At 37.2% G+C, this 243,793-nt stretch overlaps 1 protein-coding gene and 1 non-coding gene across 8 annotated transcripts; one reads left to right on the forward strand and one right to left on the reverse strand.

Moving 5' to 3' along the window:
* The first annotated feature begins 52,070 nt into the window (after positions 1-52,070).
* Positions 52,071-243,510, forward strand: LOC5577066 (RING finger protein nhl-1). Of its 7 annotated transcripts, XM_021840652.1 has the most exons (14): positions 52,071-52,111; positions 65,177-65,526; positions 138,122-138,182; positions 179,364-179,504; positions 182,831-182,966; positions 183,040-184,478; positions 185,298-186,013; positions 186,114-186,350; positions 201,857-202,546; positions 202,608-202,767; positions 202,867-203,007; positions 209,572-209,648; positions 242,658-242,895; positions 243,010-243,510. In XM_021840652.1, the coding sequence occupies exons 4-13, from the start codon at positions 179,370-179,372 to the stop codon at positions 242,869-242,871; spliced, it is 3,945 nt and encodes a 1,314-aa protein (XP_021696344.1). In that variant the 5' UTR covers positions 52,071-52,111; positions 65,177-65,526; positions 138,122-138,182; positions 179,364-179,369; the 3' UTR covers positions 242,872-242,895; positions 243,010-243,510. The 7 variants fall into 7 exon arrangements, with proteins under 7 accessions (XP_021696344.1, XP_021696342.1, XP_021696345.1 ...); XM_021840650.1 differs by lacking the exon at positions 138,122-138,182 and having other exon boundaries at positions 52,071-52,384; XM_021840653.1 differs by lacking the exon at positions 138,122-138,182 and having other exon boundaries at positions 52,071-52,243.
* Trnaa-agc lies at positions 118,079-118,150 on the reverse strand. Its single transcript has one exon. It is a non-coding gene; the product is annotated as a tRNA-Ala (tRNA).
* Positions 243,511-243,793: the final 283 nt, after the last annotated feature.

Raw genomic sequence — 243,793 nt, forward strand, 5'->3', positions numbered from 1 at the left:
ATTTAAATTTAACTAAAATTTTGAAATCATTTAGAGGGAGCAAAAAATCTCTTCCCATTTTCTCAAACATTATGACACATATCTTGTGAAATAGAGACTCACCCGAATTGATCCATAACAGAGCCAAACACGTTGCATCGGATAAAAGGATCTGTTTTGGTATATTGTTGAAATTTAAATGATGAAAAAATATGGCAGATCAAAACTAAATAATATATTATATCTCTTGTCGATTAATTATCTACACTCCAAAAATTACATATTAGATTCATGCCTTCTTTCTGATGAGCTCTAATAAAAATATATTTTCTAATTAACATCTAGAGATTTTTTTGAGATTTTTTTCCAGCAGAACCTGCAGATACTTAACTTCACCAGGTGTTTGAGCACTACACGAATAGTGTGCAACGTTTCAACCCTACTTACACCAAACGAACTAACCTCGAGTCGTCGCGAGTATTACGGCTACCACCACTAACAAACACTCTTTCCTACCTGAACCTCACACACACTACTTCACGCATCCCGACCGACTAACTTCAGCTCTCCATCATCACGCCACCCTACGTTTCGCCAACTGTCCAGCGCTGATCCAGCGCACCTCTTCCAATCACCGTTCACCCAGTAGTAACAAGAAGAAAACGTTCAAGCAAAATAGTACACCCAGTCTTTATTCATTCAGCATCATTCTGCGTCCGACAGTCATTCTGTTTGGAAGTCTTCGCTGCGCGATTTAAGTCCGTCTCCAACCAACATGGCTCTCCGCCCATCGACAACCAGAAACCCAGTGACAATTCTATACCATTACCCGGAATGCAATTAACCGGAAAACCATTTACCGGAATGTACCATTACCTGGAATGTCAAATCTTCCATTTTCTACGACCTTTATCAGTATATACAATTCTTATTCTCTTTCATTGATGCTCAGCACAAATTATGTCACGCTAAACATGGACATGCTCGACTCCCTCGGTTCCCATAAACACTATTTCAAAAGAAATCTCCAAACATCTATGGACCGAATATGTTGTTCTTCTTGCCGGCGTTATTCCTGGCTGTTTGGGCACGTCAGGAGTTAATCATCAATGTTAACTTCCTTTTCCCGATCAGCCTATATAGCCGCGTAGTGTCGGTAGCGGTTGTTTCAACTGGCTAAGAATTAACACTACGGACTGCCTGTTCCGGTGGTAAAAGTCCACCTCACAGGTGACCCCTAATTCATACGGCTTTAAGCTTACCGTGCCTAAGAATGAATGGTTAGGGGGGTCTAAATAAAACCTAGCCGCAAACGGAGCCTGTGGAGTTCCTGGGTGCCCTCTACAGTAATATGCCCTTCCTGTGCTACCCGGAGCAATGGTGCAGGTGACCTTGTGTTTCTCCGAGATAATCGGCTGCACTTCTTCAGTCTCAAGCCTGAGGCTAAATAAGGGTGGGATTATTAATACATTGTAATTTAGTTTAAATTTTCACCTACATGGTTTCGCATTATGCGTTTTACGCAGCGTATTATGTGCTTTTCGCCTTTGGCGACTTTTAAAAGATACCGATCTGGTTTTTGTTCGCTGCTGATCTTTTTCGTTCTGAGATGGCGAAAAGCTTAATCCTGCCTAGTTTGGGTAGTGGCTACGGCTAGGATAGCTTAGTTAGATCAATCTCCAGCATAAAATGTCAGCAACGATCAATCTTTGTAGACTCATGCAAATGGTACAGCTCAAGTGGCACTAGTTCAAAAACCTTACTTTTGTGAACTTTTATCTAGGTAACCTAGTGGACCCAGTTTTTGCTACTTTCAGAAAAATGAAATGGCATACTCCCGTGCCATGCCTCGTGCATGCGTGCTCGTAAATAGCGCTGACGTCGCTACACTCATTTCTGAGTTAACAACCAGAGATGTATGTGCTGTCACAATTGATATATCTGTATGTGACCTCAATAGGAAACCTCAACCGGAAAATTCCGTATTTATACGTCTTTCGTTTTTTGGTGTATTTACCACATGATGAACCATCCCCAATGGATGATTTCAAACGAGTTGTCGTTCACTGCCTATGAAAAAGCCTTCTGCTGATTGTGTGCAGTGATGCTGATATTCATCACATCATCTGGAGCAGCTCAGATATCAATTTGAGAAGCTCCAGTCTGATGGAATGCTTAAGTAGTTCAAATCTTGGATTACTTATTGTAGGAAATCGCCTACATCTCTATATGAACATATGAATGTAAATTCGCAGACTTTGCGTATTTTATACTCCACAAACTGTTAATTGGTTGTGACCAATTTTCATGGATTTTCTCCGTCCAATGGAAATCCTAGTGATTTGGATGTTTCCACTTCCGGTGAATTGGGACACAATTGTCCTTGCTTCGAGTGATCTCAAAATTGCTTGTCACTTTGCTTATAGGAAATGTTTCTCACAACTCCCTTCGCGGGACGAGTGGACGTCTGTACATTACTGAGCCACCCCAAAGGTGGCTAAGTATTTAACAAATCTGTCAAAGCAGAATTGCAGTCGCTTGGTTACAACCTTAACTGGCCACTGCCGACTCAACTATCACATGACAAATATTCAGTGTGTTGATACATTTGTGTGTTATAGTTGTGATTCCGATTATGGAACTTCTTATCACCTGATATGTAACTGTCAAGTTCTCGCGTAATTGCGATTCCAATTACTTGGTAAACACTTATTAAGTGAAACTGATTTCAGTAACCTGAATCTTCATGACCTTCTGTTATTCTTAACCCGCTGTGGTAATGAGCTATAGGCTCTCTTCGCGCTCATGCGTTTTGCAGCGCTCTTTTTAGGGCGCTGTTCGAACCATTCGAGCTACATGCTCTCATTTCGCTTATGCGATCTTCCCTCTTCAAGGGACCCCACTCCTATTTCCTCCCATCTTCCCCTTCCCTTTCCTCTCCCATCGGGTAGATGATGAAATAGGCTCAAATATGGCGATGGCACAAATCTCCCAGATGGAGGGGAACGTGCCTTTGGAGCCGGCCTTCTGATACCTGATACCTGATGGACCGAATATGTTGTTCTTCTTGCCGGCGTTACGACTCAACTGGCACAAACCCTGCTTCTCAGCTAGGAGCATTTTTACAGTTAATAGTTGAGAACCTATGTCAACTGACCATTTTTGCATTCGTTCATAGTTTGACAAGTATGTAAGTATATGGCTTTGAAAATTTCGACTAAACACATTTTGCCAAAAATGCCGAGATCGGTGGAACTCGAAAGAACCACCAACCAAATGAAGAAGGGTGAATATCAGATGATCCGAAATGGGTCATTCTAGAATAAGGGATATACGGGAGATTTGCATTCGGTTGATTGACGTTTGCGGAAACGACATTCGGAAAATTGACACTCGGCGAAAAGTAACACTCAGCATTTTAAAAATTATAATCATTGCTTATTTATCAACATTTAGACACTTGGATAACCGACGGTCGAATGTTAAAAGTAAAGTTACATAGACAAGGATGGAACAAAATCGGCTCTAGCGATCAACAACATAGTATTGGAATAATCTAAGAGGGCCGTTACTCTCGCAGCAGCTTGATTTCAACACCTCATTACGCGTGCGTAGGGGGGATATATGAAGCATCCGATGCACTGTTTGTCGTGGGACAAAGAGTTTATCGGATGTTGTGACAAGTAGCGATCAACTTGAATCATGCCACATTCGCGCTATTATTTATCGCTCAACCAATGTCCGAATGGTTTTAGAATCACAAACAACATATATGGAGGTAGATTATTAAGTAAAAGTGGAATAATCCTTGAAATAATCAAACTTTTTTCGCAAAGAGTTAATCGCTAGCACACGTGCAACACGATGCATCATTCGCGGAGCGTAGTTTGTTGTGATAGCTTGACGACAAAGAGTTAATCGTTGTTGCTATGATCGCAGGATAAAGTACAACGCGAGGCATCATGGGTTTTGTACTGATCACTAGATTTCCATCCTTGTACATAGATGTATCAAAATTTAGCCAATTCAGCTAAGACAAGCTGAAAGATAACTTGAAAGAACAGCTTATTTTTAAAAGCAGGGGGAGAATCATCTATGAAATGCAAATATATGAAGATGGTGCATATTGTCATGATCAAGTGTGAAGATATTTTAGACTCCTCTTCAGTGTTGACCAGACTCATTTCCCCGAAATTCGAATTGTGAAGCCATGAACTGTTATAACTGTGCGTTGTATTCCTGAGATGGAGGGGGAGGTGGTTGGGCTTGAGTGTTGCACATGGGATCCGACAGTTTCGGTTTCGGTGAAATGATTCGCACTCACTCACTCACTCATTTCATTTCACCGAAACTTGAATTGTGGCTCTCTGGGTTCAAAATTGATCGATTTTGTGTGCAGTACTCAAGCTTAACCATCTGTTTTTCTATCTTAGGAGGATAGAGCATGGTTGTAGTAGTTCGGAAGATGTTATTTTCGGGGAAATGAGTCTGAACAACACTGCTCCTCTTCGATGCTTATGTATTTTGAAAGAAGAACCTCACCTGTCCACTAGGTAGGTAGGAAAAAGTCGAGAAATGGAAATATAATTTTCCGGTAAATGGTCCCTCCGGCTAATGGTTTTCCGGTTTATGGTTCATTCCGGTAAATGGTTTTCCGGTAAATGGTATTCCGGTAAATTGCATTCCGGGTAAGAGTTTTCTGGGTAATGTCGGAGAACCCCCAGTGACTCCAAACGGCCACGAAAGGACGAAGCGGATTTAACTGATCCAAATGCCAGAAACAAGTTTGCTGCACTGCTATTAGACTCGATCCCCCTCGAGCCCATGCTGCGAAAGTCCCGCCAAGTTTTGCAGTGGGGAAAGGTGTTGCCGTGCTTCGGCGCGAACATGCGGTTAAACAAATCTTTCCGCTCTTCAAGCTGTGTAGTAAGGGCATGAAGAACATCTGCACCACCAGCGCCGACTATCAGGAGGTTGGCCAGCACCTATTGGAAAGGCATTGGGAATATTACACCCACGATGCTCCTGGCAGCAAGCCATTCAAGGTGCTCCTTCACTAATTGCCGGTACACGGGTAGAAATCAGAACCCAAAAACAAGTTTATGACTCATGATATCATGATTCTAGTGTGTTTTCATCTTATGAAAATACATCATGATTTGGATTCATGATACCATGAGTCAGATTGCCGTAACGCAACACACGCGTTAGGTTTTTGTAGCTGATTGCTCGGAATCATGATTCAAATGCCAAAAATGCTGAGTCGCCCATCCGTTTATGATCGACAAAATAAAAAAAAGTTAAAAATAGCATACAGTGAGATTCGAGCCATGAACCTTCCGATTGTAAGCCACGTACTCTACCACTCAACCGCTTCGTCAACTTGAATTAAGAGTGATCGATACGAATGAGATGAAGCAAAGTGCGCCGCTTAGTGTTTTCACACTGGATGTTACGCTTATGAGGAATCATGATTATGACTCCAGGAACCATGATTTGTGATCCTGATATTATGACCTAACCAATTTATGAATTTCATGATTTGTAAACCATGGTGTGGGGATCAGATTTTTATCCGTGCACCCCACCTCCCGGCTGATTCAACCAGGGACGTTCTCCAAGCATCAAGCCGTTAGGCGATGGACCGTGAGGGAATCTCCAGAGTTTCCAACTGGAACGGTTGCTCCTTAAAGAGCAAAAACCGGGAACTGTCCGCCTTACTAGCCCAAGAAGGCATCGATATAACCATAATTACGAAGACGTCTTTATCCCCGACTCCTGACCGGTGCGACTCCGATGGAGAGGGCGTGACGATTGCCTTGCGAAACAACGACAACTGCACCTTGTTGCCGAGCTTCCAGTTGTAAGTCATCGGGCCGTTGGTGATCTGGAGGAAACCTCCATCGGCTCAATTAAAATCATCGCGGCGTACTGATCGAAGCAATATATCATCAACGACGGAACATCAGCGGCCCTAAAACAAGATCTCATCAAGGTGACTCGGTGGCAGGGGCAGTTCATCCTGGCTGACGACCTGAACGCAAGACATGGGACATGGGGAAAACCCGGTGGAACAGAAATGGCCTCATCCTACAACATGACATGAAGGAAGGCCACTACACCATCCCGATCCTGGACTCCCCCAACGGTCTGAGCTGGTCCGGGACCTATTCAACCATCGGTGTCTTCCTGACCAATATTGACGGAAACATCTCCCAGCCGGTCGTTCATCAGGATCCCAGCTCGGACCACTACCCGGTGGTGGCCGAAGTAGGTATTGTGTCACCCAGCGCAACTACCACCGATTCGGCTGGGGTCGATTCCAGTGGTGTATCGACGACAATATCGGATTCGAGGCTCCTCTGGCATCGACCGACAGCCGAGGAGGCCATCTCCGTGGCCCGAGAGCAGCATGTCCTGGTCAGGTGAGCAACACCTTTTTTATCGATCCAGTTACCAAAGATCTTATTCGTTTGCGCATCACCAAACGTAGGCAGTAAGTACCAACGCACTTGTCTGCCTACGTTAAAAAGCGAAGCTTATCGCATATCAAAAATCATCAAGGCCAGAACGGTGGACCTTTGAAACTAAGAATTTTCTAACAAGATCTGCTCTCTCCCAGATTGTGCTAGACTGTTCTGGAAAATGACCAACATTTTAAAAATCAAACCCAGGCCAATTCGACCGTTGATCCCACTATACAACGCCAACTCTAAGGATCACCTGATAGCCTGTTGAGAAGGCTGCTGAGATAGGTTGGCTTTTCATCAGCTCACACAAACTAGGGCAAAACATTCCTAGCCCTCATGAAGCTGCTGTCTCTGAACATGCAACTATCCTGCACTGATCGCCCAACGACTTCTGTGTGTGGAGTTAACTGCTGACGAATTGCTGGTCTATATCAAAACATCTAAAAACATGAAGACCCTTGGTTTCGACAATATCCTGCACTTGGAGCTCAAGCAATTGATTATCCAGTTCTATTTTCAATCAGTGCCTCCGACTTAGCTACTTCCCCTCGTCGTGGAAATCAGCAAAGGTCATCCCCATCAGGAAACCTGGAAAGGATTCTTTTTCCTTCGAAAGCTATCGCCCCATCAGCATTCTCTCAGGGTTATCGAAGCTTTCCGAAAAAAAAAACGATCAACGGACGGCTTCTTTCGGCAGCCGATCAAACCAACACCCTACTCGAGGAACAGTTCAATTTCCAAGGCAGTCGTTCAACCATGCATCAACTGACTCGAGTAACCAACATCCTCAGGCGAAGCAAATCCATTGCAAAATCGCTGCCATGGCGTTGCTAGATGTTGCTCGACAACGTCTAGCATGCTGGCCTGGTGTATGAACTGCACCTATACAATATTCCCACCTATTTGGTTAAAATCATTCAAAATTACCTTTTTTAAGGATTTCCCTCAATGGAGTCAACTCAGACCCACACAACATCCCCGCAGGTGTTCCACAGGGATGTATTTTAAGTCCCCTACTAAACAACATCTTCATTCACCTTGGACATGCCTCAGCTACCTGAAGGCGGCTCTCTATCGCTGTTCGCTGGCGACACCTCAGTCCAGTCACCTGACTCCAGAGAGGCAGATTACTTGAACAACTGGAAGATCTGTAGCACACGCGAAGACCCGGGTCATCGTCTTCCGATTTGTTCCGGCTGAAGATTGTCAAATGACCCTCTGTGGTTTAACGGTAGAATGGTCTGATGTGGCCGACTACCTTGGATTGACGTTAGACAGCAAGCTTCTCTTCAGACACCAGGTTGACTATACCCACTGATCAACCGAAAGTCAGCCTTGTCTCTGAAGAACAAGCTTGCTGCTTTAAAACAAGTCATTCTTGGGAACAGATTTGCCAGTCTTAAGAAACGCGGAAGTAATGGCTTCGTGCCACGAGAAGTAATGTGCAATTAACAAATGTGCGGTGATCGAAAGATGGAAGCAGCAGTTCAATGAACACCTCAATGGTGTCGAAAGCGCAGGTATGAGGGTCAAGACAACGGTCGATATGACAGTACCGTAATGTGACCAGATGTGTCCCGGAAAAAATCTGGGACGCTTGTCAAATCTCATTCCCAATGAATTTCATTCATTTATTTAGTTAACATCTACACAGATAACACTGAATCAACAATTTCACGCCACAATACTCGGTTCGTGGCCGCATCTCTCCATCCTCGGTTCTGCGCACTTGATCCGCCCACCTAGCTCGCTGCGCTCCACGCCTTCTTGTACCAACCGGATCCGAAGCGAACACCATCTTTGCAGGGTTGCTGTCCGGCATTCTTGCAACATGCCCTGCCCATCGTATCCTTCCAGCTTTGACCACCTTCTGGATACTGGGTTCGCCGTAGAATTGGGCGAGCTCGTGGTTCATCCTTCGCCGCCACACACCGTTTTCCTGCACACCGCCGAAGATCGTCCTAAGCACCTGACGTTCGAAGACTCCAAGTGCTAGCAGGTCCTCCTCGAGCATCGTCCACGTTCCATGCCCGTAGAGGACTACCGGCCTTATGAGCGTTTTGTACATGGTACATTTGGTTCGGGCGTGAATCTTTTTTGACCGCAGCTTCTTCTGGAGGCCATAGTAGGCCCGACTTCCACTGATGATGCACCTCCGTATTTCACGGCTAACGTTATTGTCAGCCGTAAGCAAGGATCCAAGGTAGACGAACTCGTCGACCACCTCGAAAGTATCTCCGTCTATCGTAACACTGCTACCTAGGCGAGCCCTGTCGCGCTCGGCCCCACCATCTAGCATGTATTATGTCTTGGCCGCTTTCACCACCAGTCCAACTTTTGCTGCCTCGCGTTTCAGGCGGGTGTACAGGTCTGCCACCTTTTCAAATGTTCAGCCGACGATGTCCATATCATCCGCGAAGCAAACAAGTTTACTGGATCTCGTAAAAATTGTACCCCGGCTGTTATGCCCGGCTCTCCGCATAACACCTTCTAGAGCAAAATTGAACAACAGGCACGAAAGTCCATCACCTTGTCGTAGTCCCCGGTGGGATCCAAACGAACTGGAGTGTTTGCCTGAAACCTTCACACAATTTTGCACACCTTCCATCGTCGCTCTTATCAGTCTCGTGAGCTTCCCGGGAAAGCTGTTCTCGTCCATGATTTTTCATAGCTCTTCGCGGTCGATACTGTCGTATGCCGCCTTGAAATCGATGAAAAGGTGATGCGTTGGGACCTGGTATTCACGACATTTTTGGAGGATTTGCCGTACAGTACCAGATGTCGAACGGCCGTCAACGAAACCGGCTTGATAACTTTCCACGAACTCGTTTACTACAGGTGACAGACGACGGAATATGATCTGGGATAATACTTTGTAGGCCGTATGTTTAGAATGGTGATCGCTCGAAAGTTTTCACAATCTAACTTGTCGCCTTTCTTGTAAATGGGGCATATTACCCCTTCCTTCCACTTCTCCGGTAGCTGTTCTGTTTCCCAGATTGTGCCTATCAGCCGGTGCAGACAAATGGCCAGCCTCTCCGGACCCATTTTTATGAGTTCAGCTCTGATACCATCCTTACCAACAGCTTTATTGTTCTTGTGCTGGTGAATGGCATCTTTAACCTTGAGCTTCTGATAGAACTTACGCGTTTCTTGAGACCGGCACAGCTGTTCCATCTCCTCGCATTCCGTTTCTCCAGGCGGCGTTTTTTCTCCCGAAAAAGGCGGGTCTGCTGTTGCCGTTTCCGTTTATAGCGTTCCACGTTCTGCCGGGTCCCTTGCTGCAGCATGACCGCCCGCGCTGCATTCGTCTCCTCCAAAACCTCCTGGCACTCCTCCTCGAACCAACCCAAACAACCAGAAATCGCATGAAAGATCACGTTACGACTCGTTTATTCATACTAATTACATCAAACTCGCTAAACACTGTGGATAAACTCGTCAGATTGATGAGTTTCCTCGCATAAAACACTTCTTTTCTGAGTTTATTTGTACATTTTGTTTCGTCCCGTACACACGTACAAAGTAAGTCGGACCTATCCGTAGCAGCTGTCAAATCATCATTTGTTATCATAAGTTGAGTCGCATAATATTGCAGGTTAGTTCGGTAGAATATTTATACACTCGCATTGTATGTTATTATTCATCACATAATATATGCACGCATATTGCCTCCACTTTTGTACGTAGAAGGCCGTTTTGCAACATCTTGAAAGTGAAATTTTGCACATATAGAGCCTCCAGGTGATTTCATTATACGTACATTTTGGTTGTCTGGGAATCGTTCCGTCGACCCTGCCCCACGTACCCGACGTTGCTCTCAGCTGCATCGTTGATGGCTGCTTTTACTGTTCTCCAGTAGTCCTCAAGAGGGGCTTCGTCCAGCTCACCCTCTTCCGGTAATGCAGCCTCGAGATGCTGCGCGTATGCCGCTGCGACATCCGGTTGCTTGAGCCGCTCTAGGTCATACCGGGGCGGCCGTCGGTACCGTACGTTCAACCCATCCCCAATGAAGCGTTGCCTATATTTGATGTACAATTTACATTCATATTCAATCTAAGACATGTACTATATTATACTAAGTTAATTGAAATGAAAAGTATTGACACTGCACTGTCAAGTTTAAAATTGTTCTGTCCCGGATAATCCGGGACGTCTGGTCACTTCACAGTACCGAGAACGATGGAAATCAACCAGTCCCCACCTTGAAGGAGACTAAGGTTGCCATTCATCAGTTCAAGGACGATAAGGCTCCTAGTAAGGACGGTATCAGAGCTGATTTATGAGTTGAGCCATGAGCCCGGAGAGGTAAGCCATTTGTCTGCACCGGCCGATAGACACAATCTGGGAAGCAGAACTTTTATTGTGACATTAAGTAGTGGATTCGGTGTTATCTATCAAGAAGATAACTAAATAAATGACAATGGCATGTAAGATTTTGGGGCAAACCACACTCTCATATCGTGATCATGCCAAAGGCTCTGAAAGAGTCTTTATCTGTGACAGTTAACTGTGTGAAAACAGTCCCATCTCCTTCACAGTGGATTAATCTCAGTGAGTTCGCAACGCTTCCGCAACCTCCACCCGTTGTTCTCTGACTTTTTAACGACAGGCAAAATTGTATTATAAATAAATAAATCATAAATCGTCTGGCTTGTGTTCATACCCTGGACAGCGGAGTTCATCTCGTCCGGTTGCGGAAAGCTCGCGCGCTCAGGACGAACAAGCGAATAGTCGTTCGATATCTACTGAAAGCTCTGGAGCAATTTCGCGCAGCATCCGTTCCGATGTCAATGGTAGTAGTGGTGGTCAGGTCGTGATGCAACAGATGCAGGTCCTTTTTTGTGCTTTTTCTGCCATGGCTTATGGCTACACTCCCCACCGAGAGGAGGAAAAACAAAAACATAATATCGCACAAACAGAGCGCCGGAACGAAACGATGATGACCAGGTGTGGCCGGCGGGTTTCAATCAATTTTTGAAATATCAATTAAAGGACTGAGCAATCACTTAACAAGCAAAAAGCATTAACCCGTTCATCATTAATGGGAACATGACAGGGGAGGCTTTTTTCGTTGCATTTTGTGGGAACTGGGGTCCGAATAGTCGTAATGGTAGGTGTGGAGTTTTTCAGCTATACCATGGTGAGGTTGTTGGGTTCGAATCCTGCCGATTGATGATGTTTTTTTTGTGTTGTGCACTATCTTGATTTCCTAGGCCTTAGAGTATACTCGAGCTTGTTACACGATATATAATCACAAAAGTTGTCAATTTTCTGGGAAACTTGTCAGTTGTTACATAAAAAAGTGTTCTAAGAAGACAAAGCTGAATAGCAAGATCTGTTCCACTTGGAGCAGAACACTTAAAAGAAGATTTCTGCTTTTCATGGTATGACGAACCAAAATGAAAGCAGTAAATTAACTGGGATTCATGTCACACATACGCAACACACATCAACGCGTTCGCCTGGGGAGGACAAAAAACGCGAACACATGATGGAAAAAACTGCATTAAGGATGAGCGGAAAATAAACAAACAGGACGGAACATTCAAAGAGCAAACAACAACAGCAGGGACTGTTGAGCATGAGGACAGTAAACTTAACGGTATTGGATGTGTTTATGTCCACGTCATTTGTCGTGTTGGACTGGATTTATGGTACAGTTCATGCATAATTCAAGGGAAGAATGGTGTTGAGTATTGGCTGCTTTTCTTAACAACATCATATGATTGACAATTGGAATCAAAACTTGATTATTGTGTATGAAAAACGGCCGTTATTTTGTCCGACATTATAAAAAGTATTATACCTTGATGTGAAAGAAATGTAAACTAAATAAAAACCTAATTATCCAAATTTAAAACAAAGAAATAGGCAAAATCAAAACTAATTTGATTTTGCAATAAGTATAACAAAATGTGTACACTTGCATCGCTTTCTTCATTTTAGTATTATTTTATCTATCTGGTCAAGAAATTGCACCAATCATCTCAGTGCCCCCACAACAACCGTAGATCCCCATAATCCACCTCATCAGTGGCATGGCCTACACCGGAAAGCAGTTCCCATATTTAGACTCTCTTGCACAAGAAGGTTTTCCGAACGATTTGCTTTGCTATCGGAATCCATCAAAACATTCATGAATCCATCGGATGGCTCCAAGCCCACAAACGTACAATCATCATCGTCAACCGAAACATAACGTTCGATTGGATTCGCTTCGGTAGACTACCGGACCAAAGGAGAGATAGAGAGAGAGAGAGATAATCCTGCTTCAACCGTGATTAAGGGTATGCGATACTTCGAAGGATTTCGTCAAGCTGTATGTGTATACTAAGTCCATCTACTTTTTCTTTAAAAAAAAGGTCTTTGATTTTCGAAGTTCACAGTCGCATCATGACCAGTAAACGCAGTACCGTAATTTCGGGTGGAATTGATCATTTTTCACGGTTTTTCTAGTATGTTTTCTATAATGTTAACAATGCCAAACAACTAAATGCAGGAAAACAAGTACGAAGGTGATTCTCATCCACTTATGTATAGAAATTTTCTAACAAATGTCATTTTGGTGTTAATAAATAGCTTTAAAATGAAAAATCAGAGGATCTCATTTCGGGGTGAAATTAATCACTTGTCAATGCCATTGTTGTTAGTTTTCAAAACAACTCTACATGATAAATTTGAGCTCCCTGAATCCAAATATGCTTGTCAAATTCTTAACAATGCTATATTTATATAAATAACGAATAGTTGAATTTCAAGAAATACGCGGAAAACGCCTAAATGTATGCAATTTCCTAAGGAATTCAATAATATCTAACAGAAATTCAATTATTTCAACCATATGAGCTAATTGGTATGAGTTTTGGTGATGAAATCTGGTTTGGAGATATATCTCAAGCATCCTCACAAACTTTCAGGTTTAAAACATGTTCAAATCCTTACTTACAAATAGAAGTTCATAGGTGTTTATCAATACTGCACCGCGCATGATTTTGAAATTTTACATTATTTTCATAGTAATAAACATTCTTTAACGCCAAAAATTTCACAACACACAATTTGACAATAGTTACAACAAACAACGTTCATTTACTGCAGCTTTCATTGATATTTGTGCTCTATTACGAACAAATAAAATCGTGTGATACAATGATCAATTTCACCCTTCTGATCAATTACACCCGATTTTACGGTATCAATTCTCGCAAATTTTTGAAATCGAAGAACCGCATAGTCACAAATGGTAGCAAATGGGCCCAAACAAAACCATGCAAAATTTAAAAATTCTTAAGCTACTTTAGCAAATTTACTATGGTAACATGATTTATTTAGTATAGGGAAACGGACCCTTTCAAAATTAAATAGGAAATGCTACTCTAAGGAGGTACTTAAAATTCTGTTTCGAGCCGATAATTTAGGACATGTATCAATGAACATTTTGTTAGAACACAACTTTCTAGTAGCTCTTCAAATGAACGAGTTATAAAATTTATAAACACCGAAATTTGTATGCGCATGATTTGTCACTGTTTGATCTGTTCAACGGTGCCCCAGACAACCAAAATGCACGTATAACCAAATCACCTTTTGCTTTATGTGATGCTTATATGTGCAAAGTTTCACGTATAAGATGTCGCGAAAAGGCCTTATGCGTACAAAAGTGGAGGCGATTTACGTACATATTTTATATGATGAAACATAACATGCTATGCGAGTGTGTAGATTTTCTTGCGAATTGGTCTATACTCTTATGCGACTTTATTTATGATAACCAAGTTTATTTGACAGCTGCTACGGATTGATCCGACTTACTTTGTAAAACTATGCGGAACGAAACGAAATGTACATATGAACTCATAAAATAGCGTTTTATGCGAGGAAACTCATCGATCAAACGGTTTCACTCACCATTTAGTGCGGGAGTGATGCAGTTTGTACAAATAAATGACTTTCGTCGTATACTGCTATGCGACTTCTGGTTGTCTGGGGCATTTTATGTAGGAAAGTGGAAGGCAAAGCCGTCTTCAGCACCACCGCCCGCTGGATGGAGGTGCCAAGTAGTTGTTGATATTAGTTCAATGTTAAATATTCGTGTGATTTTCACTAGATAGAAGAACGGTGTCTTCAGCAAAAATGTTACCTAGTTCAAGGACTACCCCGAGCCTATGGGCCGCTAGACGGCGCTTGTGAGCATACAAGCTATGCACAAACTCTACAGATACATGCTTGTATCTCAAGATCGTGATTATTTAGATTTAGAAGGATGATTTCTTCGACAAGTTTGTCCAAATTGAAAAATGCTTCCAATTGAACATTTCGAAAACAATATGGCGTCATCCGTTTCATGAATATCATTGTACCGCAAGATCCTTATTATTTTTCTAGCATGATTATTTCGACAAGTTTGCTTAGGTTGAAAATTGACAGACCTATACAGTGCGAAACAAAAAAGAACAAATTAACTCAAAATACAAAATTTAGTGCGAGAAAACTTTCCAAAAACTGATTTATACACAATGTAGTGCGAGTGTATGAACACAGCGACTTGCATGAATTCTTCATGCAACTATTAATTTTCTAGCTGATCACTCTAGAATCTTTTGAAAATCCCCTTGGATGTTTATTGAAAATCTTTAGCATCCAGTGTAAACCTCAAAAAAAAACCCTAAGTAGTTTTTGGATTTTGATCGGAATGAGCCGATTGAACCATATTCAAAGAGTGTAACAGCTTCTTCTTCCTCTTCTTGGCATTACGTCCCCACTGGGACAGAGCCGGCTATTCAGCTCAGTGTTCTTATGAGCACTTCCACAGTTTTTAACTGAGATGAGAGCTTTCTTTGCCAAAGTTGCCATTTTTGCATTCGTATATCGTGTGGCAGGTACGATGATACTCTATGCCCAGGGAAGTCAAGGAAATTTCCATTATGAAAAGATCCTGGACCGACCGGGAATCGAACCCAGACACCTCCAGCATGGATTTGCTTTGTAGCCGCGGACTCTAACCACTTGGCTAAGGAAGGCCCCTTAAGAGTGTAACAGCACGTGAAGCATAACAGTTCGTGATACATAGCAATCGGAGAGTCCTACGAATGTTGATATTCACCCTCTCGTTTGCTACGCGGCAACGGTATCGAGCCATTTGGGTGATTTGTTGGTTTTGCATAATGTTGGTGATAACTTATAGAATGAAACCACACTTCAAACTTTCAAGAGCACAAGACTTCAGAACCAAGCAGCGCTCCGCGTTGAAAATTTATCTCATTGGCCATCACCAGCAAGCAAGTAATTTGATTGATTTTCAACGCGTACTGTTGTCAGATTCTCCAATCTTGTGCAATTGAAAATTCAAAGTTTGGCAAAGTTCCATAATCACTTAAACAACTTAATTGTAATCTACAGGGTCACCGGACACCTCTTTGGTTGCCAACAACAATATTAAGAAAATACTGAAAATGTTTCATCTTATTTCCTACTATGTCCATGCAATGCTTGAAGGGAAGTGATTTCGCAGAGAGTAATTATTTTATGAATATGTTGTTTTGCGAAAACAAATCAAAATTAATATTTGTTTACGTGTTTGAACTCTCTGAGCAGAATTTCTAATAAATGGAATAAAAAAGTATTTTAACCTTTTTAACAACTTCGTTAATTCGGGGCTCAAACGTGTATAACGCTTTACGGAGCCGACATCCATTTTCGTATCATTTACAATTCACTGACAAGTACCAAATTAAGAACGGGATGGCCAATCAAGTAAAGTGGTGGAAATTTTTGATGGAATGGATCCAGGGTTCTCTGCAGCTCACTTGGGAGGTATATCGTAATAGCTCGAGTATCGTATCAAGGCGTTGGCATCTGTTTCTTGTTGGATATTTTGTATCTTTAATTTCGCCCTAATAGACTGGTTCAGATCCCTAAAAACCTGCCTTTTTTTAGTTTTCGATATCTAAACGAAATTGTTCTAAAGAATTGGAGGATATCGCTTAAACTTTATGTTGATAGAAAAATAATTGTGATCTATCCACCTAGCAGTGCGGTGTGAAAATATTTTTTTTCTATATTTGCTCAAATCGAGTAGCAGTCTTCAGCAAAGTTGTTGATCATGATAATTGAAAATTGTTTTTCTAAGGCACAAATTGTGTACAAACGTTTGTTCAGGAGTTACAGAGCATTTTGTGTAAAATACTACTAAAACAAGATTTTGTCAAATAACTTTTTCTATAACCTAAAAATGTTTATTATAGAAAGTTGTAAACAATCGAAAAACTATTGGTTTAATATAAGACACCAACTTTCTATCTCATCTTCCTTCAAAGTGACTAACAATTTTAGTTAAAAAAAAGTCTCTTTTTTCTCAAAATATCATGGAAAGCGGCAAACCAAACGAAGATATTCTTTCAGACTAACGATCCAGTGTTGCTCCATTTTGTTCCGTCGTGTTCCAATGCTCATTATGAATTTACTGTTTATGAACCCATCTAGAGCAATTTAAAATAATCTCCAGCTATCATTCTCCTCCTCACCTACACTTATACATAGTAACATGTTAAAAAATATTATTCTATGATGAGTGATATACTTTTGTTGGTAAAACTACAAAACTAGTAATATGAGAACCTAAACGATCGTCCATTGAAATAATGTTATGATGTAAGTGAAAATTATCATGATTTTATTACTTTGTCAGTTTTCAATTTATGAGAGTAGTTGTTTCAAAAGCAATAAGAGCTGCTCTTTAACAACAAATAACATTCAAGTACAAAAACTTGTGTCAAAATATTTTTTTTCTGCGAAGTTATTCATACATTCATGCTTTAAACGGGCCCATAAACAGTAGTTTCTAAAGAGCATTGGAACACTACAGAAAAAAAAAAATGAAATTATTATATTATATGAGATTATCTTTCAGGTGGAAGTTTTGCTGCTTTTTGTCGATTTTCATGATATTTTGAGCCAAAAGTGACTATTTTTCAACTAAAATTGACAATAACTTTGAAAAAAGATGAGATAGAGAGTTGATGTCTTCGAGAAAACAATGATTTTTCTAGAATAAACTCTTTCTAGAATAAACATATTTGCTAAAACCATTTTGGAAAAACTTATTTGAAAAAATCTGGTTTTAGGAGTATTTTATACGAAATGCTCTGTAACTCTTGAACAAACGTTTGTACAAAATTGGTGTCTTAGAAGAAAAAAATGTTATATCATTATCTACCACTTTGCTGAAGACTGCTACTAGAATTGATTAAATATAGAAAAAAAAAAATCCGCACTGCACTGCTAGGTGGATAGTTCACAATTATTTTATATATAAAAATGTTTAAACGATATCCTTCCACTCTTCAGAACATATCACCTTTCTAAAATCACGTTTAGACATCGAAAAATAAAAACGCGCGTTTTTCGGGCTCTGAACCTGATCAATTCTAGTAGATGCGAGTATCTGACAATGGAGAAGAATGCAAGTGGTATTTGATATACATATCTGTGTATCTGTGAAATGCTTTTATGGCATAATTAAAAGGTACAAAATACTCAAGTCTTCGTTTCGATTTCCTGTGAATGTTAGAAAACATATTTCGAGGAGCAAAATGAAAATTTCGTTTCATTTTTTCAAGCTTTCGTGCTACATCGGATTTTGTACCGAGATTTACGAAACATTTTAAGAATAAGGTGGTGCAAAAGTTCAACCATAGTGGAATTAGTTAAAAATAAATAAAAAACACAACGGGAAGCTTTGATCTATTCGTTGCAATTTTGATGAATAAATTTATGTCAAAATTGATTGTATAATTGAGAATTGACATTAATGCTTTAAAGGTTAAGAAGGATATATCAGAAAGGAAAATATTTTGCTTCACTGGTTTTGTAGAAGAAGGACCAGTAGCGTATTCAGGATTTGGTTATAGGAATGGTTTGCAAACTTAAATTTCTCTCGTTTATTATTGTTTTGTATTAAAGCTGAAACTTATGTTATTATTTTTTTTTTGATAACCTAGGCCATTTGGATGGTACGAGAGGGGGACAAAAATTAATAAAGAACAAGAAAATCAAAATGAAAAAAAAAGGGTAATTTTTGAGTTAACGTTTATTTTAGGATCTTTTTCAATCGCCCCTCTGGAGCTTAACTTAAACCTATAATTAAAGGGAGCCTAATGATCGTGGTGGGAGCTAGAAGAAAAAACTTCGAATTTTAAAGGATGTTTCTTTTCTTTTTTAAATGATAAAAATAATTTGCTGGAGGAAGCGTTGCGATCAGGCATCGTACACGAATTACGTAACGCATAGAGTAAGAAAGATTCAACATTTCTCGAGAGCCTGTGCGGCCCTATCCACGAAGCTGTGATAACAACGGTGCGGAAAGTTATTGGCACTGGTCAACGACGAAGCTAAACGACTGGTTCGATGGAGAGTGCCAAAGAGTGACAGCCGTGAAGAATATTGCCAGAAGCCGTATGCTTGTGGCCGGTACCCGAAAGAATAGAGAACGGTACAGGGCAGCGAGAGCCGAAGAAAAGCGAATCCACCGCAGAAAGAAAAGGCAGCACGAAGAAAGTGTTATAGTTGAAGCTCAAGAAAGCATGAACCAGAATGACATGCGGAGATTCTATGCAACGGTCAATGATGCGCGGCACATTACCGTACCAGTGCCCGCCATGTGCAATGATCGAGAAGGGAATTTGCTGACCGACTGCAATTGTTAAACGGTGAAAATGGAAATGTAGCTAGGAGCAAGATGAACATTGATGATGACGATCAAGCTGTGGACCCACCGACCATAGAAGAGGTTAAAAAGGCTATCAGCGAGCTGAAGAACTGTAAGGCTGCTGAGAAGGATGAGATCCCGGTTGAGCTTCTCAAGCACGGGAGTGATCCGCTTTACCAGTCAATCCACCGAGTACTTCCGAAGGTATGGGAGGGTGAAGAAATGCCCACCGTCTGGTTGGATGGCCTCATACGCGCAATCTACGAGAAAGAGATGTGCCAAATACAGAGGAATTACCCTGCTGAATTCGACGTACACAATACAGTCGCACATCCTGTTCAACAGACTGAGACCGTTCGAGGAGTCCTTCATCGGTGAATACGAAGCTGGTTTTCGTGAGAATAATTCTAGATAATTTCCAGGAGTATAAGTTATAGACTCACAATCTGTTTATTGATTTCAAGGTGGCGTACGACTCAGTGAAAAGAAATGAGCTGTGGCAGATAATATCTGAACATGGTTTACCGGCGAAACTAATTAGGCTGATACGTGCTACGCTGGATGGTTCGAAATCAAGTGTTTGGATCTCAGACGAGGTGTCAACCTCGTTCGTGACGTTAGACGTATTGAAGCAGAGAGACGCATTAGGTGCCATTAGGAGATCTGGCGAGCACATAAACTGCACTATTATCACACGGTCGCACATGCTCCTTGACTTTGCGGACGATATCGACCTTACTGGAATCGTTCGCAGGTCAGTGTAGGAGGCCTTTGCGCCTCTGAAGATGGAGACAGCGAGGATAGGCTTGACCATTAATTCTACCAAAATGAAGTACATGGTTGCAGGTAGAGATAGAGTCAGGCTTGGTGGTGTAAGTGCTGATGTGGTGTTTGATAGGAATGTGTTTGAAGTTGTTGAAGAATTTGTTTACCTTGGAACACTTGTGAAAATGACGTTTCCCGCGAAGTGAAAAGACGTATTGCGGCTTAGATCTCGCAGCTTGCAAATGGAAACAAAATTCACCTTGAATAAAACATTGATTTTTCCGGAGGCTTTCTACGGGCACAAAGCGTGGACGGTAAAGGAGGAAGACTAGAAAGCATTCGGTGGTTTCGAGCGTGAAATGCTGTGCTTGGTGGGAAACTCAAAAATGGTGTTTGGCACAGAAGCATGATTCACGAGTTGTATCAAGTGTACAGAGATGTGTGAAGTACGGCGGACTTAAGTGAGTTGGTCACATAGTGCGAATGTCGGAAGAAAGAATTGCGAAAATAATATTCAGTCAGGAACTAGGTAGAGATCGGTGGCTTCGTGGAAGACCACGAACAGCTGGCTGTACGCAGTGGAAGAGGACCTGACGCCCCCAAACGAAGATGGAGCTCTGCAATACACCCGGCAATGACGTGACTCTACGCTGTAACTATCAAATATAGGTAGGTTGTGCCACTTAGAACAACATTTCAAAATTAAACTATAGAGGAGACTGGTGAGGTTTGATCCCTCAACTTTCTATTTGCGGTTTAAGAATTTTAAGTGTTGTGTCAAAACCTTCAAGTTTTGAAAACCTAGAGAAAAAATGTGATGGAAATTCGTCAAAGACGGAAGGACGAATTATCAAAAAGTAGAGCATGTCCTTTCAAAGAACACCATCTGGTACGTCTAAGAAGGGGTACAATGGGTCATGGTGCCAGATAAGTCAGTGTCAGTATGACACACAATTTATGTATTTTATGTGACACGAATAACTTCATGAAATTTAAAACGTGAAGCAACTAATAAGCAAAATAATAAAGTCAATTCGCTGATTTTTACGATTCTACCCCATTACCCCGAATCCCATTACCCCGAATGCCATTAACCTGAACGCCATTACCCCGAATTCCAAAACCCCGAACGTCCCATCACCCCGAATGACATTACCCCGAATTCCAATATCGCGGGGAAATGTCATCAATATCATCATGTCATGATAATTGTAAATTCGGGAAAATTGCATTCGGGGTGATGGAACTCGGGGTAATGGTACATACGGGGTAATGGAATTCGGGGTGATGGCAATCGGGGAAATGGCATTCGGGATAATGGGATTCGGGGTAATGGGGTAGAATCGTAAAAATCAGCGAATTGACTTTATTATTTTGCTTATTAGTTGCTTCACGTTTTAAATTTCATGAAGTTATTCGTGTCACATAAAATACATAAATTGTGTGTCATACTGACACTGACTTATCTGGCACCATGACCCATTGTACCCCTTCTTAGACGTACCAGATGGTGTTCTTTGAAAGGACATGCTCTACTTTTTGATAATTCGTCCTTCCGTCTTTGACGAATTTCCATCACATTTTTTCTCTAGGTTTTCAAAACTTGAAGGTTTTGACACAACACTTAAAATTCTTAAACCGCAAATAGAAAGTTGAGGGATCAAACCTCACCAGTCTCCTCTATAGTTTAATTTTGAAATGTTGTTCTAAGTGGCACAACCTACCTATATTTGATAGTTACAGCGTAGAGTCACGTCATTGCCGGGTGTATTGTAGAGCTCCATCTTCGTTTGGGGGCGTCATGTCCTCTTCCACTGCGTACAGCCAGCTGTTCGTGGTCTTCCACGAAGCCACCGATCTCTACCTAGTTCCTGACTGAATATTATTTTCGCAATTCTTTCTTCCGACATTCGCACTATGTGACCAACTCACTTAAGTTCGCCGTACTTCACACATATCTGTACACTTGATACAACTCGTGAATCATGCTTCTGTGCCAAACACCATTTTTGAGTTTCCCACCAAGCACAGCATTTCACGCTCGAAACCACCGAATGCTTTCTAGTCTTCCTCCTTTACCGTCCACGCTTTGTGCCCGTAGAAAGCCTCCGGAAAAATCAATGTTTTATTCAAGGTGAATTTTGTTTCCATTTGCAAGCTGCGAGATCTAAGCCGCAATACGTCTTTTCACTTCGCGGGAAACGTCATTTTCACAAGTGTTCCAAGGTAAACAAATTCTTCAACAACTTCAAACACATTCCTATCAAACACCACATCAGCACTTACACCACCAAGCCTGACTCTATCTCTACCTGCAACCATGTACTTCATTTTGGTAGAATTAATGGTCAAGCCTATCCTCGCTGTCTCCATCTTCAGAGGCGCAAAGGCCTCCTACACTGACCTGCGAACGATTCCAGTAAGGTCGATATCGTCCGCAAAGTCAAGGAGCATGTGCGACCGTGTGATAATAGTGCAGTTTATGTGCTCGCCAGATCTCCTAATGGCACCTAATGCGTCTCTCTGCTTCAATACGTCTAACGTCACGAACGAGGTTGACACCTCGTCTGAGATCCAAACACTTGATTTCGAACCATCCAGCGTAGCACGTATCAGCCTAATTAGTTTCGCCGGTAAACCATGTTCAGATATTATCTGCCACAGCTCATTTCTTTTCACTGAGTCGTACGCCACCTTGAAATCAATAAACAGATTGTGAGTCTATAACTTATACTCCTGGAAATTATCTAGAATTATTCTCACGAAAACCAGCTTCGTATTCACCGATGAAGGACTCCTCGAACGGTCTCAGTCTGTTGAACAGGATGTGCGACTGTATTGTGTACGTCGAATTCAGCAGGGTAATTCCTCTGTATTTGGCACATCTCTTTCTCGTAGATTGCGCGTATGAGGCCATCCAACCAGACGGTGGGCATTTCTTCACCCTCCCATACCTTCGGAAGTACTCGGTGGATTGACTGGTAAAGCGGATCACTCCCGTGCTTGAGAAGCTCAACCGGGATCTCATCCTTCTCAGCAGCCTTACAGTTCTTCAGCTCGCTGATAGCCTTTTTAACCTCTTCTATGGTCGGTGGGTCCACAGCTTGATCGTCATCATCAATGTTCATCTTGCTCCTAGCTACATTTCCATTTTCACCGTTTAACAATTGCAGTCGGTCAGCAAATTCCCTTCTCGATCATTGCACATGGCGGGCACTGGTACGGTAATGTGCCGCGCATCATTGACCGTTGCATAGAATCTCCGCATGTCATTCTGGTTCATGCTTTCTTGAGCTTCAACTATAACACTTTCTTCGTGCTGCCTTTTCTTTCTGCGGTGGATTCGCTTTTCTTCGGCTCTCGCTGCCCTGTACCGTTCTCTATTCTTTCGGGTACCGGCCACAAGCATACGGCTTCTGGCAATATTCTTCACGGCTGTCACTCTTTGGCACTCTCCATCGAACCAGTCGTTTAGCTTCGTCGTTGACCAGTGCCAATAACTTTCCGCACCGTTGTTATCACAGCTTCGTGGATAGGGCCGCACAGGCTCTCGAGAAATGTTGAATCTTTCTTACTCTATGCGTTACGTAATTCGTGTACGATGCCTGATCGCAACGCTTCCTCCAGCAAATTATTTTTATCATTTAAAAAAGAAAAGAAACATCCTTTAAAATTCGAAGTTTTTTCTTCTAGCTCCCACCACGATCATTAGGCTCCCTTTAATTATAGGTTTAAGTTAAGCTCCAGAGGGGCGATTGAAAAAGATCCTAAAATAAACGTTAACTCAAAAATTACCCTTTTTTTTTCATTTTGATTTTCTTGTTCTTTATTAATTTTTGTCCCCCTCTCGTACCATCCAAATGGCCTAGGTTATCAAAAAAAAAAAAAAATAACATAAGTTTCAGCTTTAATACAAAACAATAATAAACGAGAGAAATTTAAGTTTGCAAACCATTCCTATAACCAAATCCTGAATACGCTACTGGTCCTTCTTCTACAAAACCAGTGAAGCAAAATATTTTCCTTTCTGATATATCCTTCTTAACCTTTAAAGCATTAATGTCAATTCTCAATTATACAATCAATTTTTACATAAATTTATTCATCAAAATTGCAACGAATAGATCAAAGCTTCCCGTTGTGTTTTTTATTTATTTTTAACTAATTCCACTATGGTTGAACTTTTGCACCACCTTATTCTTAAAATGTTTCGTAAATCTCGGTACAAAATCCGATGTAGCACGAAAGCTTGAAAAAATGAAACGAAATTTTCATTTTGCTCCTCGAAATATGTTTTCTAACATTCACAGGAAATCGAAAAGAAGACTTGAGTATTTTGTACCTTTTAATTATGCCATAAAAGCATTTCACAGATACACAGATATGTATATCAAATACCACTTGCATTCTTCTCCATTGTCAGATACTCGCATCTACTAGAATTGATCATTACAGGTTCAGAGCCCGAAAAACGTGCGTTTTTTGTTTTCGATGTCTAAACGTGATTTTAGAAAGGTGATTTGTACTGAAGAGTGGAAGGATATCGCTTAAACTTTATTTTGATATAAAATAATTGTGATCTATCCACCTAGCAGTGCAGTGAGGATTTTTTTTCTATATTTGATCAATTCTAGTAGCAGTCTTCAGCAAAGTTGTAGATAATGATATTTTTTTTTTTCTTCTAAGACACCAATTTTGTACAAACGTTTGTTCAAGAGTTACAGAGCATTTCGTATAAAATACTCCTAAAACCAGATTTTTTCAAATAACTTTTTCCATAACGGTTTAAGCAAATTTGTTTATTCTAGAAAAATCATTGTTTTCTCGAAGGCACCAACTTTCTATCTCATCTTTTATCAAAGTTATTGACAATTTTACTTAAACAATAGTCATTTTTGGCTCAAAATATCATGAAAAGCGGCAAAAAGCGGCAAACCAAACAACTTCCACCTGAAAGATAATCTTTTAGGCTAACGATCCGGCATCATTTCATTTTGTTCCGTAGTGTTCCAATGCTCTTTAGAAACTACTGTTTATGGGCCCGTTTAAAGTATCAATGTATGAATAACTTCGCAGAAAAATATTTTGACACAAGGTTTTGTACTTGAATGTTGTTTGTTGTTAAAGAGCAACTCTATATTGCTTTTGAAACAACTACTCTCATAAATTGAAAACTGACAAAGTAATAAATCATGATAGTTTTCACTTACATCATAACATTATTTCAATGGACGATAGTTTAGGTTCTCATATTACTTGTTTTGTAATTCTACCAACAAAAGTATATTACTCATCATAGAATAATATTGTTTAACATGTTACTGTGTATAAGTGTGGGTGAGGAGGACAATGATAGCTGGAGATTATTTTAAATTGCTCTAAATGGATTCATAACCAGTAGTTCCTAATGAGCATTGGAACACGACGGAACAAAATGGAGCAATAGCGGATCGTTAGTCTAAAAGAATATCTTCGTTTAGTTTGCCGCTTTCCATGATATTTTGAGAAAAAAGAGACTTTTTTTTAACTAACATTGTTAGTCACTTTGAAGGAAGATGAGATAGAAAGTTGGTGTCTTGGATAAAACCAATAGTTTTTCGATTGTTCACAACTTTCTATAATAAACATTTTTGCTTAAATCGTTATAGAAAAAGTTATTTGACAAAATCTTGTTTTAGGAGTATTTTACACAAAATGCTCTGTAACTCTTGAACAAACGTTTGTACACAGTTTGTGCCTTAGAAAAACAATTTTCAATTATCATTATCAACAACTTTGCTCGAAAATCAAAGACCTTTTTTATTGAAAAAGTAGATGGACTTAGTATACACATACAGTTTGACAAAATCCTTCGAAGTATCGCATACCCTTAATCACGGTTGAAGCAGGATCATCTCTCTCTCTCTCCTTTGGTCCGGTAGTCTACCGAAGCGAATCCAATCGAACGTTATGTTTCGGTTGGCGATGATGATTGTACGTTTGTGGGCTTGGAGCCTTCCGATGGATTCATGAATGTTTTGATGGATTCCGATAGCAAAGCAAATCGCTCGGAAAACCTTCTTGTGCAAGAGAGTCTAAATATGGGAACTGCTTTCCGGTGTAGGCCATGCCACTGATGAGGTGGATTATGGGGATCTACGGTTGTTGTGGGGGCACTGAGATGATTGGTGCAATTTCTTGACCAAATAAAACCAAAATAAGGATAGTGATGCAAGTGTACACATTTTGTTATACTTATTGCAAAATCAAATTAGTTTTGATTTTGCCTATTTCTTTGTTTTAAATTTGGATTGTTATTAGGTTTTTATTTAATTTACATTTTTTTCACATCAAGGTATAATACTTTTTATAGTGTCGGACAAATCATGCTTTTAATTGTATGTAAACATCAATGAAATCAGTGTTTCATTCAGCTTTGGCGACCTGTAGCTAAAAAAAATGTTACGTGCTGGAACATTTCTGAGAACAGTATCAGATTCAGCAACCTCAAATCTACTATAGACACATCATTTGATCCTTACTTACTTTACTATTGCTGGTTCTACGTCCTTCAAGACATGACCTGCGCCACAATGTTACGCCAACTAACTCGGTCCATGGCTGCTAACCTCCAATTCCTCGATCGCCCCACACTTCCAAGATCCTGCTCCACTTGGTCAAACCACGCAATCGGGGAAATGGCATTCGGGGTAATGGGGTAGAATCGATTTTTACACATAATATACAATCGACATATAATTGGAAGAAGGGAAAGTTAGATCACCTGGTTTTTTTAAGCCAAATGCGTAATATTTTTGAAAGCTAATATTTTCTGCTGAAATACTATTCAGTAACATGCATCACTTAAGCCATTCAAGACCATGGTTTTGAAAAGTCTTCGTTGGCAGAAAAGTTTCAAAATATCTAATATATTTTGTTAATTTGTTGTTCTTTTTCAGTCAATAAGTGTATAAATTTTAAGTTAGTAGGTACAAAATTAAGGTAAGGTTTATTTGTTAGGAGCAAATTTAACTAAGGTTGCTCAAATTTGCTCCTTAGTTTTAAAAATAAAGTTCATGCGCACGTTCTGGAAAATGCAAGTAAAAATAAGGGCAGTTTATGGCTTTCATTCGCAAATTATCATAGCTTATTAGTGAGTGAATAGTTTTAGGCAGAAAAATTTCAATTGGATTTGAAAATAGGAAGATGGGATCCTTTCTACCTTGCCTCTTCTTACTCTGTCACTGATGTTTGCATAAAAATAGTTTGCTAAACTAAGTTATAACCCGAATTTTTGAGAACTTTTTTTTGTATTTTTATGGAATTTTCAACTTCCTTAAATGAACTTTTGCTCAACATTGGACCAATAACTGTTTCAAAATATGAACGCAAAAACTATCTGAACTGAACTGAATCACTTCAAAGCATTATAAACCTAAATAAAATAAAACAAAAAAGCTTGTACTCTTAATCTTTGCTGACAGAAATCTTAATTGATTTTCAATAATTTTTTAAGTGCGAGTGTTTTACTTAAGTAGAATTCGAGTAACCGTTGTATTCAAAACATTTGTTTTGAATTGGTCTAGAAATGAAAAATTCAATTACGTTATTATCAGTACTAAGAATTCCGTGTTTTTAAATTGATTGTTTTGTATCGTATCGTTAAGAAAAAAAATCATATCTCACACCCTTACCCGTGACCCGTATCCTTCCCCGAAAAGGGAAAACTTGTCCGAATCTCCCAAAATAGAGCCAAGCAGCATTCAATCGCACTCACCTAATCCTCCGTCGTTCAGAGCTGTGGCTAAATGCTTCGGTTGCGTCACCTTTCCTTTCCCGGTAGAAACTCCTCTCCACACACTTGGGGTCTATCGAACGAGGGCGGAATAATACACTATAAATCCACTGCCGGGTTCAGCATTTGCGAAGGACGGGCCAAATGGCAATTCCGAACGATATACCAGAAAACAATGCAATAACAACTCAATCTTCATCTGGTTTTGTTTTCTCGCCACATGCGAAAGGATCCCACGGTCGCGGAGCATAAATTTTTAACAAACATTCCACTCACATCCAATTTTGCAGTTTTGCTTTGCTTCTGGGAAGTATAACCACACAATTTTCTCGCCCACAAACCTCACTTTCGATGCGACATTTCAATTGGATGATAACTGTCCTTTGTTGCTCGCAAACGGTGTCGACAATTGCCCGTGGATTCTCTGGCGGAAACTCGTAAAAAGTTGCACCCTTTCTGGCAATATACCCAAGTCACACTCGTCACAGTTCACGAGGAAGGAAATATTTTTCAACAGAAATTTTCATCACACACATAACTTCTCGCCGATGTTTTCCCCGATTTGGAACGATCTTTTATGTGAGTTCCGTGGAATTGTGCCGGCGGCGTTGAAGGTCGGTAGCTTGATGGAATAATCCGAGAAAGATTCTTCTGTGCTCCTTTGTATCGTTCCGGTTGAAGTTATGATGAACTCATTTCGCACTTCGGAAGCAAATCGTTTTCTTCTTCTGTTTAAGTTAGACACCGCATTTAATGACTTCTTTGGCCCGGGCTTCGAATACCGACTATGGGTTCCTCTTCCGTCTGAGTGCAAAAGCGATTTGATCTGAATTGAATAATTTCCTGCTCACTCTTCAGTTGATGGGTGGCACAAGGAGTAGCAATTTGGGCGAAATTGATTTCGGCTTCTTTCGCCGGAACCCACAAAACAAACTCTTCACATCATCGCTCACAAGTTGGGGAACCACTTGGGACCAAAGCGTCGACAGATGGCACACGTATTTGACTCCACATCCCACCGAACTCTCTTCTTCAAGCACTGAGATTGTCTTTCCGCCCGAATGTAGTCTTCGTGGCTACATTTGACGATGTGACACGCCTGTAGTTATACCCTCATATGTGCACAAACTTCATCGTCGTCGTCGTCGTCGTCGTCGAAGAAGACGACTCTGGGACGTCGATGTACGTCATCCCCAACAGCGAGTATCACTCGTTCGCCTCAGCCCAGCTGGGCCAAATCACTGCCGGCAGCCACTTTTCTTCCTTGGGGAATCCAACCCACAAAAAAATCAACAACTTCCCCACATCGACACACTACACCACACGTTTCAAGGAGAACCCTCCGAAAGCACACGCCCGTCCCTAACGATAAAGCACATCAGCAGACGCACTGATGGGTCTCCAAAAAAATCGGGAAAAATGTTCCGATGATGATACTTTGATTAGTCCTGTAAAATTCTATTTCCACCACGTCAAAAGCATACTTTTAGGCGTTATCGTCGCCCAATCCGAATTTAATATTCAACAGTTTCTCCTGTACTCTTCACTACCGAGCGCGTCCTTCAAAACTTTAAACCAAATTCAACATTCCAAGACAATTGTCGTGTCCTTCTCCAGCACAATTGCACACATTGCAGCCTCCGAAAGAGCAAGAATTCAAATCCGAAGTCGAACCCGAGCACCAAACGCGCGTTGCTTGCGAACGCATCGAAAGCAACACCCTTACTGACCATCGTCAGTCGGAAAAGGCAGCCAGCGAGCACAGGAAAATCATGGAAACTTTGGTTACATCTACCTGGCTGGAGTGTGTCTCGCAAAAAAGAAGCGTGTCTTATCGGGTCGATGTGTTGCACGCGCGCCCCGGTGGAGAAGATCTGCGTGTGGAAAGAGCAAGAGAGAGAGCGAGAGATCATGAAGCACTCTCTGTTTTGAAAGTCCTCATGTAGGTATCAGGAAGTCGTTCTTGACAGACTTTGACAACGGAATGCTGATAAGAGGAGTGTGAAAGCTCTCTCGCTTGGATTTTCTCTACATTTGTGTGATAGTCCGCTGAGCCAAACCGGGTTATGCTCTTCGATTTTCTTCGGGGTGGATTCTGTGATGCTGAGCGTCCGAAGTGTACCACGTGAGATGAGTCGAGAGCATGGGTGAAATCTAAAATTGAAACAGAAATCGCAACACAGTAAGACGGAGCCGGAGAGCAGATCGAAATGTCAGCTGTAATAAATTGGCGGAGGACCCGAGTAAAAAGTTTGAATGTGGGTAGCGACGATGACGGTTTAAAATATTAATGAAAACAAGAAGACAAGAAGACAAGAAGACAAGAAGACAAGAAGACAAGAAGACAAGAAGACAAGAAAACAAGAAGACAAGAAGACAAGAAGACAAGAAGACAAGAAGACAAGAAGACAAGAAGACAAGAAGACAAGAAGACACCGAAAACAGATTGCAGTTTTATTGATAAATTTAAAAGATAAAGCATGCAAAAGTTTTCCATTTCAAAAGATAAAAAGTCGTTATGCTGTATAAATTTTGTTGAAAAACTATATACATTTTTTGTAAAAATTTTGAATAAATTTCTTATAAATTTTGTATAAACTTGTATTGTAAATTTTGTATACATACGTTTTAAATACATTTTGTATAAATTTTATAGAATGTATACAAAATTTATGCAAAATTTATACAAAATACACTCGACTCTCCATAACTCGATATTCTAGAAAGCATCGACTTAAAGAGTAATCGAGTAATAAAATATACCAACACAAAAAATCCCAAGATCGAAGTAATAATTTTCTGTATTTCCAACACATGTATGATCACTTCTGTAAGAAAGCAATATTTTGTTGAGAGTATTCTTGAAATGCTCGAAAAATCACGTTAAAATTACCAACAATGTTTTCATTGTTTTTCAACTGAAATTAAAACTTGCAACTATTTATTCACCTCCACACAAGTATTGGTCCAAGTTTCCCCGAATACGAAGGATTTTAAAATAGATATCGAGTTATGGAGAGAAATTCACCTCTCATGTGGCATCGACTAGTGGAGATATCGACTTATGGAGTTCACGATGTATGGAAATTTGAAGAACTGAAAAATCCATCGAGTTATAAAATATCGAGTTGTGGAGAGTCGACTGTATATACAACATTCATAATAGATTTATCAAAATTTTAACAAGATTTTATAGAAGCTTAAACAAAATTTATGCTACATTTATACAAAAACTATGCAAAATTAATGAAAAAGTTATAAAAAAATATAAAATTTGTACAAAATTTATACAAAACTTTAAAAAACTTATACAAAATTTATGCAAAATTTGTACAACATTTATACAAAATGTTTCTTATATTTATATCTTTATTTTTGTACAAATGCTATTTAAATTTTTTAGCAATGTCGTATAAATTTTGTATATGTCTTTATGAATGAAAATGCATTGGATTTTGTATGTCACAAAATGGCTTGAGAACGGGTCAACGTATTTGAATTATTCTTCTTCGTTTTGCGCGCCAAGGGTTCTGATGTGTTTGTGAGCTGTAATAATGTAAGAAATTCTCCGGGTAACTATGAACAAACCGAGTGAAAAAGAATCTGTCACTTTCTAAAGAAGTCTTCATAGCACAATAAAAAGCTTTCCGGACCAACTTTTATTTGTATTTATTTTGTATAACTTTTGTATGAATTTGGTATAAATTTAATAAAAATTTCATATACTTTTTGTTTAAAATTTGAATTAAAATTATACAAAATAATAGAAAAAATTACGAAAAAAAATCTAAATTTATACAAACTTAAACAAAAAATTTAGAAAATATATACAAAAATAGTACAAAATTTACACAAAATAAGTACAATATTTATAAATTGTGTATATATCTTTATAGAGTTTGTACAAATTTTGTACAAACATTTTTTTTATTAATTTTAGATAAAACTTGTATTTTCTCTGTAAAAATTCCATAAATTTTGTAATTTTTTTGTATAAATTTTGCATAAACATTGGCACAATCTTGTTTGAATTTTGATAAATTTTGTACCGTAATTCACAAGTTTTTGTATTTTTCTTAAATATTTCATTTGAAAATGCTCATATTAAAAGTTTAATATTTTTAAAACAAGTACTGGTACCGACCGCTATACTGCATTTTGTTTCCTTTTCAAGCGTTTGCAAGAATAAGGGCGTAAGTCACATGATCGATTTCTCTTCATCGATTCTCTCTTCTAAGAATAAAAGTGACAAGGTGCCAACTTTTGACCAGTTTTACACTTCAGAATACTAGACGGTGATGCAAACTTACACCCTGAGAAGAAAAATTGCCACAAAACTTACATCTTGTCAATTCTATTCACAGAAGAGAGGATCGATAAAGAGAAATCCATCATGCGACTGTCGCCCTTACACTAGCACACGCTTATTTTTGGAGGTGATTTGGGACTGATAACAATGTTCGGTAATATTTAAAATGACGTTACTTACTTAAATCATGGCCCCTGAAGCCGAATATGAACGCCAAATACTAACAAGTCATTTCCTTTTCGAGTTATTTTAAAATTAAAAACACCTTGAACCGCGGAATGCGCCTAAAGGTAGGCAATTTCCTGAGGAAATTCTACATTCTTCAGAGTAATTCGTTGATGTTTCCTATCTGAACAAACTTGTGAACGTTTAGAAAACGAAATTGTTATTGGTTATGCTATTTTCATTAACAACAGCATTTTCCTAGCTCATATCGTTTACAGATCTCATGTAAAATCTGAATCTTCGGTAGGATAACCCATAGGCAGGGTAGGCAATCGTCACCGTCAAATGGAAAAAGTCGTCGACGAAATTAAAAAAAGAATCGCACTCAACCAGCGTTGGATGACGATTTGCTGCAGTGGTCCGCCACAAAGGCTCTGCGTCAGGACGAACAAATAAGCCTCCTTCGATATGGTCGAATCTTCGTTCGAGAGATCTGAGCAGACTAAAAATATGAACCGTGGGGTCGATAGATTATGGGCCTTTTTTGAAAAAACAAAACATGTCCGGAATTGATCAAACGATCTCTGAATCGTCAATGTCACGCACTTACCAACTGAGCTATTGTTGAAGCTCGAGGAGTACGGGTTAAATCGCCAATACAAGTAATTCTGCGATGGCATTCGCATGACATTGTGCATACCAAGCGAATATACAATAAATGCCTCCTTCGTTTGCGAAATGGGAGCGAACAGAATGAAGACAAAGTTGTTCGTTGACGATTTTAGATGGACGTTTGTCGTGCATTCTTTCGTCGATGACGAGACGACGACCTGCCAGAGTTAATCTACTCGATGACGATGTTTTTTTTTTATTTCGTCATCGCACTGTGACGAATTTGACGATTGTCTGCCCTGGTTTGAATCATTCCTATTCACTAATCAATTGGAGTTTCAAAACTCAGTATGGACTGTTGAACAAAATTGACCCATCCTTCAACAGACGAGAGTTGCTCTGGTCACGTCCTAGCAACAACTGGAATTTGCGATTGATTAAAAACGTTCTTAAGAAAATTGCAGAGCAGTGCTGTTAAATATCACGAATATCTCGTGACTATGACATTTGAATATTGCTAATATTGCTTTCCCGTGGAAAATGTCATCGAAAAATATTTTTCACTGTGTCAATATTCTAATTACTATCGGTTTGTCATACTTCCTGTTACCGTATTTCACATGGAAAAGTGCTATTATTTTTTCAATCTATCTAAAAATTTTAAATTCTTCAGCACTGTTGCAGAGACTTCTCTTTTTTCTTATGCATGTATAACATGGCATCAAAGATTTTTCTATGTAAATTTAATAGACATAGCCTCTATGTCCATTGATTACGTATGATAATTTTGGCGGTTTTTCGACTCCCCTCCCCCTATGGTATGATTTTTTGTATTAAAATAAAATGGCACGTAAAATATTTCAACCATAAAAAGCTGACCAAAAAAGTGACAAAAAACAGTTTTGAGAAAATCAACTTTGAAGCTTATACAGCAATTTTTCATTCCAAATTGTATGGGGGCAAAAAAACAATCCAATGTTCTACGAATAATGCCATTTTTCTGTTAGACAAAAAAATCACCTAAAAATACCGTTGAAAATCTTAGAAACCATAGAATTTTTAAGTTTACTCATCTCAAAAATCGTTCAAAATTTCACTTACACCCCTTTGCGTTTGGGCCCATCAATTAGGAGTCTTGTATAAACAGCCATACGCTTATTCATAAAACTTTACAAAACAGTTGCTTACCAAAAAGTTCTAATTTGGAGATGCTTGTTCTAGAGTTTGTACACTTTTGTGTTGAACTTATATATAAATAAAAATGGAATGGTGTTTGTATGTCATGAGATGGCTTAAGTACGAGCCAATAGACTTGTATGATTATTTCACTGTTGCATTGGTCTAGTGTTCCGACGAGTATGAGTGAAGGAACCGATTTGGAAAGTTCCCTAGAATAACTGGAAAACAACTAAAAACCAATCTTTCATTTTATATGGGGGATCGCATGCCATTTGTCAGCATTGATGGCTGCTGACATGGCAAAACGAAGTTAGTCGGGACCATTAGTATTTAATATAATTTTTACTTTACAAAAAACTAGAAATTAAGGCTACTTTATTGCTAGTCAATTCGTGATCTAACGTAAAGCAAAAAGGCGATGGTGGCGCTGTTCAAGATGGGCAATTAGTGCAACCCTGTCGAAGTTGGTAATAATAACTTTTGAAGAAAGATCACCACAATCATTTTACGGATAAGATTTTAGAAATTCGAGGAACAGAAAACCGTGAATATTTATTTCAGTTTGCAAAACTTTTGGAACATAACTCCACATTTAATTGCCAATCGGATGTGACCAAAAATGACAAAATGTACCTTGGCAAAAAAAAACTCTCAGTTGATAACTGCGGAAGTGTTTATAAGAACACTTAGCTGAGAAGAAGGCTCTTTCTCAGTTGGGTTGTAATTCCATAATGAAGAAGCAGTAGGATGAGGATGAACAATAGAAAAAGAAGTTGTAAATGCTCCTCACAGGTCCAAAACATCAGTACCGTGAATTTATATGATGAAAATGTTTGTTTTCTTGATAAAACTGCAAATTTCTTTTCAAATTTGTAAAATATTTAGTCTCAAAAAATTATTCCGTTTTTGTCACGGTTCCGTTTTTGTCAATTGCCGATCGTATTGATAAAAACGGAACATAACTGTATTTATTTTGCATTGTTCAATATATATTTATTATTGCATAAACAATAATTAATTATTGCACTTTATTAATTTTGTATAAATTTTGTGTGTAAACTTTGTATAAATTTTGTTTAAATTTTGCACAAATTTTGTTTAAATTTTGTGCAAATTTTGTACAAATTTTGTAAAAATTTTGCATAAATTTTGCATATTTTTTATGTTTTTTTTTTGTAGAAATTTTGTTTAAATTTGATTTTAATTTTGAATGAATTTTGTAAAATACATATTCAGATTTTGCATACATTTTTGTATTAATTCGGTATTAAATTTTGTTTAATTTTTAACGAAATTTGTATAATTTTTTACGAATTTTTTATAAATTTTGATTTGCTTCAGTTTCGTTAAAAATATGTATTATTTTTACATAAAATTTGATCAATTTTAAAGTAATTTTTGTTTATAGTTTATTTTTGTTCTGAAAAACAAAGCTAAAAAAACAAATAGTATACATGGATTATCTTCTTCTTTTTCTTAAAATTTACGTCCCCACTGGGACATTCTCACTCTAGAGTTCATTGAGGACTTCCACAGTTATTAAGGCCCTCTTATAGTACTTATGGGCAATGTTTTTGTTCAATAACTGAACACAGCATAGTGTGAATTGTTACATCCAGGCGATTCGACGGGATTTCAAATTTCTGACTACATAGCCGGTCTCGATTTCAGATTCCAGTGGTTCTGATACATTAAGAAATTGTTGGGAAATGTTCTTATCTTGATATTAGAGTAGATTGTTTGGAACTATTTCTTTGATACATTCAAATGCCATCAGTTTTTAATACATCAATAAAAATTATAAATGTCTTTTATTGTTGAGTAAATATTTCAAAATTTATGAAAATGTCCCTATTTCTTAAATTAAAATGAAATTGAAGTAATGAAACGAAATCTGACCTATTGACAAATAAAAGTTAGGTTAAACTTTGCAAAATCTATTTTAAAAACTCAAAACTAGTGTTTGCCAGACGACTTTAATTATAATTGAGATAAAAATGGAGGAAAAATGTTTTTTATTAGATTCTTGACCAACTTTAGTCATTCATCAAAGATACTCCATTCAACGGTACTATTCATCCTACAAACATCATTATTCATTACACCTTGCCAATGATTTCGAGAAATCACAACTGATGATTCTCATCTTCTCCCAAAATAAAACATTCGTCAACATCACTCGGAACGAAAGGCATCCGCCTGCAAATGGGCGTTCAATGTTCATCGCGTTCCGAAATGGATTTTTAAAACAACCATGCGTCCGCTTGTGCTTTCAACGATATGGCAAACTCAACGGTCGCGATGTGTGGCATCTCCCGCTCTCCACAATCCTCTCATCGTCATTGCCACTGATGATGGTAGAAGGTGGAATTTTCATGCTTCTCTCACGCATTTTTTCTCACCACGAAACGAAAGCGAGCCGACACGATGAAATGAAGTCACGTACTTAGTAAAAGTGAGAAGCAAAGTGGTTAAATTTCTCTGAGGAAACGTTCTGTTAAGCTATGCTTATAACTGCATTTTATTGAGAGTTTGGTAACACCATGATTAGAATAACCAAAACTTTCGAAATTTTTAGTTGTTGAATAGTTCATTCTGTTCTCTTCGATAATCGAAAGGCTACGACTTATCAGAGGATTTGTGGATCAATAAAAGTAATACTTATTGTGACGTCTGGTTGCCTCTGGCTCTAATTTGTATGTCTCACTGATACTCACCGTTGTGTGATTTGGTTTGAGGATTTAAAACGTGATCAAAATTTACCAGAGAGGGAGAGAGTGGGGATGTGCTAACGCTGTGATTGAGGTGTGATTGATTCAAACTGAAAGACTCTTACTCCAAAGGCAAATAGTATCATCTCTACATAAAATGTGATGTAATTACACGTCCAGAATGGAGCGAAAATCTAATTATCATTCAAACTGACGATAAACCGTGGAGTGTAGAAGATTTTGTTGTGACCTTCTGAGCAGTTCTGGTTCGTCTCTCTGTGCGGATAGAGAGCAACGTATTTCGTATTCCCAATTACTTCACCACACAACAGCGTTGTTCGCTGGCTTTGCAATGAAATCTCACATGGATGCACTCTACAAATCATGGTTAAAGGATTACAAAGAACTGCGCTAGTGTATAACTAATTGATTGATTTGTGCTTCCTGTTCGGTACTCTTCAGTGAACTAGACTTTTTGCATCTCTTGCAGATCCCAATTACGTTTTTCGCCATAATAGGCATAGCTTAGTGGACAGAAGCAGACGATATGCGGAAGCTGTTTCAACAGTTGGTCGTTGAATCGCAATGCTCTGGTAGTTGTCTAGTTTGTGATGCTAGATGACTGCCCAATAATTTTGGTAACTGCAAGTGAACAGTCCGTTCTGATGTCAGAGCCGTGATCTGTTTTGAAGCAGGGTTCTCCCAAATTGTAATGGTTGCTACGTACAATTTGGATGGATTTCTCATGAATATTTTGGGGTAGTCATTTCAGATTTTAGAATTTGATAGGATATAGAAGTGCTTTGATTTTAAAGTTATAATTTTTTGCATACAATCCTTACATGCCCATTTAGTATATCATAGCACTACTCTTATATAGGAATCAATAGCTAGTAATGATATAAGTTTAGAAACACCTGACGTAGGTTCATCCTGTCTGTGTCACGCTTAAAACGTCCAAAAATATTCCGATCACAAGCGTTTCGCGTCATTGTCACTTCCGAACCGTCGTCGTCCATTAGGTTGTACGTTTGAAACTCAATCTTCCCATTCATAAATATGACTCAATCGGTGCTGAAAACCCAAACACTTTGCAAATCCGACATCGTCGGACATTTGGTCAGCTGCTTAGAAGAGAACCTGCTCCTCCCGTTCGCCCTTCAGGCACACTCCAAGCTGCCACTATGGGCAATTTTCATATAGTCGGATGACCAAACATTATAACTATCAGAACTTATATAGTTGGAATGATATGAATTATTTTGAAGTATGTAAATATCCCCTGAAACAGTTTTTAACTGCTTTTAGAGGAAATTTGTCAAAAGCTTGGATAAACACATATCATCCATCACATACTGTATATTGGTATTGAATTCTTGATAATAAATATCTTGAAATATTGGTATTGAATTCTATGATAAATAATCTAAAATTATTATCTATTTTATTTGACATTTGTTCCAATGTTTCAACATTGGATATTCTATGTAACTATGTACCGGAGAGAAAGCTTCAGAATCATTTTCAAAATTTTATTTTGAATTCTCTGCAGAGCTTTCTTCCTGGTATTACAACAGCTAGTCCACGTTGGTATAGCATACAACATGGCTGGCCTGAAAATTTATTTGAATATCAAAAGCTTGTTCTTAAGACAAAGAATTGATTTTCTATTAAAAAGGGGTTAGAGACATTTCACATATTTGTTACGTTAAGCTTGAATGCCCTCAATGTGATTTTTGAAAGTTAAATTCTTATCTAGCATGAGCCCTAGATACTGAACTTCATCTGACTGGGGTTCCACTCTCATCGTGACAACATATCTACTTAAAGGTTTCAAATAAAGAGCTTTTGGTTTATGTGGGAATATTATTAGAAACGTTGTTCTGATATTTCGAGGATATGCTTATAGAAATATTTTCTGTGAAATGATGAATAAGGAAAACCTGCCAGTTTTTGTTTCGATAATTGCCCATAGTGGATGCACACCGTCGATGCTCCCGCTTGATACATAGGTCGCTTGGCGACCATCGTTGAGATCAACGACGTATAAATAAATTCTCACACTTACACTTGGGGAGAAGCATATTCGGTTAGCTTAAGTAACGAAAAATAGAAAAAATATAAAAAAAAACCAAACACCGTTCATCGGCGAAAAAAAATGCCATCTCACATTCGCCTACGACAACGCTAAGAGTGTACAGATGCCGCGCGTTTGACCGACAGAGCATGATGATGCCGGTGGTGAAGGCGAAAATTGTTACATCACGCTTCTGGCGACAGCATCGGATCTACGGCTACATTTGTGAGGAACCAAGAATTCATTTTTCGATGCAATGTCGATATACAGTCGACTCTCCACACATCGATGTTCTATATCTCGATATCTCTCCCCACGTCTTTGATTTTTTCGGTCCCTTCATTCTGCATACAGGGCCCAGATAGCCGTAGCGGTAAACGCGCAGCTATTCAGCATGACCATGCTGAGGGTCGTGAACCCAAACTTTTGCACGATGACTTGACTGACTGTTTCATTGATTTTGAATATTTTCCAGATTTTTCCGCCAAAACTTCGTTCGGTTTTTTCAAAGAATATAAGATAACGATTCTAATGATACTTTGATTAAAAATTCTGGTCGATCCAATGCTGAGGAAATTAGATATGATTTTTCAGGTTGTTTTTTTTTTAAATTTAACAACTTCAAGTAAAAATTCAGTATACAAATTTCAAAAATGTTTTTGAATAAATACATACGAAGTAAGAATAACTCTTTGCTTTTCAAATGCGGCTTAAAGAGTTTCAATTGGACGTGTTATCACAGAGATATGGACAAAACACTTTTGTGTGTTTTTTAGGGGGTGAACTTAAACTTTAGCACGGGAGTGTATGTCACGCAAACTTTCACAGCAGGGGATTTTTTTTTATTACCGTACGGGTTTGGGCCGAAAGGTCTCAGATTTTCATGAAACTTTTTCCACAGGCAGGGCTCATCAATATATGATAAAAAAATTGAGAAAAATTCAGGGTCGCTTATTTTTCCAGAAAACTCAGTTGGAATTTTTTTGTTTTCCCCTGACACTACTTACTTTGAAAAATCATAACTCAAGAGCAAAGCATCGTAGAAACAAAGTTTTTTTTATGAAAATGAAAGCAACGAAAATCTTCTGGTGTTAGCAACCAAAGACAATCTTCCCGGTTGAAAAAATAGATAATATAAAGATGAAAATGTAAGTTATATAATGAATAATTGAATAAATAATATAAAAAAAAATAATAATATTCTTATTTGTTCCATAGAAAAGAAAGAATCCCTTTTCAGTGTAATGAAAAATTGAGGCAGAAACAGTTTTTTTTTTTCAGTTTATCTTAGCGGTGTAATTTTTCATGAAAAATATCGTCCATTCCGACTTAAACTTCATTAAAACCAATCCCATATCTTTTTTTCAGATGTTTTAGAAAATTTGCAATTGCTTTGATAAGAAATCTTTGTTTTTCCGATGCTTCGATTGAAATATGGATTTTCAAAGAAAAGGCTTATATGGTCATTTTCCACAAAATTGGCCATAACTCAAAAACGAAAAACAAGTACACTTAAAAAATTCCAGCGATTAAAGCTTATGAATTACCTTCACAAAAATATATTTTTAAAAGTTTTCCACTAATTGGAACATAGTCTTTCCGGCTTTTCTTTGCGAATTTTCTCAACGGTGGAGAATTTTGTGGAAAACTTTTTCCAGTTAATATTTTTATTCTATTCCTGAGAAAATTTGCTTTCATTTTCATAAAAAACTTTGTTTCTATGATGCTTCGTTCTTGAGTTATGATTTTTCAAAGTAGGTTTTCCGGGAAAATAAGCGACCCTGAATTTTTTTGAATTTTTTTATTCATATATTGATGAGCCCTGCCTGTGGAAAACGTTTCATGAAAATCGGAGACCCTTCGGCCCACTTTGTACGGAAATAAAAAAAAATCCCCAGCAACTTCTTGGGATTCAAATGAACAAATTCAAAGGGTGTGACTAAATTTTAGCAATAAGATCATTATGGGTCACTCTTCCTCTTCTTCTTCTTGGCATAACATCCTCACTGAGACAGAGCTTGCTTCGCAGCTTAGTGTTCTTAGGTGGCATCCACAAATTACGTAACGCTCTAGGGGGAGGGGGTAGTAGGCTCAAACGTTACGACTCATACAGACATTTTAAATTTTTCACACAAAAAGCGTTACGGAGGGGAGGAGGGGGTCGAATGTTTCTTATTTTAGCGTTACGGAATAAATTAACGCTGCCTTATGAGCACTTCCACAGTTATTAACTGAGAGCTTTTTTGTCAAGGTTGCCATTTTATAATTTTTAAAGAATTTCAAGAATCCTCCGAAATTTGCGTTATGCTATGTGCAAAGATTCTTGTATGAGATGTCTCGCGAAGCCCTTATACGTACTAAAGTGGAAGCGATATACCATTTTGTCTCAAATTCCGAACATGACTCATATTTATATTCGTTATTAAGGTTTACCAACAAAGAGACTCAAACTCCTTCACATGATAATCAATCCATTTACGATTGTAGTCATCTGCATTTTAAAACTGTGAGAATAACATTTCCTACCTCTAAAATAACCACTATTTAGAATACGAGTCATGATCGGAATTTGAGATAACACGGTTCGTGTATATTTTATATATTAAAAAAGAATGAAGATTTGACTGCATTTTAATCTGTACCCTTATGCGACTTAATTTGAGAAAAAAGTTTATTTGAAAGCTACGGATTGATCAGACTCATTTTGTTATAGTTTACGGGACGAAATGGAATATATATATGAACTCATAAAAAAGCGTTTTATGCTAGGAAACTCATGGATCATATGATTTCACACACCAAGCAGTGTGGATGTGATTGAACTTGTATGAATAAACGACTTTGTTCGCAAACTGTTATGCGACCTCTGGTTGTCTCTTGTTCCAAATTGGACAGAACCAGCTTCTTATCTTAGTGTTCTTATGAGCACCCCCACTGTTATTACCTTAGACCATTTTTTTCAATTTCATCATTTTGCATTCATCCTTTATTCATAACATATTTACTGAGATAATACTCAACAGTTTAAACCATTTTTTAATAAAATTATTTTTAGTTTATAATTTCAGCAAACATTTGAAAAATTTCCTAAATTTCTCTTTTTTTTTTGTTTTTATGCCATCCACATTCCCTAATGTTTTTCTAATAAAAAAAAATTTGTGGTGAAATTCAAGCTTTTCCTGCATCCTAAGGAACGGATCAAACTGTGTCTGACTTGAGTCCGATGGGCTTGCTAGCAGCTTCACGGTGCTCCCCTGACAGTTATTATCAGAAAAAAATCTCCATCAAATCTGTGCTCACTAGTCGTTTTCTATAGCTGAGTTGCATGTTTGGGCAAGATTTCAAAAAAATCCCAGGGCCCGTTTTGAAGTTACGCCCTTTTGATTGTATAGGTTTATTAATTCAAAGGAAAACTGATATATTTAAACGGATTTTTATTGGCCGTGATTATCAGAAGAAATATAGCATCAAAATTCGGTTCAAAGTTGGTTTGCTTAGTTATTTGTTAACTTTTGGTAAAGTTTAGAATGAGGAAATAAACGAAATTTTGAATTACGCCCTCTTTGAGGTTAAACTATTGAAAATACTAATTTCAAAAAGATCAATTGAGAATTCTAATACCGATGAGCATGTTCAAATAATTTCAATGAATCATTGCACATACATGTCGCAAAAGTCTTCCACAATTGATCAATTTTTCAAAGGCTCAAGCGTTGTAAGGCATTACGGAGCCATTTTTTTGTGAAATTATTATTATTCAAAAAGTATTGTCCTATCCCAACTAGCTACCCCCTCGGCTGTTCCGGCTAACTTTGTACTGCTCTAGAACATAAACTTCAATCGCTGAGTAATGGACCATTGGTCAAACTACAGAACTCTAGACCACTTTCAATACTTTTGTGATCATTTGTAGCATACATTACCACATCTTGATTTTGCACAAATCTACATTTTTCCTTTGGGTTTCTCAGTCTTTTGATAACACATCAGAGCCTTGGATAAATATTGTATAATATTGTATAAATCAATTAACTCATTCTCAAGCTAACTCTTGAAGAGAAAGCCTCAGTACTTGAAATTCACTTAGGAGAAGTAACAAACATGCGCTATTATTTGGTTTCATTGATTTCAAAATCATAACACTTGCAGAGCTTAATGTTACATGTCTTCCTTAGTATCATAACTCTTTTGAGAAGAGTTTTAGCCTCAACCCCGAATTTCATTGACCCGAGTGTCATCACACTGAACGCACTGTTGTGCTGAATGCTATTGTCCTGAATATATTATTACCTTGAATGACATTGTCCCGTGATAATGGATTTCGATGTAATGCCATTCTAGGAACTGGAACACGTGGTGATAATCTTCAGATATTCAGAGTTATATTCAAAAAGATTTATTAAGCTTGAGCTTGAGCTTGATTGGCCGCCCGTGGATGCTACTCCAGTATCGCCAGATTAGCTGCACTTACACAAGGAACCAACCGAATGACTGCTTGGGACCAACAGGCATCCTCAGTGTATAAGTGCTGGTGATCTTCTCGGAATCGATGATGCATTATACTGGCTCCCACGTAGACCGTATATACCACTGCATCTACGCCAGTTCATGCGGGAGTGTTTGGTTTGGGGGAAAGGCATGACAGAGAGGTTTGCTTTTGTGGTTAACAGACTGCCTATGCATCAGGCGTAAGGAAAGGCATGCGCGTGGAAGAATGAAAGCGTTAGGGAAACGGTTTCTTGTCCGTCTCTGGTTCTAGCGTTTGCCATGAACGAATAATTTGAGTGTGATAGATTTAGAATGGAACAAGTGAAAGATATACAACTACAAAGTACGAGGAAAAGGACGGGCCTGGGATTGAACCCATGACCTTCTGCTTATAAGGCAGAAGCGATAGTCATCAGACCACCAACCCCTCAGACCACCAACCCCATGCTATATTCAAAAAGATATATTAAATATGTTAAAAACAGAGTTGTTCATGGATTCTTCGTAAATTCCAGTTTTGGTTATCGGAAAACCTTGAATTGTTCTGTGGTCTTGTTTATTACCTGCTGGTCTAATATGGTTTGAATCCTACACAAACTGAAGATTTATATGTGAACTTTTGTTCGTTTGAGAACTGTGCTTATGAGACACACCAGCTGCTATGACCCTTCACAAACGAAAAAAAAATCATACTTTGGAAGCTACACAAAGTTTTCAAACTTACAAAGACAAACATATACAATTAAGCCTGTAAATGGTACGATTTTGAATTCCATTAAACGGATGTTTAAAACTTTGCATTATTTTCTTCCATTTTGTATCGCTGCTTTCCACGTTAATTTTATTTTATTCCATACACTGTTACCCATAACCAAAAACTCAACTCTTAAAGTACTCATTGACATATACTTCGCTTCGATATACAACAGGTAGCAATCAGTAGCATGTACAATAATCTGAATCGTGAGTACATGGGTTCAACAACCTAGTCAGAATATTGTGCTACAAGAACTAATTTGGTTACATGATGAAATTAGCTCCGTAATGGCTTAAAGCACTTGAGCCTATGAAAAATTAGTTGATAGCGAAAGACTTTTGTGGCATGTAAGTGCAATGTGTCATTGACAATATTTGAACATGCCGTTGAATTAGAATGCTTAATTATTCTGTTTCAAATTAATGTTTTCATTATCCTTGAAAAAAGGCGTAACAGCAAATTTCGTCTATTTTCTCATTCAAAACTCCATCAAGAAGTTACAAATGACTAAACAAACCAGCTTTGAACCTCATTTTGGTAGTATATATCTTGTGCTTCGTGAAGCCCAAGCAGGACAGTTCAGTTTTGCGTCGTCCGATAAATTTGGCTCACGGTTTCGCGCATGTTTTCGTCGCCGGAGATTTTTTTTCTTCTGTTTTCAAGCGTCTTGCTGGGTAGTGCTTCGTGAAGCCCAAGCAGGACAGTTCGGTTTAGCGTCGTCCGATAGATTTGGCTCACGGTTTCGCGCGTGTTTTCGTCTCCAAAGATTTTTTTTTTCTGTTTTGGAGCGTCTTGCTGGGTAGGTATTTGGAAGGCACAAGCAAGACGGTTTGTTTTCGGGACGCCAAGAAGTTTTGCTGTCAGTATCAGTTTTGTGTTCAGTCGAGGATGGATTACCAACTGGTGAGTTCGTTTCATGCTTGTGATAACACATATTTTCTTGAAAGCGTAACTTTTAAGTAATTCTAAAACATACTTTGTATGGTTCGTCACTATAAGTGTCGGCATTATGCTTTTTTCTTATACAATTTCAATATACATATATTTGTCTCTTTTTGACATTGTTAAAAATTATCTTTTGAATTGTTCGACATTGTGAATGTTGACGTATTTTTTAAAACTTCTACCATATCGAGACAAAATGCACAGTAATACTCATATGTAATTTTCAAACAAACTATGTATAGTTCGTCACTACAAGTGTCGGCATTATTCCTGTTTCATATAATTTAAAATATATACATGTAATTTTCAGTTTTCGTCATTAATAAAAACCTCTTTTGAATTGTTCGACATTATAGATGTTGACGTATTTTTTAAAGCTTCTACCTTCTCGAGACAAAAATTCAACACTAGCTTTAAATATGAGTCGTATATTTCCCCCTTGTCCATGGATCGCATCATCGACCAGAGGTGACTCCCAGATCTTTTCCTCCCTCAATAATAAACACCCTTCCCGTGGTGATTGTGGAGATGCAGAGGTATTCTCGGTCTCTAGAAGCAACAATCATTACACCCTAACATTCCTTCCCCTTCCCAACTGACTGTAAGGACTTGGCCGGCGCCGTTATTGATCAATAATATTAGATCTGCTAAAATTGCACTTCGAAAGTAAGCGGAAACTCCCATCCCTTATTCATTTGGATCGTAGTGCAATTCTTACCAGTTCCGATCAATCACGGAGTAGCAACCATTGACATGTACAGTCAGTCTATGCTATGCTATGCATTTTGGTAGTATATATCTTGTGATAATCAAGGCCTATGAAAATCCGTTTAAATATCTCAGATTTCCTTTGAATTAGTATACTCATATTATCAATAGGGCGTAACTTCAAAACGGGCCCTACGATTCTTTTGAAATTTTGCCCAGACATGCAACTTAGCAATAGAAAACGACTGGTGAGCACAGATCTGACGGAGATTTTTTTCTGATAATATCGGTCAGGGGAGCACCGTGAGCTTCACAGGATTACAATGAGCGTTGCTAGGAAGGATATCGGCAGCATAAGTATACAAATAAGGCTATATTTAAGGTAACATGCTGGTGATTTCAAGTAAGTATCTGTGACTATCCTTGATTGTTTTACTACACTTTTTTATATTAAATTTACGGGAGGGATTATTAGAGTATGTTTAAAACTGCAAATTGAACTCTTGCAAAAAGTGAAGTGTTGAAGTTCAATTTGTAGTCTTGATTGTTTCATTGTTTTGTTCTATATTTTAACGAAGGAGTTTACACCAACCCTGAAATAAGCGAAAGTGCTTGACGATCCACTCGATTACATTCGAAACGATTGGTGCGTTTTTCCTCTAGTGGGTTGTAATTGACATTCATTGGTTTTGTTGTTCTCTGGTGTTTAATTCAAATGCGCTTTCCTTTTATCAACTATTCCAGAGTCCCGTACCCTCGACCATTATTATTATCATTTTTTGTAACAGACAACGTTAATTGGTCGTATTTTACGCGTTTTTTTTTGAGGTTTCGGTTTTTACATTTATTGGTTTTGTTGGTGTTAAGTTCAAATTCGTTTTAATTTTTTTTACAACTAATCGAGAGTACCGCACCGCCGCACAGTGCGTTGAATGTATGGAGATGCGGGACAAAAATCAAAACTGGAAGATCAAGCCATTTAAGTACCTTGGTATGAAAGGAAAAGTTTTTTTCTAGTTAAAAGAGCTGAAATTTGCATAAATGACATATAGTATACGCATAATCGCAAAACTGTCCTAAGCGCCAATTCCATTATTTTCCAAGAAAAATCTTGTAATTTTCACTATTATTGCCTATAATGATGTAAGAAGCTATTTGCAAATATGTCTCTTCACACTCGTAGCTGCAAAAGTGGCTTATACGCCTTTATGCAAAAAAATGGGCATATTATATATTATAAATTTTTCCAGTTCTTAAAATAAAATTTGAATAAAATCTTGGAAACTCCACTTAAAATATATTATTTGAAACATAAATTTGCTTTCGTGCAACGCCTGGTTCAGATTTGATCACATAGCGTTGCGAGATTTTCTGATTTTTCATCACAAACAACTCATTTTCATACTTGTGCTGGCTAAGGAGTATACCGAAAAATAGTTGAAAATCTCTAAGAGTTGCAAGGAGTTGCAGCTGTATCTTTCAGAGCTCTTAGAGCACACGGCGCGCCGGCCGTATTTTTTTTTTGTTAACGGACGACTTAAATTGGTCGAGTTTCACGCGTTTTTTCTGTTTTTTTTTTTTGTTCAATCCGATTATCCTGGAGGGATCGGTTTTTCTTTTTAATGGCTATAAAGCAAAAATTATTACCGTACAATCGACAGGCATTACGTGAAATACTAACCATAAAATAAATAAAATTCTGTTTTCTCTTTTAATTGCCGGCATTTAAAAGATTAAATTAAAAACACTTGAACAACAAATGCTCGTTGTCTATCGCCGGCTTTTCAGGCGAATCCTGACCTCATACCTTTCCAAACATCCAACTCCGTAGCACTTATGAGGGTGTCGCTGAATCGGTGGCCTCTCATTAAGTAAGTGCTACATCAACATATCCTACCCCTATTCCAAGTGTGGGGGCCTTCCTTAGCGGAGTGGTTAAAGTCCGCGGCTACAAAGCAATCCCATGCTGAAGGTGTCTGGGTTCGATTCCCGGTCAGTCCAGGATCTTTTCTTAGTGGAAATTTCCTTGACTTCCCTGGACATAGAGTATCATCGTACCTACCTCACGATATACGAATGCGAAAATGGCAATTTAGGCAAAGAAAGCTCTCAGTTAATAACTGTGGAAATGCTCATAAGAACACTATGCAGAGAAGCTGGCTCTGTCCCAATAGGGATGTAATGGCAAGAAGAATAAGAAGATTCCAAGCTATGATAAAGATGGGGGTGGCCGGGAATAGCGATATTCATGCTTTTAGTATTCTTGTTTATGATTAGACCAAGGTATACTCCCCTGCCTTTTCCCTGAAAGTAGTCTGCATAAAATTTTAAAAAGAAACATGAATATTGCTAGTTTTCAATCTACAAAGTGTACCGTATAAACGCTAACGCTAACGCATAAGGTAATAGAACAAAATTTAGTATGTCTTGAAAAGCGTACTGCGATCTGTCAAACTAGGGTGCTTTTTGCAGTACCAAGAGACCAAATTGCAGTTCTAGAAATGGTACCCATTCTGAGCCAGAATGCAATGTCTCTATTCGTCTCTGGTGTGGATGTGATGCAACTTGTATGAATAAATTACTTCGTTCGCAAACTTTTATGGGACTTCTGATGGTTTGGGTTCCAAATTAGACAGAAACAGCTTCTCACCTTAGTGTCCTTATGAGTACTTCCACAGTCATTACCTGGGAGCTTGATTTGCCACTTCACCATTTTGCATATATGTGAATTCGAGTCTCACTAGAATGCGTATTTTTTCTCAAATTCATGTTTCAATTTGTCAAACAGAGATCGCAGTAAGCCGCGCTCGCGACCGGTCGCAAAATTATTCCTGTCACGAATTTTCACTCTATAATTTTAGCGTTTTGGCTGATATTTGGCTGACGATTGTGCCATTTAAAAGTGACTTGGTTTTCCAGTTTTGTTAAAGAAGCATTTATTGTTGTCATTTAAAAAGTTTGTAAAGATAGTGAAACGTCTCTGCCGTAAATCTGCAGGGGAAAAGATCAACTATTCCAATCTGAAGAAACTGAAACTGAGAAAAGAAAAAGTGTTTCTCATCGGTCAAGATTTGTGAAATCGAAGTCTTCGCAACATAAAAAAGAGCAGGATTCGAGTTGGGTTTCTTTTACATTTCGCTAGCTGAAAAGGAGTAGCTCCGGCCGCTTCAATGGACGAACTTCCCATGAAGATATGCTCTGACATTCGGTGGGAACTTTCCTTTTATCATTCTACTCTATAGCATTTGAAGAAGTTAGTTGTATTGTTTGCAAATCCCTTGGCAAAACCTTTTTATTACTCCGCATTTCAGTTCGTTTCATGCTTGTGATAACATAAATTTGTATCATGGCATTGCTTCATTTATTTAATCACTAAACAAACTATGGATGGTTCGTCACTGTAAGTGTCGGCATAAGGCCTTATCCCTGTTTATATATTGGTCGCAATAACCAAAAAATAACCTTTGAATAGTTCGACAATAAAATTGTCGACGACAGATAGATAACTTTTTTCAAATTGAGGCTACATTAATCGCATCACTAACCAAGGTGAATCCTGATTATGTAGCTTTTTAACCCTCCCACTAACAATCCTCCTTCCTGTGAAAACCATGGAGATGCAGAGGTGATCTCGGTCTCTAGTAGCAATGGACGTCACACTATCATTCCTTTCCTTCCCCGATGGCCGTAAGGACGTGGCCGGCGCCGTTATTGACATTACTATTATTGGAGTTCTCGAAATTGTTCATTGGAGATGTAAGCTACTCCCAAGCTGCACCTGTTGGTTCCCTGTACAATTTTGATTATTCTGGTCAATCACGGAGTAGCAACTACGAATTGTACGGTCATCTATGCTTATGCTTATGCTTATGCTTAATTCATGTTTCAATTTGTCAAATAAACACACTGTATATTCTGATTACAAGTTCCCAAAACCATGCTGAAGGTGTCTGGGTTCGATTCCCGGTCGGTCCAGGATCTTTTCGTAAAGGAAATTTCCTTGACTTCCTTGGGCATAGAGTACAATCGTACCAGCCTCACGAAATACGAATTCGAAAATGGCAACTTTGGCAAAGAAAGCTTACGATTAATAACTGCTGTGGAAGTGCTCATAAGAACACTAATCTGAGTAGGTTCTGTCTCAGTGGGAAAGTAATACCAAGAAGAAGAAGAACATAATTTGTCAACATACTTTTTAAAGCAGACCTGTCAATAGAACTTTTATCAATTTTCATTCAACCGTTTTTCGATTAAAATTATTCATAAAGAACTAATGTTTTGTTTCGATTTGCCCGGACACTTCTAATCTCGGACACTGGCCTTACATCACCCAAAAATTATTATTTTGTCAACTTGTACAAATGCTGTCTACTGATGACATTTTTATCATAGAAACCAAGCGAAAAATCGGAATTTAGTCTAAAAACGATAAAAAAGCGAGTGCCCAACTTTGAAAGAGTTTTCGAATCCAGCACGGTTAATCAAACTTGCTGAATTCATTCTATTAAAACATTTATTTTTAATTTTCTACAGTGTTTTTTTCTGGTATTACAACAGCTAGTTCATGTTGTTACAGCATACAACATGAAAGGGTAGAAATTTGTTTGAAGTTCAAACGCACATTCCAAAAGCAAAGTTTTGATGTTCTCTTTTCAAGTGGATAAATATATTTATTTATTTATTTATTTATTTATTTATTTATTTATTTATTTTCATACCTCAACTGATCGATGTCTTAATGAGGATTAAGATGGGGAAAAGCCCTTTTGCATGAACTGTAGTCCAATCAAAAGGGCGTAAAAACCCCATATCTTTTCAAAACAAAATACAATGGATTACATGCAGATTAAAAATAATACATAAAAAATATAAATTACAAAACGACATTTCTACGCAATAAATACTTAAACAGAGCTATGAGAGAAGTAATCATTTGTCAAGTTCATACGCAGCTGTATTCGTCACTCGTTGTATTGAAGAAAGATGACCGAGAACAAAAAAGAAAAGAACACTCAAGAAGCATCATTTAAAACTTTTAAAATTATTGGACTGGGACTCACCTAATTGCGACACATTTTTGCTCACTCAGATTCCGGATGTAGAGAGAAACGTCTTAGTCTGCTTTTGAATACTGAAGCTGAGATGGAATAATCGAATAGATGATAGACTTTGTTGAATTCCCGGCACAAAGCAGTGATGGGTTCGTTGATTCCGTAATCCGTTCTACGAAAATCCGGTCTGAGAGGATCTCTGGAACGCAGGGATACTGAAGGCGCATTGATGTTCAGTCGCTCAAGAATATTTGGAGTGTCTATAACCGCTAATAACAGTTTACCGGCGAATAATGCTCTCAAAGAATTCCGTCGATTGCGAAGCGATTCCATACCAAGCAAACGGCATCGTATTTCATATGCTGGCATGTTGGAAATATCGTTCCAGGGGAGCAGTCTCAAAGCATATCTGGTGAATTTGGCCTGAATTGCTTCTATTCTCAATATCCATACATTTGTGTAAGGACTCCAAACAACGCATGCATATTCCAGTGTGGAGCGAACTAGCGAATAATATAGTGATCTTAAAGTGAAAGGATCAGAGAAATCTCCGGTTGATCGCATGATGAAACCTAAGTTTCTATTTGCTCTTGCAATTATATTAGAAAAGTGGTTACGAAAAGATAGATTTGTGTCAAGAAGGACTATATTTATAACATTCGGATTGAATGTGCTGAATGTGCTTTTTGAAAGCGAAAATTTCATTTATCATAAATCCCAGATTCATATGAATTATTAAATGATATCCCTCTCATCAAGACAACATGTCTACATGAAGTTGAACCATTTAGTTTATGTGGGAATATTATTAGTTGAGCTTTGAAATCATTAGGAGAAACCGACCATTATGCAAGTATAAAAAAATTTAAACTTTTAAGTAATCTACTACAGATTACACGCAAGCATCGTCCTTTGGTGGAAAGGCCTATTTCATCATCAAACAATGATTTTTGATATCGCTTGGAGTAAAGCAGATGTGAAAATATTGTACAATATTGGTCCTGGAATGTTGGTTTGTGGAATATCAGCTCTTATAGGAACTGGCTTTTGAGCAAATATTTTATCGGTTTCTTTTGGTGTTATTCCCAAATTTCTTGACAATATCTGTTCAATTCATTTTTAGATTTTAATCTTTCCTGCGTGATTCTCGAACCATTCTCAACATCTCACAATGACATCCACTTAGAATACTCGCGATCCGCACCGAGATATTCAACGCATATCGCTATTGGACTTGAAGCACCTTCGCTCCCCTTGCGGCTGTACAACCGAAGAGAAAAAGAAGATGAAAAATACCCGAATCTCGCGACGATCGGTGCGCGAGTGGCCAATTTTCTACCTCGACAAAAAATCGTCCTCCCGGCTTCAATTAGTCGACCACTGGCCTTCGGGCCCGCCTGTCTAGTGAAAAAGTAAGAATAGTATCCCAATCCCATCTCCGCGTTTCTCGTTCGTAAACCCAGAATTCACGCGTGTCCACCCGGCGGTGGACAGTGTTGGTCAGTCAGTCAGTCGATTGCACACGTGCGGTCGCTCATTAGGAGGTTTCGTAGATCGTTGCCCTGGTTGAAGTGATTGTCGCGAAAAAGGGTCATCAGAGTGCCCGGGGTCGGGGTCAAACCGGCACTCAGGTGGTCGTGCCGAGGTTGCACTTTTCCATCGCGGCCGACGGGTGCCGTTGCACGGTGGGGAATTACTTCCTTTTCGAGTGTGAATATAAAAAAAGCAACGAAGAAGAAAAGATCGAACACGGTTCAGTGTACCCGCGTGAGGAAACGTTTAAGTGTATTTGTGCACGATTGGATTTAACGTGTGGAAGATGTGAAGATGCGTGCGCAACCAGATGAGTGACACTTGCGCAGAAGCGATGCAGCACGGATTTCACGCGCAGAAGCAAAATTAGAATCTTCGGAATTTCATGCGCCGACTGTGTTTTCATCGGGAAATTAGAAACACGACGACGGCGACGGTGAATGAATTGTGAGATGTTTAAAAAATGGGAGATTTATCTGTGGGCATGATTATGTGATGTGTTAAGCATGCGATATGCAAGCCGATTATGAAATATTTCAATTGATCTGGAAGGTTTCAACAGAGTCATTACATTGTTCGAAGTTCTTATGGAATGTAAACTGAATTCAGCAGAATCGCTTTATGTATCTTCAATCAGCGATTACTGGAAAGCATCAAGTTAAATCGGAGTCTTCTGTGGCCTAGTGGTAACGTGGTAAGCATAGCCATGCTGAAGTGATCTGGGTTCGACTCCAGACCGATCCAGGATGTATTTGTAATGGAGAATATCCCTAAGCATTAAGTATCATCGTAACTGTACATGATGGGCGAATGAAAAATGGCAACTTTTCCTAACAAATCTCTCAATTAATAACTGAGGATGTGCTTATTGAATACTTATCCGAGAAGCAACAGTGTCCCAGTGGAGACGGAATGACAAGATGCACAAAAAGAAGAACATTGGATTGAAATGTTCCATCAACATTTTTTCCAAGTAGATGAAAAAACCGAATTTAGTACTATACCATTTAATTCTACTAGAGTTTGTATCCTTTGAAAGATACGCGTATTTTGACCTCAACTGTAAGGCCATCTTCAGTGTCGTGTACTAGACTCGACTCGACCATCTTCTTATAAGTATTCTACTAAACAGCTTGAAGATTTATTATCATTTTTTCCAAACTTGTTTTCCTTTTTGTAGTAACACTGTGGAGCAAATTTTTGTCCCAAGTACCAAAATAACGAATACTGGATTGAAAATATCATAGCAGGTTTTTTTTTTAATGGCTGTTAAAAAAGCATAATTTCGGCTAAATTGGATGCAAATGTTCCATGGCAATTCATTTCCTTAATTTCCCACAGAACTCAGAATTCATGTGTTAAAGAGAACACCTAAGGACTGTTCATTTTATAAAGTGGACACTTTGGACATGCAATATCTTTTTAATTTATCAATGAAATCGAAATCGGTTTTCTGTACATCGTTCGACTAATATTGTACAATGCTGTGGTAATAAAAAAGTTACCAAAATAATATGATTTCACACTAATAAGGCACAACGTTTAGAAAGATCGATTTTTGGAGGTTATCAAAATCAAGTATTATTAAGAATCGGCAGGAAAATTCGACATTTTATATTTTTTATTTTCAAAAAATGGTTGTACTTAGAAAGCATCATCAATTAGAAGCTTGCTAAAAAATATCAAGTTATTTTTGGAGAAGCAATTTTGCAGATATCATAAAATCATTTTTTATCAATTTTTTTTAAAGAAAAATATCTTAAATTTAAATGGAACTGATATGACGGAAGTAATAATATAGTATTTATAATAAAAATAACTTACGCCTTCATAGAGTTGCTGATTTAGTCCCCACGTCATATTTTAAGCACAATAGATAAACAAATAATTTATTTTCAGAAGACCACTCAAAGCACAATGACAATCATCAAGATTGGGAACACTGCTTGAATTAAATCAAATTTATTTTGCATGTATTATTTTCAGAATGTGTTATTCTGAGACTACCTATCAAAATATTTTGAGAAAAACGCTTACAGTTTGCTCTAGATCGATAAACATGCGTATATAATTTTAAAAGTATGGGATTTTTCAATAAAACGACAATAAAGAGTAAATTTGATACCCAAGAATACGGTTAAAACTCAAGATTTTGCTTTGTATTATGCATATATAGTTTCTTTAGTAATCTAAACCAGTTTTGAACACGCTTATTACTTTACTTTTTTGCTGGTAGTAAAAAGATGGTGTATCAGCAAATTTGACCATAAGGAATAGATCACTAAAGTGACTCAGCGTCAGGAACTGATGGAATATTATTGATGTTTTTAAAAGCTCTACCTTAAGTTGAATAGTAAAGGATACCAACATACAATTTGTTCATTAAATTTAGGATTTTTTTCATGCGAAAAATAATGCTTAAATTTGACGAACAGTTTTTCTTAGGAGTTATTGCAAAAACTATTTAGTTCTTCAACCGAAAGCATTTTGTAAGTTTCTGTATTTTCATAACATTGTAGAATAATAGTTGAACGATACACAGAAAACCATTTACGATTTCATCAATAAATAAAAAAGATATAGCATAAACAAGGTGTCCACTTTAAAAAATGAACAGTCCTTATCAATAAATTTAAGAACATTTTCGATATTCAAAAGTTATTTTTGAATGATTAGTATAAGTGTTGCACCTCACCAGTAGTGCAACTATGATTTGGCTCTATGGGGTTGGAAGAGGGTCAAGGTTTCTATAAACTTAAAGATAATGTTTTATTTTTGGGAACAAAAACAGAGGGAAATTATTCAAAAAAAAAAGAAACAACATTTGCAAACATGAGCTTCTCTTGCCCGCCCTAAGCAGACACTAGTCAAAAGATGAATCGAAGCTAAACTTCAAATCTTCAAGAGCACAAATCTAAAGAACCGAACATCAGTTTTAAATGAAAACTTGATTGATGGGTAGCAAGTGACCAATTCATCGAGTTTTCAACTTAAACAGATGTATGGTTCCCCAGATTTGTGCTTTTGAAAATTTGATATTTGGCTTTGTTGCATATTAATTTTTAACACGTTTCTAAATTTTCCAACGAAGAGCGCAATGAGTTTCAATAAGAAGCATTGCCATTAGTGTCTGCAGATGGTCAAAGGCAAATCAGCGTTGCTTTTGGATTTTATTTGTAATCATTACAAACTAAAGAATTGCTGCCTGGGAGAAATCACGTGCCCTTCGAAAGCCGACTAAAAAATTCTTGGAGTATCGGGTATTAAATCAATCAGCTGTATCGGTCTCAATGTACATGCATACCTGACTATATGTTTGACAAACTTCTTTTCCAAAATATGCAGTATTCAAAAAAAGCAAGAAAATTTAGTTTTTTAAAACTCGTCGGGAGTCTTAACATTGGAAAACCGCAAATAGAAGAACATAACAGTAAGTATAACTTACTATTCCGATGTTTGTGGAGTGGACGGTTAAATTTCAAACTTATATTCGATAATTTGTTGAGAAATTATCTGCTCTGAGAACCTCACCACACGATTTGAAAATTTGGATTATTGTCGAAGTTGCATATACCTCGGTTCAATATTTCGGAAACCGCTATTGCTAAATTAAAAGCTCACTTTGCCAGTGACTTTTGGGGATTATTTTCTATTACCATACGGGTTTGGGCCGAAGGGTCTCAGATTTTCATGAAACTTTTTCCACAGGCAGGGCTCATGGATATAGGAATAAAAAAAAATTGAGAAAAATTCAGGGTCGCCTATTTTTCCGGAAAACTCAGGTGGAAATTTTTTGTTTTCCCTTGACACTACTTACTTTAAAAAATCATAACTCATGAACGAAGCATTGTAGAAACAAAGTTTTTATATGAAAATTTAAGCAAATTTTCTCAAAAATCCAAAAAAAATATGAACTGGAAAAAGTTTTCCACAAAATTTTCCACCGTTGGGAAAATTCGTAAAGAAAAGCCGGAAAAACTATGCCCGAACTCGTGGAAAATTTTCAAAAAAATATTTTCGAGAAGGTAATTTTATAAGCTTTGATCACTGAAATTTTTGGAATGCACTTTTTTTTCGTTTTTGAGTTATGGCCAATTTTGTGAAAAATGTCCAGATGTGCCATATAAGACTTTTCTTTGAAAAATCATAACTCAAGAAAGAAAGTTTTTATATGAAAATTTAAGCAAATTTTCTCAGAAATCCAAAAAAATATGAACTGGATAAAGTTTTCCACAAAATTTTCCACCGTTGGGGAAATTCATAAAGAAAAGCTGGAAAATCTATGCCCGAGCTCGTGGAAATTTTTTAATAAAATATTTTTAAGAAAGAAACTTTATAACCTTCAATTCTGGTAACTTTTAGGATGTACTTTTCTTTAAATCCTGATCTATGGTCAATTTTGTAAAAAATGCAAAGATTTGCCATACATGCCTTTTCGTTAAAAAATCATGACTCAAGACTCATCATGACTTGTCGAACCGGATTCAAATTATCTCAAAAATATGAAATTTTTTAAATGGAATCAGTTTCCCAGGACATTTTTCACTGTTTAAGAAAAAAAAAAATGAAAACCCGATTAGCTATTCCAGCTTTCAAACAAAGTATATTTAAAAAGAGCGATCAATAAGATCCAATCCTACAATATTTTTCAATACTTGGAATGGAAAAGAAACAGTTTTTTCAGCTTTGCTTAACGGTGTAATGTTTCATGAAATATATAATCCAATCCGACTTATACTTCATTAAAACCAATCCCATATCGTTTCTCTCAGATCTTTTAAAAAATTTGCAATTGCTTTGATAAAAAAACCTTGTTTTTCTGATGCTTCGATTGAAATATGGGTTTTCAAAGAAAAGGCTAATATGGTCATTTTTCACAAAATTGACCATAACTCAGGAACAAACAGAAAGTACATCCTAAAAGTTACTAGAATTGAAGTTTATAAAGTTTCTTTCTCAAATATATTTTAATAAAAATTTTCCGCGAGTTCGGGCATAGATTTTCTAGCCTCTCTTTATGAATTTCCCTAACGGTGGAAAATTTTGTAGAAAACTTTTTCCAGTTCATATTTTTTTTGGATTTCTGAGAAAATTTGCTTAAATTTTCATACAAAAACTTTTTTTCTACAATGTTTCGTTCTTGAGTTATGATTTTTCAAAGAAAAGTCTTATATGGCACATCTGGACATTTTTCACAAAATTGGCCATAACTCAAAAACGAAAAAAAAGTGCATTCCAAAAATTTCAGTGATTAAAGCTTATAAAATTACCTTCTCGAAAATATTTTTTTGAAAATTTTCCACGAGTTCGGGCATAGTTTTCCGGCTTTTCTTTACAAATTTTCCCAACGGTGGAAAATTTTGTGGAAAACTTTTTCCAGTTCATATTTTTTTTTGGATTTCTGAGAAAATTTGCTTAAATTTTCATACAAAAACTTTCTTTCTACAACGTTTCGTTCTTGAGTTATGATTTTTCAAAGAAAAGTCTTATACGGCACATCTGGACATTTTTCTCAAAATTGGCCATAACTCAAAAACGAAAAAAAAGTGCATTCCAAAAATTTCAGTGATTAAAGCTTATAAAATTATCTTCTCGAAAATATTTTTTTGAAAATTTTCCACGAGTTCGGGCATAGTTTTTCCGGCTTTTCTTTACGAATTTTCCCAACGGTGAAAAATTTTGTGGAAAACTTTTTCCAGTTCATATTTTTTTTTTATTTTTGAGAAAATTTGCTTAAATTTTCATATAAAAACTTTGTTTCTATGATGCTTCGTTCATGAGTTATGATTTTCCAAAGTAAGTAGTGTCAAGGGAAAACAAAAAATTTCCACCTGAGTTTTCCGGAAAAATAGGCGACCCTGAATTTTTCTCAATTTTTTTTTTATTCATATATCCATGAGCCCTGCCTGTGGAAAAAGTTTCATGAAAACCTGAGACCCTTCGGCCCAATTTGTACGATAATAAAAAAAAATCCCCTTTTATCACAAGCACACGTGTGTAGTTTTCTGGTGATTGTACGTGCAAAATCGCATTTTTTTCATACAGGATACAGGAATTTTTTCCTTCAATAAAATTAAAAATATCAATATTTCAAAAAATCTTCCAGCTTACTCTCTTAAAATTTGTGTCATATTTTCAACTCAATCATCTCCCACTGTGTATACCTTCAACTGATTCTTGCCTAATTATCAACTTCCTTATAAATTTCTCTCTAACTATTCTTCATGCTTTTTTGACTTAATCCATATTAAACCAAAACTCACCCTATTATATTTTAGCATACCTCAAGAACTGATCTCATTGACTTTTTCTAGATTTATTTTTGATTTACTGTCGAGTTATTCTGGATTAATTCTAGAATTTCTCTCCGTCTGACATATTTTCATTATCTCTTTATTTTCCTTCGAATGACCAACGGTTTTGTTTTGACTTATTATTATTTGAGTTATGATCCAGTTTCAATGTTTTAGTTACTTTTGACTTAATTTCCACTCAATTTGAATTCACTCTCGACACAATCTCAAAATTATTCATTCCTTATACTCCATTCATTTTTACTTTACTTATTTGTGTCTTGTTTGCATTCAATACACTATGCAATTTTTCATTTGTTAACACGCTATTTTTGAATTATATCAAGTTTAATATGCAAAAAAATACAATTAAATAACAATACTTGCAATTCCATTCGGTCATTTCACCACATTGAGAGATTAGAGATCAATTTTATCCTAGTTGTGTGTTTCTACTATTAATAGATAACCATGGAATCCGCTAATAATGCTTTTTTATGCTGTGCTCCTGGAAACAATATTCAGGTTGCAATAGGCGAATTCCATCCAGATTGAGTCGAAAAAAAAAAATCGTGCTCGATAGTCTTCGATTTGGATTAAATTTTGCACATGTTTTTCGTATGGTAGAATATGTGTTTTTCATAGAATAATTGATCATTTTGAATGAAGTATAACTTTTGAAAATGGTCTATAAATTTTTGCATGCTACTTATTTGAAAAATTCTAACTCGTAAACAGTTGATTTTAGAGAAAAATGTTCTATGAAGAAGTTGTAGTAAATCGTTTGGAAAGAAATATACACTGAAAATATATTTTATTTATTTTCATAAAAAAATCAAAACTAAATTTTAATTTAAAATTACACAAAAACCCCATTTTTAATATTTTTCAAATTTTCACCATCGAATCTTGATAGTAAACAGATGATTGGGACAAAGTTTCATGATAGAGAAATTTTTAATATTTTTTTTTCTAAGAACAACTTTTGGTCGATTTTCAAAATTTTGATATTTTGTCAAAATAAATACGTTCTGATGATACAGTAAGCATCTTTAAATGATTCTAAGCCACGATGATTACATGAATAAATTCTCTAGAAATAGCCATTTTCGAAATATATCGAGTTTAATGCAAAAAATATTATTGAAATATTAAAATAGGTTATTTTTATTAGTTATTCGCGATTCTTCATCAAGCAAAATAAGTAAATGAAAAGAAATATGGTCTTTGCTCTTGAAAACGTATTATCAAAGCAGAAATGCACTGCCGTTATACGCATAATTGTCCCATGTTCCAAAATATGCAATCGAGAAAAACGCGTTTAAAGATTTTAACACATTTAGGCCTCGTATTAACCAGGTGTGTGGTAAATTAAATTAAAATCTTTACAATTGTATAAAGAATAGCGTCTTCATTAGAGTCAAGTGTTTGTATTATGGAAATAAAGTAAATTTAGCTACAAAATTCAAAGTGGGACTGTTATGCCTAGAAATGCAGGGTTTTTGGTGAATTTCTACGCATAACAGTCCCACTGATAGTAGTGACCAATGATGTGCTAAGCATACTGCTGTAGATGACCGTTCTTACGTAAATGTAGATTGTATCGAATGCAGAGGCTGTATATCCTCAAGACAATGTTAAGGCACCTAATGACGGCTCAAGTGACGTGTGCCAAACGGAGCCACGTGTGGGGAAGTGAAGAAATACGATTTTACAGTTTAGGATGGAAAGCTAAGTTTTCTGTATGTGTGATAATGAGACAGTTAATGAGTTAGTGAAAAAAGAGTGGATGAGTTATTTAGAGAGTTTATAAGATGTTATAAATTCATATATAGGCTCTTCCAGCTGCAGACTAGACAGAAACTCATCTGCGAAGTCAAGGTTATTCTGCGGAGTAAATATTTAACTCAAAATTCACGACATAAATCTTCACACGATTTGACATTTCTGCTATCCAAGAACCTTTGAATTACCTTCTTTAGCCTGGATTTGGGAATTTATGTAGTTTGATGTTGCCAGCTATGTTTCAAAACCGACGGTTTAGAAGCCATTTCCCCCAGGGAATCGGTATTCGGAACAACCCAGCATGTGGCCAAGTCATCCAAAATCGGTCGAACTATTTATATTTAGACTTGGTTTGCTAAATCATGAAGTTAATTAGTCGCAAGCCATGGACTCGAAATTAAAGTGGTTACATTTGCTTCAAGTGGGATTATTTCACTACTCCCCGTGATAAATCCAAAATTACGGTAAATTTTTAATCGATGACCGCGGTTCCAAACACTAGAAGAATTTTGTGATCGACCCTGAAAATTCAACTGAAATTCCTTGAAAAACGGATGGGAAATAAAATTTTGATATTGAAAATTTCAATCAAATCTGACGTCAGGCTCGCATGGATGATGAATGCATCCCGATAATACAAACACATAAAACAGGTTGTGTTCCACATTGAATGTAAAGCCAACGTAAGAAGGTGTTCAAAACGATTTTCCCTAACACCAGCTAATTCAAAACTGCCTACTGACTATTTTGTTCTAGATCAGCGCAGCGAATTGTATAGTGTGACAGTTATGCGTAGAAATACAGTAGTGAGACAGTTATGCGTGGAAATTCAACAATGGTACAAATTGACTTGGCTTGCTTTTCATTGAGTTTCCGAACAAAGTTAATTTTCGGTGTGTGTGTTTTCTAAAACTATACGTAAAAATAAACTGTTTGATGACAAAAAGTCAAAATGCACAAAAAGTAACATGGGACAATTATGCGTATAACGGCAGTGCAAATAACTTATGAAAATGGCCTATTTTATTATATAAACCATATTTTTCACATTAAACTTGATATAATACGAAAATTGCTACTTGTAGAGAAATTATCCATATAATCATCATGGCTTAGAATCATTTAAAGATGCTGACTGTATCACCAGAACGTATTTATTTTGACAAAAAATCAAAATTTTGAAAATCGGCCAAAAGTTGTTCTTAGAAAAACTTTATTATTAAAAAATTCTCCATCATGAAACTTTGTCCCAAACATCTGTTTACTATCAAGATTCGATGGTGAAAATTTAAAAAATATTGAAAATGGTGTTTTTGTAAAATATAAAATTTAAGTTTATGTTTTGAATTTTTCATGAAAATAAATATAATATTTTTTCATTGTATAATTTTTTCTCATTGTCCAAACGGCTTACTATAATTTCTTCGTAGAACATTTTTCTCTAAAATCAACAGTTTCGGTATTATAATTTTTCAAATAAGTTGCATGCAAAAAAATATAGGCCAATTTCAAAAGTTATACAGGTCGGACTCGATTATTCGGAGTATCGATTTTTTTTGTTCACTCCGGATAATCGAATCACTAAAAAAAATATTAAATTCTTCGATAAAAGAATTTAAATATTATATTTTTTCATTGTTTTATTTATATGATGCGGTGGCGTAGCCAGAAATTATTTCTAGGGACAGTATTTAGGGTCTTTACAAGAAAAAAATGTTTTTGACCGGCATACGCAAAAAAAAACACTTTTTTAGTTACGTTCAAAACTGCAAAACCATTCATATTGTTTATTTCAATACCAAATTATCTCAGATTTATGCATAAAAATTGAAAACAAGATCATCAAAAAACAAATTCCGAATAATCGAGTCTAAAATTCCGGATAATCGAATCCCGGATAATCGAGTCCGACCTGTACTTGAGTCAAAATGATCAATTTTTCTATAGAAAACACTTATTCTACCATACCAAAAACATGTGCAAAATTTAATCCAAATCGAAGATGGTCGGGTTCAGTGACTGACCGATTTGACATGGAATTCGTCAATACCATGTGGGACCGAAATCCGTACATGCTAATAACATATAAGTAGGCTATGATTTTAAAATTGAAAAAATAAAAACGTGTTCGCCTGTCTTTGTGTGCCATCTAAGTCTAAAAAGACAGGATATAGTTTTCAATAAAGCCGTTGAACCAGTGCACAATGGCCACTTATTCCAGAAAGCTGCGGATGCTTTTGGTGTTCAGAAAAGCACCGATCTTTGAGCTACTATCGGAAATTGAAAACCAGTTCGTAAGTTTTTAAATGAATAATTTACGAAGGAAAAGGATTTTACTGAAATTCACTTTCTATAAAAGCTTGTGTTGCAGTGATTTACCAGTGTTGTGAAACTGGCAACACTGATTTGAGAGAACCTGAGAGCGTACATATAAGTTTTGTTTGAAAACAAGAAAAAAACAATTGGGAGTTGGATATACTTGAAGTGAATTTATGCACTAAAATGTAAGTAGTTTTAAATTAAATTGTATTATACGTAGTAGTAATAGATACTTTAACAGCATTGAAGCCTCCTAACAATGGCTGCTGTCAATAGGTGTTCGTTCACGGAAAACTAATATCCCCAACCCAACAGCTTAACTATCACATATCAAAATGCAGACATTGGAAAAATAGAGTTTTAAGTTTCAAGTTTGTCTTTTTATACAAATATCTAGATTTTTTGGTTTATATCTGCATGCCATATATCGCACATATTATTCATTTTGCTTCTATAAATATAAAGCCCATATTTTTCAATATGGGACTACAATTAGTTCATATTTTTCCTTAACAGTTTCATACGAAGTGTATGCATTTTTAAATGCGCCGTAAAGTGTATACCAAAACATGAATGTTGCTGTTATGTTTTATGAGTAGTTATGTTTATGGACAGTACCAGCTGGAGAGTAAAATGTATAGCGATGGATTTTCATGGATATTAATATAACACTGTAGGAAAAAAGCCTCCAAATTTATGCATCGTTTTTGTTTGATCATTTTTCTCTTAATGTCTCAAAAAGCATAGTTTTCATTTGTTATTGGCTTTACAAATTCCATTTATCTTTCTCCGCAAGCAAAATCACAACAGTGTTATGTCACCCAAATAGATGAATAGAACGACGATCCAGTCATAACTAATTTATTACATACTATGACACTTTATAAGATATTCAAGTGTATTTTTCCTTGTCTAGTGAATATATACTGTAAAAGTAGGGGGAGGGGCCATTCGCATAAAGGCGTTTCGCATAAGGACATTTCGCATAATTTTTAGGTGTACGTTCCGCATAATGGACGTTTGGCATAAAGAGAATTATATGCCTTCTTTAAAATGCTACCTGTTCTTATATGGAACAGCTTTATGCGAAACGTCCATTATGCCAAACGTCCTTATGCGAAACGTCTTTATGCGAAATGGGTCACCCCCGTAAAAGTATGGCTATAAGTACTTCCGTGCGGGGTGGCATTGAGCCTAGGAGTGACTTTGACCGCCCTTTTCGATGTATCTTACGGCTAGTATGAACGTCAAAAAGCTGATCTATGCCGTACTCTTGAGGTTTGTCACACTGATTTCACTGATTTTGATTATATCTCAAAAGATGTGAAAGTTATAGGAAAAAGACTAATTGGTCGCCTATTTTACATCCGCATATATTTAACGGAGGGTTTTATTTGCCGTGGTGCTTCATCTGAAATTGTACCAAGAATTCCGCCGGATAGGAATTTCCTATAGATATTCGTCTGAGGAATTGAGCATGAGCATGAGCATGATTGACCGCCCGCAGTTGCTACTCCGTTATTGCAAGAACAGCTGTACTTACACAGGGAACGAAGAGATGCTACTCAGGATCAGTAGCATCTTCAATGTGTAAGTACTGGTGTTCTCATTATTATAATAAACAATACCGGCGCCGGCTGCGTCCGAATGGAGGTCAATTTGGGAATGGGAGGGAAATGTTGACGTGTTACTTGCTTTTTGGAAGCCGAGGAGTCCTCTGCACTTCCACAAGAAAACACTGGGAGTTTGAATATGGGAAAGGATTCGTTTTGGTAAACGATAAAGATATAATTTGAAATTAATGATCGATACCGATAGTGCGGTTACTATGCGAATCAGACACTATCCGAATTCCGTTGCTCGCCCTCAAAGGAGCATGCAATAGATTCAACGGATCAAACACTACTCAGATATTCGTCTGTGGAATTGACCACTTACTCAAACATTTTTAGCGGTTCCTTCAAGATTTCAAAACAAGCTTTTTCCGTATTCGGTTCCAATTTATAATAATGGAGAATTCGTAAATTCAATTTACCACCTTCTAAAAAATACACTTTTGTCCTGCACACCGCTAAACATCGTTCTAAGCACCCGACATTCGAAGACTCCAAGTGGATTCATTATTTTTTTCTTTAAATCAATAAACTTAAAGAGCTCTACGATCAAATCACGGCCAATATTCATTACCAAAACCGATAAAAATTTAAGACGCTCATCATATAGTTAATGAGACGTCATTTAGATCGTAAATCCAAAATCGATTTCCCAACCGTCAACTGTCGATAGAATAAGAAGAAGTATATCAAAGCAATGTTTCTAGCGGAAAATTCTCCGATGAACAACGCTTCCCTTATCTGTAAGACGCATCTTCCACACGTACCCCACCGGAACACCGAGATCGTGCACGCGCGGCGTTACCCGAACCGGCATAGCGTTAAAAAGTGCCCGTGACAAGTACTCGAGGACACCAGTAAAAGCCTTTCGTTGGTCTTTTCTTTTTGCTTCGTTTCATCCTAAATATCTCCCTTCCATCGTCATCATCGCTAGAAAGGAAGTCTTCGACAAGTGCCCCCAGAATAGTGGTTGCCGTCGCGTTGGACCGCCGTTCAGCAATCGGCTTGACTGCCAGAAGCCTGTCTAGTGGTGTGGGGCGTTTTACCCATAGTAGTGAAAGCTTTGTCCTCTCCTCCCCGTGTCGTGACCAATCCGACGGCAGAGCAGTGGAGTACGGGAGGAGGAGGAGTCGACCCAAGAACTGTTACCCAGAGGGAGAGTGAAAAAGGAAACTATCTTCGTCAACCGTCGTCGGCGTCATCATCGGTATTCGTGCAGAGCTTTGATGATTCGCGAATGCTTGGAAACGGAGGTGTAGCGGAATACCACGGAACAAGGAAAAAGTAAGTGAGTTGCATGTTGACTTTTTTGTGTTAGCTTGTTCTTGGATTTAATGTACATATAGTGGGATGTTGACATTAATCGGAAGAAATTGAGAAACATCATTTTTGAATTTGAATTGGAACAGCTGAACACTTCTTTCTATTGAAAAAACATTTTTGCAAAGCGATTTTTTTTAATTTTTTACTATAGTTGATCTGTGTTAGAAAACACTATCATCCTAATTTAGTAAAACAGATTGAGTCCTCTTTTTCATAATGATTACTTGGACTGCGGAAAATCCAAGTAAATCATTTATTCCATTTTTGACCTCTTCAGGCTACTTACAGTAACTTTAAAAACCTTTCAAGACGACTTTGACCAAACGTTCATTTTTGTCGTCATAAGTAAAAAAAAGGTGCTTCTTCTCTTCAAGATGTATGACAAGAAGTTTGCAATCTTTGAGAGTTTCCGGCAAAACGCGACAGTCTCCTTTCTTTGCGATTTGGAAGGAAACCTTGATTCCCCTAATGGAGTTCAAGATCTCCTGCCTAAATCCCCCAAATTCGGAACAACTGACCACGATAGGCGGCACTCTTTGCTTCCTCACTTGAATCAAAGAACCTGGGCTAGAGGCTGCTTCGATTTGGTGTTCGGAAAATTTGTCTGATTGCTTATTTCGATACAATTATTCATTTCACCCTTGGAAGAAAGTTCGCATTTCGGGGAATCGTCCTTTCTTCCATTCTTGCTACGTTAAGTGACAGTTTTAAATCCCACTTTTTTGGAAGGAAGTTGTGAATTCAGAGATTCACCCTTCTTTTTATTTGTAGTTGCAACCATGTTTAGTAAAAAAAAAACGATAGAAGACGTGACCTCCTAAGAGGTTTTTTCCCAAGACGGTGTCCAAGAAGGATTACCACCGCTAGCTTTCGCCAACGGATCCAACGTAAAATCGAAGGCACGGATCCAAACAAGGATCGTAAAGGGATCAATAGTAGGAAAAATAGTACTGAAAAGTATTGTTTTTGTTGCTTTAGGTAGTTTTCAAAAAACTTTCAAGAGCAAAGAGAATTCGTGTACGCACAGCACGAAGGTACGATGATTAATTATATGATGTAACACTGTCCACCGAGTGTCTCCATCCCCCTACAGTTGTCATCATTGGCATCAAGGTTTGTTCTCCACAGAGCGGCCGAGAGTAATTGTATCCACATCGTTGGTGGCGTTTGTTTGATGGCCGTGAAAAAAGATATCTGATAGATGGAGGAATCGCGGCTTCCCAAGAGGGACACAGCTTCAAGGTCGACACAGTTGCTGTGCCACAGCTTGTTAAGCAGAAAAACTACAGGGAGGTGGTCTAAAGGGCTTACGGTTGCTGCATTTTATTTGAATCACATTTCCTGGTTGCGGTCTGTACGACATGCCTAGGAAAAACACTTTGCGGCGATTTAAGACCTGTAACGAAACATGGCATGACTTCATTGGACCTTCGTGTCAACAAGCTGGCTCGTCCAGATTGTTTGACATCAAACGAAATGAGTCGTGAGAAAGGACCACAGACTGAACTACATGCCTTCATCGTGTTTCAAGGTTTTGTTGTGAAATTGAGCCATGATTTACCTTTGATATAGACACAATGGACAAGACACATACCCTTGACATTTCTTTTCGGTACACCACTTCATAACTCTGACAAATACATCCTCATTGATTACCGTAATGGATGGTGCCGTGTCTTACACACAAGTTTGAGTGATTACCACACGAATCCTGTCATCAGCACAATTCAGTTGAAAGAAGACGACGCAACAGAAGTAGACGTCCTCGACCCAGACCGATTCTCATGTGAGCTATCATCCGCCCCCACTTTTTTGAGAGTGTGATTGTTGCCACAGCTGTAAATAACTGATTAGTCACTTGTTTGGTGCTGGTCTGTGAAAAATCGGAACAACTGAGGCAAACGAACGCGACTTTATCATAACGAAAAGTGGACGTCTCGGGGCTTGCTTTGAACGATTTATTAGATTAGTTAAAAAGAGTTACAGTAGGATGACCGGGTCAGTGATAGAGACGATAGTAAAGGGTTGAGGAATAAACGATTGACAGATAATAACGCAATATTTTTATGGCATTCGAAAGAAAAATGCATTATAATTTTATTAAACATTACAATACATTTTTTCTTATATGAAACTTGAATATTTTTGGAATAAACAACACATGGCGATTAAACAATTTTATAAATTCTAATAATAATAATTCAGTAAAACATACTTAAATCCAGCAATTATATGCTGATGATCAGCAGAATTTGCTGAACCTTTCAGCAAGGAAAAACTCAGCAATATATTGTTGAATTCAGCAAAAAAAAATGATGAGGTAAATAGTTGTGTCTTCAATATAATTCCTACCAATCGTCGTTCAACATAGTGTCCAATAGCTAGTCGAATGACGTTCGGTTTAATGACAGTTACTCAAATAAACATTTGATGGGGTTAGAAGCAAAGGGGTCACGGCTTGAATGCCCAAAAACTTGGCTCCTATCATTCGATAGATATAGTATTCAAGCATCTTCTACGTAAATTTGAAGATATTTTAACCAAAATATATAGGTGGAAATCGACACAACCCTGAAATTTTTGATATGGGAAAGGGTCATATTACAAAACGCTTAATGTCAAGAGCTTTAAGGGTCATCTAGAAACAACGCATCCCTTTCACTGTAGTTAAACCCCCTTCCTCAGTCATAATATAGTCTATAACGACGCCTTCATTTGAAAAGTAATCCATCCATTTGTATAAAATTGGGATTGAACACACAATATGACGGCACTTCTGATGACGAACTATTCAAAGATTTTGCGTGATTCGAATCATGCAACATCAATCGAAAAAGTCATCTATCAGTATCCTAAGGAAAAGTCGACTCGACTTCCCAGGGCATAGAGTATCATCGTACCCCGGGCAGACGAAAAAATCAAAATCACATCTCGAAACAAACAAATTATGATCGCATATCTCAATGTGATATTGAAAAGATGTTCGAAAATGTTATACGTCTCAGCGCTATAAATCAACATCTGAAAATATGTAACCAAGATCAAAAAAAGTTCTTCGACATGATACAAAACACATTCAACAGCAAAATGGCAGCACTGAACAGTGGGGCGTCATGCCAACCTGTAGGAGCAAAAAGTTGTCTCAGAAAGCGAAGAAGATTATGCTCTTTTTTCCTTTAACTTCCAAGTAATAGGCATTGCAGATTGGTTAGCATCTCTGAGTATAGATCTGAAGGTCGAGGGCTCGAATCTGTTTGCTGGCTTTTTGATTATTTTTATTCTTCGCCATCTGCCAGATCATGTTATGATATTGATTTGTTGGTCAAGCGATAAATTTATCAGATATTATTTCGATCTTAAAATATATTAACAAGATTTTTGATATATTTTTTGATCTTTTATCTCTTATCTCCATCAAACCAATAGTTGATTATGATCGTCAGTAACTACTTTAGAACAACATATAATGATCTAGGTGAGCTTTTTCCACCTGTTCGGGACTTGCCACTTTGTGCGCTACGTTAAACTTGGGAGATATTCCCTAGTCCAGCGCTTACAACATAAATCCAGATACTTCTGAATTGCTGTTCACGAACCTTTTAGAAGCGAAACCACGAAGAACTATCTCCCGTTCATTATTGGTCAAGTAGCTTACTGGTCAACGTACAATTCCCATTGTGCTGCTCGAAACAAACATTCTTCTGCACTTTGGTACTCAGGTTATGTCAGATGACCGATCTTCCGCTCTTTGCCTTCGGTTGATAACCGATAATTGTTTAAAAACCGGCAAACATAAGCCATCACGCGCTGTATTTTTTCCAAGAATAGAATCTTTCGACATCCAGCAATTGCTCTGGAACTTTTAGTTTTCGATGAGTATAGCAGACCCAGGTACAGGGTACAGGGTAGCGACCCTGTACTCCAGCTCCAGATAGGGAATGGTTACTGGTTTCAATGGGGCCACCTTGGCTTTTGATACCACTAATACCACCTCTGCTGGACCATAAGCATTAGTTGTCCGGAATTATGAGCCACACGAATATGCTGTCTCGGTCGCATCCACAAATGTGTGGATTTTTAATGTTGAAAAATATCCTGCGAGAAGTAGCATCTTGGAATTCTTACACCGACGATGTTATCTAACATATCTTTTGAAACTTTTTCCACAGGCAGGGTTCATCAATATATGAATAAAAAAAAATTGAGAAAAATTCAGGGTCGCCTATTTTCCCAGAAAACTCAGTTGGAAATTTTTTTTGTTTTCCCCTGACACTACTTACTTGGAAAAATCATAACTCAAGAACGAAGCATCATAGAAACAAAGTTTTTTCTTATGAAAATGAAAGCAAATTTTCTCAGGAATAAAAAAAAGCATTAACTGGAAAAAGTTTTCCACAAAATTGTCCACCGTTGAGAAAATTCGTAAAGAAAAGCCGGAAAAACAATGCTCTAACTCGTGGAAAATTTTCAAAAAAATATTTTTGAGAAGATAATTTCATAAGCTTTAATCGATGAAATTTTTGGTATGTACTTTTTTTTCGTTTTTGAGTTATGGCCAATTTTGTGGAAAATGATCATATAAGCCTTTTTTTTTGAAAACCCATATTTCAATCGAAGCATCGGAAAAACAAAGATTTTTTATCAAAGCAATTGCAAATTTCCTAAAACAAATGAAGTATAAGTCGGAATGGATGATATTTTTCATGAAAAATTACACCGCTAAGAAAAACTGAAAAAAACTGTTTCTGCCTCAATTTTTCATTACACTGAAAAGTGATTCTTTCTTTTATCTGGAACAAATAAGATTATTATTATTATTTTTAATTTTATTTATTCAATTATTCAGTATATTACTTACATTTTTATCTTAATACTATCTATTTTTTCAACCGGGAAGATTGTCTTTGGTTGTTAACACCAGAAGATTTTCGTTTCTTTGTATTATTAAGAACAAAGCATGCTGTATTTTCTTGGTTTTCATGTGCATCTGAGAATTCACTAGGAAAAATGCTTCGTTCGTCTTTTGGTATAAATGAAAGTTTTTTTTTGTTCCAGGAATGGGAACAAGGTTAGAAAATCTTTCCTGAAGAAATTTTTCAGCCTCTGAATAGTCATTTTCAGTTGCATAGATAAATTCCCAATCTTTTTTAAATTGGTCTTTCACCTTTTGCGACACAGCCCAGTCGAAAAATTGTTTGGCGTTATTAATTTCTGCTGACTTCTTAATACTAGCATCTCTAGCCATGCAATAAAAAAAAATCCCCAATTGAGGAAAAGGAATAAGAAATTTCTGAGAGAGGTTCTCGCAGATCCATCTAAATTTTTTTTATCGATAATTACAAATCAGCTATACGTCCAATCAAAATGTGATCTTCGGCAAAGTTGTAGCCGGGAAGATTTCACATGAGAGGATTTTGTTCACTTTTTTAAAAAAAATATTATAACGAGCTGTTAGGGGACTGAATACAAAAGGTTTGCCTTTTCCATAGTAATTTTCATATAAAATTGAAATGGCGTGCGCACAAACAAATTTCTTTCAAATCATTTCAAACTTTTGGAGAATGATTTTTATCATAATTGACACCGTTTAAGTACAGGAGAGCAAAAACATCAAAATTTGGATCAATCTACTGATCATGGATTTCTTCAGAGAATTGTAATACAGTCGCCTCTCCACATCTCGATATCGAAATTTTAGGCCATTTTCCTATGTTTATAAGGAAATTATGCTTCTCTGATTAAGGCAACTTTCATCTCTTACACGTGACCGAGTCCTCTGAGCAGAATCTCAAGGCTATAAGTGCACCATGGTAGCCGTGATACGCGTATCTGAATTAGGACGGAACTTGAAGGTGCAATTCCCAATTTTGTTCTTTCCAAGTTTTTTTTTGGGATTTCTTAAGCCAAGTGGTAAAGTCTGCTGCTACCAAGCAAAGCCAAACTGAAACTGTCAGAGTTCAATTTCCGGTCGTTCAAAAATATTATCGTATTGGAATTTTTTTCCCTGGGCATAGAGAACCATTGTAACCAAACCATATACAAATGCAAAAATGGCTACTTTGGCATAGAAAGCTCTCATCTATTAACTGCGGAAGCGCTCTTAGAACAATGAACTGAGGAGCAGCAAGTTTTATCCAGATGGGGACATAATGCCAAGAAGAAGAAGAACTAATCACTATATTTTCTATTATAATGGCTTTTCGATAATTGTGACTATTCATTCTGCGACCATCATTCACAATTCGGAGCAAAGAAACACACATTTCCAACATTCTATGTTTCTGTAATACTTTGCTAACAAGATTACTGTTGTCAGCATTGTTTGCTCCGTGTGCGGACAGTTTAAGTGCAATCCACACTCAAATAAACGTTTACGTTATTGCGAAACGAACTATTGTCTCAGAAACGACAAAAGTCATCTTCACTCCCAACACACACACAAGAGACCACTTAACTTGAAAAGCGTTTGCACTGAAAGCAACTATTTCCCATGCAATTGTTGCTATTATTAGGGGCAAATCGTGCACAAACAAGAGCTCGTTGTTCAAAGACGCTCGGGCGAAGCGATGTTTTTGCAGTTGTTGAATCGGATGGTCCCTTTGCTCGTATACTTTCCGAGCAAGACTGCCACCACATTTCACTCCAGAAATCACCAGAATCATTGACAGTTGGAGAAAAGTGTCTCTAGTCCTCGTTCTTGTGGCATCAGTGAGGGGTGCCTGGGGTTATATGCATTGTCGGGGTAAAACTGACGCTGGGTTATCAGGGTAATATATTGAGAAATTACCTGAAGAGCACTCATCAAATAAAATTTTGCCGCTGGAATTGCTTTGTGAGTTATTCCAGCTATGAAAGAATATTTATCAAGCTGTGTTTTAACAAAAACACTCAATTTTCGAAAACTTTGGTTTCAAATGACGAAAAAAGTTGATGTTTTTTACGCCTATGAATGATTATTTAAACTCCCCCACATGCTCCATCCAATCGATCTTTACGATAAACAAAAAAGTTTGGATCTCGTTTGAGTTTGGATCCAGGATGCAAATACGTTTCAGTAATAACTGCTATATCTATGTTATTATCTCCGTTTCGGCACATCTTCCTTAAGTGTTGCATTTAACCCCAGGTCTCCTACAAAGAACAAATACCAAGTCAGCGTCGAATCGGAGCTCCATCGAACCATTTCCAAAGACAAAAGCAGCACTCGCAAAGGCAACCGCCCCGCCAACCTATTGTGGACTGCCGTTATCAACGAAACAGGCAAGGACTCTCTCCTGAGGATCGACACTGCATGGGCAAACCAGTGCGGAATCGATTCACTTTCTTTTCTTCAATTCAATCGGCTGGCTGTCAATCAATGGAGACTATTGTGGAGCGTTGTTTAGGTACTTTGCTTGCAAAACACCGAACGGACGGAATGAGTCTTTGGTCGTTAGGAAGGTCAACAAACAAATCTTCGCATTGTGAAGGCTTCCAATGAATGTCAGTCAACCGGAAGAGCACGGGATACGAATCGGCACTCGAGCTTAAGCTTGGGCAGGCAGGATCGTCTCTGCATACTGACAGAAGGGATAGGTACGTTTCCGGCTTTCGAAAGTTGAACCTATCCGTGTCGCTTTGTTTGGAAAAGGGCGATTGTGCATTTATATACTTGAAGGGGAAGTTTTCGCTGCAGGAAGCATGGAAAGCATTCAGGACTTCTTCATTAGTTACGCGTTTAGTTAGAGAAAGAAGATCCAAGTTAATTTTTTTTTGTCATTGCTGACTTTAATTCCAAACATAGGTCATGGAATAATTCTCAAAGTAATTCCAACGGCAGAATTTTATTTGATGAGTGCTCCTCAGGATATTTCTCAATTCAATACCCTGATAGCCTTACATGTTTTTCCTCTTCTAAAAATCCATATACGATTGACTTGGTCTTTACCGACTCTAGTCATCTTTGTAGCCAATTAGTTACTCATGCTGATTTTGATTCTGATCATGTCCCTGTTACATTTCAAATATCCCATGAAGCGATTCTCAATCCTATCAGCTCCACTTTTAATTGTTTACGAGCCAACTGGAATATATATGAAACGTATGTTGACTCTAATCTTGATGTTAACATTTCTTTAGAAACTAAACTTGATATTGACAATGCTCTTGAAACTTTAACAAATTCCATTGTTGAAGCCAGGAGCATTGCTAATTCAAAATGTGGAGTAAAATTTAAATCCGTGATTATAGACGTTGATCTTAAACTCTTGATCCATCTTAAAAACGTGAGGAGAAGGCAATTTCAACGCACTCGCGATCATGCCACGAAAATTATATGGCAGGATTTGCAGAAGGAAATCAAGAAACTTTTTTAACAAAAATTTTGAAAATAAGAGTTCTCAATTAGATCCTGGCTCTAACCCCTTTTGGAAATTATCTAAAATTTTGAAAACCTCAGTAGCCAATACCGGCATTGAAAGAGGAAAACAAATTATTACTAATTAATTGCGAAAAAGCTCAAAAACTTGCAATGTAGTTTGAACGTGCGCACAATTTTAATTTAGGACTTACTAGTCCAATTGAAAATCAAGTTACTCAGGACTTTGGAAATATTATCAATCAAGAGAACGTTTTCGCAAATGCCTGTGAGACTGATTTGGAAGAAGTGAGAACTATTATTTAAAAATGCAAAAATATGAAAGCTCCTGGCGATGATGGAATTTTCTACATCCTCATCAAGAAACTTCCAGAAAGTAGCTTATCATTTTTAATTGATATATTTAACAAATGTTTTCAATTAGCATATTTTCCTAACAAATGGAAAAATGCTAAGGTTGTTCCAATTTTAAAACCAGACAAAAATCCTGCAGAAGCTTCTAGCTATCGTCCAACCAGTTTGCTTTCCTCCATCAGTAAACTTTTTGAAAAGGTCATTTTGAACAGAATGATGGCCCACATCTACGAAAATTCAATTTTTGCCAATGAACAGTTCGGATTCCACCATGGACATTTGACCACTCATCAACTTTTACGTGTAACAAATTTGATCCGTTCTAACAAATCTGAAAGTTATTCTACTGGTCTTGCTCTTCTTCTTTTAGACATAGAAAAAGCATTCGACAGTGTTTGGCATCAAGGTTTGATCGTAAAATTAAAAAAACTTTAATTTTCCAACATACACTGTGAAAATAATTCAAAGTTATCTGTCAAATCGTACATTTCAAGTAAATTATCAGAACTCTAGATCTGAAAGACTTCCTGTAAGAGCTGGTGTTCCCCAAGGCAGCATTTTGGGACCAATATTATACAATATTTTCACATCTGACTTACCTGAGTTACCTCAGGGATGTCAAAAATCCTTGTTTGCGGATGACACAGGCCTCTCCGCCAAAGGACGAAGCCTGCGTGTCATCTGTAGTCGATTGCAAAAAAGTTTGGATATTTTTTCTTCATACTTGCAAAAATGGAAGATTTCTTCCTAATGCTTCCAAAACTCAACTAATAATATTCCCACATAAACCAAAAGCTCTTTATTTGAAACCTTCAAGTAGACATGTTTTCACGATGAGAGGGGTTCCAATAAATTGGTCAGATGAAGTTAAATATCTAGGGCTCATGCTAGATAAGAATTTAACTTTCAAAAATCACATTGAGGGCATTCAAGCCAAATGTTATAAATATGTAGAATGTCTCTATCCCCTTATTAATAGAAAATTAAAACTATGTCTTAAGTACAAGCTTTTGATTTTCAAACAAATTTTCAGGCCAGCCATGTTGTATGCTGTACCAAAATGGACTAGCTGTTGTAATACTAGGAAAAAAGCTTTGCAGAAAATTCAAAATAAAAATTTTGAAAATGATTCTGAGGCTTCCTCCATGATATAGTACCAATGAGTTACGTAGATTATCCAATGTTGAAACATTGGAACAAATCTATATATATAAAAATGGAATGGTGTTTGTATGTCACGAAACGGCTTGAGAACGGGTGATTGGACTTACATGATTCCTTCACTGTTGAATTCGTCCAGAGCTCCGACGTGTTTGTGCGAAGAAAAAGTTAAGAAAAGTCATCGGGATAGTGGAAAAAACGGGAGAAAACTAATCTGTCATTTTCCACACGTGACTTTCATGGCGTTTTTCAACAGCCTACTTGATGGTAAGACGAAGTTTGCCGGGAGCACTAGTGTCAAATAAAATCATTAATAATTTCAGACAAAAATCATTGCAATCTTCTATTGCCACGATTAATGCATTATATGTTTAGGTTAAGTAAATTGAAAACGTTATTTTTTTTCTCTTATAAGCAGGTGAAATCAACTCACCTGTAAAAATCTGAACTGCTACGGCAAATGTAATGTAATATGTTGTTAACAAAATGTTAGCAAAATCTTAAATTTGTTTTACCAAGTTAGGATGAAAGTGTTGTCTAATAACACAGAACATCTAGATATAAGAAATGAATGTAATGTTTGGAATGATACTAATAAAGAAATAATAAAAAACTGCAGTTTCCGGTGGAGCTTCCACAGTAGTCTGTGTGGTAGTCTCTGGAGCTTAAACACAGCTTTGTACTGTAGTCTCCAGTGAAGCTTTCACAGCAGTAACAGGTAGAGAGACAGAGAAATTCACAAAAATATTTGAATAAGTCTTCTCAATAGTCACTTTAGAGGTCCCCACAAAAATCCCCATAACATTTTCGGAAATTCAGCCTCATACAAATCTTCACATGTTTTCTATAGTAGTGATTTCAAAATTTTCCACAGAAGCTTTCGTGGCAGTCAAAGTAGAAGTTTCCACAGAGGTATCGTTAGAAAATTTCACAGAAATCTCAACAGAGATATGTATAGAAGATCCTAGGAATGTGATTAAACTGAGTACAAAATAAGTTGGCGAATCATTAGAAAGGAGTGCAAGTTCAACTTTTAAGCAGAAAAAAAACGTATAATATGAGAATTACTGAACAAGTATCCCCAAGGAAAATGATATGTTTGGGAAAATCTATCTCCTGTTCATGCACATTTTTCCCTTTTCACCCAAAAAAATAGACAAACATTTATAATGCAGCCGCCATTTCGTCAATTTTTAACGGATTGCCTTCGTTGTAACTTGTAGCTTCTCAGGAACCGGTGGTAGTTTTGGCATGACCTCAACTTCCTTTTTGTTTAACATTTACCCATTTTATTTTTTTTAAATTTGTACTACGGGTATCGTTTCAAGCCTTGTCATATGAGAACTTAATTTGACAGTGGTTTCAGCTCTGGCCTTGAGTATTTGTTCGATTCTTTATTGATTCTCCGTAGTGCCAGCTCCAGATAGGTCAATTTAGTTTTTCTCGCGAACTTTCTAATTTGGGAGCTAACTCCAGTGACTTCACAATGAACTAGTCCATGACCAAACCCCTTGGAATGATTTCGCTGGACAATCCCTAAACTGGTATTTGAAAATGATTGAGCAACTTCGTTTTAAATGAATAAGGGATGGGACTTTCCACTTACTCTCGAAGTGCGCATTTTAGCAGCTCTCATCTTCTTGGCATTAACATCCCCACTGGGACAGAACCGGCTACTCAGCGTAGTGTTCCAAGAGTACTTTCAAAGTTATTAACTGAGGGCTTTCTTTGCAAAGTTGCCATTTTCGCATTCGTATATCGTGTGGCAAGTACGATGATAGTCTATACCCAGGGAAGTCAGAGAAATTTCCATTACGAAAAGATCCTGGACCGACCGGGAATCGAACCCAGACACCTTCAGCATGGCTTTCAGCCATGGACTCTAACTACTCGACAAAGGAAGGCCCCAGCTAGCAACTCTCATATTGTTGCTCAATAACGACACCAGCCAAGTCCTTATAGTCAGTTGGTTTGGGGAAGGAATGTTAGTGTGTAATGATTGTTACTTCTGGAGACCAAAACTACCTCTGCATCTCCACCTTTAGTCGGTAATGCAAAATCCGCAAAATCAGTTTTGAATTTTCATCTCGTTGTGAAAATAAAATGGTATATATTGGAAGAAAATAGAAAAGTACGTAGATATTCATAATGTCAAAATTATCAAACGACGAAAAATGTAAGGTTTGAGTATATTAAAACTGTATGAAGTAGGAATAAGGGTTTATGTCGACACTTATAGTGTCAAACAATCCATAGTTTGTTTGAAAATTACATAAACGTAACGTTCACTGGTTAGAAAAGTTTCATAAACATGAAACGAGCTCACCAGTTGTCAATCCATCCTCGACTGAATACATATTATATCTTTTCGCACAACGCGAATCGCACAAGGTCTTATTTCCGTCGCTAGCCTCACAGGAGAATGCAAAGGAATTGAAAGACCACACATTACTCTATAGGATAAAAATCACAAATTGAATAGTACAACATAATTCTTTCTACACACAAAATGAAGGATACGAGGAGTTGAGGTCCTCTAAGTAAAATCGGAACATCTTCATAGCCAGATGGCCAATTATCGTAACCAACCAGACTATGAAACAGAAGAGTTATTAGAACTAGTGAAAAAATAGTGCAAATAGTTTTGATATAAAAATGATTCTGCCGGAAGATGGGTTGAACATCATACCTTGAGGAATCAATTTTAAATAATTTATTCTCAATAGCTCTCACTGGGGAATTAGGGAAGTATGCATTAGGATAAAAAACAGGCAGTGATTAGGATGTAATATCCGGAGGAAGAACATAAGGACATCATTACGTGCATTTACAATCACAGCTGTTTCTATGGAAAAGTGAACACAGTGATTGTGGTTTACGTTTTGTGCAAACTTTTTAACAAGAATTATTTGCTGTCATAGAATTCTGCTAACTGGAAGACAACTCTAAAACCTGGAATTGCTAACGAGGGATGGTTTTTATACCGTTCTTCATTAGTGATTGTACAACAACTTTTTTTTTCAACACCATAGACCTGAACTGAACCACATCAACTGTTCAGAAATAAACATGCAATCATTCGGTGTGACGATATGATAGAATATCGCAAATCACGACTCGTTATTGCTGCCTTGTCAAGTGGTGAGAGGTGTTATTACTACAATACGATGCGGCTGTCGATATGCGAGATGAGATGCATAACATGAACTGCACTGCATCGGATTCCGCACCATCGTCGTCACTGAATCGAGAGCAGCATTTCGAATCTGGATAAATGCAATCGAACCAACCTCTGCAGACCCATTGTTATCGAATTTAAACCGAATAATCCTTAGGACCTCGGACATTAATCTCTTTTAGTTAACACAACTGATAACGCGTTTAGTTATTTTTCACCACATAACAAAACAAGTAGAAGAAAAAATATTACATCCTCACAAAATTTAGGTGATATTTAGACAAAACTCTAACAACCGATTTGTTTGTTAATTCAATTGTAAAATAAACTTTTACAATTATCATCAAAAGCCTAAAGGTAGGCAATTGTCTTCAAAATAAGCAACTATTGAATTTTTGGATTGACAAACTATGAAAATATTTACTTTTGTGTATATACCACATGAAACTGGGATTCAATGGGTTCTCTTCGAATTTCACTGGCACATGAAGCCCCTGCTGGATGGGGAAAAATCCCGCCTGAGCAGCATATCAATTTATCCTATTATATTTTTCCTTATTGGTGTCCCACGATGATAGCAGAGCGAACTGATTTTGCATACAATGAATAGCTTGCTGTCTATATTTCAGTAGCATTGCGTTATATGCTGCTGAAGCTCAATATATTGCTTTGTGCTTATGCTTTCTCTGAGCCTTCGTTACCAGGAAGCTGGAATTTTCGCTGTTTAAGCTTTAACAGTAATCCTCAGGAAGGTCAACAGAAGCCGCACTACGATTCCGAAAAATGTTATAGCTATCAACAAACGACTGAGAAACAGATATTGTTTTGCTATGTGGAAACAGACAGAATAAAGTACAACATGCAACTGAAATGCAGTCTTCTGAACAACTTATTTCCATATAAATTAATCTGTAGATTCTTTTGCATTTGCTTTTTAAATTAAGACCAAATCAATCGTAGAAGGGTTGCTAAAAGAGGAAAGACATATAGGGCTTTCAGGGAATTTACTTGAGTAATATCATGAAAAGCACACATCAAATAAAATTCTATCGTTGGAATTACTATGCAAATTATTCCATGACCGATGTTTGGCATTAAAGTCACCAATGACGAAAAATTGACTTATTGCGAGTCAGTTTTCGCAAGTCAGTTTGGAGTAAATCAACTTCTGTCCAGAGCATTGAAAAGACAAATAGGCAGCTATGAAAGTATATTTACCAAGCTGTGGTTCAACAGAAACACCTAAACTTTCAAAAACTTTAGTTTCGAATGACGAAACAATAGATGTTATATACGCCTATAAATGATGATTGCAACATCCTCTCATGCCCCATCAGTCGATCATCACGATAAACAAAAAAGTTTGGATCTCTTTTGAATTTAGATCCAGGTTTAAAATAAGTTCGTCCACCACCTTGACACACATGAATATCCTAGCACCTTCATGAACGGCATAACTTTTCGGGGAACAGGGTCATTCAGGGAAAATGATTATTCGAGGAATTGGCTTTCGGAGAAACGGCATTCGGAGAAGAGTGCCCAATCGTTCAAAGCATCTCTCCTGGTTGAATACGGTGTAAATTATCTTTTCTTATAAATTTTAAGAGTCTAATTCTGTAGAAGGGCAATGCACAATATTCAACTCTCCTCGCTGATTGATTTACTTCAATGCCATTCAATGAGTTCAGCTTTCAATGCATGCAAATTGCACATTCTCCAGAACTCGGCAGAAGAATCTCGCCATCATTACTCTCGCAATCGTCGTTGTAGCCGTCTTTATCAGCATGGTAGCTGTCGTATAAAAGCCAAAAGAAGTGGTCAACGTCACAATGCATGGCTGGTCCTAGAGCTCATGGAAACCATCGTTCGCCGTTATTGGAGGCATTTTGTCATCGTCTCGCTGTGATACGATAGAAGGCATTATACCATGCTTGTTGCTCCTGGTCGGTCTATGCTCCAGTGATTCCCAACATTTTCGATGTTATTCCCAGAAATCAAGCAAATATTTCGAGAAGAATGAGACGACGAACTTGTCAGGCATTATAAACAGCTTTTACTATGAATCTGTTTCAGATTAGTTTTTTGAGAAGATTCTAGCAAAATTTATTTAAAGCAATTCCTAAGTTTTCATCTGAGATCGCTACCTTTGGAATTTACCAAGTCTAGTTAGTCAGTTACCTCTAAGGGTATGCGAAATATCGAATGATTCCGTCAAATACGCTTCGAAACGAAATTCCGCGGAATTCCACGGAACTCATACAGGCGAAATTTTTATTTTGCTATTTCGTTTCGTTTCGCCAAATTGTTAAAATATTTCCACGGAAAATTGAAAACAAACGGAATAAAACGGAATTTCGCGAAATTCGAGTTTAATTTCGAGCAAAAAAAGGCAAAGCGCTCGCTTCTAGTTCAAGCTACAGTCAAAAATGGGTCCGTATTATGGATCAAATCGACTCATATCATGGACCAGAACACTATAACAGCAAATTATCTGCGAGGCAAACGAATGGTGTGCTAGTGAAAGCATACGTTTTGGCGTTTCTTTAGGAATCGTCTTATCTTAGATTCATAACTGTGGTATGGGTTTCAATGCCCCACAGATATGAATCAACGCTTCGAGGTAAATGTATGACATTTTATTTCCTACGAACGGAACAAATGTGTTTAAGCATGTTATTGTTGATTACGATGCAGTATAGATTTATGGTTCGCGTAGGTAAAATGGGTTCTGCATAACTGCAACTCTATTTGATGAGAAATTCTCCGTTTAATCCAACTTTGCTCCATATCTGTGTGCTATCCATAACTGTGGGGTGACAGTAGTATTGACTGGTCCGCAGGATATGATAAACTGCACTGCTGTTGTAAAGTTTTAAAAAACGCCCATTTGCCCTAAATTCCTCGCGGCGAATAGCCCAGGAAAGGAACAACTGCGTTTGATGAACTAGGGTTTCGTTCTACTTCGTCGTAAGAGCTACTGTTCGTCGTATCAAACTTAAAATGTTCCACTACGGCAGATATTCCAACTTATCTGCAACATAGATTCATTTTCCAAATGTAATTTTGTGAAAGCTTTCATGATTCGTCCACCTGTACACCAAAAATGCAATGAAACTACTGTATTTCGATAAATAACTTCAGTTCAATTATCCACTTTACACTTTTTCACCGAAATCGCATGGACGAACACGATTTGAGAGAAATGCTTAGCGATCGACATCAGTCACACCACTTTCCAACACAAGTTTCTTTCCGCCCCCGTGGGTGACTTACTTCGCCGGGCACTTATTTTCACTATGGAAATGCTTCGTACTTCTTCACTGAAGGATTTCATACCAATCACACGCCGTAAAACTTTAATAAATCGCCAAATTTTACGAAATTTCCTCAACCGCCGCGTATAATTGAGAATGTAAACAAAGTTCAATCCGTCGTACTGAGAAAAAAAAAAGCTTGTGTGCATCAATGTGTGCGCGACGCTCGACGTAAAAATACGATTCCTTTGATTGTGTTGTTTTCGCTGTACTGTGAGCAAATGCCATAATTGTACGGTCAAAAGCAATTGTGTTCATATGTTTGGGGTGAATTTTGATGACGAACAATTAATTTTAAAGGAAATTAGTATATTCCATCATGCTGAAGGAATGGAGGGAGATGCCCGTAGATCTATATATTCTAGTAAAACATTTTATTATAGCGTTGATATGTCGTGTTTTAACCACTCAATACACACAGTGAGCCGTAAGTTGTGAAACGAATCTAGAAACTGATTGCGACGGAGTTGAAAACGATACGACGGATTGAGAATACGATAAGATGCATTTTCTTTGCATTATTTCCAAAAACAGATCAAGATTTATCACAATGTTATTGTACAATGCTAAAGCCGTTTTAAGAAAGAATTGTTTGGTATCGGTTTGTATCAGCATCATTCACTGCAATACTGGGAAAATTACAGTTCTCACTGATCAATGCTTAATACGATGGATACTAGCACATCACCCTACCGCAATCTTCCATAAGAATGAAGAAAGCAAAACCACGGTTGTTCGTTTCCTCCGGGGAACATCGCGTGTCCTTTTGAGCAAATCCGTTAATATATCTCAAAAATTGTATATACACAAATGTCAAAAAAAAAAGCTGCGGAGCGTGAGTCCCTGATGTTCTGGATTTGCTCATGTGGTGCAGATTATTGAGGCGCGTATTAGTTCTCTCTCTTGCTTTCCCGCTGTGACGTGACTTTTAACTTTGCATAAGAACAGCAGGAGAATAGAAGAGAAAACTAATAGAACACATCAATTATCCGCGCCATATGAGTAAAGGCTCTCCCAAATCAACGCGTTTTTTTCCGCGACAGCGACGAAAAATCGCCGCGAGTTCGTTGTTGTGTCATAAAACTACATGTAGCAGTGAAATCGCAGCGATTGTTTGTCGCTGTCGCCGAAAAAATCGCGTTGATTTGGGTGATCCAAAGTAACACCTCAAATCTTCAAGAGCACACATCTTAAGAACCAGACGTCCATTGAAGCTGAAAACTCTATCGATTGGTTACTCGTTGGCTGTCGGGTTCGTTAGATTTGTGCTCTTGAAATTCTGAGGCATGCCTTCGATTTATAACATCGTAAACAAGGAAAATATTGCGAACAATATTTTATATCGTAAAATGAATCTACACAGATAAAAATATTTAAAATTCAATTTAGTGTAAACAGAAGAATATAGTAAAAGTGAACCAAATTCATTTATTATTACAGCATCACGTTTAATTTTCAACTAAAGATGCTTGAATGCTGCATGGTCGTGTAAATTTAAAGTGCATTCTTTTCAAAAATAAGCGATTTGTCGTTGACATTTCAGTTTATTTTGATGCTCCAAATATGTGCATGAAAATAAACTGAAATTTACAACATATTTTTAGCTGTGTAGGTTTATTCACGCTGTACCACACCACCAACTCCTCTCTCCTCTTATATCGTGACATAATTTCCTTACTACCCCCAATTAAAAAAAAATGCGATTTTTTCGGATTGTTTAATATTGATAATATATCATCACAAGTATTGGAAGCCAATTGCCGCAAGGTAAAGGTCTTAACCTTTTCAATACCGACATCAAAGTTTCAAAATTCTCTAATTTCGCCATCTTTCGATCGATTTTGATGAATTTTTAAAGGAAAAATCATAAATCAGTTATAAATTTCATTCATGCATTGCATGCATCATCAAAATTGGTTCCGGATTTAGATTCAAATTTGTCGGGGTACCTAGGGCAAACGCTCCCTTAGTGGAGGTAGCTCCAATAGTGGAGGTAGTGTGTTTTGGCATGTTTCGCGCTAATAAATGATTATGTTATATTTTTGTATTATGCACGATGCGAAAATGATACAAGTAATTGAATAATATTCATGAAATTTAACCGTAAAACTATTTAAAACAATTATTTTGCTTAATTTTTTTGCTCCTTTGCACCTATAGTGGTGCATCAGTACCCATAGTGGACCCAGACAACCAAAATGCACGTATAACGAAATCACCTGGAGGCTTTATATGTGCAAAATTTCACTTATAAGATGTCGCGAAAAGGCCTTCTACGTACAAAAGTGGAGGCGATATGCGTGCATATATTATGTGATGAATAATAACATACAATGCGAGTGTATAAATATTCTACCGAACCAACCTGTGATCTTATGCGACTTAACTTATGATAACAAATGTTGATTTGACAGCTGCTACGGATTGATGCGACTCACTTTGTACGAGTGTACGAGACGAAACAAAATGTATAAAAGAACTCAGAAAAGAAGTGTTTTATGCGAGAAAACTTATCAAACTGACGAGTTTATCCACGGTGTTTTGCGGGTTTGATGTAATTAGTATGAATAAACGAGTTGTAACGTGAACTTTCATGCGATTTCTGGTTGTCTGGGGAGGGTCCCATAAGAAATCAATGGTTTGCGCCACTAAAGGAACCATCCTTAAAATATACCTCCACTAAAGGAACAGTGTTCCTATTATTGGTGCAAGGCTTTTTGCAGGGAAATTTTAAATGAATCGTGATTTTTATACATTTGAATGATAGAAGGATTTGAGATCTATCGAATGATACGTTAAAATCATATATTTCATGATCTTAACACCGTGTTTTAGCAGTTTTCCCTTAGGTGCACCACTAATGGTACACTTGCCCTAGGATGGAAAAGCGCAACAATTTTTTTTTCGATTTTCGCAAATCTAAATCTCGAGAAAAAAAAAAGCCAAACATTAAATTTAGCTCATTGAAAGACGGATTGTCTGAACGAAAATGGGTGAACTTGTCAATTTTATTTGCGATTCCTCTATGCTATGTAGTCCAGGTTCAAATTTTTTTTTCCGAAATCATCAAATATTTTTCAAAATACTCTCGAGGCTCAAACTTTAGTGAAAATGTGGTTTTGTAAACAATTTTAAACAAAGAATCTGAAAATGAGATAATATCAACAATCCTTAATTCTTCCAGAAATCGTCCAGAAATTCCTTCACAGATTTTGGAATAGGATCATTTTTAAATTCATATTTTTACAAGGTTTACTCTAAAAGTTTGCATTCATCCAGATTTGATCCTCCAGAGTGATCTCTCCAAGAATTAATTCACAGGTTATGCAAGGCTTTTCCAGAAAATTTATTAGGAACTTCGAAATTAACCCCAACAGGCAATCCTGGTTAAGTTGCTGCCGCAATATCTCTTGGAATTTATTACTCTTGCAGTTCTTTTAAATTCATCTTAATTGATTTCTTAGGTATGTGTTGATGGATTCTTTAAAATGTATTTTTTTGTAGATAAATTCGACTGGGATGTTTGAGATTTAAACTACGTTTGTTTGGCTTTCTCAGTCATGGGAAAAAATTAAAACGGTATGTTTTGCTTTGCCCGACGTTTCGGCTCTTTTATTGGGCCTTTTTCAAGGGTATACTAAAAATAGAGAAACATTTTAGAACACTTTTCTACACAACATATAACACAATACACTCTTACGCTGTCAACCGTTTTTTGTCAATTTTTAACAATAATTGCCGTTTTTTGATAGGGAGCTTCCTGTACATCTAAATAATTGTAACAATTTATTATTAACAAACAAAAAGAGAGAGATAAGTTGATTGGACTTACAATTTTACACATAGATTAATAATTTTGGGACACTGAGACACTATGGCTATTATCAACGACTTGAACTACGCTAGACGAGAGACGAACAAAGATAAACGTTTGATTTGAAGATGGCGTAATAGATAGATGAAAAGCTTTTACTGAGCTTATGTCGACTGATCTACTTGGTCTAAAACTGTACTATTTGTAGTAGTGTTATCTGGGTCTCTTCGGGAGGTATTTGATTTGATAGTGTGGAGTATGCCGGCATACGTGGTGTTGAGCCCATCTACATCAGTTCGGTAGTTACCTGTGTTAGGTGTGTTTTGTATATGACACATTTCTAGTACGGGGAGAGCTCTGCCCATAACTGCATAACGGTCACATTCGACATTTTTGACAAATTGGAGTTAATACCGGGGAGAGTCATCAAATGATAAATACTTTCGATCAACTTACTAAAATCTGTGAGTTTGTTCTAGAAAATTCGAAAAAAATACCAAGTTGTTTTGTCACACTGGCAATTGTAACCGCATAACAGTCACATTGAGATTATACATGAGCCGCATAATGTAGTAGCAACGGAAATTTCTATCAGATTTTTTTTTTCTGTCTATTCACCCAATATGCGGTATTAGTTGTATAAAATTTCAGCCTCAAATAAGCTCTTTTGAATTCTTAATGATTTTTTGAAATTTTAGTTTCCTCCCATACTGCATGTATGGGAGTTTTAGTTTCCTCCCATACTGCAGTCAAATACAAACTTGGTATCCCATTTACTCAATGCCTACTTTTGTCGAATGTTACAAATATGCAGTTATGGGCAGAGCTGATGATCGGAAAGTGCGATCTATGATTTTGGTTGCATCTATATTGAATGTATGTTTTTGGTTTATAATGTGTTGTGTGAGGGCTGTTTTTGCTTGTATTGTGTCGGTTGTAGAGGTTGTAAGTTTGTTTATATCTGATCTGTGTCCACTAATTCGTTTCTTTAAATGATTAGTGGTCATACCGATATAAACATCATTACAATCGTTGCATGGGATGCTGTAGATCACATTGTATTGATCTTGTGGTAGAATTGGGTCCTTGACTGGTTTTAGAAGACATTTAGTTGTCTTCATATTGCGTGTGGATATTTTTACCTCTTCGTAATCTCTTTTTAGGATAATGCAGATGGAACGGGACAGCATCGGGATGTGTGGAATCGATCTGTATGTGACTGGCTTGGTCTGGGAGCGGTTTTTCTCTTCGTTGGTGGCTCGTTGATCAATATGGTCGGAGCTGATGTTGATTGTGATGGGCATGGTGGTGACGGTGGGGTGGCGACTGTGTGGTGTCGAAGAGGTGGCGATGTGGGTGGTGTGATTGGGAGACCCAGATAACACTACTACAAATAGTACAGTTTTAGACCAAGTAGGTCAGTCGACATAAGCTCAGTTAAAGCTTTCCATCTATCTATTACGCCATCTTCAAATCAAACGTTTATCTTTGTTCGTCTCTCGTCTAGCGTAGTTCAAGTCGTTGATAATAGCCATAGTGTCTCAGTGTCCCAAAATTATTAATCTATGTGTAAAATTGTAAGTCCAATCAACTTATCTCTCTCTTTTTGTTTGTTAATAATAAATTGTTACAATTATTTAGATGTACAGGAAGCTCCCTATCAAAAAACGGCAATTATTGTTAAAAATTGACAAAAAACAGTTGACAGCGTATGAGTGTATTGTGTTATATGTTGTTTAGAAAAGTGTTTTAAAATGTTTCTCTATTTTTAGTATACCCTTGAAAAAGGCCCAATAAAAGAGCCGAAACGTCGGGCAAAGCAATACATACCGTTTTGATTTTTTCCCATGACTGAGAAAGCCAAATAAACGTAGTTTAAATTTAAAATGTAAATTAACTCAATACTCCAGTAAATATTAAAGCAAATATACCAGTGATTCCTCTGTTCTACTTATTCTTCTTCTTCTTACTGGTGTTATGTTCCAACTGCGACAGAGTCTGCTTCTCAGTTTATTGTTTTCATGATCACTTATCGACTTGTGTCCCCAATCACATTCATTCAAGTCACAAAGCATACAGTACAGCAAAATGAAATGGAAATCATTATTCCATGTTTTATGGTACCGTAAAACGGGGTAACTTTGATAGTTTTTTCGAAGAAAACTTCAATATTTATGCATGCTGTTTCAAAGAATTACAATTTATATTTTTAAAACAAGTACTGATATCCTAGCTATCGATTGCACTTGATAGATTGCCAAAAGATTTATTCTGAATGGATATATAATTTTTCATATAATCGAAAGTCGGTTTTCTGTTTTGGGGAAACTTTGATAATGGAGTATAAATCGAACAAGATTGAATGAATTATGGAACATTTATAGGGCGTTGCATACCTCTAGGCGTTTAACGTTATATGGAAATTTCTGACTTAGATTACAAAAATGGTCCCAGTTTGTAAAAATGGTTTTCGCTAAGAGATTTGAGACCAAATTCATGTTCTACTATAACTAGGCTATCATGGGTAAGTGACGAACTCATTATGACTTTATCAAATAGTGGTCGTAGAACAGATTGTTTATAAGCGTTGCAAAAATGGTAAAATCTTGTAAATTTTTAATATTTGCATAAAAATCCTCAAATGCACTTGATACCAACGAAAAAAGCTTTGACATGAAGTGTCATATTAATACTCTTTCCTTTTGCATTCGTTTTTCTTAACTAATTGACAGAAACTTCGTCATTTCGTTTAGTATGTTGGGGGTCTCGCACTATCAAAGTTACCCCGTTTTACGGTATATACTGGTACAACATCACATCACAAAATTGTAAGGCATTTCTAAAAAGTAAATTAATTTTGGGCTCCACTCAATATTTTTGAGATTGTGTTAAATGTTTGTAACTGCTTTTCGATCCACTTCTTAGTACATTTAACCAAAGGGGGTATACGCAACGAGGTGCGCTTATCGTTCATGCTTTGTGGATGTGTTCGTGCGGCTGACAACGCTGCTAGACATCCCGCTGTTTAAGTGTTGAAAAGCATCAGCATTTGCTGCCTGGCATGGCCCGCGTTTTCGTCCTGTGCTGTTTGGGTCGGCCCGCGTGAGAGATGATTGTTAGGCGAGCTTTGTTTGTAGTTGACAGCCGTACACCCACCCTGGATTTAACCCACTCATTCCCTTTTGTGAATATCAGATATGTAGAAATGGAACCTTATAAAGTTATTAAGAAGATTTCAAACAAACAAGAGTTTTACCACAGACAAACAGACGTAACACTGACGAAATTTCCATCGACCACTCATTAAACAATCATTTCAAATTCACTATGTTACAAATCTCACACCCAGAGGCGCGCGCATCGTTTTTCTTCGCGTTTGACGTTTCACACTACCGCCATCTGCCGGTCTTGTTGCACGAAACACCTTTTCGTGTAACATGCTCACCAGATGATGATGGTGTAATCTGGGCGATGGAATTTGAAGAAATTTGTTCTAACTGTTACGTCTGTTTGTCTGTGGTTTTACCAAAACATCTAAGGATTCCGCTGAGCAACACTAAGGTTTCCATATGGTACAGGATTTAAAAATACGTTTTTTAAGCCTTCTGTCAAATTTCCAGCTTTTGACAAGAAAAAAAACTTAAACGTATATTCCGCGAAACAAACTCAAAAATTTCGTTTCGTTTCGAAAAATTCCGTGAGATATTTGATTTCGTATCGAGTTACACGAAACATTTTTAAATTTCGTTTCGTTTCGTCATTATCAGCGCAAGATATTCCGTGTATCGTTTCGTTTCGTATCGACATGGAAAAAATCCATATCGCATACCCTTAGTTACCTCAGGCATCTATACAGAATTTAAACCGATTTCTGTAAGAAACATGTCAGAAATTATTTAGAGATATTTCAAATAATCCAACTCTGAAATTTTCTCTGAATGTTTAATGAAACTTGCCCATGGAGTTCTGAGAAATCGTCACAACCTACAAGGTGTCCACGGACCACCGCTTGAGAGACCCCGGTCTAAATTTTCCGTATGGATCTCGTTTGCATGGCTCTTTTTTTGCCCATCTGAGCCGGAACGGCAGCTTTTATTGTCGAGGGCTTCGATTTCACGTTCATCGTTCGTTCGTTCATTCATTCGTTTGGCTTGAGGCTGGGTAGAAAATGATCACCCAGAAGGAGGGTCACATCAAGATGGCAAAGAGCAGCAGCGAATAGCAGCGAAGGACATTGTTAGCGATGCACCCGGTTGAGTAATGGTTTGCTCATTTTTCACGGTGCTTTTGGAACGATTGATGCAGCTTGAACTGTTGCGGGAATAAATCAAAATATGTGGGATTCGAGGGGGATATTTAACGAATCGTATCCAACTGTAACATGTCTCTGAAACGGACTGCATTTTGTGATATTTGACACTCAGGTGCAGTCCGTTTCAGAGATATGTTACAGTTAGATACAATTCGTTAAATATCCCCAAACAAACAAATTTATGAAAAAGTTTGCAAAAGTCTGGATTTTCACCAGTTTTCAGTTCAAACTTTGAAACTTTAAATAACCCAATTATTATTCTTCTTCTTAGCATAACGTCCTCACTGGGACAAAGCCTGCTTCTCAGCTTAGCACTTCCACAGCTACAGTGAGAGGCAAAATAAAGTGCCCACCTTACCAGTTTTCGAATTTCTCTCATTGATTTGGTTCAAATTAAAGTTAACACACCTAAATCTTTTGTGATATTTTATTTTTGATGTTCTTTTAAAGTTGCACTTACGAAATTTTGATTAAAAAAAGAATTTTACTTAAAGAAAAAGAAAATCAATTTGTATTGAAAAAAAAGTAGTGACAAAAATAAGTGCCCACTTCCTTCTTGGCCCCAGAAAAGATGATTTAAGAAAAATAAAAAGCAATTTAATAGTTAATGTGTCCTCCTTTGGCCTTAAGGACTTGCTGGAGGCTCTTCGGCATGCTTTTCACCAGGTTTTGTAGGTGTTGTGGATCTAGTTCTTCCCAGGCGCGCTCCAAGGCTTCAAAATAATTATTTTTGTTGGTAACACCAGTTTTTTCAACCCTAGCATCGAGAATCGCCCACAAATTCTCGATGGGGTTGAGGTCTGGGCTTTGTGGAGGCCATTCCAGCGGTTTAATCCGACAAGACCGGAAGAAAGACTTGGTCTTCTTTCCAGTATGCTTCGGGTCGTTGTTCTAGAGAAATATGAATTTCTCTTCAAGGCCCGTCTGGATCAGCGAAACCTCCAGATTTTCCAGCAAGATGTTAATGTAGGAATCTGCCGTCATTATTCCGTCGATTTTCACGACGCTTCCTACTCCACTCCATGAAAAACACCCCCAGACCATCACATTTCATCACATCACACTTCCATGCGTCACCGTTCCTTGGATGTGGCGCTCCTGAAGCTCGAGCTGTCTAACCGAGAGCGGCGGGCTCGTGTGTGATGCAGAGCACCACATCCAAGGAACGGTGAAGCATGGAGGAGGAAATGTGATGGTCTGGGGGTGTTTTTCATGGAGTGGAGTAGAAAACCTCGTGAAAATCGACGGAATAATGATGGCAGATTCCTACATTAACATCTTGCTGGAAAATCTGGAGGTTTCGCTGATCCAGACGGGCCTTGAAGAGAAATTCATATTTCTCTAGAACAACGACCCGAAGCATACTGGAAAGAAGACCAAGTCTTTTTTCCGGTCTTGTCGGATTAAACCGCTGGAATGGCCTCCACAAAGCCCAGACCTCAACCCCATCGAGAATTTGTGGGCGATTCTCGATGCCAGGGTTGAAAAAACTGGTGTTACCAACAAAAATAATTATTTTGAAGCCTTGGAGCGCGCCTGGGAAGAACTAGATCCACAACACCTACAAAACCTGGTGAAAAGCATGCCGAAGAGCCTCCAGCAAGTCCTTAAGGCCAAAGGAGGACACATTAACTATTAAATTGCTTTTTATTTTTCTTAAATCATCTTTTCTGGGGCCAAGAAGGAAGTGGGCACTTATTTTTGTCACTACTTTTTTTTTTAATACAAATTGATTTTCTTTTTCTTTAAGTAAAATTCTTTTTTTTATCAAAATTTCGTAAGTGCAACTTTAAAAGAACATCAAAAATAAAATATCACAAAAGATTTAGGTGTGTTAACTTTAATTTGAACCAAATCAATGAGAGAAATTCGAAAACTGGTAAGGTGGGCACTTTATTTTGCCTCTCACTGTATTAACTGAGAGCTTTCATTGTCAAATTTGCCATTTTCGCATTCGTATATCGTGTGGCAGGTACGATGATACTTTATGCCTAAGGAAGTCAAGGAAACTTCCATAAGGAAAAGATCCTGGACCGACTGGGAATCGAACCCAGCCACCTTCAGCATGGCTTTGATTTGACTAAAGAAGGCCCTAACAACTACTTTAAATATTATTCATAAAAAATAACGAGATTTTATATATGTGAAGGAGGGTTCTGGATCATTTGGTCGAATGCCATTTGGCCGAATGCCAATTGGCCAAAAGGTTCATTTGGCTGAATGCCATTTGGACGAAGGCCATTTAGCCGAAATTTAAACAATAGTGAACTACAATTGTAATGTATTTCAAAGCTGAATTTCGAAGAACAGTTTATTCTTTAAGAAGGATAAATCATAACTGATATACAGCTCTTCAGTGTTAGTTCAAGGAACAGTCAATGCTGAAAGAAGAACATCCTAAATGTAAGCAATTATCCACTTCTCTGCTAGCGGTCATAGCTGCCAGCATAGGTTTTCGCATTGTGTTAGTAGTCAGCTTTTGGCAGTTACTAAAACGGTTTAAGACTACAGAAAGACTGTAGCATCGATTATCTTCAATCATTTTGATAGTATTTAGTAAATTAATGAATTCCTAGCAATCACAGGTTTGGCTTCTTCTTTCCACAACGGAGAAACAGTAAGCTTCTTTAACTTAAGTGTTCACCGAGTTATTCGGTTTAATTTCTGATGAGATTCTCAATGAACGTAAAAGCCTTAGTTACAATAGCTATGAAAAATATTCAAATATGAAAGAACAGCTTATGATCAAAAGAAGGGAAAATATCTTATAAAAAAAATTAAGCTAGTGTAATGCAAATAATGTTTATATCAGTATTTCTATGAAGAACTGTCGATGATTTAAAGAAGGTAAAATTCCTAATGAAAATATAAGCTTCTATATTTCCAATATAAATGACACCAGTAGGAGTTGAAAGAATAGCCTAAGTTCAAAATAAGAAAAAAATTCTTATGAAATTATCAAAAACGTTTCAAATCCCAGCACACCATTGGTAGCACAGAGACGAACCAAGCTCAGAGTCTTGACGCGAGTTTACAACTTCGTCCTGAATGAACGGATAGTTTTAAATTTTTCTCTTGAAGCACTTATATAGCGACAAACATGACGTTCCGCCACATCAGAAAGATCAACAACTTAACTAGCAGATAAATTATTGGGCCACACTCATGAATCTTATGCATTGAACAAATTTGATTTATTTTTTGTTTGTAATTCGGTCAAATGGCAATCGGCGAAACGACCCATTCGGCCAAATGGCATTCGGCCAAACGACCCATTCGGCCAAATGGCTGAATACCGGAAAGGGCTGTTTCGCAGAGCCACGAGGGGTTTACTTTCAACTCCGACAAATAAATAAAACAATATGTAGGGGGAGATCCCCCAGTACCGGACACTTAAGCCACTAAATTTTCTACCCTCGATTTTAGCATCCTTTTTTCCCGATTTTGTCAGCCTAAAATTTATATTTATTTTAATAAGACTCAATACATCTATACTGACAATATTGAGTGCTTAAAGTCAATTATAACCTCGGCCACGTCTATACAATTATCTAAGGATTGAATTTTTGAAATTTGAAATTCCTAATAATTATCCAAGAAACTTATCAATGTTACCTTGAATTACGGTACATAGAAAATTGAAATAAAAAAAATAATGTTTATATTAACAATACCATAAAACTAAGTCTTTCAGTCAAAATAAAACTTGAAACCAGTCGAGAAATGTTATCCCAATTTTAGCTCTTTCCAAATTTTGTCAACCTTAAATGCAGAATGGGGCTGACAAAATCGGGACACTACTGTATAAACATGAATTTTGGCATTGCCTTTTGAATATTTTTTTTAGTACGAAATTGATCGATCTTGAAAGGTGGCGCCCAATACCGGACACGATCTGGAAATACCTCGAATTCTTTAAATGTGAACATAGTTGAATGTGTTTACTATAGGAATAGTATACAATTACCAATTCAAAGCATTTGCAACATTTACAAGAACAATTTGAGTTTTTCTTAGTTTGCAAGATGTCCATCAAAAACCTCTTTCATATATGATGAAAAATAGCACATATTACGATGTTGTTCTGAATGTTCATTCTTCTTAATTATATTGCATGTTTGATACCATGATCGACGAAATCCATGAAAAATAAATGTATTTTGAGACACTGGTGCAATCATTACAAAGATATCATCTAACAAATCAAGCTACCCGAAACTGGGGGACAGAAGATGCTTAACCAAAATTGTAATTTATCCATATTTAGATCATAAAAAATACAAAATACATTCATACTATCAAATTAGGATTATGTTCGATCATGCTTGCGTGATCCAAAGTATTTTTCATATTCAAAATAATTACTAAATAGGCTCAAAACTATTGCGATACCTCAATTTTTTTAAATTTTCAATCTTTTCTACTTTTTAAAAAAAAGCATGCATATTTCAAGGATGTGTTGTTCTTCGCAAACATTAGCCTCCATAATAGCTTTCATTTCTACTAATACACCATCTTGATTGGACCATGATTTCTCATTTTTTCGACTTTGTCCGGTATTGGGTGCTGTCCGGTACTGGGGAATCTCCCCCTACGTGTTGATCAATTTTGTTTTATAAAACTAGAATAAGGGCTTATGCCGACACTTGAAGTGACGAACCATCCAGAGTTTTTTTTCTTAACAAATAAATGAAACAATGCCACGATAATAAATGTGTGTTTTCACAAGCATGAAACGAACTCACCACTTCAACCCAGCTTGAAGGTTGATTAGATGTAAACGCCGTTAACAGCAAATCCGCCAATTGAATTCCACAGAAAATCGTCTCTGAAACGTAGCTTTCAAAATTTCGCGAACTAATCTTCTGGAAATCACACAACAGACGTCACGAAAACCTCAAGTGCCTCAAGCTTGCACTGCCACTTTCCATCGAAAATTTGACGATCCAAGTTCGACGATTGTTGAAATCCTTGAAAATTTTCCCTCCTGAAACGAGGAAAAATTGTCAGACGCAGCTTTTTTCCCCGAATAAGCCGTTTCTTCGAAAAGTGATACAATTCGGTGACATGGCGGCAAACTAGCAAGAACGATAAGCAAATTAAAGAAAGAGATATTTGGTAAGTCTGGACTAAACAGAAGACTAAGCCAAAGAAGCCGAGGACGATATAAATTCTAAAGAACCGCAAATCAAATAAAGTAGGGTGCTGAAATGGATGATTTTATAGCAATTATGAGCGCCAAGCATTTTTCGGGGTAAAGGGTTATTTGGGGAAATGGGGTATTCGGGAGACTGGCATTCGGGAAACTGGCGTTCGGGGAAACGACGTTCGGGGTAGAGTAGCAATTCCTTAACATATTATTCGAAAATTTCTCTCAGAATTCTCCCATAAATGGGTCTTGTAGTTCCATCGAATATTACTCTTAAAACTATTTCTGCAGAACATAATCTATGGAATCCTTTTAGAATTCATTTACGAACTCTTGCATAAGCATGCTGAGAAAATTTATGGGAATTTCACTAAATATTTGTCTAGAATGCACACTAAGAAAATTTTCTCCAAATTCTTCAAGATTTCTTTTCAGACATTCTTTCTTGAACTCGATCAGGAATATCACCTGGAAGATCTATGAGGTAAAAGTAGCTTTGAAGAAACTACTTTGATAATTATCAACCTTGTTAAAGTCATCTAAGTTTCACTACAGTAATTTTCCGAAATTTTCCTTCAGATATACCTTTGGAATTCTACCATCTATTATATCACAAATTAAAAAAAAATCCCGTCAAAAGTTTCTTTTCTAAAATAAAATAATTTCTAATGAAATGCAACTTGAGACTCACAAAAAATAGTGTACAGAGGAATCACTTCTGAGAACTCCTCTTATCCTCTAAATTCTTATGAAATTGCTGAGGATCTCTCAAAAACGTCTTTTATAGCCTTTTTCAACTATTTAATCTCTAAATTCTACCAAAATTTGCATTGGGGACCAAAAATTAAATTAAGGAATTCTCCCTCCAGTACTGTTTAGCCATGTTTCTTAGCTCGCAAAGGTATTTCGAATATAATTTTCAACGACAATTTTCGAAAAATGGAAGCCTCAAGAGAGGGAACATCTAGGAATTAAACATGAAGTACCCTTACAAGTGTTTTTCAAAGTGTTGTTCTTCTATCATCGCCGTAAATGAGAGCAAAAGTAATTCTTTCCAGAATACTTGAAATATGATTTCCATCTTATAATCCAATTATAAAAAATCCTTGATGGATTTTTTTTGAGTAATTCTTAAATAAATTTGAATGGCAAAACATCGAATCAGAAACGTCAAATGGGACAAGACGTCGAAAGCATAAAATCCCAAATTCTTCATTATTCGGAAAAAAAGTTGATCTTTCTAGAAATTTTCGTTCCATCCCAATTTTCTCCTTTCTACATTTTGTTCATTCGACGTGTTGTACTTTCGATATTTTGGCATTCGACGTTTTGGCATTCAACGTTTTGTCACCCAACCATTTTCGTTCCCTCCCAATTCTCTCCTCTCGAGGTTTTGTCCTTTCAAAAATATCGTCTCCTCGAAGTTTGGACATTCTACGTTTTGGAAACGTTAAATGGGATAAAAGAAAATAATTCTTCTAAGAAATGTTCGTTCCCTCCGATGTTTTGTCATTTAGACATTTTGTCCTTTTGACGTTTAACCCTTTCGATGTATTGACGTTCAACGTTTTGGAAATCGACGTTTTGAATTCTGACATTTTGTCAGCCAGCCAAACGTCGAATTATTTATTCTTTGGAAGAAAATCACTCTACCAAGATATTTTCGTTCTCTTCCAATTGACTCCTCCAACGATTAGACATCAAAAGGACACGTCAGAAGGAGGGGGACGAAAATTGTTTTGGAAGACAAAACGACTTATTCCAAAGGATAAAATGTCGAAAAGAGAAAACGAAATTCCTGAGAGAATTTTTGTATATTTTTTGAAAAGTTTCTGAGGAAATTCTTGAAGAAATTGTAATAGTAATCTCTGTAGGAATTTCAGCAATCTGAGAAAAAAACTAGTTTCTGTTCTTATCTTATAGCTGCTGATCTGAAAAAGCTTAGCGCAATGGGTGAATTATTTGACCAAATTGAGCTTCAGCTCAAGGAATCGGTGCTGTGCATTAACAGCAGCACATCGTCGAGCGTATCAAATGCTGTATCGGCATTATCGCGTGTGGCCGAAAAATATTCAGGAAATACAAATGATATGCCCAGCAACGATTTGATTGCTCTAAAAAACCATTTAACTGGCCTTTTAGATATTTCAATGAAATCTTCAAAACAACATATTGAAGATTTTGTTGAGGCGTTAACGGTGGATCTGACTGATGAATTGAAAAAGATCTGTACCGAGGTTCAGTCGTTGAGCAGCCTAACCATTGAAATGGCTGCTCATTGCAATGAACATAACGCTAGCATTGGTACTGCCCGATTTGTGGAAAATGAGTCACCGCCAAGCCTATTACAAAAGTTGGCTGAAACTGCTGATTTAAACTCTGGTACCGCAGGTTGGCGTTTACTTGGAACTAAAAAAATTTGGCGTTCGGACTGGACGGAATATGACAAACGTCAGAAACGCCGTGCACTACAGCAAAAAGCCAAAGAAAAGGCCCAAAAGCGGAAGAAAGCAAAGAAAAGCTTCAACACTTCTAAGAGCTCCACAAATACTAATATGAACAACAAAGAAAAGCCGTTAAATGTTTTACCAAACTTTATGAACTATAACGACAGTCACTTCAGGGGCAGAAGTAACGGAAAGTGTGATCATGACAACAGCCAAAAATCAAAGGTGTTCATAAACAGATGTCGAAAAGGAAACAATTTCCTTCCACCTGACAGGGAGCTTCTGGTTGTAGCAAAGGATCGATACTAGCGTTGGGCGATTTTGAATCGATGTTCCGAAAATCGATGTTTGCTTTCCGATTAATCGATTTTTTGAATCGATGTTTGGAGCACCTAAAATCGGATGAATCGATACTCTCCATTCGATTTTTTGATTCGATTCAATTTGTTGAAATCGTTAAATATTTCTTAATGAGTTTGTGGAAAAGAAACCATATTTTGAACTTATCTTGGAGTAGTAAATCTGTTCGATTGATTTTCGAAACTGTTTTGATTGAGAGATGTCGAAATTGAATGCTAATGCATTTGGTCTCATTCCAAGCTTCATAAATGTCAATTTTCATCCGATTCGAATCGATTCAAATGATTCGATTTAATCGGTGAATCGATTCGGCAGTTCAAATGTGAATCGATTCAGTAACATCGATGTTCTGGACAAATTTGCCCAACTCTAATCGATACTCGAGACCGCCAACGAACTACCCACCTATACAATTCCAAAGGGGGGAAACTCTAAACCCCTATCCAGTCTGCAATGGTCAACAACGTCACGTTCCCGCCACCAACCAACCAACAAACTGGACGGAGCCGAGCTGTCCTTCAACATCAACTGCATCATGCAATATATCTTCAAATTTAACAAGTACCGAATTGCAAGATGAAGAGGTAACTAATCAAAGTAAATCAGATTGTTCTACTACTTTTAAAACTTCTTCACAGTTAGGTACAGAAGTTTTGGTTTATCGCCAAAACTTTAACCGTATGAAAAGCGCTTCTAAGATGAAAAAAATCCATAGTAGAATTTCAACATGTCCTTACACAGTTATTTTGGCAACAGAAACTAGCTGGGATGAAACTGTGAATAGTGAAGAAATTTTTGGAAATAAATATGATGATTTTAGGAATAATCGTGACTGTCAAACGTCTGAGAAGAAGTCAGGAGGAGGAGTCCTAATTGCTGTTTCTACATTGTTTAGTGCAGAAATTATAGAAACCACTAAATTTAAAGAATTCGAGCATGTATGGGTGAAAGTACACATAGCAGGCGAAACGCATGTGTTTGTGTCTGTGTATTTTCCGCCGAAAAACGCTCGTAAAATAGTTTATGAGAAATTTTACAATATTGTTAAACATGTTATTGGCGGATTTCCTCCCGAAACAAATGTGCATATATATGGAGATTTCAATCAACGTGATATTGATTTCTTCCCAGACGTCGACAACGAGAGCATCCTGCTGCCAATATTTGGAGAAAATGAGGCTTTGCAATTTATATGTGATACATCGGCAAGTCTAGGTCTAAATCATATTAACCACGTTAAAAATCAGCAGAACTGTTATTTAGATCTCTTAATGACGAATACTGATGAAGATTTCTGTGTGGTAGAATCATTGACTCCCTTATGGAAAAACGAACTTTTTCATACAGCTATTGAGTTTTCTTTATTCGTGCATGGAAATAACAGACCTAAAGATTGCGACTTTGAAGAAGTTCAAGATTATCGTTTAGCAAATTATGACAATATAAGACAGAAAATCAATCAAGTAAGTTGGCAAAATGTGTTAAGAAACGAAGAAAATGTTGAATCTGCCGTTAAAATGTTTTACAAAATTTTAAACGACATAATACACGACGATATACCCTTAATAAAAAGAAGAAGGAATCATAACTCAAAGTATATATGGTTTAGTAGAGAAATCAAAAATTTAAAGAATCGTAAGCAAAAGGCACATAAAATATACAAAAAATGTACAAATGATGCAAATTTAATTAACTATTTTAATATTTGCGATCAATTAAATCTTGCCATTGATACCGCATTTGAAGAGTATAATGAACGAACTGAGCGTGAATTGAAATCATGTCCTAAAAATTTCTTTAATTACGTTAAAACAAAAACCAAATCTAACAACTTTCCATCTGAAATGCACCTTGATGATAAAATTGGTGTGAACCCTGAAGAAAGCTGCAATCTGTTTGCAGCATTTTTTCAAGACGTTTACACTACTTATTTGGAAAATAATCGAGATCGTGAATATTTCTCATTTCTTCCGGAAATCCCAAATGACATTTGCGTCAATCAAATCAAAGTACATGATATTATAGATGCACTAAAAAGTCTAGATGTCTCCAAAGGTGCTGGACCTGACGGGATTCCACCTGTATTTTTGAAAATGTTATCAATCGAACTCTCATCTCCGCTATTTTGGCTCTACAATATGTCTCTGCAATCAGGTAGTTTCCCTGAAACATGGAAAAGCTCATGTTTAGTGCCGATCTTTAAAAATGGCAAAAAATCTGACATACGTAATTATCGTGGGATAGCCATTATCTCTTGTATTCCAAAGATTTTCGAGGCAATAATAAATAAAATTTTATTCGATATGGTTAAAAACAGAATAACTCATACTCAGCATGGTTTTTTTAAGGGACGCTCAACATGCACAAACTTGCTGGAGTTCATTCATTATTCTTTGACAGCCATGGATAATGGTAATCACGTGGAAGCTCTCTATACAGATTTCAGTAAAGCTTTCGATCGCATTGACATACCAATGTTGCTTTTTAAGTTAGAAAAAATAGGATTTCAACCGGACCTTCTTAAGTGGGTAGAGTCTTATCTTACTAATCGTCAACAAATAGTTAGATACAAAGGAGTAAAATCTATTCCAATTAAAGTTGCATCGGGAGTTCCTCAAGGGTCTCATTTAGGGCCATTATTCTTTATTTTATACGTTAACGTCATTCATTCTGAAAAAAGTGAAAGCTCTCATATATGCTGATTACATGAAACTGTTTCTTGAAATAGTTAACGATGAAGATAAACATACTTTTCAAAATGAAATTAATATGTTTTACAAATGGTGCAATAAAAGCCTTCTTCAATTGAACGTGAAAAAATGTAATTGTATATCCTTTAGCAGAAAGCATAGTATACCTAACACAACAGTCTACCTAGGGAATCAACTAGTAGAAAAATGCGTAAGAATAAGAGATTTAGGAGTGATTTTAGTTTCCAAAGTTACTTTTATAGATCACTATAATACAATTATCAACAAGGCAAACAAGATGTTAGCATTTATAAAACGATTTAGCTATAATTTTCACGATCCATGCACTATAAAACATTATACATAACCTATGTGCGTTCAATTTTAGAATACTGTAGCATAGTTTGGTCACCATTTTCATGAACCCATGAAAATCGTATAGAATCAGTTCAAAAATAATTTCTGTTGTTCGCACTTCGAAAATTAGGTTGGACAAGGTTACCTCTACCATCTTATGAAGCACAATGCATGCTCATTAATATTCAAACATTGAAGAAACGTCATGAATTTGCAATGGTCTCGTTCGTAAACGATATAGCTTCGCATCGTATTGACTCGATGACACTTTTATCAAAATTAAATTTTTATGCTCTTTCAAGACAACTGTGAATTCGTAGTATTTTTTATACAAACCATCACCGCACAAATTATGCCAAATTTGAGCCTTTAAATCAAATAATGTCTGTTTACAATAAACATTGCGAAACCATTGACTTTACTATGACGAAATCGGAACTAAAACAAAAATTTATGTCATATCAAAATTCGAACTAGATTAAGAAAATAACGCTTTCAAACTATATAATGGGGCCTATTTTGTAAATCGAGCAGATTCATGTGATTCGTCTGTATTCATTGTCGATCAAAGCAAGCATGCATATTTCAGATGTCACCCGTCGACTCCCATAGTAATCCAGTCACATAGAGTGACAACTGTCGAAAAACTCGAGTGACAGAGCTGAGTCGAGCAAATTTTTCGGTCGACAGTGACTCCAGTCGAGTCATTTTGATCGACTCGACTTATAAAATAGACCCCAATATTTAGTGTAAAATTGTAACAAAATGGTCTACTTCTGATTGACGACATGAAATAAATAAATCTTGAAATGATTTTCTAGATTTTTTGAAGCAATATTGAAGGAAACTTTTATTGTTTCTCAGAGACATTACTTAAAGAACTTTAAGAGAAATCCATGTATGCATTTCATAATAAATCTGCTGGTAAATTACATAGATGAAACATTCGATAGAATTCATAGAATATTCATTACAGAGTCCTAAAAAAGTTCTCACGAGTTGTGTCTTAAGGAATACCTTCAAGAAAAAAACGGAATAAAAAGTAGATGAATTATACAAAAAAATCTGTAAAAAAAAAATCCGAAACAAAAACCTTAAACAGAACCTTCTGTGAAAATTTGAGTGAAATTCGTCTGGTCGGGTAGAGCACAGGGACCATCGCAACGATGGATCGCATTAAACGAGTTTTTTTCGCACCAGCAGTTACGTTCCTCTCTCGAACAGCAACTCTTAGTCCGTTTCGCTCCTCGATACGAGTGATGGGCAGGTACGGTAGTGTGTGAAAGACCGTTCTATCCGATCGCTCCTCGATCGTGGATCAGCTGGTCCGCACATAGCAATAATTGTAATAGAAGGCAGAAGTAAATATACCGCCTCGAGCACTACACAAGGTCCGTTTTGATAAAAACTGTATATCGTGGCAACGTTAAGTTTATGTAAGTTTCGAACAAACTTTGAATGGTTTGTCACTACAATTGTCGACATAAGCCCTTATTTTTGTTTCATATAATTGGATTACTTTATATTTTCGTCATGATCAGAAATAGCCTTCACATTACGAATATCAACACACTTTTTCAGTCGTCTACCAATATTTTTTCACCACGAGGCAAAGCTGCAAATCTAGTTTTAAGGTGAAACATCTCGGAATTCAAAGATAGCCTCCATAATGCCCGAATTGTGCCCGTACTCACGTTTTCAATGGCATTGAACTGGAGAAATAGTTGACAAACGTTTAATTTAAGCTTTTTGCTAGTGCACAAAGCTAAAATAAGAAGTGCACTGTTGTTGGATGCTTTCTTTGTGAGATTTGTGCCTTTTAAGTTTCAGTACAATCTGATAAGTTGATTCTAAACTGTTTCACCTTAAGTAAGAGTCGTAATTATTCTCCTTATCCATCGATCATTGGCCAAAGGTGACTCCCAGATCTTATCCCTTACTTATCAAAACCCTTCCCGTGGTGGTTGTGGAGATGCAGAGGTATTCTCGATCTCAAGAAGCAACAATCACTACATACTAACTTTTCTTCCCCATCCCAACTAACTGTTAGAACTTGGCCGGCGTCATTACTGAGTAATCATATGAGAGCTGCTTAAATGTGCATTTCGAGAGAATGCGGAAAGTCCAATTCCTTCTCCATTTGATCGAAGTGCAATTCAAGCCAGTTCCGATCAATCACGGAGTAGCAACCATTCACATGTACAGTCAGTCTATGCTTTACTGTATGGTTCGGCAACTTTCTACTGTATGGTTTGGAGGAAAAGTGCAGATAGACTCAAATCTTGTGCTTACATTAAAACACTAACGCGATTTTTTTTCTGAATTTTTGCATGATAATTTCCATACAAACAGAATTATCTTTGGGCCACCCTTGAGCTTCCACCAAAAAGGCTGAAAATTTTATAAAACTTTATTTCCATGATAAATATTGTAAGGATGATATAGTCTATGCTATGCTATGCTATGCTATGATAAATATTGTAAGGATGATATAGATCTAACAATTATTTGCAGTGGAAAAAGTACCCAACGGAAAACGGAGATGGGGTCACCCTGTCCTTCCAACGTAGTTCTTGAAAAGATAAGCTAATAGTTGTGTTAACAATGTTTGAATGAAATAAAACAAATCAATAGTTAATTTATCAATTTGGATGAGTAGTAGCTCAAATATCTTGAATTATGCACGAAGCAAATGAAGTGTAAATCAATAGCTCAGATAAAAGGAACACTGAATGCCAATAACAGGTGATGACACGTGAAGATGTAACATCTCAATCATCTAGATTGAATGTGAGTTATTGCTGTTGATTTACATCTTATCTTGAGCATCGCTGAAAGAGTCGTACCAGGAAGCTCTGCTATCTTGCCAACTGTGTAGTCTCCAGATTATATCAAAAGCTGCCTTTATTGGAGTCAATCAGTTGGCAAATCGTCTGACATCGTACAAATGAATGTACAACGAAGCCTATGAAATGTTGATGTGCACTGCGAAGGTGTACGTTTCGATTGCGAAAAACATATCGACGACTCCAATCAATAAAGCAAGGTTGAATTGCTGCAGTCCTAAGAGTGTTTCTGCTTCACTGCCAAGCTCGGAATCGGATCCGACTCGAGTCATCATCTGGCTACCGGTTGAGCAAAAGTGAATTGCATACCTATCAGGTCTCTGTTCATCATCTGACGCGATGCACCGTGTACTATTCTATGAGGGATATGAACTGTATTCTGTCGCTATCAAACTTCCTGTTAAGAATATACTATCATAAGCAAAAAAACAAAATTACCGTTTTTACGAATACCATTGGAGAAAATTCCTCTTACCTAAATATCACTAGGACTTTTAAAATCAGAACCACTGTGCATCGATGGGAGACTGACATACATTTATGGATAGAAGCTCGTTCCAGCTCCTTTCCTTCCATTTCCCTTGGAAGGCGTTGCTGTGCTGTGGGATTTCGCGAAGCAACATTCATCGTTCGTCTTCCGATGATTGAGACGGAATTTTTCCATCAACCCTAATCGTGCCCTGTTCGAGATAATAACCGTGCTCTGCAGAGTGAAGTGCGGAGAGAACATGACAACCAATATGTTGATGAGGGTTTCCACCGTTGAACTATTCTGCGGGATCAGGTGGTGGGAAAACTGCCGGTAGCACACTAAAAGCAAAGAGGAAATCAAAAAAGTTTCCTTGTTATGATAGTTTTCCTCTAGGGTACAGAATATTAATCCATCATGTTTTAAACATTGAGTTTAGCAAGAATCTGATAAATTTAGAGTAAGTTTAGGCGAGAGGCTAGATGAACAAAGTGAACAAAAAGAGACTCCAGAACTGAATATAGGAACTGCAGTAGATGATAAACAGTTTTTCATGATGTGCAGCGGATCATGATTGCTACAGAGAGCGATAAGTGGTAGTTACTCCCAAATCTATCACACTCAAACTATTCGTTCATAGCAAACATTTTTTTTTTTTGCACTGAGGGTGTCTGTTAGTTCCCCCAGCACTCATCTGGTTGGTTCCTTGCGTAAGTGCAACTGATCTGGCGATACTGGAGTAGCAACGATGGGCGGCCTATCAAGCTCAAGCAAGCTTCGATTGGAATTTTGACTGCTACAGCATGTTTTTATTCAGAGCCCTGTATCATACTGTATAGTTCCCTCAAGAAACTTAAGCATGATTGGTTTAATTAAGAGGATTAAAAAGATGTCATTCGTCCTTATTTATCCTGCAAATTCTGCATCAAACTTTCCGGCGCTATGAAAATCTAGTGGAAGCTACCCCCCTGGCAGCTTACGGTTGTCGTCGCCTCAATCAAGTGTCACTTGAGATGGGCATGCCGAGCAAGGTTTAGTTGAGCAAACATTTCTCCGAACACAGGTTCACATTTTGTCACACTCACTTTAATCTTTACTTTTCAGAATTGTTATCTGAGCTTGCAGTTGGAAGCACCCACCATTCAAAATGTTCGGATTCCTGTGGAAGCTTCTCTTCGATATTTTTTGTCTGTCGTCAGCAAGCTCCTGCAGCAGTGGGTTTCAGATCGTGCTTCCCGAAGCACAAATTTCTACCGAAACCATTAAATGTCTTCGTTTTGTTTTCAATAAAATTCAGAAACCCCTCGGTTACTCAAATTTGTCTATGAAGAACCCTATTAGATTCGCCTTTCCCAAAACTTTAGTTTGACTGTAGAGCTTCATTGAGTTTTCAGCAAATTCAAACAACCGACAATTGAAATAAAGACATTTGAAGGTCTTTATTTCAATTTTCGGACAATTGCAGTCACCTCCCGAGAAGATTTACTTTCGAACTCCAGTGTACTCACGTTCTTGACATATTGTGCCCGAACTTGTGGAACATGTCGCACCAAATAATGCCACATCCAAAACGTACACATTTACTTCATTTTAGTAACGATTTTAGAAACATCTCCTCTAAGTCTCCTGCCAATGCGATTGGGTAGATATCAGGTCAGTGCTGGGAATGGTAATAGTAGTAGGCTTGAATTTTCGCGAAAATCACGTGGCTCTCCCAGTACAGTAGTTCAAAAACGTGAATCTCATCAAGTAGCCTCTGTTGGGTGCATGAATTTTCTAAATCAAGAGTGTCATTGAAGGCTCTAAATGCGGGAAATGCAGCGGGAAATAGAACATTTTTCTACAGTAATTTTGGGTTGCCCTTAGCAACGGGTGTTTTGCAATTTTCAAGGCTCTTTGCCTACAGCAGCGATGGGCGTGAGTTTCACTGGCTTCGCTGACTGTGATTGGTTTTGTTTGGCTACTGTAGAGTGAATTTCAGATTTTTTCGCAACCCTGTATCAGGTATCAGGTATCAGAAGGCCGGCTCCAAAGGCACGTTCCCCACCAGTTGGGAGATTTGTGCCATCGCCATATTTGAGCCTATTTCATCATCTACCCGATGGGAGAGGAAAGGGAAGGGAAAGATGGGAGGAAATAGGAGTGGGGTACCTTGAAGAGGGAAGATTGCATAAGAGTGATTCCAAGCAACAGCACCAAAATTTGGTAAATTTTTTAATTCATTTTTTTCTATTGAGCTGAAACTTTGCACAGTTTTTCAGTTCCATCTAAATCGTCATTTTCCGATATCAAATCTTCAAGTTGAGTCACGACTAACTTTTCAAAAGGGTGTATGTGAAAATGGTTCAAAAATATTCAAAAAGCTGCACAGCAAAAACGGTTCGTTCGATTGTTAGACAACTAAAGAAACAAAGTTAGACAACTAAATAAAGATTCCAAAAAAAATACACACAGTAAAAAAAATTTTTTTTTGCATTAAAAAACATAATTTTTGACACAAAAACTCAAATATCTCAAAACCCTATCGGAATACCAACGTAATTTTTTGAGGGAAAACGGTCCATTATATTAGCTATCTACCATAAAAATTTGGTGATGGTAAAGCAATAAACAAAAAAGTTATGACATTTCAAACATGTCACAATTTTCACATTTAGTAGAAAAAAAATTTTTTTTTTCGGTGTAAATTATTACGGGAACCGCAGTTTGTTGCTGATTTTATTGTTAAGGGCCTTGCGTGAATTAAACAAGTCGTTTTCATGTATTCATTAGTATTATGTATATTATATGTATAAATATTATATGTATATGTATATATGTATAAATTAAAATGAATTAACAGATTACACGAAAATAATTTTTTTTTTTACCAGGATATTTTTTTTAGAGTATGATCGATGAGTTTCTAAATGTTATATATAAACTTTAAAAGTTTTGGATTTGGGTATGCGTTATGAGATCATGAAAACATTTTATTAATACTTTTTTATTTATTTATTGTTATTCAATTTTTTTACAATATCGAACACTTTTGCATCATTATCAGTACAGTTCGAGTATAGTTTTGCTTTAATTTTATTTTCTGACAATGGAATGAAAGAGTGAAATTTTTGGGTTCCTTGGATCGTTTTCGCGTTATTATATTGCTCGCTGAGCTCTGATGCCGTTAATTCGTACTCTTCAGTAGTAGTAAAACGAAATGATAATTTTGTTAAATCTTCTTCTTTTCTGCGATTCGCCCAATCAAATAGTTCTTTTGCAGTTTTAATTGGATGCTCACGTTCTTTGGCTACGGTTCCTCCAATAGCATCAATCAATAGCTATGGTTCCTCTAATAGCATCACAAGGACCTTTGCCATGTGACGTAGCAAAGAAATGCCATTCTGCATCAATTCCGTACTTTGATTTAAATTGACATAGGCTCGAAAAATTCTTACGGTTTTTGTACTGCGATGCTGCTCCATCAGACATGAAATATATCTTTCTGATTTCTTGATCCTTATCAACGCGTAAAAAGTTAATCATTTTGGCAATGAACAAATTTACAGATACTGAGTCGTGTCTTAAATCTTCGGAAATTACAATAAAACTAAAATGTTCAATTTGCGTACTTCCATTGAAATAAATAACGAATGGATGAATTGTAGCTTGTTGTACGTTCCAGTGATGGGACTGCACTTCATCTTGCAATACAAAGCTATAGTTTTCAGAAAAATCACAAATGACTAAAAATTCACCATCTTGTAATGTATTTTTCGTATTTTTTAAAAAGCGGGATTGCTCTGTTTTAATAAAGTCGTAAGGAATTAAACTTTCTAATTTCAAGCAAAAAAATGACACAAACTCATCTACAGGTTTTACAATAGTTTCTAGGTCACACCTATCCGTGGTCACCCATTGCTCAAATGATAACTGATCAATATAATTTTCTTCAAACTCAGCGAATAAAGTATTTTCCAATGATGAAGAATCTGGACAATCCGAACAAGATCGTAGATAGCAATTTGATGTTGTATTTTCACACAAAAGACTACCAGTTAACATTTTAATATCCTTTGATAAATTGATTCTTTTCAAACTATGTAAGATTAGGTTAATATTTTCGTGTGTTGTGCACACACAAACATTATGTATTCCTGAATTGGATAGAAGCTTGCATTGCCTTGGACGAAGGCTTGCAAATGAGGAAAAACCTACCTTAATATTTTCGTTAATTTCCTTGAAGCGTGTATACGCTTCTTTCAAAGTAGTCATCATTAATCGTTTCTGGATTGCTTGACGCTTTCCATCTTTTTTTACAGATACATAATCTTTATGGCCAGGCATAGCGCTACTTACTTCATCGTCTTCAAAATATTGAATTATTTTTTCTTTTGTCTCATCTGTTAATGAAGTACTCGACCTAGCATTTTTGGTTGCAAGACAGTTATTTTTGAATTGTTTTGCCTCTTTTGCTGTATTTCTATTGGTTTTGAACTCATCAATGGCGTCTTGAATAGACCACGAGCTTGGCAGCATCGACAAAATCAATAATTTTTCTTTCCTTGTCGTGGCTAGATTCGAGAACCTTTCCTTCATATTCATAATTACCTCATCGTAGTCTGTATTTTCCACATCCTCAGGTCCTAATTTGAAGAGGTTTCTTCGTACAGCTTCGTTGATTTCACGGTATTTTTTCTCGGGATAATTGACGTAACCCATCTTCGTCCATTTAATCGGAGTCACTTTTATTCCAGCTATCCCTTCGTTGAAGCGTTCGATGTTGACCTTCTGGATGCACTCATCTTCTGATTGATTTGTTGAAACAGATGTCGCTGATGGTACCGTGGCAAGACTATCTGCACTTGGTACTTCTGGTAACTCCTCAGTTGTTGTCGGTGCATCTAGTAATTCCTCAGTTGTTGTTGTTTTCGAACTTCCTGCAACCTGATCCACCGATGATGTACAGATTGGCTGTTTGTCAACGTTTAAACGGCAGGACGTACAAATGCGTAAATTTGTATTCAATGTAGACATTGGAGCATAACCAGCCGCTTTCAGTTTATCTATGGTGCTTTCGGTGAGATTTCGTAGCTCTTTCGAACACTTTTTTTTCTGCAAACGGCCTGCAACAGTTGAGAAAGCGACTACTCATGTTGCTCGTTAGATTTTAATAAACAAAATCACTTTTAAGTTTTTACTGACTAGTTTGGTGTCGTTTGCTTGACTGAAGAAAAATTTTACAATTAAATCTTTTATAACCATAGTGGTAGTATATTTTTATCTTTTTCGTGAGTGTTCATGGTATGTACCTATCATGTTTTTGATGTTGTTGAAGTTACTCGCTTTCTCCCAAATATGATTAACAAAGTCTATTCTCTACCAAGGCGGGTCTATACCCAGGTGTAATCAGATTTTAACTTTGTGGAGAAAACCAGCGCCGAGAAAACCGACCTGCTTTACGTATACTAGATCACCTGGGTATAGACCCGCCTTGTTCTCTACGAGGTAAACTTTTTGCAGGTAAACTAGTCGTATAACTGTATAGAAAACTTTTTTTGTAGCTTTTGTCTTCAATATAAGATTTCTTATAGGTTTCTTTTATCAAAAGGTTTCAACACTATTGAGAGAATTTGTCTTCAGTTACGTATAATAAAAAATATGACACTATCAAGACTTTAGATCACAACACTGGATCGCGTCTAACTTTCTAATAGATGCTATAATAGTTATGAATAATTAAATAAAATATCATGAAAACAACTTGCTAACCTCATGTGGTACCCTTAACAAAAAATTAAGCAACAAACTGCGGTCCTAAAAAAAATAACAATGAAAAAAAAAAAATTCACTAAGTGTCAAATTTGTGAAATATTTGAAATGTCATAACTTTTTTGTTTATTGGCTTACCATCACCAAATTTTTATGGTAGATAGCTAATATAATGGACCGTTTCCCCTCAAAAAATTACGTTGGTATTACGATAAGGTTTTGAGATATTTGAGTTTTTGTGACAAAAATGATGTTTTTAATGCAAAATAAAAATTTTTTTACTGTGTGTATTTTTTTTGGAATCTTTATTTAGTTGTCTATCTTTGTTTCTTTGGTTGTCTAACAATCGAACGAACCGTTTTTGCTGTGCAGCTTTTTGAATATTTTTGAACCATTTTCACATACACCCTTATGAAAAGTTAATCGTGACTCAACTTGAAGATTTGATATCGGAAAATGACGACTTAGATGGAACTGAAAAACTGTGCAAAGTTTCAGATATTTTTGAAATGGTCGATCAGAATCGACTTGCATGCCTCCGTGGAATCCCTCATAAGCAAAATAAGAGCATGTAGCCAGGGCAGGCAATCGTCACATTCGTCACAGTGCGATGACGAAATAAAAAAACATATCGTCATCCAGTATAATAACTCTGGCAGGTCGTCGTCTCGTTATCGACGAAAGAATGTACGACGAACGTCAATCCAAAATCGTCAACGAATAACTTTGTCTTCGTTCCGTTCGCTCCCCTTTCTCAAACGAAGGAGGCGTTTATTGTATATTCGCTTGTTATGCACAAAACGGCGAATGTCATCCCAGAATTGCTTGCATAGGCGATATAACCCATACTCCTCAAGCTTCAACAATAGCTCTGTTGGTAACCACGTGACGTTGACGATTTAGAGATCGTTTGTTCAATTCCGGACACGTTTTGTTTTTGTTTTATTTTATCAAAAAAGGCTCATAATCTATCGACGCCTCGGTTCATATTTTTAGTCGGCTCAGAGCTCCCGAACGAAGATTCGACCATAACGAAGGAGGCTTATTTGTTCGTCATGACGCCGAGCCTTGGTGGCGGACCACTGCAGCAAATCGTCATCCAACGCTGGTTGATCCTTTTTCTAGTTTCGTCGACGACTTTTTCCATTTGACGGTGATGATTGTCTACCCTGCATGTAGCTCCATACCATAATGGGTTCGAACAGGGCCATAAAAGGGCACTACAAAACGCATGAGCGTAAAGAGAGCCTATTGCTCATTTCCACAGCGGGTTAAGAATAACAGAATCATTCTGTCAGAATGTCCTGATGATTCAGGCTTCTGAATTCAGTTTCACTTAATGTTTACCAAGTAATTGGAATCGCATTTGCCAAAAAACTGGACAGTTACATATCAGGTGATACGAAGTTCTATAATCGGAGTCACACACAAATGAGTCAGCACGCTGAATATTTGCCATGTGATAGTTTAGTCGGCAGTGGCCTGTCAACGCTCTGACCAAGAGACTGCAATTCTGCTTTGACAGATTTGTTAAATACTTCCGCACCCTTGGAGATGGCTCAGTAATGTACAATTTTGTTTGGCGACACGACTCCAAACTATTCCAATTTTGCTTGTACTGAGTTGCCGCCCAAGAGTTTATCTGAAGCTTCACCCAGCACTTCGAAATTGGAATAGCCGGCTCAGGGCCAATGAAGTCATGCGATGCTCCATCGCGAGCTAGCTCATCAGCCAATTCATTTCTAGCGATGAAAGAATGGCCAGGTACCCATACAAGGTTTACAGAGTTGACTGAATTCAGTTCCTCAATTTGAGTTCGACATGCGATAACAAGCTTCGACCTTGAGTTGGCCGAAGCGAGAGCTTTTATAGCAGCTTGACTATCTGAACAGAAGTATATGACTTTACCCATTACGCGCTGTTGAAGTGCTGATTGCACTCCACACATAAGAGCAAATATTTCCGCCTGAAAAACGGTGCAGTTTCTACCAAGTGAGTAAAACTGATTCAGCCTTAGCTCACGAGAATATACTCCTGCACCAGCTCTACCTTCAAGAAGGGAGCCATCAGAGTAACATACTATATTGTTTGATATACTTCTTTCCAAATATCCAGACGTCCACTCTTCCCGTGAAGAGAGTTGTGTGGTAAATGTCCTGTAAGGAAAGTGACAAGCAATTGTGAGATCACTTGGAGCTAGGACAACTTTGTCCCAATTCACCAAAAGTGGAAACAGCGAAAAGTGTAGATCTACGATTCACTGGATTTTTCTCCAGTAGATCCAGTACCCATAAACGGTAAGAGCAAGAAAGTGCTTCTTGTTTAAGATATATGTGTAGTGGCGCAACGTCGAAAATGGCCTCAAGCGCTGCTGTGGGAGTTGTAGAGAACGCACCAGAGATTGCCATCAAGCATATCCTTTGGAGATGACCCAATTTTGATTGGATTGTTCTCACTTCGCCCTTTTGCCACCACACAAGACATCCATATGCCAATATTGGTCGAACAACTGTTGTGTAAATCCATTTGATATATTTAGGGCCTCAAGTTTTAGCAAAGGTTCGCCAGCATTGCCCGAAGGCCATGCAGACTTTTTTGACTCTGAAATCAATGTGAGGTGTCCATGAAAGTTTGGAATCTAGAATGACTCCGACATACTTTACTTGATCAGTCAAATTAATCTCAGTGCCAAAAAGACGTAAAGGTCGAATTCCATCGCGGTTTCGTCTTTCCGTAAAAAGAACAATAAATGTTTTATTCAGGTTAACCGAAAGGCCATATTGGCGACACCAACTCTCGACTACCTGTAGAGCACTTTGCATCAGGTCAAATAGGGTGCTTATGCACATACCAACAATCAAAGCTAGATAGTCGTCGGCAAATCCATAAGTTTGAAAACCGCAATTATTGAGTTGCCTCAATAGCGTATCTGCTACGAGATTCCACAAAAGTGGTGACAAGACTCCCCCTTGGGGGCATCCGCAAACACTTAGTTTTCGAATCGCTGCTTGACGCAATGTCGAGAAGAGATGTCGGTTTTTGAGCATTTGATGAATCCAATTGGTAATCATTGTAGGTAGCCCATGGTTTCGTGCGGCTTCCAATATGGCATCGAAAGGCACGTTATCAAAGGCACCCTCAATATCCAAGAAAACAACCAAGCAGGATTGCTTCTGAGCGAATGCTTTCTCGATATCGTATACAACTTTGTGTAAAAGAGTCACAGTGGAATTTCCAGATTGGTAAGCATGTTGATTCACATGAAGAGGCATGTTTGCCAAATAAACATCACGGATGTGATGATCTATAATGCGTTCCAGACATTTCAGAAGAAAACAGGTCAGACTGATTGGTCCAAAACTCTTCGCTTCTTCATACGACGCACGTCCCCTTTCGGGATAAACTTTACAGTAATATCACGCCAGGATCTGGGAATGTACCCGGTAGCAAAACTGCTTACAAGTAGCTTTTTCAAAACATGTTTGATAAACTCAAATCCCTTTTGGAGCAGAACAGGATAAAGCCCATCCGCTCCTGGAGATTTGAAAGGAGCAAAACTATTAAGTGCCCATTGAATCGATTCAGTAGTTACGATACTACGAGTCGAGGCCAGAGACTCGTAACTACATGAAAAGACATTTGGTTCACCTGTAGATGCTATGTCCACACATTCGGGGTAGTGTGTATTGAATAAACACTCTAAAACTTCTTCATCGGAAGAAGTAAAATCACCATTAGGTAAGCGAATTTCGTTCACTTGGAAATCCTTAGATTTTGCAAGGATTTTGTTCAGCCGACTGACTTCACTCAAACTGGAAACATTTGTACAAAGATTTTTCCAGCCGGATCGTTCAGCAGAACAAAGAGCCTTCTTGTAAGCCTTGCGAGCCGACTTGAACGACTCTGATCCAGCTGAACGGCGTCTGTTCCAACTCCTTCTACATTGTTTCCTGAGTCTGGTCAGATCGGAATTCCACCATGGGGTCCCTCTTGTAGTCAGAGGACATGCTTCTTCAAAAGCTTCCATAATGTAGGATGTTGTAGTATCAACGGCATCATCCCGATCACTTGGATTTTCAATGGACGGAGAATATTCATGAAATTTGGTCACAACCATAATTCAATATAGAGTTCCCAGTTTGTTTAGCGGGGATTCCTAAAACGCAAAGTCTGCGCAGTTACATTTGAATGTTCAAAGAAGATGTAGCGATGATCAGATAATGATTCCTCATCTGATACATGCCAATTCGTCAACTGGTGACTGATTCTATTCGAGCAGAGCGTTATGTCTAACACTTCTTCTCTATTAGAAACCATGAAGGTTGGACGATTGCCTATGTTAAGTAATCCAAGGTATGCACTACATAAGTATTCCATCAGACTGGAGCCTCTAAAATTGAAATCTGAGCTGCCCCAGATAATGTGATGAGCATTGGCATCACTGCCCACAATCAGCGGAAGGCCTTTTGTTACGCAGTGTACGACATCTCGTTTGAAGTCATCCGTTGGGGATGGTTCATCATGTGGTAAATATACCGAACAATAGACGTATTTCCTGTTAAGGTCACCAACAGAAACATCGATTGTGACAGCACATACATCTCTGGTAGTTAACTCAGAAATGAGTGTAGCATCGATTGCTTTATTAACGAGTGCGGGGCATGGAGCGCGAGTTTGCCATTTCAAGTTTGCTGAAAGTAGCAAAAACTGGGTCCACAAGGTTACCTAAATAGAAGTTCCCTCTACGGAAGTAGGGTTCTTGAACTTGCGCCACTTGGGCTGCACCATTTTGCATGAGTCTGCAAAGATTGATCGTTGCTGTTCTTTTATGCTGAAGATTGATCTGAGCTAACCTAGCCACTACCCAAACTAGGTTGTATGACATTTGCCAGAAAACCATTTGCCAGAAAGCCGTTTGCCAGAATTAATTTGCCAGAATGGATCATTTGCCAGAAAACCGTTTGCCAGAATGGACCATTCCCCAGAAAGTCATTCCCCAGAAAGACCATTTCCCAGAAAAAAATATTACTACATTACTTTGCTTTGTGTAGCAATATTTAGGTGTGTAAAATCTTTCGAATCATTATGATTTTCAGCGTACGATACATAATTATATGCAAAATAATTGTGACGTAAGTTTTTAAGCTTTTTGTTTGATAAAATGTTTTCAACTAATAATGATATCATAAACTTATTATATAGATAGCTGTAGGGGTAAACATGCAGCTATTCAGCAAGCTGACGGACGTGAGTTCGAATTCCACCGGGCGAAGATTTTCTCAATTTCCCAGGGCATAGAGCATATTCATATCGGCAATACGTTATACACATGCAATAATAATCAATTGGCAATAAAAGTTCTCAGTTAATAACTGTGGAGGTGCTCGTAAGTACACAAAGCTAAGATTTGGCTCTGTCCCAGTTGGGACGTAACACAAGATAAGAAGAAGAAGTTGTAATAGATTTCCTAGGTTTTCATAGTTTCTGAGAAATAACTGTTTTTTTTTTTAATGTTAAAATAGTCATTAATTTTATACAAGCTATTAGGGGTCGTCCATTAACCATGTGATCATTTATGGGAGGATGGAAGGGGGCCTGGCCAATGACCACGATACAAACAATTCTTTTTAAATTTTTGTATGGACGAAAGACTCCGTGGAAGTAAAAAATCCGAAAGAATTGACCACGTTGTTAATAGACAACCCCTTATAGGCAATTGTATTTTCAACATTCTATTGATGATTTTCCCTTCTTTGAAGATTAGGCTGTTCTTTAGGGCTTACTAATTCAAGGACTTATATGCTTCATAGGAGATTTACCCTTCTTTATATTATTGGCTAGTCTTTATAATTGTACTGTGTGTTTCTGCCTGCAGTTAACAGAAGGAATGGAAGTAATGTAAACAAGGTTATGTCATCTCACTTTTAAATAATTACAGCTAAAAAAAAATCAATACAGGACTGCTGTCAATAAAAATGTCTGTAAAAAGGATTTATGTAAAAAAATGCAAATATCGGGAAATGGATAATCAATATATGTCCTCAAATAAAAAAACTAAATTGAAAGTGATTCAATTATGGAATATTTACCATGACCTTCATCTAATTTCTCATTGAAGATTACTCGACTGATTCCGAAAACATTAATCTTCATAACCGACTTGTTTCGTAGAGCAAGCGACAGAATATGAGAAACCAATATATGTGTGTTTTTTTGGTTTCCACCATTAATCATGGCCACGTAGCAGTCTTGCTAAGAATTTCAAAATATCTCCGGTTCCAGATAGCTAAAACTAGCAATCAGGGTAAACACTGAAGATTGAAGAGTTTTCCGGCAGCCTGTCGCAAATGTTGTAAAACTACTTGAAAACAATAAATAATGCGGTTCAAATTATTATTAAGAGTAAAACAGTTTAACGTTCTTTTCAAGGACTGAATAATGTATTTAAATATATGACCGAAAGAACATTGGGTAGTCATTTGAGTTATATAGTTCCAATGGCGCTAAACTGATCATATTTCAAACATAATTTTCCCTTCTTTCACTCAAAGGCTGTTCTTTTTAGTTGTTTTGCAATTTTTTTCCGCAAAGATACACTATTCATATTTCTGAAATTATTAAACTAAACTAATTCGTGTCAAACGTTTCAGCTTTTTTATTCTCAGACCAGCTATGTAAGTAGTGAAAATTGCATAAAATTGTGTGCGAAGGATTTTAACAACATAGACTAAATAATACGGATCGATCAGTTGCGTTGTTTTATACTTGTTATAATATTACAAAGATATAAACATTATTTGGAGCAATATTTACGATGCGAGTGAAGTACTGTAGAAGTGACGCTAAATTTTAATTATTTTGCGCTGCAGCTGTGCAGTGCTAGTAGTCCAATCCTCTTGATGTAAATAATGTGAAAGTTGACTACACAATGTTTCATGCTATAAGTGCAAATAATATGAGTATATTCAAGATACAAAAGTGACAAATATCTAAAATTTCGGTAGGCTTGAGGTGAAGATGCATCGAAGCCAAACCTCAAATTTTCAAGAGCATAAACCTCGAGAACCAGCCAGCGGTTTGAGCTGAAAACTTAATCGATTGGTCACACGCTGGTGGTGACCAATCGATTAAATTTTCAGCTGGAATGGCTGTTTGGGTCACTAGATTTGCGCTCTTGAAAATTTGAGGTTTGGCTTCGATGCATCTTCACAAATATGTCGATCAATTGATATCAAGGTTGAAAACGAATTACAAAAAATGATTCTGGGAAATGGTTTTCTGGCAAATGGTCCATTCTGGGGAATGGCTTTCTGGCGAATGGTACATTCTGGGGAATGGTTTTCTGGCAAAAATCATTCTGGCGAATTGATTCTGGCAAATGGTTTTCTGGCAAATGTCATACAATCCCCAAACTAGGCAGGATTAAGCTTTTTGCAATCTCAGCACGAAAAAGACCAGCAACGAAAAAACCAGATCGGTAACTATTTAAAGTCGCCAAAGGCGAAAGAGCATAGAGTACACTATGTAAAACGCATAATGCGAATCACCCTTATTAAGCCTCAGGATAGAGACTGAAGAAGGGCAGCCGATTATCTCGGAGAAGCACAAGGTCACCTGCACCATTGCTCCGGGAAGCACAGGAAGGACTCAATACTGTGGAGGGCGCCCTGGTACCCCACAGGCTCCGTTAGCGGTTAGGTTTTATTTAGACCCTCTTACCATTCATTCCTAGGCACGGTACACATCACACCATAAATTAGGGGTCACCTGTGAGGTGGACTTTTACCACCCGAACAGGCAGTCCGTAGTGTTAATTCTTAGCCAGTTGAAACAACCGCTACTGACACTACGCGGCTATCGAGGCTGCTCGGGAAAAGGAGGTTAATATTGATGATTAACTCCTGACGTGCCCAAAAAAGCCCCCCAGGGTGAATTTATGAAAAAAAAAAATCCACGTGCTCGGCTGGGATTTGAACCCAGGACTCTTGTATGCTAGACAAGCGCTTTACCAACTAAGCCACCGAGCCTGAGTTGGTTACAAGTTTAGAATTCAAAGCTCTACAGACTACGCATACCCCTTTCATAACCCACCCAAGTAACACAGCTAGTTATATATGAGTTATTATGGCACGAATTATACATAATCATTTGTATTTTTCAGGAATTATATACTTTATATCTGACACTTGTATAGCTGAAAAATCGCAAAAAATGGCGGCTTATATAACATCTTATAGTTCTAACAACCAGTTATAATAACATTTAATTGACGGTTTATAGACTTATTCTCAACCAAACAACAAAATGTTGAATGATCATAAGTTCTAATGAAGTTATTTTTCAGTTATTAATACATATAGAACACATGTAAACTGTGAAATATTTAATTTGTAGGTATTGAGTTATTCAAAACCACAAATAACAATTTTACGACACAAAATGATCAACTAATAACACAGCCTAATATTTTGGTTGGAATAAAGTTATTTGCAAGTGATATACCTTGCAAAAAACATGTTTGCTACAAATTAATCAGATGCCTGTTGAACTTTATGCAAACCTAACTTACAGATAAATTAAAATGAAATGGCAATCAAAATATAAATGGCCCATCGAAAAAATATTTCTACGTTTGGAATTCTTTAACCCTGAATTATACTATAATGAAAAATGTTGTAAATGGATCATATTCAGGAACAGTAGAGAAGTTTAAGATGCGGTTTGAAATGTATGGTGTAATTTTCAATTGTACCTTTTAATAATTCACGCGCCATTATGAAAAGTCGTAAATTCAAATACAATTCACAAAATTTCAGCTTTTTCGTAATATTTATTTCATTCCCCACAAAGAAACAATATGGCAGATTTTGCATAATGCTTACAGCGCTGGTGATAAATTTTCGGACAATTGATTTTCTTTTAAATACCTTTAGCATTGCTACACTCAAATTGATTACACATTAAAATGGTACTGTTTTAATTTACTGAGGTAAATACAGTTTAGTAAAACAATTGGTTGCAGCTCCACTGGCATAATATTCCTTACATGCAATTCCAAAAGATACAAACTAAAGTTATTCTTATTCTTAGCCGGTACTGTAATCTATTTGATTTAATGTGAAATTCTTCGTTCTGATTTGAAAATAAGGTCAAATTACGTTATTATAACATCCTAAGAGAATCTTGAGAAATGATTTTCAGATTTTTTTCAATAACGTTTATAATACATATTGAAAGCATATTTTCAACATACTTTCAACATACTTTCTTAAAGTTAATTTGATTGTTTTTCAGATAACAATTATAACATCAAATTAACATAATTACAGCTTCCTGTTTGGTGGCATGATTTTTATCCGTCAAACGTCAAAAATCTGTTCTCATATATCAGGTTTGTTTATGTTTCTACGATACTGCTAATCAAAAGCCGCGCATTGTTTTTTCTGTGTTTAATGCTGCTTGCTGCTGTTTGAATCGTCTCGGAATGAATGATCTTCAACCTCACCCGTTGCGTTGAGAAGTGATTATTTTATAAATTTGTTGTTCAAAACCTGGTATCCATTTACAAAAGTAGGTGAATTCTCTAGGTGCTTGTCTACCATCTGGCAGCAAGGCATTGGATTTTGTTAAAAATGGCGAATTGCTTCGATTTGCCAGCTTGCAGTACTTTGCTTGATCCCGTGTTTGTTGTAGCTGTTCGAATATCAGCTCGTAGCGCTTTTTCCAGATCTCTACCGTCGATACTATTATTGATGTGTCTCTATTTGCATGTATACGCTAGGGATTGTTTGAAGACATTGTTATCATTAGTAGCCATCAAATTTATTACGATTCATTTTTGTTTCGAAATTCTTCATGTTTAAATCTTGTATAGAATACATTTTAAAAATATTATTATAACATGAATTTCACACATATCAATATATAAACTATTAGCTTTATTAATGTTATATTTACGTTTATAGAGCAATAAATTAACCAAGACAGGTTTTCACTTAAGGTTTATTTTTTTAACGTTATACGTTTTTTGAAAACTATTTTATAGCTTTAATAATACAAAAGGTGTTATGGAATTCACCTATAGTACACTTATATAACAATATTTGATATCTTCATCCAAAAAGATGTATTCGGTGTTACTTGGGTATATCCATCCATCTCACTAAACAAATCGCACTCGCTCTGCCCGCGTGTGTAGTAACATGATAAGCGTCAATGAAGAGTTGTTAAACACTCAATAATTTTATTCAAGATAGTGTTCCGCGATCCAAAAGATCTGAAATCCCCTAACCTTCAATCACGTTTGCGTTTCCTTTCGTGCTCTGTGAACCAGAAGAGGCTCACTTGAGCCCTTTCGAACAGTTTTTGCTAAAAAAAATATTTGGAAACCAGCACTTCGTCCTGTCGGTCTGTCCACCACTATACACTGGAGACGATTTATTTTTTCTTTCAATTGTCAGCTTGAATCCTCCTTCCCTTATTTCTTATTGTTGCCTGTTCATCACCGGAACCGCTTGGATGCCTTCCAGCTAAATGATGGCACGTGGAGCGGTTCACATCATTTGCTCCATTACTTGTCATAAAAGGCATAAAAGTCCCACTTGGCAGCTCCCTCTCTGGTATAATACTAATAATTTACATAGAATATCAAAAGTTGAATCATTGGAACAAATTTCAAATAAAATTATTGATAATTTTCGACAAAAATCGTTGCAATCTTCTATTGGCACGATAAAAACATTATATATTTAGGTTAAGTAAATTTAATGCGTTTTTTCTCTCTTATAAGCAGGTGAAATCGACTCACCTCTGAAAAATATGTTGTTAACAAAATGTTACTAAACGCCTAATCTAGTTTAACAAAATTAGGATGTTAGTGTTGCCTAACACAGAAAACCTATTTATAAAAATGGATGTTATGTTCGGGGCCTTCCTTAGCCGAGTGGTTAGAGTCCGCGGCTGCAAAGCAAAGCTATGCTGAAGGTGCCTGGGTTCGATTCCTGGTCGGTCCAGGATCTTTTCATAATGGAAATTTCCTTGACTTCCCTGGGCATAGAGTATCATCGTACTTGCCACACGATATACGAATGCGAAAATGGCAACTTTGGCAAAGAAAGCTCTCACACGCTATGTCTGAACCAGACGATTATAAAAATCAAATGTACATCGGATTTTTTCTCGCTAGAGATCAGTATTTGATCTACATTTTCATAATCGGAAAGTTTTAGAATATTCTATCGGTGATTTTTTTTTTCATACATTTTGTATGGGCTGAAATGCGCCGAAAAACGAGGTTTTCATGGGTTTTAGTATGAAAAATAGCGGAAAAGTGTAAAAAATCAAAATTTCACCGATAGAATATTTTAAAACCTTCCGATTATAAAAATATGGATCCAATACTGATCTCTAGCGAGAAAAAATCCTATGTACATTCGATTTTTATAATCGTCTGGTTCAGACATAGCGTGTCTCAGTTAATAACTGTGGAAGTGCTCATAAGAACACTAAGCTGAAGAGCAGGCTCTGTCCCAGTGAGGACGTTAATGCCGAGAAGAAGAAGAATGTTCGAAATGATACTAATAAATATATTAAAAAAACAAACTTTGAGCGATATTCGATGACTACTTTTTCTCATATGGGACAATAATACTTTCACGAACAGATTATGTCCTCTCCTTGCAGCGATTCGATGAAGCTTCTGGGTCGATGTTTGTTCGGCAACAACATCGAACAGCCACACCGACCATACGTAAGGGAAAGGGGTGTAGGAAGGCATATCGGACCAGAAGCCAGACTGACAGCAAATCGATTCGATCCATCTTCTTAATTGTTATCATTGTCAACACGAGTATCTACCGAAATCCGCATCTTTGTGGTCGACGACGACGACGTCTCCCTTGTTGGCGATTATCGATACGAATGGCAATATGGAGCGTGCGATTACACATGCATGAGCAGGGATTAAATGGATGGGTTTTGATTTATGGTGAATAAAGTCGCAATTGCATTAAAGCATTAAAGCATGGCTGGAGTTGTGATTTAACTTTGAATATTGAATTTATATGTATAGTATCGGACAGATGAAATGTACCAAAGCTGTTTTCCCATACAAAATGATCAGCTTCAGATAGCTGTATCTCCGCTGTATCTCAACCAATTCTCAGCGAACGAACGTCCTTCAACTTTGTTTTCTTTTTTTTTTTTAAATAATCATTATCATTGTGTCTCCGTAACCGTATCTAAAATTTCGTTAACCGCTTCGTTTCGCTAATGATCCCACTATGTCATACCCATTGGCACACCGAATTCGTGTGAAGGTCACAGCTCAGCTCACGCATCTTACCGTTGTTTATTATCCCACATTTTTTCGTGAATTCTTCACGAGGACACCAGCATTTGTACGTTGTCGTGATTTAATTTATCTTGTGTGTGATTTATTGTTTTCGCTATTATTGCTTATTATTATTCTGCGATTATTATGTAGAGCTCTCGTGTTTGACGAGAACTTTCCTCGATTTCAGATTGTTCTACGGAACTGCGATTGAAGTTTTTTTTAATTCTTTTATTAGCATAATTTCAAAACATTAAAATAAATGCTTATATCCAGGTGTTGGTGATTTTTCGAAAACTCGTACAGAGAATACAGTAAGTTTTCGGAGAATTCCTTCAAAAATATTCATAGTGTAGTATTTCAAATATTTTTTTCAAAGGGTACAGCTGAGACTGTTCCAGGGATTCTGCCAAGGTATCCCAAAGGGACTCTTCAGGGAACTAGCATGTTTTCTAGATAGTTTCCAGAAATTCCTCCAGGAATACCTCCGGAGAGTCCTCCGAGAATTACTCCTCAGATTTCTCTCAGAGTTTCACTAGTAATTTCATCAACGATTCCTCCAGTAAACACTCTGCAATTTCTGCAGAAAATTCCTTCAATGGATTCTCCAGACAACAGTCTTCTTCAGAGTTTCTCTATGGATTTTTCAGGAATTGTTGGAGGGCTTCATTCAAAAATTTCTCCAAGGATATTACCAGATATTATTTCCGGAAATTAATTCGAATCTCCTCAAAGAATTCCTCTAAATCTGTATATGTTTTTAGAACATGATAGGGGCTTTCCAGAAACCACGTAGTCGTTTTTTCATAATTCCTCCAAGATTTTTTTTCTGCAATTTTACTAGGGATTCCTCCATGAATTCTTGTGGGAGTTTGATCTAGGAATTTGCTCAGAAATCACTCCAAAAGCTCCTTCAAGGAGTTCAACGAATTTCTTTAGGAACATTTCAACAGGAAACGATTCAATTTTTTTTTTTCGAAAGCTCCTACAGTGAAAACAGTAAATTTTTCAAGGAATTTCTTCAAAAATTTCACGATGAAATATTTCAGATATTTTCGAAAAGGGAACACCTGATTGAGAGATTTTTTTCGGATTCATCCAGCAGACACTCCACAATTTCTTCAGAAAATTACTTCAATGATTTTTCCAGAGAGTTTCGCAATGTATGTTTTCAGGAATTCTACTAGGGCTTCCTTCAAAAATGTCTCCGAGGATTTTACCAGATACTCTTTAAAGAGTTCAACTTGAATCTCGCCATATAATTCCACTTCAAATATCGTCAAATATTCTTTAAGGAATTCAACTTGAATCTCGCCATATAATTTCACTGAAAATTAAATGAACAGTGGTCTTTTGCCAAGCCACCAGTGATAACTTCAGTAATCCCACCAATAACCTCTGGAACTCCAATAGAATTTTTTCTAGCAATATTATCATGGGTTCTTCCAGAAATCACACCTGGAATTCTTTTAGAAATTCCACAAGAATGCCTCTATTATTTCTACAAGTAATTTCTTAAGGAGTTCTGCCAGTAATTTCTCCAGTAATTTCGCCAGGAATGTCGCCAAAAGTTGCTCGACAAAAAATACCAGTAGTTCTTTGAGAAATTCTTTCAAGAAAACTGCCAGAAATTTCTCCAGGGATTCCGCAAGGTATTCTTCCAGGAAGTCACTTAAGGATTCCTACAGCAAATTACATAAGGATTCCACTATCAATTGTATGAAGAAAGTCTACCAGGTATTCCGCTCACAGTTCCACCAGAGATTCCTTAAGATATTTTAAAGGAAATTCGCCAAGTTTGCTTCAGTAATTCTTAAAAGGATTGGTCCAGTTATTTAACCTGGGATTGTGTCAAGAATTCCATTAGTGATTTTTTTTTTAAATTCTACCATAGCTTCCACAGGAGTTCCACCAAAGATTTCATCAGGAATTTTTCCATTGAATCTTTTGAGAATTCCACCTCACGCTATGTCTGAACCAGACGATTATAAAAATCAAATGTACATCGGATTTTTTCTCGCTAGAGATCAGTATTTGATCCACATTTTCATAATCGGAAAGTTTTAGAATATTCATTCGGTGATTTTTTTTTTTCATACATTTTGTATGGGCTGAAATGCGCCGAAAAACGAGGTTTTCATGGGTTTTAGTATGAAAAATAGCTGAAAAGTGTAAAAAATCAAAATTTCACCGATAGAATATTTTAAAACCTTCCGATTATAAAAATATGGATCCAATACTGATCTCTAGCGAGAAAAAATCCTATGTACATTCGATTTTTATAATCGTCTGGTTCAGACATAGCGTGCACCTGGCATTGCTTCAGAAATAGTACCAGAGAGTCCTCCAGTAATGCAGCAAGTGATTCCTTCGGAAATTTAATCAAAAATGCTCTATCCTAGTGGGAACGTTATGCCAAGAAGAAGAAGAAGACGAACCCGATTCTCTATTAAATGTTACACTTAAAAGATTCTGCCAGGAAATCTTCAAGCTGTTACTTCTATGATCCTGTAGATGTTTCAGAGTTCCTGAGATTCCTTCAAAAAGAGCTCAAAAGTTTCTACAAAGAACTACTTTTGAAATTCCCATATTAATTCTTCGGGATTTTTTCAAGTTAATGTATTTGTTCAGGAAGACTTCACGAAATTTCTCCAGGAATTCCTTCTGGGTGTCATACAGTTCCTTTAGAAGTTTCTTCAGAAAATCCGTCTGGAATTCTTTTAAAAAATTCTCGTGAGATTTTTAAAGAATTCCTCCTGTGATTTCTCTGGGCATAACTTTATGATTTCTTCAGGTATTCTTTTTTTATGGGATTTTTTCCATAAGGAACACAGACTTAGAATTCCCTTCTGGCATTTCTCCAAGAATTACTCCTTGGATTCTTCCAGGATTTCATCCAAGAATTTTCCAAGGTATTTCGATAATGTTTTAAAATATTTTTGAAGTGCTATTTCCAGGAACTTTTCTAGATATAAAGACAACGTATTCTGAAAGAGTACTGAGGAAATTCTTCCAGAAATCCGCACATATATTTTTATACAAATTTCTCTGGGAAGTCTGTCAGAAATTGCTTCAACAATACCTTTGAGATTGCTTCTCTTGGAAAAAATCTTAGAGGAATTATACAGATATTCTTGGATGATTCCGTGCAGTTATTCTGGAGGTGAAAACTGAATAAAGAGCGATCAGTGCACGGATGTTTGAATGATTTATTGTATAACTCCTGCAGAAATCCTCAGATGAATCGATGACGGAAGTCTTTGGAGATCCTTTGGAAGATTTTTTTCTGATAAAAACCTGTAAGAATCTTGAAGAAACTCACTAAGAAATCATTGTAAAAAATAATTAACAACACTGAACAAAATTTTCTCGAGAAATACATAAACTCATGAGAAATTCTTCAAGCTATTACTTCTATGATCATTTCAGAAGTTTCTTCTTTGATTTCGAAAAAAAAATCCAAAAAATCTGAAAATTCTTTGAAAAAATGTTGATAAAAGCCTGGAAACACTGAGAAATCGTTGGAAAAAATATGAACAACAGTGAACAAACATTTCTTTAAAAAATACATGACGAATTCCGTTGAAAACTCTCTATATGAGTCCCTTGATGAATTTTCCAAACAATCACTTTTTAGACAATTACAACAAGAATTTATGTAGTCATCGTTAAGAAATTTCATGTAGTCATCGTTGAAAATTTTCAGAGAAAATAATGAATACATCACTAGAGGAATTCTTAGCAGTATCTCTGAAGGATCTTCTGTAGGCAAATTCAAAAGTGATTTCTTGGAAAGAGTTTTGCAGCACTCTCCTGAAATTTTGTGGAGATATTCAATGAGATCTCTAGTTAAAGCTACCGGAGCAATTGATGAAGAAACTCGCGCAGGAATCCATGAAGGAGTGCTCTAAAAAAACCATAGAGGTTTTTCTAGATGAAACTTTCAAATGGTCTTCGGAAAATTCTCACATCACGCCCTTTTGGAACTGGTTTTGAAACATTTCGGGATGGCCAAATTAAGTCGTCCATGACGTGATGCTTTTATAAATCGTGATATAAAAACACAAAACTTGAGATGTCATAACATACAAGCGTATGAAGTTCTGAATGTAATGTCTACCATTTCTTTCTGAAAAGGATTCCAGGTGCCCTTGTGTCCAAGACGACCAAACTTATGAAAAAAAAAATCAAATTTCCATTATTAAATCTCATATAATTCGTTAAGCTGAAAGAATAATAATCGGTTTAAAAATGCCGCTCATTAAGGTCTGTGATTTTTTTTTTTTTTTGAACATTATGTTAGTTTTCGGATGTTAGGAAATTCCAGATCTCTATATCGCTTCTCTACAAAGTTATAGCTTCTTTACCGTGTCGATTGGCCAAAAAGGATGGAAGGAAATCGAGAATTTGATTAGAGAACGGTAAAGAATTCAATAATTGAAATATTTTTGAAAAAAAAAAACGTTTGTCTCGAATGAACCCTACCGGGGTTCCGCCACAGAACGGGTAACGGGATTCTGCAGTGAAATCGGCCCACCTGAAAGCAAAGTCCGTCACGACAACAGAAATAATAAACCATAGAAGAATAATGGCACTGGTGTTCTCTTTTTTCTCGCTCAGAAACATGTTGGGTGCATAAGGGCCAAACTGCATACACTTTCGCATTGACATTTATAGCCCCGCCTATCTCCACCAGCAAAAGATGTTTCTACTGCGACGCCAGCGACATACTTCTTCTAGGGTTTATTACTTCTATTGTCACGACCCCACAATCACATCATCAACACAAACGACGCCAAACAGAGCTAAATTCAATTCGCTTTTGTAGTGTTCTAGAGGGTTGCCTGTTCTAAATGTTATGCAGAATAAAACAAAACCGTATAACAGTTTTAGTGATTTGTACCAGATCTGTTCGAAGAAAAGTGGTGGAGATGCAAATTTTAGTTTGATCTATTTATAAATAGTGACAGATTCAGAATAGACCGCGACCGCGGTTGGATTGTTTTGCCTCTCCTGCAACCGCAATGTTGTCAAAAACAGAGAGAGTCGCACCGACCCAGCCTTAAAATTCAATGAAATAAGCCAAATTTGGGTTTTTTTTTTTCGAGTTTACCTAATGTTGAGTTGTTTTAACGCACTGTGGAGACTTCAAAATTAACGCTGGGTAGATTTGTTTTACACTGAGTTGTTTTTTTCGTTGTTAAATGAAAACTACCTAATGTTAGTTATATACCAGTTAACCCAAATTTGTGTTATCCCACGAAAGAACCGAATTTCGTCAAAAGAAGTCAATATTGGGTTGATTTGTGGCTCCGAGTTAAGCAATAAATGGATGTAAACAGACAAAAAATCCGATTTTTTTGTAATATGTAATCTGGTTTTGCTTTATTTATCTAAGCAGAATCAAATGTGAGTTTTTGTCATGCAAAACCATAGACAATGTTCAATACACCACGTACGCAAAAACACACATACACACTTCCAGGGCACGATTCACAAATATGTGAATTTCAGGAATAACATTGCACGATCAGCTGCCTTCAGGGACCACTCGAAAGCTGCTGAGACATCAGCTCATCTCACGTCACGTACGTTGACGACTTGTTTGGGAAATGGTGGTCCGTGTCATTTCCCTTCCGTGTGGAAGGTGCTTACCATCAACCCTAGTATATTCTGAGAGTATGATATACCCTAGGTGAAATATTGTTGCGCTTTATCTGTAAAATCTTCCTCGAATTTCATTAGCAAAGCATGCTGCATAAGATTTTACTTCCTATGAACTAGAAATCATTTCAGTAGGTAGATCATTTAATCATACACTGATATGTATTCAAATTGAACAAACTCTGTTTGGGTGCACAGGGGACAGGTTTATGCTGTGAGGAGTCGAAACATATCCTTTTTTGCGGTTGGCACGTCGAATTGTACGCGCTTTTCCACGTTGGAATGTATACCTAACATACACCCATGGGGTTACGTTCTCGAGAAAGTGACGACATGATTTGTAGCTCTGCTGTGTTTTGGTAATTCGGTTGCCCCATTATTTTATCGTTGTAATATGATAACTTGTTTTTAGGGGTGCAAGATACTAAAAATGGAACGATGTACTTTGATCATCATTTCTTTCGAAGATCGTAGTTCAAAGTAAATTTCGGTCAATAGTTGAATTTTGAACTTGATGGGACATATTTTTACAGATAATATTTGTTTATGAACTTCAGTTCAGTTAGGATTGTAGATCTGAAGGCCTATTTTTTAATAAGTTGTACTTCGATAACCTTAGATACGAGAAGAACTTTGATATCCTTAGATACGCATCGAAACAGAAGCTGATACTTTCCTTTAACTTTTTTTCTACTGGGATCACATAACTCTTCCAAAAGAACTCCAAAGAAACTCTTCCCATGCATATAAATTGAAAACATATATACATGTTTTACATACAAAGCTCATCCCCGTATGCTGCAATGTAGGCTGCGCGTCCCAGGAGAAAAATGAAATCCATATGACGGATTCCATGTCAAATCGGTCAGTCACTGAACTCGACCATCTTCGATTTGGATTAAATTTTGCACATGTTTTTGGTATGGTAGAATAAGTGTCTTCCATAGAAAAATTGATCATTTTGACTCAAGCTTAACTTTTGAAAATGGCCTATAATTTTTTACATGCAACTTATGAAAATGGCCTATTTTAATATTTTTTGCAATAAACTCGATATAATTCGAAAATGGCTAGTTCTAGAGAAATTATTCATATATTCATTATGGCTTGCAATCATTTCAAGATGCTTACTGTATCATCAAAACGTATTTATTTTGAAAAAAAATCAAAATTTTGAAAATCTACCAAAAGTTGTTCATAGAAAAAAAAAATATTTAAAATTTCTCCATCATGAAACTTTGTCCCAAACATCTCTGTACTATCAAGATTCTATGGTGAAAATTTAAAAAATATTAAAAATGAGGTTTTTGTGTAATTTAAAATTCAAGTTTTATTTTTGATTTTTCTATGAAAATAAATGAAATATTTTTTCAGTGTATATTTTTTTCTCATGTCCAAACGGTTCACTACAACTTCTTCATAGAACATTTTTCTCTAAAATCAACAGTTTCGGAGTTAGGTTTTTTCAAATAAGTTGAATGTAAACAATTATAGGCCATTTTCGAAAGTTAAGCTTGAGTCAAAATGATCATTTTTTCTATGGAAAACACTTATTCTACCATACCAAAAACATGTGCAAAAATTAATCCAAATCGAAGACTATCGAGCACGATTTTTATTTTTTTCGACTCATTCTGGATGGAATTCGTCATATGTTTGTATATGTTTTGGAAGGTCTCGATGTCACCCTGTGGGATGCAATGTCACTTTTCATCACCAAATAAAATTCGCTTTTTCCGAACAAATCCTCTTCATGATAGGCTTATAATAATAGGCAAAAATTGGTCTATGCACATTTCTGGATTGAACGAGTTGCATGATTATAATTTATTTCGAATTGAAGTTATATGTCTCAGTACAAACTGCTTATAGTGTTCAGTAACTTGTTCGGACAAGAAGACATGAAGACAAGCAAATTTGTGAATTTAAAAAGTCTACGTCGTAAATTTTTTAAGTGTATTCTGCCAAATGTTTTATTCTGTCTCGCAACATAGCTCTTGCCTCACAGGTTTCTTCTTTCCTAAGTATTTTTAAGCGGATTGAATGCTCCGAGGACTGCTTGTCAATTTTCATTATTATCGTTATCGATGTGGAAAAAATGCGCATAATGAACAATGAACTTGATAAAATCCTTTGTTCGGGTGATGGAGTGGAATGGTGCTCAGTATCTGCTTCGATTCGTTCTAGGTGGCGCCTTTTTCTGTTTAAGCTGGAACGATGAAATTGACAATCCTCTGGAACTTGATGTTAACAGGATTTAGGGACATCGCCGAAGCTCGATTCGATGGGAATTCCGCCGTCTTTAAACTTTTCACTTTTTATATCAATGAATGCTGTCAGATAAATGGAAAGTTTGACAGCTTTAGAACTGCGATTTGCTATAAGGCTAAACTGGACTTGGAACCAACGATGCAGCAAATTTATTTCGACACTACGGCTCAAAAGGCTTTCCATATTTTTCGAAATATTGAATTCAAGAAGAAGTTAATATCTATGTTGCGTGGATGGAAGTTTTTCCAATAGAACCGATCGTTCGTTATTGGATTTAAAAATAATGACACGGTTTTCGTGTAATATATAAACTAAACCAGCAATGATGCCAACCATCTTGTCAGTGCATTCTTATTGATTGATGACTTCTTCAAGTACCATATCCCACCGAGCAACCTCTCGTGCGGTCAATGCTCCTCAACGCCATCCTCGACCCGGTTTCCCACCGAGAGAGAGCGTTCTTTCTCCCACACACCCACACATTAGGCCATGGCCATGTCTAAAACGTTTGACGTCCATTATTAGCGAATCACTTGCGAAAAACAACATCCGCTCTTGAGTTCCCCCATGCCACAAAGCAGAGACAACCACCACCAATTCCACGGGCAAAAAGAAATCAAAACCAATAACCGTATTTCCTGCTTCGGCGGATCAGCGAAAAAGTCGTTGGTATTGGCGCGCGGTCATTTACGAACCGGGTCCGTATAAGTTGCGGCAGCATCTCGCTCACCCCCTCAGAGGCACTAGATGATGCTTCCACGAAAATCACTGGCCATGGGCGTAGCCAGACGTTGGCAGAGGGGAGGCCATTGCACCCTGGACTGGAAAAACACAGGAACGATTATAAAGGTTCAATATTTGAGATTTTCGAAAGTTTTTCGTTAGGGATCAAAAAACAATGCCCTTCGCTAGCGTTCCATACAAAAAAAAATGCTACTAGAGAGGTTAATGTGGCTCAGTTATTGATTAAACAGAAAGTTAACAAAGAGAGTCTCTTAATATTAGATAGATCATTTTGAATGTTACACGAGATTTTCAATATTCATATTCATATAAAATTGTGTCTTGTTGAACTTTCTGAACAATTCGTGAAGTTTAAATTGAATCCAGACTTCGGCTTCCTTTCTCCTTCACCGAATAAAGAAATTTTGGCCACGAAAATTGAGAGACCAAATAAAGAACGCGACAAATTTCAAACCCAAAAAAACTTAATTTGTAAAAGTTGTTTTGTTGGTATTCATACAATTTTTATTCAATCATAAACTGCATAAAAACTAAAAAATAGATTTAATCAAAACTATGTTATTTGACTTGTACCCCTTTACTTCTAACCCGCTCAACTTACGCTGTTACGTTAATGTTAATTGCGTCTTTAATGATTTCTTGACGAATTTATGGAGTTCTTCAAACTTTAATTTTCCGTTAGAAATTTAGCATCCTGCAAGAAATTTCTTCGAAGCACAAGGATTTGCTTATTTCAAGCATTCTTACAAAGAACTACCGTTCTAGCAAAGGACTTAGGCAGCATTCATTTATTACGTAACGCTAAAATTGAAATTTTTTGACCCCCTACCCCCCCTCCGTAACGCTTTTTGTATGAGAAATGTCCAATTTTTGTATGAACCGTAACAATTGAGCCGCCTTATAGTGATTCTTCCAAATATACGTCTTAATTGGCACCATTGAAATAATTCTTTGTAGGGTAGAAGCACCGGTTTTAGCCATATACCAGTTCTAGCCATAGTGGATTTTATACCGTTTTACATAAACAATCAACATGAACCCTTTTGTTCTCAATAGATCGCATTCACATGATAGAGATACATTCATTTTCTCGTCTGAATAGTCCCAAAACATAAGAAAAAAATTAATTGTCCTTAGAATTTTAACTCCTTTACACCTAATTTGGCCAGGGTATTCCTAATTTGGCCACTCTCATGAGAAAGCAATGTAATTGGCCCAGGCTTGGGAACAGTGACCACAATTCACCACAGTTCATCGATTCTGCCAGTCAACCAAAACACAAAGCAGCAGCAGCATCAATACCATCAGGCGTTGCGCTGCCAACTGTTCACACACTGCTTGACTGTTTTTGTCTGTCCACTATGACCGTTTTCGGGCTGCCATTCCAAGGTGAATGATTGAAAAAAATGTTAAATAATTCAATCGCTAATATTTCACTTGTGTTTTCTACTAATTATAATCTATTAGCGCTAACAGCAAGAGCACACTCATTCCTTTGCGATACATATAAACAAGTTCAATTTCATGCTGCCTTTATCGAGCAAAAATGCAAAACTCCGAAAACCGGAAAAATCGTGTCACCACTGTGCTCGAGTCATTTCGCATTCGGGTTTGAAAAAACGTTGCGAAGAAGAAGATTACAGTTTTGAAGAGCCGTGACATATTTTTGCTTTGAACGGTCATGGTTTGCTTTGGATTTTGATGGTCGTGTAGAAAAATGTGAATGTCGAGGTGGTAAATGTTGGCTACAGTACTTTTCCCATCCGTGAATTGGCCAATTTAGGAACCGAAGTTAAATCTCTGGCCAAAACTGGTTCTGGTGGCCTGTAATGACCAAAAATATTTTCAAAGCGACAAAATGGTTTTAGCTCAGTTTCGATATTTAACTATGTACGTTAAATATGGATATATATATATATATATATATATATATATATATATATATATATATATATATATATATATATATATATATATATATATATATATATATATATATATATATATATATATATATATATATATATATATATATATATATATATATATATATATGGATAAAAAGCTTGCATTTGATGTATTTTTAGTATAAATACAGCTTACCATATAATGTTTATTGACAATCTCTCTTAAACTGGTCAAAACTGGTACTTTTACCCTTCTGTTGAATTTTTTTTTTCCTTGCATTTTCTTTGTCAAACTTTGTAAGAAGTTTAACCTGATATCGCTTGTAAGGTATTCCAGATATTCATTTAATTATTTATTCTACTTTTTTCTTGGACTCTATGAATAAATTCATAATCTTCTCAAGGAACCTTCCATAAAATCCTTTTCCCGACGTTTTCCCTAGAAATCTATGATGAAATGCACTCTTAGACTAATTAAAATAAAGTGAACTCTCTTAAAGATGTTTTGAACAATTCCATCAACATTATTTACGAATCATACAGGATTCATTCGAGGATTTTCTTAAGCATTCGATCAGGCATTGTTTTAGGCAAGAATTTCCCTCTTAAACTAACTTCTCTAAGGATTGTTCAAAGTCATTTGCCTTAAGCAGTTTTTAAATCCTGAGATTTTTTCCAGAAATATCTTTCGAGCTTTTTCGAAGAAGTTTGCAAAATACCTTTGTTAACTGCAATATGTGAATATGAGAACTTCTCTACCATAGTTTTTCTAGTTTTCTCGAATAATTCTAGGAATTACTCTGAGTATTAAATGTACTTATGGCCATTACCGTAGACATTTATTGTGGCAATTAATCGAGATTCCATCTAATATTGTTCAAACTTAAAAAAGCCCCCCGACACTTCTTATAAATGATTCGGAAGCTTTCAGTTCTTCTTAGAGAATTTAACCACAAGTTCAGTGTTGGACAATTCATTAGCTACTTTTTCGATTTACCATATAAAATGATCAACTTTGATAGTCTACACTGGTAGAAATCAGAATCCGAAAAGAAGATTATGGCTCATGATATTATGATTCCAGTGTGTTTTCATCTTATGCAAATACATCATGATTTGGAATCATGATATCATGAGTCAGATTGCCGTAACGTAACACAAGCGTTACGTTTCTGTTGCTGATTGTTGCTGACAGATCGCTGTTTTAGACGGCCAAAACCTCTTGTATTACATTCGTCCAAATATCAATAATCAATATCAATATTACACAATAAATCGGGTTGCCTTATGAAACCAAAATTTAATATCAAAAAATGTTTTCGCGGAAACCTGGAATCAAACCAAAGACCTTGCAATCGATAGGTCCGTGCGTACACCATGCGCCTATAGACGCCTTAACCCCTCTACAGGCAGCTTGATTTTTTACCGCTAAAAAAATATTTAAATCGTCGTGACTTTTTTGTTTCTCGATATTTTTGCACCATTTTTTCACAAGTTCTCAAAAAACTCTTCTTGTTTTAGAATCTGTGTCAAAATTGATCATTGTTCTAAAATTCCTTGGGGGACCGACGCGTTAACCATAACCCACGGGAATTTCTCAGGCTACAGATTTTTTATCGTACCGTCGTTGGGGGTGACAATGGGTCAAAAAGGGATATGTGCGATTTATTTTTTGAACAACTATCGCAATTTAACTCCAATAAACTTCAAATTTGGTGTGTATGTACTTTGATGGTACATTAACAACTGTTCAAAAAATTAAAGACAAATATTTATTCACAGCGGCACCACAGGTGAATGAAAAATGACCCAATCTCACCCCATAGAGGAAGTGACATTGGGTCACTGTAATTGAAATAACTTGTTTTTGAGAATATGATTTCCAAATCATTCACAACTTAATAATATTGACAAAAAACGATGCAAACAAGACAAAAAGATATCTAAGATGTTTCACAAGTATGATAAACCCACTTAAAAGAAAGATTATACTGAAAATTGAAGAGCTATGAGAAAAAATATGTAAACCCAACATTTATCGTCAAGTTTACATAAATTTTCTTGTGAAAATTTTCCCTCAAATTGTCTTCAAAGTCTCATCCCCATTGCTATAAAGCCCATTCAGTTTCCCCAAAGGTGTACTGAAACAGTGATTATTTTAATCCTTCGCAAATAGTTAAATTTCGGTGCGACATTCCACGATCAATAAATTACAGGCAGAATCCAGTATTTCAGCGATCCAACTCATTTGTACTTCCGTGAGATGTTTCTATAATATGAAAACACTGATAAATAATCAAATTTAAAAAAAAAAAACACCCTTTTGATAAAAATTTACGATGTTGCTGCGCACGAATCACAGTTGCTGGTTTGAGAAGTTGTCAAAGTGCGTTGTATTGTTATTCAATGCACGGAATATTCGGGTAGACTTGTTTGATGTTTCAGAGATGCTGTATTTAGAAAGAATAAACACAACTTAATGAAAAAAGAGAACATCCGGCACGTAAAATGTCAAAAAAGTGGACTTGGAATTTTATTTACTATCGTTCTTGCTTGACCCAATCTCACCCCCATTTTCAATGTTTTAGACATCGTACCAAAAAAAATGATTTTTTTGTGGGAAAATCAAACAGATTCCGGAAAATACCAGTGATGTGTAATGAAAAGACTTTCAACATTCTACTAATACAACGATAGAGGCTAGAGAACATGCGTGCTACTTTTTAAGGATATATGTTGTAAATTTTATTTAGTTTCAATATGCAAGTTTATTGATGTAGTAAACAAAAACGACTTTTTTTAAAAAATGTATATTGTTATGAATTATGTGTTATAATATGTTCCCTAACATATGTATAATTAATTTTAGTAATATCAGCGTTATTAACTGAAATATTTCACAAAGCATATTTTTCCGTTTTGACCCAATCTCACCCCCTAGACCCATTGTCACCCCCATCGACGGTATTCGAATATTCACTCCTCGGAATGATACATTAATGCGAGTATTTTGTGAGAAAATGAAGCAATTTGGTGCAGCCGTCTTTGAGTAATGAGTATTTGTGTTTCTGGTACCACGCTGGACAAATAAAAATCTTAAAACTCTAAAAACCTCATATCGTAATTTTTAGATTTCTCCAAGAATCGATTTGTATGATTTTTTCAGAGTAGCTCCTTATTACCTAGCATTGTATAGTACACCTTCTTTTTTGATAAATTTACCAAAAACAAAATGGCCGCCAGAGATATTTTATATGGAGAATGTCCGCACCCCCAAGAAACATCGGAATATCTTCAAAACTAGATCACCAATGATTTATATCGACACGGATTCGTAAACAAGAAGAGTTTTTCGAGATCTTGTGAAAAAATGGTACAAAAATATCGAGAAACAAAAAAGTTACCACGATTTAAATATTTTTTTTTGCGGTAAAAATGAAGCTGCCAGGTAGAGGGGTTAATGATGCTAAAGCGATACATAAAGCGATCGTATTGCAACAACCGCAATAAGGCAAAATATATTCATTTCAATAGTCTAGTTTACAGAGCGTATGAATATGAATCATAGAGGTTTGGAGTATCCGACAGAGTATTTTGGAATAATTTGTAATACATTTTGACTTCTTCGGATTTTATCTAGATAAGTTAAAACTGATCTAGATCCACGTTGTCATTTAGTAGCAGCGTACTAGCAAAAAAACTTTCTTCTGTAAAGTAAATTGAGACATTTTGATATTTCTTCAGAAGACATCTATTCTCTATCATTGACTTGGATGGCGCTTCATGACAGTTTTCATAAAACTGCTAAAAAAACCGGTTTTGATCATTTTTCGTACAAAAAAACTGTTTAAAATATTCAGTCATCATATATTAAAGCTTGATAGAAACAAAGTAAATTTACATTAAAAAAAATCTCAGATTTTATGGTTCTTTAAGTAAAAAGAATCCAAAAACAGTGTTTTACACAATCTTAGATAACACATGAAGCAGCAGATGACGGCAGTTAATTTTTTATCTACGACTAGTCAAAAACATTGGCTGAATTGTCCCGTTCCAAAAATACCCACATTGTATGGATTAAAAGTGATTACCACAAACCGGAATTCGCCATCTTGGATTCCAAAATGGCGTCAGACATCGATTTCCTTCATCTTCTCATCGGTCCCGTTCCAAAAATACCCATATTGCATGGGTTGACAGTTATTTTCACAAACCGGATGTGGCCAGATTATGGTATACGTCATCCCTATTGATACCCTTGAGAAGAACCACGGACAAACGCCACCTCTTTGTAAAAATTCTTGAGAACAAACGAAAAGCTTTGTTACGCTTGTAATTCTTTTTAAGCTCAAAATTCGAACTTACGCTCCCTTTTCTAACCCTCCAAATTTCAACTTGCGCTCCCTCTTTTTACGCTCCAATTGTTTGTTGTGTTTGATTGGTTAACCCCCCTTTTGGAAATCCCGGCTCCACCCATGTCGCTGCCGCTGCTGGGAATCGTCGTGCCGCGTGAGTTATGCCCGTGCCGCCGGGAATGGCGCTTATTTTTAGAACGGGAGAAAAAACAGCGGCAGCGTGCAAAAACCAAAGCCGATATTTTCCTCATGAGGATGCCAACGTATTCTGAATGGTCGGCTCGGCACAACCACAACCATAAGGGTCTATTTTTACGAAACGTGTGCGCGCCTTTGAGTGTTTTTTTTTATTTGTGTCACGAAGAGGAGAACCTACTGTACGCGGAATGTCATGGTGGTGACCGTTCGGTGCGTGTGGCCGACATTCGGATATTTTGCGTCGATCGTTCAAATCCCTAGCGAAAGTGTAGGTGCTGATCGATGTGGGTGGAAAGTAGAAAAAGTGCGAAATTTCCCTTTTGGTCTGGGACCGATGACGTACGATGTTGATCGTTCGTTTTGGAAAACAGGATAGAGGCCTTAGCCGAATGACAAATGAGGGAAGTGGATTAAAAAAGCAAATGAATCATAAAATTGCTCAAAAACTCAAACAATGAAGATACAGTACTAATGTATAACAACTACAAATAATTATTCTAATAGTATTTTTTTTTCTTTTTTTCACAGGTAAGCTCTCAACACCAGACAACAACGAATAACATGTTTCATCAGCACAATGCAATTTGTGGTAATTTTCATTTAATTATTATTTTTTGTATTCAATGCAGAGAAGCACAACCAGAAAACTCGCTAGTTCTTAATATGAATAACGGTATCCTAGTTGGACTCGATTAGCACGACACGGAAACCTTAGGCAATTGTTCGACTACTCCACGAATGTCATTTTTTTTTTTTTGAACGCCAGTTCCACAAATGACAATTTTTCCCTTATGTTATATCCCCGATTAACCGATATACCCGAAAAGTGACGCAGTTCAAAAAGATGCATGATTTGGCATGATTTCAATTCTTATATCAATACGTTCATGTCTTCCTATGAAGAATTTTCAAATTTACTTATCATGAGATAACATCTTTCGCTGGATTCGAATCGGTTTCGAACACTTTCAAATTATCCACACCTTACACCCATTCCACCCACCTCGACAGGTGTATCGTTCTCCCGTCGTAGTACTTCATCCTCTGTAATTCATCTAACGACTGTCAATCGCGCACACACAGCGCCATGGCTTCACCATGAGAGATCATTCACTCGCATCCGGGAAAAACCCAACCAACGTTAGTAGATCACCCGAATAACCAGCACCACTACATTACTCCCGAGTAGGTACCGTATATTCGAGCGAAATTGATCACCGAGTCAAACGATTTTCGTTCTTACTAATAGAGTAGCAATATCAATGTAACTGTTGATGTAGGGCGAAGGTTTACACTGATGTTTGAGGGCTATTTGTTATTGCTTCAAAGCTGGAAATATTAGTGAGTAGTTTATAAGGGGGTCATAGCAAATATTTCAATTATCATCTTATAACTCAGTGGACTCTTGAGTCCTTCTGTCCCGATTTCAACTTTTCAGCTTTTAGGCTATTCAGGCCTCTGAAATTAGAGAAACGATTATGGATCTAATATGAATTAAAGGGGCTCCGCGGATACGAAACAAAGCCATTCTGAAGGTGTCTGGGTTCAATTCCCAGACGGTTCAGGATCTTTCCTTAATGGAAATTGGCTTGACTGCCCTTGGCATAGAGTATCATCGTACCTGCCACATATACGAATACGAAAAAGGCAACTTTCAAGTAACTGTCAAGTTTTCGCGTAATTGCGATTCCAATTACTTGGTGAACACTTATTAAATGAAACTGATTACAGAAACCTGAATCTTCAGGACCTTCTGTTATTCTCAACCCGCTGTGGTAATGAACTATAGGCTCTCTTTACGCTTATGCGTTTTGCAGTGTCCTTTTTAGGGCGCTGTTCGAATCCTTTGTGGTATGGAGCTACATGCTCCTAATTCGCTTATGCGATTTTCCCCCTTCAAGGGACCACACTCCTATTTCCTCCCATATTTCCCTCCCCTTTCCTCTCCCATCGGGTAGATGATGAAATAGGCTCAAATATGGCGATGACACAAATCTCCCAAATGGCGGGGAACGTGCCTCTGGAGCCAGCCTTCTGATACCTGATACACTATTAATCCGGCCTCGATTAGTAGTGTTTGAGTCGCTTCGGCATCAAGTTTATCATTTCCATACGCAGAAAAAAATTGTCGATTCAACCTTTAACCGACCTCACCATACGCTCCCACGACTCTGATGAGTGATATGCCATCGACCTTGGCAGAAGCGTTTCAGATCAATTGGTAGTTTTTTTTTTGGATTGACTACCACTCCCAAAGTCAAAAACCACATGAGTCGCGGATCTACTACATATAGTTCTTTTGTAGTTACTCTATGAGCGTAGCCCTTCTAAATACGCTTGAATTTGCCTGTCGAGTTCTTTCTTCAGTGTCCGATTTTCGTCCATCCTACGCTGCAGACTTAGCATCCTTCTGACAGCCATTGGATAGCCATCTGGAAGCTCATCTGTTCTAATATCTGCAGAGCTCGTTGCTCCTCGCTTCAACGACGGGGTGAGAACCCAATTCTTAAGATCTTCCGTTGCGAAATATATATTAATTGTTTCCTTCATTGCGTTCCCATTATAACTCTCCCGAGACTACCGTGGGAACCCCTGAAGAGTTTGGGAATTGCTGTACTCACTGATACAGCTACCGGTTCATCTTCTTCATTGCTTTGGCCCACACGGCTGCTCCTGCACTACCGTGTGGCCAGAAACTCGCAGCGAGGGGTTGGTGATGGCGGATTGGCTGCATTCAGCGGGCGTAGCTGATGAACATCCGGCGAACAGGCGTCTTCCTTCATTGACGAGATCGGCACGGCCCAGGACGAGAACGGAATAACCGTGCCGAGAAGGGAACCTCCTTTACGGTTAAGGCCGAAGGCCTGAGGTGTCCGTCGGATGACGGACGAGGACCAATCCTTTGCTGTTAGGCTCGGAAGCCATCTTGACTTTCGAGCCACCGTGTGTTGACCGTTTTAATAAACGGATACGAGGTCCTAAATTGGATTAATATTTTCCGTCAGGGTGGTCAATACGGTAATTCCGACCTAATTACCTGAACGGAGGCAGGCGAACATCCCAATTCCGAGTTTTTACAGCGACTGGATGTCTCTCTTGTCCTTCTCGAACTTTCAAAGGTAGTGCTAGCTTAAGGTTATTGATGCCAATTACCAGACGAGGCACAGCGTCATGATATCCGTCAATCGGTATTCCACGAAGATGGGTGTAGTACTCTCTCATTCGTTGTATCGGCAGAGTTTGTATGGGTAAGCTCAATGATGGAACAGTTCCAACGTATCGCATCCAGTATGGTTTTTCGTTCTTATTCCTGTTATCTCTACAGCGGTTTTGCAGGGCTTCTTCTCATCACACGTAACGTTGCCTGTCCATTTTAAGCAAAGTGGATGTACATATCCGTCAATCCCTAATTGGTTCGCCAAGCTGGTTTCTAGCATTGCAATGCATTATACATTATTAGACCAGAGTAGGCAATCGTCACCGACAAATGGAAAAAGTCGGCGACGAAACTAAAAGAAGAATCGTCATCGTAACTCAACCAGCGTTGGATGACGATTTGCCGCAGAGATCCGGTAATATAGGCTCAACGTCATGACGAACAAATAAGCTTCCTTTGTTACGGGCAAATTTTCGTTCGGGAGCACTTAGCCGACGAAATATATGAACCGTGTCTTCGACAGATTGAAGAGGTTTTTGAAAAAAAAAATCATACAAAAATAAAATAACAAAATGCGAATGGAATTGAACACACGATCTCTGAATCGTCAGCTCCATGCGTTTACCAACAAAGCTATTGTAGAAACATGAAGTGAGCGGGTTCACTTGCCAATACAAGCTATTATGTGATGGTATTCGTCGTTTGGTGCGTGACAACAGTAGAAGCATTAACCTAAGAATGCTAATGTCGCTGGTGTTCGTGTTACCAACATCTAGTTTGCCACGAACTGACAGCGTGAGTACCGGGCATCAAATTGTCAAATTAATTATAAAAACCAAAACAACGACATGGTATTGAACAAACAATGAAAAACCATAATCTAAGGCAATAATAATTTAAATCAGTTTGGTGACAACAATATGTTTGTAGCAACCGAATATGCAATAAACGCCTTTTTCTTGTGAGTAAGGATAGCACACGGAATGAAGAAATATTTGCTCGTTGACGATATTTGATTGAAGTCGTGCACTCTTTCGTCAATGACGAGACGATGACCTGCCAGAGTTATTATACTAGATGACAATGTTTTTTTTTATTTCGGTGACGAATCTGACGATTGTCTGCCCTATTATTATCAATGCATTGTGAGCGACGACCCTTCATCTAAGAAGGCAAGCGTGTCGATGCTCCCTGTTGGCCCATGGCCCACGGAATGATGCGAAGTTAATGTATCGAGGCCTTTTGGTGCGTCATCACAAAATGGATTCTTCCAAAATCATTAACATATTGTTATGATAGTATTGGTTTTTGCAACATCGATAAAATATAACTGCTTATCACCTGATTTGATGGATAATTTATGCGAAGAAAAATGCTTCAGGTGGTATTTCAATATTTAATCAACACTTTCAGATACAGCATTATCAGTTTAGCGACAATATACATGAGATTTATATTCTAAAAAAAAATCTCCGATTTCATGCCGCATTTCATTGCCTCACACAACTACACTTGTAAATAGAAGGTGCTTACCTTTTCCATTGTAATTCAGCAGCAAGCAATTGTGTTTTGGATCCCATATTGCGTTCACTACACTTCCACTGAACAAATCTTTTATTCACTTTCCTCAAAGGAACACATTTCCACCGGGATTTCAATATTTATAAAGTTTTATCAACCGCATCACTCAAAACTATTATGGCGATGGTTTTCACTTGTTGCGAATCGACGCCGCCACCGCACAATGAGACATGCTTGTGTTTATAGTCTAAAATATCCAACCTTTTTTCTGTTGTATTAATTTTCAGTGCGAGAAGGTTGGGCAAAGCATAGAAACTTGAAACTCATACGTTGTTTGCTTTTCGATTCTCTCAAATTACAGAAACCATCTCTACGAAGCATAAAATCATACCAAGTGTTTATCAATTTGGACCACCCAAAATAATAACTGTGGAGCTTAGTGCGATGCGTCGGGACGCGTCTATCGTGTGTGCAAAATCATCGCAATCATTGAGCGCAGTGATGTCAGGGTTGCTATCTGTAAAATCATAGCATTTAATGTGGATTGATCACAAAAATCATTAAAATTTTATTAAATCAGTGATCTTATGATGGAAAACTATTCGCAGAATGATAAGTTTTTATAATATGCAGCAAATGTTCCGAAAACAAGCAAATAACAATTGCTAGAAAAATCTGTCACCAATCACCTGGCAACACCGTCATCCCTTGTAAACATAAACCGTACCGATGCATAACAAAAATATGCGATAAATCCAATAAAAAAAACAGACAAATTTCGTTGCCCTCCATTAAATTGTAATGTTTTCTTTTGATATGTACGATTGAACAGTTGATTTTGATTTCTAATACTCGTCAATCTACTAAATTTCCCATGTGTTTACATAAAAATATGCTCAACACAAATGTTATATTTTTTGTTTGTTTGTTTTGAAAATATACATGGAAAGGCGACACTACATCAATGATGATTCTAATGATTCTTTGAGTTACACGCCGCTTCACCTTAAGAGGAAAATAACCATCATCGTTTTACACATTTTCAAAATCAGTTGTTTTGCTCAAAATTGAAGCAATGCTCAAAAAAATCTATCATTGCATTGCACTTTCTATCTGATATACGATGCTAGATTTTATAAAGATTGATTGAAATTTGAACAAAAAAAAATGGTTTTCAAATGCAAATGGTTGCTGATGATTGAATGATAGATTCTTGAGCCTGAACTACATGTATGAACAAATATGATCATTAGCATGTGTGAATAAAATTATAAAGAACTTCTTTGAGTAAATGCCTTCTGATCTACAAGCGTCACTAGTGATCTTTTGGAGGATTATGAACAAGGTTGATACCTGTACGGACTCTTATTAGACACTCTAACAAGATTTGAGTTCAAGGTTAGGGATCATCCAAAAATGATGTCCAGCATTAGGGGGAGGGGGGTCTACGAAAGTGTGACAGTACGTGTAGAAGATATTGGAAAAAGCGTGACAGAGCAGGGAGGAGAGGTCTTGAAATTTCAAAAAACGATGGACGTCATATTTGAATCGTCTCTTACACAACAACAACACAATTATTTTTACGATGGCAACACTGATAAAATGATTCGAATAATCCAAATACAGTCATGAATCCTATAAGACACACGAATGGAAGGCGTTATAGGAGACCCAGGGCTTATGTTACTTTATCTGGAGGTGTTGTTGAATATGTCGTATGCGTTAAAGATAGAGACTGCCTTCGCCGAAGTTTCAGTACACAGTACGATCGACCTTTAGAAGTTGAGAATGTTCCTTTTAGTTGAGAAGTTCTCCAAAAGGGGCGCTTTTTCGAACTGGCACTATATGAATCCTTAGGGGTGAGAATGTAATCTTTGACACATATGACATCTCCAAATTTTGATGACTTGGAAGGTTGGTGTCTTGGGAAGAGTTGTTCAATAGCTCAAGGGCTGACATGCAATGCTCATTGAAATATGGAATTCTGCCACCAGGCAGTGCCAGTGTGCATGAAAGTTTGGTTTTACGGATATTTCAGGTATCTAACGAGTCAAAAATATGGCATCTTCGGCAAAGTTTTCACTAACATGCAGTTCTAGTAAGCTTTGGCAAATCTGCTCAGTTAGTCAAGGGTTATCATCGTTCGTGCTAGTTGATACCTGAGAGTCAGGAGACAGCTCACTGACAGTTAGCATGTTTTGTTGCCTTCTGTGATTTCTTTCTTCAATTTTTGGATTGTCAGATGAATTTATTTTGGTCAAAATCATTTTCACTTCTTGTTGTTCACTATTAAAAATTATATGAAAATAAAAAAAATCAACAATAGTTTGCCAACATACAACTTTTGAAATGTGAAATCAACAAAAAAACACCTAGAAATTTCAATTAAGTTTGCTTGAATTTGGACGGGTTTTCACGCTCTGACCTTCGAATGTGCGGTTTTTCAGTGACAGTTGGTGACAGGTCCCCTTGACTTTTGGAAGCTCGTAATCTAACCCAGCTGTATCCTCTCTCTCAGGTTGATACAAAACTTTGTCACCAGGTGGTAAAGGGAGAATTTTTTTTTGCCGATATTTTAGGAGTCTGACCATTTGGAAGGATGGCATCTGCTCCAAAGTTGTTCAATAGCTCAAGGACTATCATAAGATAATGATGGTGTCTTTGATAAAGTTATTCAATAACTCAAGAACTATCATAATTTGAGTCACGAGATCAGTGTTGATAGACTTACACTCAAAATCTCAATCAATACGCTCTCCCGTGAGAGCAAACTCATTAGAGATCTGCTTCGCAAATCTCATGCTTGAGATTTTGATGCCAAATCAACTCAATCAACTCAAACCGTAAAAAATGATTCAATCGCTTAACCCGTCGAAAACTCGTGAAATCCGAATGTTGTTGTTTACGTTAGAAAGGATTAACATAATTTTACCAGACAAACACGAAATTATTGCCGTGTGTGAGTAAACTGTGGAAATACGAGACAATGAGGTAAAAAGGTGAGCCAAATCATCCATGATTTTTTGACTGCCGAGTTGCATGATTGACAACTCACGCATGAAAAATCTCAAGCGTGAGTTGTGAGAAATTGAGTTTTTCACAACACTGCACGAGATTCAAGATTGCTGCTATGTGATACTTGTGTGCATGAAAGTTTCGTTGTGCTGATATCTCAGGATCCTGACCATACAGAAAGATGTCGTTTTCAGAAAAGTTGTTTAGTAAGTCAAGGGCTATCATTCTTCGAGCTGGATGATTCAAACCTTTGCCACCAGATGGCATCAGTGTAAATGAAACTGTGTCAACTTGCTAAAAAAAATGATAGTTTCCAATCAACCTAACAACTCTATCGAAGACACCATATTTTCACATAGTCGGAATCCTGATTTTTTTTCAAAAGAAAAAAAATATGCTGACTAGCCGCCTGCTGGCTAAATCAAGAGTGTTTTACTTAAATAAAGATTGCCTCTGAGCTACTGAATAATTTCGCCAAAACAGCTTCTTTCTAAGTGAATAGGATGTCAAGCTACTCAAAAATTTTGCGGAAGACGTCATCTTTCCAAGTGGTTAGGCTTCTGCGATATCCACAAAACAGAAGATTCGTGTTCTCTAGCACCACGTGGTGGCAAAATCTCGGTTTCATGGCTCAAACAGTTGAAGCATTTGACTTACCGTTTCGATTCATATTACGGACATCTTCAAATTCCGGACACACTGCTTTGAATGGGAAACATTTCAAATTTTGCTGTTCAAAAGTTCTCATTTTCGAGGCTCATTTTAATAAGCATTTTCATTGATATGTATGAAAATTTATGATACTCAACTGGATTAGACGTCTTTTTACACGGATAAAAATCTGATCCCCACACCATGATTTACAAATCATGAAATTCATAAATTGGTTAGGTCATAATATCAGGATCACAAATCATGGTTCCTGGAGTCATAATCATGATTCCTCATAAGCGTAACATCCAGTGTGAAAACACTAAGCGGCGCACTTTGCTTCATCTTATTCGTATTGATCCCTCGAAATTCAAGATGACGTAGTGGTTGAGTGGTAGAGTACGTGGCTCACAATCGGAAGGTTTTAGGCTCGAATCTCAATGTAAGCTTTTTTTATTTATTTATTTTTATTTTGTCGATCATAAACGGATGCGCGGCTCAGCATTTTTGGCATTTGAATCATGATTCCGAGCAATCAGCTACAAAAACCTAACGCGTGTGTTGCGTTACGGCAATCTGACTCATGATATCATGAGTCCAAATCATGGTGTATTTTCATAAGACGAAAACACGCTGGAATCATGATATCATGAGTCATAATCTTGTTTTTGGATTCTGATTTCTACCCGTGTAGTGGTTTGACGACTTCAATTGATAATTTGGCTTTCCTATTTACGATTTTCATTAACTGTCCGGAATTCGAAACAAAGTGTCCGGAATATGAGGTAAAAGTTATGCAGTGTCCGGAATAAGAATCATAAAAAGTCCACAAATTTCTATTTATTTAAACTTATTCATGTTACGAAATCAAAAACTTCAACCAGCATTGAAAAGCTAAATGTTTCAAAGGCTCGATTGCACAGAGGAATCATACAGTATGATTTATTTTATACGCTTTTTAATGAGTGTCCTGGTGGCAAAATCTCGAATCTTTCTGGTAGAAAAATGATAGATCTTGAGCTACTGAAAAACTTTGCCGAGGAAATCATCTTTCAGGTCAGGATGTTGAGATAATTGCCAAACAAAGTTTTATGCTCACTATGGGTGGCTCAAGGTAGCGCTTGAACTACTAAGCAACTTTGCCGAAGATACTATCTTTCTAAGTAGTCAGGATCCTGAAATATCAGAAAAATCAAATTTCGATGCCCACTAGCATAGCTTGGTGGCGGAATTCAGCATGTTAGCTCTTAATCTACTGTTTTGATTAATATTACGGAAACTTAAGACCTTTATGAAGTATAACTCAGCATAGAGCATACAAGATAAATCATTCTTATTATTCAGCGTTATCGAGCGTCAGAAACCTTTAAATTTTAAATGATGGGTAAAGAATACGCTTCCGCAACATGAATAATTTTAAATACATCGAAATGTTTGGCCTTTTCATGATTCGTATTTCGGACGCTTCCTCACTTTTGCCTCATATTCCGGACACTGTGATTCGAATTTCAGACAGCTCATGGGAATCATTATAGAAAATTCAAATCAGAGTTGGACATTAGAAGTTTGCATAGATTTTTATGGAAAAAGCGTATTGAAAGGAGCCTCGTAAATGAGTATGTTGAGGCGGCAAAAATTGAAACATTTCGTGTGAAATCTTTCGCATATAAATTACAGTGTCCGGAATTTGAAGCTGTCCTTAATATAACGTTACTGAATAATTTTCACGAGTTTATGACTATAACAAGAAAATCGCCAGTCATGCTTTGAAAATATTACAACAAAAAATATTGTTTCATAAGAAGATCATTCCAATCAATGTTACCCCATTCTACGGTACTGATCATTCCCACATTGTCTCAATCCGAACGGACAGGCACGATCGACAAGCAAGGGCAACTTCTATACTTGTATGTGCGACTTTTCCACGGGAGGAAAACTGTTTTCCCACACAGAAACTCGTGCGCTCGAGAAACCTGACCAAAATTCGGCTGCACCAGCTAGTCATCTTCCGTTCGCTCGACCGTAAATAAGCCAATCGCAGATCCCAGCTAGCAATCTTTCGAACGTCGGTCTTTTCATTTTAGTTGGAAGCATTTCGGTGGAAAATTTTCGAAGTGCAGTGCCGAGCAAAGCCGTGAGAAGAAGCGTAAACTCAACCGAGCTGTGATTTTTTTTTCGTTTTTTAGTCAAGAGATACGAGTACTTCTAGAAATTGGGGCTGTGCAGTGCAGCTTCAAAGGGAAAGCTGAATAGCATAAGTGCATATTGCAGGGGTTTCTCGCTTCAAGCAGTGAATAAACTGCACAATTAAAAGGTCGGAAAAGCCGAGTTCCAGTCATAGAAGGAAAAAACAAGTGAAGTAACTGGAAGAGCCCTTATAGCTGACCCATTTCTTTCCGTATATGCTTTATCATTTAAACTCATAGTGCAAAGGTAGAATTTAAGCTGCTGGGTACGCTCCGTGAGCGAAACTAAACTTCAAAAGAAGAAGAAAAGTATTTTAGTACCAGTCCCCGAACGAAAAAGTCTGTTGAACAATCCTACACTACATTAAGTACACACGAGCCAAACTGTGCAAAAGGTTAAGTTACGTACGAAGTTAATCAGAATCAAGACAGAGGAGCAGCTGAGTGATTCATCGAGTTGGTGCACAACGAAATACCAGACGAATTCTGAGTTTCACCCGAAGCAAGAAAGTACGTATATATTTACGGATGATGATGCTCAATTTCGGTACAGACTGTGGGCGGAAAGGTGGGCCGATGTGAAATTAGATGATGTCACCGTTTTGGGAACTAAAATGAGGCGATTACGATAATCTGAGGTTTTGCACAGTTGGAATTTTCTAGATTTACGTCAATAGTATACCTATCTACATTTTCAATTGAGAAATTTTCCACCATTCCGGTGAGCAATAAAACTGAGAGATGCTACTTCTCGTTTCAAGCAGAAACGCAAAATGTGCATTTTTTCGGCACATAGAAAGAATTCTTCTGCGTTTCGTGCTGCTTTGTATCAGATATACGTGAAATTCGCAGAAGCTTTGATATTGTTGCAGCTTTGTTGCATTGAACGTTTGATGTTGCAAATTTGACGTTTCTATCAAATCGCTCCAAAGAGCATTGAGGAAGATGTTTCTATTTTTTCGGTTTTCCGCAACAATAGTTTTTAGCTGGTCTTTTGAAGAGTAGCAACAAGGGTAATGCAATACAAAAATGCACATTTCATATAACTATTTATGTTTTGCAAGGAATCTTCATTACTTTGAATTTCTTCCACAGATTAGAGTTCGAATGGCTTATATCATATGATTAGACTACAGCTGACAAAAACTAGTAGAAGGTTGGTGGGTGGAATATGTGCACGTGTTAAGATTGCTGTAGGTTTCCCATTCATTGCCATATAGTCAAGTGTGGCAAGTATTTGAATGGGAATATGGCGTCGGAGAGAAGTAAACTAAAAAGAAGTACTGATGTTAAGATGTCTAGGGTTTTTTTTTCTATCTTCTTTTCTTTTGAATTGCCTAGAACACCACTTCAATCATCACATAAGTGATGTTTATCTGACGGTTGTTGGACATTTCCCAGAAAGTCAAACTTCAGAAATCAATTCCTCAGAATGCCATTCGCTATAATAGGACATAATCCAGGATCGATTTTATTCATTTTCATGGTACAAAAAAAAATGAAATAAGCTTGGTTTTGTTCAGTTTTTCATTTTAATTTTCGTTAAAAATGAATTGCCAGACGCTTTGAATCCCGGCCCTTATTAATCCAACAAATATTAGCTCGTCAATTCATTATTATGGAACCCAAGCAAAAACAATTCGGAGTTGAGTCCAAAAATACCGTATAAAAGTTGAGCAAACATCCTTGTTTCATTTTTAGTCTAAATTTATGCGATTCCTTGAATGCTGTCGTCTAATCCATTGTCAGCTTTGCGTTCGTTTCAATTTTTCATTTATTTCTTTATTCACTCGTTTATTTATTAATTTTTTTTTTCATATTTATTTTTTTTAATTTCTTCATTTACATGTTTTAAACTTATGACCCACTAGTACTATGTACTATGGTACAATTATCTTGAAATAAGTTTCATTCTGATAATTATCTTCAATCAAGTCAACCTTGGAATAAATTTCTTGACAACTTGCACCATGGAATACTAGTCATCTGTCCAGGGTATTACACAATATTCAGCTTGCAAATATCTTTTATAGACTGTTTTTCTTCTTGAAAATCGCATTTCTCGCGTTTAGTATCATAAGGGCGTAACTGCAATGACCGATTTATCTTCATCAATTTTCTTTTATGTTAATGACTTGGCCGAGAGATAGCTTATACTGCTTTTTTTATGTTGTCCTTCGTCATGTTCCATCGTTAAATGTTACCAAACAGATTGCATTTCTTGTCTTGATCCAAAGAAAAAACCGACGAAGAGAAATCGATCACTGCACATACGTCTATATGATACTCAACGCAAGATTTGTATTTTATATCTGCCTTGAAGAACAAGTTGAATTTATTGTGGAAGCCTTACAAGGCATTTATGGAACGAGTCATATCATCTAAGGGGTCATCTATGGAGGGTCTTGCCAGAAATCACGGCTCATAAAAAATTAAGAGTTTGTATGGACAAAAAGTCAGTAGGGGGAAAGACTTTAACACGCTAACCAAAATCTTATGATGTAATTTGTTTTGATGCTTTTATACCATATTCTCCCTTTTTCTGTTCTTCCTAGGTATATTGTCTTCGTCGGGGGTGACCCATTTCGCATAAAGACGTTTCGCATAAGGACGTTTCGCATACGGACGTTTGGCATAATGGACATTTCGCATAAAGCAGTTTCATACAAGAACAGATAGAATTTTAAAGAAGGCATATAATTCTCATTATGCCAAACGTCCGTATGCGAAATGTCCCACCCCCGTCTTCGTCTTATTAAGAATAATGAAATCGAATTACACAAGAGAAATCCGCTTGTCTTTCATAAAGAAGATTGGCAATAAAACGTAAAAACTACAAAATATCAAAGCCTGTTTGCACAAGAGTGGCCCATATTGATCATACTACGAAAATCATAAGCTACATCCTTCAAATTTGCTTAGCTTTTGGAGGTCCAAGAAGCTACTGTGAAGCAGAATCCATTAACTCAGAGGAGGGGCTTAACGAGATTGAGTTGACGGATTCCAAACTAAGTTTCAGAGTAGCTTCTGGGGATTCAAATGAACCAATTTGGCGTGTAACTAACTTGCGATCTTTTCAAGTTGATTTTTTTTTTCAAATCCCTTTCGTGGCAAAGTAGCGCAGTTGTGCTGGACATAGTTTTTTTTCAAATGGCTCATAACTGGGCTTGATTAACATAAACATTCTCTCTGTCTTCAGTTGTTCATGACCAATGAGCACCTCATGAAGAGTGAAATTCATTTTGAAGCGTCACCACTTAGCAAGAGAAATTTGCTCATATAGGTGAAAAATCACCTGTCTCGAGAGGGACATAGTATTGGACCATCCTAATAGGAACATTATTACCGTCTTGTAATAATTCCGGTTAAATACTGTTGTACATCTTTAGTTGTCTTCATTCTTGTGTTTGTTTATAGATATTTTATGGTTCCATTTTACATTTTGAATGCTTTGCATTGCTGGTTTGTTTCAATTGTTAACCTAATCTAACTACTACTCAATCTACTGTGGAAACAATCCACGAATTAACTCATGATCTGGGGGCCCAGATAGCCGTAGCGGTAAACGCGCAGCTATTCAGCATGACCATGCTGAGGGTCGTGGGTTCGAATCCCACTGGTCGAGGATCTTTTCGTAAAGGAAATTTTCTCGATTCCCAGGGCATAGAGTATCATCGTATCTGCCACACGATATACACATGCAAAAATGGTCAATCGGCAAAGAAAGCTCTCAGTTAATAACTGTGGAAGTGCTCATAAGAACACTAATCTGAGAAGCAGGCTTTGTCCCAGTTGGGACGTAACGCTAAAAAGAAGAAGAACTCATGATCTGAGTTTTGAGATGTTTCTTTAAATTTTTGTTTGATGTTATCAGTTGTTCTATAAATTGGTTTAATCTCGACTGTTTCGCGTATATCTGGTATTTTAGTAAACCTTCTAAGGTTGTTGATGAATCTAAGAAATTTGTTTTGGATTATTTGTAATTTCCTCTTATGCGTTTTCGCACAGTTATTCCATATTGGGGAGACATATATTATTACCGGCAAAACTATTTGCTTGTATGCAGCAGTTTCATTGGCCAATGACAAATTTGAATTCCTGTTTATCACAATATTGAGCTTATTTAAGAGTATTTGACATTTTGTTTTATCAATTTGTGTTCTGATAATTATTTTTTTATCGAGTGTAAGACCTACCAATCAATTGGATTGTCAGCTATTATGATTTTACAATCTTGCGAAGGCTCAAGCCTGTCTTATTGTTATATGGAAACATAATACATTGCGTTTTAATTTTGTTGAATTTGATTTTTCAGATTTCTCGACCACGTGAACGTGTTACGTATTTATGGCATCACGCCACGTGTTCTAGAAGAACGCGGAAGCATCTAGCACATGGAATAGTCGCGATGCGCGTAGCTCGGTCACTCACTCGTGATCTGCGAACTCACGGAGTTCACCCGCTCCCTGTAGGACCTCTTGACCACAGAGGCATCAGCAGGGTCGAATCGGGAATCGGAAGCTGCGTGTGTTTTGCGACGAATTGGAAATGGCGTGAAAGATTTCAGTCTCACTCTTTTATGGCTCGTTCCGTACGGAACACTCATAAATTTGGAATGTTTTTTGTTATTCTGTTACACAAAGTGTCATACGCAGTACTGTAGAAAGTTGTCTGATACGATGACATTTTCCTAAATCATGAGCAGTGTTGATAGACTCACACTCAAATCTCAATCAATACGCTCTCCCGTGAGTCATTACAGATCTGCTTCGCAAAACTGACGCTTGAGATTTTGATGCAAAATCACTCAATCAACTCAAACCGCAAAAAAGGATTCAGTCACAAAACCCGTCAAAAACTCGTGAAACCCGAATGTTGTTGTTTACGTTAGAAAGGATTACTATAATTTTACCAAACTAACAAGAAACTATTGCCGTGTGGGAGTAAACTGTGGAAATACGAGACAATGAGTCAAAACGGTGAGCCAACTCATCAAAGATTTTTTGACTGCAGAGTTGCGTGATTGACAACTAACGTATGAAAAATCTCAAGCGTGAGTTATGAGAAATTGAGTTTTTCGCAACACTGATCATGAGTTTTCTTATAGATATCCGAGTTTTCCAATCATAAACCAGAAGAACGGTTTGTTCTCGCTTGTTATGTCGAATATGACACACATCCACATACACATACATACATACATACGGAAAACGATAGACATAAACAAAACCGTACCATTTTCTTGTGACGCCATCGTGGAAAGCTACATTCAATTGACATTTTTATTTCGTGCGTCGTTTGATGGCTCGTGTTGTTGCTGAAGTAGCGTTGGGCGATTTTGAATCGATGTTGAAATCGAATGCGAATGCTTTTGGTCTCATTTTAAACGTGCTTCCGATTCGAATCAATTCAGTAACATCGATGTACTGAACAAATTTGCCCAACGCTATGCTGAAGGCAAAGGCTGTCGGATGTCAACGAAAACGTGTCGGCTTTCATGATTGCTAACAACACTAGTTATACGAAATTGAGGAAATACCTACTAAGAAGACTGTTCGCAACAGCGAAAGATCGTAAGCGACGCACACCGATGTTTCCGTGCTTCGCCCAGAACACAATCGGAGGATGCCAACCCGAACGCAAGAGAACGCCGTGATGAGTGGGAGAAAGTACAGTCGACCGTTTTCGTGCCGTAAACCTCGTGGCCAATCAGTGGCAAGGATGCTCCGACCAATCAGAACATTTGCAACATTCAATCCAGACTATAAAAGTAGATGTAAGAAAAGCTGTAGGCTTATAAGTTTTTTGTAATTCAACCAGTGCACAAGTAAAAAGTGAAGTTTGTAAACCAGTGTTTTTATTCAGAAGAAGAAAGTTTCTTCCCGTTCAAGTGCCAATCCAGTTCCAGTGACGCATCGAGGCTTGAGTGTCCGATTAATTGCAGTGTTTGCTCCCATCACCCAGTGTCGCAGCTCGCTACCAAAACTAATATTCACTAGCTCTTTTCAGAGCTAACTCAAGAGTTGTTTAGGCGACGCTCTCCACTGGGTGAATCGTAATTTGTTCTTTGCATCGGCACCAAGCGTTGCGTTCCATCGTTGCATGTTGGCAGTGAGCCAACGGAGTTTCATCGTCATCGTTGTGTGTGTGCGCGCTGGCAGTGGGCCAGCACGAACGTTGTCGGCCATTCAGCGTCGGCAATCCTCTTTCGCGTGTGTGTGCGCGTGGTAGTAGTGTATTACCACAGTCGCATCGTCGTCGACCTTCCAGCGTCGTTTTCCAACAGCGGCAAGAGCCGCCATTGAGTGTGTGTGAGTGTGTTTGGCAGTGAGCCAACACGTCTTCGTCAACGTTATCGTCGGCAGTGAGCCGACTGCATCGAAGCCTCTCGAGTGTGCTCGGGTTTCCAGTAGTTGGCAGTGGGCCGACTGACTGCTAGCTCGGCTACCTTGAATTCGTCGTGATACATGTTGGCAGTGTGCCATCATATTGTGGTCCTTCGAACCGGATAAGTGAGTGAAAAAGTAATACAGTCCACTGAAGAACGAACTACTGTGTGAGAAGTGAACTTTTCTCTGAAGATCGGAAGTGATAGTAAGTGAACTGATAGTGAAACTAACAATCTGATGATCGAAAAACTGAAACTAGAGCCGATCTAAATAACTGTGATGACTGAAGGAAACGTTACGAACCAAAAGTGAAAAGTGAAAACGAAAAGAAAACTCGAAACAAATCAAGTGATTGAATTGCCACTACTCGTGGCGATAATTCCAAATGTCATTGAGACATACACCGCTGAAGAGCAACCAGCAGCCGATCATGGAGGACGCGAAGAGCGTGATACATCAGCGTGGGCAGGTAAAGGGTAAGGTCACCGCAATTTCCAATTCGCTGGAGAGAGCGGAGGATGACCCTTCTCAGGTGAGTCTCCCGTTACTAAAAGTTTTTTCGAAGAAGTTGGAAACTCACTATGCTGAATATATCGCTTTGCACAAAGAAGTGCTGCGGCTTGTTCCTCCGAACAAAGTTGATGAACAAGACGAAAAATTAAATGAGTTTGATCATCTTCATACTGAAGCTCTTGTCCGCTTGGAAAATTTGATGGAATCTTTGCAAAAGGATCATCGTGTTTCTAACGTTGCGTCACAACATGATAACTCTTCCAGAATTATCATTCAACAAGCACCACTTAAAGCTCCCATCCCAACATTCGATGGGAAATACGAAAACTGGCCACGTTTTAAGGCGATGTTTGAAGACATCGTCGGGAAAGGTTCTGATCCCGATTCCATCAAATTACATCATTTGGAAAAGTCTTTAATTGGTGCTGCAGCCGGAATCATTGATTCCAAGACATTGGCCGATAATAACTACAAACATGCTTGGACAATTTTGACTGAAAGATACGAGAACCCTCGCATCATCATTGATACACATATTTCTGAGCTTTTGAGTATGAAGAAGATGAACAGGGAATCCTACCGGGAACTAAGGGAGTTGGTTGATACGTGTTCTCGGAACATTGAGGGTCTCAAATTCATGGAACAACCAGTGGAAGACACTGCTGGGTTGATAATCAACAAAATTTTGGTGTCTTGTCTAGACCCTACTACGCGTAAACAGTGGGAACGCACTATTAACCATGGGGATTTGCCTAAGCTGGATGCAACTCTGTCGTTCTTGAAGGATCAATGCCGCATTTTGGAGCGGTGTGAAGTGGATAATCCATCTACTGCTGCTAAGTCCCAACCAGGGAAATCCGTTTCGTCGAATGTTAAACCCACTAGCGTCAAGGTTCACACTGCAACATCTGATGCTAGCAACGAGTCGTGCAGTTTTTGTGGCAAATCCCATTTTTGTTATCAATGTCCTGAGTTTCGCAAATTGTCTGTGGCCGCACGTGTCAGCAAGGTAAAAGAATCTCGTTCTTGTTTTAATTGTCTCCGTCGCGGACACAATTCCGTAGATTGTTTGTCCAAAAACCGTTGTTCAAAATGTGGCAAACGACATCATTCCTTGCTACATGAAGATGGGAAGAAGTCCGATGAAAGTGTAAGCTTTACTCCTGCTTCTGCTCAGAAGCCAACCGATGTTGGTCAGAAGCCAGTTATTGATTCTCCTCAGTCTTCGAGTACTGATTCTGTTCAGTCTACTACTGTTTCCTCCTCGTGTTCTCAGAACGTCGAACTCCCAAACGTGTTATTGTTGACTGCTATGGTTCATCTGCTCGACAAATCTGGTCATCCCGTGCCATGCCGAGCCTTCCTAGATTGTGGAGCTCAAACAAACCTACTTTCCAGCTCTATGTTTGAGAAATTAGGTTTTGACGGATTTCCTGTAAACGTCGATATTGTTGGAGTCAGTTCTACTCGCAGTAAGTCTAATTGTCTGGTCAACGTGAAACTTCGCTCTCTGTGCAGTGACTATGGAACGACTCTCAAGTGCTTGGTAACCACCAAGATTACGAATCCCTTACCGTCCAAATCAATCAACATTGCTCAATGGAATATTCCCTCCAATGTCAAGCTGGCTGACCCTAACTTTCATGTCCCTGCAACTGTAGATTTACTGATCGGGATGGGTCATTTCTTCGAGTTGTTGAAAATTGGACACATCGTGCTTGCTGAAGGTCTTCCCGAATTACGAGAGACAGAGTTAGGATGGGTGATTGCCGGAGAAATCCGTGATGAATTGCCAACAGTTGTGAATGTTCAGCAGGTAAATTGTGTAGCTGTCGAGTCGCTCAATGAGACAGTTAAGCGTTTTTGGGAAATTGAAGAGATTGAATGCAATCCTGCGCCCACCGGCGAAGAGGACGAGTGTGAAGAGTTGTTCCGTAACACTTGTCGGCGCGACTCGAGTGGTAGATACATTGTGAAACTACCAACCCGTGACAACATCAACCAACTGTCTGATAATCGAACCTTGGCCCTTCGTCGTTTTTTCTTTCTGGAAAGACGGTTGCTAAAGGATCCCGTGCTCCACCAGCTGTACTCTAATTTCATTGAAGAGTACAAATCACTTGGTCACTGTAAAGATGTTGTTGAAGCAAACGATTCCCCTGAAATGCTTAAATACTACATGCCACATCACGCCGTTCTAAGGCCGTCGAGCACAAGCACTAAATTAAGAGTAGTGTTTGATGCGTCGGCAAAGCCTCCATCAGGTGTATCGCTCAATGAGGTGTTGAAAATAGGTCCAGTGGTTCAGAGTGATTTGCTATCGATACTCTTGAGGTTCCGTAAACATCCATTCGTTTTCACAGCCGATATTCAAAAGATGTATCGGCAAATACTTATCGATAAGGAGCAAACTGCTCTGCAAAGAATATTCTGGCGCTCCAATCCCACTGAGTCTATTAAGGTTCTCGAGTTGTTAACAGTTACTTACGGTACATCAGCTGCCCCTTATCTAGCAACCAGATCATTGGTTCAACTATGCATCGATGAAGGAGCCGATTTTCCTCTTGCAGCACGCATAATACAGGAAGACTGTTATGTGGATGATGTACTGTCTGGTGCAAGGACCATTCAAGAAGCAGTTGAATGTCGTCAACAGCTTCAAGCTCTATTAGCAAAGGGTGGTTTCCCCGTTCATAAATGGTGTGCCAACGATGAAGCAATTCTACAGGATGTCCCTGAGTCAGAGCGTGAAAAACTAGTACTCCTTGATGATCTGTCCGCAAATGAAGTGATGAAGACTCTCGGATTAACATGGAACCCGAGAAGCGACGAGTTTTTATTTTGTCAGTCCATCTCTTCTGAAGATACAGTCGTAACAAAACGTCAGCTGTTTTCCGAAGTCGCGAAAATGTTTGATCCGTTAGGTCTACTCGCACCTATTACCGTTCTTGCTAAGCGTCTGATGCAACAAACGTGGGCTTCCAAAATTGGTTGGGATGAGTCTCTGACTGAGGATCTCTTAGCTGATTGGTTGCACCTTCGAAATTCCCTCGAAACCGTCCGTGACATCAAAATTCCAAGACCGATCATTGGCTTGGGCTACGAGTCTGTTGAGCTACATGGCTTCGCGGACGCTTCTGGCATAGCGTACGGAGCTTGCCTATATGTTCGCAGCATTCTTCCAAACGGTTGTTGTGTCGTTAGACTGTTGTGTAGCAAATCTAAAATCGCCCCAATCCAAGAGTTAACAATTCCTCGAAAAGAATTATGCGCAGCCGTACTGCTGTCTAGGTTGGTAAAAAAGGTCAATTCGACTTTGCAAAGCCAGTTCTCCGCCATATGCCTTTGGTCGGACAGTCAGATTGTCCTCTCGTGGTTGCAAAAAGCACCAGCTAAATTGCAGCCTTTCGTTCGAAACCGTGTCGCCGAAATATCAAACGATACTGGTTCTTATAAATGGTGTTACGTTCGGTCCAAAGACAATCCGGCAGATATCGTCTCCCGTGGCCAACTGCCAGGTGGTTTAAAGAACAACTCGTTGTGGTGGGAAGGATCACCATTCCTCCAATCAAGGGCTTACGAATCACCTGTTCTTGAAGAGATTCCTGATGCTTTGATGCCTGAAATGAAACCCACGTCTATCACGGCGATGCCGGTGGTGAATAATGATGATCTTCCACTTTTCAAGAAATTCGGTTCTCTTCGTAAACTGCAGAGAGTTCTCGCCTATGTGCAGCGGTTTATCAAAAATTGCCGTATCAAGAATCCAGAACATCGTGTCAAAGGTGATTGTCTTTCTATTCCCGAGCTTCGATCTGCACTCCATACAATTGTGTTGGTGATTCAGCGAGAATCTTTGTCGGATGAAATCGAAAGAGTCGAAAATGGGGAACCGTCTAAAAGGTTAAAAACACTTGGACCGTTTTTGCTCGATGGAGCTTTGCGAGTGGGTGGTCGTATCCAAAGATCTAAGTTATCGTTCGATGCCAAACATCAATATATCTTGCCAAGACATCCACTCACTGATTTGATTGTACGAGATTACCATCTGGAGCACTTGCACATTGGGCCATCTGGCCTTCTGTCTGCCCTTCGTCAACGGTTTTGGCTATTGGGTTCTCGTTCCGCTGTGAGGAAAATTACAAGGGGGTGTGTAGAGTGCTTTCGGGTAAAACCACGAAGTGCAACGCAGTACATGGGCAACTTGCCGCATACCCGCGTAACGCCTTCCGCTCCATTTGAGGTAACGGGCGTTGACTACGCGGGCCCTTTCCTAATAAAACAGGCTGGCCGAAAGTCAGTTGCGATTAAGGCATATCTATGTGTGTTCGTTTGCCTGGTGACCAAATGTCTTCATTTGGAGCTTGTCTCAGATATGTCTACGGCTGCCTTTATCGCAGCTTTGCAGAGATTTGTTAGTCGTCGAGGGCTAGTCCGTGAACTTCATTCCGACAATGGCAGCAATTTTCGTGGGGCCAAAGCTGAGCTTCATGAGTTGTATTCCATGTTTCGTGAGAATGCCGCGGTAAATCAAATCGCATCTTTTTGTCAGACAAAGGAAATTGACTGGCATTTCATACCTCCTGACGCCCCTGAATTTGGTGGTATTTGGGAGGCTTCAGTTAAAAGCACAAAATATCACTTGAAGCGCATTCTCAAAGGAACGCCGCTAACCTTTGAAGAACTATACACCTTGTTAACACAGGTAGAGGCGATTCTGAATTCGCGTCCGCTATTTTCGCATTCGGATGACCCTTCCGATGGTGAGGTTATCACTCCCGCTCATTTTCTTATTGGCCGTCCAATGACGGCCGTTCCTGAGCCCTCTTACGAGGGTTTGAATGAGAATCGTCTGTCGAAATGGCAACACTTACAACAAATGCGGGAACATTTTTGGAGGTCATGGGTACATGATTATCTGGTTAGTCTTCAGCCGAGAGGAAAGAATTTTGTTCGCTCTCCAAACCTTCGTCCTGGAATTGTAGTTCTTCTGGAGGATAAGACTCTTCCACCCCAACAATGGAAATTGGGAAAAATTACTCATGTCTATCCCGGGGAAGACGATCTTGTGAGAGTGGTTGATGTTGAAGTGGGGAATTCTGTATACAGACGACCGATAACTAAGCTTTCAATTCTTCCAATTGAAGATAACAATCCAAATGGGGGGACTCTGGATGCTGGTAACGATCGCCCGGGGGATGATGTTCGCAACAGCGAAAGATCGTAAGCGACGCACACCGATGTTTCCGTGCTTCGCCCAGAACACAATCGGAGGATGCCAACCCGAACGCAAGAGAACGCCGTGATGAGTGGGAGAAAGTACAGTCGACCGTTTTCGTGCCGTAAACCTCGTGGCCAATCAGTGGCAAGGATGCTCCGACCAATCAGAACATTTGCAACATTCAATCCAGACTATAAAAGTAGATGTAAGAAAAGCTGTAGGCTTATAAGTTTTTTGTAATTCAACCAGTGCACAAGTAAAAAGTGAAGTTTGTAAACCAGTGTTTTTATTCAGAAGAAGAAAGTTTCTTCCCGTTCAAGTGCCAATCCAGTTCCAGTGACGCATCGAGGCTTGAGTGTCCGATTAATTGCAGTGTTTGCTCCCATCACCCAGTGTCGCAGCTCGCTACCAAAACTAATATTCACTAGCTCTTTTCAGAGCTAACTCAAGAGTTGTTTAGGCGACGCTCTCCACTGGGTGAATCGTAATTTGTTCTTTGCATCGGCACCAAGCGTTGCGTTCCATCGTTGCATGTTGGCAGTGAGCCAACGGAGTTTCATCGTCATCGTTGTGTGTGTGCGCGCTGGCAGTGGGCCAGCACGAACGTTGTCGGCCGAGGGCATAGTTACGCCGCGCGTCAAGCGATGCGCAACGCGACGCGTTTGCGTCTGAACAGTTCTGGCAGGCGTCAATGCAAAACGCATGGTGCAGCGCGTATACATGACAAAGTGAACGCGATGCGATGCGCGTGCAGTCGCGTCGAACCATTCCGTGAAGTGGTTTCACGCGCGTCCGATGCTGTTTCATTTTGTTTATGATGGCGTTCGTTGCAAAAACTTTAAGTTTTTGTTAGCTAAAAAGCTTATCGTGAAGTATGTGTATAGAAGCAGGACCATCGTGTACAATTTCTGGAGACAGGTTTCAGTGGAATTTGGTACTACTGCAGGTCGCATGAATCATGGGACACCAAGTGGCGCATCAGCTACAAGTGACTGAAACTTTGATAAAGTTTTATGGGACAGACCCCCATGTTTGTTGATAGGTCATACTCGGCATTATTTTTTTTATTTCCGTACAAAAATCTTACCATGGGAGAATAGTCAAAATAGTCGTAGGTACGTGATTAATGACCAGCCTGAATTCTATTTTTATTTAGTTAAAATGTTGTTAATGATAAAAAATGTTAAGCTGGCTTGCTAAAACATCTATTTCTTTGATTTTTCTGGCGGATATTCGATTATGTAGCTGTGCCCCAAGCGATTCAAAACGCGTCACTATGTCATATATCGCGTAACACAACGCCTATCTGAAAATCTTACAAAAACGCGTCACGCGCTGCTTGACGCATCGCGTTACTATGCCCTCGGCCGTCGGCCATTCAGCGTCGGCAATCCTCTTTCGCGTGTGTGTGCGCGTGGTAGTAGTGTATTACCACAGTCGCATCGTCGTCGACCTTCCAGCGTCGTTTTCCAACAGCGGCAAGAGCCGCCATTGAGTGTGTGTGAGTGTGTTTGGCAGTGAGCCAACACGTCTTCGTCAACGTTATCGTCGGCAGTGAGCCGACTGCATCGAAGCCTCTCGAGTGTGCTCGGGTTTCCAGTAGTTGGCAGTGGGCCGACTGACTGCTAGCTCGGCTACCTTGAATTCGTCGTGATACATGTTGGCAGTGTGCCATCAAAGACTCCTTATTGAGAGTTCTAATCGTTTTTGATAGCATGTTTCTCGAAGCCACCTTTAAAGTTATCTGGAGTAACAGGTTTTTGTACTTATAGATTTTTCGATGACTATCTAGACTTGTCACTCAGTATTTGTATACTCTTCGACTTGATGCAAAGTACTCTTCAGGTGGTTGAAGGCAATGTGCTTCAATAGAGGTGAGGAGATGATTCTGTATAATACACAACTGTTTGATTGTATTAGTGATACATACAGTTTGTTAACGAAGGTTTCTGGGGCTTCGTTGCTAGCCACCCATCCGTTACCCGAGCAACACAGATGTTATAATAGAGTATTTTAAAACTATATATGACCAGATTTAGTCATATATCAGTTGATAATGCTCAATTATAACATGTATGCTACTCGGGTACCAAGGTTGTTTGGGTGTTGTTACTCAAACAAAAACATGAAAAGAAATCAGCACGGGAAGATGGCACTGTAAGTGATTCATGTAACTTAGCTCTTACTTTTGTTTTATTTTAGGTTGAAATATACAATCCAGGAGAAGAAGGAGATTCAGCAATCTAGAGCCATGGAAGGCACCGTAAAATACTGATCCGTAAAATAATGTTAGTTAATGAATGTGCATAAGTTTAACGAATATTTTGCGTGAGAGAAGGCGACCCTGAATGCAGTGCTGGAATTCGATGTGATTAAGAAAATAAGTTTAATCCGGGAATTTATTGCCAAGAAACAATATTCCTGGAATCCAATCAAAGGAATTTTACGCCTTGGTGTTGACTGCAGATTTTTTTCCGGTCTAATCTAGACTTTTTCCACGATATGGACCTTTTTTACCCCCTCATAGCATTTCATTGAAACGGTATGACGTCGCCTACCTTCCCCTCAATGTTTATTTTGATTTAACACTGTACTAATACAAGCGCACAACGACTTTCTCCTCACCTCCTCTATACCACATTGGGTTGAGGGTTGGTCTCGCCAATAAGGCCATTCGGTTAACCACAGTAAAACAACAACTGTTCTTTTTACGGAAAGACAAAACTGCACCTATACGTCTTTTGCCCCTGAAATTGATGTGACTGATCAAATAAAATCCGTAGGAGTCATTCTGGATTCCAAACTCTGCTGGACATCTTACATTGAATTCAGAGTCAAGAAAGCTTACATGGCCTTCGATCAGTTCATGGCGAATTTAGGTAAAACTAGGGACTCAAAACACATGTTCGTCAAATGGATTTACACAACTGTTGTTCGACCAATACTTTGGTGTGTTCTGCAAATTTGTGTGACTTCTGAAATTGAACAACTTTGTGGAACAGACCAACAACCCACAACTTTCCGTTTTAGAATTTAATTGCAAAGTCTCTCAGTTACTTTCTTTTGTCTTTGAACAACCCTCTGAAACTTTATGTAAAATGACTGCAATGTAATAATTCCCTTACAGGCAAAACTTCAAGTTATTTGTAGTTCGTCATCCAAATTTCAGCGAATTCGGACTACCAGAAGCTGAGATACAGCACCCCAAACTTGGGCATTTTGTATGGAAAAACAGCATTTGGTTACTAACTTATGTCACTGACTGTATATAAAAAAAAAGTATATCAAACAATATTGCGTGTTGCATTGCTGCCTTGCTGGTACATATTTTCTCGTAAGCTTTCACTTGGCACTTCATTTGAACGTAATTAGTACCGTTTTGTCTCAAATTCCGAACAGACTCATATTCCGAACACCCGCTTTTTGTATGGCGATTTGGTTGAAATTTTTCACTGAAATATGTCATCAAATTACTAGGAAATGGCAGTCAATTGCAATTCAATTTAAACATATTCCAATCTGTTTTAGACCTCGGGAGTAGTGATGATTCTCTAGCTCGAGGCTAGTAAAATCAGCTCAGATTAATATATTTGCGAAATTTTTAATTTGAATACGATTTATTCGTGCTGTTCGGAATTTGAATCAAGGTGTTCGGAATATGAGACAGGATGAACACAGTGTTCGGCATTTGAATCAAAATGTTGTTCCATATTTTTACATAAAACCAATACTAAGCTCGTTAAAATAAACATTTTTACCGTCACACGCAACAGCTAACAATCAGACTTGACGAATGAATTTAAATTTTCACAGGTATCATCTAATTTATGTCCATGAGATGCATTTGAAATCACGCTTGGCCTTAAGTGTTCGAAATATGAGTCAAAACGGTACAATAGGACCTAAGTAGCTACTAGCCTGCTAATTCGCCTTTATGGGCTTATAGGGCTATTATACAGCCAATGTAGGGCATGTTAGCTCTATATCAGCACGCAGGGTGAATTATAGTGCCATTTGATTATTTGGGTATAGGGCTCTGCACAAAACTCAACCTCTCTCTTTCACTCTTACATAAATTGTGTAAACAACAAGGCCAGTAGACGCCAAAATCCCAAACAAAATCAAAACAGTACAGAGGCTTACTTATAGGCAGTATTATTAACGCATAGTTGTCCCATGTGAATAGGCCATCCAGCAACCATGGGAATGATGTGCGATAATAGACAGAAAATTAAAAATGTTGAAATAGTCTGGTATCAAAGTTCCTTGTTTGGCCAAATTACGGTCCAGGCCGCATGTTGAACTCAAATTGAAGCCCAATATTTAGTTAATAATGGAAACATTAGATTTTTACGCATTTATAGTGAATTGTGAGCTTACTATCTCAAAACATTTGTCTTGTTTTCTAATTTATGCTTTATAAAATATAAATCAAAGTTATATTTCGTACATAGTTGAGGTATCACACTCCGAAAAAATCATGTGATTTTAAGTCTTTTGGATGCACATAAAAGAAGCGAGCCGTATGACGTGAATATATGTCACATTTCAAATATCATAGCGTCTGATTCGGGAAATGCCGATCATAGTGACATCGTTTTCGTGTCCTTTAACGTGTAAAATTACATTGTTTGTTCAATACATCTTCAAGGACATATTTTTGTGTCGTTTATCATTTACATCATGTGTCTACAGTAGTTTCCATTATTTTTAAGAGTGTAGTATATTCTCCCTTAACCAACAAACATAATCCCCATCCCAGTACGAACGAAACTCTTCCGAGTCTGACATTGAAATTTTCAATCTCCCCCAGCTTCTTTCTTCCAAATCAGTGTCTAAAAACACAAACGTAGTCTGAACGTGGCCAGAGCCATTGCGCAAATAGGTACACTGATACATTCGATGCTGTATACGTTCGGGGGAAGTTATTTTTGGACGGAAAAGGAAAACTCACTGACAAAAGCAACAAGGTTGTTTATATGGGATCGGAAATCGAGAAACGCAAACTCAGAAGCACCCGTCCATGTGGTTGTAAAGACGTACAAAAGTCTCGCAGACTCTGTTCACCAGTTAGTGGAGGAGATTTCCACGACGATCATTTATGACCTTCTGTGGGGGAAAATATCGCTGTGCAAAATTCCAATGGGCGAAACTTTCCAATCTTCGAGTGAGATGTACAGCTGCTGGGTGCCACACAGAGGTCCGGATATTCAAATAGCTGGCAAAACCGCAATTTCCAATCATAATTAAAAGTAAAAAAAAAACAAAGTGAAACTTTCTACAATATCAAAAGGGAAATGTGATAAAATTATTTTAATCATAAAATCACATTCCAAATCACTTGTTTGGCTTTATATAGTAGAATATTAAGAATACAGGAAATTTTGCCATAATTTTCTACATCTGAGCCACTGTATGCCATACCGCCTCGACGGTGCAAGCACTTATGAATGAAATGCTGTTCGAATCTTGACGGTCGAATTTTATTGGGTTTTAATTCTGGGGCGATGATGTATGGAGCTAAGGAATGGCTGCGTTCGATGCACAACTGTTTATCCTATCTATATAGCGCAGATCGTAAAATTATTCATTAAAACAAGCCGTTAAAGAGGTTTGCATGTGCAATTAGAGAGGCATTATAATCGATCATTTGTAAAATTTTGAATTCAAATTTGAATTCTGGTAGAAATGCACTTGACAATGTGTTTCTAAGCTTCAAGTTCCAAATTAGTTCAACTGCGGTTCCTGGATCCATCGAGAGAGCCATGAAAACAAAAATCTATAGCTCGATAAAGAGATATGAAACATCGAGTTATGGCATAACTTGACTTAATAGTAAACAGTATATGTATAAAATCACTTAACAAAAGAATAAAATGTCTATTTTGAAATAAACACATTTTATCAAACAACACTGTATTTTTCCTATTGAAATAAAAGTTGACTAGCAAAAAAATTAAAAATTGGACTTTACGAATGTTCGTCTAAGCTATATGTATCAAATGATACATATTCAAATTCCAAAACCATGTGCGGAGTTAGAGCTTATTCGAGGTAAATCACATCAAGATTTCACTTCGTGTTTTCTCACTCACCGTCCGTTTCTTTTGGATGAAAGTGATAAACCCAGCGTCTTGCAATTTTACGACAACTCTAACCAAACTCGTAACGAGATTGGTGCAAAACATCGACACCGCAAGCAATCAATCTTGCTTCTAGGTAGGTAGGTTACGTCTTGGGTTTTTGCCTGGGAATTTGCCGTCTCATCGATGACGAAGACTACGACGACGATGACATCTGATGCTCCCAAAGTGGGCGATGTTGTTTGGCGCTCTTTCGGTGTAATTTGGTCGCCCTACAACTGTCACCCCCTTCCAATTGGTGAGTGCGATCTTATTTTTATACAGTTTCCATCTTTAGGTTTTGGTTGTCGCAGTAGTGGTCGGGCAAAAAAAAATCTTATTTCCGTTTAAAGTGGGTTGAGATTTTATCTTTGATTGCGGGGGAGTAATCTTGTTAACGTTTCAAATGGGTGATGTTGTAAACAATTGTAGACTTGTGATTACTAATGTTCTTACATAAAAGGATGATTTTTGGAATACTATAGAAATGGCATTGCGTAGTAGAAAATATTTTTGTATGAATCATTCATGTTTACTTTTACCGATGTTTTTGTTTGTTTGAAAGAAGCACCTTATGTTTGTTTCATATCGAGTGCTGATTTTATTTTGCGATTTATTAAATTTCTTTCTTCTTTCGGTTCATGGCTGCTAGCCTCCAGTTTTCCGATCGCCCCTCACTTCCAAGATTCTGTTCTACTTGGTTAAACCACCTAGCTCGTTACGATCCTCATCGTATTCTACCAGCCGGATTCGAGGTTAACACCATTTTGCGGGGTTGTTTTCTGGAATTCTCACAACGTGCCCTGCCCATTGTACCCTTCCAGTTTTGCCGACTCTACGTATTGCTTATGCTGAGTTGCCGCCCCAGAATCAATCTGAAGATTCACCCAGCACTTCAAAATTGGAATAGCTGGCTCAAGACCAATGAAGGCATCCGATGCTCCATTGCAAGCTAGCTCATCAGCCAATTCATTTCCAGCGATGGAAGAATGGCCTGGTACCCATACAAGATTTACAGAGTTGACTGAATTCAGTTCTTCAATTTGAGCTCGACAAGCGATAACAAGCTTCGACCTTGAGTTGGCCGATGCAAGAGCTTTCATAGCAGTCTGGCTCTCTGAACAGAAACATATGACATTACCCATTACGCGCTGTTGAAGTGCTGACTTCTCTCTACACATAAGAGCAAATATTTCTGTCTTCAAAACGATGAAGTTTCTACCAAGTGAGTAAAACTGATTCAGCCTTAGCTCACGAGAATATACACCTGCATCAGCTCTACCTTCAAGAATGGAGCCATCAGTATAACATACAATATTGTTTGATATACTTCTCTCCAAATAACCAGACGTTCACTCTTCCCGCGAAGAGAATTATGTGGTAAATGTCCTGTAAGGAAAGTGACAAGCAATTATTAGATCACTTGGAGCAAGTCCGCAAATTCATAGGTTGGAAAACTGCTATTATTGAGTTGCCTCAATAGCGTATCTGCTACGAGGTTCCACACAAGTGGTAATAAAACTTCCCCTTCGAATCACAGCTTGACGGAATGTAGAGAAGAGATGTCAGTTTTTGATCATTTGGTAAACCCAATTAGTAATTTGTGTAGGCAGGCCATGACACCCTCAAAATCCAAGAAAACACCCAGGCAGGATTGAAAGAAATAAAGCTATTGAGTGTCCATCAAATCAATTTCATAGTTACGGTACTGCGTAGTTACGAAACAGAGACTCGTAGCTATACAAAGGACATTTGCTTCCATAGATCGTATGTCCACACATCCGATAATGAATTCTTCATCAGAAGGAACTCACTAAGTGAATTTCGTACACTTTCAAATCCTTAGATTCTGCAAGGATTTTATTCATCCAACTGACTTCACTCAAACAGGAAGTTGTTTTTTAGGCCGGATCGTTTAGAAGATCGAAGAGCCTCCTTATAAGCCTTGCGAGCTGAATTTGACTGAAATGATTCTGATTCAGCTGTACGGCGTCTGTTCCAACTCCTTTTACATTGTTTGGCAGCGTCCATTTATTACACAACGCTAAAACTGGAAAATTTCGACCCCCTCTCTCCTCCGTAACGTTTTTTGTATGGAAAACTTCAAATTTGTATGTATGTATGAGCCGTAACGCTTGGGCCTACTCCCCCCTCCCCCTAAAGCGTTACGTTACTTATGGACGACGTCTTTCCTGTGTTTAATTAGACCGGAATTCCACCAATTCACAGACTACAGAGAACATGCTTCTTCAAAAGATTGCATAATGTAGGATGTTGTAGTATCAACGGCATCATCTCGATCACTTGGATTTTCAATGGACGGAGAGTATCCATGAAATTTGGTCGCAACCAATTCAATATAAAGTTAGTTGAACGGGGATTCCTAAAACATAAAGTCTGCGTAGGCATCAGATGATCAGGTAACGAATCTCATCTGATACATGCCAATTCGTCAACTCGTAACTGATTCAGTTCGAGCAGATCGTTATGTCTAGCACTTCTTCTCTAGTAGATACGGTTGGGCGAGTTATCCAGATCTGTAATAGTTAAGTATTACATCAGACTGGCACCTTTCAAATTGATATCTTAGCTGCCCTATAATTTGTGATGAGCGTTGCTATTACTGCTCACAATCAGTGGAATGCCTTTTGAAACCAATGTACGACAACTCCGGTAACCGACCGAATCTTCGAATATGGCCTGATAAGCATATATGAGCCAACGAACGATAAGTCCGATGATATAAATGGTGAGTTCTATGAGAGCCTACGGAGAGTACCCAAAACAAGATGTCAAGATAGTCATCGACGATGCAAATGCGAAGATAGGGAAACAAGATTTCTTCCGACCCGTTATTGGAATGGAAAGCCTTCTTTCCGTTACCAATGATTATGGTCTGCGGCTGATAACCTTCGCTGCTGCTAGAGGGATGGCAATCAGCAGTTCGTACCCGAATGGCGATGCCTGCTTCCAAACAGACCATGTGCTGGTTGATCGGCGACATATATCAGATGTCATGGATGTCAGGACCTTCCCAGGCTCTAATATCGACTAATATGAGCGACCCTATCCACGGAGCTGTGACAATAGGGCGATTCATATTTTAAAAATGTTTGAAAATCCAATCTCCCATATGCTTCTTACCATCCTTATCATAAAAATAGTGTTCTGTGAAATTTTCAGCTTTCTAGGTGGCAATTTAAAGGTGGCCTAAAGACAATGTAGGTTTATATGGAAATTACTACGGAGAAATAATGAGAAATGTTCTAAGCACGCTAGTACTGTAATGTAAGCAGAAACTTATCATCCCATATTGAAAACTCATTCTTAAAACCTTAATGAAGGATGTTGCTGAAGAAACAAATCCCTTTTGAGCTAATTTTGTTTGGGATTTGTGTACATGTTTGCAGGGCAATAAACCCATATGAAGCTTAATAATAGCAAACAAACTCATTAATATCTCTTCTGCTATTCGTCGGGTTGAATTTATCTCTTCAGCAAATTTCTTCATTGAGGTTTGAAGAATTAGTTTTCAATATGGAATAATAATTTTGTACTTACATTACAGTACTAGTGTGTATGGCACATATTTCAAAATTTCTCCATAGTAATTTCCATTTAAACCTACATTGTCTTTGGGCCACCTTTAAATCACCACCTAGAAAGCTGAAAATTTCAAAGAACACTATTTTTATGGTAAGGATGGTTAGGAACATAAAGGAGATTGGATTCTCAAACATTTTTTAAATTTTGAACCACCCTACTACTGTGACAACAAAGGCGCGAGAAGTGATTGGCACTGGTAAACGACAAAGACGAGACGACTGGTTCGATGAAGAGTGCCAGAGAGTGACAGACATGAAGAATGTCGACAGAAGCTGTATGCTTGTGGCCGGAGCCCGACAGAGCAGGGAATGGTACAAAGCAGCGGAAGCCTAAGAAAAGCGAATCCGCAGAAAGAAAAGGCTGCAGGAAGAAAGATTTCTCACGCGTCATACAAATTATTTAATAATTTTCATACAAAAAATCTTACCATAGGGGGTGGAGGGGGAGTCAAAAATCTCCAAAATGGTCTTACGTATTTAATGGACAGCCCCTTAAATGTTTGGGTTCTCAAGTCATTCTCGTAAATACTAGTGTTTTAATAAGCTTAATTGCTCTTCGTCGAGAGTGGCACAAGTTCTGTCGTAATGGCTGAATTTTTTTCTAGGATTCCATCTCCTACCCTTTGATATTAACAATTTGATGTCAGGGGTCGGAAAGCAATAAAATGTACAAGCATACATTGGCACAAATTAACCTTTACGTTACCGGCCTCTGACAAGGCATTCTCAAATAGCTGCCATTTCGTCAATTTTCTGGCACAGGTTCCACAAGGGCCTCTTTGAGGACATTTCCGTTTTATGTCCAAAATATACCGTGCGACATCTCAATCTTCTTCAATTCGGGAGAACATGTCAATAAAGGAAGAATAAACTAAATATCCATAGATGTGGCCACTCCAGAGCACCTGACACATGTTCTGCCAGGGCCTCGTTGAGGACATTTCCGTTTTTTGTCGGAAACATACCGTGCGACGTCTCAATCTTCATGAATTCGAGGGAACATGTCAATAAACAAAGATTAGGCCACTCCAAAGCAATACAATTTGAATTGGGGCGAATGAACTGGCTTATTAAGTTTGAAGCTTAAAAAAAAGAAAAGAAAAATTCATGAATAATTTGTAAGTAAAACCCTTGCGGATAATGAGCATGAGCTCAAGCATAGATGACCGCTACGTAGTTGCACTCCGTGATTGACCAGAGCAGTCGAAGATGCACAGAGATTTGATGAATGGGGCTTGGGATTAGCTTACCATTCTCAAAGAGCACGAATCGAGAGTTTAAAGACTGAATATACCTCTGCATCTCTACAATTGTCTTGGACAGTACATTGGGTTAGTGAGTGTTGCCGGTTCCATCGCTCGCTCCAGCTGGAGCAAGCCATACAATCGATGGACCAAACATTTATGACTGGGTTACACCACTTTTTCTTCGCACTGCGCGAACCGGGCACGTCTGATTTCTATTGCATCGCTCTCCCCCGTAGGGTCAAGCGACACAATCGATGGACCGAACACTAATCTGTAGGAAAATCCTTTGCGGGTGATAGATGAAATCTCGAATGGGTTCCAAATTAGATAATTGCTGGCGAGATTATTGTTAAATTTCTGATGAAATCCTTAACATATTCTAAGAAAAATTGTTATTCTGTTGCACGTGGAATTCCCCAATTCATGAATAAGCGGTACGATTTACGGAACCGACGTTTGGTCGAGTTTACTCTTCTTTAAACGGGCTATATTTAGGTTGTTCTTTTTTATACTGTTAAATCAATTATTGGCAGTAAACATGCCAAAGGTCAGTAAGCCAAAGGGATTTCATAAATCATAAGACTGTTTTTATGTTGTATTCATGAGGAGTTCCAAAGCGAATTCCTTTTAAGTTTTTATCAACAAATTTATTGAGAACCCTGAGTAATTAATAGAAAATTTCCTTCGAAGTTTACAATAGATTCTTGGTAACAATCCTTGGATTCTTGTTGGATTTCTGATGATGTTCGAAACAAAGTTCTGGTGGATTCCTTGTTAGTTTTCTTATCAGCTTTCTGCTGAGTTTTAAATAGTTGCACAGTACATTCCTGGCGTATTCATGAAGATCTGCATTACAGATTTTCCAAAAATCGTGGAAAACATCTGTTCAGAAAGATCCTGCCTAAGACTGCATCAGTGAAGAGAAGCCACATCAGTTTGTATGTATTTTATCTTAGATTTATTTGAATACTTTTCAGAATTTTCATTATGCTTTACCCTTGGCACATCATGTTTTGTTCAAATAACGGAAAATTTTCAAAAAAGGTTTTCGGCGAAACCTATTCCTTGTTCTCTGGAGTAGCCAGATCTGTTGGTAGCGAGGTCATTCTTCATTTATTGACATATTTTTTCCTTCAAATAACGGTAATGTCATAAAATAGGCCTTTCTGGAACCTGTACGTGATGCTCAGGAGTGGAATTACAGGGTCTATTCCTCATTAATTGCCATGTTCTGTCGAATTCATGAAGATTGAAACGTTGCACAATAGGGTTTGGACATGAAACTGAAATGTCCCCTAAGAGGCATTGGCGAAACCAGTACCAGGTGCTTCCCAGTGAACACACGATCGTATGTAACAGGATATAAGAGTATAAATGTGGAGGCGATATAAGTACGTACATTTTGCATGCGGTCTAAAGACACATGTACGTATATCACCTCCACTTTTGTACTCTTATGCGCTATCGTATACGAGTTTGTGTTTACTGGGTTGGCAGTGACCTAATTAGGTGATACCTAGTTCATACTTCATTAACTGACATGTTCTTTCGCATTCACGAAGATTGACACGTCACACGGTTTGTTATGGATATAAAACCGAAATGTCCCCAAAGATGCCCTTGCGGAACCTGTGCTTGGAGCTATGGAGTGACCACATCAGTTGATAATAAGCTAATTCTTTTTCAATTGACATGTACTTTCCAATTCACAAACATTGAAACATCACACGCTATGTTCTGGACAAAAAGCAGAAATGTCCTCAAAGAGGTTGTCGTGGAACCTGTGCCAGAAGCTCTTAAGTGGCTAAATCTTCCATTACCGTGTTTATTTTTCATGTATTGCCAAGTTCTTCAGAATTCACGAAGATTGAGACGTCGCACGGTATGTTTCCGACAAAAAAACCGGAAATGTCCTCAAAGAGGCCCTGCCGGAACCTGTGTCAGGTGCTCTGGAGTGGCCAAATCTATTGAAATTTAGTTTATTTTTCCTTTATTGACATGTTCTCCCGTATTCTAGTAGATTGAGACGTCGCACAGTATGTTTTAAACATAAAACGGAAATGTCCTCATAGAGGCTCTCGTGGAACCTGTGCCAGGAGATCTGGAATGGCCACATCTGTTTTTACCGAGGTTCTTCTTCTTTATTGACAAGTTCTCTCGATTTCACGAAGATTGAGACGTCGCACGGTATGTTTCCGACAAAAAACGGAAATGTCCTCAAATGCCACATCTATAGATATTCAGTTTATTCTTCCTTTATTGACATGTTCTTCCGAATTGAAGAAGATTGAGACGTCGCACGGTATGTTTTGAACATGAAACGGAAATGTCCCCAAACTGGCCCTGGCGAAACCGGCTACGATGTTCCGGATCGGTTCACTTATTCAAATTATGTTGAAATGATGACAATCGATCATTATCTCACGTTTTACATAAAAACTTCAGTGTTGTAACTGAAATAAACCAAAAAATAATCACATTTCCCAAATTTGGCACCCTCGTGACCCCAGTACAATCCGGAATATCTCCGGCATGGTTCCGTATTCAGCATTCTCCATTTATGACAAATAACTGAAACCTTTTTGAAGTAAACTGACGGTGGTTTCAAAAAAATCGAATGGAAATTGACGAAATGGCAGCTATTTGAAAATGCCTTGTCGGAGGCCGGTAACGTAAAGGTTAATCAAGTCCTAAGTTTGCCTTGTTTCGGACTATTTTAACATTATTATTTCGTGAATGAACGCAAATGGACAAACATTCAACAATTATTATATATCGCAACAAAAAGATGTAACATATGGTCCACACTAGATCGTTCGCAAAGTCGTAAAAAGCCATCAGACTTCGGAAGGAGCCACGGCCATTGGAGGTGGTGGATCTTTGAGGATTTACACAACTTTCCAATACTTGTTTAGGAAATATTTATGAATCTTCAACAAAGGTTGGCAAAAACCTCAAAAATGTCCCAAATCGATTGATCAACATGTGTAGTGTACCGTGAAAAAGTTCAATCTTATTTTTTTTTTAAATTGTCAATAACTTAACAAAATACCGTCCTTCCATTCCATCCCGACGTCTATATTAGCAATCGATTACAATGATGATGAACCCATGAAAGATCTTTACGATTATCATTAAATCATTATTCCAGTTGAAATTCCAGCAGAGGTTAGCCGTGTTATTTTAACGATTTGCATATTTATATGAATATATGCATTCTATTTAGAAGCAAGCATCGTACAATTATATTGAATTGCTCTTCGTATAGATATGCAATAGGATCATAATTTGCAAATTTGCAGTTTCCAAATTCTAGAAGATGTGTAGTACTTGCTTCAATGAGCTTTTAGGTTCAATCACACAAAATGACGGACTTGCATGCAATTCTCAGTGTAACAGTCGAAAAAATAAACTCCCTATCGAAAAGTGTTACAGTACAGTGGGAATCGAACGCATACCCTATAGCATAATGCGCCCAATGCATGGCCGAAAAGTTTGAAAGTTTAGCAAAAGTTCTCAGAAATGACGTAAAAAACCATTTTTCATCTAGATAGCGATTCAAAGGTTCAATATGGCTCGAAAAGTAATCATTCAAAAATAAGAGAATCATTTCAAAACAATTTTACATTTTAAGGACTGTTCATTTTATAAAGTGGACACTTTGTTTCTGCTATATCTTTTTTATTTATTGATAAAATCGTAATCGGTTTTCTGTGCATCGTTCAACTATTATTCTACAATGCAAGGAAAATATATGATCTTGGAAAATGCTTTCGGTTGAAGAGTTAAGTAGGTTTTCCAAAAACTCCTACGAAAAGCTGTTCGCCAAAGTCTAAAATTATTTTTCGCAAAAAAAAAAATACTAATTTTTATGAACGAATTGTATGTTTGTACCCTTTACTATTCTATTAAAGGTATAGCTTTAAAAAAAAAATCAATTAAATTCCACCATTCTCTGACATTAGGTAACTTTAGTGATTTATCCATTTATGACCAAATTTGCCGATACACCATCTTTTCACTCCCAGCAAAAGAGAAAAGTCAAAAGCGTGTTCAAAACTAGTTTAGATTACTAAAGAAACTATATTTGTATGAACGAGAGCTAAATCACAGTCTTAAGTAAAATTTTACTCTTTATGGTAAGTTTACTAAAAAGTCTCATACTTTTAAAATCATATACGCATATTTATCGATCTACATCAAATTGTAAACGGATTTCTCCGAATATTTCAATTGGTGGTCTCAGACTAACATATTATGAAAACAATTTGTGGAAAATAACAACAACAGTATTGTTCTTTGAAAGGTCTTCTAAGAATAAAGCTATTGTGTTTCTATTGTGCTTTATATGTGACATGGGGACTTTATAAGTAACTGAATGAATGCGTAAGTAATTTTTCATATTAATAATATATTTGCACTTCCGTCAGGACGTACTTTAAACCAAAAAATTCTACTCATATCAGATCCCTTCAAATGTAAAATATTTTTCTCTAAAAAATACAGGGAAAAATGATTTTATTATATCTGTAAAATTTTTGCTCCAAAAATAACTTGATTTTTTCGATCAGGCTTCTGCTTGATGATGCTTACGAAGAACAAGCCCATTTTGAAAATAAACGAATTTTCAAGCCAATTTCTAACAATCATTGATTTTGATAACCTCCAAAAATCGACCGTTCTAAACGTTGTTCCATATTCGTGTGAAATTTAATTATTTTGGATATTTTTTTTATTATCACGACATTATACAATACTAGTCGAACGATGTACAGAAAACAGATTGAAATTTCTATTGATAAATTAAAAAGTTACAGCATGCACAAGGTGTCCACTTTATAAAATGAACAGTCCTTATTCATTTCATTGCGAGATGTAGAACGTCGAAATGTGGAGAGTCGACTGTATTTTCGAAATGCAAATATTACAATGACAAACCCCCATATTCAGATTAATACGATTTCATCTAGACTTTTCTACTAGTTTGGGGATAATTCGAAATTAGTCATTTTTAGTTATATTCTGTGACTCAAGAAATAGACCCTTTAACCTTTATATTACAGTTTTGACTTACGGAACAAGCCAAAAGTATATTAAAATAATTTACTACATAGTTCAGAACCTTGGAAAATTTTAGATTGATAGACATTCGCTATCACAATATAATTTGATATGACTGACGGTGACATGTTTAGCGTTTCTGTAACTTGTAAAACTTTATGGAGGAATTCAATCCTTTAACTCCCCAAGTTTCCTTAACACTCTGTTCTACGGTATGAAATAAAAAAGTATGGTCGTTTGAGTATATGAAATATTCGTTGCTCAGCATTTTAACAGCGAGTGACTCATTTATCCAAACCTCTCAACGGGCAAAACATAAAATTTGGAACAAAATCCTTTTTCTGTAACTGTTAAAGATTTAACACATTTAAGCTGCATGACTATCGTCAATGTTAAGGACTTTAACGTGTTTTTCCTACAAAACTCTTATCCTGAAATTCGTACGGTAACAGCTGTTCGAAGCAAGCAAGATGGATGGCCTATCGTGAATTTAATATTATACTATTTTGATGACTTGTCAACGTTTGAACTACTACAAAAAATCGAAAAAAAAAGTCTTGAACAACAAATGTACGACTGACTTATATATATTCACTGAGAAATAAAAAAAAAAGACAATTTACACCATCTTCAGCCATAGGCTGCACAGACTGAACTTAACTAACATTAGACAACGGACACACGGAACGACCAATGGACCAGTGAAGAATTTTTCGTTTGACGAAAAGTTTTCTCCGACTAGGGCGGGGATCGAACCCACACTCCGTAGCACAATACGCCTAAACGACTGACGTCGCTAACCGCACGGCTACGAAGCCCACCAAAGCCCACCAAATGAGCTAATTCTTGATATATGTGATGTTTTCTGCGTTGAAGAATGTTTATTTCTATGAAAAATTTCAAAATCATGTACGGTGCAGTATTGACAAACATCAATAAACTTCTTGTTCTAAACAAAATTATGAACATGGTATAAACCTGAAAGACGCGCAAGACACACCTTCCCACTCTAGCTGATGTCAGAAGGACAACAGTGCTCAGACTACACTATCAGCTAAGTACGAAATCCTTAGCTGGCAGTTTGTGTCATTAGTTGACCCATGGAAGCATGAGGTAGAGGACCTGAGCTATATTGGACACTTCCAGGTTATCGACTCACCATTTTGCAGCCCTGGCGTTACGTCCCAATCAAGACAAAGCCTGCTTCTCAGTTTAATGCTCTTATGAGCACTTCCACAGTTATCAACTGAGAGCGTACCTTGCCAATTGACCGTTTTTTCATGTGTATATCGTGTAGCAAGCATGAAGATACTCAATGCCCAGGAAAGCCGAGAAATTTTATTTGTCGACTGGTGGGATTCGATCACACTACCCTCAGCTTGGGCTTGCTGAATAGCTGCGCGTTGATACATATCGCACATATAGTAACAAACGATACTTCTTCGGTTCTTTCGAAAATGCTTTGTTGTTGCTTGGCACAAACGACTCAGCCGCTATCTCACATCGCCCTTGTTATGGTTATGGAACAAAATCAGCAATAAAAGTCGCTGTCAAACTGTGCATCACCGATCCCGACAAACAACAGCAACGAAGAAAGCATCCAAAATCGTTACTTTCACCATCCATCCACACCTTATACCGCATTGACACAGTCGATGACGTGAGCTACCTTTTACTGCCGTGAAGGTAACCTCTAACGATGCAAATAGGTTTCACATTGCTCATTCGCGTAGGCGATCAACAAAAAAAAAAAAAATATGAAGACGTCAACGTCGGCAAACGACGGCGTGGTTGTAAACATTTTCCGCTGTTCCGTATGACGGAACCTACCTTTAGCATGCCGTTTGAATGGGATCACCGTTTTCTCGAGAAATGGTGAAAAACAGCACCCGATATGTGTGTCAGCTGGGAAAATTGAGTAAATGATGACGGTGTCGGGCCGTTAAGCTGATACAGAGGGAGACATCCGGAAGGGAGATGGACGTGGGTGACTGGTTCTGGTTTTGTTCGAGATTTCGGGTAAATCGACGGCATTTGTATCTCTGAATGTGGGATTTTTTGTGACGATGAGACGACTGAATATTGAATTTGAGGTATTTTCTCTGAAATGTTCATATAGAGTTCAAGTTTCAACGATATTGATATTATGAAGTGAATGTGAATAGCGATTTTGATATTATTTTATGAATTAAGAAACATAAGCTGTCAGTATAGGGATTAAAGATGTTCAACTGAAATCAGAAAGCATTTTGTCACTGCGAAGTATTATTCGAAATACAAACCAGACGCATTGCTACCATCAAAGTCCTGATTGAAGAACTGCATAAATTACGGGACAAAGCAAGAGACAAACATAAACCTCAGAAATTTGCGTTTCATTCAAGCGAATTCACCATCGAACCATTTTCTCTACACTGCAGAATAATTATTTAGAAGAGGTTCTTTATTCTCTGTTCGCCATATTTAGCATCGTAGTTCTTTACTACAAAACTCTCAACTGTACAGATAAATGTTACATCATGTAAATGTTTACTCACAGAGCGTTCATTAGAATCGCATACTCTTCAAGCCCATTTCACGAATAACATTTTCCACATCAAGTATCTACCCTTGGATGCCATCGTTTCTGATTCTGGGAAAGCTCTTGTCAGACCACCATATCGTTAAAGTATTACCCGAAGTGCGGCACAACGCGAAATGCATACTGCCTTCAAAGCAAAAGCCCCTGAAAGTATACTTCTTCTGCCGCCAAGTGATACCCAACAACCATCAGCAGCGTCGTTTTGGATGGATGGATGTGTTATTGTTTTAATGTACATCCGGGAACCGTTGTGCCTGATGTGTATCTCCCAGGGAAGCCACAATGAGGAAAAGTTTTCCTCGTTTTTCCTCCGAATTAAAAATAATGTAGCGGAAGCCTTCAACTTTCACATGGCCAAATCCGTCGGATTTCGGCATCAATTAATATTACCTTTCCGCGGAACGGATACTTCATTTAAGCATTCCTTTTCAGCATTCAAATTTTCAGCGCTTCACGTGATATTAATACCATAGTTTATTCTTCTTGTTCTCGTTACAGTGAAAAATGGAGCAGTTTGAACAACTTTTAACGTGTTGCGTGTGTCTGGACAGATACCGCAATCCGAAACTTTTACCATGTCAGCACTCGTTCTGCATGGAGCCGTGCATGGACGGCCTCATCGACTACGTGAAACGGCAGGTAAGTGAAGAAGACAAGAAGACAAGAAGACAAGAAGACAAGAAGACAAGAAGACAAGAAGACAAGAAGACAAGAAGACAAGAAGACAAGAAGACAAGAAGACAAGAAGACAAGAAGACAAGAAGACAAGAAGACAAGAAGACAAGAAGACAAGAAGACAAGAAGACAAGAAGACAAGAAGACAAGAAGACAAGAAGACAAGAAGACAAGAAGACAAGAAGACAAGAAGACAAGAAGACAAGAAGACAAGAAGACAAGAAGACAAGAAGACAAGAAGACAAGAAGACAAGAAGACAAGAAGACAAGAAGACAAGAAGACAAGTAAAAGAATTGAAAATTGAAAATTGAAAATTGAAAATTGAAAATTGAAAATTGAAAATTGAAAATTGAAAATTGAAAATTGAAAATTGAAAATTGAAAATTGAAAATTGAAAATTGAAAATTGAAAATTGAAAATTGAAAATTGAAAATTGAAATGAAATTGAAAATTGAAAATTGAAAATTGAAAATTGAAAATTGAAAATTGAAAATTGAAAATTGAAAATTGAAAATTGAAAATTGAAAATTGAAAATTGAAAATTGAAAATTGAAATTGAAAATTGAAAATTGAAAATTGAAAATTGAAAATTGAAAATTGAAAATTGAAAATTGAAAATTGAAAATTGAAAATTGAAAATTGAAAATTGAAAATTGAAAATTGAAAATTGAAAATTGAAAATTGAAAATTGAAAATTGAAAATTGAAATTGAAAATTGAAAATTGAAAATTGAAAATTGAAAATTGAAAATTGAAAATTGAAAATTGAAAATTGAAAATTGAAAATTGAAAATTGAAAATTGAAAATTGAAAATTGAAAATTGAAAATTGAAAATTGAAAATTGAAAATTGAAAATTGAAAATTGAAAATTGAAAATTGAAAATTGAAAATTGAAAATTGAAAATTGAAAATTGAAAATTGAAAATTGAAAATTGAAAATTGAAAATTGAAAATTGAAAATTGAAAATTGAAAATTGAAAATTGAAAATTGAAAATTGAAAATTGAAAATTGAAAATTGAAAATTGAAAATTGAAATGAAATTGAAATGGAAATGGAAATGAATGGAAATGGAATGGAAATGGAATGGAAATGGAATGGAAATGGAATGGAAATGGAATGGAAATGGAATGGAAATGGAATGGAAATGGAATGGAAATGGAATGGAAATGGAATGGAAATGGAATGGAAATGGAATGGAAATGGAATGGAAATGGAATGGAAATGGAATGGAATGGAAATGGAATGGAAATGGAATGGAAATGGAATGGAAATGGAATGGAAATGGAATGGAAATGGAATGGAAATGGAATGGAAATGGAATGGAAATGGAATGGAAATGGAATGGAAATGGAATGGAAATGGAATGGAAATGGAATGGAAATGGAATGGAAATGGAATGGAAATGGAATGGAAATGGAATGGAAATGGAATGGAAATGGAATGGAAATGGAATGGAAATGGAATGGAAATGGAATGGAAATGGAATGGAAATGGAATGGAAATGGAATGGAAATGGAATGGAAATGGAATGGAAATGGAATGGAAATGGAATGGAAATGGAATGGAAATGGAATGGAAATGGAATGGAAATGGAATGGAAATGGAATGGAAATGGAATGGAAATGGAATGGAAATGGAATGGAAATGGAATGGAAATGGAATGGAAATGGAATGGAAATGGAATGGAAATGGAATGGAAATGGAATGGAAATGGAATGGAAATGGAATGGAAATGGAATGGAAATGGAATGGAAATGGAATGGAAATGGAATGGAAATGGAATGGAAATGGAATGGAAATGGAATGGAAATGGAATGGAAATGGAATGGAAATGGAATGGAAATGGAATGGAAATGGAATGGAAATGGAATGGAAATGGAATGGAAATGGAATGGAAATGGAATGGAAATGGAATGGAAATGGAATGGAAATGGAATGGAAATGGAATGGAAATGGAATGGAAATGGAATGGAAATGGAATGGAAATGGAATGGAAATGGAATGGAAATGGAATGGAAATGGAATGGAAATGGAATGGAAATGGAATGGAAATGGAATGGAAATGGAATGGAAATGGAATGGAAATGGAATGGAAATGGAATGGAAATGGAATGGAAATGGAATGGAAATGGAATGGAAATGGAATGGAAATGGAATGGAAATGGAATGGAAATGGAATGGATGGAAATGAATGGAAATGGAATGGAAATGGAATGGAAATGGAATGGAAATGGAATGGAAATGGAATGGAAATGGAATGGAAATGGAATGGAAATGGAATGGAAATGGAATGGAAATGGAATGGAAATGGAATGGAAATGGAATGGAAATGGAATGGAAATGGAATGGAAATGGAATGGAAATGGAATGGAAATGGAATGGAAATGGAATGGAAATGGAATGGAAATGGAATGGAAATGGAATGGAAATGGAATGGAAATGGAATGGAAATGGAATGGAAATGGAATGGAAATGGAATGGAAATGGAAATGGAATGGAAATGGAATGGAAATGGAATGGAAATGGAATGGAAATGGAATGGAAATGGAATGGAAATGGAATGGAAATGGAATGGAAATGGAATGGAAATGGAATGGAAATGGAATGGAAATGGAATGGAAATGGAATGGAAATGGAATGGAAATGGAATGGAAATGGAATGGAAATGGAATGGAAATGGAATGGAAATGGAATGGAAATGGAATGGAAATGGAATGGAAATGGAATGGAAATGGAATGGAATGGAAATGGAATGGAAATGGAATGGAAATGGAATGGAAATGGAATGGAAATGGAATGGAAATGGAATGGAAATGGAATGGAAATGGAATGGAAATGGAATGGAAATGGAATGGAAATGGAATGGAAATGGAATGGAAATGGAATGGAAATGGAATGGAAATGGAATGGAAATGGAATGGAAATGGAATGGAAATGGAATGGAAATGGAATGGAAATGGAATGGAAATGGAATGGAAATGGAATGGAAATGGAATGGAAATGGAATGGAAATGGAATGGAAATGGAATGGAAATGGAATGGAAATGGAATGGAAATGGAATGGAAATGGAATGGAAATGGAATGGAAATGGAATGGAAATGGAATGGAAATGGAATGGAAATGGAATGGAATGGAATGGAAATGGAATGGAAATGGAATGGAAATGGAATGGAAATGGAATGGAAATGGAATGGAAATGGAATGGAATGAAATTTAATTTCTTGAATAGGTCTATGAAGTCTAGGAACAATCTATTTCTGTTATTTGATTTAATACCTCACTCACAGGTGAAATGTCCCGAATGCCGAGCAGAACACCGCATCCCCTACCAGGGAGTGCAGGGCTTCCCGACGAACGTCACGCTGCAACGCTTCCTGGAGCTGCACATCGAGATCACTGGCGAACTGCCGGATCCGACGTCTGGTAAGTCCTTTTGACACCCCAATCTCACCTCATTGCACCGTTATAATCTTCTCATCTTCCCATTCCTTGACAGGCCAAATCATGGAACGGTGCAACGTGTGTTCAGAAAAAGCGTACTGTGCGTCGTGCGTTCACTGCGACAAGAAGATCTGCCCGGACTGTAAGGGAGCCCACATGGACATCCTGCGGCGCGAAATCAACCGCATCAACAATCAGATCCGGCGCGGTTTGCATCGTCTGAAGGAAGTCCTTGCGGTGGTCGAGAAGAACGCACAGAACCTGCAGAACAACTGCGGAAGCGTGTCGGAGGAAATCGATGAGATCTCCCGCCGGCTGCAGAAGGCACTCAAGGACAGGACAGATTTTCTGCGTGGCGAAATGGACAAGTACATATCGACGGAGCTGAAGAATGTATTGACCATGAAGGAGAATCTGGAGCTGGAGATTGCCAACATCCAGAGCAATTCCGATCTGGCCGAGAAGTTCATGAACGAAGGAACGGTCGAGTGGGATGACTGTGAACTAATGGATACGAAGGAGATATTCTTGCGAACGGTAGATTTCATCAGGAATTTTGACTGCGAAACTATGGACTACAGCAGAAAGGTGCGATTCATTATGAACATTGACCCGAACAAGCTGATCATGGAGGTTTCATCGTACGCGGATCTGAAACTGCCGACGGATTCATCTGGAACAAGCCAAAGTCAGAGTATGCTGCTGCAGCCTCCGTCTGGTCCGGGACTGATGCGATCGAAGAGTGATCATCGATTGGCAGCTCAGTTCCGCCAGCAGGAAGCTCAAGGATGGAATCCAGATGATGAACCTCTGCTTGGTGGACGTAAGTTTGGTGAACGACCAATCAAACCTGTGCAAGAGAAAGAGAAGTACGGAAATGAATCACGGTATGGTCGTGGAAACGATTACGACTATGATGATGAGCCGTCCACTAGATCGAAGGGACGCTTTCGATCGAGGTTTGCCCGTAGCCATCAGTTGGACAACGACTCAGACAACGAGTCCAAGCAGGTCCGTTTCAACGATAAGGAAGACAATAAGTCGAACAAGGTTACCAGCACTGAAGACGTAGCCAAGGGTCCTCTGAGTGGAATCTTCCGTCTTATGGATTCGCCTCGAGTGATGAAGCGTTTGCAAGATTCGGAGAAGGGGAAAACGAAAAAGGCCGCACCCGTACCAACTCCAACGGTTCCAAAACCCGTTACTCCTGTTTCCGTGAAACCAAAAGTAACGACAGCCAGACAACTCTCTGAAGATGATGAAATTGCAAAGATCAAAAGGCAAAACAAGGGAGCATCGACGAGTTCAACAACTACGACAACTCCAACTCCAGTCTCTCCAGTAACTACCGAACCGGAACGTCCAGCTGCCGAGCGAGTTTCCGCACTGAAGGCCCGTGTAACAGCAGCTGCAGCAGCCGCTGCCGCCGCCACCAGTGATGAAAGTGACAGTTCTCCTGCTTCGCCAACTCGGCGATCGTCTCCGCATGTCGAGGTGAGATCCGATGATGAAGCGTAGCTCCGTCCTTCGAAGTGTAGTTTTCAAATATTAGAGTTAATTGAATCAATTTTGCTGTAAGGATAAACACCAAGATGAACGAAATACACCACAGTTTCAACGAAAACTAAAAGACAACCTCGAAACAATCTACCGCTAAGTATTACCTCTCTACCGTATCCCTGTGTCAAGACCCACGAAGTGTTGATTCGTGCGCTACTTAGCTACCATAATTCCATAATGCATGTGATTCAGAACTCGTTGCAGTGTTGTCTAATTCAAATTGGGAACCACAACAAAAAGCCATACTTATTTAATTATCCATTGGTCGGTTAACACAATACTGATACCTCATTTGCCTACAAATGAAAACACGCCCTTGGCAATACCATACACTATCTCTCGATAACTCATGTTCAGCCGAGCCACCATCGAATTAAGCCACAATTGCAACAAATGCCAATACACCGAGGTTAATTATACAATTTATCCGGTCGTGTAATTGCCATGCGAAACATCTACTCGTTCACCCTCTCTTCCGTATCCCTGTCTACAAATAATACCAAATGGACTCCACAACCCGAACCGTACTTGGCTAGGTACACACAATACACGCACTTCCTCTTTGGTCATCGTCCACACAACCCCTCAGCAAACACCACTTGCAACAATAATAACGTCAACACGTCAGTTGTTCATCTAATTAAATGTACTATAATTAAAGCTAACCACATCAATCAACTGAAACGAACTCTTCCCGTATCTCTCTGTTCCTTTTTCCATCCCATTAAACCCATTTCCTACCCCTCTCCGTAGGCCGATAGTGATCAGGATGATTCCGAACGTTCGAGCCGCTCGAGACAATCTTCTGCCGTCAAGGCAGCAACTCCCGCCCCATCGCAGCAGAAGAAACCCACCCGTTCGGCTAGCAGTGAATCGAGCGAATCCAGTGAATCGTCCAGTGCTTCTCCCGTTCCGACGCCAACCCGTGTCGAGGAACCAGTCCGACCAAAACCATCGATTCTGAAAAATGCCGAACCGGCTCGCAATACCGCATCTCCGACCCCCAACCGCTCGTCACCCACGGAGAAGAAGCCTTTCCAGAGCCGATTCCTGCCACAGACTCAAACTCAGCAACCAGAAAAGAAGGAAGAATCCGAAAGCAGTAGTGAAGAGGAGAGCTCATCGGAAGAAGAATCCTCCGAAGAAGAAGAGGAAGAAGAGAAGCCAGCACCTAGACCAACTCCAACGGTCACTTCAACAGCTTCGCTCCACCGAACCGAACAGCCAAGTTCCCCTCTGCTGAGTCGTGTGCAAGCCCGGGAAGCTGCAGCCGCTGATACTCGAAAGACCTCCCGCGAAGAAACCCGCCCCAGTGGTTACTCCAGTCCAACCAGTTACCATCGTAGCACGAGCACCTACGACCGGGACGAGAGCCCCAAGTACGGATCTCCATCGTCCTCGTCCGCTTTGCGATCTCGAACGACCGCCCACGTGGAACCGGAACCGGAGAACAAATACGGCAGCTCTGGGTAACGTTGGACGCTTTGCTCAAACCGCACTAGCCGCTTGCTTTTCTTCTTTTCTGTTTCTTTTCTCCTTTGAATAGGACCTGTCTTCTTCCTGTTACAGATACACCAGCCGGTTCCTGAACAAGAGCAAGAGTACGGCCGTGGTCGCGGATGATGATGCCACCGGAGACGACTCCGACAGCCGACTGGGCAGCAACCGTAGCCGGTTTAGCGCGTTGGCCGATCGGAGGAACCGTTTGGCCCGCAGCCGCTCGTCCCACAACTTCGGCAACGAAGACGAGGAAGACGAACCGGTATCGCCGACCACCTCGTCACCGTCGGCCTATCTCGCTTCGAGGTGAGTGTGGGATAGAACCGCGGGTTTTAGTGGGTTGGTTTTTCCGTCTTGGTTAGATAAGCTAACTTTGATGTTCCAACAGTTAGATACAAAGAAATATTAAGTTGACAATTCGGGAATTCGAATAAAAACCACCTTTAAGACGAAGTACCCGAGCAAAGTCCAATATCAAACAAAAAGCAAGTTGAAACCATATTCTGTTTTCAGCATCAAGTTCAGCTTAGCTTAGCTTAACTTAGCTTAGACTGAGTACACATATCAATGGTTGCTATTCCGTGATTGACCAAAGTCGTGTGAAGATGCACAAAAAATCAACTAGAATTTCGGCTGGGATTGGCCATAATCTTCTTCAGTGTGCATAATTCAGTACCTCTATTTATATATGGTCAATAACGGCGCCGGCCACGTCCTTGCAGTCAGGTGGGATTGAGGGAAGGAATGTTAGTGTGTAACCTTTGCTATTTGGAGGCCGTGTTTTCCTCTGCATCTCCACAAAGGTTACTGGGAGGGATGGTTGTTAATGGGGAGGCTCGCTGGGTCACAGGATTCACTTTGATAAGCGATTAGACCATGATAAACGATTATTTGTGAGATATAAACATGCTTAGGAATATAATATTTTCAATTGACATGGAAAATTTCCAAATAGGAGTAAAAAATGTCGTTACTTGAAGTGACGAACCATTCAAAGTTTTTTGAACAAATAGATAAGAGCAACATTCCTACAGTTGTTAGGACGAAAGCATGTGTAACAATATTTTACTCAAATTGAAAAACTAAAAATCGATTGGCTGGACCATCACATAATATTATTATGCCGACACTTACAGTGCAGAACCATTCAAAGTGTTTTGGAGGTCTACACTTCTAGCACAGGCAAACAGACGTTGTAACTGATAGCAAAAATAATTTTTAATTTGATTTCATTGGAACATTTTTCTGCTCTCAGTTTTGATATTTTAACCGTTAAAACGACTAAACTGACAGCAAACTGAGTTATCAAAATTAGTTTTCAATATGATCTCAAGCTTTGCTTGGGTAGGCCGTCATTGAAATTTGTACGCGTCGTTGATGACTGTTGCTAAATTATCTCCAGATTTTGAATCGAAGAAAATCAGTTGGTTTTGCAATGACACAGCTGAAAATGTATTAGCATACTTTATGCATGTTGGCGCTTGCAGTGATAATTTTTCAAGTCAAAATAAACTATTGAGACTGAGTTTTATCACTTTGAAATTGCAGCTTAGCTAGCTTAGCTTAGCTTAGACTGACTACACATATCAATGGTTGCTATTCCGTGATTGACCGAAGTCAGTGAAAATGCACAAAGAATCAACTAGAAGATCGGCTGGGATTGGCCATAATCTTCTTCAGTGTGCATAATTCAGTGCCTCTATTTACATGGTCAATAACGGCGCCGGCCACGTCCTTGCAGTCAGGTGGGATTGGGGGAAGGAATGTTAGTGTGTAACCTTTGCTATTTGGAGACCGTGTTTGCCTCTGCATCTCCACAAAGGTTACTGGGAGGGATGTTTGTTAATGGGGAGGATCGTTGGGTCACAGGATTCACTTTGATAAGCGATTAGACCATGATAAATAATTATTGGTGAGATATAAACATGCTAATATGTGAATATAATATTTTCATTTGATATAAACAATATCTATGTAGAGAAAAATTATGCCGACACTTGACGTGACGAACCTTTCAAAGTATGTTGAATAAAGTGAACCTTTCGCAAGTGTACACTCGAAGTGTCGAACCATTCAAAGTTATTTTTTTTAATTACAAAAATAAAGGTAAAAGAAAGAAGGTTTTTTGAAAAAAAAAATAAAATTAAGACATAAATAATTTATGAATCAGAGTTTATGTCGACACTCACAGTGACGAACCTTTCATAGTTTGTTGAAAAATCATATTTACGTCTCACCGTTGTAACGATTAAAGGTGCAGTCATACATATTTTAAAGATTAGAAATAGTAGCATGAAACGAGCTCACCAATTGATCCGTCATCCTTGAGCAGCAACAATCCACTTTCAGCTTCACTCGTTTGCTCGGCTATATAAAAGCACTCAGAGAAAACAGGTGCGCGACCCGAGAGGGAAAACAACTGACGACTGCTCGGGCTTTCTTGACGCACTGCCCAGGAGCAAGCGTCAACGTCGAAAGATCAAAAAGGAACTAATCGGACGCGGCACTTTTTCACTTTACTCGACCGACGCGCGACATGTTTGATCCTGCCCTCGTCACCCGCTCCCGCAGAAGCAAGCGTCAAGGTCGGAAGATCAAACGATCACGCCACTTTTTCACTTTCACTCGACCGACGCGCGACATGTTTGATCCTGCCCTCGTCACCCGCTCCCGCAGAAGCAAGCGTCAAGGTCGAAAGATCAAACGGAACTTAACGATCACGCCACTTTTTCACTTTACTAGACCGACGCGCGACATGTTTGATCCTGCCCTCGTCACCCGCTCTCGCAAGAGCAAGCGTCAAGGTCGAAAGATCAAACAGAACTCAGTTTTATCACTTTGAAATTGCAAGCTATAAACTCATCATCTTTGAAATTGCAAGCTGTAAACCCACAACAACATTTTATTCAAGATTTACCCTATTGATTCCATGTTTGGTTCCTTGACGTTGGTTGTGACTTTCGGAATGAATATTATCGAACTCAGAGATACTTTATTAATCAATGGTGACTTTTAGCGGAATATTAAGGCAAATTTGGACCGCGATAAAGAAAAAGTCTCATATTATTTCGGAATTGTTGGTAAAAGTTAATGACTTCAATAAGATATTCAATTAAAATGAGACAATTGCTGATCCCTGAAAGCTCCTGGGAATTGTAATGTTTTTAGATTATCGCTGAATTATTTGAAATTTGAGGTTATTGTTTGAACGATTACATAATTTTCCAATTGAATATTTTTCGGGGTTTACAATTTTTTAGAAACTTCTTTGAGCACTGTGCAGTATTGCAATAATTGCAGAGGTTTTGATGATAGAAAAATACAACCACACCCAATTTTTAACCTCTTTTTCTCTGAATAAAATCGCAAAATTATGATAATCGAAATCGGACAGTTGGCATATTGAGGAAGTAATATTGTTATTAAAAGTTATTTGTAAATTCTAAGGGCTTCGGATAAAATTAAGATCGTTGAGGAACATGAGAAATTTCAAGATAAATTCAATCTCGTATGGTTTAATGCAGCGGTTTTCATATCGTGCTCCGCGGAGCACTTGGTGCTCCGCAATAGTTTTAAAAATATTAACCGATGATTTTTATTATTATTAACGAGATTTTAGATCCTAGGCTAGTTCAACTCGGGACCATCGGCTTTATTTCCCTTGCGAAAGAAGTCGTCACTATAACTTTAACGGTATAAGTGACTAATATAGGGGATGGGATTCGATTCCAGGTCCTCGGCGGAAGAGACGTGTGTTCTAACCACTACACTTGGTCCGTCCCTTGAAATATTTATTTTTTTCGCTATAAGATATGCTCTTAATTATATAAAAACCAGCTATATGTAGAATTTTTAAGAACATACATTTGAAGAGCAAAACATCCGATCGCGTTGAAAAATCGTAACAGCTTTTACGAGTCTTATACACATGGTGTCAATTATTGAATGATCATTATTGAATGAAAGACATCGGATATTTTTTCGATAAACTTCAGAATTTGGGCTACGGTTTTGTATTTTTTTAGAAACATTCTGTCGGTGTAGGGTTTTCTTGAATTCAATGTAGAAAACAACCCTTAAAGACGAAGAAATCATTTTTTTCCTACAGAAAATTCAGCGTTTGAAAGTGTTGTTGGGATACGAATAATCGTCGAATCAAATCTGAGGTACCGTGTTGATTCGAATTGCTTCGATGCTTCGAATGACTTCTATGAATAAAGAGCGTTGAAGACGGCATAAGCGAAAACAATCGGAATTCAGTCAAAAAACTACCGTTATTAAAGTCAGTTTCCGGCTTTTGAAGCGTCCGGAAATTCAAAGCAGCACCATATATGAAACTTCGAGAATAATCCGAATTTTGTCATTGTGATAAAAAAAAATTCACAAGTTCAAAATTACTAATATTTTTGAAAGTGCTGAACTTGAGAACCATTCAGACACATCAATAGAGGCTAAAAAGGAAAGAAATTTCCCAACCAATGCTATTCTGAAATTTTCAAGCCACGTATTTTGAAAAATTTGACGAAGAACGAAATATAGATTCGTTTACATGCCTAATTATCCCAGACTAACCTTGAAATAAAAAAAGGGACGTCAATTAAAATTGATGTTTTAGTATTTTTTTAAACCGTAATTAACGATTGAAGTGGGGAAATAAAATCAACATTGACCAACAAATCTTCCTTTACGGTTTTTGTAGGTTCTAAAACGGAGAACAGGTGCTCCGCGCTACAATTTTATTTCAAAAAGTGCTCCGCGAACGAAAAAGACTGAAAACCCCTGGTTTAATGCATAAAGAATGGTAAGGTAAAATGGGCAAGTGAATGATTACAGCTCATGAATACTCAACCGAAAACACTATTATATGACAGCACAACACTTCTTTATTTCGATAAAACCGCGTGGTTGACTTTGCTACCTCCCCTCCATGGCTTTTGCATAGCATTTTGCGGACCCCTGAAAAAATACAATCTCTTTTAGCTTCTTTATCGGGAAAGCTTTAAACCACAAGCTGGTTCATCTGATCAAAGCTCAAAGCTTGTAAAATGAAGGGTTTACTCATAATAAAATTAAAATGAACCCAATAAAGCTCGATTTTAGTATCGAATTGAATAACTGAATAAGCTATAACCTGACAGATAACCACGAATGATCTCTTCAAGAATCAAAATTATCATTTAAGAATCCTTTTCGAAAGATCAATGGAAAACTAAAAACGGCTTCAGAATGAATTAACAGATATACTCTGCAGACAAACACAAAAATTATTTCTGTAATCCACCACAAAACTTCAGTTAGGCAGGAGTAAACCAAGTAAATATGGTTCTGCCCATATAAAATACGCATTCTACGTTATTCTTTCATAAATTTAAATGTTGAAGGCCTGGAACTAAGTATTCCAAAAACTAAATTATAAGTAATCATCAAATCTCTCATTTTAACCATTGTGTATGAAAAAACGACCAATGATAATCAAGTGCTTCGGGAGATTCTTACAACAATCTCACCCGCAACTCAAGAGAGATTTCTTCAGCAAACAACCCTCACGATTTTAAAAAGATTTGGATGATTCGTCAGATATTGCCAAAGGATTTCACCAGTAGTCCAAGATGGTCTCACCAGAATTCATTTCAAAAATGTTATTGGGGGTTCTTCAGGAATCAGTTCCATAAACTTATTTTTATATTTTAGGAAAGAAGCTCGTTTTCATCGACAATTGTGAATTTCTCCAGAAACTCTTGAAAAATCTTGTTAAAATTTTCGCTGAAACTATCAATGCTCAATACTGCAGATATCATTTGGAAATCACACCAAAAATCCTGTTGATAAACGTATGTAGATTCTGCCAATGTTTTGAATGGAAAGAGTGAAGAATTTCTGGCCACGAAAATGTTAACAAAGATTTTTGACCAAATCTTCCAAGTATAACCAAAACAATATGTCATGAATTTTCATAGTGGGAATTTTGCATCTCCAGGAACGATGCAAATTCACGAAAAAATAACTTACTTGCAATCTTTTCTTGACATACAAATATTCAGGAATTAACAAAAACACCTAAGTCATAATTTTAACAGTATGTGGAGTATCAAAAACCTGTATTTCTGAACACTAGTAAAAAAGCGAGATTAAAGATTCCGTACATCTATTCATCGATTTAAAAAGGCATCGTTGACACCCTGTAAAGTCGTCACGACTCGATGTGGGTCTGCGGACGCTGAAACGCTGGGGTTTTGATAACCCTTGACTTATATTGACAATTTTCTTAAGATTTTAAGTTCAAGTTAAGTTTTTCCCTTTAAGTATGTTGTATCATTTTTGGTAATTGTGAAAACATCTTCTTTGTGAGTAAATAAGTAGATCATTAGACTATTGCTTCCAATATAAAATAATTTGTCTGTTTGATAGGTACTAATATTAGACGATATTCTAATTGTTTGCCTTTGATTTTGCCAGTATTCCCTTTCATGTGAATACAAAAAATGATAAAATTTGCCTTCGTGTTCGCTAGAGTGTCCATTTTCCGACCATTTTGCTTGTCCCGGGATTGAAGCTTGTCTGTATAAAGAAAAAGAATCTGAAACTGTACACAGAGAAATAATTCAGAATCCCGTAGCATTATTATTCTGGAAACCACTTGAAAATTTCTTGAGCGATCAAAAGGGGCTTTTGGTGATATTGAAAAGCTGATGAAAAAAATCACGAAGGAATTTGTGCAACGCTTCATGGTAAATTCTGAAGAATTGAAGCAACTTCGTAGTAGAACCTGCGAAAAAATCGCTGAGTGAGTCTTTTAAAAACTTCCTAAAGGAATCTTGAGATGTACATTTTCCAAGAGCAAATTTTAAATGAACATATAAAAGAATCTTAATACAGAATTGCAGAAAGTTTGTTGGATAACCAATTTTTGTATACATATGTGTAGTAATATCCTAATCAATTTTTGAATGTTAAAGTGGTGAAATGTTTAGATAAAACTGTGCAATATCCAACTGCAACAGGGAAATAACTCATAACGTAGATCGCCGCCTCGGAAGTGTGTTAACACGTCTTCCTTCGTAAGCCACTCAACTCTGACTCATCGGTGAGCAACGCCGGGGCTAAGACGACACAAACACAATGTTGCCATATCGCCCCACACATCCCCCTTTCTCCCCGGTAAAAAAATCATATTGAAAACATGATAAAAAAGGATGGGTTTTAAGTCTTGATGAAAGCTCAGTGAAAATTGATTACTATAATATAACCAAGCGTGCCCTGTAAATTTTAATCTACCACCTCTGCTTTCCTTTAAATTAAATTTCCTTTTTCTTTATTTGCTGCCTTAAATGAAGCGTGTGCTTTAATAAGGGCGTAAGTCGCATGATCTATGTCTCTTCATTGATCCTCTCTTCTGTGAATAAAAGTGACAAGATGCAAGTCTGTCAGCTTTTTTCACCTCAGGACGTAAGATTGCATCGCTGCCAAGCGGTTTGAAATGAAAAAAATGCTGAAAAATTTGTACTTTCTCAATTTTTTTCACAGAAGAGAGCATCGATGAAGAGAAATCGATCATGCGACTTACGCCCTTATTCTAGCACACGCATGAAATCTTTTTTAAAGTGATGCAGATTTCCTTGTTTAAAAAAAGACCTCCGTTCATAATTTTCATTAGTTCCTGCAATCACGTGGTGCTTTGAATTTTGAGTGGGTTTTTTACCATCTGACACCAATGCAGAATTTGCAGGCCTCGACAGGCCGTTGTCCATTAATGATTTTGTCTGCCTTCTACAAATCAACAAATAGCATGTTGTATGTGAAGAGAAAACAAACGTGGAGATCAGTTTTATATCATTTATAAACAATATTTGCAATGTCCATAAATAATTGAGCCAATGCGAACAATTTTCCAATTTGCGTGCCATTCTTGGAGCCGCCATCAATGCAAAATATATACTAAAGCTACATATAAGCATACATTACATATTTATTTCATCGTACAGCAAAATTCACATGTTTAGTAGTGTACCACATGCTCATTCGTGGCGCTCGTATCGCTTTTGTTTGAGTTTGACGTTTACGCACTACCGTCATCTAGTTTCCGTAGAGCGAAAATCAGTATTTTTGACATTTGGCGTTAATGTTCTGTATCGCGAACAACGTTTTAAATGGATCATTAAAATAACCAAAACGGCCGCTATAAAAAGCATGGATAGCGCCACCGTAGTCTTGTGTATTTGACGGAACAGGAATGCTGTCACAATGCTAAATCCCATGTACGGTGGTGCCACTGTTTTGATACGGTGAGTGCTGAAAGAGCTACCTTCAATGATCCTTCGATAATTATTTTAACTTTTATGTCTGTTTGTATGTGGTTAAATTTAGAAGAAGAAGTAGAAGAAGCGACGACTATATATTAGTAAAGAAGAAAAAAACAAAAGGTAACTACGTCACTATTTCAGATGGCTTCTTATAGTAGCTCCCGCGCTTGTAGTTGTGATATATTTTGCGCCGTATACGTATGTCATGCAGAGTAAATGTTCTTCATCTCGGCATATATTCTCATTGAGTCGTCATAAGCAGTGTTGTAAGCAATCACGGTAGTTGACTCGTTTCCGCTGATATTCGGCAGCGCTTCCCTTAAACATGAGTAATACGAGCGATCTAACGAATGTCGGAAATAAAAATGTCAATTGAATGCCTCTGACCACGAGAGTTTCGCTAGGAAACGTTACGGACAGTGTTGATAGACTCACACTCAAAATCTCAATCAATACGCTCTCCCGTGAGAGCAAACTCATTAGAGATCTGCTTCGCAAATCTCACGCTTGAGATTTTGATGCAAAATCAACTCAATCAACTCAAACCGAAAAAAATGATTCAGTCGAAAAACCCGGCAAAAAGTCGAGAAACCTGAATGTTGTTGTTTACGTTAGAAAGGCTTAATATAATTTTACCAGACCAACAAGAAATTGTTGCCGTGTGTGAGTAAACTGTGGAGCTACGAGACAATGAGTCAAAAAGGTGAGCCAACTCATCCATGATTTTTTGACTGCTGAGTTGCATGATTGACAACTCACGCATGAAAAATCTCAAGCGTGAGTTGTGAGAAATTGAGTTTTTCACAACACTGGTTACGGATTTGTTCGTTTCTGTCATTTTTCGTAATAATCGCTACTTTCACTGTGTGTGTGTCACATTCAACATAACATGCAATATCATACTACTAATGTTGTCTATGAACCGATAGTTCTGAATTTTATGCAAAACTTATGATTCATGCAATTATTATTGTATCAGACGACAATCAATTGAAAGGTTTTTCTGTTTCTCGATGCTCATTCTGCGTGAGAGCGGATTAAGGCAGAAAAATAAAATGACTGCTGATCATGGCACCGAAATGAACGTCGCAAAAAATGTTGAATGTTTACAGCACTAGTCATGAGAGAATAAGCTAATCAGTTACTTCACTCTAGTATAACTTTGCACTAACACAGATCCATCGTTTTTTTATGTGTAACATCTTTCTGAAGCTCATTGAATTTGCTCGACTGGTTTGCTCGACTCTCGTTTGACAGTTAAATCGGAACCTTTGGTTTCAGTATCATCTATATGAACACGTACTGTTGATTCACTCCGACATGGGTGGTAACAGATCTCACAACTTGTTACTTTCTGCTTCTCTACAACGTGACATGCGTCGCGTATTCACCAAGTCCTCCAGTTTAAGTTTAAGCGGCTCTCATATCACTAATAATCTATTTACAAGCGGTCCTCTCAACTCGCTGTTTACTCTTCAAAGGTGGCGGTCTTACGCGCACGTACCGTAATTTCGGGTGAAATTGATCACTTTTCACTGTTTTACATGTCTGTTTTCTATGATGTTGCCAATTCCAAACAACTTAATGCAGGAAAACAAGTACGACGGTGAGCCTCATTGGTTTATATACTCAAATTTTCATACAGTTGTGATTTTAGTGCTGAAAATCGTCTCTAAAATAAAAAATCAAGGAATTCCATTTCGGGGTGATATTGATCACCTGTCAAAACAATCATTGTTAGTTTTGAAAACAACTTTACTTATTTAATTTGGGCCTCCTGAATCCAAATATGCTTGCCAAATTCTTCACAATGCAAAGTTTATGGAAATAATAAACAATTAATTTTCAACAATTCCACAGAAAACGCCAAAATGTAGGCAATTTCCGAAGGAATCTTCTGATATCTTTAAAAAAAATTCAATTATTACAACAAAATAAACCAATTGGTACGAATTTTGATGATAAAATTCCTTTTGGGGATATATTTCAAGCATCCTTACAAATTTTCAGGTTGACACCATGTCCAAATCCTTGTTTAAAACTTTAAGTTTATTGATGTCTGCCAATACCACACAAAACACGATTATGGAATTTTCTATTATTTTCATAGAACTAAACATTCCTTAACACAATAAGCTTCACAACATGCAATTCGACAATAGTTAAGACAAACAACGTTCATTTACATAGCTTGCATTGATTTCTGTGCTGTATTAGAGGGAAATAAAATCGTGTGACACAGTGATCAATTTCACCCTACTGATCAATTTCGGTATTGAAAAAACCGAAAAGACCACCCTTAAGTTTTATGGGAAACTAGCGATCAGTGACATAGGGAGTCGATGCCGGTTATGGACCCTTTGCGTGTTATGGACCCCGTACAGAAAAACATAAAATTAACACTCTAAGCAACCTTATTCCTATGAAAATCCACCGGGGAACTTCGATTGCATTGTTAGTCAGCAGTTTTAGGCAAAATATTTGGGTTAAGACGCATTAATACAGAAATTTGAACAGTTTTGTAAATGAAACCACACAAGAGGGTCCAAAATACGCATTTCCAGGGGGTCCATAATGGGCACGTCAGCAGCGAGCCGGATTACATGGAAATCAAATGGAGGGTCCATAATAGGAAACGTCAAATTTGTAAACATTCCCCGGGAGGGTCCATAATAGGCATTCGGACAACAGTTTTCCAAATGCATATTTCGCTGCAAAAATCGTATGATTTTGTATGTTTCATAGGCTTACTATGAAGTAAAAACATTGAACTTGTTGTTAGACTACACAAAACGTATATGCGTCTGATATATCATTGCGGAAATGCGTCAAGAATGAATTTCAGCTACTAAGGGGTCCATTACTAGCATTGGAACCCTAAAATTGGAATTCTAACGATGGGCGCCGATGGCGGCCTGGTTTCAGCGAAAACTGCTCTCTAAGAACCGCTTGAAGAATGGGACCGCCTTCAGGAATCCCTGGGGGTGTTTTATGAGAAATAATAGCATCAATGAATAAACAACAATTTAGCCACAAATAAACAAACTAGTTTAAAAAAATGAATAATTTTTTTTACAGAAGTCGTAAAGAAATATTTAGAGTAATCTCTTGTGGAATCCGTTAAAAAATAATCTGGAAGTAGTTGATAAAAAATGAGGAAGCAATATTTTGAGCAATGTTTGGATTTTGATCCGAATAAGCCGATCGAACCATATTCAGTGTAACAGTTCGTAAACCATAACACTGTTATGATAACAGTCCGTGGCACCTCTCAATCGTAGAACCCTATGAATGTAAATATTAACTCTCAGATTTGGTACGTGGCGCGAGAGCGGCAACTTTCACGGACTACAACAGTATCGAGCCATTCGGGTGATTTATGTTTTGCATAAAATTGGTAATAACTTTCATATTTTTTGATAATAGAGCCTTTAACAACCTACCGTAATTTCGGGTGAAATTGATCATTTTTCACAATTTTTCTGATCAGTTTTCTATAATGTTGTCAACGTCGAACATTCACGTCATTTACTACTTGGGACATTGACATTTGCTCTATTAGTAAGAAATCAAATTTATGGTACTTACACTACCCATCATATGTATGGAATCGTGTATTGTAACACTCATACTGAATATTGCAGCACCTTAAAAAGTTTAGCATCACCTAAAATGAATATATCTCGTGATTCTGAAGTGCTACATCAATGTATTTTTGAGGTCATCTTAAAAGTACGTCTTTGAGCACCTGCGATTTTTTATTTGTCTTGAAAGAACTTTTATCACTGGATTTTGGGTGATGCTTAACTTATAAGTGCTGCAATACTCAGTATTGCAACGATTCCATACTTATGATGGGTAGAGTATAATTTATTGGTTCATCAAACACCCCTTTGGTTGTAAATATTGCATAGAAAGTGGATAACATTCCATTGTGGAAAGAGTTTTTGCAGTTATTTTAAATAACTTCTTATAGATTACAGTAGCAAAATTTTCGACTTTTTTTTTTGACTTCTAAAGAAGTCTCGAAAATAAACTTGCATCCCAAGTAACAATTCCACAGCAATTGGGCATTCGTGTGGATTTATTAATGTTTTATGACAGTTACGTGAATGCTTTAGTAGCTAGAGGCGACATTTACTGTTGCGAGAAGATGATATTATGTAAGTCAGCTCTTAGTTGTTTTCAAAACCTTTTAGAGGCAAAATATAAAATCAAAATTTTGTGGCTACAGAACCAGCTTTATTGCAGCATATAATACCTCATTGAAATTGCTTGTAGTAGCTGAATGACACTTATTTGTTACGGCTATGATAAAAGATTGATATAATAAACCTTGTTGCCATAAAAGCTGCTTTTAAACTGATTGACATGCACTTGTATCTTGATAACTTACCTTATCTATTCCTGTTAGATCAGTATTTCGGCACTCAAGACGCGATAACACCATTAACATAGCGAATCTATTACTCACTAGACCAACCAATAATGATAATCCACGTTGCGAAATTACTCAAAAACACTTAATGCTCATGAAAAAATGCGAAACTAAAATCCATTTTCATTATTTTTGCGTATATTCTTCATAACAACACGCCCAAACTGTCAAACTTTGTTGAATGCTGCTTGGCTACCATAATAAGCGAAAAAAAGCTGAATCATCTTCAATCAGCATTTATTAAGGCAATTGTGCACCCACAAATGCCGAATCATAACATTGTGCTCTCATTTGTGTATTTATGATGACAAAACAGCATTTGTCGATGATAACTATCAATTATGGTTCCGCCATATTAATTTTACTCCGGTTGGTACAATTTAACTATTTTCGAATCGAATTATCTTCATTAATTTGATCATAAGATGCGATGGTATGATGCTTAAATTGATCAAATATAATTTTCAGTACAATTACTGCCGAAACAAACCAAGAACTGCTGAATATGTTTTATTCATCGCCTGGTGATTTATTTTAGCAAATGCTAAATAACCAGAAATATAGCACTTTCAGAAGGGGTAACGCAATGTTGCTTCTTTTTCATCACATTTCACTGTAAATCTCACTCGGCACTAATGATTTGAGCACTAAATCCAGACAAATCACTTTAAATAAAAAGCACTACGAAATAAATTATCACAGACGTGTTTTGAATCTTATTTTGTTTTTTTTTACGTTGGAATAAATCCGGCAAGATCGAAGTTATGATAAAATCATTTTCAAGATGAAGCGACTTTCATCTAGGACAGGTGGCCTCAAAACAGCTACCATTAATGCTATTTTGCTTTATTTGTGTGACATAAATATACACTTCATAGCCTCTTTTAGAGTGGGCCAACTAGTCACGCTCTAGTCTACAAGAGGTTTTGGGGGACGCGATGAAGACAAAAGTGCCTTGACCGTGGTTTTATGGGCGTTTATTTATAGCACCCTGGAAGTAATTCGTAAAACTAAAATTGTTACTTGGGATGTTCTGGGTAAAAAAGAATTTCTGCATCTGTACCCAGATAAATAATTCGGAATTCTTTAGCATTATTGCTGTAGTAACTAGTTGAACATTTCAAGAGTGATCAATGTAGTTCTTAGTGAATTAAATCAGGGTTTATGAAGGGACTACAAGAATACTCCTTGGAAAAGCTGATGAAAGTATTTAGGTAGGAATTTGCTCAACACTTCTTGATACAACTCTAAAGGATTCGAATCTGTGAAAAAATCGCTGGGTGAATACATTAACAACTTCTTAAAGGAATCTTCAGCTGTACCTGTTCCTAGAGCAAATTAAAAATGAAAATATGATGGAATATTTATACACACTTAATTCAGAATGCCGAATCTCGGCTAATTTTAACCGAGATCCGCACAGCCGAGTAGTCGGCAAACAAATTTCCTGGGATCTCAGCAAATAAAAGCCGAGTATCAGTAAATCGCGCTCCGTTGCTAAGCAACCGGACAATTTGTAAGCTGAGTCTCGGTTAAAATCGGGAAACCGAGATTCGCACAGCCGAGCTCGTGAAAAAAATCTAAGTGTGTACAGAATTGCGGTAAAAAAGGGAGTTTTCTAAGAATATATTCACAAAATTCTGAATGCATATGTGTAGTCATATCCTGAGAAAGTTTTGATTGTTCAAGCTGAGAAACTTCTAGAAGAAACCACAATTGAATTTATGAGAATATTCACGTGTAAATATTTTAGGAATTTTGATAGTAGATATTCTTAAATTTCCATTTCTTACAAAATGTGCATTTCTTATAGGAAGAACTTACGTACTTTAAGCAGTTTTTCTCGCCAAATCTTCTGGAAATCGTCAGTAAGATGCTGTTAAATGCTTAAAATATTGATACAAATTTTGAGCCGAATGGCTTTTTGAAAACCACTTATGACGAAGAGAACAAATCTGCCGGAAATACCACAAGTCACTCTATACAGTAAGGACCCGATTTTGTCAGCCCCTCGATGAATTTTAGGCTGACAAAATGGGGAACCTGACAAAATCGGGTCATTTTATTTTGTTCATGTTTTTAAAATTTTGACGTGTTACTTGGTTACATGGACTTTTAAGAGGGTGATGGACATGGGCGTAGCCAGTTTTTTTATCAGGGGCTCATATTTCCCTTATATTGGTAATATTGATTTTTAACACTTAATAAGAGGCATTGCCATTGCCCCCTCTGGCTACGCCCATGCGTTCATGACATCAAACATCATCATCAATTTTAATGTATACGTGGAAAAACATAACGATAACAATTTTTTGACAAATTTAAAATAGGCTGACAAAATCGGGTCAAAAAGCTGACAAAATCGGGGGTAGACAAAATCGGGGATTGACAAAATCGGGTCAGTACTGTATATGGATTCTGCAGCATTCGGGAGCACATTTCTTATGAAAATTGTAGCAGAAGTTTTGACTGATATCTTGATGAAATAATCGTAGATAGGAATCTTTAAATAAAAGTCCGCAAGTAACCACTAACCCGCTAATTCGTCTTTTTAGGCTTATAGGGCTGTTATACGGCTAAAACAGGGCTTGTCAGCTGCTATTTGGATACTTGGCTCTTTAATAGTATATAGGATTTCAAATTTGGGTAGACTGTGTTTCGATTTTTGTGGGAACGAAAGAACGACAATTATTTTGTTCTACAGGATATACGGCACGTGTGATGTGGCTAACGATTTATTAGCAACTGAATTGAAGTTCTGATTGCTATCAAAGCTCATCCGTGTATGAGAAGATGGGATGATAACTGCCGGCTACCTGATCTGAGGTTGTCTTTAGACAGTGATTTTTAGGAGTTTTATAGACAAATTTGTCGAAAGATTTTCCCCATTCTGGCGTTATTGAAACATTCCATAGATAATTGTATTATGCCACAGTTTTCTCTTTTGTTGACCTTTTGGTAATTTTCATTCACAGTGTATCAAGCGCTTCAAACAAAAAGTTGAGGAAATTTACTAGAATAGTCGTTACTCTATATAAAATTGTAGATTCATATCAACCACTTCGTCTTTTCAGATATGGTGCCTCTTCCTCCCTGGCATCGCAACCGGCCGACCTGTCCCGCAGCCGTTCGACCCACGCTCTCAAGTCCCGAGAACCATCTCCAGACCGCAACACCGGCAGCGATAAGGATGGAGCCGCTCTCAGTTCGTGGGCTCGCTACCTGAAGAACAAGTACGGCAACCGCTCCACCAAGGACAGCAAAGACACCCCGTCCAGTTCTTCACTCTCCGCAACGTCCTCCTCGTTGGCCTCCCCGTCTACGTCATCGTCCGCGTCGTCCTCGGCAGCTGCCCGACGACTCAGCCTTGGCCTCCCCCTGCGCCAAAGCGACATCCTCAGTTCCGATGATGATTCAAAAAACGGGGTAGGCTCCCCTACCTCTCCTACGGCAACAGCAGTAGTCGGTATACCAGGGGCAGCAGGTATGTCCCCTAGGACTCAGTACCTGCAGAAGCGCCGACAGCTGTTCCAGATAGGAGGTCGGGGGAGCGAACCCGGTTCCTTCACGTGGCCCCGCGGCATCGCCGTGGGCCCGGACAATAGCATCGTGGTCGCGGACTCTTCCAACCATCGCGTCCAGGTGTTCGATTCCAACGGTATCTTCGTGAAAGAGTTTGGCCAGTACGGCAATGGGGACGGCGAGTTCGATTGCCTGGCGGGTGTTGCCGTCAACCGGATCGGACAATTCATCATAGCCGATAGGTAGGAATTCGATGCCTTCATAAGAATCCTTCAAATTTTCAAAAACTTCCGTCTTCCATAGATACAATCACCGCATTCAAGTGCTGGATCCGGCTGGACGTTTCTTGCGTTCGTTCGGTAGCCAGGGTACGGCCGATGGCAAGTTCAACTATCCGTGGGGCATCACCACCGATGCCTTAGGCTTCATCTACGTATGTGATAAGGAAAATCATCGTATTCAGGTATGACCCGATAATCTCGTTTGGTTTCGTTTTTCCCACTGTACAACGGATTACAATAATAAATCCTAACAAACCAAACACATTTCCCACAAATTGCAGGTCTTCCAATCGGACGGCACCTTCATCGGTAAATTTGGCAGCGGCGGCAAGGAGGAAGGCCAACTCGAACATCCACACTACATTGCCGTCTCCAACACGAATCGTGTCATCGTTTCCGACTCGAATAACCATCGTATTCAGGTGAGTTATGTTAGCTTTTCTTTCGGTTCGAAGCAAAGCCCGGTCGTTTTCGTCTTGAGGTGTGAAATGTTTGATTATCTCAGCGGTTTCCTTCCTGGGCTACTGTTGTGGCTTTTCCGCAAGGCAGAGTGAATCCCATAGACAAAAAAGTTTGGGAATGTCTGAACCAGTTAGATCGATGGATTACGGTAAGAAGCAGAAGAGTACACGACGTTAGGTATAAGTATGATAGGCATACGACCTCTGCAAAACATTGTTTACGTCTATCAATCTCTGGCATTCTTCGTCGAAGCAGTCGTTGACCAGTTCCAATCATATCCTGCGGATTTGTGGTCACAGTTTCATGAATAGGGTCCCATAGGCTGATGATATCTCCAGAAACGTTTGTTCTTTCTAACTGCTCGTCTAGCTGCTGCTGGTACTGGTGGTATTCTAGGTAAAACTCTAAACAAATGTTTGATCAGTTCCATGAAAAAATCCCTGAAAAACCTATCGAGAACTTTTTTTTGAAAACCAGTGAAAGATTTCGATTGAGATAAAATCTTTGAATAAATTTATGTAATTCGAATTGATTCTTGAACATACTCTGAGGATACTCATGCAGAAATTCATAATAAAATTTCTAGATAAGCAATAAGAGGATTTTTTCTAACGTCCATTATGCCTAGCATCTTTATGCCTATATGGGTACACTTGAATCAAACACCATTCCAAACCAAACAAAATCCAATGGAAAGCAAAGGAATCCATCGTAGACACGTGTCATTTGTCCCTTGTCAACGATTTTCCGGAATGGCTCTTCGTTTCGATTTCTCGATTTTCTGGTGTTTGTTTTTCCCTTGCTACCGACTGACCAGGGCCTCTTTCATGTTGGCCGGAACGACACCACTATGTATGCAGGTATCACACGCATATGTCACACCTTTATCTTGAGGTCGCCGTCAGCAAACAGACAGCACACCAGACAATTTGTGACACCCCACACAGCCAAAGGGGCCACGAAAACCGAAAATCGAAATTAGCACTACATTATCGATAGCATCGATATGTAGTGCGATGTGGCCAAGAAGGACGGAAGTGCGTGTTTTTCGATCAGCACCAGGGACCGGAGATGAACTATCAACGTCACCAGGTGCAATTATCGTTGATTGCCTGAGTCGGCGGTAGGTGAAATACGTGTTTGAAGAAGAAGCGGTTTGTGCTGTTTTGATTCGGGTTTCAAGTAGACAGATTTTGTGAGGAGAAATTGAAAATTGAAAATTGAAAATTGAAAATTGAAAATTGAAAATTGAAAATTGAAAATTGAAAATTGAAAATTGAAAATTGAAAATTGAAAATTGAAAATTGAAAATTGAAAATTGAAAATTGAAAATTGAAAATTGAAAATTGAAAATTGAAAATTGAAAATTGAAAATTGAAAATTGAAAATTGAAAATTGAAATTGAAAATTGAAAATTGAAAATTGAAAATTGAAAATTGAAAATTGAAAATTGAAAATTGAAATTGAAAATTGAAAATTGAAAATTGAAAATTGAAAATTGAAAATTGAAAATTGAAAATTGAAAATTGAAAATTGAAAATTGAAAATTGAAAATTGAATGAAAATTGAAAATTGAAAATTGAAAATTGAAAATTGAAAATTGAAAATTGAAAATTGAAAATTGAAAATTGAAAATTGAAAATTGAAAATTGAAAATTGAAAATTGAAATGAAAATTGAAAATTGAAAATTGAAAATTGAAAATTGAAAATTGAAAATTGAAAATTGAAAATTGAAAATTGAAAATTGAAAATTGAAAATTGAAAATTGAAAATTGAAAATTGAAAATTGAAAAATTGAAAATTGAAAATTGAAAATTGAAAATTGAAAATTGAAAATTGAAAATTGAAAATTGAAAATTGAAAATTGAAAATTGAAAATTGAAAATTGAAAATTGAAAATTGAAAATTGAAAATTGAAAATTGAAAATTGAAAATTGAAAATTGAAAATTGAAATTGAAAATTGAAAATTGAAAATTGAAAATTGAAAAATTGAAAATTGAAAATTGAAAATTGAAAATTGAAAATTGAAAATTGAAAATTGAAAATTGAAAATTGAAAATTGAAAATTGAAAATTGAAAATTGAAAATTGAAAATTGAAAATTGAAAATTGAAAATTGAAAATTGAAAATTGAAAATTGAAAATTGAAAATTGAAAATTGAAAATTGAAAATTGAAAATTGAAAATTGAAAATTGAAAATTGAAAATTGAAAATTGAAAATTGAAAATTGAAAATTGAAAATTGAAAATTGAAAATTGAAAATTGAAAATTGAAAATTGAAAATTGAAAATTGAAAATTGAAAATTGAAAATTGAAAATTGAAAATTGAAAATTGAAAATTGAAAATTGAAAATTGAAAATTGAAAATTGAAAATTGAAAATTGAAAATTGAAAATTGAAAATTGAAAATTGAAAATTGAAAATTGAAAATTGAAAATTGAAAATTGAAAATTGAAAATTGAAAATTGAAAATTGAAAATTGAAAATTGAAAATTGAAAATTGAAAATTGAAAATTGAAAATTGAAAATTGAAAATTGAAAATTGAAAATTGAAAATTGAAAATTGAAAATTGAAAATTGAAAATTGAAAATTGAAAATTGAAAATTGAAAATTGAAAATTGAAAATTGAAAATTGAAAATTGAAAATTGAAAATTGAAAATTGAAAATTGAAAATTGAAAATTGAAAATTGAAAATTGAAAATTGAAAATTGAAAATTGAAAATTGAAAATTGAAAATTGAAAATTGAAAATTGAAAATTGAAAATTGAAAATTGAAAATTGAAAATTGAAAATTGAAAATTGAAAATTGAAAATTGAAAATTGAAAATTGAAAATTGAAAATTGAAAATTGAAAATTGAAAATTGAAAATTGAAAATTGAAAATTGAAAATTGAAAATTGAAAATTGAAAATTGAAAATTGAAAATTGAAAATTGAAAATTGAAAATTGAAAATTGAAAATTGAAAATTGAAAATTGAAAATTGAAAATTGAAAATTGAAAATTGAAATTGAAAATTGAAAATTGAAAATTGAAAATTGAAAATTGAAAATTGAAAATTGAAAATTGAAAATTGAAAAATTGAAAATTAAAATTTTAAAAATTGAAAATTTTAAAAATTGAAAATTTTAAAAATTGAAAATTGAATATTGAAAATTACAAATTGAAAATTACAAATTGAAAATTGAAAATTAAAAATTGAAAATTGAAAATTGAAAATTGAAAATTGAAAATTGAAAATTGAAAATTGAAAGTTGAAAATTGAAAATTGAAAATTGAAAATTGAAAATTTTAAAAATTGAAAATTGAAAATTGAAAATTACAAATTGAAAATTACAAATTGAAAATTACAAATTGAAAATTACAAATTGAAAATTACAAATTGAAAATTACAAATTGAAAATTACAAATTGAAAATTACAAATTGAAAATTACAAATTGAAAATTACAAATTGAAAATTACAAATTGAAAATTACAAATTGAAAATTACAAATTGAAAATTACAAATTGAAAATTACAAATTGAAAATTACAAATTGAAAATTACAAATTGAAAATTGGTTTAAAATGGTCTAAAATGGCTCAACATGGCTAAAAATGCCTAAAAATGGCTAAAAATGGCTTAACATATCTTGAAACGGCCTAATACAGTAAGGACCCGATTTTGTCAGCCCCTCGATGAATTTTGGGCTGACAAAACGGGGAACCTGACAAAATCGGGTCATTTTATTTTGTTCCTGTTTTTCAAATTTGGCGTGTTACATGGTTGCATGGACTTTTAAAAGGGCAATGGACATGGCCGTAGCCAGTTTTTTTATCAGGGGCTCCCTCCCCCCTTATATTGGTAATATCGATTTTTAACACTTAATAAGAGGCATTGACATTGCCCCCTCTGGCTACGCCCATGCGTGCATGACATCAAACATCATCATCAATTTTAATGTAAACGTGGTAAAACATGACGGTAACAAATTTTTTGACAAATTTAAAATAGGCTGACAAAATCGGGTCAAAAAGCTGACAAAATCGGGGTAGACAAAATCGGGGGCAGACAAAACCGGGGGCTGACAAAATCGGGTCAGTAGTGTATTGCTAAAAATGGTTTAAATTGGCCTAAAATGGCTCAAAATGGCTTAACATGGCTCAAAATGGCTTAAAATAGCTCAAAATAGCCTAAAATGACTGAAAATTGCTTAAAATGGAAAAAAGGCTAAAAACAGCCTCAAATGGCTTTAAATGGTCTAAAATAGCTTAAAATGGCTTAATATGGTATAAAACGATTAAAATAGGCTCCAAATAGCTCGAAATGGTTCAGAATAACTCATAACGGCTTAAGATGGCATGAAATGGCCTAAAATAGCTTAAAAATGGCCTAAAATGACCTTCAGCGGGCTAAAATGGTTCAAAATAAATCAACATAGTTTCAAATGGTCTAAAATTGCCTAAAATGACTTAAAATGACTTCAAATGGCACAAAGTGGCTTAATATTGCTAAAAATGGTTTAAAATGGCCTAAAATGGTCCAAAATGGCTTGAAATGGTTTCAAACAGCTCAAAATGGCCTAAAATGGCTGAAAATGGATCAAAATGGCCTAATATGGCTTAAAATTGGCTTCAAATGCCTTAAATTGGCTAAAAATGGCTTAAAATATCTTATTATGGCTTAAAATGATTAAAAATAGCTCCAAACAGTTCAAAATGGCTCAGAATAGCTCAAAACGGCATAAGATGGCCTCAAAAGTCTTAAAATGGCTTGAAGTGGCCTAAAATGGCCTAAAATTGCTTGCAATGGCTTAAAATGGTTAAAAATGACTTAAAATGGCTCTTAATGCCTTCAAATTGCCTAAAATTGTCCGAAATGGCTCAAAATGACTATAAATTGCTTCAAATGGCCTGAAAATGCCTACAATTGCCTAAAATGGTCTGTAATGGCTTAAAATGGCTCAAAATGACTTGAAATGGCTCTAAATGGCTTCATATAGCCTGAAATAGCTTAAAATGGCTCGGAATTCCTTAAAATGGCTTCAAATGGCCTAAAATTGCCTAAAATTGCTTAAAATGGCTTGAAATGGACTAAAATGGCTCAAAATGACTTAACATGAATTAAAATGGCTCTAAATGGCTTCAAATGGCCTGAAATTGTCTGAAATTGCTAAAATTGGCTCGAAATAACTTAAATTGGCTTCAAATGGCCTGAAATTGCCTAAAATTGCCTAAAATTGCCTAAAATGACTTGTTATGGCTTGAAATGGCTCAAAATGACTTAAAATGGCTTTAAATGGCTCTTACCTAAAAAATAATGCGCTCTCGGGCTGGGCATTGGATACAAATAGAAAGCGTTGTGTTTGGATGGGCATCTAATTCTTCCGAAAGAGGTGCACTTTGCGAAAAAGGACCACGTGATTATTGAGCTGAAATCGAATTCAGGCTAACTTCTGCGTTCATGAGTCCTCTCAAGGCGTAGGGACAAAGCGCCCTAACTAGAGATCAGGGATTCGTGAGTTCGACTCTCACTGAGAAGACGAGTAACTTTTTCGCAAATCTTCACCTCAAATTGTTCATCTAATCCAATTGCAATTTATATGTAATGTTTAGCATTTCGGTAGTTGTAAAGGCTAAAATTGTTTTCAATATGCAAGAGACACTAAACTTCTACAAATGCGTTGTTATATCGAAATAATTCTGATGCAGGCATTGGTCTATCGTTTCTCTAAAGCATCATTAACAATCAGCCTCCGTCTCTTCAAATCAACAAATTGTATCTTCAAGGAATTTGCAATATCCAAATTCCAGGTTGGCGTGAGCCGGAAAGCAAATCTGCTACCTACGCTCTCCTGTCAGTCGAGTGTCAGGTTTCTTTCCTGACACGACGCATCCAGATGGAATCTGGATAATTTGACAATCTGATTATCTGACCGTGTCGTGTTGATTCGGGTGCAGAACATCAGCTCCAAGCAAAGCCAAACCAGAGATCTCCTCCCTCAGCAAACCAAACGGGACCGATTCCGATTGCCCCATCTTGTCCCTTCATCCTCACCTTTGGCAGCAACCCATCCACATCTGGTCAAGTTGTTGACAGCCATCGGCCTTCTGCCTCCGCATTCAAAAAAGCCAAACTATTTTCCACTCCCTTGTTGATCAACTGGCCGGAGGCATATTGCCGTGCCGTTGTGGAGAACCCTCATCATTAAGTAATACATTTACCGATTCGATTCGATGATTAGGGGCTGAAGTTTAGGGCTCATCCGGGACTGCTTTGCCCTGAAGGGTTGCGGATAGGAACTCCGCATTTTGGTCTACATGGGCCTCCTATCGATAATGCCGGATGGCGTGAAATGACTGATTGGCTTGGATGGATGAGCACCATGCTCATGGGGTGTAAGCAAGGTTCACCCCTTTTGAACTTTCTATCTGTTGTCAATTGGGGGGTTTGGAATCGTAAAGTGGATGGGTCGTTTCGGCAAAATTAGGTTAATCATTTTCAAAGACTGGCAACTGATCGGATCCAATTTTGTTTTTCAGATCTTCGACGTCAACGGTCGCGTTCTGACTACGTTCGGAAGCGAAGGCTCCGATGAAGGCCAGTTTAAGTTCCCAAGGTAAGTGGATTGTATGGAGGGTGAACATGAAATAGTAATATTGGGACTCAAAATAAACGCAAAACCGCCGGTTATTTAGACATAAATATGAAATTCTGGACAGAATTTTGACGGAATCTTGAACAGCATTCTGTCGGAATACTGAACAGGATTCTGTCGGAATCCTGAAAGAGATTCTGTCGGCATCCTGAACAGGATTCTGTTGAAATCCTGAACAAGATTCTGTCGGAATAATGAACAGGATTTCGTCGGAATCATGAACAGGATTCTCTCGGAATCCTGAACAGTATTCTGTCGGAATCTTGATCATGATTCTGTTGGAATCCTGATCAGGATTCCCTCAGAATCTTGAACTGGATTTGGTCGGAATCCTGAACAGGATTCTGTTGGATTTCTACTGACATCCTGTTCAGGATTCTACTGGAATCCTGAACAGGATTCTACTGGAATTCTGAAGAGGATTTTACTGGAATCCTGAACAGGATTCTGTTGGAATCATGAACAGGATTCTCTCGGAATCTTGAACAGTATTCTGTCGGAATCTTGAACATGAGTCTGTTGGAATCCTGACCAGGATTCCCTCAGAATCTTGAACTGGATTTGGTCGGAATCCTGAACAGGATTCTGTTGGATTTCTGAACAGATTTCTACTGACATCCTGTTCAGGATTCTACTGGAATTCTGAAGAGGATTTTACTGGAATCCTGAACAGGATTCTACTGGAATCCTGAACAGGATTCTGTTGGAATCCTGAACAGGATTCTGTCGGAATCCTGAACAGGACAGGATTCTGTCAGAATTGGAACAATGGGAACAGTTGTTATAACAACATAAATACGAATCAATTAGTTTCGGAATTATTACAAAGACCCGATGCTGGATAATGGATAATGGATGATGACATTATTTAAGAGTGGACACAAATGGATATGGATCTGCTATGGTGAACAAATTGGCCAATTGAATTATTCAAATTTAATCCCGGGAGTTTCCCTCGTCCGTAATATTTTCCTCCCGTTCTGTAGCTGCCACAAAAATGGAACAAAAAACTGATTTATCACATTCAAGCGTTAATTCAATAATTCGCCCCTGTTTTAGCGTCCCCGGATTGCTTCATTTTTGTATGAGAGCAGAGTACTGTTCCAAATAGAAAAAAAAAATGAAACGTTTTACCCATTCTTATTTGCCTTTCCATCATCCGAGAAAGCATTGCGGTCGTTGTCACCCATTTTCTTCTCTGTCAAGATGAAGCGATGATTGCTGACTTGTGCAAGCCCGAAGACATTGGCCACGGTACTTTTCAGACCGATATAATTAGAAAAAAAAATCTCCATCAAACCTGAACTCACCGGTCGTTTATAAGGCTAAGCTACATGTCTGGACAAAGTTTCAGAAAAGTATTAGGACCCATTTCGAAGTTACGCCTTTTTGAAGTTGAAGTCCTCAAATTCAAAAATAATCGATGATATTCAAACGATTAATCGTTTACCGTGATTATCAGAAAAAAATTGAAAATATAACTTGATTTAAAGTTTGTTTGTCTAGTGATTTGTAACTTCTGAGCAAGTACAATTTTTAATCACTAAATCAACCAAATTCAGAATTACGCCCTTTTTGAGGCCTAAGCATCAGAAGCACTAATTTAAAAACTAGATTGAAGAGGAATTCTAATGCAATTAATCATGTTCAAATGTTGTTGAGGACAAACTGCTATTATATTTCGCGAAAGTTAAATTACATATTTTTTTTTGTTGGCGCAAGAGCTACACAACATTACGGAGCCAATTTTATTTTATTATGAATTGTGAAATATTGTTTATAGTAGAATGTTCTGGATAACTAGGTAAACAAGACTGTAATTTGATTCAAGCATTACTTTAGTAACTTTAGCTTACGATCGTGTGTCTATGGGAACGTATGTAGGAATTAAGAACACATTTGTATGATATATAGAAAAATCCTAAAAAATGGTCCGTATCGACATTTTAGCATGAAAAAAGGGTTTTCTCGGTTCTCGTCGATTATAGATGCTCGATGTCTTCAGAAAAGTTATTCGTCATAGAGTTTTTAATCTTTTAAGAAACAATAGGAATAGGGTGGCTTAAATTTAGGTATACATTTTGACTCACACTTTTTTGTTTGATGGAATTTCTTCATTAAGTTGCATATGAAAAAGTTGAAGATCTAACTAAAACCTACAACTTTGCTGAGGCCAGCACGTCTTTAAGTTAAAAATCTATTATTGAGTTACAGGCGAATTTGGAGTTTTTAAGTCTGTGAATTTTCTATATTTACAAAAATGACATTCTCACAACTTTTGCAGCAAAGTTTGCCTAATATATAGCCTTACAAAAGTCACTACAATAAATTTTTTTCATCGAACCAACTCTATGAGTTATGGACGTCTAAAGATTTCATAGTTTTGCACTTAAATTTTCATATAATTTCAAATTCACGAGAATAACAAACTTGCAATGTTGAGCAAAAATATGTTAAAATACTTTCTCTGCTACTCTTCTGAAGACCACATTCACGAAAAACTAAAACCGCAAAAGTTAGACCAAAACATCTTTTTTTTCGGGTCCACCCGATTCACTTAGATCAAATGAAGAGTTATATCAAAAGTGTCTTCGACAAAGTTATTCACAATAACATTTTCTAAAAGTTTGCACAAATTCTATCAAACAAAAAAATTTGAATCAAAATTTTTGCCTAAATAAATATTCAATTGTTTTCTTAGAAGATGCAAAACTCAATTACAAATAGCTTCGCTAAAGAATTCGAACGTCTTATTTCGTCGAGAACAGAGGAAACACTTTTTTCCTGCTAAAATGTCGATTTGGACCATTGTGGATTGTCACACTTCTGCCCTTAGCTCTAAAACGCATGGAATAAGAGGTTTGATATATTTGGCAAAGTTTTTCTTTACAAATTTTTCATATTTTGATCGGGCGAAGGATTTTACTAGAGTTTTGATGATTTCAACTAAGGATGTATGGAAAAATCAAAATGCGAAATTTTCGTACATACAGTGCATGATTTTTTTCCGAGATGGTGTGGAAGCATAGAGGTCTTCAAAACATATTAAAATACTGGATGTCAAGGAATTTCACTGAACGATAAATATTTCTAGTTCATTTTCTTTAATATGATGTTAATCGCAAAAAAATTAAACTTTTTTTTGAATCTCTACAGGGTTACCTCTGAACGTCATTCCTCTGTGTTCCTCCCCTACAAAAGTATATTCATAACATATCTCGCTACAGTTTGAAGGCGCCACCAAGTTTTCGTACAAAGTGAACTTATGGGACACTTCTTCTTCTTCTTCTACTTGGCATTAACGTTCCCATTGCGACAGAGCCTGCTTCTCAGCTTAGTGTACTTTCGATCACTTCCACAGTTATTAACTGAGAGCTTTCTTTGCCAAAGTTGCCATTTTCGCATTCGTATATCGTGTGGCAGGTACGATGATACTCTTTGCTCAGGGAAATCAAGGAAATTTCCATTACGAAAAGATCCTGGAATCTAACCCAGACACCTTCAGCATGGCTTTGCTTCGTAGCCGCGGACTCAAACCACTCGGCTAAGGAAGGCCCCTATGGGACACTCTTAAGTAGAAGTATAACAAAATCATTCAGAACAAAGTTAGCCACATGATCAAACTGGCTCCATAATGTCTGAAAGCGCTTGAGCCTTAGATACCTCGGAAATTCTTTAATAAAACTTATCATCGACAACATTTGCACATTCCGAAATTCCTCGTGGATTTCAATCGTAATTCTTTCATGATTCCATCAAGTATTCTCCAGAAATTTAATCCAGATTTTGTCCAGTGCTTTAATTAGGAATTTCTGTAAAAACTCCTGTCGAAAGTTTTATTAGGAGTTTCTCTAAGGATTCCATTAGGAGATGATTCCATCAGAAGTTCCTTCAAGAATTTAGGATTTCCTCCAGGGATTCTATCAGTAGTACCTGTAGGGCTTCCATCAGAGTTCTTCTGAGGATTTCAACAGGAGTTCCAGAGATTCCACCTGTAATCCAGAGATCAGGAGTTGCTCAAGAGATCACATCAGGAGTTCCTCATGGGATTCTGTCAGGATTTCTTCTGGGAATATCATAAGGAGTTCCCCTAAGGATTTCCTTCAGAAATCTTATAAGAATTTTCTCCAAGAATTTCATCAGGAATTCCTATAGAGTAGACTGGCCCTTAAACAAAAAAGTTGAAAAACTCAACGGGGCACTTCTTAGATATGTGCCTTAGGGTAAGAAAAAAGCTCTCTCAAAATGTCAACTCATTTGGTTGCTCCCCCAGCTGGCGCATGCAATTTGAAGTTTGTATGGAGTATTTGTTTCAAATATATTGAACATTGACCCTATGCCACTGTTTCGTGTCATAGACTAATAAATAGCGTTCAATTGAGCCCAGAATGACAAATTCACTAGTTGATACCCTAAAGAACATAGTTGCAGAACGTTGTTTCTGGTTTTAAGCTTATTTTAATTAACCTTTCAGTAGTTGAAAGTTAGGCTTAGATCAGCACTCTCGTACAGTCACATATATGCATGCACCTTGTACCGCAACTCGCCCAGCGTCATAGGTGGCTATGATGCGCTTAGTGGCTACCACTCAGCTTTGTTGAAGAAATACCAAGCATTATTGCAAATCTACTTCAGATAGTTAAAACATCAACTTTCTCAATTTTAATCATCATACAACCTTCTACAATATTGTTCGCTATGGTATCAAGTAGTGTTTTTGACATTCTGGGTTCAATTGAACGCGATCAACAATTTTCCTGAGCCAAACAGGAGATGATGTGCTGTTTCCCATATGTGTGAGCTGAAAACCCCATATTAACTTCAATTCAATTGCGCCAGCTTATGGAACGACTGAATGAGCTGAAATTTTCAGGAAGTCTTGCTCTAACCCTAAGAAATAATCCTAGGGGGTGCCCCGTGTAATTATACAACTTTATTTTTCTCCCATACTGAGCTGGGCCAGTCTACTATAGAGATTACATCAGAAATTCTTCTAGAGATTTCTTTAGAAGTTCCTTCAGAGATTCTACCTGAAACTCCTTCAGTGATTGTATCAGAAGTTCTTCCGGAGATTACATTTGAAGTTCCTCCGGGTATTCCATAAGAAGTTCCTTTAAAGATTTCTTCTGGAATTCCTTCAAAGGATTCTATTAGGACTTCTAATTGGGATTCCATCAAGAGTTCCTTCAGAGTTTTCACCTGGAATTCCTCTAGGAATTTTATCAGGAATTCCTGTAGGGATTCCATCAGGGAATTTTCTAGGGATTTCATAAGGAGTTCCTCCAAGAAACTTCATCAGAAATGCTTCTAGGAAAACATCAAAAGTTCCTCCAGGGATTCATATAGGGATTCATTCAGGGATTCCACCTGTAATTTATGCAGGGGTGCTTCCAGAAATTCCTCCAGAGTTTCCATAAAGAGCTCCTTCAAAGATTCCACCTGGATTTCCTCCAGAGATAATATCAGGGGTATTTTAAATGATAGGTGAAATATCGGCAACGCAGTCTTTTTTGTTGAAAACGAGTTTTATTATGTTACCCGACGTTTCGACGCAGGAATGGCGTCTTCTTCAGGGGAAAAATGATACGTTCGTTTTGTTTCTAGGCTTGTGGCCAGCTTTAACTGTCAAGTGGAATAATTTTTGGTACATGACTCTATTTAAATGAATTTAAATGAATTTAGGATATTTCAAGCTACTTTTCATCAATCATTGAAAATACAGTCGGACTCTCAGCAGAAACCCCAGGAAACTATCCATGAATTATACTGATATTTGCTTAGAGGATTGAACAAAGCATTTTTCTGAGTGCCTCAAGGTTGAACCCTTAAAGCAGCACCTGGAAAACCGTTTTGGAAAATTTCTGGAAAAATCATGGAGCAATATCTTTAACAATCCTTGAAGGAATCACTAAATAAAAATCACTGGAGTATTTCCCAGAGAATTTCCTATTGAACTTTTTTTTAACATATTTCTGAAAGAACTTTTGAAGCAATCCTTGATGGAGGTCCTAGAGGATTGACTTATGTTATTCTTGGTGCATTCCTTGGAAGAAATCCGGAAAGGATTTGATGGATAAATATCTTTAGGTAGCCTCGGCGGAATTTCTGGTAGACATTTGAAGGAATACCTGAACAAAGCACAGGGCTCTTTGGGTTCCTTCAGAGATACCAGAAGATTTTTTTTAAGAAAACACTGATGAAATTCATAAATGAGTTTGATTAAGATTGCCTAAAAAAATCCCCGGAGGATAACCTGGAGAATCTCTTAAAAAAATGCTAGCGGAATCTCTAAAAGAATTCCCGGTGGAATCCCATGGGAGAAGTTTTGGTGAGTTTAGTAGCAGTATTTCTTGTGGAACCCCAGAAGACTTAATGGTAAAATCCTTGGAGAGATTCTTGGTAGAATCCTTGGAGGAATTCCTTGATAAATCTTTGGAGAAATTCTGGGTGGAATTCCTGGAGTAAATCTTACGTGACCTTATATCCCTCCCAACCCCCACCTCCGTAGGACTTATGAGGGCGTCGCTGAGTCGGTGGCCTCTCATTGAGTAAGTGCTGCATCAGTATTTCCTTCCTCTATCCCAAGTTACGGTTAAGATGGACGTGGCCAGGAATGGCACTACTCATGCTTTTGGTAATATTGTTCAAGATTGGGCCAAGGTTTACTCCCCAGCCTTGCTAGTATCCAATCTACGAAGTATACCGTAACTACGCTAACGCTATGAATTTGTCGAGGAATCCCTAGAGAAATTTTTGGAAGAATTTGTGATGTGATTCCTGGAGTAATGCGTGATGGAATCCTTGGAACTGACTCCTAGGGGAATTCCAGGAAGAATCTTTGAATAAATTGTTATAGACATCTCTTGAGGAATTCTTGGAGACAGCTTTGGAGTAAGCCCTGAAGAATTATTCAAAAATTCACCTGAGGATTGATCTTTGCAGGATTAAATGGAATTCTAAGTATTTTGTAGAGGAATATTGGAAAGAATCTCTGGGAGAATGCTTGGATGAATACCAGAAGGTATGCATGAAAGGTATGCCTGAAAGATTTTTTCCGGAAGAATTTCTGGTTGAATCTGCAGTTAAATGTCTAGAGAAATTATCATTAAAATTCCTGGAAGAATCCCTAGAATCTCTAGGAATACCTGGAAAAACCCCAAGAGAAAACCACTAAAATGTTCTGGATAGAATATTTGGAGAAATCCTCATAGCCTTTCCTATATCGATGACTGTTCACAATAATCCCCGACAGAGGCCCCTCATAATTTAAACGCTTTGCCTGAATAATTTGTTTTTATTATAACTGGAATTCCTCATCAATATCTATATCTTTCGGTACATAAATTTGAAAAATTCTACTCTTTCCAAAAAAATATAGACGTAGGGTCAGTGTTCCCTTAGTAGACAGTCCCCTATAGTCGCACTAGTGGCTTTTTAAGGCCGTTTTGCTATAAATCGTTGCAAAGCAATTTTTGACATGAAGGTCATCTAAGTACCACTGATACACAGTTCGATTTTGTTCTAAAAATGATCGAAATTTTGCTTAAAATTTTAGCTCCTTTGCACCTATTGATCCTATAGTAGCACTACTAACAGAAATTATTTTTATAGACAAAATAATTGATGAATTAAGAACTTTTCATCAAACGAAAGCTTTTGTTCCATACTTTAACCTTCCAGTCGTCGCGCAGTTGGCCACCGTCAGAACCACCACGCTGCTTTTGTGCACGAAAAGCGAGGTTTTTCAACAATGTTGTACAAAATGCAACAGCGTGACGACTGAAGTGTTAAAGGATATATATAAATCTTTTGCAAAAATACGATTTTGATTTGTATTTTGCCTACACCGTGAAGCTAGTGCTACTTTTGAAACAGAAATTTGAAATAGTGCTACTTTAGGCACATGTGTTCCTATAGTGGCACAAGCGATAATATATACAAACATATGTGTTTTCGTAGTTTTCATATTCTTTGCACAAACCCTTTTATCTAGCTTGCAGATGATGTAAAAATAATGCCGCTGTCTTTATTTTTCGATTTTATAAGAATATTTGTTCTTAGCTTTGCGGCTATTGGTACATCGACCCTATATCCACAGTAGGGTGCGGCTTATTTTTCAAAACTACTCAAAACCAAAAATTCGTATGCTCTACTGAATTCTAATCACATTAGAAGAGAAACCTCAAAATCTGAGCCAAAAATATTAAAATTAGAGGTAGCGCAAGCGTCTTTAAGGTAAATTTTCAGGTTATGAAAAATGACCTTCAGTGAAGTAAACATAACTTTGTTATTTTTAAACCGATTTTGAAACTTTTAGCATCAATACCTTTAAAATTAAATTTATGAAAACTCTTTAGAACACCAAATTTGTCTAAAATCAAAAATAGTTTGAGTTACAAGTAATTTATTCAAAATTTTTACTCATTTTTCTAAAAAATTCAACTTTGTTTGACCATAACTTCATGATTACTCAACCGATTCCAAATCTTTTTACATGATTTTGAAGCTAATTCAATTGATTTTAAACCTTTCATACATCACATTTACTAAAAAATGTCTTGACCAAGTTTTACAGCAAAAACTGAACAAAAACATGATTTTTTAACGAGAAATGCCAGTTTTTTTTAATTTTTTGCCAGTTAAATATTATCTCTTAAGCGGAAACTGGTTTTTCTCATTTGTTTAACCTTTGTGAATGACTTTGCAACAATTTTTAAAAAAAATTCTGCAACAAAAATATTTTTGCGTATGTAATAATATATATGCACTATTCAACTCGTAATTAAGGCAAGATGCTTTATAAATTTAAGTTTAATAGAAAAAAATGCAATTTTCGGCGAAAGAAACTTAAATAATCAATAGAAATTTGTTTTTTGACGTTGGATAACGTCTTACGGCAACATACTGGGGTACAATTTTGAAAAACGAAAAATCGCTCGCGTCACGAAAAGTGGTTAGATTTTGACTGTTAATAACATACTAACACCCGCATAGATTTTCAAGATTCTTGCACCAATGGATTGGAAATCTTTCTACGAATCTACTCCAATACTGAAAACTATTGATTTCCATGAGTAAACTATTAAAAAATTGGTAAATATCGAGGCATGTCTTATTTTTCATAGAAAAGCAAATTTTTCTTGCTGTTATAAGGCTTTGACGTTTTGAAGTTTACATGTACCGTAATATCGGGTGAAATTGATCGTTTTTCATGGTTTTTATTGTCTGTTTTCAGTAATATTTAAAATGCCAAACAACTGAATGCAGGAAAACAAGTACGACGGTCCGCCTCTTTGGCTCATGTGCCAAAATTTTCTAACAAATATGTTTTTAGTGCTAGAAATCATCCCTTACATAAAAATCGGGGAATCCCATTTCGGGGTGAAATTGATCACTTGTCAATGCGATTATTGCTATATTTTGAAACGACTCTACATAATGAATATGAGCTCCCCGCATCCGAATATGGTTGCTAAATTCTTAATAGTACAATATTTAAAGAAATAATCATTTATTAAGAAAATCCCTGATATTTAACAGAAATTTAATTATTTCAACCTTAAAGCTCATACTAATTGGTAAGAATTTCAAAGGTGAAATCGGGCTCGGGGATATATTTTAAGCATCCTTTCAAACTTAACTTACTTTGAATAATCCCGTTGTCGTCGTCGCTACCTACATGTAAATGCATGTTAGAGCGATCATAGTATCAACTTGTCAAACAAAGAGCTAAAACTAATCAGCAACAGCTTTGTTGATGTTTTGATTTGTCTGCTGGATGTCCTTCGGCATGATGCTGGCACGCTTGGCGTGGATCGCGCAGAGGTTGGTATCCTCAAACAAACCGATCAGTTAGGCCACTCGCTTCCTGCAGGACCATGACAGCCGAGCTCAGGAATCGCAGATTTGCCTCTACATTTCCCCGGATACCACGACGAAGCAGAAGAAGTTCTTCATGATGCGGAACTGCTTCCAGTATCAAAATGAGATCATGCCAATCATCGTGACTGGCAACTTTAACATCGATTTGAGTAAAGAGGAGAACATGGAGTTCGCGGACTTCATAGAGAAGTACCTCAAACTGGCTTCGGAAACCACTAGAGCAACCAATCTTAGTGGACCATGCGTGGAGCTAAGGTTCAGCCGGAATATTTGTTTGGGGAGCAAGGTTACCGCTCATGCTTATTCTTCCATCGACCGATTCTATCGGTCTATCGAAACCAACCAAATAATAACACACAATGTCCATAATAGGTCAGAATTGATATGCCACAAAAAGAACAAAAATTGATTTTTATCAATAGAAATCTTTCATAAGCTCGTGACGATCTCAAGCCAGGAAATAGAAGAATCTAACGTTATCCAACGTTAACTTGGCGGTTGTATCTCGGAAACAACCTCTTACTTTTTTTTCATTGAATAATCATGTTTTTGGGTAGTTTTTGTTGAATAACTAAGTCAAAACCATTCTTTAGAAAAATGTGATGTATGAACAATTTAAAAACAAATAAATTTGCTTCAAAAACATGAAAAAAGATTCGGAATCGATTTAGTAATTATGAAGTTATGGTCAAACAAAAATGATTTTTTTAGTAAAATGAGGAAAAATTTGGATAAAGTATTTTTAACTAAGACTAGTTTTGATTTTAGACAAATTCGATGTTCTACAAAGTTTGTACAAATTAAATTTTGAAGGTATTTATGCTTAAAGTTTCAAAATCGGTTGAAAAATTACAAAGTTATATTTATTTCACTGAAGGTCATTTTTCAAACTTGATAATTCACCTTCAAGACGCTTTCGCTACCGCTAAATGTTAATATTTTTGGCTCATATTTTGAGGTTTCTTTTTTGATGTGATTAGAATTCAGTAGAGCATACGAATTTTTGGTTTTGAGAACTTTTGAAAAATAAGCCGCACCCTAATCCACAGCCACAGAACTCGTAAAAATGACAATCATTAATCCACTAGACTTGCTGAGATCATTTGAAACATGCATCACAATATTGTTGCTGCAACGAACTTTGATAGTCGGTCGAATGATTGCATCAACATAAATCAGTTTGACTAACTTGGGGCGAAGTCAATGTTGGTCAAACCGTTTGAGCGTCTATGGGCTGCATAAGTCATAGAAAACGACTGGTGAGCACAAAGTGTATAGTTTTTTTTCTGATAATAACGGTTCGAGGAGCACAGTGATTGGCGCCTTTCTCGGTTCTTCAGCAGAGGTGTATGACCTTGTTTGGAGTCAAATGGGGCGGAAGTCGTTGCCAAAAAGTAATATGAAGAAGAACGAAACGGGGTGGAAAAGATTGTTTGCCAAAGTTGGCTCTGCGGGCGGAAATTCAATAAAGGGCACAAGACAGGGAATTACATTTGCATTTTTTTTTTTCGAAGAGATCTACGACCTAGAGGTTGGTGGAAAGGTACCGGGGGTGGTATCCAGGTGAGGTCAGCAATTTCCGGCATCTTTTTTGCATGCTTTCCGGTATGTGTGCCCTCTTTCTCTTTCTCTGTTGGTAGCGCGAGGAAATGGCCCCGTTTTGGGATACGGGAAATATTAAAAATTGAATTACAATTCCAAGCTTCGTGAGTTATGGGCTACCTCAGGGAGAGAAATCAGTATCGGATTTCGCATTTCTTGTTTGAACCAAGGTGCTGATTGTTATTGTGAAATGGAAAGAGGTGAAAAGCCGCTCCAATCACTTCATTTATCGTTTGCTTCAATTATCGTTAATCCCACTTGAAGGACACCTTGAAATCCTATCGGTACGATAAAACCGGCTTACATACAATCAATTTATGTAGTCTAAGGCTCTCACGAGATTTGTTCGGCTCGGAACGATTAATGGGAACACGGGCTTTGAAATTTTTCGATTCCTCTACCAAATTGCCTTTCGATGTAGAGTCAATCGGTGGTTTACATGTGAGTTGTTCGGGTACAGGAAGGTTTAAATGCCATTCAGTTGATTTTTTCTTCGAGCTCCAAAAATATAATTTAAGTTCAATTTTCATCTCGCATGAGCCCTAGATACTTAATTTTATCTGACTAATTTATTCGAATCCCTCTCATCGTGACAACATGTCTAATAGAAAGTTTTAAATAAGTCATTTTTTGTCATAGGTGACTTTAAAAATATTAGAGCTCAAAATTTTTAATTATTCGGTGAATGACAATAGATTTGAAAAAAAAAACCTGGAAACTATGTATGAAATCAAGCAAAGTAATATCTCAAACATATACCACTTTGATTCCAAATCAGTCATAACCCACGCACGAAGACGGCAGCAACTAAGACAACGTGTGCCATTTTTTTCCATCCCTAAGCCGGGAACCAATACGCTCTGCGTGTTAACGAGCAAAAGCTGCTTAAGACTCTCTTCTATACACAGCAAACGTACGAGTCATGCCGGCTTCATCGCTTTGACACACACAGCTTTCCTATTTCTCCCACATCCCCCACCACACTGCATGTGACACCAGATGGATGGAATCGAAATTGATTTTCTCCCTTTCGCCATTCAAACATATTCCGGTAGGTAGGTATTGACTTCCACCTATCACCCAATGCGAGCTCTCTCTCTTTCCCCCAAAAGTTGAAATGATGGAACGTTCCAATCAAAGGTCTGATCGGTTCCAGCCCCCACCTCCCTCCGAACGAAACGCCAGTCAACGGAAGAGAATCCCCCCGCTTAGCGAGGAATCGTTGGGGCTCTAGATGTAAAACGCACCATCGAAACCCCAATCCAATGTTTGCGTTTAGTAATTGCGAGCTTATATGTGCTACTTCCCTGTAAACCCAACAGGCATAAAGTTTTCGACCATATTTAGAGTCAAAATTGAATTTTTCCTTAGGGGGAAGCATATTACTCCGTCTTCTCCTAGATGCGGGAGGCGATAGAAAACAATATCCTTCGACATTCAGCCAAAAGCGGTTGGTGTGGCCGGTGAAGCTAAATAAGGGGCGAGCTTTAAGAGGCAGGGTGCAGTTACTGACATAGAAGCTGAGAAATTACTCATGATAAAGTTATACCCCGAGAAAAGCGTCCATGGTATGGTGGTGGTGGTGGTGGTACCTTGCAATAGCAAATATTGTAGTTCCGTCGTCTTTTCTTACTGTTCGACGCCAGGTGCCACCGGAGAAAACTTTATGAGAGTGACTAATGTCAGTCAGTCAGTTGGTTCTAATTGCGATTTTGACGCTAGATTTCGTTTCATTAAACGCTCGATGTGTTCTGTGTTCCGGTTGAAAACTACTGAGTGCTAGGGGAGGTGACGACAAGAGTTTTACAACGGGAAATCCTGTTAAGGGTTTCTTGTAGATTTCTAAGGATAGTTATGATTTTTTAGTACAAAAACTCACAACTATCGATATACAATCAAGGAAGGCTAGCTGACTAAGTGAAAGCTAGAAGATTCAGCAAATTTTTGTCCGGTATTTAAATTGATACAAACTTGGCCTTTTTTCCATTTGTCAGGAAAATTTGTCAATTGTATTTGTTATATATCAAGCAAGAATGATAAGCTCTCCTCTGGGAGATTCTTGATGAGGATGTAAAAAATTCCATCATTGACAGGGGTTTTCATATGTTTGAATTTTTAAAGTTTCCACTTCTTTCAAATCAGTTCCCCTCATTCTACTCGAGGTTTCAGGATTCAAGATAAAAGTTTGAAATCTACGTTTAAAAGAGAAAACGGCCAATAGGATTTGAGTTGTTATTGAGTGTTTTTTATTCTTTCAATAAGGACTATCACACCGTATGTGAAATCAGAGGTGATTCCATCTGGACCAGCGCTTTTTTTGAAAGCGCTTCCTTTCATGGCAAAGTAAAATTCCTCTGTAGAAATAGGATCCATCCACTACTACCATCTGGAATACATTTGGCCATCTGAAATTCGGTGATAATAGTTTCCTCTTGTTGAGAGTACATCTCTTGAAGGGTGTCCGGCCATTTGGCCGTTTGGCCGAACGCCATTTGGCCGAATGCCATTTGGCCGAATGGGTCGTTTGGCCAAATGCCGTTTGGCCGAATCACGAACAAAAATTTCAACGCTGATGTGTGGCCTGCTAGTTAATTTATGGATGTTTATGATGTATATGGCGGGACGTCATGTTTGTCACTTCAGAATAATTTAAAACTATCCGCTTATTCAGGACAAAGTTGTGAACTCGCGTCAAGATTCTGTGCTCATGGTTGGTTCGTCGCTTTGCTACCAACGTTGTGCTAGGGTTTGAAATGTTTTTGATAATTTCATAACGAATTTTTCCTTCTTTCGAACATGTGCTATTCTTTCAACTTGTACTGGTTTAATTACAATTGGCAATAATTTAGATTATATTTCAATTAGGAGCTTTACCTTCTTTAAATCATCAGCAGTTCTTTATAGTTATACTGATATCATAATTATTTGCATTACACTTGACTTAATTTTTTTAAGGAATTTTTCCTTCTTTTGATCATACATCAATATTTCTCATAATTATCGGAATGATGGCTTAAAATATGTTCATAAATGGTTTTATTAAAAATTAAACAGAACGGCTTGATGCACACTTACGTTAAAGAAGCTCACTGTTTCTCCGTTGTAGCAAAACTCGTTGAAGCAAAACTCGTTGCTACAAACTAACACTGCGGAACACGTTTTTGTCTCAAGCACCAAAATACCGCTATACACTCAACTATGTGCATAACAATACTTATCAACAAAGTTTATAATACTTTCGTAGCGGAAAAAATATGTTTTGGTGGTTTGAAAAAGTATTGTATTTTCCCATATAAGAGAAACAAAGTATATTGTATGGAGACAGCAAGCATGTTGAAAAAAACGGTTTAATCAAAATTTAATCGGGCAATTTCAACCAAATTACATCTAGAATGAAAATTTGAGTCCTTATATGCATGCTTGGTGGATTAGATTTGATAAATCATACCTTAAATTTTATGTAAACATCAATAAAATCAGTGTTTCATGCAACTTTGGCGACCTTTAGCTAAAAATTGTGACGTGCTGGACCATTTCTGAGAATGGCATCAGATTCAGCAACCCCAAATCTACTAGAGACACATAATGTGATCCTTGAGACACGCAAACATGTCATTTTTGTTACGCTATGTAATCAATTTCCTAAGTACTATCAGAATAATTAAAATCGATGTTACAGAAACACGAATAAGCCGTAAACCTGTCAAATTCTGACTTTAAACGCAATGCGAAAATCTACGCTAGCAGCTATTACCACTAGCAGAGAAGTGAATAATTGCTCACATTTAAGGTGTTCTTCTTTCAGCATTGACTGTTCATTGAACAAACACTAAAGAGCTGTATATCAATGATGATTTATCCTTCTTTAAGAATAAACTGGGAAAATTAAATTCAGCTTTGAAATTTTCAATTTCGGCCAAATGGCATTCAGCCCAACGACCCTTTCGGTCAAATAGCATTCGGCCAAATGGCATTCGGCCAAATGACCCGGAACCCATTCTTATTCGTAGACAGAGTATTCTATCTCAGGAGAATACTCTATGTATTCAGTGTAGAATAGATCGAGTCAATTGACAATAGTTCTTTAACGTCTACTCCCTTCTAACTGGAAGGCTGAGATTGGCTCATCATAGACAAAGCTGTCGTTTGCATGTACGAACATTTAGCTAAATACACCTTGTAAACGTAGCATCTTACCTTGATAAGGTTCATTGTTAGAAGTACCAAGCCGGCTCCAAAATAGCGATCGTATGCTTCACGAAAATGCGAATACGAATATTGATATCGATCGTGTTATTAATCATATTTCAAATTTGATTTTTCATCGAAAAAAACGATCTTATCTTAGGTTTGGCAAAGGATAACCACCAATGCACTAAAGAATTATAATTGTGCCTTCGACGTGTCCAATAGTCCCACTTTAATTAACACTCATCCATGTTTTCAACATTTAAAAAATGTGGTCTAAATGAAAATCGCTCTACCAATATTGGGTAAGCATAGTCTAACTGTCAACGCATGGTGGTTCGTAAATGAACAAACATGCGTGTCCTCGTTTGTCAGATGCTTCAACAATCCAGTTGACACCAGGCTTCTTCCTTGCTCTTGACTAAGCCTCTCACCCCCCCCTCTCAACGATTCAACTACAAAAGAGAAGCGATTTTACCCACACACAAGCTGAGCGTCCGTACTCTGCGGGATGAAGAGTTTACACGTTTGTGTTTCCTTATTTTCGTTCCCACAGTTGTAAAAGTTTATTTTGACAACCTCAGTGCTCTAAAGAGAAAAAGATTATTTTTCCACTTTCTTAGTGTGGTGGAGAGTATTTCTCAGTTCGGGGAAGAGCATTTCCAGACCGCTCTTCGCTGTCTCTTCGCAGCACTTTGCCCGAAATCATGCTCGTTTATGGAGCAACCAACCTCAGTTAATCCCAAAAACAATAATGATGTGTTTGGAGAGCATTGCAGTAAGCAGGAGCTGTCAAATGAAAGATGTGCATTTGGCTAGGCCAACGTTCCTCTCTACTCTCTCAGCTACGGATTATACAATAAACATCTAATGCTGACTCATAATTGTTGAGAGCGTACGAGTTTGCTCCATTTAGCTATCAGATCAATAGGGGCAGAATAAAGCCTGGTTGACACGTATATGCGGTCGATACTGGAAGCTGAATTGTAGGTGATGTATATGTGCTGAGCAACTCTTCGACGCGCACGATCCCATCCATCATCAATCTTAGCTTGTTGTACGGTAATTTTGAGGGAGAGAGAGGCTGAAGCTACTTTCGCCAGTTGTGATTTTTGGATGTATTATCGCATTCCTTTTGGCAACAATGATGACTTTTCAGCTTGCATTTCAAAATGATAAAACTCAGTCTTGATAGTTTATATTGACTTGAAAAAGTATCACTGTACGCGCTAACATGCATAAAGTATGCTGATACTTTTTCAGCTGTGTCAGTGCAATACCAACTGATTTTCTTTGATTCGAAATCGTGAGATGAATTAGCAACAATCATCAACGATGCGTACACATTTTAATGACGGCCTACTTCGCCTTAATTAGTTATATTAAACACAAAACTAAATTTGTTTCATGGATGATGTTCAATATTGTGTTAATGTTTACTAACACGGAGAATGTTCTCGAAAATTGCAATACAACGCCCAGAAAATCTCATAAAACTCTATTTTGACTTAAATTCTGAGTTCATCATCAAATAGATAAATTGGTTGACTGCTTGCAAAATTGCTAAAATATATAACACTTTGTTGCACCATACCAACTCAAGGTAATTCCCAAGCAATCAAAGTTAACATCAAAGCTGTGCACTTATAGCAGTATGGTTACAGCCAGTCATAATGGTTAACTTGCTGGAGAACCATGGTGGTAGTGCTGGAAGAACAAGATAGCGACGTGGAAATTGACTGATAGATTGAGGTCACGGTGCTCCAATTACCGTTATTATCAAATAAAATATACCATCCAAACGGCAGTCGGCAGTAGATTTATGACGTTGTTCTGCACCTCTGGGCCGAATTTGAAAAAAATCCTTAGTCAGAATTTTGAGTTACGCCCTTATGAAGTTTATTTAATAGAAATCACATAGAATATGCCACTTTAACTTGTTCAAACGAAGATTTTATAATAAAAATTTTTAGTTTTTTTTATTTTTATATGGTTTGAGATATTATAAAATACTTTTTTTCTAAAAATTTTCTAGATCGACATTTGCAAAGGGCCAATGGTATGTTTAGTTATTACTAATAGGCCAATACACGAAACATTATAGCTACCGATTTAACCGTGTTTTTAGGAAATTGTCCAAAGCATACATAGTCATACATATTTAGAAAAAATCTTGGACAGGATATACAGATACGCCCTTTTGAAGTGTTTGAAAAGAATTTTGCATGGTGGATTCTGCTCCATCCATAATCAACGGTTAACTATGTGCATACAAAATCATTACACCTTTGCGGTTGTTCTTATTTCATTCAATTTAGCAAGTTACATAACATTTACATAGATACACAATATAGCTGAACAATGACTGTATCGAAGTTGATCGCAACATTCGAACATAGCATGTCTGTATCTATATAATATATCTATATTCTATTATATTCTATTTTATTCTTTTCTATTCTTATCTATTCTGTTATATTCTCTATACATAAACTTTTTCTATTCGGATCCACCCTACTTGTACTTACACATATTTTTACAAATGCCAATGTTGTAATCGTTGTAATCAACAACTGTGCGCAAAAAAATTGAATAGTACACTTTCGATGTTTGTACGACTTTATAGCACTGACAGGTCTGTGAAACAGCGCGATGCACAGACTCCGACGCCTGATCATTTTGTCAACCTAGTCCTAGACTAGTCGCATTGCAGAAGTTCTTTACATGAAACTTGGTGATATGATAATTCGAAGATTTTGGCAGACTCTGCTCTTCCCAGCTCTCGACAAACTTGTTCAAATTACCTTTAAAACAAGGATCCAGCTCGAATGAAAAGCATTCAATACAAAATGGACTTATAGTAAAATAATAATTCAAATCTTCGTTTTCTTGGATCATATGAGAAGCACGCATTAGGAGTCAGAGCCTGTGCATAGAAATTTTTCACAGACCTGGGAGCGCTATAAACCGTACCAACATCGAAAGTTTACCGTTTGATCCACGCAGTTGTTAATTTATACAGTGTCTATTTATAAAAATAGGTATAAGAGCAAGTAAGTTGGATCAGAATAGAATAAATTTAAGTAAAGTAGAATTGAATAGAATGGAACAGATTAGAATAGATAAGAATTCAATAGAATTGAATAGAATACAGATATATGAATATGAACAGATATGTTATGTTCGAGTGTTTCGATCAACTTTGATGCAGCTATTTTTCAGCTATATTGAAATTGGCCTTTTTCTAATGTTAATCTAGACAATATGTGTACGTGTAAATTTAGAATCGTTCAAATATTACGTAATGAGGGGGTCTTTGGTACAGTAATGGTTCATACAAAAAAAAATCCATACAAAAACTGTAACGTTGTGGACGGAGAGGGTCTCAAATTGTAAAATACCGCGTTACATTATTTTTGAATCATCCCTTCTTATGCAATTTGCTAAATTGAATTAAATAAGAACAACCGCAAAGGTTTAATGATTATGTTTGCACATAGCTAACCGTTGGTTATAGTGGAGCAGAATCATCACGCAATATTCTTTTCAAACACTTCAAAAGGTCGTATCTGCATATCCTGTCCAAGAATTTTTCATACATATTTGAATACTTTGGACAATTTCTTAAAATCACTCTCAGGCGTTGAATCGGTAGATATATTTTTTCGTGTACCGTAATCCGGGGAAACATTGATCATTTTTCTGAATATTTCTTTAATATTTCGTTTGAAAAAATAGATGTAGCAAATTTTGTACTGCCACCCATAGCTTGTGACTGTATACTGTTTTTTAATTATTGAAAGGTTTAAGCATGTTAAAAATAATGTTTTAGGCGATTTTTTGATTTAGCTGATATGGGGTAACATTGATCACGTATGTAAACAACGTTTGGTAATATTGAAAATGTTGTTACTTACTTAAATCATGGCCCCTAAGGCCGAATATGAAGGCCAAACGCTTGCAAGTCATTTACTTTTTGAATTATTTTAAAATTAAAAACACCTCGAACCACGGAATACGCCTAAAGGTAGGCAATTTCTTAAGGGAATTTTACATTCTTAACAGTAATTCGTTAATGTTGCCTAATTGAGCATACCGTAAATTCGGGTGAAATTGATCAATTTTCACGGTTTTTCTGATCTGTTTTCTATAATATTGTCAATTTCAATCAACTGAATGCAAGAAAACAAGTACGACGGTGAGCCTTATTGGCTCATGTAACGAAATTTTCTAACAAATGTGATTTTGGTGCTAAACATTATCTTTAAAATAAAAAAATCGGGAATCCCATTTCGGGGTGAAATTGATCACCTACGAAAACGATTATTGTTTGGTTTGAAAACAACTCTACTTACTAAATTTGAGCTCCCTGAATCCAAATATGCTTGCTAAATTCTTAACAATGCAATATTAACAGAGATAATTCATAATTAAATTTCAAGAGTACCGCATAAATCACCTAAATGTAGGCAATTTCTAATGGAATTTCAAACTAACTAACAGAAATTCTATTATGTTAACCAAATGAGCGAATTGGTACGAATTTCGATTATATAATCTGTTTTGGGAAAATATTCTAAGCATCCTCAAAAACTTTCCCGCTGACACCATGTTCATATCCTTGTTGAGAACTAGAAGTTTATGGAAGTCTGCCAATACCACACCTTACATGATTCTGCGTTTTTACATTATTTTCATAGAAATAAGCATTCCTTAGCTCCTAAAATTTCACAACACACTATTTGACCAACGTTAAGACTAACAACGTTCGTTTACTACAGTTAACACTGATATCGGTGCTCTATTAGTAAGAAATAAAATCGTGTAACACGGTGATCGATTTCACCCTACCGATCAATTTCACCCGAATTTACGGTACTTATGATAGTTTTGACAATGGAATCGTTTTCGGCGACGCCATTTATAGTAAGAATAGCATTTTCCTTACTTATATCGTTTGCAGAACTTATGTGAGACATGAATGTTCGGTAGTGTAATCCTTAACCATTAAAATCATTGTTTCGAAAAGTTGCCAAATTTACGCATAAGGTAAACGCAGTTTTCGCAAAAATATTCACTTTTATTAGCTTATGGATATAAGAAAAAGAAACACCATTCATAATTTGGAAATGTTACATCAAAAAATGATAATACAAACTTTTTACGAGATGAGTCATTCCGATCAATGTTACCCCGCTGATCAACGATACCCCGGATTACGGTATTTGTTTATTTGTAATAACTAAACATAGCATTGGCCCTTTTCAAATGTCGGTCTAGAATTTTTTTAGAAAGTTGTGTTTTATAATATCTTAAACCATATAAAAAATTAAAACTACAATTTTTTTAAATCTCTTTGTTTAAACAAGTTAAAATGGCATATTTCATCTGATTTCTATTACATAAACTTCATAAGGGCGTAACTCAAAATTCTGACTAAGGATTTTTTTTCAAATTCGGCCCAAAGGTGCAGAACAACGTCAGGAGTCAACCGCCGACTGCCGTTTGGATGGTATATTTTATTTGATAATAACGGTAATTGGAGCACCGTGGAGGTGGTAATTGGTAAGGAAATCAGTCCTTCTGAATTCGGCATGTTGAGCATGGGTTCAGCGAATATTGAATTGTGGAGAAAAAAAAACGGTTCGTGTTATGTGGTCTTTCAGTTGTACTTCGAATTTCGCTTGACCTTGAAATAGAGCATATCTTTCACTTATAATCTCATTTAAAGGAGATCTTTCCCTATCTTAATGAATCAGACCACCATTCAATCAGTGCTCACATGTTTCCAATAATTGATCGAGAAAGTCTCATCGAACACATCCAATTACACTCTGCAAACGTCTCAACAACTTTCTTCCGATGCACAAATTCCTGGAAAAGGCCCTAAACGTTGGGAAAATTTGTTGCAAGAAAGTTCATCTTAAACAAGCACCCCAACATGCAACTGACGGCAGTTAGTGAAAACTCTAACCAAAACTTTGCGATTCACTATTCATCTTCTTCTCATTCTTGGCATTTCCTCCTTACTGGGACAGAGCCTGCTTCTCAGCTTAGTGTTCAATGAGCACTTCCACAGTTATTGACTGAGAGCCATCTTTATCAAACTTGCCATTTTCGCTTTCGTATATCGTGTGGTAGGTACGATGATACATCATGCTCAGGGAAGTCAAGAAAATTTACATCACGAAAAGATCCTGGACTGATCAGGAACCCAGACACCTTCAGCATGACTTTGCTTTGCTTTGCTCGGCTAATGAAGACCCCTATTCATGTCGAACTTATAAGTACACTGGAAGACACACACTTCGTTATGCATTCGCCTTCCCAATCAAGATATGACTGGGCCAGGCTCAATGGATAGAAAGTTTTTCAATGGCCCGAATGCAAGGGTTTTCAAAAGTCAAAAGTTGAACATCGAGCAAGGGTGTGGAAATTTTAATTTGGAGCACTTTCAGAGTTTGTTTCCAATTTAATGCAATAGTTTTGCTTGAATTCGGAGAAACCATTTCGGGCCCAGAAAACTGTTCGAACGGAAAAGTACAACCAAATGTCGCCAATCGGTTTCCGGTTTGAGCAAATTGCAGTGCATTCAGATTTATTCACCTCCAGACATGGTGGGTCCAGCAGTTTTCGGACTCGCCACACGGAAAACGGAAGCCACTGGCTGCAGCAGGACTAGGAATGTGTTTGCATCGATTCGAGGTACCACAAAATGGGGTGACATTGATATTGTTTTGGAAGAAAATCTGATTACTTCTGCGTGATGACTAAAAAAATATTTTGTATTTTTGAAACAAGTACTTGTACACTACTAAAGCAACAATTGTGTTGCTTATGGGGTATCTAGTCACATGCAATATCCGATTTCAGATACCCGCATAATGAAAGCTACCCCATTGGACGGTACCAAGGAAGCAAAAGTTTTATCCGTCGACAATCTACGGTTACGGCAGTGGTGGGAGGGGAACAAAGTTGCCGGGAACATCAATTGGACCCGAGGGCATGTCTTGTCGAAATGAACTTCTATATTTATAATTTTGTCGCTGCCGGTGGTGGCCGGTTCTCAAATGACACCGACGTAAAACGCTTTCCCTCCGATCTATTGGATTTGACGGTGAGAGGCGCGAGCGGCGGACGGCTTTTCTTCCTGTGAAAGTTATTTTATGAGTTTCGTTACAGGGAAAAAGAATCGGGGCGAAAAGTTTGAAATTAAATTGAAAATGTGATTATGGATTCGGGGTCGGAATTAATACTGATTCGAAATGAGTTTTCGAGACAATTACACGTCACAAAACCGGTGATCGCATGTTTCCTTTCTTTTGGCTCCCATTGTTCCGGAAATGTGTAATTAAGCGTAAAATTGGGGAAGCCACACCAACAGAATGAGATGAGGGACTTTCATGCGAAACATTGAATGGTAAAACAGGAAAATCGATTTTGACGAATACCAATATCAAAATTACTACCAGACTAATACTACAGACCACTGCAGTTAAATGAAATTTGTTAGAGTGGGAAACTTTTCGGCTGACCGAAATCATCAATTATCATACCATGGAGAGATAACATACATCCCATTCCATCGAAAAAGAACAAAATTCATTATGAAATTCCTGTTTTGGGTTTGTTGTGTTTACCCTTCGGAAATGTAACTGTTTTCTGATACACTTTATTCTTTTGCCAGGGGGCGCATATGTCTTGCCAAAAAAAAATGGATAGCAGTAGCTGTGATGGAGTGGAGATAATGTTAATGAAAAATTCCTTTATGCTACCAATATTCTTTGGTGTTCTCATCGCAATAAATCAATCCGATAGCCTTAAAATCAACACGAAGTCATTAGGCTTGGTAAAAATTGTGTAAATATTGCTCACACTGTGTTAAAATTTTGTTTAAGTATTGTTAACATAACAAAAAAAAACAATGACAAAATTGTTTATGCATATTGTGTTCAAGAAGGGTGACGGTTCTTGACACTCTAAAGTCGCTTCAGCTTCTGAACTTTGTAAAAGCTATCGGGCTCATATTTTTCCACAATAAATATTGTATAGGAGAGCTTTACTACTAAGTTCAAGACAATTTAAACGAAAAAAAATACCATTCCAATGTAAATCATCGAAATTCCCAAGTGGTTCTTAACCTTATTTATTAAAATTTTAACGTTTGCAAAAATTAGGTTGAGAACTACTTAAGCATTCTATTATTTACATTGGAATTGTATTTTTTTTTCGTCTAAATTGTTTTGAACTTAGAAATAAAGCACTCCTATACTCCTCCTCTTTTGTTCAAATTTTGCTCACTTTTTTTTCAAATTTTGTTCAAATTTTATATAAATTTTGTTTAAATTGTGTTCAAATTTGTTCAAATGTTGTTCAAGTTTTACTCCTATATTAAAAATTTAGTTAAAGTTTTGTTTAAACTGTGCTCAATTTTGTTCAAATTTTGTAATTTTATTTTCCATTTCGTTATTAAATTTTGTTCAATTTTGGTTCTTGTGATTTTTCGTTTCTAAGTTTCGTACATTTTTTTTTATCAAATTGTTTTCGAATTTTGTTCAAATTGTATTCAGGTTGTGTTCAAATTTAGTTTTTTTTTCATTTTGTTAGAATTCTGTTAAAGTTTCACTCATATACCGTTTTGATTCATATTACATACAGCTTCAAATTCCGGACACTTTACTTTGTATGCGAAATATTTCACACAAAACGTTTAAATTTTTGTAGTTCAAAAGATTACACTTTCGAGGCTCACTTTAATAATCTTTTTCCACAAATATCTATGCAAATTTAGAATGCCCACTTGCCTTAGAGGTTTCTTTAGTAAGACGTTTCTTGAATGAGTTCAATTGATGATTTAACTTTTTCAATAAAGATTTTCATGAGCTGTCCGGAATTCGAATCAAAGTGTCCGGAATATGATGCAAAAGTGAGGAAGCGTCCGGAATAAGAATCATGAAATGGCCATACATTTCGATTTATTTTAAATTATTCAAGTAACGGAAGCGTATTCTTTACCCACCATTCGAAAGTTAAGGGTTTCCGACGCTCGATAACGCTGAGGAATCATACAAAATGATTTATTTTGTGTGCTCTATGCTGTGTTATGCTTCCCTGAGGCCTTAAGTGTCCGTAATATGAATCAAAAAGGAATAATAATTAAATTAAATTTAAGTTTTGTTCAAACTTTGCTAAAATTTTGTTAAAATTTGATTTGAGTGTTTTTTAAGTTTTTACTGAACAAAACTTTTAAAATTGTGCTTAAATTTTGCTCAAATTGTGTTCAAAATTGGTTCAAATTTTGTTTAAATTTGTTTTTTTTTTTTCAAAATTTTGTTTAAATTTTGCTTAATTTTTTTTTTCAAAATTTTGTTCAAATTTTGCTTAATTTTTTTTTCAAAATTTTGTTCAAATTTTGTTTAAATATTTTTTCCAAAATTTTTTCTAAATTTGGTTTAAATTTTTTTTCAAAATTTTGTTTAAATTTTGTTCATAATTTTGTTCAAATTTTGTCAAAATTTTACATTTTGCTTCAATTTTTTCTAAATTTTTCTTAAATTTATTTAATTTTGTTTAAATTTTGTTCGATGTTTTACTCTTACAATTTTTCAAATAGTTTTTCTGGAAGTTCCTCTAAGATTCCCTCAGGAAGTTCCTGTAGGAGTTCCTCCGAAAAATCTTGTTAGAGTTCCTATAGAGGTTTTTCTGGACGTTCCTGTAGGAGTTCCTCTGGAAGTTCCCGAAGGAGTTCCTTTGGAAGTTCCAGAAGATTCTTCCTGTGCAAGTTCTACCGGAGATTCCTGTAGGACTTCATTCGGAAGTTACTGAAGAAGCTCCGAAAGTTTCTGTACTAGTTCATTGGGATGTTCCTGGAGGACGTCCTCCGGACGTTTCTGTAGGACTCTATCCGAAAGTTCTTGTAGGAGTTTCTGTAGAAATATTTCTGGAAGTTTCTGTAGGAGTTGCTCTGGAAATTCCTGTAAGAGTTTCTTTGAAAGTTGTTGTAGGTGTTCCTCCGGAAGCTCTTGTAAAAGTTCCTGTAGATTTGTTTTCTGGAAGTTCCTGTAGGAGTTCCTATGAAAGTTCTTGTTGAAGTTCTACTGGTAATTCCTGTAGGAGTTAATTCGGAAGTTACTGATGAAGTTCCTGTAGTAGATGCTCCTAAAGTTTCTGTATGAGTTCATCTGTATGTTCTTGTAGGAGCTCCTCCAAAAGTTCCTGTAGGAGTTCCTGTAGAAGTTTTTCTTGAAGTTTCCGTAGGCGTTCCTCTGGAAGTTCATGAAAAAGTCCTGTGCAAGTTCCACCGGAAATTCCTGTAGGAGTTCATTCGGTAGTTACTGAAGAAGTTTCTGTAGTAGTTGCTTCGAAAGTTTCTGTTTCATTTCATCCGGAAGTTCCTAGAGGACGTCCTTCAGAGCTTTCTGTGGGAGTTCAACCGAATGTTCCTGTAGGAGTTCCTGTAGAAGTTCCTGTAGTAGTTCCTCCGAAAGTAGCTATATGAGTTCATCCAAAAGTTCCTATAGGAGTTCCTCTGGACGTTCTTGTAAGAGTTCATGTAGAAGTTATGTTGGAAGTTCGTGAAGGAGTTCATCCGAGAGTTCCTGTAGGAGTTTCTGGAGTAGTTTTTCTGGAAGGTCCTGTAGGAGTTCCTCTGGAAGTTCTTATAGGCACTCCTCAGGAAGTTCTTGTATGAGTTCCGTAGAAGTTTGTCTGGAAGTTCCTGTAGGAGTTCCTATGAAAGTTCTTGAAGGAGTTCCTTCGGAAGTTCCAGAAGATCCTTTCTGTGTATGTTCTACCGGAAATTCCTGAAGGAGTTTACTTGGAAGTTACTGAAGAAGTTCCTGTAGTAGTTGATCCGAAAGTTTCTGTATAAGTCCATTTGGAAGTTCCTGTAGGACGTCCTCCGGACATTCCTGTAGGAGTTCCTGTTGAAGTTTTTCTGGAAGTTCCTGTAGAAGTTTCTGTAGGAGTTTCTCGGGAAGTTCCTGTCGGAGTTCCTCCGGAAGTTCTTGTAAAAGTTCCTGTAGAAGTTCCTCTGGAAGTTTCTGTAGGAGTTCCTCTGGAATTTCCCGAAGGAGTTCCTTCGAAAATTCCAGAAGGTCCTTCCTGTATAAGGCCTACCGGAAATTTCTGTAGGAGTTCACCTGGAAGTTACTGGAGAAGTTCCTGTAGTAGTTGCTCCGAAAGTTTTTGTATGAGTTCATCCGGAAGATCCTGTATGAGTTCCTTCGGAAGTTCCTGTAGGAGTTCCTCCGGAAGTTCCTGTAGGAGTTCTAGTTCCTTCAAAGGTTCCAGAAGGTATTATTCTGAATATTCTCGTATGAGTTTCTCCGGAATCATCTGAGGCCGTTTGACTGATATTTTCTTCGGGAGTTCCTGCAGAAGTGCATTCGAATGATACTGTAGGAATTCTTCCGGCAGTTACTGTTACATCTGATATCCCAGATAGAAATTCATCTAAAAGTTCCTCTATAGGAGTTCTCCCGAAGGATTCTCTTTTTTAGAAAGATACACTAGGAGTTCACTAGGATCCAGAGCTTTTCTGGAAGTTGCGGTAGAGTTTATCCCAAAAGTTTATCTACGGAATCTTTTGGAAGTACCTTTTGAAGTTATTCCGGAAAGTTTTCTCAAAGTTCTTTTCGGAATTCCTCTTATATTTCTTGTGAAGTTCCTCTCAAAGTTTCTGTAGGAATTCCTTCTCAAGTTCCTCCGGAAACTCCTATAGGAGTTAGTTCGGAAAGTTTCCCTAGGATTTTCCATGGAAGTTCCCTCAGGAGACTCTCCTGAAGTTCTTCAGAGGTTTGAAAGTTCGCCAAGGAGTTTCTGAAGAAGTATTGCCAATGCTGGAATGCATCCGGATGTTTCTTTAAGATTTCTTCTGGAAGTTTCTCTAGCAGTTTTTCTGATAGTTTTCTTCAGAGTACCGCCACATTTTTCCCAACATTTACTCCAGAAGTTCCTATAAGAGTTCCTTCAAAAGTTAATCTAATAATAAGCTAGAGATTTCTCCGCAAGAATGCCTAGGAGTTCCTCTGGAAGTTAACCCATAAGTTTCTGCGGTGATTTCACTAAGAGGTACGAGTTCCTCCGGATGTTCTGCAAGGATTTCTTCAGGAAGCTTGCTTGGAGTTCCTCTGCAAGATTTCTCAGGATTTCCTCCGGAATTTGACCCATAAGACGGTTTTGTTAAGAGTTTCTCCGTTCATGTAGGAGTTCAAATTTCAAATTTTGTTCATTTTTTTTATTTTTTTCAAACAGTATTTAAATTTGGTTCAAATTTTAATAAAATTTTCTTCAAATTTTGTTCATATTTTGTTCAGATTTTGATAAAAAAAATTAAATTTTGTTTTCTATTTTATTCAAATTTCGTTTAAATTTTTATTCAAATTTTGTTTTTTATTTTGTTCAAACTTTGTTCAGATATTGTTCAAGTTTTGTACAAACTTTTTTCAAATTTAGTTCAATTTTTTTTCAATGTTTCAAATTTTGTTCAGGTTTGCGAAAAAATTTTTGTTTTCGTTTTAATTGTTATAAACTGATCAAACAAATTTTTATCTCAAGTTTTGTTCAGATTTTTTATGTGTAAAATATGCAAAATTGTTCAATTTTTAAAATTTCTTCAAAGATTTTGTTAAATAAATTTTGTTCAAATTTTTTCGTTCAAATTTGTTTATTTTTCAATTTTGTTCAAATTTTGTTCAAATTTTGTTCAAATTTTGTTCAAATTTTGTTCAATTTGTTCAAATTTTGTTCAAATTTTGTTTCAAATTTTGTTCAAATTTTGTTCAAATTTGTTCATTTTGTTCAAATTTTGTTCAAATTTTGTTCAAATTTTGTTCAAATTTTGTTCAAATTTTGTTCAAATTTTGTTCAAATTTTGTTCAAATTTTGTTCAAATTTTGTTCAAATTTGTTCAAATTTTGTTCAAATTTTGTTCAAATTTTGTTCAAATTTTGTTCAAATTTTGTTCAAATTTTGTTCAAATTTTGTTCAAATTTTGTTCAAATTTTGTTCAAATTTTGTTCAAATTTTGTTCAAATTTTGTTCAAATTTTGTTCAAATTTTGTTCAAATTTTGTTCAAATTTTGTTCAAATTTTGTTCAAATTTTGTTCAAATTTTGTTCAAATTTTGTTCAAATTTTGTTCAAATTTTGTTCAAATTTTGTTCAAATTTTGTTCAAATTTTGTTCAAATTTTGTTCAAATTTTGTTCAAATTTTGTTCAAATTTTGTTCAAATTTTGTTCAAATTTGTTCAAATTTTGTTCAAATTTTGTTCAAATTTTGTTCAAATTTTGTTCAAATTTTGTTCAAATTTTGTTCAAATTTTGTTCAAATTTTGTTCAAATTTTGTTCAAATTTTGTTCAAATTTTGTTCAAATTTTGTTCAAATTTTGTTCAAATTTTGTTCAAATTTTGTTCAAATTTTGTTCAAATTTTGTTCAAATTTTGTTCAAATTTTGTTCAAATTTTGTTCAAATTTTGTTCAAATTTTGTTCAAATTTTGTTCAAATTTTGTTTAAATTTTGTTCCAATTTTGTTCCAATTTTGTTCAAATTTTGTTCAAATTTTGTTCAAATTTTGTTCAAATTTTGTTCAAATTTTGTTCAAATTTTGTTCAAATTTTGTTCAAATTTTGTTCAAATTTTGTTCAAATGTTGTTCAAATTTTGTTCAAATTTTTTTCCAATTTTGTTCAAATTTTGTTCGCATTTTGTTCGCATTTTGTTCGCATTTTGTTTGAATTTTGTTCAAATTTTGATTAAAATTTTGTTAAAACTTTGCTCAAATTTTGTTCGAATTTTGTTTGAATTTTGTTTGAATTTTGTTTGAATTTTGTTAAAATTTTGTTAGAATTTTGATCAAATTTTGAACAATTATTGTTCAGATTTTGTTCCAATCTTGTTCAAATTTTGTTCAAATTTCGTTCAATTTTTTTTTCAAATTTTGTTCCAATTTTGTTCAAATTAAGTTCAGGTTTTTGTTTTAAATTTTGTTCAAATTTTGGTCAAATTTTGTTCTAATTGTGTTTAAATATTGTAAAAATTTCGTTAAAATTTTGTACGATTTTTGTTCAAGTTTTGTTCATATCTTGATAAAATTTTGTTCCAGTTTTGTTCCAATTTTGTTCAAATTTTGTTCATTTTTTTTTTTTTGTTCAAATTTTGTTCAAATTTTGTTCAAATTTTGTTCAAATTTTTTTCAAATTTTTTTAAAATTTTGTTCAATAGGGTCCTTAAATTTTAAATGAAATCTAGTTTTTGTTTAATAAAACGAAAAATCATGTTACTACAACTACTTTATCTTGCTGTGGTTTTGATCACCGTTCCTTAATCGTTTTAAATTTTGTTCAAATTCTGTTCAAACTTTGTTCAAATATTGTTCAAATATTGTTCAAATTTTGGTCAAATTTTGTTCTAATTGTGTTTAAATATTGTAAAAATTTCGTTAAAATTTTGTACGATTTTTGTTCAAATTTTGTTCATATCTTGATAAAATTTTGTTCCAGTTTTGTTCCAATTTTGTTCAAATTTTGTTAATTTTTTTTTGTTAAAATTTTGTACAAATTCTGTTCAAAATTTGTACAAATTCTGTTCAAATTTTAATCAAATTTTGTTCAAATTTTTTTCAATTTTTTTTAAAATTTTGTTCAATAGGGTCCTTAAATTTTAAATCAAATCTAGTTTTTGTTTAATAAAACGAAAAAGCATGTTACTACAACTACTTTATTTTGCTGTGGTTTTGATCACCGTTCCTTAATCGTTTTAAATTTTGTTCAAATTCTGTTCAAACTTTGTTCAAATATTGTTCAAATATTGTTCAAATTTTGGTCAAATTTTGTTCTAATTGTGTTTAAATATTGTAAAAATTTCGTTAAAATTTTGTACGATTTTTGTTCAAATTTTGTTCATATCTTGATAAAATTTTGTTCCAGTTTTGTTCCAATTTTGTTCAAATTTTGTTAATTTTTTTTTTGTTAAAATTTTGTACAAATTCTGTTCAAATTTTAATCAAATTTTGTTCAAATTTTTTTCAATTTTTTTTTTAAATTTTGTTCAATAGGGTCCTTAAATTTTAAATCAAATCTAGTTTTTGTTTAATAAAACGAAAAAGCATGTTACAACTACTTTATCTTGCTGTGGTTTTGATCACCGTTCCTTAATCGTTTCCAAATAATATTACCAATAGAGTGGAAACGATACAACTACTTTAGCATTTTTTTCCGCTCAAATAATGGCTGTAACATATTTAAACTTTATTTTAAAAATGTGTTCAATTTTTAACCTTGACACTTTTGATCATGTTTGACGTTCACTTAGTCGGCAAAAACGCCACGAGGGTTTTAGTTTTAACATTGGGGTTTTTCCTATTTGACAATTCGAAAGGGACATGGAAAACAAAATACACCCAAAAATACGAGTTTAAGCCGAGGAGTGTGACAAAATCTCAAAAACCATAAAAAATGTTTTTTGGACTAAAACAAATAAAAAACGTTTAAAAATTGAGTAAACATATGTTTCTAGCCTAAACTTAAGCTAATGGTACAAAAATTTGGTCAGGGCTTCAGAACCCTATTTCTACTCAAAATTTTATTCAAATTATGTTTACATTTCGTTTAAAATTTTGTTAAACTTGGTTCAAATTTTGCTCGAGTTTTGTTCAGATTTTGCTCAATTTCGTTGAAAATTTTGATCAAATTTTGTGCAATTTTTTCTTCAAATTTTCTTCAATTTGTTTTTAAATTTTCTTCAAATTGTGCTCATATTTTGCTTCAAATTTTTTTCAAAGTTTGTTCCAAATAAGTTCAATTTTGTTTAATTTTTCTTAAAATTTTGTTCAAATTTTTGTTTAGATTTCGTTAAATTTTGTTGAAATCTTGTTCAAAATATGATTGTACAGTCGACTCTCCACATCTCGATGTTCTGCATCTCGATATCTCTCCCTATGTCGATGATTGCTTCGGTCCCTTCGTTCTGCATATATTTTCACCCTCCCTATCTCGATATCCTCCTTATCTCGATATCTCCCTATCTCGATGTGATTGTCGTTCCCGATTTTCTCTCTGTATGTCGATATGCCCATTATCAAAGGTTACTAGACCAAATTTTAGGGATTCAAAACAATTTGCGAAGACAAAATGACATCTGTTTGTTGTTGATTTTCCTGGTAACGGAGTGATTTTCAATCTAGTATTCTATAAAAATTTGTTCTGTGTCTCGATCTCTCCCTATCTCGATGGTCCCTTCGATATCGAGATGTGGAGAGGCGACTGTATCTTTTTTCTAATTTGATAATTTTATTAGTTTCTACTCTTTCTAACTCGAACAGTATTAATGTTTCGAAAAAAAAGGAGTGATTGGAATAAGGTTAATACTTTTGATTATTTCAATGATTTTATATGCAAGATATGATATGTTTGATAAATTTGATGATTTTTAAAGCATCTTTGCATAAATTTTGAATCTTTGATTGAATAAATTCGGTTAGTTTGTTAATTTAAGACTTTTTTCTGAGTGATGTCAGAATCTGAGAGGGAACATATTTCGCTAATATAATCTCGTCTCATTTTTTTGCGCTTAAATGACAAATGAGCTGACCGGCAAAGTAAGATATCAAAACCCCGAATTGGATCACGGCCTATCAAGTTTATCCATCTTCCGTCTTGACTTTCTCTCTCTCGGCACAGCCGTGGGAAATGAAATTTTCTCGTCGCCCGGTGATGTCACCTTGAGACTAGACCCAGCCCAAAGGCAAGATGAAAACCGGCGCGCAAGATGTGTCTAATGAAATTATACGCCAATGACAATCAATCATTTCCGCTCTCTCGGATGGAGTGATAGCTCCAGGGGTTGCTTGCCGGCGATGTTTGTCACAATTTGAAACCCAAACAAAAGCACGTTTGGGGAAGTTGAACAAGACACAGAAGTATCCTCATTGCGTTAGTCGAGAAAGTGAAGTCTCGTTCGCAAGTCTACCTGGAAACGTGAAAATTTGACAATATAAGGCAGCTGATTGCTTACGTTGGGTCCAAAGGGAATGCGTTCTTCATTTTCTACTTCAGTGTGGAGAAAAGTGTTCGAGAGGGGATGATGAATTGAGTTGGATGCCTTCCGACAGGTATCTTCTCTAGGAAACTCCCAACAATGCAGCACGCCTCCAAAATTATGATCGATGGACTTTCGTTTCTTGATTAAGCTGGGAAAAATGGTGCGAAGCTAAGAATCTTGAGACAGTACTTCCATAAATTCACAAAATCACGATGTAATTCAAAGTGTTTAACGCATCTCCTTTCCTCATTTTCAGGGGTGTCGCGGTCGATGACCAGGGCTATATCTGCGTGGCCGATTCCGGCAACAATCGTATTCAGATCTTCCACCCGGACGGCAGTTTCCTGCGGGCGTTCGGTTCCTGGGGTTCCGGTGATGCCGAGTTCAAGGGCCTGGAAGGAGTGGCCATCATGTCCAACGGCAACATCCTGGTTTGTGACCGGGAGAACCATCGCGTTCAAGTGTTCTAGGACGTTCGGGACTTCCGTTTTCTGGTGAGAATTTTGTGAGGTTTTCAAAAACCGCAATCGGCTATATGAATTAAGGGCCGTTTTAGGTCCGTTTTTCCCACTATGCAATTCCGACTGATGTTAAACTTTCCATTGCAGATACAGACGTCAATTACTTCACGGAAATCTCGGATGGAATTCAAAATCGAACGGAAAAGTTCAATGCGTGCCTTACTCGGAATCAATTTGCATAAAATACTGTTGGGCAATCGAGACGACAGAGACGAATCATGAGAAGCCCGAACGCAGCCCGGAATGCCGTTATATTTCAGGCGTCAGTTGTTCGGAATTATTCTTTGGAATCGCGCCCAAAACAGATTTCACAATTTACTTGTTCTAGTCCAGTGAATGCTTTGGTAATCATTTTCTTATCTATTATTAATTTGCAAACCCCCGTCTATAAGACACAAGTTATGTTGATGTTGTTTTGCGATTTTACGCTGATTGGATCGAAGATTTTTTGCCCAATAGAAAATTGTAACGATACTAATTGAATCAAATGTAGCGACCGAAGTGGAAAAATATGAGCTATTGAATCTGGATAATGAAAATGTTTTAGAATAATAATAAAGATTTTGATTTTTGTGTTTGAACATCTAAGATGGGGCGAAATATGGAACTCATTTTTTGAAGATATCACAACCAAAAGTACCACATCGACTGCTGGCATCTCAATCCATCAACCGGAATGACAGCTTAATCCTATCCTTTTGATCTGTCAATTAACCGCAGAATAGGATTCTTCTTCTGCGGTGATACCTTCCCACCCCTCCAACCAGTCCTTCTCCGAATTGCCAATCATCTCCGAAGGTTTCCTGACATCGGAATCGCATATCCTCCGGTAGAAAAAGCCCATTTCTCTGTGTTACAACCAGGAGCGCAA

Source organism: Aedes aegypti, chromosome 2, assembly GCF_002204515.2.
Source record: "Aedes aegypti strain LVP_AGWG chromosome 2, AaegL5.0 Primary Assembly, whole genome shotgun sequence".
In the NCBI taxonomy this organism is placed as follows: Eukaryota; Metazoa; Arthropoda; class Insecta; order Diptera; family Culicidae; genus Aedes; species Aedes aegypti.

What these genes read in the sequence shown, in the direction of transcription:
- LOC5577066 (XM_021840650.1), top strand. Translation starts at nt 179,370, where the DNA reads ATGGAGCAGTTTGAACAACTTTTAACGTGTTGCGTGTGTCTGGACAGA. An exon ending in ACTGCCGGATCCGACGTCTG is followed by an intron (nt 182,967 to 183,039) that starts GTAAGTCCTTTT and finishes ATTCCTTGACAG; the next exon opens with GCCAAATCATGGAACGGTGC. An exon ending in AGGAAAATCATCGTATTCAG is followed by an intron (nt 202,768 to 202,866) that starts GTATGACCCGAT and finishes CACAAATTGCAG; the next exon opens with GTCTTCCAATCGGACGGCAC.